The sequence below is a fragment of the Pseudophryne corroboree genome, chromosome 3, assembly GCF_028390025.1.
Source record: "Pseudophryne corroboree isolate aPseCor3 chromosome 3, aPseCor3.hap2, whole genome shotgun sequence".
In the NCBI taxonomy this organism is placed as follows: Eukaryota; Metazoa; Chordata; class Amphibia; order Anura; family Myobatrachidae; genus Pseudophryne; species Pseudophryne corroboree.
This window is the reverse complement of record NC_086446.1, coordinates 343,879,446-344,108,326: the sequence shown is the minus strand read 5'-3', so window position 1 is coordinate 344,108,326 and position 228,881 is coordinate 343,879,446. Positions and strand designations below refer to the sequence as shown.

Here is a 228,881-nt window from a genome sequence, read left to right as displayed (position 1 = left end):
TGCATCATTAAAAATTTCAATAACCAAAAATACGTATATAAGACCTATGAACTGTAACCTAGTTATGTACAAGGCCAGACTAGACAGACCAAGTGGTCAGACTCCATAAAAAGGTTGTCAGCCAGTGCCCCATCCCATCTGCCTTGCAGCAACAGGCTAGCCATGTGACAAGGCTGACATAGTCTGCCCAGAGTTTCCTTCATGCCAGGAAGCTATTCCATAAGTTCACTAAGGGCCTGATGCAGAGATGCCCAATTTTTTTTTTTTTTACAATTGACAGATTATCGGTGATCTGTGCACACATGTAAGTCGCTCTGCTCATGTGCCATGATGTACTTGCGGTGGTGGTTGCAGAGAGAATTTATTTGCAAAATCACTGACAGTCAGGAACCATTTGGGAAGGTAAAGGTGGAGTGGTGGCAAAAACGCAGGCGTGTTGCAACCATTCTGGTGGCCTGTTTAAGGCTACATCTGTGATCTCATACGCAGCTGCAATGTCTCCAGTGTCTTACTTCCTGCGGCCATGCTCGCTACCATGGGGCTACTCAGAACTTTGATAATGGACTGATCTGCGCCTGATGCAGCGTCTTTGTACGCAACCACTGGGACTCACAATGCAAATCCAGGCGGCTGCAACTTTAGTATATTCCCGCACCGTTGCTGTGTACAAATCCGCAGTTGCAAATGCCTTTGCCTACATCTCTGAGTCAGGGCCTGAGTTTTAAAAATGATTTTGCCATTTCAGAGACATGCAGTGTATATTATGTATAATGTATACTATAATATAGATTGCCTCTTTAATCTTCTATATCTGCTCCGCAAAACCACAATAACATTTTTGGAAAAAACAGTTTCAAATAATGAATTCTTGAAGATACTGTTAGGAATCCGGTGGCTCTCTAGATGTACATGTTACATCATGGCCTGGCAGGTAATGGTTGGCAAAGGAGGTTGAGTCTTACATAATGGATGTTGCTGTCCCTGCTGATCTGTATAGCCACATACTGGGAACATTTATGGAAATAGACGAATAAGAACAAGATGATGTTGCCCACAGCAAATACTGTAGAAGATGAAGGCTAATGTGTGATTGGTAAGTACTGATATAATACTCAAAAAGAAGTTGTACCAAATCCAAATGAGTTCAGAGACAGCAACAAGAGAACTGATCTTGTTGGGCACACTCCCCCCACGCCTTTAACCACATAACAAATTGTTTTTTTTAATGAGTGAATTAATTGTAGAATGTGTATTTAATCTTATTCAAAATGATTTTAGTAATTTTTTTTAATTCTTCCCAAACATCGGAACATCAGCCACCAACATCGGAACATTGCGACTATCGGAAACATCGCGACCATCACGGCTTTCATTTTAAATGTCAGGACAGCCACCAGGTACACAGGGGTAGGGGGGGAGGGCTTGGGGGGGTTTATTTACACATCCCCAGCGGTTGCTATTGTCTGCAGCCGCTGGGTGGGGGGTCTTGCTGATCGTCAGCACGGCAAACACTGAGAGGGCGGTGTAGGGAGTCTGAGACAGCAGCAGTGGAGGGAAGTTTCTCATCCCTGCCGCTGCAAACTGATGCGACATGTAACAGTGGTTAAAGGTCGCCTCAGTCCTTTAACCACTGATGCGACCATGTCAGGCAAGTGGTTAAAGGAACTGTCAACACTGCCACACTAAACGTATACCATCAAGGTCCTGGCAATCACTCCAAAATATACAAAGCACTTAAAAAAACTCTTGCCAGAATGATACAAATGGCAGCACATGCTAGGCTACCTATCAGAAGAACATGTGTATTACTTAGGGACAAATTCACCCTTTAGAATCCATGTTTATGAAAATGATTTGACCTGTGGTTCTGCAGGTTTTGTGGAGCCAATAAATCCCAACATGCCTTACTAGTAACAAGCACGCTGAGACAACAGCCACGGGTTACCTGAGCTATATCCAAGAACAAAAACCAGGTTATCAGGAAGCTGCAAAATCCTTAATGTCAGGGACTGTATAAAACATCTTGTGTCAGTCTTACACAACACTAAAATGCCCAGCATTATAAGAACAGATGAGAAATGTCCTATCTTCTAATGCAAGTGCAGACAAACTTGACTTGACTTCAGAACTTAAAGGAGCATGTTCTGCCAGCCACAGGTCCCGTAAGATTGCCTAAACTGAAAATATTTTCATTTCTGTACATTACAGTCATTGAGATGCATAAAGCGACTTGTGGAAGGTGACAAATCTTGGGCTACTGAATGCTCTGGAGAATTTTCTTACATATTTATGTGTATGTTTACATTACACAGAAGCCAAGTCCCCTATAAAGGGATCAATAAATTCCTATTTTCCCCAAAAGACACAAATGAACAAGTATCTACACTTTGCGCTAATGGAATCACAAATAAACCGCTACATATATTGCTTCGTGAACAAACAACTCACAAAAACACGGAGGATCAGAATCATATGAACAACAACAAAAATAAGTATATATGTGTCCAATAAAAATACATATGAACGCACACACCTATAAAATATGGGTCTCATGTCCATAAAAAAACACAAGGACAGTGCAACTGAGAGAAGAACTTGCCAGCAATCATCCTTCACGTGGACTGATACTTTGTATCACAAGGTGCTTCAGGCTCCGCCCCTGGCGCTGGAGAACGGAAAAAGGCATGGAGTTCTAAAAGGTCGAATGCACAAAATTCGACTTTCAAAAGGGAGAAAAATAAGAGAGGAGAAGAGGTGGCTCAGACTCCCTATGTAGATGTAAGATAAGAGGTCACAGTGGCGTGTAACATCTAATAATGCACACACAGTCACAGTGCTCTATGACACGCACATACTAACATCTTCATTCAATGTACTGCTTTATATGTACTGGGAAGCAAAGATATCTGTATGACACATACATCAAAAAAAGTGCTCTGCTACAATAGAACAAGTTGCTCTGCATTATATCACCTCTGCTACAGGCCAATAAAGATAAGACATTGCTCTGTAGATATGTGCTGTGATTTGGGAATCCAATCCATCTTCAGAAGTTTCTGAACATCTTCTCTCTCCTACTCCAATCCTCTTCAGCTGGATAGAGACAGGTCAGCTGTGGTGGACGCTGGGTGTTTTCTTCATCCTTTGTCATGATTTGTAGGTGTTTTTTCACCGCCCCTCTGCAAAACAGAATGGAAGAGATGATAGGCAATTCCCATGTAGATGGGATGGAAAATATGAAGAACAGGCTGAATTACAGGAGCAGTGAGAAGCAGACAGTTCAAGAAAACCGAATTCATAAAGTAGGAAATCTGAAGAGTTGCTGAGTTACTAAATATTACCTTTTAATGTGGTGAATGAACACATATTAAAACAATTAATAGAATAAAATGAATAAGATTTATAAATGAGTGTACAGCTGGCCATACATCAGACCAACTTTCCTGCAACTATCCAACTAGTTGGCTGGTTTGAATGAAAAACTGTATGGGAGGAAATGACAATCAGCCATTTGCTCCCAAACACAAGAAAATGTACAAAAACTGTTGTTTAAATCAAACAGGATTAACTAACTTGACTGAACGGCCATTTTCACCTATTTTCCGGTGTTTGGGAATGGTTGGAGGAAAGTTGGTCTGGTGTATGGCCAGCTAAGAACCTGATTCTGAGTTGCATGCAATGCCAATGTTCACGTAGCTGAGTGATTATTTGCAACTGCACATGCAGGAACATTTAGAAAACCCCTTCGGCACACGTGTCACACAGAGTGCATGCACAAAGCTGCTGATGTAATCGATTCGGACAGTATAAGAGATGTGGCGGAAAAGTGCTGGGTGTTCCTGGGCAGTGACTGGGAGGTGGTTACTTGTGCAAGTGATGAGTATATTATGGGAGTGTCGCAGACGTGTCAGTGTAAGTGGCTGTGCTGGCAGCTGCAGGCATAGAGGGCCATGGTCAGATGAAGAGACTGCACCTGCCGTAGGGATGGTGCAATTCTCAATTGGTGGTGACAGTACTGATGGTGGTGTATAAGGGCATGCCAATTGATATTACAGAGTGCATGAACGCTAAAAGTGGGCCTCCCAGTCCTTTTACAATGGATTCATGTACACAAGGAAAGGACTTTGTAGTGACATTTGCATAAACTTGCAGATGGCTGGGAATAACCGCTGCTGCATGAAACTCAGAATCGGGCCCTAAATGTAATTTTATTCTGTCTGATCCTCCTGCATAACCTATATCACCCTGTGGTTATTCCCTAGTGTAGTTGTTTTCCTTACCTCTCTAATCATGACCCCACCCCCCCACCCCCGCTGTATTGCGTACTCCCTTTATCATGTCTTCTATGTAATATGTACCACTGATTTATTTCTGAAAAAAATGTATGGTTTTTTACAGTATGACCCCACTCATATACCAAGTATAGGAAACTCCACTGCGTTACAGCTCTCGGCACTTCTATAGCTAATGCTAGAGGCATACAGAAGTGCTTCCACACATGACAGAGCTAGAGACAACATGTAACATGGCCGTCAGGATCTTTCTCTCTCAAACGTACTGCTGTTTTTTGTACCCCCCCCTCGCCTTGGGATCCATGGAAGGGGGGGGCTTGTGCAGTGAGGATGGGAGGGGCGGGTGAAGTGGCCATGGTGCTACATGTTGATGTCACAGGGAGCAGAGACGGGGCAGCTGGTGATGTCATCAGACGTTGTAGGTCCCGACGCTGCTGGATGTGTTGAACGAGTTGGTATAGTACATTTTGTTGTTCCTAGGAAAGCATGACACCCAGTCAATAACGGTATTGGTCCATTACTCCAGAAAAGATGGCTATGGTTTATCCTGATTACATGTAGAAGAAATGGAGATGGATACTTACCACAGTGAGATGAGCAGTAGTGATCTGCTGCAACTGTTGTGCTAGTTGCCGCTGTTGTTCTGACAATGTGCTCAGTGGGGAGAAGCTGCAGATGAAATAGGAGAAAGGCTAACAACTCATTTTCTGGAAGGAAAAGAAGTAATTGTAAACGTGAAAAATATGTTCATCTAGCTTTCTATACTCTCACCTGGTTGGTATATGTGTGCTGGCAGTCCCGCTGCACAGAGGATTCTGGGTCTGCCCTGTCGTCCCCAGAAGACCACCATTGATACTTCCCAAAATGCTACTTAGTGACAGTGCTGCAGAGTTCCCAGAAAGAGCTCCAAGAAGAGGAATGGCTGCCAGAGTGGAGGGGCCTCCAGGGCCTGTGGTTCGTGCCAGCCCATTCATTAGTTGTTCTGCGCCCATGGTGGGAAGTGATGAACCTGTCTGAGATAGAGGACCTGGGGGTGGAGTGCCATGTAAGGATAGACAGGAGCTGCTTCTGCTGGGGCAGCCAGAATGTGGGTCCTGTAAGGCAGTGAAAATAAAGGTCACTTTAGTCAGGGTGAAAAAATTTAAGGAAAGCAGTGTATGAGCTGACAGATGTGGGGGGCTGGGAACTAGGAGTAAAGATGCAGAATATAAGAGTGATGGAACCGGCATGGCATGGCATGAGAAGGTACAATAGCCACCTGGTGCAGGAGAAAAATACAGTCAGCAGCAGAGGCGGAAAACTAGAGATAATAGACAATAAGCTTTCCCCCTCCATAATTCAAATAGGTATAGAACGTGCCAAAAGTGCGCACCAAAAAAGGGGTGGGGTCTAATTGAGAAGGGGCATGGCCACACAATAGTACCCCCACAATGGTACACATTACGCCACGCAGTAGTACTCCGTTTTTTGTTGATCTGTTTTTATGAAATAATCAATAGCAACACAGTACCGTTTACAGTCAAAACACAAAAATCACTCCATAATGAAAATTATGGCAAAGATAAACAGTAACAATCATTCACTGGGGGGGTGATCAAAAAATATAGAGTAGAATACACAACCAAAACCATTGATTGCCTGTGAGTTAAACTTGTGTGAATAAGGTTCAGAGAGAGAAAGTGACAAGGAATGGGGAAAAAAAGGAAGAGGAGGGAAAGAACGGGGCAAAGGGAACCATAATTTTAAAATTGGAAATACTCAAGTGACTACGATTGTTTGTAAGGTAGAGCCGTGGACATGTAAGCTTTATAAGCATCAGAGGACTTATAATCTAACCAGGGGAAGAACCACATACGTGTGATATCAGATAAGGTCCAGTGGAAGAAGAGAGATGCAGAACAGGGACAGAGAATGGGAGATATGGTGACCGGGGCAGAGGATGAGCGAGATGAGGACCAGGAGAAGAGGATGGGAGAGATGAGAACCAGGGGCAAAGGATAGGAGAGATGAAGACCTGGGGGGGCAAAGACAGGAGAGATAAGGACCAGGGGCACAGGACAGGAGAGATGAGAACCAGGGGCAGAGGACAGGAGAGATGAGGACCAGGGGCACAGGACAGGAGAGATGAGGACCTGGGGGGGCAAAGACAGGAGAGATAAGGACCAGGGGCACAGGACAGGAGAGATGAGAACCAGGGGCAGAGGACAGGAGAGATGAGGACCAGGAACAGAGGATGGGATAGATGAGGACCAGGAACAGAGGATGGGAGAGATGAGGACTACGGTCAGAGGATTGGAGAAATGAGGACTGAGTAGAGTCGAAACAGGAGCATTGGACATGGGAGTGGATAGCAAGAAACATATAGAGAGAGTGGAGCAAGGTGCAAGAAGGTGTAGGACAGTGCAGTGTGAAGCAGTAATTGTATCAGTGGATTAAACAGGAGTAAATATTAAAGACCACGGGGGTCATTCCGACCCGTTCGCACGCATCGGTTTATCGCTGCGGTGCGAATGGGTGCGGAATGCGCATGCGCGGCGGGCACAGTGCGTGTGCGCGACATTGCCCGTTACGTCGCGTCTTGAGAAGGAAGCGGTCGCAGGACGGACCGCAAAGAAGACTGACAGGAAGAGGGCGAAAGCAATCGCAGCCCTGCTAAGCTAAAATACACTCCCCCATAGGTGTGCGCTAGTTGATCGCAGCAGCAGCAAAAAGTTGCTGGCTGCGATCAACTCGGAATGACCACCTATAGGCGTACAATTAGTTGTAACAGCAAACAACCTCCACTCTCACCTCAGAAGGTGAATTTTCTGTACGAATGCTGCTCTTGGAAGTTGGACTCTTATTGCTCATAGAGTCCTGGAAGCTCACTGTAGGGCAGGAGGAAAAATGAATGGTACATATTTGTATGGATTAAAATGCAAAAATATAAGTATACATAGGATACAGTAATATAAACTGCTGATAATTAAGAGAAAATTGAATGCAAAACAACTGCAATTAAACAATTCCTGAAAGAGAGATATAAAGAAGTAAAACCTAAAGTAGGAACGCACCATTAGGGACACTGGCCGGTGGTAGGTTAGGGGGGAAAGGACATGACAGCTGGACATTGAGTAGCTGCAGTTTCTCCTTCCGAGCAGTAAGGGTCATAATCTGATCCTGCAGAGAGCGATTTTCTTTCTGCAGAGAATGCAGCGCCTGTAGCATGTCCACGACTGTGTATACAAAAAAATGTAAAACAATTATATGGAGTGTTCAGCAATTTTACTACATCAGTCTCCAGATCTACTGCACTCTATACAGCATGTGAATTGTTATCACAAAAGTACACAAAGGACCTCAATCATTTCAGTAAGGACTGCAACATTTGTGATTTGCAATCCGACCGATTATCGAATGACTGCGAATGCGCAAGTAAAAATAGCGATAGAAATTGCGTACCCATTGTGATTGCAATGCAGACGCTGTCTGACTGACAGAAAGTCGGCGTTCCTGGGCGGAAACCTGCCATTTTCTGGGTGTGTCTGAAAAAATGCAGCCATGCCTAAGCGTCTTTAAGAAGGGCCTCTGACGTTAGCGATGCCCACTTCCAGCCTCTTGTGTCGCAAGAATTGTGAATGACCTTCCCTGGCGCAGATAGAATTTCGTATGGTTTTGCGACCAGCCTGCATATTGCGATGCATTTGCAATTTCTGCAATGGCCTTTTTTTTCTCTATTTCTGGGTGGCAACTATTTGATCGCAGCAACTGCTTTTTGGCAGAAATTGCAATCCTTACTGAATAAGGTCCAAAATCTGTAACTTCATAACAATCTGACAAATGCTAACACAGGGGCAGATGTATTAAGCCTGGAGAAGTGATAAAGCAGTAATAAGTGGAAGATAATAACGCAACAGCCAATCGGTTTCCAACTGTCATTTTTCAAACCCGTAATTACTGGCTGGTGCGTTATCACTTTACACTCATCACTGCTTTATCACTTCTCCAGGCTTAATACATCTGCCCCACAGCGTCATCTCCTTACTCATGTGCAACTATTAGCCCCTAATTATATGTTGACCCACTAATATCAGTTCTTACTGTTAACTCCTGCCTCTCCATGTTTCTCCAGCAGTTGCTCAAGGTTGGCTGTGATCTGTGGTACATTCTCGCCTTGAGTAGTAGGGCCACTTGAATCAAACAGGGGTGGGAGGTTACTGATGGGTGACCTGAGGGAAAAGGACAGATTATGTTAAAATAAAAAATAAAAACACAACCCACCTTCTAAGCACAAATTCATATATACACTAAAGTGTAGACAGAAATCTCTACTTTATAGATTACTAGCTGAATACCCGTGAATCGCTACGGAATGTAAAGAATAATGCTAATCTTAGTCAGTGCTCAGTGCTGTGCATGCTGGGATGACAGGCCAAGCTCCGCCCGCTGTATGTTAAATATGTTAGGTTTGCAAACTGACTCTCTGTCAAAGGGCCCTAGGTCTCCTTGCTTAGCTTACCCCTAGGTGCCTCTGCCCCTACCCCCGTGTGCATCTGCCCTTACCAGTAAGTGCTGCTGCTCCTATCCGTATGCCTATGCCCCTACCCATGGGTGCCTCTTTCCTTACCTTTTGGTGCCTCTGCCCCTACCTGTGCGTGCCTCTGCCCCTACCCGTGTGTGCCTCTATCCTTATCTGTTGGTGCCTAGTCATGTGTGCCTCTGCACCTAACCCGTGGGTGTCTCTGCCCTTACACGTGGGTGCCTGTACCCCTACCCGTGGGTGTCTCTGCTCCTACCCATATATGCCTTTGTGTAAATTGCTCCAGGCATTCCAGAGTTATGCCGAAAACTATGGATTTTTACATGTCACTCCCTTCCCACCCCCAGCCCTAGGGGTGTCTTACCCACACAGTATTTTTTTCCAGTCTGTAAGTAATATGTGTACCCAGTTTGGTGTAAATTGCTCCAGGCATTCCAGAGTTATGCCCGAAAACGATGGACTTTTACATGTCATCCCCCCTCCCCCCACCCCTAGGGGTGCTGGGGTGTCTTACAACCTGGAAAAAAAACACTGTGGGGGTAAGACACCCCTAGCACCCCTTGGGGTGGGGGGGGGGGGGGAGAGAAAGGGGGTGACATGTAAAAATCTATAGTTTGCGGGCATAACTCTGGAATACCAGGAGCAATTTACACCAAACTTGGTGCACATATGACTTACAACCTGGAACAAAAATACTGTGGGGGCAAGTCATATATGTACCAAGTGTGGTGTAAATTGCTCCAAGCATTCCAGAGTTATGCCCGTAAACTACGGATTTTTACATGTCACTCCCTTCCCCCACCCCCCACCCCTAGGGGTGCTAGGGGTGTATTACCCCCACAGTATTTTTTTCCAGGTTGAAATTCATATATGTACCAAGTTTGGTGTAAATTTCACCAGGCATTCCAGAGTTATGCTGGAACATACATGCACACATATACACATACACACATAGATCCATTTTTATATATATATATAGATATACTCACATGGAGGACAAACTCTCTCGCGGAGAACCTTCTCTACAAAGAAAACTGCAATCTTCTATCTCTGGCTCTGTATAAAAGAGTGTTAATGTCATCATTTGCATCCTGCATGACAAGTCAGGTAAATAGAGCATTCCTAGGTTCATTTCTGTTTTGTTAATTATTAAGATTCTATGGGCTGGCTGTAATGATGCCCGAGTTCAGCAACCGTGCGGGATGCCCGCCGAACTCGGACGTTTTTTTAAAGGGGCAATCACTTGCTAGGCATGGGCGTCATTACATCCGGCCCTATGTGTTTTTGTTTTATTCGAAATAAGAACACAATTTAGGTGTGCTTGATAGAAGCATATAGATAACTAGTATGGCTCATATTTTCCCATATTGATATTTTCTAACATAGAAATTCCCTATGTCCAGGCTTAAGCACAAAACCATTTTGCCGACTGACTGCTAAGGATGCCTGAGTTATTTCCAACATGGATGCTTGTTGGCATGTTATCACAAGAGTGGATGCAGCATCTCCACGCATAAACCATTAAACCACTGCGGAGTTGGGTATGCGTGACCGGCAGTGAGGAGATCGCCGGTCACCAGACGGCAGGATCCCGGCGGCAGTATGCCAGTGCGGAGGGGGAGGGGGGGGGGGGGGGGGGGACAACAAGCCCCTGACGCTCGCCACAGGTTCTATTCCCACTCTATGGGTGACATGTTACAATCCCGACTGTCGGGATTGTAAGTGGGTGGGATGCAGAGGGTGGTATTGTGACCGCCGGTCACATAACTCCCACTGCTACCACGCTACACTGCAGCTGCTTTAATAGAGACGGCTATAGAAAGAAAGTGAACACATGTAGAGACACACATAGGTTTTCTGTACACCTTTACATGCTAGACCAGTAATCTGCCCAGCAATAACATTGACTATCTGCATTATCAGATGGCACATGGCTGACAGGTTGTTACATATATTGCAGTACATTAATGTATGGCTTGCCTGTGGTTCCAGGAAAAACAGGAAATAATATTTTAGGTTAATTCCGTTTCCTTGAAATACTCCATGGCAGCCATTATAATGGAAAACTTCCTTATAGTTTAGGTACAGACATGTGAAATACAAATGCCCCAGGTTGGTATACAGTATATTGCAGTTCTGCCTCTTCCTGTGTCCTTAAGTGACTACTCAAGCAAGCTTTGAAAAATATAAAGCATTTCAGACAACAGAGGTAGAAAAACTGGACTGACATGGGAGTAATTTAAGGAAAAGAAACTTATGGTAGTTGTCATTTTTGGGTTTCCTTATCAATCCTCAATACAAGGAATAAACTGTAGCCTGTGCGTACAGCTAACACTTCATAGTTTAATGAAAAAAATAATAATATTTCTCCTAGATTCACCTCTGATAAAGGCATCACTGAGTGATTAGGTTTAGAAAAAAAATAAAAGAAAGAGGAAGGTTTGGTCCTCTTTGGTCTCGGCTTTGAGGACTCTCTCCCCTCATCTTTGCAGTTGTATGCGAACATTCTCTTAACTCAGGTACAAGTTTGTATTGCTAGGACCTGGATGGCATCAGCTCCTCCCTCTATTCACCAATGGGTAGTCCTAGTTAATGTCACTGTATCCCACGAATGCTTCATGTATCACAAAAGAAACGGCCTTCTAAAGTTTGATAGGTTTTGGAATCTCTGGCCATAAGCTCCCATCTTCGAAACATTACTAGTTTGATTTTGACTTTGTTTGTTATGCCTCCACCAGCCCCTGCCCTATTTATCTGCAATGACCCTGGTACTGCTTCGTACTCCATATGTTAGCCTCTGTTTGGTCTTATTTATCTCTGTATATGTTTTACAGATAATCAGGTTTACTTATAAAACTTCTGTGCAACTGTTAGTACTTTGTCTGTCTCCTTGTCGTACTGTGTATTCCTCAAATTTCTATTTCACTTAGTTTATTTTTTTCTAGTGTGCTGATCTATATCTGCTGTTATTAATATGTATACTCCGATTTCTTTTGTTTTTATTGTTATATTTCTGTCTTTGTTTTTGTTATTGAAAACTTTCAATAAAAGCACTTGATTGGAAAAAAAAAAGAACAAGGCGGGAGATCTCTGCATCTATAGTCCGAGCAGTTGTTTCAATCTAGGAATGAGGATGAATGATTCTACATTAGTTCACTCGGTACTAATAATAATAATATTAGTTCACTCAGTGAGCGGAGAAACTCGTGGCAGATATGCAGTACCCAGGTCACAAACTGTTTGAACTACTTCCATCAGGCAGACGCTACAGGTCCATTCCCGCAAAGTCGACCAGATCCATTAAAAGCTTTTTCCCAATAGCTGTCCACCAGCTGAACAATATCTTAAAAGTCTAACATGTATATATCGATCGTACAGTTGCAATGTGCAGTATGAACTCATACGTGTAATGTTTGTAATGTATGCTACGTTTTCCCTCTTCTTAATCTATGTATTCCCCCTTCATGTATCTGCTTGGCGATGCACTGTACCGCAAAAAAATAAGAATTTACTCACCGGTAATTCTATTTCTCGTAGTCCGTAGTGGATGCTGGGCCTCCGTAAGGACCATGGGGAATAGCGGCTCCGCAGGAGACTGGGCACAACTAAAAGAAAGCTTTAGACTACTGGTGTGCACTGGCTCCTCCCACTATGACCCTCCTCCAGACTTCAGTTAGGATACTGTGCCTGGAAGAGCTGACACAATAAGGAAGGATTTTGAATCCCGGGTAAGACTCATACCAGCCACACCAATCACACCGTATAACTCGTGATACAATACCCAGTTAACAGTATGATAACAACTGAGCCTCTCAACAGATGGCTCAACAATAACCCTTTAGTTAGGCAATAACTATATACAAGTATTGCAGACAATCCGCACTTGGGATGGGCGCCCAGCATCCACTACGGACTACGAGAAATAGAATTACCGGTGAGTAAATTTTTATTTTCTCTAACGTCCTAAGTGGATGCTGGGACTCCGTAAGGACCATGGGGATTATACCAAAGCTCCCAAACGGGCGGGAGAGTGCGGATGACTCTGCAGCAACGAATGGGCAAACTCTAGGTCCTCCTCAGCCAGGGTGTCAAACTTGTAGAATTTAGAAAACGTGTTTGACCCCGACCAAGTAGCTGCTCGGCAAAGTTGTAGAGCCGAGACCCCTCGGGCAGCCGCCCAAGAAGAGCACCCCTTCCTCGTGGAATGGGCTTTCACTGATTTAGGATGCGGCAGTCCAGCCGCAGAATGTGCAAGCTGAATCGTACTACAGATCCAGCGAGCAATAGTCTGCTTTGAAGCAGGTGCACCCAACTTGTTGGGCGCATACAGGATAAATAGCGAGTCAGTCTTTCTGACTCCCGCAGTCCTGGAAACATAAATTTTCAGGGCCCTGACTACGTCCAACAACTTGGAAGCCTCCAAGTCTTTAGTAGCCGCAGGCACTACGATAGGTTGGTTCAGATGAAAGGCTGATACCACCTTAGGGAGAAATTGGGGACGAGTCCTCAATTCTGCCCTATCCATATGGAAAATCAGATAAGGGCTTTTACATGACAAAGCCGCCAATTCTGATACACGCCTGGCCGAAGCCAAGGCCAACAACATGACCACTTTCCACGTGAGATACTTCAATTCCACGGTTTTAAGTGGCTCAAACCAATGTGACTGTAGGAAATCCAACACCACGTTGAGATCCCAAGGTGCCACAGGAGGCACAAAAGGGGGCTGAATATGCAGCACTCCCTTAATAAAAGTTTGAACTTCAGGTAGTGAAGCCAGTTCTTTCTGGAAGAAAATCGATAGAGCCGAAATCTGGACCTTAATGGAACCCAATTTTAGGCCCATAGTCACCCCTGACTGTAGGAAGTGCAAAAAACGGCCCAGCTGAAATTCCTCCGTTGGGGCCTTCCTGGCCTCACACCACGCAACATATTTTCGCCATATGCGGTGGTAATGGTTTGCGGTTACTTCTTTCCTAGCTTTAATCAGCGTAGGAATTACTTCCTCCGGAATGCCCTTTTCCTTCAGGATCCGGTGTTCAACCGCCATGTTGAACAGACAGGGCCCCTGCTGCAGCAGGTCCTGTCTGAGCGGCAGAGGCAATGGGTCCTCTGACATCATCTCTTGAAGTTCCGGGTACCAAGCTCTTCTTGGCCAATCCGGAACAATGAGTATAGTTCTTACTCCTCTTCTCCTTATTATCCTCAGTACCTTTGGTATGAGAGGAAGAGGAGGGAACACATAAACCGACCGGTACACCCACGGTGTCACTAGAGCGTCCATAGCTATCGCCTGCGGGTCTCTCGACCTGGCGCAATATCTTTCTAGCTTTTTGTTTAGGCGGGACGCCATCATGTCCACCTGTGGCCTTTCCCAACGGTTTACAATCAGTTGGAAGACTTCTGGATGAAGTCCCCACTCTCCCGGGTGGAGGTCGTGCCTGCTGGGGAAGTCTGCTTCCCAGTTGTCCACTCCCGGAATGAACACTGCTGACAGTGCTAACACGTGATTTTCCGCCCATCGGAGAATCCTTGTGGCTTCTGCCATCGCCGTCCTGCTTCTCGTGCCGCCCTGTCGGTTTACATGGGCGACCGCCGTGATGTTGTCTGACTGGATCAGTACCGGCTGGTTTTGAAGCAGGGGTTTTGCCTGACTTAGGGCATTGTAAATGGCCCTCAGTTCCAGAACATTTATGTGTAGGGAAGTCTCCTGACTCGACCATAGTCCTTGGAAGTTTCTTCCCTGTGTGACTGCCCCCCAGCCTCGAAGGCTGGCATCCGTGGTCACCAGGACCCAGTCCTGTATGCCGAATCTTCGGCCCTCTTGAAGATGAGCACTTTTCAGCCACCACAGCAGAGACACCCTGGTCCTTGGAGACAGGGTTATCCGACGATGCATCTGAAGATGCGATCCTGACCACTTGTCCAACAGGTCCCACTGAAAGGTTCTCGCATGGAACCTGCCGAATGGAATTGCTTCGTAGGAAGCTACCATCTTTCCCAAGATCCGCGTGCAGTGATGCACCGACACCTGTCTTGGTTTTAGGAGGCCTCTGACTAGAGATGACAGCTCCTTGGCCTTCTCCTCCGGGAGAAACACTTTTTTCTGTTCTGTGTCCAGAACCATCCCCAGGAACAGTAGACGTGTCGTAGGAACCAGCTGTGACTTTGGAATATTTAGAATCCAGCCGTGCTGTTGTAGCACCTCCCAAGATAGTGCTACCCCGACCAACAACTGCTCCCTGGACCTCGCCTTTATCAGGAGATCGTCCAAGTACGGGATAATTAAAGGTCCCTTCTTTCGAAGGAGTATCATCATTTCGGCCATTACCTTGGTAAATACCCTCGGAGCCGTGGATAGACCGAACGGCAACGTCTGGAATTGGTAATGACAATCCTGTACCACAAATCTGAGGTACTCCTGGTGAGGATGGTAAATGGGGACATGCAGGTAAGCATCCTTGATGTCCAGTGAAACCATGTAATCCCCCTCGTCCAGGCTTGCAATAACCGCCCTGAGCGATTCCATCTTGAACTTGAATTTTTTTATATATACGTGTTCAAGGATTTCAAATTTAAAATGGGTCTCACCGAACCATCCGGTTTCGGTACCACAAACATTGTGGAATAGTAACCCCGTCCTTGTTGAAGTAGGGGCACCTTTACTATCACCTGCTGGGAATACAGCTTGTGAATTGCCTCTAACACTGCCTCCCTGTCTGAGGGAGTTGTTGGCAAGGCAGATTTGAGGAAACGGCGGGGGGGAGACGTCTCGAATTCTAGCTTGTACCCCTGAGATACTACTTGAAAGATCCAGGGATCCACCCGTGAGCGAGCCCACTGATCGCTGAAATTTTTGAGACGGGCCCCCACCGTACCTGGCTCCGCCTGTGGAGCCCCAGCGTCATGCTGTGGACTTAGAGGAAGCGGGGGAGGACTTTTGCTCCTGGGAACTGGCTGTATGCTGCAGCTTTTTTCCCCTACCTCTGCCTCTGGGCAGAAAGGACGCGCCTTTAACCTGCTTGCCCCTATTGGGCCGAAAGGACTGTACCTGATAATACGGTGCTTTCTTTGGCTGTGAGGGAACATGGGGTAAAATGTAGACTTCCCAGCTGTTGCTGTGGAAACGAGGTCTGAGAGACCATCCCCGAACAACTCCTCACCCTTATAAGGCAAAACTTCCATGTGCCTTTTAGAATCTGCATCTCCAGTCCACTGCCGAGTCCATAACCCTCTCCTGGCAGAAATGGACATTGCACTTATTTTGGATGCCAGCCGGCAAATATCCCTCTGTGCATCCCTCATGTATAAGAGTGCGTCTTTAATATGGTCTACGGTTAGCAATATAGTGTCCCTGTCTAGGGTATCAATATTTTCCGACAGGGAATCTGACCACGCAGCTGCAGCACTGCACATCCATGCTGACGCAATAGCTGGTCTCAATATAACACCTGTGTGTGTATATATAGACTTCAGGATAGCCTCCTGCTTTCTATCAGCAGATTCCTTCAGGGCGGCCGTATCCGGAGACGGTAGTGCCACCTTCTTTGACAAGCGTGTGAGCGCTTTATCCACCCTAGGGGATGTTTCCCAACGTGACCTATCCTCTGGCGGGAAAGGGTACGCCATTAGTAACCTCTTAGAAATTACCATTTTCTTATCGGGGGAAGCCCACGCTTCTTCACACACTTCATTTAATTCCTCAGATGGAGGTAAAACAACTGGTAGTTTTTTCTCTCCAAACATAATACCCTTTTTTTGTGGTACCTGGGGTAACATCAGAAATGTGCAACACATTTTTCATTGCCTCAATCATGTAACGTGTGGCCCTATTGGAAGTTACATTTGTCTCATCGTCGTCGACACTGGAGTCAGTATCCGTGTCGACATCTGTGTCTGCCATCTGAGGTAGCGGGCGTTTTAGAGCCCCTGATGGCTTTTGAGACGCCTGGGCAGGCACAGGCTGAGAAGCCGGCTGTCCCATATTTGGTATGTCGTCAAACCTTTTATGCAAGGAGTCGACACTGTCGCGTAATTCCTTCCACAGAACCATCCACTCAGGTGTCGACCCCGCAGGGGGTGACATCACATTTATCGGCACTTGCTCCGCCTCCACATACGCCTCCTCATCAAACATGTCGACACAGCCGTACCGACACACCGCAAACACACAGGGAATGCTCTGACAGAGGACAGGACCCCACAAAGCCCTTTGGGGAGACAGAGAGAGAGTATGCCAGCACACACCAGAGCGCTATATAACACAGGGATCCCACTATAATGAGTGTTTTTCCCTTATAGCTGCTTATATTTATATACTGCGCCTAAATTTAGTGCCCCCCTCTCTTTTTTACCCTTATGTAGCTTGTCACAATGCAGGGGAGAGCCAGGGAGCGTCCTTCCAGCGGAGCTGTGAGGGAAAAATGGCGCCAGTGTGCTGAGGGAGATAGCCCCGCCCCTTTTCCGGCGGACTTCTCCCGCTTTTTCTGGAATTCTGGCAGGGGTATATTTACACCTATATAGCCTTCCTGACTATATATGGTGTAGATTTGCCAGCCAAGGTGTCTTATATTGCCCTCAGGGCGCGCCCCCCCCCCCCCCCCCCCCCCAGCGCCCTGCACCCATCAGTGACCGGAGTGTGAGGTGTGCGCTACCTTGTTGAAGACTGAAGTCTTCTGCCGCCGATTTTCCGGAACACTTCTTGCTTCTGGCTCTATAAGGGGGCCGGCGGCGCGGCTCCGGGAACGAACACCAAGGTCGGGTCCTGCGGTCGATCCCTCTGGAGCTAATGGTGTCCAGTAGCCTAAGAAGCCCAAACTACCACCAGTTAGGTAGGTTCGCTTCTTCTCCCCTTAGTCCCTCGCTGCAGTGAGTCTGTTGCCAGCAGATCTCACTGTAAAATAAAAAACCTAAAATATACTTTCTTTCTAGGAGCTCAGGAGAGCCCCTAGTGTGCATCCAGCTCAGCCGGGCACAAGATTCTAACTGAAGTCTGGAGGAGGGTCATAGTGGGAGGAGCCAGTGCACACCAGTAGTCTAAAGCTTTCTTTTAGTTGTGCCCAGTCTCCTGCGGAGCCGCTATTCCCCATGGTCCTTACGGAGGCCCAGCATCCACTTAGGACGTTAGAGAAATTCCTAGTGTACGTGAGTACACCTGGCCAATAAAGCTGATTCTGATCTCTTCAGGAAAGTTGCACATTTCTTCTGGAGTTCACGCAAGGAGACCAGGCATCGCCACCTTGCTAGCATGTTTACAGTATTGATCAGAAGAGCGGTATTCTCATTGGGAGACCCCTTGGGTTCCATTAAAACCTGAAAACTTTACAAGCTTATATTAACTACTGCCACTGGATCCAGGCTCTCCACTGGGACTGTTATTTCATCCGAAAGTCAAGCTTTCCCATAAGTGTGCTGCTAAGTTCCACTAACAATTAATTCAAATACATGTGCAAACCGATTTTGATTGACAACTTAAGGGCTTCATGGACATTTTAAGTACTTAAATCTGGATAATAGAATTTGGGTATCTCTTTTAACACATTTGTTGCTGCTCAGACAGTGGTTATATATTTTTTATGTTTTGTGAATATTTGTATATTTGCAATGGTGTTTATTTCTTACTGTTCTATAAAAAAATATATAAAGGTTAAGTTAACTCTGAGGTATTTATTATTTTTTAAGTGACCATTAAGCTACGGAGTGTTAATATTAAGGGATTTCTTTGGTTCCTACAATGCCTGCAGCTCTAAGTACACAGGAATAATTATATAATTGCTGGGCTAACGTTCGTATTATTTTTATAATTTGAATATTTTAGGTCTCTGAATAATTTGTGGTTTTTGTGCCATTGGCAATCACCTCTCTCAATCCTCAATTCTGGTTTGCTGCCATAATGTCTACTTGAGGAAAACAACATCTTTCCATCGGTAGCTGGAAGTCATACTGATATAGAGACAATTCCCAGAAACAGCTTGCCTCCGACTCAGGTAAACAGCCTCTGCATTCTCCTCGTCTACTACATGGAATGCTGAAAGTGACAGATTTCTTCCTCCCAAGAGACAGTGTTTCAGCTTTGCTACTTGCACCATCATAGCTTTGCTTCTGGTGCTTCCCTGGCGATTTCTGAAGACCACCACAATCTTATTGCCTGAGATGACTCTGAGATGCTTCTCCAGTGGATGTGGGTGAAAATGTTGAGCTGCATTCCAGGAAAAATTCACAGGGTAAAGAACAGCACAGCCATGGAGAGCTCAAGAGAGAGGCATAACATGGCTCAGGGGAACCTTGGCATCACATGGAACTGCTGCATTTGTGCCAGTTGCCAGGACCCCAAGAGGAGATAAGCCCCTTATTAGTTGTGATATGACAAGATGACTATGTCCTGATCACAATCCACTTACATTATTGTATGGTCTTGAAACGGACAGCATGTTCAGACCCTCCTATCACCAGGATGATGTACAAATACGGCCATATCTTGTCTGCCCGTTTTGTTAATTCCGCCATCAACATAACCAGTACTTTGCGAAGGTTCATGGAGATGTTGTCAGGTGGAAAGGCAAGTAAGTGAAATGGAAGGGTTAGCCCATGACTCACATCGTCTTGCGTCAAATTGTTCCAGGATATGTAAGTAAGCACCCTGGAGACATAGGGATGCGAGAAAGTCCCCTTTGCTGAAGACTTCCAGGTGAAAATGTCTGGCATTGATAAACCTGTTGAGTCTCCTCAAGGTGTTTGCAATAACCAAGCGTAGGAAAGCTGGGCAGATTCACTATATTCCCAATAGACTTGTGTTTTGTGACTTCATCAAGGTGCGTTATCAATGGCTCTTAGCTGCATGCATGCAAGTTCATGGATGGAGTCTCTGGGCGCATGAGCAGCAAACTGCCGCAGACCATTCTGGTGGGAAAGCTACCTGAACCAGGGCAACCTTAAAGGGTAAGAGCAACACAGCCATAGAGAGGCCAAGTGAGATTCATAACATGTCATATGGAAACCTTGGCATTGCTTGACCCCTATTACTGAATCTGTGTAAGTGCTGCCTGCACCAGTCGCCAAGGCCCCAAGAGAAGATAAGCCCCTACATATACAAAAAAATCCAAAAACTGTCAGATCTGCCTACATCTGAGACCGGATATAGGTTTTATCTAGCCTTTCTCTACCAAAGTTAAATATTGTAATGGCTGCCATGGAGGATTAAAAAGGAAAAATATGTATCTGCCGGCATATTACTCAAGGCTGTAATTGCTATATCAGAAAGTAAAAAAACAAACACTTGAGTCGATCTAACATTAAAAGCAAATTTCTGCATGCAACACAGACATGTCTGTGTTGTATGTAACTTTATGAAAAACAATTTTAAAAAAACTACTGAATTCAAAAAAATGTCTGCATGCGATTATCTATATATATTAATGCGAAAGCCTCACTGACTGACTAACTGACTGACTCATCACTAATTCTCTTACTTCCCGATATGTTAGGAAGCTGAAATGTAACATAGGTATTCTTCAGGTGGGAACTAGGAAAACTACGTAATTAGAATTTTAATAAACCACCCCTAGGGGGAGGAAAAGGGGGTTGACATAATGACATCATTACCGATGCGTGGCTTGCTTTGCGTGAACGATAACGCCCAAACGGACAATCGGATCAAAATTTGGATTGCACGTCCAGTGTGTAGAATTTAATAAACAACAAAAATGGTCCTGTCACTTTTTACCATATCTGCTACGGGTGCTCCACGGGTAAAGCCAAGAACCATGGATTAATATTTACTTACATTAAGACATCTCAAATTTACATCTCTATAGATTTACCACATTTTAACACAATTATATTTACAACCGTGAAAATCAGAAACTCCCGTGCGAAAAAATGGGTAGAACAGCTAGTGCAAATCTAACTTACATATTCTCTATTATTATAAATGGCCTCTTTCTCATCATGTATATCTTTAAAAATGTCTTCAGTATCAGTACCCCGTTCCCTTTTAAGGGGGGAATTCAATTAAAAGTGAAGACACATCGGGAGTGAGAAATGGATGTTTTTCGCATTGTTTCCCGATGTTTCTCCTGTATTTTAATTTCAAGCAATCCAATCTTGCCCAACAAAAAATACATTTTCTACCAAAAAAACACAGCTTCAGAGGAAATTGTGTGTTTTAGCTGGAAACAGCCCGTGTTCATCCAAAAAAAGGACTGTTTTCTGGGAATTGTTTCTCCTTCCCGAGGCATGAGAAACATAATACCTGATAAACTGCGTCTTGCGCCAATTTATCACGGATAGCTGAATAGCACCGGTGCCGTCAATTACCCGCAGTCAATGAATTATACAAAAATTTGTGGATGGGCAAAGTGATAACACCAAGTCAATGTGTAAACTTTCGGTTAACAGCAGCTTTGCTACGAGGATGCACTAAGTACTGCTTTGAGTACATGGATCACTCTCTGCCTGTAGCAGAAAATCTTTCATATTTGTTGCAGAAAATAATCTATTTTGTTGATATTACACCCATTATCAGTGCCTGATGAACAGACGACAATGTGTGCGTTAGCCTAGGGAGACCCTTAATCAGCCCGTATCCGTTATACATCCAAACACCATAGGCAAGCATGGTACATTTGTGATGTTTCAAGCTCTTAATCATCTGGGTAAGCAATCCCTGTTTATGTCTTGCTACTTCATTCTGATGAAATGTAAAAGAATTCACGCACAATCATTCATATATTTACCTGTCCTACTGCTTTCAACCTGGCTGAGGAGCGGGGGCATGGATAAGGGGCTTCCAAAAATGTGAGACGAGGGGATGCTGAATGTGGAGCCTGCCAGTGAGAACACCTAATAAAGAACAAATGGACAGAAACAAAATGTATAGTGAGTTGATTGATTCAATAATCTTTGTGCACGAGCACATTTCAGACTAACATAGTGCACTTGGATTGTATGTTCCATGTCACACAATGCTTTGCTGCCAAGTTCTGACCTGTGTGGTGGAGGCTGTGGAAGATGGAGTGATGGAGCAGGCTCTGCTGTATGGAGGCAGGGAGCTTTGGTGAGACAAGAGACTGGAGGGGAGTGGGGTGCTGCAGGCTGTCCTCACGGAGATGGGGTCCTTGTTACTGGTGTAGATACCTGAGATGAGAAGAATATACAATATCAGTAGAAAGATGAAAGAGAAAAGTGTGAGAATTACAATGCTTATTGTGGTTTACTAGATCTTTGCCTGGGGGCATTTGAGGTGTGTTTTGAGCTGTTTCATTTGTCTACTAATTTAGTCAACAATCATTTGTACTCAAAGTGTTAAGGGGGGTACTCACGGAGCGATCGCTGCTTAAAATCTAAGCAATCTGACTAGATTGCTTAGATTTTAAGCAGTGATCGCTCCGTGTGTACCCCTCACAGCGATAGCGATGCGCAGCCCCACGCATCGCTATCGCTGGTACTAGATTGGCCTGCATGCAGGCCAATCTAGCGGGTCGCTCACTTCACCCGCTGGGTGAAATGAGCGCCCTCCCCCCCAATCCCCCCGCACGCTCCGCACACATCGCGCTGTGCTGAGCGGGGGGAGAGATGTGTGCTGAGCGGTTTGCTCAGCACACATCTCTCCCACATCAGCTGGTGAGTACTGGCCTTTAAAATACTAGAAGTAAATCACAAAGCAGGAGGATGAATTGAAGCCCACCTTCTCTGAGCTCTCCGCTGATTACTATACCCCAGCCTCCATGTTTAAATGCTCTAAAAAAAAAAAAATCCAACTCAATACTAAAGCCTACACTTTTGCCTCCGGTACACATTCACCAAACTTCAAATTTCCACTCAAGACAATCTCTCAGCTCTTCTCAGCCCTTTTCCAGCTACAGTATATTATAAGTAATAACATGCAGAGTCTATTTGTTTTCGCATCTGCAGTTTTCTTGATTTAACTCATTTGTCCTTGTTTTATACAGTATATGCTCTGTTTTCTCCAATGTCCGACCCTGCAGAGCACTATGGTGCCTTACAAATAAATGCCATTAATATTAGTAACTATTATCATGCACAACTACTCCTTCTTTACCTGTGGACAGCAGTGGTGAATCCATACTGAGAGAGTGCAGAGAAGAAGTGTGCATATAATGCCGAGGAGGCAGGGGCAATGTGGAGGAGGCAATGCTATGTGGTGGGTTGTTCTTACTCCCCCGGGGTCTTCCAGGACCATGCCTGCTTTTTCTGCTAGCTTTGTGTTTTTTCTCTCTTGCGGGCTCAGTTCCTTCTCTGCTCCACTTCTGTTGTCTGTGCTCACTTGGAGAGGAATCCCATGGCCGGGTGTGCGATGACGGCTCACTGGAGAAACGCATGATGGAGCCAAAGCTGGAGAAGGTGAGCTCTGGCGGAGAGGATGGTGTGGGTCTGGAAGGTCTTCCCACTTCATCATCATCATCTTCTCCTCCATCTTCCTCCTCTTCCTCCTCCTGCTCTTCTAATTTAGGGAAATTCACCAAGTCAGGAGGAGAGGAAACACTACCTGCAGTAGGAGATGTAGTAAAATGAAAGAAAACTACATCTACAGAAGGAGCGCGTTCCTTTGGACAAATGGCACAATCAAGTTCCTGTTACAAAGTGTGTCATTCGCACATTTCATCCCTACCAGCAAATCTGTATTGCTAGTTTGGAGACGGAGGGTTAACAAGACACAACCACAGCCGGATGATGCCATATGTCCAACTTAATCATGCTCCAACTGCTCTTATAGTGAGAGATCAGGTAACAGTGAAGAACACTATATAAACACATAGGTAGGTAACTGGCCAGAGGAGAGGATAATGAATCAATGTTTAAGATATATTATTCAGATACAATGCAGATACTATTACAGAGTAATACCACTATCAGCATGTGACCTACTTTGTGTACCTGACAACTAGTGTTCACAGATACACACGCAGCTTCCTGAAACAGTGATATGGCTACTTATTACTGCAGCCACAAGAAGAAATACATTCAGTCTAAGTAGCCCCAGCATTGGATGTTTTCCTGTGTATGGCGTGTGAGGCATAACTTGCATTGTATATGGACACAATTTGCCATTCCGGAATGGCAAATCACGTCCATCACCGAGAATTTAAGCCCCCCACAGTTAGTCTTCAATGGCACCCCAACAGTACCCATGAATATCATTATCGCTGCCCATTTTCAATCCTGTGTTGCTTTATAAGTATATTGTCCTATCCCTCCTTGCTGATATTTAATATTTATAAGTGCTGTCTTACAATCTTGACAACACATCTCACTATGTAGTATAATCCTGATTGTAGACCTCCCATGACACTAAAGGGTACTAATAAGATAGGTGAAGGATCAAAAAGGTTAAGGGAAAATTTATTCCACATATAAGATTACAAAAGGGATTCTGAAATGATGAAGTGCTGTATTACAGTCTATACAGAAGAGAACACAATTATGTCAGACAGTTACAGAACCATAAAGGGGCTGATGCAGGGCTGAATGCATGTTTACTTGTACAGTAATATATTGCATGAATTCCCATTTAGCATGCTCACACGATTAGCACAAGTAACTAGAACGCAAATTAAAACGTATGACCATAGAGGCGGAACAGGGGTATGAAGGGGAGTTCTAACATAGGCAGAGTTCAGTAAGGGTACACTCACACAAATGTGGCTCATGCAGGTCAGCACATAATCATATACAACCCTTTCAGGAGGTGTATCTATTACACCTATAGCAGGGCAGGTGCCAAGTACACACTTATGATGACGACTAGTAGTTAACAAGGCACCAATTCAGAGGTGCATGAAGACTCTGAATATGTGTGAAGATACATTATTTTCCCATGCACATTTTATTCAAGTGATGAATACCCATTTTATAAACGCTGCATTAGCCCCAAAGGCTCTTGCTACATAAAGGGTCAGATAGACTTTGTAAAGATACCCGTAGAAGAAGCACCACCAGCTCCCGAAGTCCCTTTGCCATTTCCTGTTTTGCGACCTCGGTGACCTGATGGCTTCTTTCCTTTCATCTCTGACCGTGTGACATCTGGACTATCTGTGCTGCTTTCAAGCTGTATGAAGCAAGTACAGAACATAGCATTAAAAGGTTCTATGGCTTTAAAATTGAAAATTAAGGTGAAATATATGCATAAAAAAGTGTGAGAGCCATTAAGTATTCATTAAACAGTCTGTTAATAAATGTAACCTTAATGATAGTAAATCGAGGGAAGTGAGCACCAATGGCTACATGACGGGTGTAGTATAGTATGCTGGCGGTCGGGCTCCCGGCGACCTGCATACCGGCGCCGGAATCCCGACCGCCGGCATACCGACAGCTGGGTGGGTGCAAATGAGCCCCTTGCGGGCTCGCTGAGGGCACGGTGGCGGGCGTATCTATTCTCCATCCAGGGGGGTCGTGGACCCCCAAGAGGGAGAAAAGATGTCGGCGGTCGGGATTCCGGCGCCGGTATGGTGGTCGCCAGGAGGCCAGCCGCCGGCAACCTGTAGACCACCCCGACAGGACCTGTAACATTAGGACTTTGGGCCCAAAAAAGTATAATATTCATCTCCACACCAAAATACTATGAACAGATTGCACAGAATTCATGCAAGATTAACATCTGTATCTTAATACAATGAAATTGTTGTGTGTGCACTGTAATAGGCCAGTTCTTCACTGCAGTTCACAGCTTCTGCCACAGTAAACAGCAAAATGTTAGCATGTGGTTGGGGAAGTGCTTTGACTTTTTTTCACATACAACCCAGTTCATTTGTGATTGGACCTCAATAACTTTAGCGCACTATGGGGCTGATTCTGAATTGGGAGCAAAGCAAAAAAAGCAAGTAACTTTGTACCTGGACAAGCAATGCAAGGGGGCAAACACATTTAATTTATTTTGTATGCAGAGTAAATACTGGCTACTTTTGCATGTAGCCAGTAACAGCTTCATGTTTACACTGCAATTTGAGTTTGAACTGCTTTCAGTTTGTACACACCTCACACAAATATAAATATCTGTCCACAATTTACATCTGTCCCTACTGGAGCTGAGAGGGAGGAGGTGGTCTGGTACTAAATTACCCAGCTGGAGGGGCCCAGTCCACTGTCTCCCGCCCCCTCTTCCTCCAGAGTATATCACGTTATGCTTATAGCAGACACCATCCTCCCAGAGGAGGAGGGATCCACTTCCCGGAGCAATCAAGGCAGTAAGTGGGTGCCCTCCACTGCGAACCCCATCTGCCCTCCGCCCCCCACATTCTCTTTGCTGCCCTGTAATTATTCTTTTTTAACAATCAAGTATTTTTAGGGATGTGGACACGCCCTCTTTTAGACAACACCCACAATCATTACTGAGGCCCGGCATGGCTCTCTACGTCCCTGTCTGCCCCACTTCCAGTGCAACATTGTTTTGCCGAGGTACAAAGTGTCTTGCGTATAATGTAACTGGCATCAGAGGTAGTCTGACTGCTAATGTGTGTGAGACTCTCGAATTTTGGGGTATTAAATTATGCAAAATCGCCCTACCCCTTCCTCTCGGACCCACAAATCGCAGCATTTTGCCGAAACAGGTATGGGGCCTAATGACATGACAGCCTGACCTGCCCCCTGAAGTTGTCTGCAAAGTTTCCTCTCCAGGCTTCTCCTGTAGAGGAGTCCAAGAAAGAATGCAAGTTTGATTTATTAACATGTGTCAGCTGGCATTTAACTTAAGATAAAACTAAAGACTCCAATAGATCAGTGGTCTGAGGGGTGAAGCATCTATTCTTCGATACTATGTGTTGATTTGCTCTTAAATAGAATTGGGCCTTTAGTTTTACACATCATTATATGTTTATGTTATCCCTCTTTTCTTGAAATTTAAATTTTTACCTTTTTTATGCAGCTTGAAAAAGAGTGTGAGATAAAAAAAGAAAAGAAAAAACTACAGTAGTTTTGTGTGTTATTATGTACTAATAAAATTAATGCTATATTTAGTTACAAATACTGACTGAGGTGCCTTGGCTGACATACCCTTGGCGAGTATGTTCTATACACACATGCACTGCTTGTTAGACTTACACAGTATCGGGCTGACTCAGAGTTGGGTGCAAACCCCCCAACAAAACAGGAGTAACACTGCACCTGGCAAAGCCATGTTCCAGTGCGGGTTGGCCAGATGTAACATGTGCAGAGAGACAAAGATTTAGGAGAGGTATGTCCTAGCTCAAATCGAAATTACAGTATAAAAATAGCTGTCTTGCACTTATGAGCTACATGCAAACTCTGCCAGTGCAAAATAAAATAAAATAAATAAATAAATGTGCTTGCACCCCTTGCAGTGCATCATGGTTTATCCTGGGGCAAAATTTACTGTTATTTTTGTTTTGCTCCCAACTCTGAATCAACCCTTATGTGTAGAGTAATTACAATACTCAGTAATACAATCAACAAATACTATATGGCAGCAGATGGGAGAGTTTAAAACAATAAATAAAGAAATAAATAAATAAATAATAACAAAAAAAACAACTAGTGAACCACATAGGGGAAACTTTTTAACAATACAACAATCTTACTGGAGATGGAAAAGAACAAAGTAAAAATGACAAAAAAATGCAATCAGCAATAAATTGTTGGCAGCACACTGCATATGAAGCTGTAATAAGCAGGTATTTCTAGAGAATCCCAGTGCCAAAAGCCATGGATACACTGGGTAGAACGCACAATGGGCCTGATTCAGATGTGGTCGCTGTTTGATATTTATGACTACGCTTGCACTGAGGATTTGTTCACAACTGATTGACACTTGGGCCATTTTGTGTGGGGTACCGGGGAGTGCTTGTCGTGACTGTTTTCGGGGCGGGTACCTGCCTACATCTGAGATCATTTGCACAGAAAACATGGCGCCAGCGTCTCAGCACCGGCGACCATTCTGCATGACCATAGAGTCACTCAGATGGTCTATTATAGAAGGATCACGTCCACCGCTGCGTGTGTGGATCTGCGAGGCCGCCAGTGGGCGTTTCTTTATACATTTCCAGGCGGCTATCGCATTAGCGTCATTTTGCAAGGCAGCTGCAATTGCATTAGCAACCAGATCTGAATCAGGCCCAATGTTCCGGTTTAGGTCTACCACAAACAGTTTAAAGATTTGAATCTCGGTAGACACGCCGCACCTGGGTAACAGAAGAGCAAAGTGTCATACTTGATGCCTATTAAGGTGAAATTGGAAAACCGTCTTTCACTGACAAAAGACTTTAAGAAGTAATAAACAAAATTTGATGCAGAGTTGAATTATACGCCGTTTTGTATTGTGTAAAATATGCAAGATAGTCCAGTTCATGCCCAGAAAATAGCCCACACTCATATGCATATAAAAGACTTGCTGTAATCTGACACCTATGTCTGTCTGCTTTGTGACTGGAGAATTAGATGTGGGAAGTGGAGAGGTTGCGCGGGGAAGAGGCCATGCATAGTAAGGGAATGTATCAATAATTGTAAAGCAATGCAGACCAGCACGGGGACACACATACATCTGCCGGAGATATAGATATTTTCAGGTGCCTGTGGGTGGGTACAAATAGCCGCTGATGATGGCGATGATGAAGGTCTCTAGCATTGGCAAGCTGCTTCTCACTGGAGGATTGGGAATTCACAGCAGAGACTCATAGGTGCTTTCTACATTGCTCATGCATACATTATATCATTTTTGTAGAGCACATTTTAGCAATGTGCATGTTGGTATGCTGACCAGCGGTCAGAAGACCATCGGTCAGCCATACCACACCCGTATTTTTGTTTTGCTATTCATACATGAGAAGCAGAGTTCTACCTGATCTGCTTAAGAGATTTATTTTTATTGTATTGAAACCTAATATCAGCACATAAAAGGTCCCAGTGCATACACTAAAGATGATGAGAATCTTCCCTGATGTGTGAGCAAAAAACACAATGCAATCTATCTGTATTTCCTGGCTCCAACAACAGCAAGTGGAAGACTTAGAAGAAGCATTAATTAATTGGGAATTTTCAATTTGTGAGATAAAGGGTATGCAGTATTCTAACTGGTGCATGTCTCCACACAGGGGCATTAAAAAGATAATTAGTAATAGTACGTAGAGGTCACTACAATTTCTGCAGATTCTATTATTATCTATTCCCCTAGCAGCATGACTTCTACATCTAGCATGCACTAGAAATACAAGTGTGTGCAATGCATGTGATATGAACACAGGCAGCAATGCAAAAAACATGGCAAAGGATTAGTCTATCTCTCACTATACAGCAGTTGTGTTTAAATTGTATTTGATAAAGTTGTTACGATTTTACGATTCATGTTAAACAGAAAGGATTTGTTAAGGTTAGGTCTAAAGCCAAGTTGGGGAAGGGACCTCTGACGTCACCAGGGGGAAGAGCCACGTCACCAGGGGGAGGAGCCATGCCCGAAACAGGGTACCTGAAATGTACCCTCGCGGGCTTGCTTCGCTCGCCACCAGGTTACTAAAAAGAGTAGTTGGATAGTAGAAGAACTATCCCGCTGGCCTATCTCCTCCCCCTGGTGTCGTGCACCTTCCCCTGACGTCAGAGGTCCTTTCTCTAACTTGATTCTAGCATCTACCGATTTGTTAATGTGTCAGGGCAACACTGGCAATAGTGTTTATACAAGCAGAGATCTGAGCATGTACTCAGTCAGAAGAAAAGAAGGTTCTTGGAAGTGCAGGGATGGTGGAGATAGATCTACTGTAGCTGGGAAAACTTTGGGTAGGAGGACCTGTTTATTTTCGAAATTAGTTCAAACAGATAACAAGTACCTTCTCTGTGGATATGGACAGCAAGGGAGGGGTGGTAATGTGACCTGGTGAATCACGATGCTTCCGGTGCCGAACTCTCTCCCTGTCCTTGTGACTCTAAAGCAAAAACAGTAAAAATACTGTCATTTCAGCTAACTCACACAAGGCAAAGCTTAACTATGACTAAAAAATCATCAGAACAATAATCTCCAACTGAAATAGCCTCACATTATGACCGTACACCAAGCAGCAGGTGAGAAGATAGCAACAGCAAACTGACAGCTGCATGCTACAGCTATAGAGAACGGGGCTACATTAAAAATGTACCTTTTTCTGTCGCTCTCTATACAAGAGAGGTTTCTCCAGAGAGGGGGAACCTGACCGACTACACCGTCCAGGGATGAAAGGACAAGGGAGGCGGGATACTTTCTGATGAAGAGAAGACAAAAATGAAATACAGAACAACATGTATACAACTATGGAATTACAGAAAATAGGTACATAGGAATATAAACACTCAAATATTGCCTGCGTATAACACATAAGATATAGTGTTTGTTCCTATACATCAACACTTTTAAATCTGTTGTGGTCACTGACATAAGCTGACTAATGCAAAACATTAAAAGGAAATTAAGGTACTGTGCATCCGGAAAGTATTCACAGCGCTCCACTTTTTCCACATTTGGTTGTGTTACAGCCTTATTCCAAAATGGAATAAATTATTTTTTCCCCTCAAAATTCTACACACAATACCCCATAATAACAATGTGAAAAAAGTTTTTTTTTTTGCGATTTTTGGACATAAAAAAAAATAATAGTCTGATTCTGAGTTGTACGCAGTGGGGCACTGTTTTTTGTCTGGACATGCATCCCAGAACAGATTTGGACACACGGTAGCAGAAATATATTAGAAATGTATGGGGTTAATCTGACTAATCTGTTGTTAATCTGACATATGGAGATGTGGTGTGTTATGGTAGTGTCGTGGGCATGTCAGTGTCACCGATAGTGGTTACCTACAGTGGAGCAAAATCGCTCATAAACGAGGCCGTACTCACATAGCACTGCTGTAAGCTGCGATGTTGCGTCCAATGGTGCGACTACAGATGCACCAAGCACCATTGCCATGTCTGAAGACGTTGAAAATGGGCAAATCAATTGTTTTAATGGGTGCACATTACAACGTAACTAATCAATTGTTGCTCCAATCAGGTATGACTGCCACGGGCGCCCATTACTTATCATGCTTGTTTAGTCATGTAAAGTCTAAGGACTGGCTAGTGCTAACAGGAGTTTCAGTGCCAAAAACACTGACTTTTGGCCTTTCTGCTTGCCACCTCAGGAGTGTAAAAGTAGAAATATGGGCTCCCACGGCATTTGTACATGTCACCAGAAACAATTGAATTGCTTAATCGGGTGCCCAAAAAACAACTGAATCTCCCCCATACACCCCAAAAGAATCAGATCCCCTATCGCTATATGATTGAACACAAGTGACTCAATTAGTACCTCAGTCCAGTAGCGGCACTGGGTTCGGTGCAGCCAAAATTACCCCCCGAAAACTAACACTTCCAAAAAAGGGGTGTGACCTCCTAGAAAAGGGCATGGCCTCACAGAAATGTCCCCTGCTGATTTCACTACAGGGCTGTGGCCTCACAGGAAGCCTCCGATTTCCTCACTCAAGGGGCATGTCCAGCATTCTCAGAGATGCTGGGCAGCCCCTAGAGACCAGAGTCTGCAATGCTGGCTCCTTCTCACTGACAGAAGATGGTTGCTGTGTGATAAATGTCAAACTGCTGCACCTGGCTCCTATCACTGTGGAAGAGCCGGCATTTTGGTGTCACCCATGCGGGTGCAGCCCGCACCCTCCCTTGTGACACCTGTGCATCATTACTTTGATTTAAGCATCTGGACTCAGGCATGGATACTCTTAATACCTGGACTATAATGGTGGAGTTTGGGAAATCGCACTAGTACAACTTGCATCACAGAAATAACTGTATTGTATTTGGCTGTAACAAGCAAAACTTATATCAATGCACTTTGAAATATGGAGGCACTCTATTTTTTTGCTTTTAGCAAGAGCAACAAAAATTGTACAAAATAAAATACGGGTTTTTTATTTCACATGCCTTTGTGGAATAAATACATATGACCAGAATGTTGACAGTTATGACATCGACATGGTTAAAATGTCGACATCTGGAACATATTAACATGGACAAAATGTCGATTTATGACATGTCAACATTAGTGTTAAGGGTTATTGTTAGGGATACAATATAAATTAATTGTGAGACCAGACCCTAGTACTGTGTCTCTACCAATTTTGGTAAGTCACAGTACAAAAAATGTTCCCCAAATTTAATACTCAACTTTGATTTATAGTTGTTTAAAAGGGGGCCTAAAAAACACCTACAATAATGAATGTAGCAAAATATAACTAAGAAATATAGTTGAGGTGAAAAAAAAGGAAGTGGATAGTGATTTTGTTTTTTTCACACTCTCATTGTCAGCTGTATATAAGGTAATTAGCTATATTACAAACTGTGCAGTATAGTTGACAATTTGATTCAGCATCTGGATTCAAGTTATATGTTGCACTAATTAGAAGCCATGAGCCAATTTGTGTGTTTGAATTGCATGCTAGTCTAGTGATGAGCGGATTCGGTTTTACTCGGTTCTCAAAACGGCATCTTATTGGCTATCCAAAACACGTGACATCCGTGAGCCAATAAGATGCCGTTTTGAGAACCGAGTAAAGCCGAGTAAAACCGAATCCGCTCATCACTACTATGCTACTATGTTCCTCCATGTCTACACTCAGAAATGATCCAGAGAAGTAAAAGTTTAACTATTAAAAAAAAAAGAAAGAAAAATATCCGTTTATTTGTTGTCTAATGTTCACTTCATACTTACCAACATTGTATTTCTCCTCTCCGGGAGAAGCCCGGAGAAGAGACGCTGCAGGTGTCTTCGGGGGGCGGGGCGGACTGTGACATCACTAAGCCCCGCCCCCGCATCGGGAAATGCTGCGATTTGTGTGTCCGCGGGAAGGGGGCGGGGCTAAAATGACGCTATTTGCGTCATTTTAACCCCTTCTCCACCTGACGAACCCGTGAATGCGGGAGGTTATCTCTCCATCCTGCTCGCATCACTAGGGTGCGAGCAGGATGCGGGAGACCTGCCCACTCTTCCGGGGGTGTTGGGGGCTACCCCAAAAAACGGGAGCCTCCCGCAGCTTCCGGGAGAGTAGGTAAGTATGGTTCACTTCCTGATATTATGAGCACAGTCTTTAAACCCTTTATAACTGTTTGTGGAGACAAAAACAAATAAATAAAGCATTTTGACTGGAAAATAAAATAAAGTTCCTGTAGCATAACATTTCTTTCCCAAGCAGGTGGATCTGCAGGGAGAAGACAGCACAATGAGCTAAAAGTCATCCATACTGTGCAAGCAGCAGCAGTCAGCAAGCACAGAACATGTGAGGCCCCTAGAGCAGTGGTTCTCAAACTGTGTGTCTAGGCACCCCAGGTGCCTGAGGGCATTTGCAGGGGTGCCTTGGATTGGTGGTCCAGGACTAAATCAAATGATTTATGGTCAATGTAATAGGCAAAACCAGTGCTGGTGGCTGCCAATCATAAAATACGTGGACATACATAAGCAAATCTTGTCCCTCACCACACAACTGAAGAATGACATAAAAGCACAATTTACTTATTTCAACATTTCTTTCTAAATTTCTCAATAAGGAACTTTTGGCCTAGGGGTGCCATGAAACAAATTCTGATGCTCTAGGGCGCCTTTGGAAACAACTGCCCTTAGTCTTTATGTAAAATAGAGAATAACTGTATTACTGATAAGATGAAGGGTACTGTGTATTAAGCAGGAAATAGCATAAATGCAGAGTATACTCAGAGTAATTTGGCACAGTACCTGTGGATCTCTCACCATCTTGTTGAAGTGATATTTGCAGTATCCAATATACTTGACATTATCCACTTCTTGAGCCTCCTCCTCACATAAAAGACCGGCCATCTGAGCACTAAGGTGGAAGAGCAGTATTAAGGGCTTAGTAAAACTCTATTTCATGAGTAAAGTGAAATGTCCCTCATGTAGCTCTCGCTTTTCTGACCACAAAAATAGGGATTTTTGTTTACTTACCGTAAAATCTCTTTCTCTGATTCCATCTGGGGGACGCTGCGCACTTACTAATGGGTTAGAGTGTGTGGGATTGGGAGTTTGGCACAGAACCTATAAAAAACTAACTCCTCCCCCCTCTAACCCCTCCCATCTCCTTCCTGCTCAGCAGATTACCTCAGTTAACGTTTAGCAAAGCCGGAAGAGGCAGAACAGAATATATATACGGGAGGGATCGCAGCGTCCCCCAGATGGAATCAGAGAAAGAGATTTTACGGTAAGTAAACAAAAATCCCTATTTCTCTTTCATCCATCTGGGGGACGCTGCGCACTTACTAATGGGATTTCCCAAAGCAAGCTAATTAGAGGAGGGAGACACAGACGACATAGCAGTCTGCAAACTTTGATGCCTAACAGAGGCAGTCTCCAAACCAAAAGTATGAAAAACGGAAGAATTTCCTGAAGGTATGTACGGACGACTAGGTCGTCGCTCTACGCAGTTGCTCGACGAATACACCACTGTGAACAGCCCAAGAGGCTCCAACAGGTCGAGTCGAATGAGCCCCTAAGGAATCAGGAACAGGCAACGCCTAAGAAATCTAAGCCTGCTGAATAGCAGAATTAACCCAGCACATCACCCTGTTCTTATTGGCCAGCCAGCCACGCTTGGGTGCAGCAAACAAACCCAACAAGGTAAGAGTTAAGGTTTGAACAACAACCAATAAGGCCAATTACCGACCCGCCCCGGACAAGCCTGGGACGACACAAGAAGCCCAATGTGCTGAAGGAGAGGAAAAACCAATACAACTTGTGGTTTGTAAGTAAAACCACCCTAACTGCATAAACCAAAACACTGTAAGAGAAAAGAAACCGCAACTCAACCAGAGTCCAGAGGCCGGAAAGGAGAAACAGGAGCCATTCTGGAAAGTAAATTCTAGAGCAGAACCCAGTCTGCTAAGATAAGAAGACAAAGTAGTTCTGACAACTGTGTTGTAGAAAAGATAAGAGGCGGAAAGGACTAAGAACTCCAGCTGAGTGACCGTTAAATACACACAAACGATGACAAGTGTTCTGGCACTGTGATTGGTTAGAGAGCCAGAAACGTAGTAGGGCTTGATGACATTGTTTTCCACAATCACGCCATCAGCGGCAGAATAGACAAAATCCCGGTGATGACGTAAAGGTTGGGAGTGGAGAGCTGGCCCAAAAGGTACCCTGTAAGGAGCCCTGGTCACTCTGGGCCATAACATTGCAGAACAGAGTCAACAGGCAAATCCGAAGCGGATTAGGAAAACCGAAAGAGCCACTGGTCAAATGCGTTGAGGTACTCACTAGATGTTGCCAGAGGCAGAATAAATATGCTAGATGAAAGTGACAAGGAGCTGACACGGCGTCTACGATTGCCACAAGAGGATTCCCGAAACGATCACAGTACCAATGAAGCCCTGAGGTCTATGTCGGCTAGTTATAGACACACCAAAGCCAGAAATCCCTGTTGATTTCACATACTTTAAGGAAGAACAGCCTGAAGATTCAAGAAATCTGCTTCCCAGTTGCCCATTCTGGAACTGGAGATGACAGACACTGCCGGGATCCAAAATTCCGCCCTCTGCATATGTTAGATACTGTTCCGATGTCTCTCCAGCTACAAGTGTCACAGAACAATTGATATAGGTCACAGTGGATAGACCCTGTAGAAGACATTGAGCTGGAGTCAAGGCGTTGTAGATCGCCCGTAGATTGGAAGTGATATTTCCACTTCGGACATCAGTTTCATAGAAAACGCCAGAGTTGAAACCAAAAAACCGTAATGTCTGAAACTTTTGACTGTGGTTATGACCCTCCATGTCGAGACAGAATGAAGTCCTATAAGTTAGATCTGGATTGTGTAGCCCAACGAAAAGATCGACCAATGAAAATATCTTGGTATTTTAATAGAGAAACTAAACTGCTGTTTACGTAAACTCAATCCTGCCTGAGATTAATAACATTTAATCTGAGATTGAAGAAACCAGGCAGGAGACCGGGGGAATGGAGCCACCTATAAAATCACCACTGTCCTGCAGAGGAAGTGTATGTCTGACCCCTGAGTCTATTCTGGTCAGTAAATCCTGCACTCCGCCAACATTCGAGATACCAGGTATCGAAAAGAATACCCATGAATAACATCTTTTGCGAAGGAAGAAATCCAGAACTAAGGTCCGTTGTAGAAAAAAAGTGCATGAGACAGCTGCTTTTTTTTTTTTTTTAACAACTGACCCAAAATGGTAGCGATGCCCAGATGACGGAAAAAGGATTGGACTGAATACTCCTGTTAGATAGCGAACAGACTGCAATGATTAGAGCCCGTCTAAGATGGGCACTAAAGATTCTTGCTTGGTACGTGTTCCCCAAGATTCAGAATATATGTTCGTGATACAAATTCAGTACATCCAACGGATCAGTGGACTCTGAGAAAGCTGGTGTCCTCCCCACTGGGAACCAGACTGTCCGACTCCGTGGCCCCTGCAGAGGGCACATTGGAAGTCCGTGTTCTAGGCATACAAATGCCTCCCAAAAGAATACCCATTTTTCTGACATAGGTTAAAATACCCATTTCTCAGCTATTATCCTCAGGATGAGAACCCACGACCTGTTATACCGCAGGCATACACCTTACTGATAGAGTTATTTGCTCCCGCCTGCAAAGTACGCTTTAATTTGGAAGCAGAATTTTACGATTCGCAACCAAAATGAATAGAAGGGTGTCATAGCCAGGGAAAAGATGCAATAATAAATAGATAGGGAATAGAGCTTGAGAGACCAAAACAGTCAATGGATAATTTGAAAAGGATCAGCTGCCCCAAGAATGGATAACTTGCATAATGCAACCGGTTTAAAGATTCATGCATAAGCCCGGAGAGGGCGTAGGAATATTCCTGTCAGAATGAATACTAATATAATAACGGCCTCACCGTTGTCAATCTGTGGTGACTGTTAAGGTCACATACTGTACTTTAGTAAAGACAGTTGCCTTAGGCTCTCCCATGATGGATGCGTCCACTAATTATTAGTGGAACCTTCATTAGATCAGTGTCTTCATCAGCGAAAGGATAAAGAAATACTGTCTCTAATACTGAGAACACCGAAATTGAACCGAAAACAGTATGTATTAGAGACAGACACATTTCCCTGGAAATATAAACTATTTCATCAGGTGTGTAGTCAGACTTCCATCAACATTCTCTCACGTGAAGGAAGAGGTGGAAACCAAGAAATTCAGTAGATTATTTCTTATTTCTATCCTGAAGGATCCTCACTGACAGGATTTATCTCACCATTTTCTGTAGATGAAGCCTCAAAAACGCCTCTGAAGTAAAGGAGCTATATTGTCTGTCAAAGACCAGACTCGCTGCACAGTATGAACTGATTAAGGAGCTTTGTTCAGCCATTTGGCAAATCATAAGTACATAGTGTACAAGAAATAGAAATAGTCTGTCCTTGTTTTGAAAGGTGCATCGGTCCCGGAGGTACTGCAATACCGAGTCAATGCGTGGAGTGGACGGAGCAATCTCTTCTTCCATTTTTCTGTTCTAAACATATATTTAATACATGGCCCCCACATAGGGAACGTATCAGATATTAAACTGATAAGAACAGATACTACACTTGATCCTAGCCAAAAGGTCAAGTAGTGATCTTTTTACCAAGACTAGCGGCTAAGTAGTAAACAGAGTACCAGACCCATTACATTGACATATTGTAAGGAAAAATATACTCAAAGAATACCGGTATTTGTGGACCGGTCCTGGAACCCCCATCCCTGCAAGTGCAGGGAATATATATATATATACATATATAACTTCACACAGTTAGGGGCATACACTGAACTGGAGGGAGGCAGGTTCAGGGGAAATTTAAGGAAAATATTTCCTCACAGAAGGGGTAGTGAACAATTATTATAAATACCATATATGCAATAACAGCCCAACGCTGCCCAGGCAGGTTGTGGCTGTCTTACCAGTACAGTGCCTCCTAGGAAATCCATCCTGCATCAAGTAAGCCCCAGTGACTAAGAATATGGTGGCTTCTTAGAGGCTCTGGGGAGTGGGAGACACATAACTAACTAACCCCACTCCTAGTATACGTGTCTCCTGTAAACAGGGACTAAGCACACATAAGTAAAATCAAAATAAACAACAGAAACCTAACTAAAATCTACACTGAAGGAATCTGTGCCTGTACTCCTCAGGCACAAAACTAAAACTGAGGTAATCTGCTGAGCAGGAAGGAGATGGGAGGGGTTAGAGGGGGGAGGAGTTAGTTTTTTATAGGTTCTGTGCCAAACTCCCAAACCCACACACTCTAACCCATTAGTAAGTGCGCAGCGTCCCCCAGATGGATGAAAGAGAAAACAATAACATTTACATTGTTAGCAAAACAATAGGGATTGCAGTTTGCGTCTAGGTGGCAATACCACCAAAGCCGGTTTGAATAGATGGCTCTATATCAGCTAAAGAGAGACTCACTAAGCAGGTATAGGAAGTGTTCAGTCTGTGAATTTATGTCAAATCACTGTGCCATGACAACACTGGGTGCCCAGTCTCTGACTTTTCTGAGAAACTCAGGAGTGAGAAATACTCCCTGTGAATGACCCAATATTCTGGAAGACTCACCATGTCACATGGAATGCCTGACGACAGCCTTGTCGGTTACAAGTCATACAGGCCCCAGATGCAGCTCTACTTTCACGTCCCTGGTCTTCACATATATAGCAGGTCTATGGGAGCAAGCACAATGAGACTGGAGTAAGGAATTGAGGCAGCTAACTGGAATCACAGGTTATGGTGACATAGAGTTACCTTATTGAAGCGATCATGCGGTACATACTGCAGGACTATGGGCTCCATTGTAAGGACATTGGCAAACTGAACCTCTGGGATATAGAGCGCACATACCACATGCGCCCAACCTGTAAGGTACATTTGAACAAATGGAGATAGTATGAGTTACAGTAGACAGGGCAATAGTAGCTATAATCCACCACTAATATTGTTTAAACCCTGGACAGTCTCACCTCCGTTGTCCGTTCTTTTCAGCGCCCCTTCTTTATGTGGGCAGAGATCACATCTCTGGAAAGGAGAGAATGGTCAAGTGTCTGTAGTACACATACACACAAAGTTGGAGAGTGTCCCTAATTATGCAAATAGAGGTCCAAAATATGTTACTTTATAATACTAAAATACATTTTTCAAAAACTGTTCTCCCTAATTCATTCTAATTCTGCAAAGAGACACCCCTATAATCTTATCAATCACTGTGCTCTTGATCAATCTGCTTAGCAAAACATACAAAAATAAGATTTTACTTACCGATAAATCTATTTCTCGTAGTCCGTAGTGGATGCTGGGGACTCCGTCAGGACCATGGGGATTAGCGGCTCCGCAGGAGACAGGGCACAAAAATAAAGCTTTAGGATCAGGTGGTGTGCACTGGCTCCTCCCCCTATGACCCTCCTCCAAGCCTCAGTTAGGATACTGTGCCCGGACGAGCGTACACAATAAGGAAGGATATTGAATCCCGGGTAAGACTCATACCAGCCACACCAATCACACCGTACAACCTGTGATCTGAACCCAGTTAACAGTATGACAAAACGTAGGAGCCTCTGAACAGACGGCTCACAACAATAACAACCCGATTTTTTTGTAACAATAACTATGTACAAGTATTGCAGACAATCCGCACTTGGGATGGGCGCCCAGCATCCACTACGGACTACGAGAAATAGATTTATCGGTAAGTAAAATCTTATTTTCTCTGACGTCCTAGTGGATGCTGGGGACTCCGTCAGGACCATGGGGATTATACCAAAGCTCCCAAACGGGCGGGAGAGTGCGGATGACTCTGCAGCACCAAATGAGAGAACTCCAGGTCCTCTTTAGCCAGGGTATCAAATTTGTAGAATTTTACAAACGTGTTCTCTCCCGACCACGTAGCTGCTCGGCAGAGTTGTAATGCCGAGACCCCTCGGGCAGCCGCCCAGGATGAGCCCACCTTCCTTGTGGAATGGGCCTTGACAGATTTAGGCTGTGGCAGGCCTGCCACAGAATGTGCAAGTTGAATTGTGCTACAAATCCAACGAGCAATCGTCTGCTTAGAAGCAGGAGCACCCAGCTTGTTGGGTGCATACAGTATAAACAGCGAGTCAGATTTTCTGACTCCAGCCGTCCTTGAAATATATATTTTCAATGCCCTGACAACGTCCAGCAACTTGGAATCCTCCAAATCACTAGTAGCCGCAGGCACCACAATAGGCTGGTTCAGGTGAAACGCTGACACCACCTTAGGCAGAAAATGAGGACGCGTCCGCAGTTCTGCCCTGTCCGAATGGAAAATCAGATATGGGCTTTCATACGATAAAGCCGCCAATTCTGACACTCTCCTGGCTGAAGCCAGGGCCAGTAGCATGGTTACTTTCCATGTGAGATATTTCAAATCCGCCGATTTGAGTGGCTCAAACCAATGGAATTTGAGAAAATCCAAAACTACATTAAGGTCCCACGGAGCCACTGGGGGTACAACCGGGGGCTGTATATGTAGTACTCCTTTTACAAAAGTCTGGACTTCAGGAACTGAAGCCAATTCTTTTTGGAAGAAAATCGACAGGGCCGAAATTTGAACCTTAATGGACCCCAATTTTAGGCCCATAGACAATCCTGTTTGCAGGAAATGTAGGAATCGACCCAATTGAAATTCCTCCGTGGGGGCCTTCCTGGCCTCACACAACGCAACATATTTTCTCCAAATGCGGTGATAATGTTGTGCAGTCACCTCCTTCCTGGCTTTTACCAGTGTAGGAATGACCTCTTCCGGAATGCCTTTTTCCCTTAGAATTCGGCGTTCAACCGCCATGCCGTCAAACGCAGCCGCGGTAAGTCTTGGAATAGACACGGTCCCTGCTGAAGCAGGTCCCGTCTTAGAGGTAGAGGCCACGGATCTTCCGTGAGCATCTCCTGAAGTTCCGGGTACCAAGTTCTTCTTGGCCAATCCGGAGCCACGAGTATCGTTCTTACTCCCCTTTGCCGTATAATTCTCAGTACTTTTGGTATGAGAGGCAGAGGAGGAAACACATACACTGACTGGAACACCCACGGTGTTACCAGAGCGTCCACAGCTATTGCCTGAGGGTCTCTTGACCTGGCGCAATACCTGTCCAGTTTTTTGTTGAGGCGAGACGCCATCATGTCCACCTTTGGTTTTTCCCAACGGTTCACAATCATGTGGAAGACTTCTGGATGAAGTCCCCACTCTCCCGGGTGTAGATCGTGTCTGCTGAGGAAGTCTGCTTCCCAGTTGTCCACTCCCGGAATGAACACTGCTGACAGTGCTATCACATGATCTTCCGCCCAGCGAAGAATCCTTGCAGCTTCTGCCATTGCTCTCCTGCTTCTTGTGCCGCCCTGTCTGTTTACGTGGGCGACTGCCGTGATGTTGTCCGACTGGATCAACACCGGCTGACCCTGAAGCAGGGGTTTTGCCAGGCTTAGAGCATTGTAAATCGCTCTTAGCTCCAGTATATTTATGTGAAGAGACATCTCCAGGCTTGACCACACTCCCTGGAAGTTTCTTCCCTGTGTGACCGCTCCCCAGCCTCTCAGACTGGCATCCGTGGTCACCAGGACCCAGTCCTGTATGCTGAATCTGCGGCCCTCTAACAGATGAGCACTCTGCAACCACCACAGAAGAGACACCCTTGTCCGTGGCGATAAGGTTATCCGCTGATGCATCTGCAGATGCGATCCGGACCATTTGTCCAGCAGATCCCACTGAAAAGTTCGTGCGTGTAATCTGCCGAATGGAATCGCTTCGTAAGAAGCCACCATCTTTCCCAGGACTCTTGTGCACTGATGCACAGACACTTTCCCTGGTTTTAGGAGGTTCCTGACAAGTTCGGATAACTCCCTGGCTTTCTCCCCCGGAAGAAACACCTTTTTCTGAACCGTGTCCAGAATCATTCCCAGGAACAGCAGACGTGTCGTCGGGGTCAATTGAGATTTTGGAAAATTCAGAATCCACCCGTGCTGTTGCAGCACTACTTGGGTTAGTGCTACTACGTCCTCCAGCTGTTCTCTGGACCTTGCCCTTATCAGGAGATCGTCCAAGTAAGGGATAATTAATACGCCTTTTCTTCGCAGAAGAAACATCATTTCGGCCATTACCTTGGTAAAGACCCGAGGTGCCGTGGACAATCCAAACGGCAGCGTCTGAAACTAATAATGACAGTTTTGCACCACGAACCTGAGGTACCCTTGATGTGAAGGGCAAATTGGGACATGCAGGTAAGCATCCTTGATGTCCAGGGACACCATAAAGTCCCCTTCTTCCAGATTCGCTATCACTGCTCTGAGTGACTCCATCTTGAACTTGAATTTTTGTATGTACAGGTTCAAAGATTTCAGATTTAGAATAGGTCTTACCGAGCCGTCCGGCTTCGGTACCACAAATAGTGTGGAATAATACCCCTTTCCCTGTTGTAGGAGGGGTACCTTGACTATCACCTGCTGAGAATACAGCTTGTGAATGGCTTCCAATACCGTCGCCCTGTCTGAGGGAGACGTTGGCAGAGCAGACTTTAGGAACCGGCGAGGGGGAGACTTCTCGAATTCCAACCTGTAACCCTGAGATACTATCTGCAGGATCCAGGGGTCCACCTGTGAGTGAGCCCACTGTGCGCTGAAATTCTTGAGTCGACCCCCCACCGCCCCTGAGTCCGCTTGTAAAGCCCCAACGTCATGCTGAGGGCTTTGCAGAAGCCGGGGAAGGCTTCTGCTCTTGGGAAGAAGCTGCTTGGTGCACTCTCTTACCCTTTCCTTTGCCTCGGGGCAAATATGACTGTCCTTTCGCCCGCTTGTTCCTATAGGAACGAAAGGACTGCGGCTGAAAAGACGGTGTCTTTTTCTGTTGGGAGGGGACCTGAGGTAAAAAGGTGGATTTCCCGGCTGTTGCCGTGGCCACCAAATCCGATAGACCGACCCCAAATAATTCCTCCCCCTTATTCGCCAATACTTCCATATGCCGTTTGGAATCCGCATCACCTGACCATTGTCGCGTCCATAAACTTCTTCTGGCAGATATGGACATCGCACTTACTCTCGATGCCAGAGTGCAAATATCCCTCTGAGCATCTCGCATATAAAGAAAAGCATCCTTTAATTGCTCTAAAGTCAATAAAATACTGTCCCTATCTAGGGTATCAATATTTTCAGTCAGGGAATCCGACCAAACCACCCCAGCACTGCACATCCATGCAGAGGCGATGGCTGGTCGTAGTATAACACCAGTATGAGTGTATATACTTTTCAGGGTAGTTTCCAGCCTCCTATCCGCTGGATCCTTGAGGGCGGCCGTTTCAGGAGACGGTAACGCCACTTGTTTTGATAAGCGTGTGAGCGCCTTATCCACCCTAGGGGGTGTTTCCCAGCGCGCCCTAACCTCTGGCGGGAAAGGATATAATGCCAATAACTTCTTTGAAATTAGCATTTTTCTATCGGGGTTAACCCACGCTTCATCACACACTTCATTCAATTCGTCTGATTCAGGAAAAACTACAGGTAGTTTTTTCAGACCCCACATAATACCCCTTTTTGTGGTACATGCAGTATCAGAGATATGCAAAGCCTCCTTCATTGCCGTGATCATATAACGTGTGGCCCTACTGGAAAATACGTTTGTTTCTTCACCGTCGACACTAGATTCGGTGTCCGTGTCTGGGTCTGTGTCGACCGACTGAGGTAAAGGGCGTTTTACAGCCCCTGACGGTGTCTGAGACGCCTGTACAGGTACTAACTGGTTTGCCGGCCGTCTCATGTCGTCAACTGATTTTTGTAATGTGCTGACATTATCACGTAATTCCATAAACAAAGCCATCCATTCCGGTGTCGACTCCCTAGGGGGTGACATCACCATTACCGGCAATTGCTCCGCCTCCACACCAACATCGTCCTCATACATGTCGACACACACGTACCGACACACAGCAGACACACAGGGAATGCTCTTATCGAAGACAGGACCCCACTAGCCCTTTGGGGAGACAGAGGGAGAGTTTGCCAGCACACACCCAAGCGCTATAAATATATAGGAACAACCCTATAGAAGTGTTGTCTCCCTTATAGCAGCTTAATATATATCAAAAACGCCAAAAAAAGTGCCCCCCCCTCTCTGTTTTACCCTGTTTCTGTAGTGCAGTGCAGGGGAGAGTCCTGGGAGCCTTCCTCGCAGCGGAGCTGAGCAGGAAAATGGCGCTGTGTGCTGAGGAGATAGGCCCCGCCCCCTATTTCGGCGGGCTCTTCTCCGGAGTTTGAGAGACCTGGCAGGGGTTAAATACATCCATATAGCCCCAGGGGCTATATGTGATGTATTTTTTAGCCAGAATAAGGTATTCTCATTGCTGCCCAGGGCGCCCCCTGCAGCGCCCTGCACCCTCCGTGACCGCTGGTGTGAAGTGTGTGACAACAATGGCGCACAGCTGCAGTGCTGTGCGCTACCTCATGAAGACTGAAAAGTCTTCTGCCGCCGGTTTCTGGACCTCTTCGCTTTTCGGCATCTGCAAGGGGGTCGGCGGCGCGGCTCCGGGACCGGACTCCATGGCTGGGCCTGTGTTCGATCCCTCTGGAGCTAATGGTGTCCAGTAGCCTAAGAAGCCAATCCATCCTGCACGCAGGTGAGTTCACTTCTTCTCCCCTAAGTCCCTCGTTGCAGTGAGCCTGTTGCCAGCAGGACTCACTGTAAAATAAAAAACCTAAAAACTTTTTCTAAGCAGCTCTTTAGGAGAGCCACCTAGATTGCACCCTGCTCGGACGGGCACAAAAACCTAACTGAGGCTTGGAGGAGGGTCATAGGGGGAGGAGCCAGTGCACACCACCTGATCCTAAAGCTTTATTTTTGTGCCCTGTCTCCTGCGGAGCCGCTAATCCCCATGGTCCTGACGGAGTCCCCAGCATCCACTAGGACGTCAGAGAAATAATAAATTAGAAACCATATCCACATCACAAAAATAGGTCAACATTGCCACAACTTGTGCAAACACAAGTATATACATTCATATATATAAACCTGCAATGAAACATAACTTTCACTGGAATTACTTGAAATACATTGGTAATCTACAAACAGATGTGCCATCCTGGATGAGCTGCACTACCTGAGCCACTTGTGTGGGTTGTAGGGAGGTCATACAGGCAGGTGGAGGCCACACACACTACTGAGCCTCATTTTGACTTGTTTTAAGGACATTACATCAAAGTTGGGTCAGCCTGTAGTGTGTTTTTCCACTTTCATTTTGAGGGTGACTCCAAATCCAGACCTCCATGGGTTAATAAATTTGATTTCCATTGATAATTTTTGTGTGATTTTGTTGTCAGCACATTCAACTATGTAAAGAACAAAGTATTTAATAAGAATATTTCAATCATTCAGATCTAGGATGTGTTATTTTAGTGTTCGCTTTATTTTTTTGAGCAGTGTAGATATATTATACTGCACCTATTACAGTACGTGTGAATATATACATGGATACAATATAAATATACAGGGGGTATTCACTGAACCTGTGTGTTTTCGGGTTAAAAGGATTTTTTTTTCCGGGTGACCTAATTGGATATTCTGAAAAAATAGGATTTTAATTACCTACCGGTAAATCCTTTTCTCGTAGTCCGTAGAGGATGCTGTGGTCCCTTTTAGTACCATGGGGTATAGACGGTTCCGCAGGAGCCTTCGGCACTTTAAGACTTTTCAACAGTGTGAACTGTCTCCTCCCTCTATGCCCCTCCTCCAGACCTCAGTATAGGAACTGTGCCCAAGGAGACGGACAACTTCAAGAGAAGAATTTACATTAAACTAGTGGCGAGATTCATACCAGCTCACACCGCACAAAACATGCCGCCTAACATGGGGGTAAATTTACTAAGATGGGAGTTCTATTTAAGATGGGATGTTGCCCATAGCAACCAATCAGATTCTACTTCTCATTTACCTAGCACCTGCTAAAAGATAATACCTGGAATCTGATTGGTTGCTATGGGCAACATCCCATCTTAACTAGAACTCCCATCTTAGTAAATTTACCCCATGGCCTTTAACATAACCCATGCTAACGTGCATGCATAACGCCACAGCAACTGCTGTGAACAACTTAACACAGGAGAACCTGTGTAAAAAGATAAAATGTAATTCTGTAGGAAAAATTAGCACTGGGCGGGTGCCCAGCATCCTCTATGGACTACGAGAAAAGGATTTACTGGTAGGTAATTAAAATCCTATTTTCTCTTACGTTCTAGAGGATGCTGGGGTCCCTTTTAGTACCATGGGGATGTACCAAAGCTCCCAGTACGGGCAGGAAAGTGCTAACGTTCCTGCAGAACTGACTGACCAAACTAAAGGTCGTCAGCAGCCAAGGTGTCAAACCTGTAAAACTTAGCAAACGTGTTTGCCCCTGACCAAGTAGCTGCTCGGCAAATTTGCAACACCGAGACACCCCGGGCAGCCGCCCAGGAAGAACCCACTTTCCTTGTAGAGTGGGCCTTTACCGAACTCGGTAACGGCAATCCTGCCGTGGAATAAGCGTGCTGAATGGTACCTCTGATCCAGCGCGCAATAGTCTGCTTAGAAGCAGGACCCCCAATCTTGTTGGGGTCATAGAGGACAAACAAAGATTCTGTTTTCCTTATCCGTGCCGTTCTTGCAACATAAGTCCTCAACGCTCTGACGACATCCAAGGATTTTGAAACGGCTGAGGTGTCAGAAGCCACCGGCACCACCACAGGTTGGTTGATATGGAAACAAGACACAACCTTTAGAAGAAAATGCTGACGCGTCCGCAGTTCAGCTCTATCTTCATGAAAAATCAAATAAGGACTCTTGTGTGACAGAGCCCCTAATTCAGACACTCGTCTGCCTGAGGCCAAGGCCAACAGTATGACCACTTTCCAAGTGAGAAACTTCAACTCTACCTCTTGTAGAGGCTCAAACCAGTCCGATTTAAGGAACTGCAACACCACATTAAGATCCCATGGCGCCGCAGGAGGCACAAAGGGAGGTTGGATGCGCAGAACCCCCTTCACGAACGTCTGGACCTCAGGAAGGGAAGCCAACTGTTTCTGAAAGAAAATGGACAAGGTCAAAATTTGGACCTTGATAGACCCTAATCCCAAGCCAGCATCCACACCCGCCTGTAGAAATAGGAGAAGACGTCCTAATTTAAACTCCACTGCAGGAGACTTCTTGGATTCACACCAAGATACATACTTTCTCCAAATACGATGGTAATGTTTGGACGTTACCCCTTTCCTAGCCAGAATAAGTGTGGGAATGACTTCATTGGGAATACCCTTATGGGCTAGGATCTGGCGCTCAACAGCCATGCCGTCAAACGCAGCTGCGGTAAGTCTTGATAAACAAACGGCCCCTGCTGAAGCAGGTCCTCGCGAAGAGGAAGAGACTGAGGATCTTCCAGTAATAACGCCTGAATATCTGGATACCAAGCCCTCCTTGGCCAGTCTGGAGCAATGAGAATTGCTCGAACCCTTGTTCTTCTGATGATCTTGAGAACTTTTGGTATTAGTGGAAGTGGAGGGAACAGATACACCGACTGAAACACCCACTGGGTCACCAGTGCATCCACTGCTATTGCTTAAGGGTCTCTCGACCTGGAACAATATTTCTGAAGCTTCTTGTTGAGACGTGATGCCATCATATCTACCTGAGGAACGCCCCAACGTTCTGCTACCTCTGCAAAGACTTCTGGGTGGAGGCCCCATTCTCCTGGACGGAGATCGTGTCTGCTGAGGAGGTCTGCTTCCCAGTTGTCCACTCCCGGAATGAAAATTGCAGACAGAGCTTTTGCATGTCTTTCTGCCCAGAGGAGTATCTTTGTCACCTCTGCCATTGCCACTCTGCATTATGTTCCGCCCTGGCGGTTTATGTAAGCTACTGCCGTTACATTGTCTGACTGGATCTGTATGGGACGACCTTGAAGAAGGTGTGCCACTTGATGAAGGCTGTTGTACACAGCTCTCAATTCCAGAATGTTTATGTGAAGGAGTACTTCTTGACTTGACCATCGTCCTTGGAAGCTTTCCCCTTGCATGACTGCTCCCCAACCTCAGAGGCTTGCATCTGTGGTCACCAGGATCCAAGTCTGAATCCCGAACCTGCGTCCCTCCAGGAGGTGAGACTTTAAAGCCACAACAACAGTGAAATACTGGGTTTTGTTGACAGGATTATCCTCCGGTGCATGTATAGGTGCGATCCGGACCACCTGTCCAGTAGGTCCCATTGGAACACCCTGGTGTGGAATCGGCCAAATTGTAGAGCCTCGTAGGCCACTACCATCTTCCCCAGCAGGCGGATGCACTGATGAATCGATACGCGTGCTGGTTTTAAAACTTGTTTGACCATCCTCTGGATCTCCAGAGCCTTTTCCACCGGTAGGAATACTTTCTGTGCTTCCGTGTCCAATATCATTCCCAGAAATGATAACCTCATTGTGGGTTCCAATTGTGATTTTGGAAGGTTTATGATCTCACTGTGCTGTTGAAGCACCGTCAGGGAAAGTACAATGTTCTGCACTAGTTTCTCCCTGGATCTCGCTTTTATGAGGAGATCATCCAAGTATGGGATGACTTTTGACTCCTTTCTTGCGAAGAAGAACCATCATCTCCGCCATCACCTTGGTGAATATTTTCGGAGCCGTGGAGAGCCCGAAAGGCAATGTTTGGAACTGGTAGTGGCAGTCCTGCACCGCAAACCTCAGGTATGCTTGATGCGGCGGGTAGATGGGAACATGTAAATAAGCATCTTTGCTGTCCATCGATACCAGAAATTCCTTTTCCTCCAAGCTGGAGATCACCGCTCTCAGGGATTCCATCTTGAATTTGAACCTTTTCAAATAAAGGTTCAGAGTCTTTAGGTTTAAAATCATTCTGACCGAGCCATCCGGTTTCGGCACTACAAACAGGCTTGAATAAAACCCTTTTTCCTGTTGTGACACAGGAACTAAGGAAATTACGTTGTCTTGACATAATTTCTGTATTGCGTTCAGCACTTTTGCTCTGTTCTGAACAGAAGCTGGTAAGGCTGATTTGAAAAATCGGAATGGGGGAAGGTCCTGAAATTCCAATTTGTACCCTTGGGATACTATCTGCAATACCCAAGGATCCACATCTGAGTGAACCCAGACCTGGCTGAAAGACAGTAGACGTGCCCCCACCCGATCGTACTCCCGCAGGGGAGCCCCAGCGTCATGCTGAGGTTTTAGCAGAAGTAGCTGTTGACTTCTGCTCCTGCGAGCCTGATGGTGTTGTAGATTTTTTACCTCTTCCTCGCCCTCTTCCTGCGAAGAAGGGGGTACCCTTTGCCTTTTTGGACTTGTTGGGCCGAAAGGATTGCATCGTATGAGAATGAAATCCTTTCCTAGGTGGAGCAGCTGCGGAAGGCAGAAATGCTGACTTGCCTGATGTAGTTGTTGAAATCATGGCATCCAGCATGTCTCCAAAGAGGGCTTCACCATTGTAAGGAAGCGCCTCAATATTCTTTTTTGATTCCGCATCAGCATTCCATTGGTGGATCCACAGCGCCCTGCGGGCTGAAATCGCCATAGCGGAGGATCTTGAACTTAGCAACCCAATATCCTTCATAGCTTCCACTAAGTAACCTGCAGCATCTTTGATATGGCCGAGAGTTAGGACTATTTCATCCCTGTCAACTGTGTCTATGTTAACAAGCATATTGTCAAACCATTTTTCCACAGTGTTACCTACCCATGCACAAGCAATGGTGGGCCTGAGCACCGTTCTTTTAGCCATATATATGGATTTTAGGGTTGTTTCTAATTTACAGTCAGCTGGATCTTTTAAAGAGGCTGAACCAGGGGCAGGCAAAACTATTTTCTTAGACAGCCAAGAAACTGAGGTGTCTATCATTGGGGGTGTCTCCCATTTGTGCCTGTCTTCCTCAGGGAAAGGGTATGCTACACGTATCCTTCTGGAAAGGTTACATTTCTTCTCAGGGTTAGCCCAGGATTCTTCAAAGAACGCATTCAAATCCTTTGAAGGAGGAAAAGTCACAACCTGCTTTTTATTTAATTTAAAACAATCCTTTTCCTCTGGGACCAGCGTTGTTTCAGGAAACTCCAACTCTTCCTTTATAGCAACTATCATACATTGTATGCTTTTGGCTAATTCGGGGTCTACCCCTCTCAAATACCCAGTGTCGACGTCAGAGTCGGAATCTTTGTGTCACTGACCTAGGTTGGAGGTGTTGTGATCTCGGGGGTTCTCCCGATGGTAGGGGAGAGGAACCACAGTTGGGTCGGAACAGGGATGGCTTAATATAGGTCTTCCTCATACAGGACTCTGACAGTAAAGCTTGGTGAAAATATTAAAGAACTTTATTGCAGGAAGAGAGCAACACAATGTCACATGGCAGAGAAGGAACGTATGGGGAAATGTCCAGGCCTATAGGAGAACTTGTAAGCAATGCTAAGGATTCCAGGAAAAGAAGTACTTGTGAGTGTTGGTACAAGATAATAATGACTGAAGAACTTGTAAGTGATGTTTTTAAAGATACCGGTGATTTGAAGAACTGGTGAACGGTGGTTAAAGACTCTGACGATTTGAAACACTTGTGAGCGGTGGTTAAAGACACTGATGATTTGTAGAACTTGAGAACGGTGGTTAAAGACACTGATGATTTGTAGAGCTTGTGAACGGTGGTTAAAGACACTGATGATTTGTAGAGCTTGTGAACGGTGGTTAAAGACACTGATGATTTGTATGACTTGAGAGCGGTGATTAAAGACACTGATGATTTGTAGAACTTGAGAGCGGTGGTTAAAGACACTGGCAACTTGCAAAACTTGGGAGCAGTGGTTAAAGACACTGATGATTTGTAGAACTTGAGAGCGGTGATTAGCCCGCAGCACACGCTGACTCCAAGAAGCACTGGTGACTGGATTGCAGAGAAACACACCAGCCGCAGTATACGCTGAACTGTGCAGCAACTGGCACCTGGAAGTGCCGGAGACACTGGGGTACGACTGCAGAGAGAGATACGTCGGGTACAGGAGCACTGGCATCCACGTCAGGGGAAAAGACGATACTCAGGTGCCGAGGCTCTGCCCGGCGTCTGACTTTGAATCTCGCGCCTCCGCTGGATTGGCGGAACAGTCCGATGACGTTACCTGCTCCCCGCCCACGTGATGCCGGGTGTCATGGCGGCGCCCCTGCCCCGGGGAACCGCCGGGAGCCGCGCCAGCCAGACGCCGGAGCCCGTGGACCACCGAAGGCAGAGACCGCAACACAGACCAGCAGGCACGCAGGGGTAAGCGCGGTGAACGCCGCCTATGGCGTGCGACAGTACCCCCTCCTCCAGGAGTGGCCCCCGGACACTTTCCAGGTTTTGTTGGATGTCTGGAATGGAAAATCCGCACCAGTCGGGGAGCCATAACTTCAGTAGCCTTGACCCAGCTCCTCTCCTCGGGGCCAAAACCTTTCCACTCCACTAAATACTGTAGATTCTTGTGAAGAGAACGAGAGTCAAGAATAGCTTTGATTTCAAAGTCCGTTCCAGCTTCAGACTCTGCAGAGGTTGGCCTCGGGGACTTTAAATGGAACCGGTTTAAAATAAGGGGGCGAAGGAGAGAAACATGAAAGGAGTTTGGTATCCGGAGGTGGGAAGGCAATCCCAATTTGCAGACAACCGGATTCAGGACTTGTAACACGGGGTAAGGACCAATAAACTTTGGGGCGAACTTCATAGTGGGCACCCTTAACCGGAGGTTGCGGGTAGAGAGCCATACCCTGTCACCAACCTTGTATTAGGAAGCTGCTCGTCGCTTCCTATCCGCAAAGAACTTATAGCGGCCGGAGACTCTCTTGAGATTAGCATGAACTCGACTCCAAATTTGACTGAAGTGCCGAAGAGTAGAGGCTGCAGCAGGAACATCCTCCGGAGGACAAATGGGTAATTCAGGAACTTGAGGATGGAACCCATAATTAATGAAAAATGGGGACTCACCAGTCGAAGAGTGGTACAGATGATTATGGGCAAACTCGGCCCATGGCAACAGTTCCACCCAATCATCTTGCGAGGGAGAGAGATAAACACGGAGAAAAGTCTCTAAATCTTGATTGACGCGTTCAGTTTGCCCGTTGGTCTGTGGATGGTAAGCGGATCTCCAGAATCTTGCAGTGAATTGTACCCCCCAGTCAGAGACGATTTCCTGAGGTAAACCGTGCAGGCAGAAATGTTCTCGGATAAATAACAAAGCCAACTTGGGCGCTGATGGTAACCCGGTCAAAGGTACAAAATGTGCCATCTTAGAGAAACGGTCGATAATTACCCAGACAGTATTGTGACCCTGGTAGAGGGGCAATTCAGTGACAAAGTCCATAGAGATATGGGTCCAAGGCCTCTGAGGAATGGACAGTGGATGCAACAACCCCGCAGGAGGCAAACGAGGAATTTTGTGCTGAGCACACTGAGGACATGAGTTTACATAATCTTGAATATCCTTCTTCATAGTGTCCCACCAGTAAGACCTTCGTAGAAACTCCCACATCTTTTGAACTCCAGGATGACCGGAAAACTTGGAGATATGAGCCCACTGCAACAACCTTGGTCAAAATTTAGCTGGCACAGACATCCTCGCAGGAGGAGGACCCAGAGCGGTGGGAGCCGCCGACATAGAAACTGGACTGAGAATCAAAGCCTTCTCAACGGAATTCTCCTCATCCGAAGCTGTTAAGAAACGGGATAAAGCATCAGCCTTGGTATTAAAAGTCCCAGCCCGGTACTTAATGACAAACGAAAACCGAGTAAAGAAGAGCGCCCATCTAGCTTGACGGGGATTCAAGCACTGGGCCGTCTTGAGGTACAGCAAATTCTTATGATCAGTGAAAATTGTAATTAGGTGTTTAGCACCTTCCAAAAGATATCTCCATTCCTCCAAGGCAGATTTTATTGCCAAAAGTTCTTTGTCTCCAATGGTGTAATTCTGTTCCGCAGGAGAGAATTTGCGAGAATGGAAACCACATGGATGTAACTTCCCATCTGGAGCGTACTGCGAAAGCACGGCACCTATGCCTACCGTGGAAGCATCAACCTCCAAAAAGAATGGTTTTGAAAAATCTGGTTGCTGAAGTACTGGAGCGGACATAAAGGCTGCCTTTAACTGAGCGAACGCTGCTATAGCTTCGGAGGACCAATGACTTGGGTCAGAACCCTTCTTGGTTAGGGCAGTAATAGGTGCCACGATGGTAGAGAATCCCTTTATGAATTTCCGGTAGTAATTTGCAAAGCCCAGAAATCGTTGTACCGCTTTCAAAGAAAGAGGCTGAGTCCAGTCCCGGATGGCAGTGACTTTCTCTGGATCCATACGAAGCTCCGTGCCCGAAATGATGTAACCAAGAAATGGAATAGAAGAAACCTCAAAGGTACATTTGGAAATCTTGCCATAAAGATGATTCTCTCGTAATCGAAGAAGTACCTCTTTAACCTGTATTCTGTGCTCTGTGAGATTTTTAGAAAATATCAGAATGTCATCCAAATATACCACGACACTTAGGTATAGCATATCCCGAAAGACTTCGTTAATGAATCCCTGGAAGACGGCAGGAGCGTTGCTGAGGCCAAACGGCATTACCAGGTACTCGTAATGCCCGTCCCTGGTATTGAAGGCCGTCTTCCATTCGTCTCCCTGTCGGATACGTATCAAATTATAAGCTCCCCTTAAATCAAGTTTGGTGAAAACTCGGGCTCCGCGAACTCTATCAAAGAGCTCCGTAATGAGCGGCAAAGGATACTTATTCTTAATGGTGACATCATTTAGACCACGATAGTCAATACATGGTCTTAGCCCTCCGTCCTTCTTCTTCACAAAAAAGAAACCCGCCCCCGCCGGGGAGGTAGAGGGGCGGATGAATCCTTTCTGCAGATTAGACTTGATATAGTCCGACATAGCTTGGGTCTTGGGTAATGATAAGGGATAAGTGCGACCCCGAGGTGGCATTTTCTCCGGAATGAGCTCAATGGGACAGTCCCAGGGTCTATGTGGTGGTAGCAGATCGGCCGCTTGCTCCGAGAACACGTCAGAAAACTCCCGATAGGCCTCCGGAATGAGCCCTTCATCTGACTTGGAAGATACACGGAGCGGATAGACAGGGGTGAGACAATTTGAATGACAAAAAGGACTCCAAGATGTTATTTGTGTCGAACTCCAGTTGACGTGAGGGTTGTGAAGTTTAAGCCAAGGAAGGCCAAGAACCAGATCGTGGGGCATCTCCCGAATCACTAGGAACTCCAGATGTTCTTGATGCAGAGCTCCCACTTGCAGTTTGATTGGTACTGTACAACTTGAAATCAGACCGTTAGAAATTTGGGTACCAATAATAGCAGTCAACGTAATAGGTCGTTCGACCGACCGTAGCTGAAAACCCAGATTCTGAGCACAGGAAAGGGAAATAAAATTTCCTGCAGCCCCTGAGTCCAGCAGAGCCTTAACGGGTTTGGCTATTGACTCGGAGAACAGAGACACGGAGAGTAAACAGTCCACTGACGGAGAAGGTTTAGAAGAAACCCCTAGCTCGACTCCTCCGGAACAAGCTAGGACTGCCCGTTTCCCGGACGAGACTTGCAAAACTTGAGAAAATGATCCGCGGCTCCACAGTAGAGGCAGAGTCTACCCTCACGACGTTGCTGATGTTCTTCTGGGGACAGCCGAGATCGATTAATCTGCATGGGTTCATCAGGACTTGGAATAACCGTTTGCTTAGACGGAAAAGATCGGACCCTTGATCGATCTGACCGACTACGTTCGCCACCTCGTTCCTGCATGCGAAGATCCACCTTTACACAGCGAGATCAACTGATCTAAAGAATCCGGCAAATCTCTAGTGACCAACTCGTCCTTTAGACGATCGGAGAGCCCGTTCCAAAAGGCAGCCCGAAGGGCATCATTATTCCAACGCAGTTCTGAGGCTATGGTCTGAAAATTAATCACATACTGTCCCACTGAACGAGAGCCTTGTCGGACACGAAGCAAGTCTGCAGAGGCAGCGGTCGTCCTGCCTGGCTCATCAAAGATCCTCCGGAATGACGCAATGAAATTGGTGTAACTAGAAACCAATGGATCAGATCGCTCCCATAACGGAGACACCCAATCCAACGCTGAACCCTCGAGCAAAGAAATAATGTATGCCACCTTGGACCGATCAGTAGGGAAGTTATGTGAAAGAAGTTCAAAGTGTACCTCGCACTGATTGAGAAAACCACAGCAATTCTTAGGATTCCCATTATAGCGAGAAGGAGTAGGGAGCTGAAGGCGTGACCTGGTTCCAGAGGAGGATGGAACATTACTAGAAACAACCACTGGAGCTGGTGCCGGTACTATTGAAGCCAGAGAAGTCTGAATTTGATCCAGCCGGCCAGACAATTCCTGGAGATAATGCATCACCTGGCCCTGTGCTGCTTCCTGACTTTGAGGCCTGAGTATACAGTCACTGACCTAGGTTGGAGGTGTTGTGAACTCGGGGGTTCTCCCGATGGAAGGGGAGAGGAACCACAGTTGGGTCGGAACAGGGATGGCTTAATATAGGTCTTCCTCATACAGGACTCTGACAGTAAAGCTTGGTGAAAATAATAAGATTTTAAACCTACCGGTAAATCTATTTCTCCTAGTCCGTAGAGGATGCTGGGGACTCCATAAGGACCATGGGGTATAGATGGGCTCCGCAGGAGATAGGGCACCTAAAAAGAACTTTGACTATGGGTGTGCACTGGCTCCTCCCTCTATGCCCCTCCTCCAGACCTCAGTTAGAGAACTGTGCACAGAGGAGATGGACAATACAAGGCAGGATTTAGCAATCCAAGGGCAAGATTCATACCAGCCCACACCAATCATACCATGTAACCTGGAACATACATAACCAGTTAACAGTATGAACAAAAACAACAGTAACGGTCCAAGACCGATGTCAACTGTAACATAACCCTTATGTAAGCAACAACTATATACAAGTCTTGCAGAGTTTCCGCACTGGGACGGGCGCCCAGCATCCTCTACGGACTAGGAGAAATAGATTTACCGGTAGGTTTAAAATCTTATTTTCTCTTACGTCCTAGAGGATGCTGGGGACTCCGTTAGGACCATGGGGTTTATACCAAAGCATCCAATCGGGCGGGAGAGTGCGTATGACTCTGCAGCACCGACTGAGCAAACGCTAGGTCCTCATCAGCCAGGGTATCAAACTTGTAGAATTTAGCAAAAGTGTTTGACCCCGACCAAGTCGCCACTCGGCAAAGTTGTAAAGCCGAGACGCCTCGGGCAGCCGCCCAAGAAGAGCCCACCTTCCTAGTGGAATGGGCCTTAACCGAATTTGGTACCGGCAATCCAGCCGTAGAGTGAGCCTGCTGAATCGTATTACAGATCCAGCGAGCAATAGTCTGCTTTGAAGCAGGAGCGCCAATCTTATTGGCCGCATACAGGACAAACAGAGCCTCCTGGCTACATAAATCTTTAAGGCCCTGACTACGTCCCGGGATCTGGAATCCTCCAGGTCACCGGTAGCCACAGGCACCACAATAGGTTGATTCATATGGAACGACGAAACCACTTTAGGCAAAAATTGCGGACGTGTCCTCAATTCAGCTCGATCCACATGAAAAATCAAGTAGGGGCTCTTGTGTGAGAGAGCCGCCAATTCTGACACTCGCCTTGCTGATGCTAAGGCCAACAACATGACCACCTTCCAGGTAAGAAATTTCAACTCAACCTTGTTAAGCGGTTCAAACCAGTGTGATTTTAGGAACTGCAACACCACGTTCAGGTCCCATGGTGCCACTGGAGGCACAAAAGGGGGCTGGATGTGCAGCACTCCCTTTACAAACGTCTGGACTTCTGGAAGAGAAGCCAATTCCTTCTGAAAGAAAATCGAGAGGGCCGAAATCTGTACCTTAACCGAGCCTAATTTCAGGCCCATATCCACTCCTGTCTGTAGGAAGTGGAGAAAACGACCCAGATGAAAATCTTCCGTAGGTGCATTCTTGGTCTCACACCAAGACACATACTTTCGCCAGATACGGTGATAATGTTTTATCGTCACCTCCTTCCTAGCCTTTATTAAAGTAGGGATGACCTCTTCCGGAATCCCCTTTTTTGCTAGGATTCGGCGTTCAACCGCCATGCCGTCAAACGTAACCGCGGTAAGTCTTGAAATACACAGGGCCCCTGCTGCAACAGGTCTTCCCTCAGAGGAAGAGGCCAGGGGTCTCCTGTGAGCATCTCTTGTAGATCCGAGTACCAGGCCCTTCGAGGCCAGTCTGGGACAACGAGTATCGTCTGTACTCTTCTTTGACTTATGATCCTCAACACTTTCGTGATGAGAGGAAGAGGAGGAAACACGTAGACCGATTCGAACACCCACGGTGTTACCAGTGCGTCTACCGCTACTGCCTGAGGGTCCCGAGACCTTGCGCAATACCTCCGAAGTTTTTTGTTGAGGCGTGACGCCATCATGTCTATTTGAGGAGTTCCCCAAAGACGTGTTACGTCTGCAAAGACTCCTTGATGAAGTCCCCACTCTCCTGGATGGAGATCGTGTCTGCTGAGGAAGTCTGCTTCCCAGTTGTCCACTCCCGGAATGAAGACAGCCGACAGAGCGCTTACATGATTTTCCGCCCAGCGAAGTATCCTTGTGGCTTCCGCCATCGCTTCTTGTCCCGCCTTGGCGGTTCACATGAGCCACTGCTGTGACATTGTCTGATTGAATCAGAACCGGTAGGTTTCGAAGAAAACTCTCCGCTTGTCGAAGGCCGTTGTAAATGGCCCTGAGTTCCAACACATTGATGTGTAGACAGGACTCTTGGTCTGACCAAAGACCCTGAAAAGTCTTTCCCTGTGTGACCGCTCCCCATCCTCGGAGGCTCGCGTCCGTGGTAACCAGGATCCAGTCCTGAATCCCGAACCGGCGACCCTCCAGCAGGTGAGCACTTTGCAACCACCACAGGAGGGACACTCTGGTTCCTGGGGACAGAAGTATTTTCCGATGTAAGTGCAGATGGGACCCTGACCACTTGTCCAGAAGGTCCCATTGAAAAGTCCTTGCATGGAACCTTCCGAAGGGAATGGCCTCGTAGGCCGCCACCATTTTCCCCAGAACTCGAGTGCATTGGTGAACTGACACCCTTTTCGGTTTTAGCAGGTCTCTGACCATGTTCTGGATGTCTTGGGCTTTCTCTATTGGGAGAAAGACCTTCATTTGTTCTGTATCCAGTATCATACCTAGGAACGGTAGTCGAGTTGTCGGAATCAACTGTGACTTTGGTAGATTTAGAATCCAACCGTGTTGCTGGAGCACTCTCAGAGAGAGCGCCACACTGCTCAGCAATTTCTCCCTTGATCTCGCTTTTATCAGGAGATCGTCCAAGTATGGGATAATTGTGACTCCATGCTTGCGCAGGACCACCATAATTTCCGCCATTATTTTGGTTAAAATCCTCGGGGCCGTGGAAAGTCCAAACGGCAACATCTGAAATTGGTAATGACAATCCTGTACAGCGAATCTCAGGTATTCCTGATGGGGGGCATATATGGGGACATGAAGGTACGCATCCTTTATGTCCAGAGACACCATAAACTCCCCCTCCTCCATGTTGGCTATTATTGCTCTGAGAGATTCCATTTTGAATTTGAATCTTTTTATGTACAGGTTTAGGGATTTCAGATTTAAAATCGGTCTGACCGTACCGTCCGGTTTCGGGACCACAAATAGGGTTGAATAGTAACCTCTTCCCTGCTGGTGCAGGGGAACCTTGATTATCACTTGCTGTATACACAGCGTTTGAATTGCAGCTAACACTACATCCCTTTCCGATGTGGAAGCTGGTAGGGCCGATTTGAAAAATCGGCTCGGGGGCACATCCTCGAATTCCAATTTGTAACCCTGGGAAACTATTTCCAACACCCAGGGATTCAGGTCCGAACTGACCCAGGCCTGACTGAAAAGTCGAAGACGTGCCCCCACCGATGCGGACTCCCTCAGGAGAGTGGTTTTTGGAGCAGCCGGGGAGGACTTTTGTTCCTGGGCACCTGCCGAAGCAGGTGCTCTCTTGCCTCTGCCCTTACCTCTGGCGAGGAAAGAGGACCCCCGACCTCTTTTGGACTTGTGCGACCGAAAGGACTGCATCTGATAGGGTGTTGCTTTCTTTTGCTGTTGGGGAATATATGGTAAAAAATTTGATTTACCTGCTGTAGCTGTGGAAACCAGGTCCGTCAGCCCATCCCCAAACAATACATCACCCTTATAGGGTAGTACTTCCATATGTTTTTTGGAATCCGCATCACCCGTCCATTGGCGAGTCCATAAGGATCTTCTCGCTGAGATAGACATGGCATTGGCCCTGGAAGCTAGCAATTCAATGTCCCTTTGAGCATCCCTCATAAATAAGACTGCGTCTTTTATATGGGCTAGAGTTAGGAATATAGTATCCTTATCCATAGTATCAAATTGATCTGTCAGCTCATCTGTCCAAGCTGCAATTGCGCTACACACCCATGCCGACGCAAGCGTCGGTCTTAACACAGCACCCGTATGAGAATAAATACCCTTTAATGTAGTTTCTTGCCTGCGATCTGCAGGGTCCTTAAGGGCCGCTGTGTCAGGAGACGTTAGCGCCACTTTATTGGACAAGCGCGTCAGGGCCTTGTCCACAGTGGGGGGTGATTCCCAAATCTCCCTGTCCTGCTTAGGGAAAGGGTATGCCATAAAAATTCTTTTGGGGATCTGCGGTCTCTTATCCGGAGTCTCCCAAGCTTTTCCAAAGAACTCATTTAATTCATGAGATGTGGGAAAATTAATAATCTGTTTCTTTTCCTTAAACATGTGTACCCTTGTGTCGGGGACCGAGGGTTCATCCACAATATGCAACACATCCCTTATTGCCACAATCATGCACTGAATGGTTTTAGTCACCCTAGGGTGCAATTTTACTTCGTCATAGTCGACACTGGAATCAGAATCCGTGTCGGTAGTAGTGTCTTGTGTTAAGGGACGCTTTTGAGACCCCGACGGGCCCTCTGAGTCGGTCCAATCTGAGGATTGACCGCCTGATGTCCCCCCTAAACCAGCCTTATCAAGCCTTTTATGTAAAGATGCCACACTTGCATGCAACGTATGCCACATGTCCATCAAATATGGAGTCGGCACAACTGACGGGGACACACCACTCATTTGCTCCACCTCCTTCTTGGAGAAGCCTTCCGCCTCAGACATGTCGACACACACGTACCGACACCCCACACACAGGGATTAACCTATAAGGGGACAAAACCCCAACCAGGTCCTAAGGAGAGACAGAGAAAGAGTATGCCAGCACACACCAGCCCTTAACAACACTGGAAGAAAATATATATATATCCAGATAGCGCTTTTTTATATACATTATGTCAATTCCCACTCACTGCGTTGCCAAAGTGCCCCCCTCCTCTTTTTTCCAGCCTGTGTTCAGCAGGGGAGAGACCAGGGAGCCAGCGTTTTCTTTCTCATGCAGCTTCTGTGGAGAAAATGGCGCTGGTTAGTGCTGAGGATCAAGCCCCGCCCACCCGACGGCGGGCTTCAGTCCCAGTGATTTTTCAATAAAATGGCGGGGGATCAGCGATTTACTGCCTCCGCAGTCTAATGCCACTGTATTTGTGCCAAAATGTGAGGTTTATTGCTGCCCAGGGCGCCCCCCCCTGCGCCCTGCACCCTTCAGTGCTGCTCTGTGTGTGTGTGACTGGGAGCAATGGCGCGCAGCTTACCGCTGCGCGCCTTACCTCATGAAGATCTGATGTCTTCTGCCGCCTAAGATGTCTTCTGTCTTCTCTATCCGCTTCTACCTTCGGCATCTGTGAGGAGGACGGCGGTGCGGCTCCGGGACGAACCCGAGGTGAGACCTGTGTTCCGACTCCCTCTGGAGCTAATGGTGTCCAGTAGCCTTAGAAGCAGTGCCCAACTTGACAAGCCAGCTCTGCTTCTCTCTCCTCGGTCCCACGATGCAGGGAGCCTGTTGCTAACAGGACTCCCTGAAAATAAAAAACCTAACAAAATTCTTTTTCCACAGAAAACTCTGGAGAGCTCTCTGCAGTGCACCCATTCTCCTCTGGGCACAAGATCTAACTGAGGTCTGGAGGAGGGGCATAGAGGGAGGAGCCAGTGCACACCCATAGTCAAAGTTCTTTTGAGGTGCCCTATCTCCTGCGGAGCCCGTCTATACCCCATGGTCCTTACGGAGTCCCCAGCATCCTCTAGGACGTAAGAGAAATTAAAGAACTTTATTGCAGGAAGAGAGCAACACAATGTCACATGGCAGAGAAGGAACGTATGGGGAAATGTCCAGGCCTATAGGAGAACTTGTAAGCAATGCTAAGGATTCCAGGAAAAGAAGTACTTGTGAGGTTGGTACAAGATAATAATGACTGAAGAACTTGTAAGTGATGTTTTTAAAGATACCGGTGATTTGAAGAACTGGTGAACGGTGGTTAAAGGATCTGATGATTTTAAACACTTGTGAGCGGTGGTTAAAGACACTGATGATTTGTAGAACTTGAGAACGGTGGTTAAAGACACTGATGATTTGTAGAACTTGAGAACGGTGGTTAAAAACACTGATGATTTGTAGAGCTTGTGAACGGTGGTTAAAGACACTGATGATTTGTAGAACTTGTGAACGGTGGTTAAAGACACTGATGATTTGTATGACTTGAGAGCAGTGATTAAAGACACTGATGATTTGTAGAACTTGAGAGCGGTGGTTAAAGACACTGATGATTTGTATGACTTGAGAGCAGTGATTAAAGACACTGATGATTTGTAGAACTTGAGAGCGGTGGTTAAAGACACTGGCAACTTGCAAAACTTGGGAGCGGTGGTTAAAGACACTGATGACTTGTAGAACTTGAGAGCGGTGATTAGCCCGCAGCACACGCTGACTCCAAGAAGCACTGGTGACTGGATTGCAGAGAAACACACCAGCCGCAGTATATGCTGAACTGTGCAGCAACTCGCACCTGGAAGTGCCGGAGGCACTGGGGTACGACTGCAGAGAGATACGTCGGGAACAGGAGCACTGGCATCCACGTCAGGGGAAAAGACGATACTCAGACGCCGAGGCTCTGCCCGGCGTCTGACTTTGAATCTTGCGCCTCCGCTGGATTGGCGGAACAGTCCGATGACGTCACCTGCTCCCCGCCCACGTGATGCCGGGTGTCATGGCGGCGCCCCTGCCCCGGGGTACCGCCGGGAGCAGCGCCAGCCAGTCGCCGGAGCCCGTGGACCACCGAAGGCGGAGGACGCAACACAGACCAGCAGGCACGAAGGGGTAAGCGCGGTGAACGCCGCCTATGGCGTGTGACACTGTGTCTGTGTCCCCTTGCATTATCTGGGCCAGAGACCTTTTCTGGGAACTGGATGGGACCCAAGTGGATGATATGGAGGGGTCAGTAAACAGTACATCCTCCACAGACTGCCTCCAATATTTAGTCTGTTGTTCAGGCTCAGAGAATTTCTTTGCAAGCATTGACATATTCTTTTGCAACATTCTCACCCACTCCGGCTCCTTCTGAGAGGGAAGGGCCACCACATTACCCTCTTGTGCATCTAAAATGGATTCTTCCTGGGAATAACCCTCCCCAATGTCTGACATGTTACACACTTGAATACACACACACACACACCTCTATCACACAGGAGAGCTATTGGGGACAGACCCACACTAAAGTCTCTCAGAGAGACACAGAGGGATTTGCCAGTCCACACACTGCGCCTTATTGTGAATTGTGGAAATATTACCCACTTACAGCGCATATACCAATAATAGGCCCACAGACCTAATTATAATGAACACTCTCTGCCCCTTCTATAACACCCTGTACTTGTATCAGCGTTGTCATGAGGAGAAACAGCGTTCAGGAGCTTCACACTGGAGTTTCTGCAGGAGAAAATGGCACCCAGTGAGTATTCTGGCAAGTCTGAGGAGAAGCCCCGCCCTTCAGCCTCAGCAACGTAATATTTATACTGGCTGGGGATAGCACATCAACGGCTGTACATGTATGTACCCTTTTTTGCCAGTGAGAGTAAGGTTTTAAAACATGCCCTCAGAGCGCCCCCCCCCCCCCCCACTCTGTAACCTTGTGCTGAGAGACATGGCGCGCAGCTTCCTGCCGCTGCGTGTGTACCTGTATGCCGGCAACGATGACTGGAGGGTCCCCTCTCTGCAGGACTCCGGTAATATACTCACCAGCCTTCTGACTTCTGGCTCTGTTAGGGGGTGGCGGCAGTGCTGTGGGAGTGAACGCTGGCCAGGCTTGGGCTGTGTTCAGTACCCTTCAGGAGCTAATGGTGTCCTGTCAGCGGAAGCAGAACCATTAACTAATTGAGAAGTTGGTTCCTACTTCCCCCCCCTAAGTCCCATGAAGCAGGAAAGCTGTTGCCAGCAGCTTCCCTGTAAAATAAAAAAAATAAAAAAAGTATTTTCCAGCAAAGCTCTGTAGAGCTCCACTACTGTGCATCCAGTCTCCTGGACACATTTTCTAAAAAGGTTTGGAAGAGGGGCATAGAGGGAGGAGCCAGTTCACACTGTTGAAAAGTCTTAAAGTGCTGAAGGCTCCTGCGGAACCGTCTATACCCCACGGCACTAAAAGGGACCCCAACATCCTCTAGGACGTAAGAGAAAAATATCGAAGAAACATCGGGAAAAATCTGTAAAAATCTGTTTTTCGCTCCCAATGCTTCTTTGCAGATAACTGAATACCCCCACATAGTTCATTTAAGAGGAAGGCAGATGACTGCGACGCTTGGTCAACACCTGATGATTTAGGTGCTATAGTGGTGATGATGGATCAGCATTTGCAGTCTTTTCTGTTGCTCTGTCTGGGACTTGCTGACATGTGAGCACAGCCACAGCAAGAATACATCACAGTGTGCAGGCAGGTTGTTCCTGAGCAGCGATGGTGGGATTCAGGTAAGCAGATGAGCAATATGGGGTACACAGGTAGGCAAAGGTGCACATAGGGAAAACGTTTATGGGATAGTAGGCACCGGGATATGTGATGAAAAAGCTGGTACACAGGGAAGCAGGTATACAGTAGTTTCAGTTTTTTTCTGCCTCTGATTTAGAATAGACACTTTGGACTATATTTACTTTAAGAAGCATCCACTTCTAGGAGGGTTTCGGGGGCAATTTCAAGTGGCACTCATGTAAAGTATAAATGTCAGCAGGCTTTATACTTAGAGTGAGTGCCACTTTATAAATTTTCACCTGAAACCTGCCTGGAAATTATGTCACCACTTTGTAAATATAACCCTTTATATTTTGTGCAGCTATACATGTATTTCACATGATCTTTGAATATGCAAAGTTGGTTGTTGGGTTTTTTTTGTTGCTTTGTTTATTGTTTTTCGAAATCCAACATTTATAATCTACAATCCTGTATTTGCCCATAGCAACACTGAAGCCTGGACTGCTTTCTGCCTCAAACATTAGTGCAGATACACTGCGGCCTCTCCTGCCAGAAGGTAAAAATTCTTATCATATTGCATTCAGCAATTACTAAATATTTACTAAGCATTTACTTAACAGTTACATATGTTGGGCAAAGTAATGCATATATTTACAGAAACCAGAAACAATATATGCCATAACTTTGTCCTACCTATGATTACATTTGTTTAAAACAAGATTTATTAAGTAAAATAAATGTGTGATGTTTAGCTGATTTTCCAGCAGGGTACAGAACAACAGTCAGTTATGATCTCCTACCTTATTTATTTATTTATTTTTTTAAATGCCGGAAATGCAACTAGCCCATCCTGCTCACCACCTCACACTTTAACACAGTGACCCAGTAAAACCATCGAAACATATTGGGTGTTTATAAAAAAAAGTCTGCAGTCATTGCCTGACACAAAATCAGAAATCTGCTATGGTCTTTTATACACAGAACAGTCATTAACCCTTTAAAGATTAGAGGGGTGTATCCAATTAGAGGTGAAACAACATCGGGTGCGAACGGTTTTCAATTTTTTTCCAATATGTCACCGATATATTTTAACAAGCTATCCAATATGGTAAAGAAAATTGTGTGTTCTAACGATGCGCAAAAACCGCAACAATAGGATCTTGGGGATAACAAGTGTCACCCACACTTAAAATACATCGAAATACAGAAAATATCACCAACTCCCGTTGCGCAGGTTTCTCAGAATGGAATCGTTCAACATCCGTAGTGGCAATTAACCTCAAAAGAAATATGACATAGAATAACATAGCGTATAACTGTATAGTATATCTATACATTTTCAAGGTTCAATCTTCTAACCAAAATTCGTACCAGATAGGTTGGTCTACAAAGATAAGTAGACAATCAAGCAATGTATCTCAAGGTGACCTTGAAAAAGACACTCCAGTGGTGTAGAAACGTGTTGGAGACAGGAAAGTGACGGGGTACTCTGGACGAACGCTGTGAGGATCGCATGTTTCGGGGACGCCTGGCTTTCTATTATTATGCGCTTATTGTCTACTTAGCATTAGTATACTGATTGAGCCGGTGAGAGTCCATTTTGATTTGTTTTTTATGTGTTATATGTCATTTTTATTAAAACTTTTTTACACTATTTGGAGCCATTTCCTATTTTATTGGAGGATATTGGTGAGAGAACAGGGAGAAAACGTCACGGTTCCGGTTATGGGATCAGTACGAAATCCCGCTGGACGGGATCCCGGCAATCTAAATACCGACACCGGAATCCCGACCAGCAGAATCCCGACAGGGGTAGCGAGTGGAACGCAGCCCCTTGTGGGCTCGCTGCGCTCGCCACGCTGCTGGCATGGTGGCTCACTACGCTCGGCACACTATTATATTCTCCCTCTATGGGTGTCGTGGACACCCACGGAGGGGAGAATATGTCAGGATTGTGCCGGTCGGGATTCCGGTGTCGGTATTCCGACCGCCGGGATTCCGTCCGGCGGGATATTGACCGCATCCCCCGGTTATACCCTGGGGAGATACATTGCTTGATTGTCTACTTATCTTTGTAGACCAACCTATCTAGTACGAATTTTGGTTCGTTCCTGCAACGCCTCCAAAACCACCGACAAGTCCCAAGGAGCCACAGGCGGGACATAGGGAGGTTGGATACGCAACACACCCTGAGTGAAAGTATGAACCTCAGGCAAAGTCGCAATTTTTCTCTGAAACCACACCGACAAGGCAGAAATATGAACCTTGAGGGAGGCTAGATGCAGGCCTAACTCTAGGCTTTGCTGCAGAAAAGTCAAAAGCTTGGCTTTACTAAACTTGGAAGCGTCATAATTGTTAGATGCGCACCAAACAAAGTAGGAATGCCAGACCCTATGGTAAATCCGAGCAGAAGCCGGTTTCCGGGCCCGCAACATAGTTTTAATGACCTCTTCAGAGAAACCCTTAGCCCTCAAGACGGAAGCTTCAAGAGCCACGCCGTCAAAGACAGTCGGGCTAGGTCCTAGTAGACACAGGGGCCCTGAACGAGGAGGTCTGGGCGTTGTCGAAGTAGAATTGGACGCTCTGATGACAGGCCCTGCAGGTCTGAGAACCAGTGCCGTCTGGGCCACGCCGGAGCTATGAGAAGCAGATTTCCATTTCTTGCTTGAACTTCCGTATTACCCTGGGCAGGATTGACACCGGAGGGAACACGTACGGCAGCCGAAATCTCCACGGCACCGCTAGCGCATCCACGAATGCTGCTTGAGGATCCCTTGTCCTTGCTCCGAAGACCGGAACCTTGTGATTGTGTCAAGACGCCATCAGATCCACATCTGGAAGACCCCACTTTTCCACGAGGAGTTGAAACACTTCTGGATGGAGGCCCCACTCGCCGGCATGCATGTCCTGACGACTGAGAAAGTCCGCTTCCCAATTCAGGACTCCCAGAATGAATATTGCCGATATGGCCGGTGTTCCGCCCTACTTAGAATCCGTGAGACTTCCTTCATTGCCAAACGGCTTCGAGTGCCGCCTTGATGATTTATGTAAGCCACTGTGGTGGTGTTGTCCGACTGTACTTGAACAGGACGGTTCTGAATTAAATGCTGGGCCAGGTTCAACGCATTGAAGACCGCCCGCAATTCCAGAATGTTGATCGAGAGGAGAGATTCCTCCTTGGTCCACCGACCCTGAAGGGAGTGCTGCTCCAGCACCACGCCCCAACCTCTTAGACTGGCATCTGTCATCAACAGGACCCAGTTGGATATCCAGAAGGGACGACCCCTGCACAATTGTTGGTCCCAGAGCCACCAAAGCAGCGACAGACGGACCTCCGGAGTCAATAAGATCATTTGAGATCTAATCCGGTGAGGCAGGCCGTCCCACTTGGCTAGAATCAGCCTCTGGAGGGGTGAGAATGGAATGGAGCATACTCCACCATGTCGAATGCTGATACCATGAGGCCCAGCACCTGCATTGCCAAATGTATCGACACTTGCGGACGAGAAAGGAAGCAACGAATCCTGTCCTGAAGCTTCAGGACTTTCTCCTGAGACAAGAACAACTTCTGGTTGTGAGTGTTCAACAGCGCTCCCAGGTGCACCATACTCTGAGCAGGGACCAGGGAGGATTTCTTCCAGTTGATAAGCCACCCGTGGGCTTGTAGAAACCGGACCGTCAAATCCAGATGACGTAGGAGAAGATCTGGGGAATTTGCCAGGATTAACAAGTCATCCAGATACGGCAGTATCCTGACCCCTTGACGGCGAAGTACCATCGTCATCACCGCCATAACTTTGGTGAAGACTCGCGGAGCCGTAGTTAAACCAAAAGGAAATGCCCGAAACTGGTAATGGATGTTGCCAATAGCAAACCTCAGGTATTGTTGATGTGACACTGCTATAGGAATATGCAGGTAAGCATCCTGTATGTCCAGGGAGACCATGTAGTCCCCAGGTTCCAAGGCCAGAACTATAGAGCGAAGGGTTTCCATACGGAACTTCGAAATCTTCACAAACCTGTTCAATGCCTTGAGGTTGAGAATGGGCAGGGAGGACCCATTCGGTTTCGGGACTAGAAACAGCGGAGAATAGTACCCCCGGCCCCTCTGAGCAAGAGGCACCTGTACTACGACTCCTGTATCCAGGAGGGCCTGTACCACCGAGTGTAGAGTTTTTGCCTTGGTCTGGTCCGATGGGACGTCTGTCTGGCAAAATAGATGAGGGGGTCGGTTTTTGAAGGCTATGGCGTAACCTCGAGTGACAACTTCCCGTACCCAGGCATCTGAAGTGGTCTTCAACCATTCCTGGGTATACCCTAGAAGCCGGCCCCCCACCCTGGAATCCTCCAGGGGGAGGCCCGCCCCATCATGCGGCAGGCTTATCGGTCTTGGCAGCTGGCTGACGGGCAGCCCAGGCTCTTTTGGGCTTCGGCTTACCAGGTTTGGAAGTGCGGGCCTACTTATGGTACGCCTGACCTTTTGCTTTACCTGAAGGACGAAAGGGGCGAAAGGACGTACCTTTAGCCTTCGACACAGAAGGAGCGGTATTAGGCAGACAGGCAGTTTTGGCAGTAGCCAAGTCAGCCACTATCTTATTTAAGTCCTCCCCAAACAGAATATCTCCCTTGAAAGGGAGTACCTCCAGGGTTTTTCTAGAGTCCAGATCCACAGACCAGGATCTCAGCCACAATATCCGGCGAGCCAGGACTGACGTAGTAGAGGCCTTGGCTGCTAGGATACCGGCATCAGAAGCCGCCTCTTTAATATATCGAGAAGCTGTGACAATATATTACAAGCATTGTCTAGCATGGTCAGAGGAGATTTCAGCTTCTAACTCCAAGGCCCATGCTTCAATAGCCTCTGCAGCCCATGTAGCTGCAATAGTGGGCCTTTATGCAGCACCCGTGAGGGTGTAAATCGCTTTTAGACAACCCTCCACACGTTTATCCGTAGGCTCTTCTAGAGACGTGACGATAGTGACAGGTAGAGCTGAGGAAACTACCATCCTAGCCACATGTGAGTCCACTGGAGGCGTTTCCCAATTCTTAGACAGCTCTGGCGCGAGGGGATAGCGAGCCAGCATCTTCTTTTGAGGCACAAACTTCGTACCCGGGTTTTCCCAGGGTTCCTGACGTATATCCACTGGGTGATCAGAGTGAGGTAAAACTTATTTAACCACCTTCTGACGCTTGAACCTATCTAGTTTCTTAGGAGGGACGGATGGCTCGGGATCATCCGTAATCTGCAGAATTAACTTAATAGCCTCCAAAAGATCAGGAACATCCACATGTGAACTACCCTCCCCATCAGCCGTATCTGAGTCAGAACCTGTGGGGTCAGTATATGTGCCGTCTTCATCAGACGAGGTGTCAGTGACAGCAGTGGATTGTGAGGAGACAAGCGCTCGCTTAGAGGACCTCTTGGACTTAGGCGAGCGTTGGTCAGACTTTTTAGTAGTCAAGGACTGGTTCAAATTCTTTAATTGAGCAGATAAATCGTCCGCCCACGGCGGGTTAGCTGCAGGGACCACATACGGTTGTACCGGCATTGGGGGTCCCATAGGGGGTGTTAGTTTATGAACTAGCGTATGCAGAAGCGTATGCAGAAGTGTATGCAGAAGCGTGGAAAAAGCGGCCCACGGTGGGTCAGTAAGTGCCTCTGCTGCCACAGTCCCACTGGGGGGCAAGGAGCCCCCAGAACCAGAGCCCACAGCTGCTATATTCTCCTCATATGTGTCTGTGGCTTCAGCAACACCAGCAGTGTGTTCCGCCCCAGAACCGTTACCCTCAGAAGCAGACATGATATAACTTTGCAGTATGAGGTAACACAGTACAATTATCAGCAGCACTATACCTCTAAACCCAAACCCCTGCGCAGTGTAGTCAGCACTAGCAGAGATAAAGGAGAGATATGGTGACTAAATCACAGAGAAAAAATAAGAATTTACTTACCGATAATTCTATTTCTCGGAGTCCGTAGTGGATGCTGGGGTTCCTGAAAGGACCATGGGGAATAGCGGCTCCGCAGGAGACAGGGCACAAAAGTAAAGCTTTCCGATCAGGTGGTGTGCACTGGCTCCTCCCCCTATGACCCTCCTCCAAGCCAGTTAGGTACTGTGCCCGGACGAGCGTACACAATAAGGGAGGAATTTTGAATCCCGGGTAAGACTCATACCAGCCACACCAATCACACCGTACAACTTGTGATCTAAACCCAGTTAACAGTATGATAACAGCGGAGCCTCTGAAAAGATGGCTCACAACAATAATAACCCGATTTTTGTAACTATGTACAAGTATTGCAGATAATCCGCACTTGGGATGGGCGCCCAGCATCCACTACGGACTCCGAGAAATAGAATTATCGGTAAGTAAATTCTTATTTTCTCTATCGTCCTAGTGGATGCTGGGGTTCCTGAAAGGACCATGGGGATTATACCAAAGCTCCCAAACGGGCGGGAGAGTGCGGATGACTCTGCAGCACCGAATGAGAGAACTCCAGGTCCTCCTTAGCCAGGGTATCAAATTTGTAGAATTTAGCAAACGTGTTTGCCCCTGACCAAGTAGCTGCTCGGCAAGGTTGTAAAGCCGAGACCCCTCGGGCAGCCGCCCAAGATGAGCCCACCTTCCTTGTGGAATGGGCATTTACATATTTTGGCTGTGGCAGGCCTGCCACAGAATGTGCAAGCTGAATTGTATTACACATCCAACTAGCAATAGTCTGCTTAGAAGCAAGAGCACCCAGTTTGTTGGGTGCATACAGGATAGCAGCAAGTCAGTTTTCCTGACTCCAGCCGTCCTGGAACATATTTTCAGGGCCCTGACAACATCTAGCAACTTGGAGTCCTCCAAGTCCCTAGTAGGTGCAAGGCACCACAATAAGCTGGTTCAGGTGAAACACTGACACCACCTTAGGGAGAGAACTGGGGACGAGTCCGCAGCTCTGCCCTGTCCGAATGGACAAACAGATATGGGCTTTTTTGAGAAAAAACCACCAATTTGACACTCGCCTGGTCCAGGCCAGGGCCAAGAGCATGGTCACTTTTCATGTGAGATGCTTCAAATCCACAGATTTGACTGGTTTTAAACCAATGTGATTTGAGGAATCCCAGAACTACGTTGAGATCCCACAGTGCCACTGGAGGCACAAAAGGGGGTTGTATATGCAATACTCCCTTGACAAACTTCTGGACTTCAGGAACTGAAGCCAATTCTTTCTGGAAGAAAATCGACAGGGCCGAAATTTGAACCTTAATGGACCCCAATTTGAGGCCCATAGACACTCCTGTTTGCAGGAAATGCAGGAAACGACCGAGTTGAAATTTCTTTGTGGGGCCTTCCTGGCCTCACACCACGCAACATATTTTCGCCACATGTGGTGATAATGTTGTGCGGTCACCTCCTTTCTGGCTTTGACCAGGGTAGGAATGACCTCTTCCGGAATGCCTTTTTCCCTTAGGATCCGGCTTTCCACCGCCATGCCGACAAACGCAGCTGCGGTAAGTCTTGGAACAGACATGGTACTTGCTGAAGCAAGTCCCTTCTTAGCGGCAGAGGCCATAAGACCTCTGTAAGCATCTCTTGAAGTTCCGGGTACCAAGTCCTTCTTGGCCAATCCGGAGCCATGAGTATAGTTCTTACTCCTCTACGTCTTATAATTCTCAGCACCTTAGGTATGAGAAGCAGAGGAGGGAACACATACACCGACTGGTACACCCACGGTGTTACCAGAACGTCCACAGCTATTGCCTGAGGGTCTCTTGACCTGGCGCAATACCTGTCCCGTTTTTTGTTCAGACGGGACGCCATCATGTCCACCTTTGGTATTTCCCAACGGTTTACAATCATGTGGAAAAAACTTCCCGATGAAGTTTCCACTCTCCCGGGTGGAGGTCGTGCCTGCTGAGGAAGTCTGCTTCCCAGTTTCCATTCCCGGGATGAAACACTGCTGACAGTGCTATCACATGATTTTCCGCCCAGCGAAAAGTCCTTGCAGTTTTTGCCATTGCCCTCCTGCTTCTTGTGTCGCCCTGTCTGTTTACGTGGGCGACTGCCGTGATGTTTTTCCCACTGGATCAATACCGGCTGACGTTGAAGCAGAGGTCTTGCTAAGCTTAGAGCATTATAAATTTACCCTTAGCTCCAGTATATTTATGTGGAGAAAAGTCTCCAGACTTGATCACACTCCCTGGAAATTTTTTCCTTGTGTGACTGCTCCCCAGCCTCTCGGGCTGGGCTCCGTGGTCACCAGCATCCAATCCTGAATGCCGAATCTGCGGCCCTCTAGAAGATGAGCACTCTATAACCACCACAGGAGAGACACCCTTGTCCTTGGATATAGGGTTATCCGCTGATGCATCTGAAGATGCGATCCGGACCATTTGTCCAGCAGATCCCACTGAAAAGTTCTTGCGTGAAATCTGCCGAATGGAATTGCTTCGTAGGAAGCCACCATTTTTACCAGGACCCTTGTGCAATGATGCACTGTTTTTAGGAGGTTCCTGACTAGCTCGGATAACTCCCTGGCTTTCTCTTCCGGGAGAAACACCTTTTTCTGGACTGTGTCCAGAATCATCCCTAGGCACAGCAGACGTGTCGTCGGGATCAGCTGCGATTTTGGAATATTTAGAATCCACCCGTGCTGTTGTAGCAGTATCCGAGATAGTGCTACTCCGACCTCCAACTGTTCCCTGGACTATGCCCTTATCAGGAGATCGTCCAAGTAAGGGATAATTAAGACGCCTTTTCTTCGAAGAAGAATCATCATTTCGGCCATTACCTTGGTAAAGACCCGGGGTGCCGTGGACAATCCAAACGGCAGCGTCTGAAACTGATAGTGACAGTTCTGCACCACGAACCTGAGGTACCCTTAGTGAGAAGGGCAAATTTGGGACATAGAGGTAAGCATCCCTGATGTCCCGGGACACTATATAGTCCCCTTCTTCCTGGTTCGTTATCACTGCTCTGAGTGACTCCATCTTGATTTGAACCTTTGTAAGTGTTCAAAAAAATTTTTTAGAATAAGTCTCACCTAGCCTTCTGGCTTCAGTACCACAATATAGTGTGGAATAATACCCCTTTTCTTGTAGTAGGAGGGGTAATTTAATTATCACCTGCTGGGAATACAGCTTGTGAATTTTTTCCCATACTGCCTCCTTGTCGGAGGGAGACCTTGGTAAAACAGACTTCAGGAGCCTGCGAAGGGGAAACGTCTCGACATTCCAATCTGTACCCCTGGGATACTACTTGTAGGATCCAGGGGTCCTGTACGGTCTCAGCGCCATGCTGAGAACTTGTCAGAAGCGGTGGAACGCTTCTGTTCCTGGGAATGGGCTGCCTGCTGCAGTCTTCTTCCCTTTCCTCTATCCCTGGGCAGATATGATCTTATAGGGACGAAAGGACTGAGGCTGAAAAGACGGTGTCTTTTTCTGCAGAGATGTGACTTAGGGTAAAAACGGCGGATTTTCCAGCAGTTGCCGTGGCCACCAGGTCCGATGGACCGACCCCAAATAACTCCTCTTCCTTTATACGGCAATACACCTTTGTGCCGTTTGGAATCTGCATCACCTGACCACTGTCGTGTCCATAACATCTTCTGGCAGATATGGACATCGCATTTACTCTTGATGCCAGAGTGCAAATATCCCTCTGTGCATCTCGCATATATAGAAATGCATCCTTTAAATGCTCTATAGTCAATAAAATACTGTCCCTGTCAAGGGTATCAATATTTTTAGTCAGGGAATCCGACCAAGCCACCCCAGCTCTGCACATCCAGGCTGAGGCGATCGCTGGTCGCAGTATAACACCAGTATGTGTGTATATACTTTTTATGATATTTTCCAGCCTCCTGTCAGCTGGTCCTTGAGGACGGCCCTATCTATAGACGGTACCGCCACTTGTTTTGATAAGCGTGTGAGCGCCTTATCCACCCTAAGGGGTGTTTCCCAACGCGCCCTAACTTCTGGCGGGAAAGGGTATACCGCCCATAATTTTCTATCGGGGGGAACCCACGCATCATCACACACTTTATTTAATTTATCTGATTCCGGAAAAACTACGGTAGTTTTTTCACATCCCACATAATACCCTCTTTTGTGGTACTTGTAGTATCAGAAATATGTAACACCTCCTTCATTGCCTTTAACGTGTGGCCCTAATAAGGAATACGTTTGTTTATTCACCGTCGACACTGGATTCAGTGTCCCTGTCTGTGTCTGTGTCGACCGACTAAAGTAAACGGGCGTTTTAAAACCCCTGACGGTGTTTTTGAGACGTCTGGACCGGTACTAATTGTTTGTCGGCCGTCTCATGTCGTCAACCGACCTTGCAGCGTGTTGACATTATCACGTAATTCCCTAAATAAGCCATCCATTCCGGTGTCGACTCCCTAGAGAGTGACATCACCATTACAGGCAATTGCTCCGCCTCCTCACCAACATCGTCCTCATACATGTCGACACACACGTACCGACACACAGCACACACACAGGGAATGCTCTGATAGAGGACAGGACCCACTAGCCCTTTGGAGAGACAGAGGGAGAGTTTACCAGCACACACCAAAAACGCTATAATTATATAGGGACAACCTTATATAAGTGTTTTCCCTTATAGCATCTTTTTTATATATTTCTAACGCCAAATTAGTGCCCCCCCTCTCTGTTTTAACCCTGTTTCTGTAGTGCAGTGCAGGGGAGAGCCTGGGAGCCTTCCCTCCAGCCTTTCTGTGAGGGAAAATGGCGCTGTGTGCTGAGGAGATAGGCCCCGCCCCTTTTTCGGCGGCCTCGTCTCCCGCTCTTAACGGATTCTGGCAGGGGTTAAATATCTCCATATAGCCTCCGGAGGCTATATGTGAGGTATTTTTAGCCAAAATAGGTATTCATTTGCCTCCCAGGGCGCCCCCCTCCCAGCGCCCTGCACCCTCAGTGACTGCCGTGTGAAGTGTGCTGAGAGGAAAATGGCGCACAGCTGCAGTGCTGTGCGCTACCTTTAGAAGACTGAGGAGTCTTCTGCCGCCGATTCTGGACCTCTTCTTACTTCAGCATCTGCAAGGGGGCCGGCGGCAAGGCTCCGGTGACCATCCAGGCTGTACCTGTGATCGTCCCTCTGGAGCTGATGTCCAGTAGCCAAGAAGCCAATCCATCCTGCACGCAGGTGAGTTCACTTCTTCTCCCCTAAGTCCCTCGTTGCAGTGATCCTGTTGCCAGCAGGACTCACTGTAAAATAAAAAACCTAAGCTAAACTTTTCTAAGCAGCTCTTTAGGAGAGCCACCTAGATTGCACCCTTCTCGGCCGGGCACAAAAATCTAACTGGCTTGGAGGAGGGTCATAGGGGGAGGAGCCAGTGCACACCACCTGATCGGAAAGCTTTACTTTTGTGCCCTGTCTCCTGCGGAGCCGCTATTCCCCATGGTCCTTTCAGGAACCCCAGCATCCACTAGGACGATAGAGAAATACGTAACACAGTATATCTTTGTGAAAATCCTATATTAGATAACACCTGACGCACCAAGCCCCCTCAGGTTATAGAATATAGGGATAGCAAGTTGAGTGAAAGACACGAAATGGACACCATTCAGCTATCAAATGCACACACACAAAGTCACAGTTTGTACAATGCAGAGGTTATTACTGACAATAATACTGCACTGGACTAGCTTACACAGCTATATAACAATAGATATAACAGTACACAGTAAGAACTGGATGTATATCACAGGGTAATTGTACTATAAAACCCTGACTAAATAAACTCTTTCTTAACTATCACTGTCTAAAAAGGCAGGTAGAATACTTAAGTGTCATGTAAAGGCACAGCGCTGACAACCAGGCGGCTTTACATAGGAGGATTTGCCCAAGCAGTCCCAGGAACAGTGAACTGCGGAATAATGGCGCCGCAGACACTGACAGGGAGTGAGGAAAGACAGAAATGCAGCTCCAGGGCGGGAACACTTGGTGGAAATGGCGCCCTGGGGCTGGGGGAGAGGCTTCAGGTCTAAGCCTTATCCCCTCTGCTGGCAAAACCACCGGGCACTGTGGGCGATATAAAAACCGGTTTAGAGAGAAAACCTGACCTGCGCCCATGCCCTGGTGATCTAGTGGGATCGCCTGTACTGCCACAGTGTCCACCGCCAGCGCGCGTGGCCCGCCTCCCACTGACCGCGCTGGATCGCGATAAAGACCGGGTCCCGCAAGCGGGACCCACTTACCACCTCCCGAAGCGCGGCCAGGCGATCCTGGAGAGCCCCAGCCGTGTGTGTCTAACGTGAAGAAAACCGGAGCCTCCGCTGTAGGTACCCGGCAACAAGGGCTTGGGAGTGTACAGCGCCGCTGGGGAAGAGATGGAGCTGCAGCAGGCAATGTCTACTGACATCCAGCACAATCTGTGCCTCTGCTGCAGCCCTTGTAGTCTTCTTTTGTCCTCAGAAAAAGCTTTTATAGAGCTGCTGTGAGCAGCTCTTCCTGTTACATGCTTGCACTGCAAGCACCAACTACAAACTGAGCTCCTGTGCACGGAGGCGGGGTGATATAGGAGCCGGCGCTATGCATCTTGGGAAGAAGGTCAAAGCTTTTGAGCCTGTTGGTGCTTCGGATCAAGATCCTACTCGACACCTCAATGTCTATCTTTCTGGAGCCCAGTGTACCCCGCAGCAGAAATACTGCTAACCCCTCAATGCACAATGTCAACATTTCATATGTTGACATTCTGCAGGTGCCAACATGTTCAACGTCAACAATGCAACAATACTGAAATCATAACTGTTGATATTATGTATCTCAACATTGTAAATGTTGCCATTATGATTAAATCCCTTTTTATCGGCAAGACTATCTATGAAAAGGCTTCTACAATATGGCCTGTGTAATTCCACCTGTGTGGAATCTACTCTAGTTTGAGGTTATTCCATTGGTAACCTTCCATTTGTTCAACTCTCTCAGGTGCCATCTTCTAAAACTGCACAATATGGAAGATGAGTTGGGAAAGGGTAAGATATCAAAGGCCTTACAAGCAGCAGAACCCCTGGGCATGATGATAATTCAACGTTGTATAATACAAAGATTTATAGTCTCTTATTCCACACTTTACCTGACCTCTCTATGCAACAAATTGCTGCAAAGTATGGATGTTACACTGGATATGTACACTACTAAAATACCTATGATTGCAAAACTTAGCATCTAAACTTCTGTGAAAATTTCACGCCAACATCAGACAGACATAAAAATAGTCTCTAAAATTCTGGCATACTACTTATCTGAGGTAATCTCTTTGTTGATCGCCAGAAACCAAACAAGCTTCATGCTCACCAGCTGAACAATTTAACATCCAATGAGCACTTAATATTGCACAATACTTGTAGTTTCACTAAAGTAGTTTTGTTTTTAGTAGAAAGAGTTTGAGTGTGTCAAGTGGGATTATCTAAGGCTTACTCAGGGAATATTTGCATTTCAGAATGACTTTCTTACAGCTTTCCCAAAGGCTAAGATTAGACAACTATCGCTTTCTTCAGAGCAACTTGAGTAAAGCTGAAGGCATCTGTCATACATGTTCCTTATTCCCCCTAATGTAAACCTTAGCTATTGAGCCTCAGGTGCAGGCCTTTAGAACTTGGGTATGAAAAGGGAGCAAGTATGTTTACTATTAGACTTTATGAAAATAAGATTTTAAACCTACCGGTAAATCTTTTTCTCCTAGTCCGTAGAGGATGCTGGGGACTCCGTAAAGACCATGGGGCACTCTAAAGACTTTAGATGGGTGTGCACTGGCTCCTCCCTCTATGCCCCTCCTCCAGACCTCAGTAAGAGAACTGTGCCCAGAGGAGACGGACAGTACGAGGAAAGGATTTTTGTTAATCTAAGGGCAAGATACATACCATCCCACACCAACCACACCGTACAACTTGGAACATACGAACCAGTTAACAGTATGAAACAAGACAGCATCAGCCAGAGACTGCTCAAAACTGTAACATAACCCTTATGTAAGCAATAACTATATACGAGTCATGCAGAATTTAGTACGCACTGGGACGGGCGCCCAGCATCCTCTACGGACTAGGAGAAAAAGATTTACCGGTAGGTTTAAAATCTTATTTTATCTTATGTCCTAGAGGATGCTGGGGACTCCGTAAGGACCATGGGGATTATACCAAAGCTCCAGACCGGGCGGGAGAGTGCGGATGACTCTGCAGCATCGACTGAGCAAACATGAGGTCCTCCTCAGCCAAGGTATCAAACTTGTAGAATTTAGCAAAAGTGTTTGAACCCGACCAAGTAGCCGCTCGGCAAAGTTGCAATGCCGAGACACCTCGGGCAGCCGCCCAAGAAGAGCCCACCTTCCTAGTGGAATGGGCCTTTACCGAATTTGGTACCGGCAATCCAGCCGTAGAATGAGCCTGCTGGATCGTGTTACAGATCCAGCGAGCAATAGTCTGCTTAGAAGCAGGAGCGCCAACCTTGTTGGCCGCATACAGGACAAACAGTGCCTCTGTTTTCCGCACTCGAGCCGTCCTGGCTACATAAATTTTTAAGGCCCTGACTACATCAAGGGACTTGGAATACTCTAAGTCCCCCGTAGCCACAGGCACCACAATAGGTTGGTTCATATGAAATGACGAAACCACCTTAGGCAGAAATTGAGGACGAGTTCTCAACTCTGCTCGATCCACATGGAAAATCAGATAGGGGCTCTTGTGAGACAAAGCCGCCAATTCGGACACCTGCCTTGCAGATGCCAAGGCCAGCAACATGACCACTTTCCAAGTGAGAAATTTTAATTCAACCGTTTGAAGAGATTCAAACCAGTGTGATTTTAGGAACTGTAACACCACGTTAAGGTCCCATGGTGCCACTGGGGGCACAAAAGGAGGCTGGATGTGCAGTACTCCCTTCACAAAAGTTTGGACTTCCGGGAGAGAAGCCAATTCCTTCTGAAAGAATATTGATAGGGCCGAAATCTGTACCTTAATGGAGCCTAACTTTAGGCCCATATCCACTCCTGTTTGTAGAAAGTGGAGAAAACGGCCCAGATGGAAATCTTCCGTAGGAGCATTCTTGGCTTCACACAAAGATACATACTTCCTCCAGATACGGTGATAGTGTTTCGCCGTCACCTCCTTCCTAGCCTTTATCAGAGTAGGGATGACTTCTTCCGGAATACCTTTCCCAGCTAGGATTCGGTGTTCAACCGCCATGCCGTCAAACGTAACCGCGGTAAGTCTTGGAACACACATGGCCCCTGCTGCAACAGGTCCTTCCTGAGAGGAAGAGGCCACGGATCTTCTATGAGCATGTCCTGAAGATCTGAATACCAGGCCCTTCGAGGCCAATCTGGAACAATGACTATTGTCTGCACTCTTCTTCGTCTTATAATTCTCAATATTTTTGAGATGAGTGGAAGAGGAGGGAACACATAAACCGACTGAAACACCCATGGTGTCACCAGGGCGTCTACTGCTACTGCCTGAGGGTCCCTTGACCTGGCACAATGTCTCCGAAGCTTCTTGTTAAGGCTTGACGCCATCATGTCTATTTGAGGAAGTCCCCAACGACTTGTTATCTCTGCAAAAACTTCTTGATGAAGTCCCCACTCTCCTGGATGGAGATGGTGTCTGATGAGGAAGTCTGCTTCCCAGTTGTCCACTCCCGGAATGAAGACTGCTGACAGAGCGCTTACGTGATTTTACGCCCAGCGAAGAATCCTGGTGGCTTCCGCCATTGCCACTCTGCTCCTTGTCCCGCCTTGGCGGTTTACATGAGCCACGGCTGTGACGTTGTCTGATTGAATCAGCACCGCCAGGCCGCGAAGAAGATTCACCGCTTGTCGTAGGCCGTTGTATATGGCCCTCAATTCCAGTACGTTGATGTGCAGACAAGCCTCCTGGCTTGACCATAGTCCCTGAAAATTTCTTCCTTGTGTGACTGCTCCCCATCCTCGGAGGCTCGCGTCCGTGGTCACCAGAACCCAGTCTTGAATGCCGAACCTGCGACCCTCGAGAAGGTGTGTACTCTGCAGCCACCACAGGAGAGACACCCTGGCCCTGGGGGACAGGCTTATTTTCTGATGTATTTGAAGATGGGACCCCGACCACTTGTCCAGAAGGTCCCACTGAAACGTCCTTGCATGGAACCTGCCGAAGGGGATGGCCTCATAGGTCGCCACCATTTTTCCCAGTACTCGAGTGCAATGATGGACTGACACTCTTTTTGGTTTTAGCAGGTCCCTGGCCATGTTCTAGAGTTCCTGGACTTTTTCCAGTGGGAGAAAACCCCTCTTCTGTTCCGTGTCCAGAATCATGCCTAAGAAAGATAGCCGAGTCGTTGGAATCAACTGTGACTTTGGTAGATTTAGAATCCAGCCATGCTGCTGCAGCACTCTCAGGGAGAGCGACACGCTTTTCAGCAACTGATCTCTCGATCTCGCTTTTATCAGGAGATCGTCCAAGTACGGGATAATTGTGACTCCCTGCCTGCGCAGGAGCACCATCATTTCCGCCATTACCTTGGTGAAAATCCTCGAATCCGAGGAAAGCCCAAACGGCAACGTCTGAAACTGGTAATGACAGTCCTGTACAGCGAATCTCAGGTACGCCTGATGAGGCGGATATATGGGGACATGAAGGTATGCATCCTTTATGTCTAGAGACACCATAAAATCCCCCCCCCCCCCCCCTTCCAGGCTAGAGATAACTGCCCGGAGTGATGCCATCTTGAATTTGAACTTTTTCAAGTACAGGTTTAGGGATTTTAGATTCAGAATGGGTCTGACCGAGCCATCCGGTTTCGGGACCACAAACAGAGTTGAATAGTACTCCTTCCCCTGTTGGGCTAGGGGAACCTTGATAATCACTTGCTGTTGACACAGTTTTTGAATTGCAGCTAAAACTATTTCCCTCTCTGGAGGAGAAGCTGGTAAAGCCGATTTGAAAAATCGGCGAGGAGGCACCTCTTCGAATTCCAGTTTGTAGCCTTGGGATACAATTTCCATCGCCCAAGGATCCAAGTCTGACTGAACCCAGACCTGGCTGAAGAGTCGAAGGCGTGCCCCCAGCGGCGCAGACTCCCGCAGCGGAGCCCCAGCGTCATGCAGTGGATTTAGTAGAAGCCGGGGAGGACTTCTGCTCCTGGGAACTAGCCGTAGCAGGCATTCTTTTCCCTCTACCTTTACCTCTGGCGGGGAAGGAAGAGCCCCGACCTCTTCTGCACTTATGCGACCGAAAGGACTGCATCTGATATTGTAGTGTTTTCTTTTGCTGTGGGGGAACATAAGGTAAAAAAGTAGATTTACCCGCGGTAGCTGTGGAAACCAGGTCCGCGAGACCCTCCCCAAATAAAACCTCACCTTTGTAAGGCAAAACTTCCATATGTCTCTTTGAGTCGGCATCACCCGTCCATTTGCGGGTCCACAGGGCTCGCCTAGCAAAAATTGCCATGGCGTTGGCTCTTTAACCTAACAGCCCAACGTCTCTCGCAGCGTCTCTCATATATAAGGCTGCGTCTTTAATGTGACCCAAGGTCAATAAAATGCTATCCCTATATAGGGTATCAATGTCAGATGACAAGTTATCTGCCCATGCTGCTACTGCGCTACATACCCAAGCCGACGCTATTGCCGGTCTGAGAAAGGCACCCGTATGTGCATAAATTGATTTTAAGGTAGTTTCCTGTCTGCGATCAGCAGGATCCTTGAGGGCTGCAGTGTCTGGAGACGGTAGCGCCACCTTTTTGGACAAGCGTGTCAAAGCCTTGTCCACCCTGGGCGAGGATTCCCACCGTAACCTGTCCTGTGCGGGGAAAGGATACGCCATAAGAATTCTCTTGGGAATCTGCAGTTTCTTGTCTGGAGTTTCCCAAGCCTTTCAAATAATGCGTTCAGCTCATGAGGTGGGGGAAAGGTTACCTCAGGCTTCTTTTCCTCAAACATGCATAACCTCGTGTCAGGGACAGAGGGGTCATCTGTGATATGCAAAACATCTTTTATTGCAATAATCATATAATGAATACTTTTGGCCACCCTTGGTTGTAACCTCGCATCATTGTAGTCGACACTGGAGTCAGAATCCGTGTCGGTATCAGTGTCTGCTACTTGGGACAGGGGACGTTTCTGAGACCCTGGAGGGCCCTGTGATACAGCCAAAGCCATGGATTGACTCCCTGTCTTTTCTCTGGACTCTGCTTTGTCCAGTCTCTTATATAATAAAGACACATTTGCATTTAAAACATTCCACATATCCAACCAATCAGGTGTCTGCGTCGCCGACGGAGACACCACAATCATCTGCTCTACCTCCTCCTTAGATGAGCCTTCCGCTTCAGACATGTCGTCACACACGTACCGACACCCCCACACACTCAGGGATATATATATATATATATATATATATATATATATATATATATATATTTATATGGAGACAGTCCCCCAAGGTTGTATGTCCTGATGACGGGGGGCAGTACCCCGAAACGTTGAATAAAGCACCTTAATTTCTTCACCGGATTGGCAGTCCAGGAGTGACTCTATCATTGGAAGATTATATATATATATATGGAGACAGTCCCCCAATAAGGCCCTTTGGAGAGACAGAGAGAGAGTATGCCAGCACACACCTAGCGCCACCGGACACTGGAATAAAATCCCAGTCAGTACAGCGCTTTTATATAAATATACTGCGCCAAATAAATGTGCCCCCCCCCCCCTCTTTTTTGCCCTCTGTACACGTGTTCAGCAGGGGAGAGTCCGGGGAGACAGCTTCTCTGCAGCGTGCTGTGGAGAAGATGGCGCTGGTTAGTGCTGAGGGATCAAGCTCCACCCCCTCCACGGCGAGCTTCAGTCCCGCTCAAATCCTTATACTGGCGGGGGTTCTTGCAATATACAGCCTGCGCAGTATATATCTATGCCAGTGTCCCTAGAGGTTTCATAATTGCTGCCCAGGGTGCCCCCCCCCCCTGCTCCCTGTACCCATACAGTGCCACCAGTGTGTGTGTAAATGCGGGAGCAATGGCGCGCAGCGTTACCGCTGCGCGGTACCTCATTGAAGATCTGAAGTGTTCTGCCACTTTTGAAGTCTTATTTCTTCTCATACTCACCCGGCTTCTATCTTCCGGCTCTGTGAGGACGGCGGCGCGGCTCCAGGACGAACGGCGAGGGCGAGACCTGCGTTCCGACCATCTGGAGCTAATGGCGTCCAGTAGCCTAAGAAGCAGAGCCTATCATTTAAGTAGGTCTGCTTCTCTCTCCTCAGTCCCACGATGCAGGGAGCCTGTTGTCAGCAGTGCTCCCTGAAAATAAAAAACCTAACAAAAGTCTTTTACAGAGAAACTCAGTAGAGCTCACCTGCAGTGCACCCAGTCTCCTCTGGGCACAGGATCTAACTGAGGTCTGGAGGAGGGGCATAGAGGGAGGAGCCAGTGCACACCCATCTAAAGTCTTTAGAGTGTCCATGTCTCCTGCGGAGCCCGTCTATACCCCATGGTCCTTACGGAGTCCCCAGCATCCTCTAGGACGTAAGAGAAAATTGCATTTTATTAACGTGAACTAGATTTCTCACTAGCCTCTCAAACTTCTTTAACCACCCAGGAGAGTTTTCAAAGGCTCCTAATATTGCTAAATCACAAGCAATTTTTTATCCTGTATTTATGGTCAAAGTTAATCAGTATTCCTTGCCTTTTTTTGTCTCAATTACTATTAACTGCTTTCAGTGCTAGAACTTATATTAATTTTCTTTTTTTATATCTCAGTTTTATGCATTGGTGGTCCTTCTACATGGAAATAAGCAATTCACTAAGGTACAGAAGAGGCAATAACCCTCATGAAGTTGTCGACACAATGCATAGAGTGGCCTCCCATAATGGGCCACTGGCACCCAGGGTTTCCACTATACATTAATTGTCTCCAGATAAAATAAAAAGACACTGAGAGCCTTATTCAGACTTGCATGAATACTGAATTGCAAAATACTCCTACTTAGGTAATTCATTTTTTTTTCTACTTTTACCAGAAGTGTCCATGGACAGCTGGCCTTAGACAGCACCTATCACCATCTGTGTTAAAACTCAAGCAGACCACACACCATTAGACATTATGCTCTGGCTTCACCAATATAACACAAAATCTAAATCCTAGCAGCCTCTTGAAACATACCAGATATACAATATAAAGGAGGAAACGTGCTCATTATTCTAGACCTCGTTCCAAGCCAGCTTAAGGAAAGCAGAAAAATAAACTATGGGGGGTATTCAAATTGCTCCAGTATCTCGGACCTATTGAGTTTGCCCCCCCTGCCTATTCAATTGCGGCCTGTTTTTTCGACTGTTTTTAAGGAATTTTCGACAATGCCTTTTCACCTTTTTTTTGTTTTGGTAAAAGGCATTAGCGAAAAATGCCTCAAAATCGGTGAAAACTGCCCGCTTTTTTGACTGCGCAGGGGAGAAAACGTGGATTTTTCGCTCCTGCTGAATTTTTCACCTAGGCGAAAAAACGTCTCCGCTATTGAATAGGGGCAAATCCCCATTCGCCCTAAAAATAGCAAAAAGTCCAGTTTTTTTCAGCTAGGCAAATTGCATACCCCCTATATGCAACAAAGGATCTTTGCAATTGGAAACATGTGGTTCACCAATCAATTTGCTGTCACCCAATGGGAAAACATACACCATCAAAATAGTGGCTCAAGGGATGGATATAATCAAAAGAGACCCATCTGAGTAGAAAGAGCATAGCATAATTACCTTGTGATATTCAGTCAAGCAGCACTCAAAGTCTTTTCTACGCATTGCTTTTTGTGGTGTCATCTTAGGCCTCACTCCACATATCTAAAGGGCCCTACACACACTGTGCGATCCGCCGCCGAGCTGCCCGGTGGCGGATACGGCCGACGGGCGACCCGGTGGCGTGGGGGGGGGGAGGAGGGGGGGCAGTGACAGGGCCCCCGTCACCCGGCTCCATAGCAGAGCAGGCAAATATGGACGAGATCATCCATATTGGCCTGCATGCACAAGCAACAGGGCACCAACGATGAACGAGCGCAGGACCGCACATCGTTCATCGCTGGTGCCTCCACACTGAAAGATATGAACGGTATCTCGTTCATTAATGAACGAGATCGTTCATATCTTTCAGTAATATCACCCAGTGTGTAGGGCCTATTACAGTTGCAAGTATCTAGCTATTTAGACATTGGACAAACATCTTTAAAATACACAACCATGAGGGCATTAACTAATTAGTATTAATTGGGGGAAATTCAAATGTTTGAAAAGTCGGTTAGGCGTCTGCTTTTCCTGTCTATTAGGAAAAAAAAAACACCCAACTGACTTTTCAAACATTTGAATTCCCCCCATTGAATGTACTTATGTAATGTTTCATTTACATTATTAAAATAAGCAGTTTGCTATACACGGCATAAGTTTGTTAAAATTGTCTTTCTTGTCCACATGGTACTACTTTTTATTATAACAAAACTGTTTCTGATTTGCCATTATAATATAATGACCTCCTCATCTACAATGCTTAGCTACACAACCATCTACCTCTAAATAAAAAAACTGTAGCCCTTCCCGACAGCCATTTTTTTTTCTTCAGAAAACGCCCTATGTATTTTAAGAAAAGTACCTCCCTAAAAAATAATTTTCTCATGTGATTTGTCCTTCCCCTTTTGGACTTTGGTCTGCCAAACAGACAACGGATAGCACAGTTCTCACATTAGCTGGCCCTTCCTGGGACAATGAATTCCCTTCTGTTTGACACTCAAAGAATAACTCAGTCTCCAAGCTCTACAATGGCCATCGTCGGCTCTACGATTGATGGTCAATGGCTTTTAACCATCGAAAGAAAACAATTTATACACACAGAGCTCAGACTTTGGAGCGCCATCGCCAGTGAACTTCAACATTGGGGCACCACCATTGATGCTGCTTCATCGGTGCTGCACTATCAATGGGGGGGGACCCACTCATCATTGGCTACAAGCAATCGATGATCTGATCCATAGCCAACGCTACCCTATACAGCCATGTTATTCTATACACCACCTATGTTCTTGAAAGTACAAGCCTTAAATATTAATGGATTAAGAAGGTTATTCAGGTTTGTTAGCAAACAAAAAAAGTTAACAAGTGGGCAAAACCATGTTACACTGTAGGTGGGGCAGATGTAACATGTGCCGAGAGATTTAGAGAAGGGTGGATTATATTGTTTCTGTGAATGGTAAATACTGGCTGCTTAATTTCTATACTGCAATTTAGATTTCAGTTTGAACACATCCCACCCAAATCTAAATCTCGCTGCACATTTTACATCTGCCCCACCTGCAGTGCAATATGGTTTTGCCCAACTGCTACCGTTTTCGGTTAGCTAATAAACATGAATAAGGCTCTAAATTGTTAAAACAAGAGGACACCCTTTAAATACTCATATCCTCCCCATGCAAATAAAGTATTTCCCCAAGCGTACTTCATCCTGGATAAGAAGCACAAGGGAACTGTACTGCTCGTACACAATAGAGCTTTTAACAAAATAGAAAATACCCTCTCCAACCTTCACGGCCATTTCAGCATTATAGTGGCACAACATAAACACCTCTACCGCACAGTAGCTTCAGTGTGTGTAGCCCCAATGTAGGGCATTAGGGGTTTTTAAAGCACTTGGAAACATTGGAGCAGGTCCAGATAATTACTGAAGGGATATTAAAGCCATCTCTGACCATAAATCTTCTCTTTGGGTTTACAAAACAAATCACAACACAATACAATAAAAGCTGGGTAATACATTATTTTCTCTCCCCCAGCAGACCCCGCCCGCACAGTACTTTGTACTTATGCGCTAACCTAATCCATTCAAGCTAATGTGGAATCTAGCTTCACATCTGTGTATTACAGAAGGGTGTTGAATGTTATGTACACATTTATATGTCATATTCATGAAGTAGACATAAGAAGTTGGACATGGTCATAATGTCAACATTGCAAATGACCATGTCAACAATGACAAAGCCTTACCCTAATGGTAACCATGAAACTAACCCCAACGGTAAGTCTAACCATAACGGAAATGTCGACATCTCCTATGTGTAATATTCTGTCAATACCGAGATTAATTATATCAACAATTTAACCACATTGACATCCATTGTAACTGCAACAGAAAACGCCATCAATAGTAAACCAAAGAGAATTTCACATAAGTCCTAGAGGATGCTGGGGTTACATCAAGAACCATGGGGTATAGACGGGATCCGCAGGAGACATGGGCACTTTAAGACTTTCAAATGGTGTGACCTGGCTCCTCCCTCTATGCCCCTCCTCCAGACTCCAGTTTAGAATCTGTGCCCAGGCAGACTGGATGCACACTGAGGAGCTCTACTGAGTTTCTCGGAAAATACTTATGTTAGGTTTTTTATTTTCAGGGAGACTGCTGGCAACAGTCTCCCTGCTTCGTGGGACTTAGGGGAGAGAAGTCAGACCTACTTCTGTGAGTTTAAAGGCTCTGCTTCTTTGGCTACAGGACACCATTAGTTCCTGAGGGTTTGGAACACTAAGTACGCCTAGGGGTTCATTCCCAGAGCCCGCCGTCACCCCCCTTGCAGAGCCAGAAGTCAGAAGACAGGTGAGTAGAAGATCAGAAAACCTCAGTGACGGCTTTGAGGTACCGCACAACGATCGCAAGCTGCGCGCCATGCTCCCACACACAGCGGCACTACAGGGTGCAGGGCGCGGGGGGGGGGAGCGCGCCCTGGGCAGCATATAGACCTCATATCAGACTGGCAGAGAGTGTTTTAAGTGCCAAGGCATTAATTCCAGACCCCCGCCAGTATAAATATTTTTAAAAATAGCGGGGCTGAAGCACGCCATAAGGGGGCGGGGCTTAGCCCTCACAGCTCACATCGGCGCCATTTTCTCTCCTCAGAGCGGTGGAGACGCTGGTCCTTCCTCACACTACTGTACATATAACAGGGTGAAAAACGGGGGGGGGGGGGGGGGGGGGCACAGTTGATTTGGTGCAATATAAGTTAATTATAAAAGTGCTACAGGTCTGAGGTATTATATAAGGGTTTCAGAACCGGGATTGAGCGCTGGGTTGTGAGCTGGCAAACTCCCTCTGTGTCTCCCTGACAGACTTTACTGTGGGTATGTCCCTTATAGCCCAGTGTAATGTCGGTGGGTGTTTGGTACACGTGTGCCGGCATGTCTGAGGCGGAGTGCTCTTCCTGCACCGCCGACTCCTGATGGTACTTGGTACATGTGTGTCAACATGTCGGTAGATGAATGTTTTTCCAAGAAAAAACTATATGGGGGACACAGACGTGTGTGGGTGGCCCTGTCGGCACCACCAATAACTGACTGGGTAAAAAATTTGCATGATAATGTGCTATGGAGGATGTCATGTTCATAGCTATATTTCCCTCAGACCCCTCGGGGTTGTAAATAAAAAGGTTATTTTGCCCAGTTGCTACTCACTGATATCGACATGGATACTGTTTCCTATGTCGACCGTAATGTTTCCTGATTAGATCCAAAAAAAAAAAATATATATAGCATTCACTACATGAAGAATGTATTAACGTCACTAAAGACCCTGCTGTTCCTGACAAAAGGGTCTATATATGAGGATGTATATATAACAATTATAATCGAAGCTGAGGTGACGTTCCTCCTTCTCTTGTGCTGAGCACTCTGTTTGAAAAAGTCTGGGTCAGCCCTGACAAGATGGTTTCAAATCCTCAAAAGAATTCCGATTGTTTATTCTTTTCCCGCCGAGGATAGAATAAAATGTGAGTCAACCCCTGTTCTGCACGGGGCCCTGTCACAAAGCCAGCGGATCGTATGCAGGATGCTACGTTATATTCTAGTTATGTGTCCACGCGTGCGTTAGTTAGACAAGCCATTACATATGCATGGGGCAGTAGTAGTATTCAAAAATGGTCGGTTACCTTGCCATCCGATATATATATATACCCTGGGGAGAGATGGGATACTCCTTACGTTGGGTCATATGAAGGACACTGCAGCATACTTTCGTGCGACTGCAAGGGATATAGAACTCTTGGGTTCGCGGGCCAATTCCATGGCGGTCTCGGCTAGGAGGGCGTTGTGGAGTCACCAATGGAATGCTGATGCTGACTCCGAGAAGAAATGGAGTCTCTTCCCTATGAAGGTGAAGCCTGGTTTGGTGACGGCCTAGTTAATTCGATCTCGGCAGATGCTGCTGGTAAGTCTACCTTCTTGCCCTATGTTCCCTCACAACGGATGATGACGCATCATTGTCGGATGCAGTCATTTCGGGCCAATAGATACAGATTTCTCCTTTTTCTTGGCAGGTGGAGGTAGGAGAAAATAAGAATTTACTTACCGATAATTCTATTTCTCGGAGTCCGTAGTGGATGCTGGGGTTCCTGAAAGGACCATGGGGAATAGCGGCTCCGCAGGAGACAGGGCACAAAAAGTAAAGCTTTAGGATCAGGTGGTGTGCACTGGCTCCTCCCCCTATGACCCTCCTCCAAGCCTCAGTTAGGATACTGTGCCCGGACGAGCGTACACAATAAGGAAGGATTTATGAATCCCGGGTAAGACTCATACCAGCCACACCAATCACACTGTACAACCTGTGATCTGAACCCAGTTAACAGTATGATAACAGCGGAGCCTCTGAAAGATGGCTCACAACAATAATAACCCGATTTTTGTAACTATGTACAAGTATTGCAGATAATCCGCACTTGGGATGGGCGCCCAGCATCCACTACGGACTCCGAGAAATAGAATTATCGGTAAGTAAATTCTTATTTTCTCTATCGTCCTAGTGGATGCTGGGGTTCCTGAAAGGACCATGGGGATTATACCAAAGCTCCCAAACGGGCGGGAGAGTGCGGATGACTCTGCAGCACCGAATGAGAGAACTCCAGGTCCTCCTTAGCCAGGTTATCAAATTTGTAGGATTTTACAAACGTGTTTGCCCCTGACTAAATAGCCGCTCGGCAAAGTTGTAAAGCCGAGACCCCTCGGGCAGCCGCCCAAGATGAGCCCACCTTCCTTGTGGAATGGGCATTTACATATTTTGGCTGTGGCAGGCCTGCCACAGAATGTGCAAGCTGAATTGTATTACACATCCAACTAGCAAAAGTCTGCTTAGAAGCAAGAGCACCCAGTTTGTTGGGTGCATACAGGATAACAGCAAGTCAGTTTTCCTGACTCCAGCCGTCCTGGAACCTATATTTTCAGGGCCCTGACCACATCTAGCAACTTGGAGTCCTCCAAGTCCCTAGTAGGCGCAAGACACCACAATAAGCTGGTTCAGGTGAAACACTGACACCACCTTAGGGAGAGAACTGGGGACGAGTCCGCAGCTCTGCCCTGTCCGAATGGACAAACAGATATGGGCTTTTTTGAGAAAAAAACCACCAATTTGACACTCGCCTGGTCCAGGCCAGGTCCAAGAGCATGTTCACTTTTCATGTGAGATGCTTCAAATCCACAGATTTGACTGGTTTTAAACCAATGTGTTTTGAGGAATCCCAGAACTACGTTGAGATCCCACAGTGCCACTGGAGGCACAAAAGGGGGTTGTATATGCAATACTCCCTTGACAAACTTCTGGACTTCAGGAACTGAAGCCAATTCTTTCTGGAAGAAAAATCGACAGGGCCGAAATTTGAACCTTAATGGACCCCAATTTGAGGCCCATAGACACTCCTGTTTGCAGGAAATGCAGGAATCGACCGAGTTGAAATTTCTTCGTGGGGCCTTCCTGGCCTCACACCACGCAACATATTTTCGCCACATGTGGTGATAATGTTGTGCGGTCACCTCCTTTCTGGCTTTGACCAGGGTAGGAATGACCTCTTCCTGAATGCCTTTTCCCTTAGGATCCGGCGTTCCACCGCCATGCCGTCAAACGCAGCTGCGGTAAGTCTTGGAACAGACATGGTACTTGCTGAAACAAGTCCCTTCTTAGCGGCAGAGGCCATAAGTCCTCTGTGAGCATCTCTTGAAGTTCCGGGTACCAAGTCCTTCTTGGCCAATCCGGAGCCATGAGTATAGTTCTTACTCCTCTACGTCTTATAATTCTCAGTACCTTAGGTATGAAAAGCAGAGGATGGAACACATACACCGACTGGTACACCCACGGTGTTACCAGAACGTCCACAGCTATTGCCTGAGGGTCTCTTAACCTGGCGCAATACCTGTCCCGTTTTTTGTTCAGACGGGACGCCATCATGTCCACCTTTGGTAATTCCCAACGGTTTACAATCATGTGGAAAACTTCCCCATGAAGTTCCCACTCTGCCGGGTGGAGGTCGTGCCTACTGAGGAAGTCTGCTTCCCAGTTTCCATTCCCGGAATGAAACACTGCTGACAGTGCTATCACATGATTTTCCGCGCAGCGAAAAGTCCTTGCAGTTTTTTGCCACTGCCCTCCTGCTTCTTGTGCCGCCCTGTCTATTTACGTGGGCGACTGCCGTGATGTTTTATCCCACTGGATCAATACCGGCTGACCTTGAAGCAGAGGTCTTGCTAAGCTTAGAGCATTATAAATTTACCCTTAGCTATATTTATGTGGAGAAAAGTCTCCAGACTTGATCACACTCCCTGGAAATTTTTTCCTTGTGTGACTGCTCCCCAGCCTCTCGGGCTGGCCTCCGTGGTCACCAACATCCAAAACTGAATGCCGAATCTGCGGCCCTCTAGAAGATGAGCACTCTGTAACCACCACAGGAGAGACACCCTTGTCCTTGGATATAGGGTTATCCGCTGATGCATCTGAAGATGCGATCCGGACCATTTGTCCAGCAGATCCCACTGAAAAGTTCTTGCATGAAATCTGCCGACTGGAATTGCTTCGAAGGAAGTCACCATTTTTTTACCATGGCCCTTGTGCAATGATGCACTGATTTTAGGAGGTTCCTGACTAGCTCGGATAACTCCCTGGCTTTCTCTTCCGGGAGAAACACCTTTTTCTGGACTGTGTCCAGAATCATCCCTAAGCACAGGAGACTTGTTGTCGGGATCAGCTGCGATTTTGGAATATTTAGAATCCACCCCTGCTGTTGTAACAGTATCTGAGATAGTGCTACTCCAACCTCCAACTGTTCCCTGGACTTTGCCCTTATCAGGAGATCGTCCAAGTAAGGGATAATTAAGACGCCTTTTCTTCGAAGAAGAACCATCATTTCGGCCATTACCTTGGTAAAGACCCGGGGTGCCGTGGACAATCCAAACGGCAGCGTCTGAAACTGATAGTGACAGTTCTGTACCACGAACCTGAGGTACCCTTAGTGATAAGGGCAAATTTGGGACATGGAGGTAAGCATCCCTGATGTCTCGGGACACCATATAGTCCCCTTCTTCCCGGTTCGTTATCACTGCTCTGAGTGACTCCATCTTGATTTGAACCTTTGTAAGTGTTCAAATTTTTTTAGATTTAGAATAGGTCTCACCTAGCCTTCTGGCTTCAGTACCACAATATAGTGTGGAATAATACCCCTTTTCTTGTTGTAGGAGGGGTAATTTAATTATCACCTGCTGGGAATACAGCTCGTGAATTGTTTCCCATACTGCCTCCTTGTCGGAGGGAGACCTTGGTAAAGCAGACTTCAGGAGCCTGCGCAGGGGAAACGTCTCGACATTCCAATCTGTACCCCTGGGATACTACTTGTAGGATCCAGGGGTCCTGTACGGTCTCAGCGTCATGCTGAGAGCTTGTCAGAAGCGGTGGAACGCTTCTGTTCCTGGGAATGGGCTGCCTGCTGCAGTCTTCTTCCCTTTCCTCTATCCCTGGGCAGATATGACTCTTATAGGGACGAAAGGACTGAAGCTGAAAAGACGGTGTCTTTTTCTGCAGAGATGTGACTTAGGGTAAAAAACGGTGGATTTTCCAGCAGTTGCCGTGGCCACCAGGTCCGATGGACCGACCCCAAATAACTCCTCTTCCTTTATACGGCAATACACCTTTGTGCCGTTTGGAATCTGCATCACCTGACCACTGTCGTGTCCATAAACATCTTCTGGCAGATATGGACATCGCACTTACTCTTGATGCCAGAGTGCAAATATCCCTCTGTGCATCTCGCATATATAGAAATGCATCCTTTAAATGCTCTATAGTCAATAAAATACTGTCCCTGTCAAGGGTATCAATATTTTTAGTCAGGGAATCCGACCAAGCCACCCCAGCTCTGCACATCCAGGCTGAGGCGATTGCTGGTCGCAGTATAACACCAGTATGTGTGTATATACTTTTTATGATATTTTCCAGCCTCCTGTCAGCTGGCTCCTTGAGGACGGCCCTATCTATAGACGGTACCGCCACTTGTTCTGATAAGCGTGTGAGCGCCTTATCCACCCTAAGGGGTGTTTCCCAACGCGCCCTAACTTCTGGCGGGAAAGGGTATACCGCCCATATTTTCTATCGGGGGGAACCCACGCATCATCACACACTTCATTTAATTTATCTGATTCAGGAAAAACTACGGTAGTTTTTTCACATCCCACATAATACCCTCTTTTGTGGTACTTGTAGTATCAGAAATATGTAACACCTCCTTCATTGCCCTTAACGTGTGGCCCTAATAAGGAATACGTTTGTTTATTCACCGTCGACACTGGATTCAGTGTCCCTGTCTGTGTCTGTGTCGACCGACTAAAGTAAACGGGCGTTTTAAAACCCCTGACGGTGTTTTTGAGACGTCTGGACCGGTACTAATTGTTTGTCGGCCGTCTCGTGTCGTCAACCGACCTTGCCGCGTGTTGACATTATCACGTAATTCCCTAAATAAGCCATCCATTCCGGTGTCGACTCCCTAGAGAGTGACATCACCATTACAGGCAATTGCTCCGCCTCCTCACCAACATCGTCCTCATACATGTCGACACACACGTACCGACACACAGCACACACACAGGGAATGCTCTGATAGAGGACAGGACCTACTAGCCCTTTGGAGAGACAGAGGGAGAGTTTGCCAGCACACACCAAAAACGCTATAATTATATAGGGACAACCTTATATAAGTGTTTTCCCTTATAGCATCTTTTTTATATATTTCTAACGCCAAATTAGTGCCCCCCCCCTCTCTGTTTTAACCCTGTTTCTGTAGTGCAGTGCAGGGGAGAGCCTGGGAGCCTTCCCTCCAGCCTTTCTGTGAGGGAAAATGGCGCTGTGTGCTGAGGAGATAGGCCCCGCCCCTTTTTCGGCGGCCTCGTCTCCCGCTCTTAACGGATTCTGGCAGGGGTTAAATATCTCCATATAGCCCCCGGAGGCTATATGTGAGGTATTTTTAGCCAAAAATAGGTTTTCATTGCCTCCCAGGGCGCCCCCCTTCCAGCGCCCTGCACCCTCAGTGACTGCCGTGTGAAGTGTGCTGAGAGGAAATGGCGCACAGCTGCAGTGCTGTGCGCTACCTTAAGAAGACTGAGGAGTCTTCATGCCGCCGATTCTGGACCTTCTTCTTGTTTCAGCATCTGCAAGGGGGCCGGCGGCGAGGCTCCGGTGACCATCCAGGCTGTACCTGTGATCGTCCCTCTGGAGCTAATGTCCAGTAGCCAAAGAAGCCAATCCATCCTGCACGCAGGTGAGTTCACTTCTTCTCCCCTAAGTCCCTCGTTGCAGTGATCCTGTTGCCAGCAGGACTCACTGTAAAATAAAAAACCTAAGCTAAACTTTTCTAAGCAGCTCTTTAGGAGAGCCACCTAGATTGCACCCTTCTCGGCCGGGCACAAAAATCTAACTGAGGCTTGGAGGAGGGTCATAGGGGGAGGAGCCAGTGCACACCACCTGATCCTAAAGCTTTACTTTTTGTGCCCTGTCTCCTGCGGAGCCGCTATTCCCCATGGTCCTTTCAGGAACCCCAGCATCCACTAGGACGATAGAGAAAAGGGAATAGGTCAGCAACCTCTTCAAGATCACAAGAGCAGAAATCATCCTCTGTTTCTGACACATCCACCGCATGACGCTGGGACTCTCTTGCGGGAGCCCACACAGGTGGGGACATGTCTAAAACTCTTCAGTCAGTCCTGGAACGGACGTGGACCCGTGGGTTTTAAGAATAGTGTCCCAAGGGTGCATACTGGAGTTTCCAGACGTTTCCCCTCACCGATTATTGAAATTGGCCTTTCCGATTCTCCTCCGGACAGGGAGGTAGTATGCGACGCAATACAAGGGTTGTGTCAGGATCAGGTCATTGTCCTGGTTTCCCCTGTCACAATAGGGAGAAGGCTGTTGTTCAAGCCTCTTCGTGCTCCTGAAACAAGAAGGATCGGTCAAACCAATCCTAAATCTGAAATCCCTCAATTTCTACTTAAAGAAATTCAAATCCAAGATGGAATCTCTCAGGGCAGTGATCTCCAATCTGGAAAAAGGATATAGGAGGTATAATTACGGTTTTTCCTCCGCATTAGGCTTACCTGAGGTTTGCAATTCAGGATTGTCATTACCAATTTCACCAGGGTGATGGCGGTAATGATGGTTCTCCTTCGCTAGTAAGGAGTCACAATTATCCCGTACTGGGACGGTCTCCTGATAACGGCGAGATCAAGAGATCATTTGGTGCAAAGTGTGGCACTCTCCCCGATAGTTCTTCAACAACATGGTTGGCTCATGAACTTGCCAGAACCACTGTCGGTCCCAACGACGCGGTTGTCTGTTTTGGGAATAATACTAGATACAGAACTACAGAGAGTTTTCTCTTCCAGTGGAAAAGGCTCTGAAGATCCAGAGTCTGGTCAGACCAGCAAGAGTGTTGATCCATCAATACATTCAGTTGCTGGAAAAGATGGTTACGGACTAAGAGGCCATTCAGTTGGCAGGTTCCATGCCAGGGTGTTCTAGTGTGACCTGTTGGACAAGTGGTCCCGTTCCCGCCTACACATACACCGGTGCATAATCCTGTCTTCCAAGACCAGAATCTCACTCCTGGGGTGGCTGCGCAGTTCTCACCTCCTAGAGGGGAGCAGGTTCGGGATCCAGGACTAGATCCTAGTGACCACGGATGCATACCTACAAGGCTGGGGAGCAGTCACACAGGGGGAAGAACTTCCAAGGAAGATGGTCAAGTCAGGAAACTTGTCACCACATAAACGGTCTAGAGTTAAGGGCCGTTTACAACGGTTTTCTACAAACATAACACAGAGCAGTAATGGCAGTAGCCACAAGGATTTTCTGCTGGGGGAAAAAACATACAAGCGCTCTGTCAGCGAGATTCGTTCCAAGAGTGGACAACTGGGAAGAAGACTTCCTCAGCAGACACAATCTCCATCCAGGAGAATGGAGCCTCCAGCAAGAGGTCTTCACAGACGTGACAAGTCACTGGGGAATTCCTCAAGTAGAAATGATGGCATCTCGTCTCAACAAGAAGCTTCAGAGATATTGTTCCAGGTCGAGAGACCCTCAAGCAATAGCAGTGGACGACCTAGTGACACCGTGGGTGTTTCGGTCGGTGTACGTGTTTCCTCCGCTTCCACTCATTCCAAAAGTGATAAAGATCATAAGAATAACAAAGGTTCAAGCGATCCTCAATGTTCCAGATTGGCCAAGGAGGGCTTAGTATCCAGATCTTCAGGAATTACTCATAGGAGATCCCTGGCCTCTTCCTCTGAGGGAGGATCTGTTACAGTACGGGCCGTGCGTGTTCCAAGACTTACAGCAACTTCGTTTGACGGCTTGGAGGTTGAACGCCGGATCCTAGCCCGAAAGGGTATTCGCAAGGAAGTCATCCCTACTCTTATTCAGGCCAGAAAAGGAGTAACGTCTAAACATTACCACCGTATTTGGAGAAAATACGTGTCTTGGTGTGAATCCAAGAAAGCTCCTACGGAAGAATTTCAGTTAGGATGTTTTCTCCATTTTCTACAAGCCGATGTGGATGCGGGCCTAAAGTTGGGCTCACTTAAAAGTTCAAATTTCGGCTTTATCAGTTTTCTTGCAAAAACAATTGGCCTCACTTCCAGAAGTTCAGACCGTCGTGAAAGGCGTATTGCACATCCAACCTCCTTTTGTGCCCCCTGTGGCACCATGGGATCTTAACGTGGTGTTGCAGTTCCTTCAATCTCATTGGTTTGAACCTTTACAGGAGGTAGAGTTGAAATTCCTTACTTGGAAAGTGGTCATGCTGTTGGCTTTGGCATCCGCACGGCGGGTGTCTGAATTGGTGGCCTTGTCTCACAAGAGCCCTTATTTGATCTTCCATGAAGATAGAGCAGAATTGAGGACTCGTCAACAGTTTTCTGCCGAAAAGTGGTTTCATCGTTCCACTTGAACCAAACTATTGTGGTACCATTGGCTACTGACGCCTTGCTGGAATCGAAGCCTCTTGATGTAGTAAGAGCTTTGCAGTTTTATGTCGCCAGAACGGCTCAGTTTAGGAAAACAGAGGCTCTGTTTGTCTTGTATGCTCACAATAAAATTGGGGCTCCTGCTTCCACGGCTGGATTGTCGTTACCGAAATCGGTGAAGGCCCATTCTACCAGGAAGGTGGGCTCGTCCTGGGCGGCTGCCCGGGGGGTCTCGGCATTACAACTTTGCCGAGCAGCTACTTGGTCGGGTTCAAACACCTTTGCGAAGTTCTACAATTTTGATACCCTGGCTAATGAGGACCTCATGTTTGGTCATCCGCACTCTCCCGCCCGTTCTAGAGCTTTGGTATAAACCCCATGGTTCTTGATGTAATCCCAGCATCCTCTAGGACGTATGAGAAAATAGGATTTTAATACCTACCGGTAAATCCTTTTCTCTTAGTCCGTAGAGGATGCTGGGTGCCCGTCCCAGTGCGTACTGTATCTGCAGTTATTGGCTGTGGTTACACACAGGTTGTGTTCCGATTTTTGTCAGCATATTGCTGCAAATTCTTCATGCCGTTGGCTTGTGTTCTGTTGAATGCCACGTTCTGCGGCATGCTTGAGGTGTGAGCTGGTAAGATGCTCACCGTGGTTTAACAATAAATCCTTTCCTCGAAATGTCCGTCTCCCTGGGCACAGTTCCTTAAACTGGAGTCTGGAGGAGGGGCATAGAGGGAGGAGCCAGGTCACACCATCTGAAAATCTTAAAGTGCCCATGTCTCCTGCGGATCCCGTCTATACCCCATGGTTCTTGATGTAACCCCAGCATCCTCTACAGACTAAGAGAAAAGGATTTACCGGTAGGTATTAAAAATAAGAATTTACTTACCGATAATTCTATTTCTCATAGTCCGTAGTGGATGCTGGGGACTCCGAAAGGACCATGGGGAATAGCGGCTCCGCAGGAGACTGGGCACAAAGTAAAAGCTTTAGGACTAGCTGGTGTGCACTGGCTCCTCCCCCCATGACCCTCCTCCAAGCCTCAGTTAGGATACTGTGCCCGGACGAGCGTACACAATAAGGAAGGATTTTGAATCCCGGGTAAGACTCATTACCAGCCACACCAATCACACCGTACAACTTGTGATCTGAACCCAGTTAACAGCATGATAACAGAAGGAGCCTCTGAAAAGATGGCTCACAACAACAATAACCCGATTTTTGTAACAATAACTATGTACAAGTAATGCAGACAATCCGCACTTGGGATGGGCGCCCAGCATCCACTACGGACTATGAGAAATAGAATTATCGGTAAGTAAATTCTTATTTTCTCTAACGTCCTAGTGGATGCTGGGGACTCCGAAAGGACCATGGGGATTATACCAAAGCTCCCAAACGGGCGGGAGAGTGCGGATGACTCTGCAGCACCGAATGAGAGAACTCCAGGTCCTCCTCAGCCAGGGTATCAAATTTGTAGAATTTAGCAAACGTGTTTGCCCCTGACCAAGTAGCTGCTCGGCAAAGTTGTAAAGCCGAGACCCCTCGGGCAGCCGCCCAAGATGAGCCCACTTTCCGTGTGGAATGGGCTTTTACAGATTTTGGCTGTGGCAGGCCTGCCACAGAATGTGCAAGCTGAATTGTACTACAAATCCAACGAGCAATCGTCTGCTTAGAAGCAGGAGCACCCAGCTTGTTGGGTGCATACAGGATAAACAGCGAGTCAGATTTTCTGACTCCAGCCGTCCTGGAAACATATATTTTCAGGGCCCTGACTACGTCCAGCAACTTGGAATCCTCCAAGTCCCTAGTAGCCGCAGGCACCACGATAGGTTGGTTTAAGTGAAATGCTGAAACCACCTTAGGGAGAAATTGAGGACGAGTCCTCAATTCTGCCCTGTCCGTATGAAAAATTAGGTAAGGGCTTTTATAGGATAAAGCCGCCAATTCTGATACACGCCTGGCTGAGGGCTAACAGCATTACCACTTTCCAAGTGAGATATTTCAAGTCCACAGTGGTGAGTGGTTCAAACCAATGTGATTTTAGGAATCCCAACACTACATTGAGATCCCAAGGTGCCACTGGAGGCACAAAAGGAGGCTGTATATGCAGTACTCCCTTGACAAACGTCTGAACTTCAGGTACAGAAGCTAGTTCTTTTTGGAAGAATATCGACAGGGCCGAAATTTGAACCTTAATGGACCCTAATTTGAGGCCCATAGACAGTCCTGTTTGCAGGAAATGCAGGAATCGACCCAGTTGAAATTCCTCCGTTGGGGCCTTCCTGGCCTCGCACCACGCAACATATTTACGCCAAATACGGTGATAATGTTGTACGGTTACATCCTTCCTGGCTTTGATCAGGGTAGGGATGACTTCATCCGGAATGCCTTTTTCCTTCAGGATCCGGCGTTCAACCGCCATGCCGTCAAACGCAGCCGCGGTAAGTCTTGGAACAGACATGGTCCCTGCTGGAGCAGGTCCTGTCTTAGAGGTAGAGGCCACGGGTCTTCCGTGAGCATCTCTTGAATTTCCGGGTACCAAGTCCTTCTTGGCCAATCCGGAGCCACGAGTATAGTCTTTACTCCTCTCCTTCTTATGATTCTCAGTACTTTTGGTATGAGAGGAAGAGGAGGGAACACATACACTGACCGGTACACCCACGGTGTTACCAGAGCGTCCACAGCTATTGCCAGAGGGTCCCTTGACCTGGAGCAATATCTGTCCAGTTTTTTGTTGAGGCGAGACGCCATCATGTCCACCTTTGGTTTTTCCCAACGGTTTACAATCATGTGGAAGACTTCTGGGTGAAGTCCCCACTCCCCCGGGTGAAGATCGTGTCTGCTGAGGAAGTCTGCTTCCCAGTTGTCCACTCCCGGAATGAACACTGCTGACAGTGCTATCACATGATTTTCCGCCCAGCGAAGAATCCTTGCCACTTCCGTCATTGCCCTCCTGCTTCTTGTGCCGCCCTGTCTGTTTACGTGGGCGACTGCCGTGATGTTGTCCGACTGGATCAATACTGGCTGACCCTGAAGCAGAGGCCTTGCCTGACTTAGGGCATTGTAAATGGCCCTTAGTTCCAGGATATTTATGTGAAGTGACGTTTCCATGCTTGACCACAAGCCCTGGAAATTTTTTCCCTGTGTGACTGCTCCCCAGCCTCTCAGGCTGGCATCCGTGGTCACCAGGACCCAATCCTGAATGCCGAATCTGCGGCCCTCTAGGAGATGAACACTCTGTAACCACCACAGGAGAGACACCCTTGTCCTTGGAGACAGGGTTATCCGCTGATGCATTTGAAGATGCGATCCGGACCATTTGTCTAGCAGATCCAACTGAAAAGTTCTTGCGTGGAATCTGCCGAATGGAATTGCTTCGTAAGAAGCCACCATCTTTCCCAGGACCCTTGTGCACTGATGCACTGACACCTGGCCTGGTCTTAGGAGTTTCCTGACTAGGTCGGATAACTCCCTGGCTTTCTCTTCCGGGAGAAACACCTTTTTCTGTACTGTGTCCAGAATCATCCCTAGGAACAGCAGACGTGTCGTCGGAATCAGCTGCGATTTTGGAATATTTAGAATCCATCCGTGCTGTCGTAGTACTATTTGCGATAGTGCTACTCCGACCTCTAACTGTTCTCTGGACCGTGCCCTTATCAGGAGATCGTCCAAGTAAGGGATAATTAAGACGCCTTTTCTTCGAAGAAGAATCATCATTTCGGCCATTACCTTGGTAAAGACCCGGGGTGCCGTGGACAATCCAAACGGCAGCGTCTGAAACTGATAGTGACAGTTCTGTACCACAAACCTGAGGTACCCTTGGTGAGAAGGGCAAATTGGGACATGGAGGTAAGCATCCTTGATGTCCAGAGACACCATGTAGTCCCCTTCTTCCAGGTTCGCTATCACTGCTCTGAGTGACTCCATCTTGAACTTGAACCTTTTTATGTAAGTGTTCAAGGCTTTCAGATTTAAAATGGGTCTCACCGAGCCGTCCGGCTTCGGTACCACAAACAGCGTGGAGTAATACCCCTTTCCCTGTTGTAGGAGGGGTACCTTGATTATCACTTGCTGGGAATACAGCTTGTGAATGGCTTCCAATACCGCCTCCCTGTCGGGGGTAGACGTTGGTAAAGCAGACTTCAAGAACCGGCGAGGGGGAGACGTCTCGAATTCCAATTTGTACCCCTGAGATACTACCTGCAGGATCCAGGGGTCCACTTGCGAGTGAGCCCACTGCGCGCTGAAATTCTTGAGACGGGCCCCCACCGTGCCTGAGTCCGCTTGTAAGGCCCCAGCGTCATGCTGAGGACTTGGCAGAAGCGGGGGAGGGCTTCTGGTCGTGGGAAGAAGCTGTCTGTTGCAGTCTTTTTCCCCTTCCTCTGCCCCGGGGCAGATATGAGTGGCCTTTTGCCCGCTTGCCCTTATGGGGACAAAAGGACTGAGCCTGAAAAGGCGGTATCTTTTTTGCTGCGAGGTGACTTGGGGTAAAAAGGTGGATTTCCCAGCCGTTGCCGTGGCCACCAGGTCCGATAGACCGCCCCCAAATAACTCCTCCCCTTTATACGGCAATACTTCCATATGCCGTTTGGAATCCGCATCCCCTGACCACTGTCGCGTCCATAATCCTCTTCTGGCAGAAATGGACATCGCACTTACTCTTGATGCCAGAGTGCAAATGTCTCTCTGTGCATCTCGCATATATAGGAATGCATCCTTTAAATGCTCTATAGTCAATAATATATTGTCCCTGTCCAGGGTATCAATATTTTCAGTCAGGGAATCCGACCAAGCCACCCCAGCACTGCACATCCAGGCTGAGGCGATTGCTGGTCGCAGTATAACACCAGTATGTGTGTATATACTTTTAAGGATATTTTCCAGCCTCCTATCTGCTGGCTCCTTAAGGGCGGCCGTTTCTGGAGACGGTAACGCCACTTGTTTTGATAAGCGTGTGAGCGCCTTATCCACCCTAGGGGGTGTTTCCCAACGAGCCCTAACCTCTGGTGGGAAGGGATATAGTGCCAATAATTTTTTAGAAATTAGCAGTTTTCTGTCGGGGGTAACCCACGCTTCATCACACACTTCATTCAATTCATCTGATTCAGGAAAAACTACGGGTAGTTTTTTCACACCCCACATAATACCCCTTTTTGTGGTACTTGCAGTATCAGAGATGTGCAAAACCTCCTTCATTGCCGTGATCATGTAACGTGTGGCCCTACTGGAAAATACGTTTGTTTCTTCACCGTCGACACTGGAGTCAGTGTCTGTGTCTGGGTCCGTGTCGACCCACTGAGGTAACGGGCGTTTAATAGCCCCTGACGGTGTTTGAGACGCCTGGACAGGCACTAACTGAGCTGCCGGCTGTCTCATGTCGTCAACAGTTTTCTGTAACATGCCGACACTGTCACGTAATTCCTTAATTACGGCCATCCATTCAGGTGTCGACTCCCTAGGGGGTGACATCACCATTATAGGCAATTGCTCCGCCTCCACATCATTTTCCTCCTCCTACATGTCGACACACACGTACCGACACCCAGCACACACACAGGGAATGCTCTGATAGAGGACAGGACCCACTTAGCCCCTTGGGGAGACAGAGGGAGAGTTTGCCAGCACACACCAGAGCGCTATATATGTATAGGGACAACCTTACAATAAGTGTCTATCCCTTATAGCTGCTTATATCTGTTATTTTGCCAAATAAGTGCCCCCCTCTCTTTTTTACCCTGTTTCTGTAGTTGCAGGATGCAGGGGAGATTCTGGGAGCCTTCCTACCAGCGGAGCTGTGTGGGAAAAATGGCGCTGTGTGCTGAGGAGATAGGCCCCGCCCCCTTCACGGCGGGCTCTTCTCCCGCTTTTTTCTGGAAAACTGGCAGGGGTTAAATACATCCATATAGCCCAGGAGCTATATGTGATGTATTTTTTGCCAACTAAGGTAAATTCATTGCTTCCCAGGACGCCCCCCCCCCAGCGTCCTGCACCCTCAGTGACCGGAGTGTGAAGTGTGCTGAGAGCAATGGCGCACAGCTGCAGTGCTGTGCGCTACCTTATGAAGACAGGAAAGTCTTCTTCCGCCGATTTATGGACCTCTTCTTGCTTCAGCATCTGTAAGGGGGCCGGCGGCGCGGCTCCGGGACCCATCCATGGCTGGGCCTGTGATCGTCCCTCTGGAGCTAATGTCCAGTAGCCTAAGAAACCCAATCCACTCTGCACGCAGGTGAGTTCGTTTCTCTCCCCTTAGTCCCTCGATGCAGTGAGCCTGTTGCCAGCAGGTCTCACTGAAAATAAAAAACCTATTTAAACTTTTACTCTAAGCAGCTCAGGAGAGCCCCCTAGCATGCACCCTTCTCGTTCGGGCACAAAATCTTAACTGAGGCTTGGAGGAGGGTCATGGGGGGAGGAGCCAGTGCACACCAGCTAGTCCTAAAGCTTTTACTTTGTGCCCAGTCTCCTGCGGAGCCGCTATTCCCCATGGTCCTTTCGGAGTCCCCAGCATCCACTAGGATGTTAGAGAAATCCTATTATCTCCCAACCATAACTCTATCTGGAATAGCCTTACTGCCATTACATGCCACAATGTTTACTGCTGTAAAGAACTGACCCCACCTTTCATCAAGAGTGAGAAAATGTTACATGACCTGTATAATCATTTGCTGGAGTACCAGGGAAACCGCAGCATGATTTTGCCCTGTAAATCATTATAAGTCATAATTCTTCTTCTTGCCATCCTTTCTCACTTTGTAACAGCCCCAACCTCACCGTAATATTCAAATCCCAATTAGAGAAGGCATTATCTCTCACACCTACATAGCTATGACCATTAGAGTATGAGAGTCAGATATAGTGTATGGAATATAGCCATATATTCTTGTATTTTACTAGCACATTTCAATGTTCTGATATCACCCCTTGTGCAGTTCACCTTTCCCCTCCTCTTCCCTCTTTATTTTCTGTATCCCCCCTCCAAACTCCTAACATTTATTATTTATTTATTAACAGTTTCTCATATAGCGCAGCAAATTTTGTTGCGCTTTACAACTGGACACAATGATAAGACAAAACTGGGTAATAACAAACAGTCATAGAAGGCCCTTTTCGCAAGCTTACAATCTATGGGAATCTGCTAAGCTTTAATAGAAACAGAAAATAATTGCGGAAGTTTAATTCTATTCTGGTCAACCAGAAAATTATTTGGAATTTGCTCCTTGAACACTTCTATATTACTCAGAAGCTGATCCCATGTCCCAGTTCACAGGCATGAACAAATAATTAAACTAACTTATCAGCTGAACTGTGAAAACTAAAGCAGACATTACTACTTGTTTGCACTGGCAAGTTCCTCCTTCAGAAATAACCAGGTAAATCTTGAAAAGTAAGTTCTAGGCAGAAGTGTGCACAGATAGGTCTCATAGACCATACGTACTGTGGCGTTTCTTGATCTCCACGGAAGAGGAAAGCAGAGGTGACAAAAACTCTCACATAAATAAAAAAAAACAAGACAACTACCTGCATGTATGTCCAGTGTCAGACTGAGGCATGAAGGGCCCATCGGAGAGGGGGATTTTGTGACAGAGGCCCATGTTTAGGGGTGTGTCCAGTGTCCAGAGGGGTGTGGCCATCCACCACAGAGGTTTGGCTAACTATTGAAAGTGCATGGCCAGGGCCCCTTGAAAAATATATACAGTAAATACAGCTAGTACATGCATGATAATGTACCAGATTAATACTAGCTCTGCACTGTAGATAATACACCATAGTCTGGTGCAGTATAAGGTAACATATGCATAATGTATAATTCATGTGCACAGACTGGAACCTGATACCTAGAGGAGGAGGAGAGGTTTCCCCTGTACCCCTGTGGGCCAGTCCAACCCTGTGTATGTCTCCTCCAGCATGTCTAATCATGCATCTAGGTTTTCCGAAGTATATAAAGATGGATGTGCTATGCCACTAAATACTCACGTGTGGTCATAATATTAAAGTTGCACTACAACCATTTTACTTCACCACTAAAATGGCTGCAAAATGAGGTGTGTAGGGGAAAGGGGTAGGGGGGGCGGTGTAAGAGGACCAATCAGCAAGTTTTTGACATTCCAATGGATCCTAGACAACAGTAGCTGCACGTAGCAGCTGCCTAGTTGGTAGTGCAGCTTTAAAAATGAAATAAAAATCTACTCCAGCCATAGTATATACTTACAGAATGGTGTCGGTAATGGGAAATCCATGCAGTTTCATTTGTTAAAAGAGATCAATGAAAAAAGACAAAATCACTCTCAGTCATCAAAAGCATAATACAAAGCACCTCTCTGGGCACTCCTCAATAGTTACACACAATAGGTTATATATGAGGCACATCATTCACACCATTTATTGTCTTGTAAACTGTATCGGTTTTCTAATCGTCTTGGCGACAGTCTCAACTCACTTAACAAACCTTGTTGTTTCTTTGTAAGGAATGTCATCAGAAATTGTGGGGCATGGGGCTGACAAAATAGGCAGCTCTCCTCCCTGGAATATGGGGAAACAGGAGAGAGGAGGAATTGTGGTAGAAGGGAGAGAGAGAGGAGGAATAGTGGTAGACGGTAGAGAGAGAGAAGGAATAGTGGTAGACGGGAGAGAGAGAGGAGGAATAGTGGTAGACGGTAGAGAGAGAGTGGAGGAATAGTGGTAGACGGTAAAGAGAGAGAAGGAATAGTGGTAGACGGGAGAGAGAGAGAGGAGGAATAGTGGTAGAAGAGAGAGAGAGAGAGAAGGAATAGTGGTAGATGGGAGAGAGAGGAGGAATAGTGGTAGACGGGAGAGAGAGGAGGAATAGTGGAAGATGGGAGAGAGAGAGAGGAGAAATAGAGGCAGGTGGGAGAGAAAGCAGACAAAGAGGCAGATGGGAGACAGAGATGAGGAATAGGCGCAGACGAGAGAGAGGAGGAATAGGGGCAGATGATAGAGGGGAGAAATAGGGGAGGTGGGAAAGAGAAAAAATAGGGGCAAATGGGAGAGAGAGAGGAGGAATAAAGGGAGATGAGAGAGAGAGAGAGAGAGAGAGAGAGAGAGAGAGAGAGAGAGATGAATTAGGAGGAGCTTGTCCTCCCAGTATGCCACACAGCGACCCCCCATATTATGCCCCAGTGGCTCCTAGTATGCCACATATTGCCCCTCCAGTATGCCACACAGAGCCCCCATATTAACATAATGTCCCCATGCCCCCCAGTTTGCCACGTATTGCCCCCAGCATGCCACACAGAGCCACCATATTAATATTGTCCCAGTGCCTGCACCTTAATAAATTTGATATCCCTGCAGATGTATTAGATAACCCTCTTTTAATGTCCATATGATCAGTTCAGCATTCTATCCGTAACAAATGGAATTTCAATGCATCATATTCTTTATGCCTTACTCTGCTGGGTAATGTCAATTTTCAGCATGGCTTAGCCTTCTCTATATTTACACTTTGGGCCTCCAATGGTCTAAATATGATTCACCAAGAGACTTGACCACACAACATCTATTATCCTTTTCTCAGGCTCATTCCCAATTCTCCTTTTTACAAATATATAACCTATCTATTTTACAGGAATAGCACTATACATCAAAGGTCATTTCTTTTCTCTGGTCAATGGACTTAGATATAGCCTTTCAATCCCCTGTTGATTCTAGAGGAGCGATATGTTCATTTTACAAAATAGGGCAGACCCCATTATGACACTGGTATCCCTCGTTGGCAGAAACACTTTCCTGACCTTAGTGAATAATCAATTTTAAAAGCACTTTTATATTCCATTCGAGTTCTCTCGTCTATCAAATACAGGTTGAGTCTCCCTTATCCAAAATGCTTGGGACCAGAGGTATTTTGGATATGGGATTTTTCCGTATTTTGGAATAATTGCATACTATAATGAGATATCATGGTGATGGGACCTAAATCTAAGCACAGAATGCATTTATGTTACATATACACCTTATACACACAGCCTGAAGGTCATTTTAGCCAATATTTTTTATAACTTTGTGCATTAAACAAAGTGTGTGTACATTCACACAATTCATTTATGTTTCATATACACCTTATACACACAGCCTGAAGGTCATTTAATACAATATTTTTAATAACTTTGTGTATTAAACAAAGTTTGTGTACATTGAGCCATCAAAAAACAAAGGTTTCACTATCTCACTCTCCCTCAAAAAAGTCCGTATTTCGGAATATTCCGTATTTCGGAATATATGGATATGGGATACTCAACCTGTACTAAGAAATGTTCTTGAAAAAAATGTATACACGATATTTGTTACCCTCTTCTTGAAATGTAATTGGGCTTGTTTCCTGCTAGACCCAATGTTTCCCTTTACACTGTTTTTGGGATTGTACCACTATTAAAAAATGTTGACTTTGCGTCAAACAACTCGTAATTTCAGAGTTAGTACATTTTTTACCATTGACCCCGGAATGGGCTATTTTTGGTATACTGACAACTACCTCCACAATTTCACCGCGTTGTCGTAAGTTAGTTTTGATACTCTCAGCCATGGCAAGTATACTGCAGCAATGGATATACCCTTCCCCTCCTTCTATGCAAATGTTTAAAGATTAAACGGCAGGATGTAATGGAGTTAGAGATCGTCGGATGTGCGTGATGTTGGCCGATCCTGGATTTTTTTTAAAGGGATAAACACGAGGCAAAACCATGCCTTGCAAGTGATTGCCCCTTTTAAAAAAAAGTCAGAAATCCTGCATGTCCGGCGATCTCGGACTCCATCACATCCCACCCAAACTCTTTCATGTGTTCAAAATGAACTGGATGGAGACTTGAGAAGATCTTCGAAATTTGGGAAACTTTTATTGATACCTTGAACATTTTGCCTAAGCAACAAATTCACAACTGTTTTTGTTCAACACTATGGTATTAAACAGAAATTTGAAGAAAAAAAATTAAATATATATAGTCCCATTACCCCCCAGTATGCCACACAGAGCCCCCATATTAATATTGTCCCAGTGCCCCCCCTCCCCAGTATGCCACACAGAGTTCCCCTTATCAATATTCTGTCCTAGTAAATGTTAAGGGTCTCAGGAGGAGCTGCTCTGAATGCTGCACTATTCTGCAGCGCCGTGGCAGCCCCGTCCAAGAATAGGTGCCACTGGGCTCCGGTTCTCGGTAATTGGTGGATCAGACCGACCCTGTGTAGGGGCCCTTTGTGTGCGTGGGTCCCGATCGCCTCGTCGTTATCTAACAATGGTGGGTCCCCCTCTCTGTTCGGGTCTGGTACTCCAGTCCCAGTATTTCCACACCCCACACCCTCACTCCTCCCGATGGCGGCCCTGAATAGGACTTTAAGATGCCATGAAAAATAAGAATTTACTTACCGATAATTCTATTTCTCATAGTCCGTAGTGGATGCTGGGAACTCCGTAAGGACCATGGGGAATAGCGGCTCCGCAGGAGACTGGGCACAAAAGTAAAGCTTTAGGACTACCTGGTGTGCACTGGCTCCTCCCCCTATGACCCTCCTCCAAGCCTCAGTTAGGATACTGTGCCCGGACGAGCGTACACAATAAGGAAGGATTTATGAATCCCGGGTAAGACTCATACCAGCCACACCGATCACACCGTACAACCTGTGATCTGAATCCAGTTAACAGCATGATAACAGAGGAGCCTCTGGAAAGATGGCTCACAACCACAATAACCCGATTTTTGTAACAATAACTATGTACAAGTATTGCAGACAATCCGCACTTGGGATGGGCGCCCAGCATCCACTACGGACTATGAGAAATAGAATTATCGGTAAGTAAATTCTTATTTTCTCTGACGTCCTAGTGGATGCTGGGAACTCCGTAAGGACCATGGGGATTATACCAAGCTCCCAAACGGGCGGGAGAGTGCGGATGACTCTGCAGCACCGAATGAGAGAACTCCAGGTCCTCCTCAGCCAGGGTATCAAATTTGTAGAATTTAGCAAACGTGTTTGCCCCTGACTGTCACAACTGAGGGCCTGAGCTGACGGAAGGCAGCCTCAGTTGTAGGGGCTGAGATGTACCGGAACCTGGGAGGTTGTATCAGACCCCTGGACATGTAAGTAACATGAAGAGAAACCGCCCGAAGGCGTGACCACGACAACTTGAGTAAAAGTCAATGATATTTATTTATGACAAACTCCATGCATCACAGTAGCAGTAAAAAGTAACATAAAAATCAGCAGAGAAATAATAATACAGTTCCTGGGTACTACAGGGTGGCAGGGGCCACAGAGCTCTGGTGGTATGAGACAGTTCTTATTATCTGCAAGTTGGAAAGTCCTTACCAGGCTCAACTGTAGCAATGAGGAAAGCCCAGGGTCGTACCAGCTGGTGTTCCAGGGAAAGCTGGACTGCTGTAGATAAAATGCTGCTGTGGGTACTGGTTAGAACCAGACAGGTGTTGGCACGGAGTGGATACTGGCTGGAACCAGTTAAATAATAAATAAAGCTTGAGAGCGATGCAATATAGATGAAATGTAGAATTTGAGAGCGGAGAAATAATAATACCGGTGGAGAGTGGTAAACTGCAGAAAGGACACCGGTCCTTTAAGAGAAGCTGTACACTGCTGGAAGCTGAGCTGGAAGCAGGTGATGTTGTAGCTGGAAACAGGTGAGTCCAGAATGGATCGGAGAGTCAGGCTACACCGCAGATGGAATGCTGGTGCGGGTCTCTATAGCAGAAGTCTGGAGACAGGAGCTGGAACCTGGAAGACATTCACAGAAGAGAGACAAACTGGAACTAGGTTTGACAACCAAAGCACCGACGCCTTCCTTGCTCAGGCACAACCTATTTATACCTGCAGCAAGGAAGGCATTGGCTAGGCAATTATGCAAATTAATAATACTGACAACGGATTGGTAGGAATGATCAGCTGACAGAATCCAAGATGGCTGCGCCCATGCAGACACTTGGAGAGAAGTTTGGATTGTAATCCATGTGGTCTGGAAAACAGTAATGGCGGCGCCGGCCACCGGAGACAGGAGACGCCAGGCTGACAGATGCACATCCGACCACGCGGACACAGCGGAGGCCGCGGCTGACGTAATCGCCACTCTGAATGCAGAAGCTCAGGGACGGCGGCGGAGGCCGCGGGAGACGCCATGCCAGATGTATAAGGCGTTACTGTGACTGCGTCCAGAGAGACAGGAGAGGATTCGGGAATGTGCACATCAGGATAACAGATGGGATCCGTTCCTGGAGCGCTGAGCCAGCCTTAGGAGGCATCTGATAGGTAAGAAATGGCGTCCAGATACCCGGATCGTGACAGCACCCCCCCCCCCTTTAGGAGTGGCCCCAGGACACTTCTTTGGCTTTTGAGGAAACTTGGAATGGAATCTCCGGACCAAGGCAGGAGCATGGACATCAGAAGCATTGGTCCATGAACGTTCCTCAGGGCCATAACCCTTCCAGTCAATAAGATACTGAAGTTGACCGTAACGGTGACGCGAGTCCAGGATCTTGGCTACTTCATACTCAACGCCTCGTTGAGTTTGGACTTTCGGAGTTGGAGGAAGTGAGGAATGAAACCGATTCAAGATTAGCGGTTTCAACAGGGAAACATGGAATGTCCTGGGTATCTTTAAGAAGGGAGGCAACTGGAGTCTGTAAGCAACAGGATTGATGACTTGATCAATTTTAAAAGGACCGATGTAGCGAGGTGCAAACTTCATACTGGGAACTCTTAACCTCAAATTCTTCGTGGATAACCATACCCGATCACCCACCTTGAGAGCAGGAACTGCTCGACGCTTCTTATCCGCAAACTTCTTGTACCTGAACGATGCCTTGAGCAGAGCTGATCGTACGCTCTTCCTGATATTGGCAAACTGATGCAAGGTGATATCCACTGCGGGAACAGAAGTTGCTGGAAGCGGTTGGAACTCAGGGACTTTAGGGTGGAATCCAAAGTTGGTGAAGAATGGTGTTGAAGAAGATGAAGAATGATACTGGTTGTTATGACAGAACTCGGCCCAGGGAAGTAATTGAAGCCAGTCATCTTGAGAGGAGGACACATAGATGCGGAGGAAGGACTCCAAGTCCTGATTCACCCTCTCAGTTTGACCATTGGTCTGAGGATGGTAAGCCGTGGAAAACTTTAGCTTGACTTGGAGGGCTTGACATAAACTTCGCCAGAATTTGGCTGTGAATTGAACTCCTCGATCTGAGATAATTTCTTCTGGAAGACCGTGGAGTCGAAAGATCTCTTGTATGAATACTTGAGCCAACTTGGAAGCTGACGGAAGACCGGTGAGAGGAATGAAGTGTGCCATCTTGGTGAACCGGTCAACTACCACCCAGATGGTATTAAATTTGTTGCACATGGGCAAATCTGTAATAAAATCCATCGACAAATGGGTCCATGGTCGACGGGGAACAGATAGTGGAACCAGTTGCCCCGCAGGCGACTGGCGGGATACTTTATGTTGAGCACACTTTGGGCAAGATGCAATAAACTCCAAAACATCCTTTTTCAGAGTTGGCCACCAATAGGACCTAGAGATAAACTTCAGGGTTTTTTGGATACCTGTATGTCCGGCAAAGCGGGAAGCATGGGCCCAATGCATGAGCTTCTTCCTTAGTGTCGGCTTCACAAAACTTTTCCCTGATGGGGGCGTAGAGTCCATCCCTACCGTGGAGAATGCCAACGGATTTATAATAGGATGCTTGTCTGAAGACTCTGACTCATTTTCTTGCTCCCATGAGCGGGAAAGGGCATCGGCCTTGCGATTCTGAGAGCCCGGACAGAACTGGAGTTTAAAGTCGAACCTGGAAAAGAAAAGTGCCCATCTGGCCTGACGAGGGTTGAGACATTGTGCGCCTTTCAGATATAGAAGGTTCTTGTGGTCTGTAAGGATGGTGATTGAATGAGAAGCTCCCTCCAACAGATATCTCCACTCCTCTAGAGCGAGCTTGATGGCCAGCAACTCCTGGTCGCCAATGGCATAGTTGCGCTCCGCTGGGGAGAACTTCCGTGAGAAGAAACTGCAAGGATGTAAATGGCCATCTTTAGCCCTCTGAGATAACACCGCTCCTACTCCAACGGAGGAGGCATCCACCTCTAGGATGAAAGGAGAGTCGATGTCAGGCTGTTTCAGGACAGGCGCAGAGATGAACCTCTGTTTTAAAAGATGAAAAGCTTGCATGGCTTCTTCAGACCACTTGGACAGGTTAGCACCCTTCTTGGTGAAAGCAGTAATAGGCGCCACAATGGTGGAAAAGTCTCGTATAAACTTTCGGTAATAATTGGCGAACCCTAAAAACCTCTGGACCCCTTTGAGGGTTAAGGGTACCGGCCAATTCTGGATTGCTTGTAGTTTCTCAGGATCCATCTCTAGTCCGGAACCGGACACAATGTACCCTAGAAACGGAATGGACTTGACTTCAAAGACGCAATTCTCTAATTTGCAATAGAGATGATTGACACGGAGACGGGACAGAACCTCCTTTACCCAAAAACGATGTTCCTCTAAATTGTTGGCAAAAATGAGGATATCGTCTAGATAGACCACGACATGACGGTATAGAATGTCTCTGAAGATCTCATTGACGAAATGCTGGAAGACAGCTGGAGCATTGCTCAATCCGAAGGGCATGACGAGGTACTCATAATGTCCGTCACGGGTGTTAAATGCGGTCTTCCACTCGTCACCCTCACGGATCCGGATGAGATTGTAAGCACCTCTCAAGTCCAGCTTTGTAAAGATGGTAGCTCCGCTAACTCTGTCAAAGAGCTCAGTAATCAGGGGTAAAGGATAGCGGTTCTTGATGGTAATGTCGTTCAAACCTCTGTAGTCGATGCACGGCCGCAGACCACCATCTTTCTTTTTTACAAAAAAGAAGCCTGCGCCGGCTGGAGAAGAAGAAGGTCGAATGAACCACTTTGCTAGGTTCTCTTTAATGTATTCCTCCATAGAATGCGTCTCGGGCAGAGACAACGGATAAGTTCGGCCTCGAGGTGGAACCTTCCCTGGAACGAGATCAATCGGGCAATCCCATTCTCTATGAGGAGGAAGGATATCAGCAGAAGCTTTACTGAACACATCCGTGAAATCTTGATATGGAGGAGGTGGAACATCAGACGACCTGGGGGAGGAAGAACAGACAGGCAACACTTTGAACAAACATGTCTCAGCATAGGAGGGACCCCATGCCAGGATTTGCGTAGTCGTCCAATCAATTGTAGGATTGTGAAGACGGAGCCATGGAAGGCCCAGGACCACAGGATGTGTGGCTCTTGGAATCACTAAAAGTGAAATAAGTTCGGAATGAAGAACTCCCACTCTCAGACGAACTGGCAGAGTCCTTAGAGCAATAACTGTATCAAAAATTTTACTGCCATCCACGGCAGTTAAGGAAAAGGAGGAAGGAAGTCTCTCGGTGGGTAGGGACCACCGTTTAACATAGGCTTCGGTAATAAAGTTCCCAGCTGCTCCGGAATCCAGGAGGGCAATGACATTCTGATAACGTTGAGCAACTTGAAGCGAGACTGGGAGATTACAATCTTGAGGAGATGGAGAGGAGATCATTACTCCTAGCCGGCCCTCTCCTTGGCGAGCTAGGATTTGGAGTTTTCCCGGACGTTTGGGACAGGCATTAATAGTGTGAGACGGAGCTGCACAATACAGACAGAGAGACTCAGAGAGACGTCTTCGGCGCTCAGCAGGAGTTAAACGGGAACGGCCAATTTGCATGGGTTCATCTTTAGTTGGTGACAGTTGGCGAGGAGGAGGAGCAGAAGATTTTGGAGCAGATGATCTTCCACGCTCAGTTGCTCTCTCTCTGAAACGTAAGTCAACTTTTGTACAAAGTGAGATTAGCTCATCTAACTTGGAGGGTAAGTCTCTGGTAGCTAACTCCTCTTTAATACGCTCGGATAAACCATGCCAGAATGCAGCATACAGGGCCTCGTCGTTCCATGCCAGTTCAGATGCCAGGATCTGGAACTGTATAAGATATTGTCCTACAGTATGTGATCCCTGGCGTAAACGGAGAATCTCAGACGAAGCTGAAGTTACCCGGCCTGGCTCGTCGAAGATGCGCCTGAATGTTGACACGAATGCAGTGTAAGAAGATAGCAGGGTGTCGGACCTCTCCCATAACGGTGATGCCCAGTCAAGGGCTGAGCCACTGAGAAGAGAGATGATGTAGGCAATTTTTGTACGGTCACTGGGAAAATTGCCAGGTTGTAGCTCAAACTGAATCTCACACTGGTTGAGAAATCCCCTGCAGAATCTTGGAGATCCGTCAAATTTTGCTGGCGTTGGAAGGTGAAGACGTGGAGCAGAAACGGGTAAGGTGGGTGGGGTTATAGTTGGAGTCACTGTGGTTGACGCCCCAGATGCGCCTGATCCACGGAGAGTTGTCTGAATCCCATCCAGCCGAGTAGAGAGATCCTGGAGACAGCGGATGATGTGGCCCTGTGCAGCCTCCTGATGTTCAAGTCGGGCTGCCAGTTCTTGCATCGGCCTGGCCGCTTGATCCTGGTCTCCGGCTGGATTCATTTGGTCAGTGCTTACTGTCACAACTGAGGGCCTGAGCTGACGGAAGGCAGCCTCAGTTGTAGGGGCTGAGATGTACCGGAACCTGGGAGGTTGTATCAGACCCCTGGACATGTAAGTAACATGAAGAGAAACCGCCCGAAGGCGTGACCACGACAACTTGAGTAAAAGTCAATGATATTTATTTATGACAAACTCCATGCATCACAGTAGCAGTAAAAAGTAACATAAAAATCAGCAGAGAAATAATAATACAGTTCCTGGGTACTACAGGGTGGCAGGGGCCACAGAGCTCTGGTGGTATGAGACAGTTCTTATTATCTGCAAGTTGGAAAGTCCTTACCAGGCTCAACTGTAGCAATGAGGAAAGCCCAGGGTCGTACCAGCTGGTGTTCCAGGGAAAGCTGGACTGCTGTAGATAAAATGCTGCTGTGGGTACTGGTTAGAACCAGACAGGTGTTGGCACGGAGTGGATACTGGCTGGAACCAGTTAAATAATAAATAAAGCTTGAGAGCGATGCAATATAGATGAAATGTAGAATTTGAGAGCGGAGAAATAATAATACCGGTGGAGAGTGGTAAACTGCAGAAAGGACACCGGTCCTTTAAGAGAAGCTGTACACTGCTGGAAGCTGAGCTGGAAGCAGGTGATGTTGTAGCTGGAAACAGGTGAGTCCAGAATGGATCGGAGAGTCAGGCTACACCGCAGATGGAATGCTGGTGCGGGTCTCTATAGCAGAAGTCTGGAGACAGGAGCTGGAACCTGGAAGACATTCACAGAAGAGAGACAAACTGGAACTAGGTTTGACAACCAAAGCACTGACGCCTTCCTTGCTCAGGCACAACCTATTTATACCTGCAGCAAGGAAGGCATTGGCTAGGCAATTATGCAAATTAATAATACTGACAACGGATTGGTAGGAATGATCAGCTGACAGAATCCAAGATGGCTGCGCCCATGCAGACACTTGGAGAGAAGTTTGGATTGTAATCCATGTGGTCTGGAAAACAGTAATGGCGGCGCCGGCCACCGGAGACAGGAGACGCCAGGCTGACAGATGCACATCCGACCACGCGGACACAGCGGAGGCCGCGGCTGACGTAATCGCCACTCTGAATGCAGAAGCTCAGGGACGGCGGCGGAGGCCGCGGGAGACGCCATGCCAGATGTATAAGGCGTTACTGTGACTGCGTCCAGAGAGACAGGAGAGGATGCGGGAATGTGCACATCAGGATAACAGATGGGATCCGGTCCTGGAGCGCTGAGCCAGCCTTAGGAGGCATCTGATAGGTAAGAAATGGCGTCCAGATACCCGGATCGTGACAGCGACCAAGTAGCTGCTCGGCAAAGTTGTAAAGCCGAGACTCCTCGGGCAGTCGCCCAAGATGAGCCCACTTTCCGTGTGGAATGGGCTTTTACAGATTTTGGCTGTGGCAGGCCTGCCACAGAATGTGCAAGCTGAATTGTGCTACAAATCCAACGAGCAATAGTCTGCTTAGAAGCAGGAGCACCCAGCTTGTTGGGTGCATACAGGATAAACAGCGAGTCAGATTTTCTGACTCCAGCCGTCCTGGAAACATATATTTTCAGGGCCCTGACTACGTCCAGCAACTTGGAGTCCTCCAAGTCCCTAGTAGCCGCAGGTACCACAATAGGCTGGTTCACGTGAAACGCTGAAAACAGCTTAGGGAGAAATTGAGGATGAGTCCTCAATTCCGCCCTGTCTGGAAGATCAGATAAGGGCCTTTACAGGATAAAGCCCCCAATTCTGACACGCGCCTGGCCGAGGCCAGGACCAACAACATGACCACTTTCCATGTGAGATATTTTAACTCCACAGATTCAAGTGGTTCAAACCAATGTGACTTTAGGAACCCAAAAACTACATTGAGATCCCAAGGTGCCACTGGAGGCACAAAAGGAGGCTGTATATGCAGTACCCCTTTTACAAAACGTCTGAACTTCAGGAACTGAAGTTAGTTCTTTCTGGAAGAAAATTGACAGGGCCGAAATTTGAACCTTAATGGACCCCAATTTTAGGCACATAGACACTCCTGTTTACAGGAAATGCAGGAATCGACCTAGTTGAAAATTCCTCCATCGGGGCCTTACTGGCCTCGCACCCCGCAACATATTTTCGCCAAATGCGGTGATAATGCTTTGCGGTTACATCCTTCCTGGCTTGATCAGGGTAGGGATGACTTCATCCGGAATGCCTTTTTCCTTCAGGATCCGGCGTTCAACCGCCCTGCCGTTAAACGCAGCCGCGGTAAGTCTTGGAATAGACAGGGTCCTTGCTGGAGCAGGTCCCTTCTTAGAGGTAGAGGCCACGGGTCCTCCGTGAGCATCTCTTGAAGTTCGGGTACCAAGTCCTTCTTGGCCAATCCGGAGCCACGAGTATAGTTCTTACTCCCCTCCGTCTTATAATTCTCAGTACTTTTGGTATGAGAGGAAGAGGAGGGAACACATACACTGACTGGTACACCCACGGTGTTACCAGAGCGTCCACAGCTATTGCCTGAGGTTCCCTTGACCTGGCGCAATACCTGTCCAATTTTTTGTTTAGGCGGGACGCCATCATGTCCACCTTTGGTTTTTTCCCAATGGTTTACAATCATGTGGAAGACTTCTGGGTGAAGTCCCCACTCTCCCGGGTGGAGGCCGTGCCTGCTGAGGAAGTCTGCTTCCCAGTTGTCCACTCCCGGAATGAATACTGCTGACAGTGCTATCCCATGATTTTCCGCCCAGCTAAGAATCCTTGCAGCTTCTGCCATTGACTGCTTCTTGTGCCACCCTGTCTGTTTACATGGGTGACTGCCGTGATGTTGTCCGACTGGATCAACACCGGCTGACCTTGAAGCAGAGGTCTTGCTAAGCTGAGAGCATTGTAAATGGGATCGGTATGAAATCCCGCCAATCATAATCCCGACGGTCTATATACCGACACCCATTGACCGATGGTCGAAATCCCGACAAGGTCTAAATACCGACACGGACTAAATACCGACATGTAAAATACCGACAAGGTCTAAATACCGACATGTAAAATGTCGACAGGTCGAAATACCGACATGCATTTTTTGATGTTTTTTTGTGTGTATGTCGACATAAATCAACATGGACACCATATAAAGTGTACCGCTGCGCTCGCCATGCTTCGGGCACACTATTATATTCCCCCTCTAGGTCCACTGGGACGGTAAAGTATGAACAAGTCGGTTTTAATGAAAAAAATCATGAAAAAATTGTGTCGGTATTTCGACCTGTCGGCATTTTACATGTCGGTATTTAGACCTTGTCAGTATTTTACATGTCGGTATTTAGTCCGTGTCGGTATTTAGACCTTGTCGGGATTTCGACCATCGGTCAATGGGTGTCGGTATATAGTCCGTCGGGATTATGATTGGAGGTAAAGTGACTGCATCCCTTGTAAATGGCCCTTAGCTCCAGGATATTTATGTGAAATGATGTCTCCAGGCTTGACCATAAGCCCTGGAAATTTCTTCCCTGTGTGACTGCTCCCCAGCCTCGCAGGCTGGCATCCGTGGTCACCAGGACCCAGTCCTGAATGCCGACTCTGCGGCCCTCTAGAAGATGAGCACTCTGCAACCACCACAGGAGGGACACCCTTGTCCTTGGTGACCGGGTTATCCGCTGATGCATCTTAAGATGCGACCCGGACCATTTGTCCAGCAGGTCCCACTGGAAAGTTCTTGCGTGGAATCTGCCGAATGGCTTTTCTTCGTAGGAAGCTACCATTTTTCCCAGAACCCTTGTGCATTGATGCACTGAGACTTGGCTCGGTTTTAGGAGGTTCCTGACTAGCTCGGATAACTCCCTGGCTCTCTCCTCCGGGAGAAACACCTTTTTCTGAACTGTGTCCAGAATCATCCCTAGGAACAGAAGACGAGTCGTCGGAACCAGCTGCGATTTTGGAATATTGAGAATCCAATCGTGCTGTCGCAACACTACCTGAGATAGTGCTACACCGACCTCCAACTGTTCCCAGGATCTTACCCTTATCAGGAGATCGTCCAAGTAAGGGATAACTAAAACTCCCTTCCTTCGAAGGAGTATCATCATTTCGGCCATTACCTTGGTAAAGACCCGGGGTGCCGTGGACCATCCAAACGGCAGCGTCTGAAACTGATAGTGACAGTTCTGTACCACAAACCTGAGGTACCCTTGGTGAGAAGGGTAAATTTGGACATGAAGGTAAGCATCCTTGATGTCCAGAGACACCATGTAGTCCCCTTCTCTTGAATTTGAACCTCTGTATGTAAGTGTTCAAAGATTTTAGATTTAAAATCGGTCTCACCGAGCCGTCCGGCTTCGGTACCACAACAGTGTGGAGTAATACCCCTTTCCCTGTTGCAGGAGGGGTACCTTAATTATCACCTGCTGGGAATACAGCTTGTGAATGGCTTCCAACACTGCCTCCCTGTCTGCTTGTAAAGCCCCAGCGTCATGCTGAGGGCTTGGCAGAGGCGGGGGAGGGCTTCTGTTCCTGGGAACTGGCTGATTTCTGCAGCCGTTTCCCTCTCTGTCACGGGGCAGAAATGAGGAACCTTTTGCCCACGTGCCCTTATGGGAACGAAAGGACTGCGCCTGATAATACGGCGTCTTCTTATGTTGAGAGGCGACCTGGGGTAAAAACGTGGATTTCCCAGCTGTTGCCGTGGCCACCAGGTCTGAAAGACCGACCCCAAATAACTCCTCCCCTTTATAAGGCAATACTTCCATATGCCATTTGGAATCCGCATCACCTGACCACTGTCGTGTCCATAACCCTCTTCTGGCAGAAATGGACAGCGCACTTACTCTTGATGCCAGTCGGCAAATATCCCGCTGTGCATCACACATATATAGAAATGCATCTTTTAAATGCTCTACAGGCAATAATATACTGTCCCTATCTAGGATATCAATATTTTCAGTCAGGGAATCCGACCACGCCAACCCAGCACTGCACATCCAGGCTGAGGCGATTGCTGGTCGCAGTATAACACCAGTATGTGTGTAAATACATTTTAGGATACCCTCCTGCTTTCTATCAGCAGGATCCTTAAGGGCGGCCATCTCAGGAGAGGGTAGAGCCCTTGTTTTGACAAGCGTGTGAGCGCTTTATCCCCCCTAGGGGGTGTTTCCCAACGCACCCTAACCTCTGGCGGGAAAGGATATATGCCAATAACTTTTTAGAAATTATCAGTTTTTTATCGGGGGAAACCCACGCTTCATCACACACCTCATTTAATTTCTCAGATTCAGGAAAACTACAGGTAGTTTTTCCTCACTGAACATAATACCCCTATTGGTGGTACTCGTATTATCAGAAATGTGTAAAACATTTTCCATTGCCTCAATCATGTAACGTGTGGCCCTACTGGAAGTCATATTTGTCTCTTCCCCGTCGACACTGGAGTCAGTATCCGTGTCGGCGTCTGTATTTGCCATCTGAGGTAACGGGCGCTTTAGAGCCCCTGACGGCCTATGAGACGTCTGGACAGGCACAAGCTGAGTAGCCGGCTGTCTCATGTCAATCCCTGTCTTTTGTAAAGAGCGGACACTGTCATGTAATTCCTTCCAGCAGTTTATCCACTCAGGTGTCGACCCCCTAGGGGGTGACATCCCTATTACAGGCAATTTGCTCCGCCTCCACATCATTTTCCTCCTCATACATGTCGACACAAACGTACCGACACACAGCACACACACAGGGAATGCTCTGATAGAGGACAGGACCCCACTAGCCCTTTGGGGAGACAGAGGGAGAGTTTGCCAGCACACACCAGAGCGCTATATATATATACAGGGATAACCTTATATAAGTGTTTTTCCCCTTATAGCTGCTGTATTGTTTATACTGCGCCTAATTAGTGCCCCCCTCTCTTTTTAACCCTTTCTGTAGTGTAGTGACTGCAGGGGAGAGCCAGGGAGCTTCCCTCCAACGGAGCTGTGAGGGAAAATGGCGCCAGTGTGCTGAGGAGATAGGCTCCGCCCCTTTCTCGGTGGCCTTTTCTCCCGTTTTTCAGTGTAATCTGGCAGGGGTTAAAATTCATCCATATAGCCCTGGGGGCTATATGTGATGTATTTTCGCCAGCCAAGGTGTTTTTATTGCTGCTCAGGGCACCCCCCCCTAGCGCCCTGCACCCTCAGTGACCGAAGTGTGAAGTGTGCTGAGGAGCAATGGCGCACAGCTGCAGTGCTGTGCGCTACCTTGGTGAAGACAGGATGTCTTCTGCCGCCGATTTTCCGGACCTCTTCTTGCTTCTGGCTCTGTAAGGGGGCCGGCGGCGCGGCTCTGGGACCGGACTCCATGGCTGGGCCTGTGTTCGATCCCTCTGGAGCTAATGGTGTCCAGTAGCCTAAGAAGCCCAATCCACTCTGCACGCAGGTGAGTTCGCTTCTTCTCCCCTTAGTCCCTCGATGCAGTGAGCCTGTTGCCAGCAGGTCTCACTGAAAATAAAAAACCTAAAACTAAACTTTTCACTAAGCAGCTCAGGAGAGCCCCTAGTGTGCACCCTTCTCGTTCGGGCACAAAAATCTAACTGAGGCTTGGAGGAGGGTCATAGGGGGAGGAGCCAGTGCACACCAGGTAGTCCTAAAGCTTTACTTTTGTGCCCAGTCTCCTGCGGAGCCGCTATTCCCCATGGTCCTTACGGAGTTCCCAGCATCCACTAGGACGTCAGAGAAATATCATAATAGTAAAGGGTCACAGTCATTTATGTATTGTTTATATAGTGCCAGCATATTGTGATGTCACAATTTCAAACCAAACTGGCCATCTACCACAAATAACATCTGACTGAGATCTTTCATGTGCCAACTGCTAATGGCAGATTGTATCTGACCACGTGTGCAGTAATCAAGCACATTAATTATGCCCTGCAGCATAACTATTTGTATGCTGTTCAAGCTAAGCAACTGTATTTGCTGTCCATGGGAAGAATGAGGCATGTTTTTGAATTGGATTCAGTTATAATTTCCCAACCATCTGTTTACAGATTTGATTCTTTTTTTTTAAGTTGTATTTGCCTACTTCCCATTAGCTACCTGCAAAGTGCACTATTTAGATCTGTTGTCTTAGTAGCCAATCAGTACTAATACTGCAAACCTCATATTCAATTACACAAAAAATGCTACACATGTACAATCTGCTTTAACAGTCAAGAAAGTAGACCAGCGGAGTTGGGTATGAAATCCTGGCTGTGACAATCCAAACGGTCAGGATGCCGACAGTGGTATCCAGACTGTCAAAATCCTGACAGATCCCAGTAAGTATTTTAACCCTAACCCCCACCCCCGCACCCTAACCCTAACTGTCCCCTCCCATAGCATAACCCTACACCCCCCCATCCCAGACACACACACACAGTCTAATTATAACCGTCCCGCTAGTGGCTATCCCTAATCCAAATATTTATCATCGGGATTCTGACCATCAGGATTCTGACAGCATCCCGACTAGAGTACTGCAGCATATTGTCAGCCTTGCTATGTTCTAACATAGAAACATAGAATTTGACATCAGATAAGAACCACTTGGCCCATCTAGTCTGCCCATTTTTTTTATCCTTTAGGTAATCGCAACCCTCTTTGAACCTTAATTCCTTGTAAGGATATTCACATGCCTATCCCAAGCATGTTTAAACTGCTCCACAGTCTTAGTCTCTACCACCTCTGATGGGAGGCTATTCCACTTATCCACTACCCTTTCTGTGAAATAATTTTTCCTTAAATTTCCCCTGAACCTGCCTCCCTCCAGTTTCAGTGTATGTCCTCGAGTTCTAATACTTCTCTTCCTTTGAAAAATGTTTCCCTCCTGAACTTTGTTAAAACCTTTGGTATATTTGAAAGTTTCTATCATGTCTCCCCTTTCCCTTCTCTCCTCCATACTATACATGTTAAGATCTTTTAGCCTTTCCGGGTAAGTTTTGTGATGTAGGCCATGCACCATTTTAGTTGCCCTTCTTTGTACACTCTCTAATGTATTTATATCCTTCTGGAGATATGGTCTCCAGAACTGGACACAGTATTCCAGATGAGGCCGCACCAATGACCTATACAGTGGCATTATTACTTCTCTTTTCCTGCTACTGATTCCTCTCCCTATGCAACCAAGCATCTGACTTGCCTTTCTCATTGCTTTGTTGCATTGCTTTCCTGCCTTTAAGTCACTTGAAATAGTGACTCCTAAATCCCTTTCCTCCTCAGTAGTTTCCATTATAGTACCCTTGATATTTAGCCTTTGGGTTTTTGAGACCCAAGTGCATGATTTTGCATTTTTTAGCACTAAACTGTAGTTGCCATGTTCTTGACCATTTTTCAAGCCTAGCTAGGTCATCGATCATTTGTTTTACCCCTCCTGGGTGTCTAACATGTTGCATATCTTTGTATCATCTGCAAAAAGGCATACTTTCCCTTCAATACCATCTGCAATGTCACCAACAAAGATATTAAAGAGAACTGGTCCGAGTACAGATCCCTGGGGTACTCCACTGGTAACATTTCCCTCCATAGATTGCACTCCATTTACTACAACTGTCTGTTTCCTATCCTGCAACCAGGTTCTTATCCATTTAACTATTCTATAATCCACCCCCACACTTTCAAGTTTATTTAGCAGTCTGCGATGTGGGACAGTGTCAAATGCCTTACTAAAGTCTAGATATGCTACATCTACAGCTCCCCCTTGATCTATTATTTTCATCACAGAGTCAAAAGAGTCAATAAGATTTGTTTGGCATGATCTCCCACCAGTAAATCCATGCTGTTTTGGATCATGTAAGTTGTTTGATTTAAGATATTCAAACTCTTTCTTTTAGTAGTTTTTCCATTACTTTCCCCACTACTGATGTAAGGCTTACTGGTCTGTAGTTACTTGCTTCTTCCTTGCTTCCACTTTTGTACAATGGAACTACATTTGCTCTTTTCCAGTCCTCTGGAATGGCACCTGTATTTAGTGACTGGTTAAATAATTCTGTTAATGGTGCCACCAGCACATCTTTTAGCTCTTTTAGTATCCTTGGGTGTATCCCATCTGGCCCCATTGATTTATCCACTTTTAGTTTTGAAAGTTCAGTTAGGACCTTCTCCTCTGTAAATGTACTTTCATCTACCTTATTTTTATGAATGTCCTTGCAACATAATTGTGGCCCCTTCCCTTCTCCTTCTGTAGTAAATACTGAGCAAAAATAATTATTTAGGTGATCTGCTATTGCCTTGTCTCCCTCCACCAAATTCTCACTCTCTGTCTTAAGTCTTATTATTCCTCCATTTGATTTTCTCCTTTCATTTCTATACTTAAAAAAAGTTTTGCCCCCTTTATCTACCGACTGGGCCATTGTCTCCTCAGCTTCTGCCTTTGCACGTCTGATCACTTTCTTAGCATCCTTCCGTCTGTCAAGATACACCTCTTTGTCATTATTATTTTGAATCTGTTTGCCATCTTTTTTGCTTTCACACTAGTTGATACTTCTTTTGTGAACCAGATTGGCTTCCTTTTCCTGGTGCTTTTCCTAACCCTTTTGATACAAAGGTCTGTTGCCCTTAGTGTTGCACTTTTCAGTTTTTCCTATCTCTCCTGCACTCATTCCAAGTTCCTCCAGTCCGCCAATGAATCACTTAAACATCTCCCCATTTTTGCAAAGTCAGCATTTCTAAAATCCAACACCTTTGTTTTTGTGTGACAGGAGTTGGATCCTGTCTTTATACTAAGCCATACTGCTTGATGATCACTGGATCCCAGGTGCTCACCCACATATATGTCTGATATCCTGTCACCATTTGTAAGAATCAAATCTAATATTGAGTCTTTGCGAGTGGGCTTCCTCACCAATTGCTTGAGAGATGCTCCCTGTAAGGAATTTAGAAATTTGCCACTTGTAGCTGAACTTGCAAAGGACCCCTCCCAATTTACATCAGGTAAATTAAAGTCTCCCATGATTATAACTTCTCCCTTTAAAGCCATTTTAGAGATGTCCAACAATAGGTTCCTGTCCAAATCCTGCCCCTGGCCTGGTGGTCTATAGATCACCCCAATGCGAATAATGTCCTTCTCCCCAGTTTCCGTGGTGACCCAAAGGACCTCAGTTTTGTCCTCAACATTTTGCATTAAAGTAGCATTTATACTTTTTTTCACATACATTGCTACCCCTCCTCCTATTCTTCCCATTCTATCCTTCCTAAATAAATTGTATCCTGGTATAGCTATGTCCCAGTCATGATTCTCATTGCACCATGACTCCGTAATTGCGACAATATCCAGGTTATCCCTTGTCATTTTCGCAATTAGCTCTGGAATTTTGTCTCCTAAGCTCCTAGCATTTGCACACATAGCTTTAAGAATTTTGTCTGTGCATCTGTTATTAGTAGCCATGTGCAGACAGTACAAAAAAATAACAAGTTTAAAGTTGAAATTACCTGTTCGGTGATGTTGTTCAGTGTTTGTTTGTTCCCCCCCCCCCCCCCCCCCCCCCAAATCAGGAATCACACTCTGTCTTTTACACCACGACTACACCTCACTAAATGAAAAGATATAGTACACCTGTCCACAAATGGCCAAATGGTCAAAGGAGGTAAACACCAGACAGCATGCAGTAATAAAACTGTTTCACTGAACCACTTCCCCACACATGCAATGCCAATTACAAGCAATTCATTACATCAAGAAAATACATGAGTTTGCATAATAGAGAACTGTAGTGAGCAGACTGGGAATGTCTTTTCTTAGTTAAAAAGACAGATAATATGCATAAGATGAATTACATACTTTTGACGCATTAAGACAGTCCATATGTCATAGTTTTGGTGTGTTGTTGTTTTCCTTCTGTTCTCCTTTGGTTTAACGCAGGTATATTGCTAATATTATAATAACACTTTTATGTCAGCACTTCTATGGAAGCACTCCCAGCCGACGGCTTCCAGACGAATACTAGACTTTAAATAGGAACAATTTCCATGTGAATGCAACGATTGCAAACTCCTCCCCCAATACAATCGCACTTCAAACTAAGGCAATAAATTAACTTACACAAACAGGCATTACATACCAATAAGACAGCCAACTAAATCTTTACAGAGTTAAAAAACAAACAAAAAACAAAAAAACACTCTTTCTCAATGTACCTAAACTATGCAATCATGGTATTCATTTGAAATAATCAGCAGATGCAGTACAACTTGCTGTAATACTATACATATTGCTCTTTCCTGTAGCTATCTTTAAAAATAAAATAAATCTGAACAACCACAATGAAAACTCCCAGTTAACTCAAAGTATAACATGATTATTTTGTTCTCATTATACAGCTTGAGTAGTAACAAAATACAACTTGACTTGAACTATTTGTTGAAGAGTCATGACTGCAATTTACTCAAAGGTAATCTATCAATAACAAATAAGAATTGCTTACCATGACATACTTTTATTTCTAGAGAATCTTATGTTATTATTTTCAAAAAATTAACTATTATTATGATTATTATTATTATTACCAATTATTTATTTAGCGCAAACAAATACCGCAGAGCTAAACACAGAATATTTGGCCGTTCATATTGATACCTGCCGCAGTGGAGTTTACAATCTATGGGCCTAATTCAGATCTGATCGCTGCTGTGCGTTTTCGCACAGCGGGCGATCAGATCCGAACTGCGAGTGTATATGCACCGCAATGCGCAGGCGCGTCGGACGGCTACAACGGGCATCGGCGGTCATTGAGGGGATGGTGCGAAGGATCCATTTGCACGGGCGTTTGCAAGGTGATTGACAGGAAGAGGCTGATTGTGGGTGGCAACTGACCATTTTCAGGGAGTGTCCAGAAAAATGCAGGCAGGCTCAAGCATTTTCAGGGAGGGTGTCTGACGTCAGCTCCGGCCCCGATCAGCAGGATTCATTCGCACTGGATAAGTAAGTCCTGGGCTGCGCAGAGACTGCACAAAGCTGATTGCAGCTCTGCAACACATGCGATCGCACACTTGCAGAGCGATTTTACCCTCCCCCTGTAGGCGGCGACTATCTGATCGCAGGAAATTAAAAAACGCAGCCCAGAGATCAGATCTGAATTAGGCCCTATATTCCCTACCACATGTACATGCAAACACATTCACGCTAGAGTTAATAATTTTCTTTTTTTTTTGCTGGGAGTCAATTAACCTACCAGTATTTTTTTGTGGGAGGAAACCAGAGTACCCAGAGAAAACCCATGCAAGTATGGAGAGGATATACAGACACCACACAGTTAGGGTCATGGTGGGAATCAAACCCATGACCTAAGTCTTGTAAGGCAGTAATGTTAACCATTAGCTGAGGTATTACTTTCGCTGTTTATTTTATGACTATTATATTGAAACAGATTCTACATCACCGCACTCTCTTCCTTGCCTAGCACATGTATTCAACATAAATTACATTTAAAAAATGAAAAAATAAGAATTTACTTACCGATAATTCTATTTCTCGTAGTCCGTAGTGGATGCTGGGAACTCCGTAAGGACCATGGGGAATAGCGGCTCCGCAGGAGACTGGGCACATCTAAAGAAAGCTTTAGGACTATCTGGTGTGCACTGGCTCCTCCCCCTATGACCCTCCTCCAAGCCTCAGTTAGGATACTGTGCCCGGACGAGCGTACACAATAAGGAAGGATTTTGAATCCCGGGTAAGACTCATACCAGCCACACCAATCACACCGTACAACTTGTGATATGAAACCCAGTTAACAGCATGATAACAGAGGAGCCTCTGAATAGATGGCTCACAACAAGAACCCGATTAGTTAACAATAACTATGTACAAGTATTGCAGACAATCCGCACTTGGGATGGGCGCCCAGCATCCACTACGGACTACGAGAAATATAATTATCGGTAAGTAAATTCTTATTTTCTCTGACGTCCTAGTGGATGCTGGGAACTCCGTAAGGACCATGGGGATTATACCAAAGCTCCCAAACGGGCGGGAGAGTGCGGATGACTCTGCAGCACCGAATGAGAGAACTCCAGGTCCTCCTCAGCCAGGGTATCAATTCGTAGAATTTTGCAAACGTGTTTGCCCCTGACCAAGTAGCTGCTCGGCAAAGTTGTAAAGCCGAGACCCCTCGGGCAGCCGCCCAAGATGAGCCCACCGTCCTTGTGGAATGGGCTTTTATTGATTTAGGCTGCGGTAATCCTACCGCAGAATGCGCCAGCTGAATAGTGCTACAAAACCAGCGCGCAATAGACTGCCTAGAAGCAGGAGCACCCAGCTTGTTGGGTGCCATCAGGATAAACAGCGAGTCAGTTTTCCTGACTCCAGCCGTCCTGGAAAAATAAAATTTACAGGGCTCTGACTACGTCCAGCAACTTGGAATCCTCCAAGTCCCCAGTAGCCGCAGGCACCACAATAGGTTGGTCCAAGTGAAAACCTGAGACCACCTTCGGGAGAAACTGAGGACGAGTCCTCAACTCTGCCCTATCCATACAGAAAATCAGATAAGGCCTTTTACATGACAAAGCCGCCAATTCTGACACACGCCTGGCCAAGGCCAAGGCCAACAGCATGACCACTTTCCACGCGAGATACTTTAGCTCCATGGTTTTAAGTGGCTCAACAAATGCGACATTAGGAAATCCAACACCACTTTGAGATCCAAAAAGTGCCACAGGAGGCACAAAAGGAGGCTGAATATGTAGTACTCCTTTAACCAAAGTCTGAACTTCAGGCAGTGAAGCCAGTTTTTTCTGGAAGAAAATCGACAGAGCCGAAATCTGGACCTTGATGGACCCCAATTTGAGGCCCAAACGTCACCCCTGCTTGCCGGAAGTGCAGGAATCGACATAGTTGAAATTCCTCCGTCGGGGCCTTCATGGCCTCCCACCAAGCAACAAATTTTCGCCAAACGCGGCGATAATGTCTTGCGGTGACATCCTTCCTGGCTATGATCAGGGTAGGGATGACTTCCTTCGGAATACCCTTTTCCTTTAGGATCCGGTGTTCTACCGCCATGCCGTCCAACGCAGCCGCGGTAAGTCTTGGAACAGACAGGGTCCCTGCTGCAGCAAGTCTTGTCTGAGCGGCAGAGGCCAAGGGTCCTCTGCCAGCATCTCTTGAAGTTCCGGGTACCAAGCTCTTCATGGCCAATCCGGAACCCCGAGTATGGTTTTCACTCCTCGCCTTCTTATTATTCTCAGTACCTTGGGTATGAGAGGTAGAGGAGGAGACACATAAACCGACTGGTACACCCACGGTGTCACTAGTGCGTCCCCAGCGATCGCCTGAGGGTCCCTTGACCTGGCGCAATATCTTTTCAACTTCTTGTTGAGGCGGGACGCCATCATGTCCACCCGTGGTCATTCCCAACGGTTTACCCGCATTTGGAAAACTTCTGGATGAAGTCCCCATTCTCCTGGGTGTAGGTCGCCCATCGGAGAATCCTTGTGGCTTCTGCCATCGCCATCCTGCTTCTTGTGCCGCCCTGTCTGTGTACATGGGCGACCGCCGTGATGTCGTCTGATTGGATCAGTACCGGCTGGTTCTGAAGCAGGGGCCTTGCTTGTCTTAGGGCATTGTAAATGGCCCTTAGCTGCAGAATATTTATGTGAAGCGAAATCTCCTTGGAAATTTCTTCCCTGTGTGACTGCACCCCAGCCCCGAAGGCTGGCATCCGTGGTCACCAGGACCCAGTCCTGTATTCCGAATCTGCGGCCCACTAGTAGATGAGCCCTCTGCAGCCACCACAGCAGCGACACCCTGTTTCTTGCTGACAGGGTTATCCGCTGTTGTATCTGTACATGGGACCCGGACCATTAGTCCCACAGGTCCCACTGGAACTGTCACGATCCGGGTATCTGGACGCCATTACTTACCCTTCAGATGCCTCCTAAGGCGGGCTCAGCGTTCCAGGACCGGATTCCGCTGTTCCTGAGTTTCCACATGCAGAGTGGTCTTTTCATCAGCCGCGGCCTCCGCTGTGCCCGCGTGGTTAAATGTGCATCTATCAGCCTGGCGTCTCCTGTCTCCGGTGGCCGGCGCCGCCATTACTGTTTCCCAGACCACATGGATTACAAACCAAACTTCCCTCCAAGTGTCTGCATGGGCGCAGCCATCTTGGATTCTGTCATCTGATCATTTCCACCAATCTGCTGTCTGTGTTGTTGATTTGCATAATTGCCTAGCCAACCCCTTCCTTGCTGCAGGTATAAGTAAGCTGTACCTGAGCAAGGAAGACGTCAGTGCTTTGGTTGTCAAACCTAGTTCCTGTTTGTCTCTCTTCTATGATTGTCTTCCAGGTTCCAGCTCCTGTCTCAAGACTTCCACCATAGAGACCCGCACCAGCATTCCACCTGCGGTGTAGCCTGACTCTCCAATCCATTGTGGATTCATCTGTTTCCAGCTACAACACTACCTGCTTCCAGCCTCAGCTTCCAGCAGAGTACAGCTTCCCTTAAAGGGCCGGTGTCCTTTCTACACTTTACCACTCTCCACCGGAATTATTATTTCTCCGCTCTCAAGTTCTACATTTCAGTTCACATTTCATCGCTCCCAAAGTTCATTTATTATTTAACTGGTTCCAGCCAGTATCCACTCCGTGCTAACAACAGTCTGGTTCCAGCCAGTATCCACAGCAGCTGTTTTACCTTCAGCAACCCAGCTCTTCCTGGAACACCAGCTGGTACAATCCTGGGTTATCTCCATTGCTACAGCCGGGCCTGGTAAGGACTTTCCATCTAGAAGATCATAAGAACTATCTCACACTACCAGTGCCCTGTGGCTCCTGCCATGCTGTAGTACTCAGGAACTGTATTTATTCTTTGCTGACTTTTACGTTTTCTTTTATTGCTGCTGTGATGCGGAGTTGTCATAATAAACATCATTGACTTTTATCTAAGTTGTCGTGGTCACGCCTTCGGGCAGTTATTATTCATGTTACTTACATGTCCAGGGGTCTGATACAACCTCCCAGGTTCCGGTACATCTCAGCCCCTACAACTGAGGCTGCCTCCCGTCAGCTCAGGCCCTCAGTTGTGACAGTAAGCACTGACCTAATGAATCCAGCCGGAGACCAGGATCAAGCGGCCAGGCCGATGCAAGAACTGGCAGCCCGACTAGAACATCAGGAGGCTGCACAGGGCCACATCATCCGCTGTCTCCAGGATCTCTCTACTCGGCTGGATGGGATTCAGACAACTCTCCGTGGATCAGGCGCGTCTGGTGCGTCAACCACAGTGACTCCAGCTATAACCCCACCCACCTTACCCATTTCTGCTCCACGTCTTCATCTTCCAACGCCAGCAAAATTTGACGGATCTCCAAGATTCTGCAGGGGATTTCTCAACCAGTGTGAGATTCAGTTTGAGCTACAGCCTGGCAATTTTCCCAGTGACCGTACAAAAATTGCCTACATTATTTCTCTTCTCAGTGGCTCAGCCCTTGATTGGGCATCACCGTTATGGGAGAGGTCCGACACCCTGCTATCTTCTTACACTGCATTTGTGTCAACATTCAGGCGCATCTTCGACGAGCCAGGCCGGGTAACTTCAGCTTCGTCTGAGATTCTCCGTTTACGCCAGGAATCACGTACTGTAGGACAATATCTTATACAGTTCCAGATCCTGGCATCCGAACTGGCATGGAACGACGAGGCCCTGTATGCTGCATTCTGGCATGGTTTATCCGAGCGTATTAAAGATGAGTTAGCTACCAGAGACTTACCCTCCAAGTTAGATGAGCTAATCTCACTTTGTACGAAAGTTGACTTACGTTTCAGAGAGAGAGCAACTGAGCGTGGAAGATCATCTGCTCCAAAATCTTCTACTCCTCCTCCTCGCCAACTGTCACCAACTACAGATGAACCCATGCAAATTGGCCGTTCCCGTTTAACTCCTGCTGAGCGCCGAAGACGTCTCTCCGAGTTTCTCTGTCTGTATTGTGCAGCTCCGTCTCACACCATTAATGCCTGTCCCAAACGTCCGGGAAACTCCAAATCCTAGCTCGCCAAGGAGAGGGCCGGCTAGGAGTAATGATCTCCTCTCCATCTCCTCAAGATTGTAACCTCCCAGTCTCGCTTCAAGTTGCTCAACGTTATCGGAACGTCATTGCCCTTCTGGATTCCGGAGCAGCTGGGAACTTTATTACTGAAGCCTATGTTAAACGGTGGTCCCTACCCACCGAGAGACTTCCTTCGTCCTTTTCCTTAACTGCTGTGGATGGCAGTAAAATTTTTGATAGTTATTTCTCTAAGGACTCTACCAGTTCGTCTGAGAGTGGGAGTTCTTCATTCCGAACTTATTTCATTTTTAGTGATTCCAAGAGCCACACATCCTGTGGTCCTGGGCCTTCCATGGCTCCGTCTTCACAATCCTACAATTGATTGGACGACTACGCAAATCCTGGCATGGGGTTCCTCCTGTACTAAGACATGTTTGTTTAAAGTGTTGCCTGTCTGTTCTTCCTCCCCCAGGTCGTCTGAAGTTCCACCTCCTCCATATCAAGATTTCACGGATGTGTTCAGTAAAGCTTCTGCTGATATCCTTCCTCCTCATAGAGAATGGGACTGCCCGATTGATCTCGTTCCAGGGAAGGTTCCACCTCGAGGCCGAACTTATCCGTTGTCTCTCCCCGAGACACATTCTATGGAGGAATACATTAAAGAGAACCTAGCAAAGGGGTTCATTCGACCTTCTTCTTCTCCAGCCGGCGCAGGCTTCTTTTTTGTAAAGAAGAAAGATGGTGGTCTGCGGCCGTGCATCGACTACAGAGGTTTGAACGACATTACCATCAAGAACCGCTATCCTTTACCCCTGATTACTGAGCTCTTTGACAGAGTTAGCGGAGCTACCATCTTTACAAAGCTGGACCTGAGAGGTGCATACAATCTCATCCGGATCCGTGAGGGTGACGAGTGGAAGACCGCATTTAACACCCGTGACGGACATTATGAGTACCTCGTCATGCCCTTCGGATTGAGCAATGCTCCAGCTGTCTTCCAGCATTTCGTCAATGAGATCTTCAGAGACATTCTATACCGTCATGTCGTGGTCTATCTAGATGATATCCTCATTTTTGCCAACGATTTAGAGGAACATCGTTTCTGGGTAAAGGAGGTTCTGTCCCGTCTCCGTGTCAATCATCTCTACGGCAAATTAGAGAAATGCGTCTTTGAAGTCAAGTCCATTCCGTTTCTAGGGTACATTGTGTCCGGTTCCGGACTAGAGATGGATCCTGAGAAACTACAAGCAATCCAGAATTGGCCGGTACCCTTAACCCTCAAAGGGGTCCAGAGGTTCTTAGGGTTCGCCAATTATTACCGAAAGTTTATACGAGACTTTTCCACCATTGTGGCGCCTATTACTGCTTTCACCAAGAAGGGTGCTAACCCGTCCAAGTGGTCTGAAGAAGCCATGCAAGCTTTTCATCTTTTAAAACAGAGGTTCATCTCTGCACCTGTCCTGAAACAGCCTGACATCGACTCTCCTTTCATCTTAGAGGTGGATGCCTCCTCCGTTGGAGTAGGAGCGGTGTTATCTCAGAGGGCTAAAGATGGTCATTTACATCCTTGCAGTTTCTTCTCACGGAAGTTCTCCCCAGCGGAGCGCAACTATGCCATTGGCGACCAGGAGTTGCTAGCCATCAAGCTCGCTCTAGAGGAGTGGAGATATCTGTTGGAGGGGGCTTCTCATTCAATCACCATCCTTACAGACCACAAGAACCTTCTATATCTAAAAGGCGCACAATGTCTCAACCCTCGTCAGGCCAGATGGGCACTTTTCTTTTCCAGGTTCGACTTTAAACTCCAGTTCTGTCCGGGCTCTCAGAATCGCAAGGCCGATGCCCTTTCCCGCTCATGGGAGCAAGAAAATGAGTCAGAGTCTTCAGACAAGCATCCTATTATAAATCCGTTGGCATTCTCCACGGTAGGGATGGACTCTACGCCCCCATCAGGGAAAAGTTTTGTGAAGCCGACACTAAGGAAGAAGCTCATGCATTGGGCCCATGCTTCCCGTTTTGCCGGACATACAGGTATCCAAAAAACCCTGGAGTTTATCTCTAGGTCCTATTGGTGGCCAACTCTGAAAAAGGACGTTTTGGAGTTTATTGCATCTTGCCCAAAGTGTGCTCAACATAAAGTATCCCGCCAGTCGCCTGCGGGGCAACTGGTTCCACTATCTGTTCCCCGTCGACCATGGACCCATTTGTCGATGGATTTTATTACAGATTTGCCCATGTGCAACAAGTTCAATACCATCTGGGTGGTAGTTGACCGGTTCACCAAGATGGCACACTTCATTCCTCTCACCGGTCTTCCGTCAGCTTCCAAGTTGGCTCAAGTATTCATACAAGAGATCTTCCGACTCCACGGTCTTCCAGAAGAAATTATCTCAGATCGAGGAGTTCAATTCACAGCCAAATTCTGGCGAAGTTTATGTCAAGTCCTCCAAGTCAAGTTAAAGTTTTCCACGGCTTACCATCCTCAGACCAATGGTCAAACTGAGAGGGTGAATCAGGACTTGGAGGCCTTCCTCCGCATCTATGTGTCCTCCTCTCAAGATGACTGGGTTCAATTACTTCCCTGGGCCGAGTTCTGTCATAACAACCAGTATCATTCTTCATCTTCCTCAACACCATTCTTCACCAACTTTGGATTCCACCCTAAAGTCCCTGAGTTCCAACCGCTTCCAGCAACTTCTGTTCCCGCAGTGGATATCACCTTGCATCAGTTTGCCAATATCTGGAAGAGCGTACGATCAGCTCTGCTCAAGGCATCGTTCAGGTACAAGAAGTTTGCGGATAAGAAGCGTCGAGCAGTTCCTGCTCTCAAGGTGGGTGATCGGGTATGGTTATCCACGAAGAATTTGAGGTTAAGAGTTCCCAGTATGAAGTTTGCACCTCGCTACATCGGTCCTTTTAAAATTGATCAAGTCATCAATCCTGTTGCTTACAGACTCCAGTTACCTCCCTTCTTAAAGATACCCAGGACATTCCATGTTTCCCTGTTGAAACCGCTAATCTTGAATCGGTTTCATTCCTCACTTCCACCAACTCCGAAAGTCCAAACTCAACGAGGCGTTGAGTATGAAGTGGCCAAGATCCTGGACTCACGTCACCGTTACGGTCAACTTCAGTATCTCATTGACTGGAAGGGCTATGGTCCTGAAGAACGCTCTTGGACCAATGCCTCTGACGTCCATGCTCCTGCCTTGGTCCGAAATTTCCACGCAAAGTTTCCTTTAAAGCCTAAGAAGTGTCCTGGGGCCACTCCTAAAGGGGGGGGTGCTGTCACGATCCGGGTATCTGGACGCCATTACTTACCCTTCAGATGCCTCCTAAGGCGGGCTCAGCGTTCCAGGACCGGATTCCGCTGTTCCTGAGTTTCCACATGCAGAGTGGTCTTTTCATCAGCCGCGGCCTCCGCTGTGCCCGCGTGGTTAAATGTGCATCTATCAGCCTGGCGTCTCCTGTCTCCGGTGGCCGGCGCCGCCATTACTGTTTCCCAGACCACATGGATTACAAACCAAACTTCCCTCCAAGTGTCTGCATGGGCGCAGCCATCTTGGATTCTGTCATCTGATCATTTCCACCAATCTGCTGTCTGTGTTGTTGATTTGCATAATTGCCTAGCCAACCCCTTCCTTGCTGCAGGTATAAGTAAGCTGTACCTGAGCAAGGAAGACGTCAGTGCTTTGGTTGTCAAACCTAGTTCCTGTTTGTCTCTCTTCTATGATTGTCTTCCAGGTTCCAGCTCCTGTCTCAAGACTTCCACCATAGAGACCCGCACCAGCATTCCACCTGCGGTGTAGCCTGACTCTCCAATCCATTGTGGATTCATCTGTTTCCAGCTACAACACTACCTGCTTCCAGCCTCAGCTTCCAGCAGAGTACAGCTTCCCTTAAAGGGCCGGTGTCCTTTCTACACTTTACCACTCTCCACCGGAATTATTATTTCTCCGCTCTCAAGTTCTACATTTCAGTTCACATTTCATCGCTCCCAAAGTTCATTTATTATTTAACTGGTTCCAGCCAGTATCCACTCCGTGCTAACAACAGTCTGGTTCCAGCCAGTATCCACAGCAGCTGTTTTACCTTCAGCAACCCAGCTCTTCCTGGAACACCAGCTGGTACAATCCTGGGTTATCTCCATTGCTACAGCCGGGCCTGGTAAGGACTTTCCATCTAGAAGATCATAAGAACTATCTCACACTACCAGTGCCCTGTGGCTCCTGCCATGCTGTAGTACTCAGGAACTGTATTTATTCTTTGCTGACTTTTACGTTTTCTTTTATTGCTGCTGTGATGCGGAGTTGTCATAATAAACATCATTGACTTTTATCTAAGTTGTCGTGGTCACGCCTTCGGGCAGTTATTATTCATGTTACTTACATGTCCAGGGGTCTGATACAACCTCCCAGGTTCCGGTACATCTCAGCCCCTACAACTGAGGCTGCCTCCCGTCAGCTCAGGCCCTCAGTTGTGACAGGAACGTCCTTGCGTGGAGTCTTCCGAATGGAATTATGCTTCGTACGAAGCTACCATTTTTCCCAGGACTCGTGTGCATTGATGTACCGACACCTGTCCTGGTTTTAGGATGTCTCTGACTAGAGATGACAACTCCTCGGCTTTTTCCACTGGAAGAAACACTCTTTTCTGGTCTGCGTTCAGAAACATTCCCAGGAACAGAAGACGTGTCGTCGGGACCAGCTGTGACTTTGGAATATTGAGAATCCAGTCGTGCTGTTGTAGCACTTCCCGAGAGAGTGCTACCCCCACTACCAACTGTTCTTTGGACCTCGCCTTTATCAGGAGATCGTCCAAGTACGGGATAATAAAAACTTCCTTCTTGTGAAGGAGTATCATCACTTCGGCCATTACCTAGGGAAAGACCTTCGGTGCCGTGGACAACTCCAACGGCCGCGTCTGGAACTGATAGTGACAGTCCTGTACCACATATCTGAGGTACTCCTGGTGAGGGGGGGGGGGGGGGGAAATGGGGACATGCAGGTACGCATCCTTGATGTCCAGGGAGACCCTGTAATCCCCCTCGTCCAGGCTCGTAATAAGCGCCCTGAGCGATTCCATCTTGAACTTGAATCTTCTGATATAAAAGTTCAAGTATTTTAATTTCAAGATGGGTCTCACCGAACCGTTGCGGTACCACAACCACTGTGGAATAGTAACCCCTTCCTTGCTGAAGGAGGGGCACCTTGACAATCACTTGTTGTGATTATAGTGTTGAATATCCACCAACACCGTCTCCCTGACAGAGGGAGGTGCCGGTAAGGCAGATTTTAGGAAACGGCGGGGGGAAGAACGTCTCGAACTCCAGCCTGTACCCCTGAGATACTACTTGAAGGACCCAGGGATCTATGTGAGAGAGCCCACTGTCCGCTGAAATATCTGAGACGGTCCCCCACCGTACCCGGGTCCGCCTGAGCAGCCCCAGCACCCATGCTGTGGACCTACCGGACGCAGGGAGGACTTCTGCTCTTGGGAACTAGCTGTGTGTTGCAGCTTTTTTCATCTACCTTTGCCTCTCGGCAGAAAGGATGAGCCTCTAGCCCACTTGTTTTTCTGGGGCCGAAAGGACTGTACTTGATGATACGGTGCTTTCTTTTGTTGTGGGGTAGCCTGTGGCAAAAAAATTAATTTCCCAGCAGTACCTGTGGAAACGAGGTCTGAAAAACTATCCCCAAACAGTTTTACCCCCTTATAGGGCAACTTCCATGTGCCGATTCGAGTCGGCATCGCCTGACCATTGCCAAGTCCATAACCCCCGTCTGGCGGCAATGGACCTAGCGCTTATTTTTGATGCCAGCCGGCAAATATCCCTCTGTGCATCACGCATGTATAAGACCACGTCTTTTATATGCTCTATTTTCAGCAAAATATTGTCCCTATCCATAGTTATTTTCCGACAGGGAATCTGACCACGCAGCGGGAGCACTGCCCATCCATGCCGAAGCAACGGCTGGTCGCAATATAATGCCCTAGTGTGTGACCATATCTTATAGGGTAACCTCCTGCTTTCTATCAGCAGGTTCCTTCAGGGCGGCCGTACCCGAAGACGGTAGTGCCACCTTTTCTGATAAGCGTGTAAGCGCTGTATCTACCCTATGGGGGGTTTCCCTGCGTGACCTATCCTCTGGCGGGAAAGGGTACGCTGCCAATAACCGTTGTAGAAATTATCAATTTCTTACCGGGGGAAGACCACTCTTCCTCACACACCTCATTTAATTTCTCAGATGCAGGAAAAACTACTAATAGTTTTCTCTCACCAAACACAATACCCTTTTATGTGGTACCTGGGGTATAATCATAAATGTGTAATACATTTTTCATTGTCTCAATCCTGTAACGTGTGGACCTATTTGGAGGGTACACCAGTCTCATCGATGTCGACACTGGAGTCAGTATCCGTGTCGACATCTGTGTCTGTTATCTGAGGTAGCGGGCGATTTTAGAGCCCCCCATGACATTTGAGACGCTGGAACAGGCACAAGCTGAGTAGCCGGCTGTTCCGTGTCGTCGGCCTTTTATGTAAGGAGTTGACACTTTCACGTAATCCTTCCATAAGTTCAACCACACCGGTGTCGACCCCGCAGGGGGTGACAACATATTTACAGGCATTCGCTCCGCCTCCACCTCATTATCCTCCACATACCTGTCGACACAGCCGTACCGACACACAGCACACACACAGGGAATGCTCTGATAGAGGACAGGACCCCACAAAGCCCTTTGGGGAGACAGAGGGAGAGTATGCCAGCACACACCAGGGCGCTATATATCACAGGGATAGCACCTATAAAAAAGTGTTTTCCCTTATAGCTGCCTATATGTTGTATACTGCGCCTAAATTGTGCCCCCCCCCTCTCTTTTTAACCCTTTCTGTAGTGTATTAACTGCAGGGGAGAGCCAGGGAGCTTCCCTCCAACGGAGCTGTGAGGGAAAAATGGCGCCAGTGTGCTGAGGAGATAGGCTCCGCCCCTTTTTCGCGGACTTTTCTCCCGCATTTTTATGGAATCTGGCAGGGGTTAATATACATCCATATAGCCCTGGGGGTTATATGTGATGTATTATTGCCAGCCAAGGTGTTTATATTGCTGCTCAGGGCGCCCCCCCCCCCCAGCGCCCTGCACCCTCAGTGACCGGAGTGTGTGGTGTGCATGAGGAGCAATGGCGCACAGCTGCAGTGCTGTGCGCTACCTTGGTGAAGACTGATGTCTTCTGCCGCCGATTTTCCGGACCTCTTCTTGCTTCTGGCTCTGTAAGGGGGCCGTCGGCGCGGCTCTGGGACCGGACTCCGAGGCTGGGCCTGTGTTCGGTCCCTCTGGAGCTAATGGTGTCCAGTAGCCTAAGAAGCCCAAGCTGGCTGCAAGCAGGCAGGTTCGCTTCTTCTCCCCTTAGTCCCTCGATGCAGTGAGCCTGTTGCCAGCAGGTCTCACTGAAAATAAAAAACCTAAAACTAACTTTTTCTAAGAAGCTCAGGAGAGCTCCTAGATTGCACCCTGCTCGGTCGGGCACAAAAATCTAACTGAGGCTTGGAGGAGGGTCATAGGGGGAGGAGCCAGTGCACACCAGATAGTCCTAAAGCTTTCTTTAGATGTGCCCAGTCTCCTGCGGAGCCGCTATTCCCCATGGTCCTTACGGAGTTCCCAGCATCCACTAGGACGTCAGAGAAACTGGATAAAACTGTGAGCCGAGAAAGGAAATAAATGACGAGGAAAAAGCAAATCAATGGTGATCTTCTTTTATGTTTGCTGATCTCTAATCTAAATAGCAGTACCAGAATGTATGCAAAACAAAAAGTTATACAGTGGTTGGGGAGGGGTGGAGATACATACAGGATATGGGATTGGTATCTACAAGCAGAACTTTTTTTTTTTTTTTTTACCTAATACTGTTGTTTGCACAGATCACTAAAAGCAAAATACCTGTTTTGTGTGTGTCAGGCTCCACACTAAGGAGCTGATTCTTATGTGAGAGTACTGCACAATACTACAAGTAACTCTGCTCCCAGGTAAAACTATGTTGCACTGCAGGTAGGGTAGATATTAAATGTGCAGAGATTTACATTTGAGAACATTCAGGGCTGGATTAAGGTTGGTGGGGGCCCAGGGGGTAACGATGATGTGGGGGCCCCCACTAACAAAAGCAAACCCAGTGATGGCAAACCCTGAGCATCCCCCCCAGTTAACTAACTCACACACACTACCTGACAGCGCACCACAGCAGCAGCACACCCGGCCGGCTCAGTGCCATTGTCTTGTAGGATTTCACTGACCGGTCCCGCAAGACTGACTGCTGTACAATAGGGAGCTCAGCTCCTTGGTGGCCGCCGCTGGAGGGGGGACTACTCTGCTCTGCTTCCCACTTCACAGGGCAGAGTGTGTGGGCACCTGTTGTATGAGGGCCCCGTGAAGGCGGCACCTGTCGCCCCTACCTTAATTCAGCCCTGAGAATATTGTGTCCAAGCTCAAGTCTAAACTGCAGTGTAAACTAAAACACTGCCTTCAAAAGCAGATATTGTTACAAAAGATATGCTACTGGGAAGAACAGATTAGCTTGATAGTGAGTTGTCTCAATTAAAGATTCTTCAGGAATCTCCAAGTGGATAAGATCATATTGGCGTTATTAAACTGGATAGCTCATTCAGGGGTTCTGCATGTCACATATAATGCTTGCTGCTGACGTTTAAAAAGCGTAATGTGACACCAGGGAGTGCAAAGCATAATCCCTATGGATAAAACTATTCTCATGTGTAAAGGTTGCACATTTTCTGGCAGGCAGCATTAGGAAACTAAAGTTGTGCCCACACTCAGCTCATTTTCATACACCTTTGTTTGTGAAGCACATTCTATATGTCAGCACAGAGAAAAACAAGTGTCATTTGCAATGCATTAGCTCATTAGCTCAGCAGACACATCACTTTTTCTTTTTAATAACACATGTCACAGTTCTAGGTAATCGTTACATAACTGCTTTAGTTACTTTTAGAAATTAAAAACTAACTTATACTGTACTGTGAATAACCACATTTCTTCTTCTGGGCATATCAGGGATATGCTAAAAATGAAGAGAAACCAGTTGTATGACAAAAGAATCTGGCTCAGAGTCATGGAAGATAGCCCTTTCATTGATCGGACGATTGGCTCTATGCGCTTTAAATATGACCTCTATTTGCTAGCTTATACTGCTTTTACTGACACAGAACTACAATGAAATCAAGAGGGATTGGTCTTTTCTGTCCATTGCCACTTCCTGCCTACTGGAAGAGCACAACTAACAAGGCGCAACAATTACTCACTTACATATATAGGGGGAATTCAGTTAGCCGTGAAAACAGGTAACTAACGCAAAATTACTGCAAATCACTGTAAATTCACGAAAGCGCTTATTCAATTGTCTGCGAAAACTTTTTTGCAATAATTTTACCACAAATTTCAATTCACCAACTCTGAGGAGGTGATAAACTTGGGGAAAATCCCTATTTTCAGTTAAAAATGTTGGTACAGGTTGAGTATCCCTTATCCAAAATGCTTGGGACCAGAAGTATTTTGGATATCGGATTTTTCCGTATTTTGGAATAATTGCATAACATAATGAGATATCATGGTGATGGGACCTAAATCTAAGCACAGAATGCATTTATGTTTAATATACACCTTATACACACAGCCTGAAGGTAATTTTAGACAATATTTTTTATAACTTTGTGCATTAAACAAAGTGTGTCTACATTCACACAATTCATTTATGTTTCATATACACCTTATACACACAGCCTGAAGGTCATTTAATACAATATTATTAATAACTTTGTGTATTAAACAAAGTTTGTGTACATTGAGCCATCAAAAAACAAAGGTTTCACTATTTCACTCTCACTCAAAAAAGTCCGTATTTCGGAATATTCCGTATTTTGGAATATTTGGATATGGGATACTCAACCTGTATTTGATACTGATTCCCTGGGACAACCCCCTGAATGACTAATTAGGCACTTAGAAGTTTTTAATTATCTTTAATTGGCCAATAATGACATGAAATTTTTGGGTTGAAAAAAGTGCAAAATGATGGAAATTGGGGTACAATGTATGAGACAGGTATATTGGGGTGCTTTATGAGTGGGACACATGTTTTTAGACTTGCAGGTGGGAGTAATCAGTCTGTTTCCTCTTTTTTTATTTAAAGTCCCCTAAAATGACCCAAACATATTTCTTATACCCATTTTTATGTACCCCAAGTTTAATTTTAGCACTTATTTTGCTGAAAAAATTGCTTTAATTTTTTTTTATGCATATATAACAGCCATTTGACTCAATTTAAGTATCAGAAATATGTTTATTATAACCAATAATAAACTTTTATACTGTTATCTGATGTTAGTTTGGCTTTTTTGAGGGGGTACGGACAGATGTACCCATTTTTCACTTTCTGCATCAATTTTTGCGGTAATCCCATTTATGCTCATTTACATTTGAATAGGGCGGATCATGGGACCGCACATACCCGCAAAAAGTCAGTTTTCAGCATCATAGGACAAAAAATAAGAATTTACTTACCGATAATTCTATTTCTCGTAGTCCGTAGTGGATGCTGGGAACTCCGTAAGGACCATGGGGAATAGCGGCTCCGCAGGAGACTGGGCACAAAAGTAAAGCTTTAGGACTACCTGGTGTGCACTGGCTCCTCCCCCTATGACCCTCCTCCAAGCCTCAGTTAGGATACTGTGCCCGGACGAGCGTACACAATAAGGAAGGATTTTGAATCCCGGGTAAGACTCATACCAGCCACACCAATCACACCGTACAACCTGTGATCTGAACCCAGTTAACAGCATGATAACAGAGGAGCCTCTGAAAAGATGGCTCACAACAATAATAACCCGATTTTTGTACCAATAACTATGTACAAGTATTGCAGACAATCCGCACTTGGGATGGGCGCCCAGCATCCACTACGGACTACGAGAAATAGAATTATCGGTAAGTAAATTCTTATTTTCTCTGACGTCCTAGTGGATGCTGGGAACTCCTTAAGGACCATGGGGATTATACCAAAGCTCCCAAACGGGCGGGAGAGTGCGGATGACTCTGCAGCACCGAATGAGAGAACTCCAGGTCCTCCTCAGCCAGGGTATCAAATTTGTAGAATTTAGCAAACGTGTTTGCCCCTGACCAAGTAGCTGCTCGGCAAAGTTGTAACGCCGAGACCCCTCGGGCAGCCGCCCAAGATGAGCCCACCTTCCTTGTGGAATGGGCTTTTACAGATTTTGGCTGTGGCAGGCCTGCCACAGAATGTGCAAGCTGAATTGTACTACAAATCCAACGAGCAATAGTCTGCTTAGAAGCAGGAGCACCCAGCTTGTTGGGTGCATACAGGATAAACAGCGAGTCAGATTTCCTGACTCCAGCCGTCCTGGAAACATATATTTTCAAGGCCCTGACTACGTCCCACAACTTGGAGTCCTCCAAGTCACTAGTAGCCGCAGGTACCACAATAGGTTGGTTCAGATGAAACACTGAAACCACCTTAGGAAGAAAATGAGGACGAGTCCTCAATTCCGCCCTGTCTGAATGGAAGATCAGATAAGGGCTTTTACAGGATAAAGCCCGCCAATTCTGACACGTGCCTGGCCGAGGCCAGGGCCAACAACATGACCACTTTCCATGTGAGATATTTTAACTCCACAGATCCAAGTGGTTCAAACCAATGTGACTTTAGGAACCCCAAAACTACATTGAGATCCCAAGGTGCCACTGGAGGCACAAAAGGAGGCTGTATATGCAGTACCCCTTTTACAGACGTCTGAACTTCAGGTAGTGAAGCTAGTTCTTTCTGGAAGAAAATTGACAGGGCCGAAATTTGAACCTTAATGGACCCCAATTTTAGGCCCATAGACACTCCTGTTTACAGGAAATGCAGGAATCGACCTAGTTGAAATTCCTCCATCGGGGCCTTACTGGCCTCGCACCACGCAACATATTTTCGCCAAATGCGGTGATAATGCTTTGCGGTTACATCCTTCCTGGCTTGACCAGGGTAGGGATGACTTCATCCGGAATGCCTTTTTCCTTCAGGATCCGGCGTTCAACCGCCCTGCCGTCAAATGCAGCCGCGGTAAGTCTTGGAATAGACAGGGTCCTTGCTGGAGCAGGTCCCTTCTTAGAGGTAGAGGCCACGGGTCCTCCGTGAGCATCTCTTGAAGTTCCGGGTACCAAGTCCTTCTTGGCCAATCCGGAGCCACGAGTATAGTTCTTACTCCCCTCCGTCTTTTAATTCTCAGTACTTTTGGTATGAGAGGAAGAGGAGGGAACACATACACTGACTGGTACACCCACGGTGTTACCAGAGCGTCCACAGCTATTGCCTGAGGGTCCCTTGACCTGGCGCAATACCTGTCCAATTTTTTGTTTAGGCGGGACGCCATCATGTCCACCTTTGGTTTTTCCCAATGGTTTACAATCATGTGGAAGACTTCTGGGTGAAGTCCCCACTCTCCCGGGTGGAGGTCGTGCCTGCTGAGGAAGTCTGCTTCCCAGTTGTCCACTCCCGGAATGAACACTGCTGACAGTGCTATCACATGATTTTCCGCCCAGCGAAAAATCCTTGCAGCTTCTGCCATTGCCCTCCTGCTTCTTGTGCCGCCCTGTCTGTTTACGTGGGCGACTGCCGTGATGTTGTCCGACTGGATCAGCACCGGCTGACCTTGAAGCAGAGGTCTTGCTTGGCTTAGGGCATTGTAAATGGCCCTTAGCTCCAAAATATTTATGTGAAGCGATGTCTCCAGGCTTGACCACAAGCCCTGGAAATTTCTTCCCTGTGTGACTGCTCCCCAGCCTCGCAGGCTGGCATCCGTGGTCACCAGGACCCAGTCCTGAATGCCGAATCTGCGGCCCTCTAGAAGATGAGCACTCTGCAACCAACACAGGAGAGACACCCTTGTCTTTGGTGACAGGGTTATCCGCTGATGCATCTGAAGATGCGATCCGGACCATTTGTCCAGCAGGTCCCACTGGAAATTTCTTGCGTGGAATCTGCCGATGGAATTGCTTCGTAGGAAGCCACCATTTTTCCCAGGACCCTTGTGCACTGATGCACTGACACTTGGCCTGGTTTTAGGAGGTTTCTGACTAGTTCGGATAACTCCCTGGCTTTCTCCTCCGGGAGAAAACACCTTTTTCTGGACTGTGTCCAGGATCATCCCTAGGAATAGAAGACGTGTCGTCGGGATCAGCTACGATTTTGGAATATTGAGAATCCAACCGTGCTGCCGCAGCACTATCTGAGATAGTGCTACCCCGACTTCCAACTGTTCCCTGGATCTTGCCCTTATCAGGAGATCGTCCAAGTAAGGGAGAACTGAAACTCCCTTCTTTCGAAGGAGTATCATCATTTCGGCCATTACCTTGGTAAAGACCCGGGGTGCCGTGGACAAACCAAACGGCAGCGTCTGAAACTGATAGTGACAGTTCTGTACCACAAACCTGAGGTACCCTTGGTGAGAAGGGTAAATTGGGACATGTAGGTAAGCATCTTTGATGTCCAGAGAGACCATATAGTCCCCTTCTTCCAGGTTTGCAATCACTGCTCTGAGTGACTCCATCTTGAATTTGAACCTTTGTATGTAAGTGTTCAAGGATTTTAGATTTAAAATTGGTCTCACCGAGCCATCCGGCTTCGGTACCACAAATAGTGTGGAATAGTACCCCTTTCCCTGTTGCAGGAGGGGTACCTTGATTTTCACCTGCTGGGAATACAGCCTGTGAATGGCTTGCAATACTGTCTCCCTGTCTGAGGGAGACGTCGGTAAAGCAGACTCTATGAAACGGCGAGGGGGAGACGTCTCGAATTTCTTGAGACGGGCCCCCACCGTGCCTGAGACCGCTTGTAAAGCCCCAGCGTCATGCTGAGGACTTTGCGGAGGCGGGAGAGGGCTTTTGTTCCTGGGAATTGGCTGTTTGCTGCAGCCTTTTTCCTCTCCCTCTGCCACGGGGCAGAAATGAGGCGCCTTTTGCCCGCTTGCCCTTATGGGGCCGAAAGGACTGCGCCTGATAATATGGCGTCTTCTTAGGTTGAGAAGCTACCTGGGGTAAAAATGTGGATTTTCCAGCCGTTGCCGTGGCCACCAGGTCTGTTAGACCTACCCCAAATAACTCCTCCCTTTTATAAGGCGATACTTCCATATGCCTTTTGGAATCAGCATCACCTGACCACTGTCTTGTCCATAACCCTCTTCTGGCAGAAATGGACAGCGCACTTACTCTTGATGCCAGTCGGCAAATATCCCTCTGTGCATCACGCATATATAGAAATGCATCCTTTAAAATGCTCTATAGTTAGTAATATACTGTCCCTATCTAGGGTATCAATATTGTCAGTCAGGGAATCCGACCAAGCCACCCCAGCACTGCACATCCAGGCTGAGGCAATTGCTGGTCGCAGTATCACACCCGTGTGAGTGTATATACATTTTAGGATATTTTACTGCTTTCTGTCAGCAGGTTCCTTAAAGGCGGCCGTATCCGGGGACGGTAGTGCCACCTGTTTAGACAAGCGTGTGAGCGCTTTATTCACCCTAAGGGGTGTTTCCCAACGTGCCCTATCCTCTGGCGGGAAGGGGTATGATGCTAATAACTTTTTAGGAATTAACAGTTTTTATCGGGGGAAACCCACGCATCATCACACACTTCATTTAATTCCTCAGATGCAGGAAAAACTACAGGCACTTTTTTCTCACCCAACATAATACCCTTTTTAGTGGTACTGGTATTATCAGAAATGTGTAAAAACATTTTCCATAGCCTCAATCATGTAACGTGTGGCCCTACTGGAAGTCACATTCGTCTCTTAATCGTCGACACTGGAGTCAGTATCCGTGTCGGCGTCTGTATCTGCCATCTGCGGTAACGGGCGTTTTAGAGCCCCAGATGGCTTTTGAGACACCTGGACATGCACAGGCTGAGTCGCCGGCTGTCTCATGTCATCAATCTTATGTAAAGAGCTGACACTGTCACATAATTCCTTCCATAAGCTCATCCACTCAGGTGTCGACTCCCTAGGGGGTGACATCTCTGTTACAGGCAATTGCTCCGCCTCCACATCATTTACCTCCTCATACATGTCGACACAACGTACCGACACCCAGCGCACACACAGGGAATGCTCTGATAGAGGACAGGACCCCACTAGCCCTTTGGGGAGACAGAGGTAGAGTATGCCAGCACACACCAGAGCGCTATATATATATATATACAGGGATAACCTTATATAAGTGTTTTTCCCCTTATAGCTGCTGTATTGTTATACTGCGCCTAATTAGTGCCCCCCTCTCTTTTTTAACCCCTTTCTGTAGTGTAGTAACTGCAGGGGAGAGCCAGGGAGCTTCCCTCCAACGGAGCTGTGAGAGAAAATGGCGCCAGTGTGCTGAGGAGATAGGCTCCGCCCCTTTCTCTGCTGCCTTTTCTCCCGTTTTTCTGTGGAATCTGGCAGGGGTTAAAATTCATTTATATAGCCCTGGGGGCTATATGTGATGTATTTTCGCCAGCCAAGGTGTTTTTATTGCTGCTCAGGGCGCCCCCCCCTAGCGCCCTGCACCCTCAGTGACCGAAGTGTGAAGTGTGCTGAGGAGCAATGGCGCACAGCTGCAGTGCTGTGCGCTACCTTGGTGAAGACAGGATGTCTTCTGGCGCCAATTTTTCCGGACCTCTTCTTGCTTCTGGCTCTGTAAGGGGGCCGGCGGCGCGGCTCTGGGACCGAGCTCCGAGGCTGGGCCTGTGTTCGGTCCCTCTGGAGCTAATGGTGTCCAGTAGCCTAAGAAGCCCAATCCACTCTGCACGCAGGTGAGTTCGCTTCTTCTCCCCTTAGTCCCTCGATGCAGTGAGCCTGTTGCCAGCAGGTCTCACTGAAAATAAAAAACCTAAAACTAAACTTTCACTAAGAAGCTTAGGAGAGCCCCTAGTGTGCACCCTTCTCGGCCGGGCACAAAAATCTAACTGAGGCTTGGAGGAGGGTCATAGGGGGAGGAGCCAGTGCACACCAGATAGTCCTAAAGCTTTACTTTTGTGCCCAGTCTCCTGCGGAGCCGCTATTCCCCATGGTCCTTACGGAGTTCCAGCATCCACTAGGACGTCAGAGAAAGTCATATTAGTGCAACATCAATTGTTATGAAAGAAGTATATGTTAATAATAGTCACATGTACAGATTTTCACACAAAAATAATTATATTGGAATTCTTCATCAACACCTTTTCTCACTAAGATTTCTACTTATTATTATTAAACAAAAAGCTTCAAAAATGTACGGCACATATCGCTGCCCGCATTTACCATTGCCTCGCTGCTGAAACCTCACCTTTGAAGACCAACTCTCCCAGCAAGGATGTCCTGTAGGACCAGCCCTTACCCGTATGGTGCCCTAGGCATGATTTTGGATGGTGACCCTAGCAGATAATACCACCACCAAGCACCCATCATCTTACCCAGCACCTCTCTCCCAGCAGAGCACAGATCACAGCACAGCAACCATCACCACTCTCCCAGCAAAGCATCCCTCACCCAGCACAGAACAAAGCACAACACCCATCACCCCTCTCTCATCAATCTCCCAGCACAGCACCTCTCTCTCAACACAGCACCGCTCACCAAGCACAGAACAGATCCCAGCAGCATTACCCCTCACCCCATCACTCACAGACAGCTGAGCTGACTCTTAAGTTAAGAGCTAAGGCAGCCGCAACCACCCCTTCTTTTCCCGGCTTCTTGCTGTGCGCAGCTGGAAATGGTGGCTGCAATGCAGCCTGCTGGAGATGGAGCCGTGACTCACGAGCTCCGCAAAGGCCCATGAAAGGAGCTGCTGCAGCTGTGAATGCGCAGCAGCCCTCCCATGGTCATTTTACTTGTAGTACAGAATAAGCATGCACATTTGTAGGAAGTGATTCTGATAGGAGCTGACCTTTGGTGCTCCATTCAACCATTGGAACTAGGCTAGGGATGTCCCTAGGCATTCACCTATAATGCCTATGGCCAGCTTTGTCCTGAAGCATACAACCTGCTCCACCACAGTTGCATCCACAGTCGTATTTGTGAAGAAAAAAAAACTGTTACAACAAATATGAGCATAGGCGTGCGCAGACACTGACAGGCGGGTGCCGCTCCAGACTCCCCCCCCCCCCTCCACGGCATTATAGAGTCCTCTCACCTCCCCTGTCCTGGATATAGAATGCTCACCTGGGCGGCCCATAGACTGCTCACCTGGGCGGCCCAGGTAAGCAGTCTATATCCAGGACAGGGGAGGTGAGAGAACACTATAATGCCGTGGAGGGGGGGGGGGGGGGGGGGGGGGGGGGGGGGAGTCCGGAGCGGCACCCGCCTGTCAGTGTCTGCGCACGACTATGAATATGAGAAAAGTAAGCAAAAATAAAAAAAGAAGTGTCACATGATCCAAAAAAATTACAAAATAAAACTGACAAGGCTCTAAGTCAAAGTAAGTAAAAAACAATTAAAAAACAAAACAAAGGCTAAAAAGAATATTACTTGTCATTTTTAAATGTAAAACATGTGTTCACTTTGTTATTCAATTTAAGAGGTCCAATGCTGTGCTGTTCTAACGCTATGGACAAGGAGGAGCATAGTAGGATCTGAGGACACACAGAAGAGTGATACCTCTATAGTCTACGTCATACAGTCTACAGACAGCTGACTGTTAATACAATCTGAGGAGGAGCATGCAAGCTATGACAAAAAAATAAGATTTTACTCACCGATAAATCTATTTCTCGTAGTCCGTAGTGGATGCTGGGGACTCCGTCAGGACCATGGGGAATAGCGGCTCCGCAGGAGACAGGGCACAAAAAGTAAAAGCTTTTGGACCTAGGTGGTGTGCACTGGCTCCTCCCCCTATGACCCTCCTCCAAGCCTCAGTTAGGATACTGTGCCCGGACGAGCGTACACAATAAGGAAAGATTTTGAATCCCGGGTAAGACTCATACCAGCCACACCAATCACACTGTACAACTTGTGATCTGAACCCAGTTAACAGTATGATAACAGAGGAGCCTCTGAAAAGATGGCTCACTACAACAAAAACCCGATTTTGTTAACAATAACTATGTACAAGTATTGCAGACAATCCGCACTTGGGATGGGCGCCCAGCATCCACTACGGACTACGAGAAATAGGACGTTAGAGAAAATAAGATTTTACTCACCGATAAATCTAAGTGGATGCTGGGGACTCCGTCAGGACCATGGGGATTATACCAAAGCTCCCAAACGGGCGGGAGAGTGCGGATGACTCTGCAGCACCGAATGAGAGAACTCCAGGTCCTCCTCAGCCAGGGTATCAAATTTGTAGAATTTAGCAAACGTGTTTGCCCCTGACCAAGTAGCTGCTCGGCAAAGTTGTAAAGCCGAGACCCCTCGGGCAGCCGCCCAAGATGAGCCCACTTTCCTTGTGGAATGGGCTTTTACAGATTTTGGCTGTGGCAGGCCTGCCACAGAATGTGCAAGCTGAATTGTACTACAAATCCAACGCGCAATAGTCTGCTTAGAAGCAGACGCACCCAGCTTGTTGGGTGCATACAGTATAAACAGCGAGTCAGATTTCCTGACTCCAGCCGTCCTGGAAACATATATTTTCAGGGCCCTGACTACGTCCAGCAACTTGGAGTCCTCCAAGTCCCTAGTAGCCGCAGGCACCACAATAGGTTGGTTTAGGTGAAACGCTGAAACCACCTTAGGAAGAAATTGAGGACGAGTCCTCAATTCCGCCCTATCCGAATGAAATATCAGGTAAGGGCTTTTATAGGATAAAGCCGCCAATTCAGATACTCGCCTGGCAGAAGCCAGGGCCAACAACATTACCACTTTCCATGTGAGATATTTTAATTCCACCGTGGCAAGTGGCTCAAACCAATGTGATTTTAGGAATCCCAAAACTACATTGAGATCCCAAGGTGCCACTGGGGGCACAAAGGGAGGCTGTATATGCAGTACCCCTTTTACAAAAGTCTGAACTTCAGGAAATGTAGCCAATTCTCTCTGAAAGAAAATCGTCAAGGCCGAAATTTGAACCTTAATGGACCCTAACTTTAGGCCCATGGACAGTCCTGTTTGCAGGAAATGTAGGAAACGACCTAGTTGAAATTCCTCTGTCGGGGCCTTCTTGGTCTCGCACCACGCAACATATTTTCGCCAAATACGGTGATAATGCTGTGCGGTTACATCCTTCCTAGCTTTAATCAGGGTAGGAATAACTTCATCTGGAATGCCTTTTTCCTTCAGAATCCGGCGTTCAACCGCCATGCCGTCAAACGCAGCCGCGGTAAGTCTTGGAACAGACAGGGTCCCTGCTGAAGCAGGTCCCTTCTTAGCGGCAGAGGCCACGGGTCCTCTGTGAGCATCTCTTGAAGTTCCGGGTACCAAGTCCTTCTTGGCCAATCCGGAGCCACTAGTATAGTTCTTACTCCTCTCCGTCTTATAATTCTCAGTACCTTGGGTAAGAGAGGCAGAGGAGGGAACACATACACCGACTGGAACACCCAAGGTGTTACCAGAGCGTCCACAGCTATTGCCTGCGGGTCTCTTGACCTGGCGCAATACCTGTCTAGTTTTTTGTTGAGGCGTGACGCCATCATGTCCACCTTTGGTTTTACCCAACGGTTCACAATCATGAGGAAGACTTCCGGATGAAGTCCCCACTCTCCCGGGTGTAGGTCGTGTCTGCTGAGGAAGTCTGCTTCCCAGTTGTCCACTCCCGGAATGAACACTGCTGACAGTGCCTTCACATGATTTTCCGCCCATTGCAGAATCCTTGCAGCTTCTGTCATTGCCCTCCTGCTTCTTGTGCCGCCCTGCCTGTTTATGTGGGCGACTGCTGTGATGTTGTCCGACTGGATCAACACCGGCTGACCCTGAAGCAGAGGCTTTGCTAGGCTTAGAGCATTGTAAATTGCCCTTAGTTCCAGTATATTTATGTGAAGTGAAGTCTCCAGGCTTGACCACACTCCCTGGAAGTTTCTTCCTTGTGTGACTGCTCCCCAGCCTCTCAGGCTGGCATCCGTGGTCACCAGGATCCAGTCCTGAATGCCGAATCTGCGGCCCTCTAGGAGATGAGCACTTTGCAGCCACCACAGAAGAGATACCCTTGTCCTTGGAGACAGGGTTATTTTCTGATGCATCTGAAGATGCGATCCGGACCATTTGTCCAGCAAATCCCACTGAAAAATTCTTGCGTGGAATCTGCCGAATGGAATCGCTTCGTAAGAAGCCACCATTTTTTTTCCAGGACCCTTGTGCATTGATGCACTGACACCTTTCCTGGTTTTAGGAGGTTCCTGACTAGCTCGGATAACTCCCTGGCTTTCTCCTCCGGGAGAAACACCTTTTTCTGGACTGTGTCCAAAATCATCCCTAGGAACAGCAGACGTGTCGTCGGAATCGGCTGCGATTTTGGAATATTTAAAATCCACCCGTGCTGTTGTAGTACTTCTTGAGATAGTGCTACTCCGACTTCTAACTGTTCTCTGGACCTTGCCCTTATTAGGAGATCGTCCAAGTAAGGGATAATTAATACGCCTTTTCTTCGAAGAAGAATCATCATTTCGACCATTACCTTGGTAAAGACCCGGGGTGCCGTGGACAATCCAAACGGCAGCGTCTGAAACTGATAATGACAGTTCTGTATTACGAACCTGAGATACCCTTGGTGAGAAGGGCAAATCGGGACATGGAGATAGGCATCCTTGATGTCCAGAGACACCATATAGTCCCCTTCTTCCAGGTTCGCTATCACTGCTCTGAGTGATTCCATCTTGAATTTGAACCTTTTGATATAAGTGTTCAAAGATTTTAGATTTAAAATCGGTCTCACCGAACCGTCTGGTTTCGGTACCACAAACAGTGTGGAGTAATATCCCTTCCCTTGTTGTAGGAGGGGTACTTTTATTATCACCTGTTGGGAGTACAGCTTGTGAATGGCTCCCAATACCGCCTCCCTGTCGGAGGGAGCTATTGGTAAAGCAGACTTCAGGAACCGGCGAGGGGGAGACGTCTCGAATTCCAATTTGTACCCCTGAGATACTACTTGCAGGATCCAGGGGTTCACTTGCGAGTGAGCCCACTGCGCGCTGAAATTTCTGAGACGACCTCCCACCGTACCTGAGTCTGCTTGTAAGGACCCAGCGTCATGCTGAGGACTTGGCAGAAGCGGAAGAGGGCTTCTGTTCTTGGGAAGAAGCTGTCTGCTGCAGTCTTTTTCCCCTTCCTCTACCCCGGGGCAGATATGACTGTCCTTCTGTCCGCTTGCCTTTATGGGAACGAAAGGACTGATGCTGAAAAGACGGTGTCTTTTTCTGTTGAGAGGTGACTTGAGGTAAAAATGTGGATTTCCCAGCCGTTGCCGTGGTTACCAGGTCTGATAGACCGACCCCAAATAACTCCTCCCCTTTATACGGCAATACCTCCATGTGCCGTTTTGAATCCGCATCACCTGACCACTGTCGCGTCCATAACCCTCTTCTGGCAGAAATGGACAGCGCACTTACTCTTGATGCCAGAGTGCAAATATCTCTCTGTGCATCTCGCATGTATAAAAATGCATCTTTTAATTGCTCAATAGTCAATAAAATACTGTCCCTATCCAGGGTATCAATATTCTCAGTCAGGGAGTCCGACCACGCCACCCCAGCACTGCACATCCAGGCTGAGGCGATTGCTGGTCGCAGTATAACACCAGTATGTGTGTATATACTTTTAAGGATATTTTCCAGCCTCCTATCTGCTGGCTCCTTAAGGGCGGCCGTTTCTGGAGACGGTAACGCCACTTGTTTTGATAAGCGTGTGAGCGCCTTATCTACCCTAGGGGGTGTTTCCCAACGAGCCCTAACCTCTGGTGGGAAGGGATATAGTGCCAATAATTTTTTAGAAATTAGCAGTTTTTTGTCGGGGGTAACCCACGCTTCATCACACACTTCATTCAATTCATCTGATTCAGGAAAAACTACGGGTAGTTTTTTCACACCCCACTTAATACCCCTTTTCGTGGTACTTGCAGTATCAGAGATGTGCAAAACCTCCTTCATTGCCGTGATCATGTAACGTGTGGCCCTACTGGAAAATACGTTTGTTTCTTCACCGTCGACACTGGAGTCAGTGTCTGTGTCTGGGTCCGTGTCGACCCACTGAGGTAACGGGTGTTTTATAGCCCCTGACGGTGTTTGAGACGCCTGGACAGGCACTAACTGAGCTGCCGGCTGTCTCATGTCGTCAACAGTTTTCTGTAACGTGCCGACACTGTCACGTAATTCCTTAATTACGGCCATCCATTCAGGTGTCGACTCCCTAGGGGGTGACATCACCATTATAGGAAATTGCTCCGCCTCCACATCATTTTCCTCCTCATACATGTCGACACACACGTACCGACACCCAGCACACACACAGGGAATGCTCTGATAGAGGACAGGACCCCACTTAGCCCCTTGGGGAGACAGAGGGAGAGTTTGCCAGCACACACCAGAGCGCTATATATGTATAGGGACAACCTTACAATAAGTGTCTATCCCTTATAGCTGCTTATATCTGTTATTTTGCCAAATAAGTGCCCCCCTCTCTTTTTTACCCTGTTTCTGTAGTGCAGGATGCAGGGGAGATTCTGGGAGCCTTCCTACCAGCGGAGCTGTGTGGGAAAAATGGCGCTGTGTGCTGAGGAGATAGGCCACGCCCCCTTCTCGGCGGGCTCTTCTCCCGCTTTTTTCTGGAAAACTGGCAGGGGTTAAATACATCCATATAGCCCAGGAGCTATATGTGATGTATTTTTTGCCAAATAAGGTAAATTCATTGCTTCCCAGGGCGCCCCCCCCCCAGCGCCCTGCACCCTCAGTGACCGAAGTGTGAAGTGTGCTGAGAGCAATGGCGCACAGCTGCAGTGCTGTGCGCTACCTTATGAAGACAGGAAAGTCTTCTGCCGCCGATTTATGGACCTCTTCTTGCTTCAGCATCTGTAAGGGGGCCGGCGGCGCGGCTCCGGGACCCATCCATGGCTGGGCCTGTGATCGTCCCTCTGGAGCTAATGTCCAGTAGCCAAGAAGCCCAATCCACTCTGCACGCAGGTGAGTTCGCTTCTTCTCCCCTTAGTCCCACGCTGCAGTGAGCCTGTTGCCAGCAGGACTCACTGAAAATAAAAATAAAAACCTAAGTATACTTTTACTTCTAAGCAGCTCAGGAGAGCCACCTAGATTGCACCCTTCTCGGCCGGGCACAAAGATCTAACTGGGGCTTGGAGGAGGGTCATAGGGGGAGGAGCCAGTGCACACCACCTAGGTCCAAAAGCTTTTACTTTTTGTGCCCTGTCTCCTGCGGAGCCGCTATTCCCCATGGTCCTGACGGAGTCCCCAGCATCCACTTAGGACGTTAGAGAAAATATATTTTTTAGAGCTGGATAAATTACGAAAACAACACTGTTCCCATTAAGAACATGCAGTAACTTCAGCCTAAAGCCATTAATAAATAAATGTCGCGAGTAGATATAATCACGAGAAACATGTGGACATACTGTACATGGCAGTTTTATGCACGTTTTTCGTGAAATCAGAGATGATGAATAGGCCACTAAAACCACATATGAATATAAGTATATACTGTACAAATCAACTTACCACCCTGGCGGCTCTCTCCTGGGACTCGCATTTTCGACAGAACCATGGCCCCGTGGGAACCTGTACAATCCCATAGCAAGCTGAAAGAAAGGGGAAGTGTTACTCAGTGGCAAAATAAAATACTGGATGCTTATTTTCATTGAGTATTAAAAATATATAGATTAAGCGCCTTCTCTACATTAAGGCATTTTATATGGATGTGTCCAAATTCCCTTTAAACCACAGTAAGAAAAATAAAGATAATGATTATTATTTGTCTGGCAAATAAGAGTACCGAATATTAAAAAAAAGGATACTTTTTATGATTTTTATAAGAGTAAAAATGAAAATATGCTGTTTTATTCTTCAGACTGACTATCAGTTCTGAAAGGAAAAAGGGGTGAGCTTACCAATGAACATTTTTGCAAAACATGAATATAAAAGCTGTAAGTCCTGACATCTGCATGCCTACCAGGCAGGAGTGTATCTGGGGGTCCAAGCGCCCCTGGCAAAGTAAAGGACTGGCACCCCCCCCATATTTGAAATAGTGAAGGCAAATGTGCCAAAAAAGGGGCATGGCCACTCAATAGAACCCCAGTTCAAAATACACCACACAGCAGTGTTTCTTACTCACATTACACATCACGGTAATGTCTGTTGTTCACATTATGCTACACAGTAGTACCCCTTATACACATTATGACACACAGTAGTGCCCATATATATGGGAAGGTGCGTATGCTCCTGGGAAAATGGGCATGTCCTCACAATTTTATATTATGATATTAAACTATAAATATATAATCACACTCCCCCTACACATGCACACACACAATTAGCAGCCTTACACACAATGCCCACAGTAGTGCTCCTTACAGATAATGTCCCCAGTATAGTGTCAGATACACATAATGTTCCAGTACAGCACCAGATGCACATAATGTCCACTGTATAATGCCAGATACACATACTGCCCCCAGTATAGTGCCAGATACATGTAATGTCCCCAGTATACTGTAGTGCCTGATGCACATAATGTCCCCAGTATAGTGCAAGATGCACATAATGTCCCCAGTATAGTGCCAGATGTACATAATGTCCCCAGTTGTGCAGTGTCAGATATACATAGTGCTTCCCACTATAGTGCACGATACACATACTGTATGCCCCCACAGTGCCAGATACACATATGCCTCCACAGTGCCAGACACACATACTGCCCCCACAATGCCATATACACATATGTCCCCATAGTGCCAGACACACACATATGCCCCCACAGTGCCAGATACATATACTGCCCCCACAGTGCCAGACACACATATGCCCCCACATTGCCAGACACACATATGCCCCCACAGTGCCAGATACATGTATACCCCACAGTGCGATACACATATGCCCCCACAGTGCCAGATACTTGTATGTCCCTATAGTGCCAGATACACATATGCCCCCACAGTGGCAGATATACATATGCCCCCATAGTGACAAATATACATATGCCCCCACAGTGCCAGATACACATATGCCCCCACAGTGCCAGATACACATATGCCCCCATAGTGCCAGATACACATATGCCCCCATAGTGCCAGATGCACATATGCCTCCAGTGTCAGATACACATATACCCCCACAGTGCCAGATACACATATGCCCCCATAGTGCCAGATACACACATGCCCTCATAGTGACAAATATACATATGCCCCAGCAGTGCCAGATATACATATGCCCCCATAGTGCCAGATACACATATGCCCCCATAGTGACAGATACACATACTGTCCTCACAGTGCCACGTACATATATGCCCCCACAGTGTCAGGTACACATATGCCCCCATATTGATTTCAGTATTAGAGGCAGCACTTTTAGGTAGATTCTCTTATAGGCCGGTGCTGTCCCCCTACCCACGTGTAGTTCTTCACTGGCAGGGAAGCCAGTAACAATCACAGCATGCAGCAGTGGCAGCCACTGTAATTGGTGCCAGGGTCCAGCACTGCACTGCCAGGAGCTCACTGCAACAAGGGCTGCTGGGAGGAGTAGTTTATGTAGAGTTTCTTGATTGTAGTGTGGTGCGGTGCTGGACCCTGGTGCCAATTACAGTGGCTGTCATTGCTGCATGCTGTGATCATTATGGGCTTGCCTGCTGGTGGGGAAGTACACGGGGTGGGGGGATAGCTGCTGCCTCTAAAAGTGAATCTACCTACTGGCCGCGGATGGCACCGCTGGATGGCGCCCCTCCTTGAATGGCGCCCCTGGCAAGTGCCATCCTGGCCAATAGGTAGATACACCCCTGCTACCAGGGACTGCATTGCCATCCCGCTGATCAGGACTTTTATTCCAGTCCCAGCATAGCTGCGAGATGTGCCCAGCTAAAGGTTACTGCAGACTGTACGTTTACTTTTATGAGTAAGGAAGAGGTTTGAGGCTGCCCAGTGCTGGACAGTGGCACACTTCCATTTAACATTGCCATACTCTCATGAGATGTGTCCATGCAAATGGACATGTACACGCATATTATCCAGATATAAGAACTGGAAAAGTTTGGTACCATGCTCTTGGAAAACACAAAACGGGCACACATAAATGCACAGTCAAGATCAGATTGGAGATAATGAATTTTATTATATTTCATTATAACTATTTTTTAAATGGTGCAACATGTTTATAATGGTCTTGTAGGAACATGGTCTACACCACTGGTGCTCAAGCTTTCTACACAGTTAGAGTGAAACGTAAGCTCTAGGCTCCAGCGGGGACAGAAGCTGCTGTCCCATGCAGATAAATCCATCTTTAATTGCTGCCTGCGCCGCTGTAGTGATCAGCAGGGTGCAGTCATGTACAGCGCCAAAGGTGCAATTAAGTTTATTTGTTTATTGGGGAGCACTGCTCGTGACGTCAAGATGTAACACTACTTGTCAGAAAGGCAGAGGAGCCGCGGCACGATGGGGAGCAGCAGCCAAAAAAGACACACAAAAGATAAGTGACTGGAGCTGGAGCCGGAGGATGCGTGGGCTGGAACTGAAGAGAAAGAGAAGGGCAAGATAGACTGTGGGTCAGGAGCTACAGAGACAATGTGGGGCTAGAGATGGAAAGACAGAAGTGGGCTGGAGAGGCACAAAGGATGCTGGAGAGGCACATGGGATGCTGAGAGACACAATGGGGCTGGAGCTGGAGAGACACAAGGGGTCTGTAGAGACTGAAGAGGCACAAGGGATGCTGGAGAGACGCAAGGGGGCTGGAGCTGCAGAGACACGGGAGAATGAGGCCGGAAAGACACAAGGGGGGGGGGGGTGAGGCTAAAGGGAAGTGGCTAGAGATTATCCACAACTCGCAGGATTAGAAGAAAAAAGGTTGGGAGCGTAATCTTCATTAAGGCACCAATTCTAAGGAACCATTACTTAAATTATCAAATGCATTTTAATAATATAAAATTATTTGATCAGGGAAGCTTACATTTTGCCCTGCACTATGATGAACTGCTTCCCATGCACGAGTTCAGGATTTTGCCCGTGCTGCACCCCTTCAGTGGAACGCACTCCCCCGCTCCATTAGACTCTCCCCAACCTTGCAAAGCTTCAAACGGCACTAAAAACCCACCTATTCATCAAAGCATACCCTCCCGATGCATAACCCAGTGCTTAAGCCGCGCCTCCACCCCCCTGCCTCATGCCGTGAACATCTCAGCTTTGCTTGCATACTGCCATCAGGCTACCTCCCACTTGCCTGCACCTCTTGTCATCTGTCTGTCGCCCCTCCCCAATAGATTGTTAGCTCTTCAGAGCAGGGCCCTCTTTCCTCTTGTTATCTAAGCCCTCGTCTCAACACATTTCACTCACAGCTCTCCCCTACTCAACGACCATCTTTACCTGCTAGTAAAGGCTCATCTCCATCTATGGCCACCAGCCTCTAGTAGTACGATGATCACTCCCTCAATACTTACATCTTAGCTGTACTATGTCTTGAGAATGTGTGGTGCTCTGATACCTGTACTCTATTTCTGTTATTTATTTACTGTAATGCAATGTTTTGTCCCCTGTACTGTCCTTTGTACGGCGCTGCGAAACACATGTGGCGCCTTATAAATAAAATGTAATAATAATAATAATAATAATGAACCTTTGCTACATGATGTGGACTTTGGTTATATTCCACGTAAAACAGGCATCTCCCAGACCATATGATCTCCTATGTGAATAGTGACTACTGACTGAAAACACCATCTGTCCAAGGAGGAATTTTTATTTTCAGATTTTCCCCGCTGCAGAGAAACTACATATAAGAAAATAAAACTCTCATAGTGACTAGCATGTAGTGACCAGGGACGGGGGGAGGCAAATAAAATGGATGTAACAGGCGGCATGATTTCTGCTGCCACCCTGTGTCTGCACTTGCTGATTCTTTTTTTTAATGTGTGCAGAGAGATTTAAGCTAGGTGCACACTATACAATTATTGGGCCTATTTGCCAATAATCAGGTGTAAATTAACAGTTAGGAGCTGATTGGCTGGTGCCTTTATCACCTTGCACATATCACTGGTTTATCACTTCCCTATGCCTTCTCCAGGTTAATACATCTGCCCCTAAATTCTAAGGGGCCATTTATCAAAAAATATTTGTGGCTTATTCCTAAGAAAACAAACCTGTTTTCGAGGATGAGGGGGAAGGGGGAAAGGGGGGGGGGGGGGGGGGTTATCTGCAAATATTTGGTATCACCTAAATGTATGAAGGAGGGGCATTAGCAGGTATCTCTGCTATCTGCTGAAATCCCTCCATTCCTGACTGCAGCCGCAAACTCCATAGGTTTCTATGAGGGATGTGAAGCTGCAATATTAACCAAGCTCCGGAATGTAAAGCTTAATGAAGATGGTGGTAGCCGTTGTAGCCTATGGACTACAGATCACAAGAATCACAGAGACGGCTCCCCAAAAACCCACCCGGGCAATGGCCACCATGCACGTGAAGTTTCTTCACTCTCCCGTCACCATAGCAGTGCATGCTAATATGGACGAGATTGTCCATATTGGCCTGCATGCATAAGCGACCCGGCACCAACGATGAACGAGCGCGGAGCCGTCGTTTAGTGTTTCCCCTCCCGGTCTGGGCGGTCGGCGGCCACCCCGTACACACTGAGCGATATGATGCTCATATCGCTCAGTGACGTCACGCGGTAGCCGGCCGTGCATGCAGCTCCTGGATGACAGTCCAGATAGAGCATGCATGCACTGCAGACAGCGATGATTGTTGCCGATCTGCGGGTCCGTGCATCGATCGTCGCCGATGGCATACACACTTGCTGAGAAAATGAGCGATGTGGCTCATTTTCTCGGCAAGTGTGTATTGGCTTATAATTTATATTGACAGAGTAAGAAATGAACAAAACCCGTACTCCTATAATGACATGACGATAAACAAATTAGTCATCTGTCTGTCGCCCCTCCCCAATAGATTGTTAGCTCTTCAGAGCAGGGCCCTCTTTCCTCTTGTTATCTAAGCCCTCGTCTCAACACATTTCACTCACAGCTCTCCCCTACTCAACGACCATCTTTACCTGCCAGTAAAGGCTCATCTCCATCTATGGCCACCAGCCTCTAGTAGTACGATGATCACTCCCTCAATACTTACATCTTAGCTGTACTATGTCTTGAGAATGTGTGGTGCTCTGTTACCTGTACTCTATTTCTGTTATTTATTTACTGTAATGCAATGTTTTGTTCCCTGTACTGTCCTTTGTACGGCGCTGCGAAACACATGTGGCGCCTTATAAATAAAATGTAATAATAATAAGAATTTACTTACCGATAATTCTATTTCTCGGAGTCCGTAGTGGATGCTGGGGTTCCTGAAAGGACCATGGGGAATAGCGGCTCCGCAGGAGACAGGGCACAAAAAAGTAAAGCTTTTACCAGATCAGGTGGTGTGCACTGGCTCCTCCCCCTATGACCCTCCTCCAGACTCCAGTTAGGTACTGTGCCCGGACGAGCGTACACAATAAGGGAGGCAATTTGAATCCCGGGTAAGACTCATACCAGCCACACCAATCACACCGTACAACTTGTGATCTAAACCCAGTTAACAGTATGATAACAGAAAGAGCCTCTTAAAGATGGCTCCTTAACAATATAACCCGAATTTGTTAACAATAACTATGTACAGTATTGCAGATAATCCGCACTTGGGATGGGCGCCCAGCATCCACTACGGACTCCGAGAAATAGAATTATCGGTAAGTAAATTCTTATTTTCTCTATCGTCCTAAGTGGATGCTGGGGTTCCTGAAAGGACCATGGGGATTATACCAAAGCTCCCAAACGGGCGGGAGAGTGCGGATGACTCTGCAGCACCGAATGAGAGAATTCCAAGTCCTCTTTTGCCAGGGTATCAAATTTGTAGAATTTTACAAACGTGTTTTCCCCCGACCACGTAGCTGCTCGGCAGAATTGTAATGCCGAGACCCCTCGGGCAGCCGCCCAAGATGAGCCCACCTTCCTTGTGGAATGGGCCTTAACAGATTTAGGCTGTGGCAGGCCTGCCACAGAATGAGCAAGTTGAATTGTGTTACAAATCCAACGAGCAATCGTCTGCTTAGAAGCAGGGGCACCCAACTTGTTGGGTGCATATAGTATCAACAGCGGGTCAGATTTTCTGACTTCAGCCGTCCTTGAAATGTATATTTTTAAGGCTCTGACAACGTCCAACAACTTGGAGTCCTCCAAGTCGCCAGTGGCCGCAGGCACCACAATAGGTTGGTTCAGGTGAAACGCTGATACCACCTTAGGGAGAAAATGCGGACGAGTCCTCAGTTCTGCCCTATCCGAATGGAAGATTAGATAAGGGCTTTTATAAGATAAAGCCGCCAATTCAGATACTTTCCTGGCGGAAGCCAGGGCCAGTAACATAGTCACTTTCCATGTGAGATATTTAAAATCCACCTTATTCAATGGTTCAAACCAATGGGATTTGAGGAAATCTAAAACTACATTTAGATCCCACGGTGCCACCGGAGGCACCACAGGAGGCTGTATATGCAGTACTCCTTTAACAAAAGTCTGTACCTCAGGAACTGAGGCCAATTCTTTTTGGAAGAATATTGACAGGGCCGAAATTTGAACCTTAATAGATCTCAATTTGAGACCCATAGACAATCCTGATTGTAGGAAATGTAGGAAACGACCCAGTTGAAATTCCTCCGTCGGAACACTCCGATCCTCGCACCACGCGACATATTTTCGCCAAATGCGGTGATAATGTTTCGCGGTGACTTCCTTCCTTGCCTTAATCAAGGTAGGAATGACTTCTTCTGGAATGCCTTTCCCTTTTAGGATCTGGCGTTCAACCGCCATGCCGTCAAACGCAGCCGCGGTAAGTCTTGAAAGAGACAGGGACCCTGTTGTAGCAGGTCCCTTCTCAGAAGTAGAGGGCACGGGTCGTCCGTGACCAACTCTTGAAGTTCCGGGTACCAAGTCCTTCTTGGCCAATCCGGAGCCACTAGTATTGTTCTTACTCCTCTTCACCGTATAATCTTCAATACCGTTGGTATGAGAGGCAGAGGAGGAAACACATATACTGATTTGTACACCCAAGGTGTTACCAGTGCGTCCACAGCTATTGCCTGTGGATCTCTTGACCTGGCGCAATACTTGTCCAGTTTCTTGTTGAGGCGAGACGCCATCATGTCTACCATTGGTCTTTCCCAACAGTTTATTAGCATGTGGAAGACTTCTGGATGAAGACCCCCCTCTCCCGGGTGAATATCGTGTCTGCTGAGGAAGTCTGCTTCCCAGTTGTCCACGCCCGGGAAGAACACTGCTGACAGTGCTATTACGTGATTCTCCGCCCAGCGAAGAATCTTGGCAGCTTCTGCCATTGCACTCCTGCTTCTTGTGCCGCCCTGTCTGTTTACATGGGCGACCGCCGTGATGTTGTCCGACTGAATCAACACCGGTTTTCCTTGCAGGAGTGGTTCCGCCTGGCTTAGAGCATTTTAGATTGCTCTTAGTACCAGAATGTTTATGTGAATAGACTTTTCCAGGTTCGTCCATACCCCCTGGAAGTTTCTTCCTTGTGTGACTGCTCCCCAACCTCTCAGGCTGGCGTCCGTGGTCACCAGGATCAATCCTGTATGCCGAATCTGCGGCCCTCCAATAGATGAGCCTTTTGCAACCACCACAGAAGATATACCCTTGTCCTTGGCGACAGGGTTATTCGCAGGTGCATCTGAGGATGCGACCCTGACCATTTGTCCAACAGATCCCTTTGGAAAATTCTTGCATGGAATCTGCCGAATGGAATTGCTTCGTAAAAAGCCACCATTTTTCCCAGGACTCTTGTGCATTGATGTACAGACACCTTTCCTGGTTTTAGGAGGTTCCTGACAGGTCGGATAACTCCTTGGCTTTTTCCTCGGGAAGAAAAACCTTTTTCTGAACCGTGTCCAGAATCATCCCTAGGAACAGCAGACGTATCGTCGGAAAACAGCTGCGATTCTTGGAATATTTAGAATCCAGTCGTGCCGTCGAAGAACTACTTTAGATAGTGCTCTTCCGACCTCCAACTGTTCTCTGGAACTTGCCCTTTTTAGGTCGTGCAAGTAAGGGATAATTTAGATGCCTTTTTTCTTTGAAGAAACATCTTTTCGGCCATTACCTTGGTAAAAAGGCCCGGGGTGCCGTGGATAATTCAAACGGCATCGTCTGAACTGATATTGACAGTTCTGTACCACGAACCAGAGGTACCCTTGATGAGAAGGACAAATTTTGGACATGGAGGTAATCCTTGATGTCCAGGGACACCATATAGTCCCCTTTTTTCCGGTTCGCTATCACTGCTCTGAGTGACTTTATCTCGATTTGAACCTTTTATGTAAGTGTTCAAAACATTTTAGATTTAGACTATGTGTCACCAAGCCGTCTGGCTTCAGTACCACAATATAGTGTGGAAAAATAATACCCTTTTCCTTGTCGTAGGAGGGGTACTTTGATTATCACCTGCTGGATATACAGCTTGTGAATTGTTTCCAATGCTGCCTCCCTGTCGGAGGGAGCCGTTGGTAAAGCAGACTTCAGGAAGCTGCGAGGAGAAGATGTCTCGACTCTCCAATCTTTACCCCTGGGATAATACTCGTACGATCTAGGGGTCAACTTGCGAGTGATCCCACTGCGCCCTGAGACTCTTGAGACTACCCCCCCACCTTGAGTCCGCTTGCACGGCCCCAGCGTCATGCTGAGGACTTGGCAGACGCGGTGGAGGGCTTCTTTTCCTGGGAAAGGGCTGCCTGCTGCAGTCTACTTCCCTTACCTCTATGTCTGGGCAGATATGACTGGCCTTTTGCCTGCATGCCCTCATGGGAAAGGAAAGATTGAGGCTGAAAAGACGGTGTCTTTTTTAGCTGAGATGTAACTTGGGGTAAAAAAGGTTGGATTTCCCAGCTGTTGCTGTGGTCCCCAGGTCCGATGGACCGACCCCCAAATAACTCCTTCCCTTTATACAGCAATACTTCCATCTGCCGTATGGGATCTGTATCACCTGACCACTGTCGTGTCCCTGACATCTTCTGGGAGATATGGACAACGCACTTATCTTGATGCCAGAGAGCAAATATCCCTCTGTGCATCTCACATACATATATATAGAATGCATCCTATTAAATGCTCTACATGAATAAAATATTTTCAGTCAGGGAATCCGACCAAGCCAACCCAGCACTGCATCTCCAGGCTGATGGCGATCGCTGGTCGCAGTATAACCACCGTATGTGTGTATATACTTTTTAGGATATTTTTCCAGCTTCCTATCAGCTGGCTCCTTGAGGGCGGCCGTATCTGGAGACGGTAACGCCACTTGATAAGCGTGTGAGCGCCTTATCACCCTAAGGGGTGTTTCCCAACGTACCCTAATTTCTGGCGGGAAAGGGTATAACGCCAATATTTGCTATCGGGGTAACCCTACGCATCATCACACACTTCATTTTATTTTATCTGATTCAGGAAAAACTACAGGTAGTTTTTTCACTCCCACATAATACCCTTTCTTGTGGTACTTGTAGTATCAGAAACACGTAACACCTCCTTCATTGCCCTTAACGTGTGGCCCTAATGAGAAATACGTTTGTTTATTCACCGTCGACACTGTATTCAGTGTCCGTGTCTGTGTCTGTGTCGACCGACTGAGGTAAATGGGCGTTTTTAAAACCCCTGACGGTGTTTCTGAGACGCCTGGACCGGTCCTAATAGATTGTCGGCCGTCTCATGTCGTCAACCGACCTTGCAGCGTGTTGACATTCTCACGTAATTCTCTAAATAAGCCATCCATTCCGGTGTCGACTCCCTAGAGAGTGACATCACCATTACAGGCAATTTCTCCGCCTCCTCACCAACATCGTCCTCATACATGTCGACACACACGTACCGACACACAGCACACACACCGGGAATGCTCTGACAGAGGACAGGACCCACACTAGCCCTTTGGGGAGACAGAGGGAGAGTCTGCCAGCACACACCAAAAACGCTATAATTATATAGGGACAACCTTATATAAGTGTTTCTCCCTTATAGCATCTTTTATATATATACAATATCGCCAAAATCAGTGCCCCCCCTCTCTGTTTTAACCCTGTTTCTGTAGTGCAGTGCAGGGGAGAGCCTGGGAGCCTTCTCTCCAGCTTTTCTGTGAGAGAAAATGGCGCTGTGTGCTGAGGAGATAGGCCCCGCCCCTTTTTCGGCGGCCTCGTCTCCCGCTATTTTTGAAGTTAGGCAGGGGTTAAATATCTCCATATAGCCTCTGTGGGCTATATGTGAGGTATTTTTTGCCTCTAATAAGGTTTTTATTTGCCTCTCAGAGCGCCCCCCCCAGCGCTCTGCACCCTCAGTGACTGTTGTGTGAAGTGTGCTGAGAGGAAAATGGCGCACAGCTGCAGTGCTGTGCGCTACCTTTAGAAGACTGCAGGAGTCTTCAGCCGCCGATTCTGGACCTCTTCTGTCTTCAGCATCTGCAAGGGGGCCGGCGGCGCGGCTCCGGTGACCATCCAGGCTGTACCTGTGATCGTCCCTCTGGAGCTTGATGTCCAGTAGCCAAGAAGCCAATCCATCCTGCACGCAGGTGAGTTGACTCCTTCTCCCCTCAGTCCCTCGCTGCAGTGATCCTGTTGCCAGCAGGAATCACTGTAACATAAAAAACCTAGCTAAACTTTCTCTAAGCAGCTCTTTAGGAGAGCCACCTAGATTGCACCCTTCTCGGCCGGGCACAAAAATCTAACTGGAGTCTGGAGGAGGGTCATAGGGGGAGGAGCCAGTGCACACCACCTGATCTGGTAAAAGCTTTACTTTTTTGTGCCCTGTCTCCTGCGGAGCCGCTATTCCCCATGGTCCTTTCAGGAACCCCAGCATCCACTTAGGACGATAGAGAAAATAATAATAATGAACCTTTGCTACATGATGTGGACTTTGGTTATATTCCACGTAAAACAGGCATCTGTGACATCAATATTGTTTAACAATGTGCAATTTGTTTTTCCAAAATATATGCTAACCCCTATATTAATGTCTTCTATAGTTCACTCTTGCATCCCAGGTTGGTTTCCTGTGATCTGAGTGGCAGCTACAGCTCAATCACAGGGAACCCACATCCGTGTGACAGAGACAGCACTCAGTAAACCACATAGGTCCTAAACCTTTGCAGAATCATGTAGTTCTAAAAAAAATAAAAAATTAGTTTTTTATATATATATATATATATATATATATATATATATATATATATATAGTATTACATTTGCACAATATATCTTGTATCATTTGCACAATCAAAAACATATGCGTAAACAATTATATATGATCTTCAATATGTTAAAATAGACATCAGCAATCGGACTGCCTCTACATTACAGGAACATCACATTGTACCTGCTCTAGTGCAGCGCTATTTAGTACATGTTGTTGTGTTACATAATCTACATATATACAGAGCACAACCATGTAACAGATACAATTATTAGAGACACCTGAATTGCAGTTTCTGGTACTGGAGGATTGTTACAATCGCTATGACATTTATCAGCACTGGGCAAATGCTCGCTCTGAGTCTGCTGCGCGGTTATAGCCTGGGGGATGGTGTTATATTAGTCCAAAGATAATGCTCGTAACTAAACTTGCCAATACGTAATTTGCATATATGTAAATTACGCAGATCACACCCATCATGCCAGGTCTACTGCCACACTAATGACCCATGCGTCGGGTAACTGACAAAATCCCCGTTCGGGGTTTAATTTACCCCCGGCCTATATCGGCCCCTACTCTCAGTATACAGCGCCCCCTTTCTTTCTGCACCTGCCCTTCTCCTTGCAGTAGTTGCCCCAACGGTGTATATATCTACCGCCCCTTCTGTCAACATTTGCCCCTCCCCTAAGACCAGATGCCCCACCTTGGTGCACCGCCACATTGCACCCGTGCCCGTCACAATAGACCAACGGGTTTTCGGCCCAGCCCCTCTCATCCGAGCACACGCAGCAGCCTCCAACCATCTCCTTCATCCTCCCATGGAGCCGCCGTTCTCCCCGGGGCCGGGCGGCCGACCTGCCGGGGACACTGCGCATGCGCGTCCTGCTCCGACACCCCGGGACACGGCTAGCACTGGGCATGCGCACGACCGGAGCTTCGGGGACATAGCGCATGCGTAGAACGCTCTGTCTTGCACGACTGCTCTTTGCCAGCTGCAGGGCTCCTTGTACCAAGGCGCATGCGTGAAGTAATATTATTGGCAGTGTATAAGAGCGGCAGTTGTGTTGATACGACGAGGCTGAAGTTAGCTTTGTACGTATGGAAAATAGTAGCGTGTGCAGGTTTTGCAATATTCACTGTTTACGCACACTGTATGTGCTGGAAGTAAGCCTCACTGCAGAAACGTGTGCAGGGTACGCCAAAAGTGACCTGCCACCACATTTGTATTACTACGCTTTTTTTATTGACTAACTTGAACGGGAATATAATGTCTGCCTTTATTACACTGAAGTTCATATGTGTCTGAAGCTGTATTTATAGTGGGCACTAGTTTCTCAGCAGAATTGCAACCAGGAAGAAAGTATTTTATTTTGGATACAGGTGAAAATACCTGACCTTCCCCAGTCCAGAGCAGGCTCAGCAGGTGCACAAATCCCATCGTTATTGCTGAGATGAAATGGCTGTGTGCCCAGTTGCAAAGCCGATCCGATCACTCATTTCTATCATATCACTCTGCTACTTTTCCCAATGTTACAATAACTCCATACTTAGGAAGGAATGTACCTGCCTTGCCACACTCTTCCCATCATTGAAGCATATCTCCTCTGCTCCTATCTCGCAGAATTTTGCTCTGCGCCTTGGCTGTTTTGTGCTTTGTAAATGAGGCACGGCTAAAGAATAGTTCTGTCCAATTTAATTCCCCCACTGATAACATTTACTTCATTTTACTTTTTGCAATTTCAAAGATGGTTCTTGTCAACTTTCTGAAATACTACTTAAATTCATGTGTGGTGTAAAGGATTTTCTTGTGCAGAGTACCTGTTGCATGTTAGCCTAAAGGGGGTAATTCCAAGTTGATCGCAGTAGGAATTTTGTTAGCAGTTGGGCAAAACCATGTGCACTGCAGGGGGGGCAGATAGAACATGTGCAGAGAGAGTTAGATTTGGGTGGGGTGTGTTCAATCTGCAATCTAATTTGCAGTGTAAAAATAAAGCAGCCAGTATTTACCCTGCACAGAAACAAAATAACCCACCCAAATCTAACTCTTTCTGCACATGTTATATCTGCCTCCCCTGCAGTGCACATGGTTTTGCCCAACTGCTAACAAAATTCCTACTGCGATCAACTTGGAATTACTCCCAAAGGTAGAAAAGAAAACAATGCAGATTGCAATTTGGAATCCCACTTTGCAGGTGATCACATACATCAGATGAGCCGTGATGACTGTGATTGATGTAGGAGTTAACTTATGTGCCGACCCGTAAAAGTGGCTAGAATTGTCTATATATATATATATATATATATATATATATATATATATATATATATATATATGAAGTTTGGACTGTATATGAAGTGCTTCTTGTAAATGTCCCCCAGGGAGTGAAAGTTCGTCATCCACAGCAAAAGTAGCACACATCTGGAAGCTATAAAATTGTTCAGAGCTCTATCAAATAAAATGTTTACATATGCGTAAAAGATGATGCATTTGCAAGAAACAGGATTGTTCTTATTAAATAACATCTCCTTTAGTGGAATAATTATTTAAATATGCTTCATACTTATAGCTAATACACCCTTGTAACCTAAATGTGTTCATATCAGCGCCAGATTAACAATGGGACGGATGGGACTACAGCCCCAGACTTCCACATAAAAAAAAGAACCGTCGCCATAACAGCATGATCATGACCAGCCAAACAGCTGTCCATACGGCCAGCCATAAATCATATGTATTAGAATTATTTATTAACAGTTTCTTATATAGCGCAGCAAATTCCATTGTGCTTTATATTTTTTATTTCAAAATGATGCAATTATTATACTTTTATGTATTTACATAGACATTAAGGCTGATAGTGTAGGGGCGTATACATAGGCTTACCATACTATCCCTTTAAACCTGGAACATTCCTTAGTTACACAGGTTCTGTGGCTGGCTGACTTCAAACCTGCGTTTTAAGCTGCAACAGGACCTGTATAATTCAGGAGTCCCTGTTGAATTACTGTAAGCCTAGATGGGTGGAATTCAAATGTTTTCCGCCAGTAGATGGTGCCCAAATGGAGCTATTCAATTGTAGCTTCGTTAGGGCTGCATTTGCATTCTGCATTTCAGCTCGCACCCCCGGGGGTGGCGAGCTGTAATTCACGAAAAAGTTACCCGTTTGTCCTCCCAAACTCCACTTTTCTCGATCCCACCGTGCATTTTGGTCAAGTTTAGACGCTTTACGCGGCTAAACCCGACCTCTATGGGCGCGATAAGTGTGATACAATTTAAAAACTGTTTGCCTAATAATAGACACATATGTTAGACATGGTATTTGGAGATCTTTCTGAACAGGCTATGAGGAAATTAAAGGTAAGCATTAACAAAGTAATCTTGTCAGAGTGAAATGCAATGATACGATACAATATTGAACCCCAGTGGCAGAACATGTAATTGCAACAAAAGGGAGCAAATATACTACAGATGATGTGTTGCTAACGGGGTCATTCCGAGTTGATCGCTCGCTAGCAGTTTTTAGCAGCTGCGCAAACGCATATTTGCCGCCCACTGGGGATTGTATTTTCGCTTTGCAGAACTGCGAACACCTGTGCAGCAGAGCACCTGCAAAAACATTTTGTGTAAAACAAGACCAGCCCTGGAAACTCTTCGTGTGCGTTGATTCTAACGTTGGAGGGATGGCTTTTGACGTCACACACCCGCCCAGCGTTCGCCCGGCCACGCCTGCGATTGCCCCGGCACTCCTGCGTTTTTCCAAACACTCCCTAAAAACGGTCAGTTGACACCCAGAAACACTCCCTTACTGTCAATCTTTTTGCGTTGTGCCGTGCGACTGAAATCTTCGCTAGAACCTGTGCAAAACCACAAAGGACTTTGTACCCGTACATCGCGCGTGCGCATTGCGGTGCATGCGCAGAAATTCAGATTTTTTGCCAGATTGCTGCGCTGCGAACAACGGCAGCTGGCGATCGGGAATGACCCCCAACATGTAAGGGGGTTGTAGCAGACCTTGTAGTTGGGCACTCCTGGTCTTTTGCACAATTGAGTAGGTAGAAACAAATAAGGAATAGGTAAAGGCTAAGAGGGTCATTCTGAGTTGATTGCTAGCGTAGCGATCAGGCTAAAAATCGGCATTTCTGCGCACGCGTATGCACCGCAATGCGCATGCGTGACGTACGGGTACAAAGTCCTTTGTGGTTTTGCACAGGTTCTAGCAACGTTCTCATTCGCACTGGTGGCCGCAAGAAGATTGACAGGAAAGGGGCGTTTCTGGGTGTCAACTGACCGTTTTCAGGGAGTGCCTAGAAAAATGCAGGCGTGCCAGGGAAAACGCAGGCGTGGCTGGGCGAACGCTGGGTGGGAGTGTGACGTCAAAAGCTAACCCTCCAACGTTAGAATCAACGCACACGAAGAGTAAGTCCAGGGCTGGTCTTGTTTTGCATAAAATGTTTTTGCAGGCATTCTGCTGCACAGGCATTCGCTGACTTGCAAAGCCAAAATACACTCCCCAGTGGGCGGCAACAATGCATTTGCACGGCTGCTAAAAACTGCTAGCGAGCGAACAACTCGGAATGACCACCTAAATCCTTTAAACAATCCAACGTTCAGTACACAGAGCGAGGATCATAATGCGCCACAAGTCAATTTGCAAAGCTAAGTCTAGACTAATGAAGCCAAAACAGTACATGGGTAACCCAAAAAAGAGGTCCATTGAACAAGCCTGGTCAGTACACAGGTAATACATATAAAGGTAATCCATACAATGAGGCAGACAGAAAGATGGTCGATATGGAAAGCCAAAGGTCAAGAACAGGAATCATGAGCGAGGTTAGCTCTAGTCAGGACCTAACTAGAGGGTGGTGTATGGCCGGGGCACCGTCCTGGCCATAGGCAAAACCATACCTCCCAACATGACCCTGTCCAGGAGGGACAAAATGCTCTGCTCCTGGACTTTTCTCTTAATGTGTGATTGCTGGCACCTGTTTTTTAGCAGGTTAATGGATAAGAAAGATGTTTTAGTACAGGTGGTGGCAATCATACATTAAGAGGGAAGTCCAGGAGCAGAGGATTCTGTCCCTCCTGGAGTGGGTCATGTTGGGAGGTATGGCAAAACTACAGTAGTCCTCCTGGCCTGAAAATCAATGGGTCTCCTCAGGGGAGTCACAATGTCGGGCCAGCCGGGCCACACCCAACATTATAAATGATGCAGGTGGTGCTCCCGTCTATTATTATTATTATTATTTATTATTATCTTTTATTTATATGGCGCCACAAGGGTTCCGCAGCGCCCAATTACAGAGTACATAAACAAATAATCAAACAGGAAAACAGCAACTTACAGTTGATGACAGTATAGGACAAGTACAGGGTAAATAAACATAGTTACATCAGCAGATGACACTGGAATAAGTATCAGGTGGCAGAAGACTGATGGATTTGGTGCAGTTGAAGATTATTAAAGTAAGAAAGGATAAGCACATGAGGGAAGAGGGCCCTGCTCGTGAGAGCTTACATTCTAAAGGGGAGGGGTAGACAGACAGGGGTGACACAGATGAGGTACATAGAGAGCGTAGAACAGAGAGTTAGGATGAGATTTGGCTGGGTTTGGTGAAGAAGTGGGTCTTGAGAGCCCGTTTGAAGTTTTGTAGATTGGGGGAGAGTCTGAGGGGGAGAGGTAGGGAATTCCAGAGAACTGGTGCAGCACGTGAAAAATCTTGGAGGTAGGAGTGGGAGGAAGTAATCCGTAGGCAGGAGAGTCGGCGTGCATTAGCAGAGCAAAGAAGACGGGTGGGAGTGTAAAGGGAGATAAGGTCAGAGATGTAGATGGGAGAGGAGTGGGTGAGGGCTTTGTAAGCGAGTGTGAGAAGCTTGAAATGGATTCTGAAAGGGAAGGGGAGCCAGTGGTCTAGTAAGAGAGGAGAGGTGGACGTAGTGCATTTGGTGAGGAAGATGAGCCGGGCAGCAGCATTGAGGATAGATTGGAGTGGAGAGAGGTATTTGTCAGGAATGCCAGTCAGGAGCAGATTACAGTAGTCCAGTCTGGAGATGACCAGTGAGTGGATAAGAGTCTTAGTAGCATCCTGGGTCAGAAAGGGTCCGATCCTGGAAATATTTTTTAGATGAAAATGGCAGGTTTGTGAGAGGTGCTGAATGTGTGGTTTGAAGGAGAGGGAGGAGTCAAGGATTACTCCAATACAGCGCACTTGGGGGCTAGAGGAGATAGTAGTGCCATCAATAGATAATAAGATTGTAGGAGGTGAGGTTATGCGGTAGGGAGGGAAGATGATCAGCTCAGTCTTAGACATGTTAAGTTTAAGAAAGCGCTGGGACATCCAGGAAGAGGTAGCAGAGAGACAGTTGGAGATACGAGTGAGGAGAGCAGAGGAGAGGTCTGGAGAGGAAAGATAGATTTGGGTGTCATCAGCATAGAGATGATATTGGAAACCAAAAGAACTAATGAGCTTACCTAGTGAGGACGTATAGAGAGAGAAGAGAAGAGGACCAAGGACAGAACCTTGGGGTACCCCTACAGTTGGTGGAAGTGAGGGGGAGGTGGAGTCATGAGAGGAGACAGAGAAAGAACGGTCAGAAAGGTAGGAGGACAGCCAAGAGAGGGCAGTGTCACGCAGGCCAATGGAGTGAAGAATTTGCAGTAGGAGAGGATGGTCCACAGTGTCAAAAGCAGCAGAGAGATCAAGTAGAATAAGTATAGAGTAGTGTCCCTTAGATTTAGCAGCATGGAGGTCATTGCATACTTTTGTAAGGGCAGTTTCAGTGGAGTGGAGAGGACGGAAGCCAGACGAATGGGTCAAGCAGTGAGTGTGAGGAAAGAAAGGAAGTAAGGCGGTTGTAGACAATACGCTCAAGGAGTTTGGAGGCAAAAGGGAGGAGAGAGATGGGTCGGAAGTTGGAGAGAGTGTTTGGATCAAGGGTAGGTTTTTTAAGAATAGGAGAGATGAGTGCATGCTTGAAGGCAGAGGGGACAGTGCCTGATGAGAGGGATAGATTGAGAAGGTGGGAAAGATGGAAACAAGCAGAAGGAGAGAGGTAGCGGAGGAGGCGGGAGGGGATAGGGTCAAGTGGGGAGGTGGTGAGGGGACAGGAACGAATGAGGGCCATGACTTCCTCTCCAGATGCATGGGAGAAAGATGTCAGAGTAGGTGCGGGGGATGGTGAGGGTTGGTAAGGGATGGAAGAAAGCTGGTTACTGATGGTCTGGTGTGATGTGATGTCCTGACGTATGGAGTCAATTTTGGATGTGAAGTAAGTGGCAAAGTCAAGAGCAGAGAGTGAGGAAGGGAGACGAGGTGGAGGTGGGCAGAGGAGTGAGTGGTTGGAAGACTGGGAGGTGATGAGGTTCTTGAAGTATGACTGTTTAGCAAGAGAAAGGGCAGCACTGAAGGATGAGAGCATAAGTTTGAAATGGAGGAAGTCTGCCTTAGAGCGTGATTTCCTCCAGTGTCGCTCAGCAGTACGTGAGCATTTTTGCAGATATCTGGTGCACTTGGTGTGCTAGGGTTGAGGTGTTAATTTGCGAGGGTGAATAGTGGTTGGTGGAGTCAAGAGCAGAAGTAAGTGATGCATTGTATGTGGAAGTGGCTTGTTCAGGGCATGAGAGAGAGAGAATAGGAGAGAGAAGTGAATCAAACAGGGAGGTAAGGAATGTGGTGTCAATAGCTTCAATGTTACGCTTAGTGATGGTAGCCTTAGGACACGGCTGGCCAAACCGGTCCTCGAGATCTACCAACAGTTCATGTTTTCCAGGCCTCCTGGAGATCTGTAGAATTGTCAGTTAGGAATTAATGCAGCACATTTTAATTAGTAATGACTACACCTGTGCACTGGGTGTGGTTCATCAAATCGTCAGTATCTAGGTCGACAATGTTTAGGTTGACCACTATAGGTCGACAGTCACTAGGTCGACATGGATGGAAGGTCGACAGGGTTTCTAGGTCGACATGTGCTAGGTCTAAAGGTCGACATGAGGATTTTTTTTGTGTGTGTCGTTTTCTTCGTAGAGTGACCGGGATCCCAAATTAGTGCACCGCGTCCCCTCGCATGGCTCGCTTCGCTCGCCATGCTTCGGGCATGGTGCCTTCGCTGCACTACCGATTCGCTCGGCACAGATTACCGTTCCAATCGTAGTCCACGTGGATTGTTAAGTATGAAAAAATTCAAAAAAATAAAAAAAATGTGAAAAACTCATGTCGACCTTCAGACCTGTCGACCTAGGACCCTGTCGACCTTCCATCCATGTCGACCTAGTGACTGTCGACCTATAGTGGTCGACCTAAACATTGTCGACCTAGACAGTGTCGATCTTCAGACCGGATCCCTGTGCACTAGCTAGGTAGTCTGGAAAATGTGAACTGTTGGTAGATCTCGAGGACTGGTTTGGCCAGCCCTGCCTTAGGAGGTAGAGATGGGGAAGTCGAGAGAGATAGGTTAAAGGAGAGCAGGTGGTGGTCAGAGAGGGGAAATGGGGAGTTGGAAAAATCAGATGGGAGGGTGAGGAGGTCCACTGGGAGAGACCAAGTGAAGAGGTGAGGTTAAGGAGTTTAGAGGCAGGGGATTGTGTGGGGATGTCAATAGGGATGTTGAAGTCGCCTAGGATAATGGAGGGAATGTCAGAAGAAAGGAAGTGAGGAAGCCAGGAAGCAAAGTTGTCGATGAATTTGGAAGCAGTGCCAGGGGGGCGGTAAATGACAGCTACTCTAAGATGGACTGGTTGGAAGAGGCGTATGGCATGGACCTCAAATGTAGAGAATGTAAGGGATGGTTCTGGTGGTATGAGTTGGCAGGAGTAACTAGAAGGTAAAAGGACCCCAACACCACCTCCATGGCGACCCCCAGGTCGGTGTGTGAATGTGAGGCCCCCAGCAGAGAGAGCAGCAGGAGAAGTAGTGTCAGAGGGCGTAATCCAAGTTTCAGTAATGGCTAGTAGGTGTAGGGAGTTGGAAATGAAAAGGTCATGAGTGGGGACCAGTTTGTTACAAACAGATCTGGCATTCCAGAGGGCACAGGATAGGGGGTATGAGTTTGTGGGAGAGATGTGAATGAGATTATCAGGGTTGCTGTAGCGATGAGGTGAGATTAACTTTGAGGGAAGGGATGATGAGAGAGTAGTGATGGTACGGGTGCCTGAGCTAGGAGGGGAAACTACTGGAGGTGGGCAGGGAGGGAGGTCAGTGTGATGTGGATGGGGGTATGGGGAGGTGACAGGGAAGGGAGAGAGGGAGCAGGGCTGAGTTGTGGGGTAGCAGGACCATGGGGCAGAGGTGAATGAAAGTGGGGTAACAGGAAAGGAGGGGGAAGGAAACAGAGGGATGGAGGGGAGACAGAGGAGGAGGTGTAGGAGACTAGGGTGGAAGGATAAAGATACATTATTAGGTAGACACTGAGTGATGTGGGGAGTATAAGAAAGCCTTGACCTAGGGGGTAATTCCAAGTTGATCGCAGCAGGAAATTTTTTAGCAGTTGGGCAAAACCATGTGCACTGCAGGGGGGGCAGATATAACATTTGCAGAGAGAGTTAGATTTGGGTGGGTTATTTTGTTTCTGTGCAGGGTAAATACTGGCTGCTTTATTTTTACACTGCAATTTAGATTGCAGATTGAACACACCCCACCCAAATCTATCTCTCTCTGCACATGTTATACCTGCCTCCCCTGCAGTGCACATGGTTTTGCCCAATTGCTAACAAACTTGAAGCTGCGATCAACTCAGAATTACCCCCATAGTGTTAAGTAGGTAAATAGGTTGAGGGAAAGTGGTAGTAGGAGAGGAGACTGTAAGGGAATCAGAGCAGAAGAATTGCAGAAATGCAGGTGAGAAAAGCAGTGTAGGCTCAATGGGTGTAGATTTAGTCTGAAATGAGTCAAAAGCGTAGATAAAGTGGGTGCAGAAATGTATTTGGGCTGTAAGAAATGAAAGGATTGTGAGAGGGTTAAGAAGGAATGGTAATTCTGTTAGATTTTTTAAGTGTTTGTAGATGAGAAGATGAACTCACAATTGGCCCTCATTCCGAGTTGTTCGCTCGCAAGCTGCTTTTAGCAGCATTGCACACGCTAAGCCGCCGCCTACTGGGAGTGAATCTTAGCTTATCAAAATTGCGAACGAAAGGTTCTCAAAATTGCGAATAGAAATTTCTTTGCAGTTTCTGAGTAGCTCGAGACTTACTCTTCCAGTGCGATCAATTCAGTGCTTGCCGTTCCTGGTTTGACGTCACAAACACACCCAGCGTTCGCCCAGACACTCCTCCGTTTCTCCCAGAAACGGTAGCGTTTTTTCACATACTCCCATAAAACGGCCAGTTTCCGCCCAGAAACACCCACTTCCTGTCAATCACACTCCAATCTCCAGAACGAAAAAAAAAACCTCGTAATGCCGTGAGTAAAATACCTAACTGCATAGCAAATTTACTTGGCGCAGTGCGAACATTGCGCATGCGCAGTTAGCGGAAAATCGCTGCGATGCGAAGAAAATTACAGAGCGAACGACTCGGAATGACCACCAATTGTCCCAAAGAAGATCTTTGTGATCCTGGTTATGGATGGAAACTTGATCTTATTGGCCCACTTCTCCCACCTCCTTTATCATTGTGCATGGCAATAACAAGGTGTCACTTGGAAAAAGTGACAGGACAGGAGTCGGGATTGGAGCTGCTGCAGCATCCATAGAAACTGAGATTAGCAAATTAGTAAACAATAATATGGGGAGGGCAGCATATAATGTGAATTGGTGGCATGCACAATGTGTCATGTGAAATGGCAGCAGGCACAGTGTGGCATATAATGTGATTGGCAGCATGCACAGTGTGGCATAGAATGTGAATTGGCAGCATGCATAGTGTGTCATATAATGTGATTGGTAGCATGCACAGTGTGGCATATAATGTGATTGGCATCATGCACAGTGTGGCATAGAATGTGAATTAGCAGCATGCATAGTGTGTCATATAATGTGATTGGCAGCATGCACAGTGTGGAATAGAATGTGAATTGGCAGCATGCATAGTGTGTCATATAATGTGATTGGTAGCATGCACAGTGTGGCATATAATGTGAGTGGCAGCATGCACAGTGTGGCATATAATGTGAATTGGCAGCATGCACAGTGTGGCATAGAATGTGAATTTGCAGCATGCACAGTGTGGCATATCATGTGAATTGGCAGCATGCACAGAGTGGCATATCATGTGATTGGCAGCATGCACAGTGTGGAATACAATGTGATTGAGAGCATGCACAGTGTGGCATGTAATGTGATTGGCAGCATGCACAGTGTGGCATAAAATGTGATTGGCAGCATGCACAGTGTGGCGTATAATGTGATTGGCAGCATGCACAGTGTGGCATAGAATGTGAACTGGCAGCATGCACAGTGTGGCATATAATGTGATTGGCAGCATGCACAGTGTGGCATAGAATGTGAATTGGCAGCATGCACAGTGTGGCATAGAATGTGAATTGGCAGCATGCACAGAGTGGCATATCATGTGATTGGCAGCATGCACAGTGTGGCATAGTATGTGATTGGCAGCATGCACAGTGTGGCATAGAATGTGATTGACAGCATGCACAGTGTGGCGTATAATGTGATTGGCAGCATGCACAGTGTGGCATAGAATGTGAATTGGCAGCATGCATAGTGTGTCATATAATGTGATTGGTAGCATGCACAGTGTGGCATATAATGTGATTGGCAGCATGCACAGTGTGGCATAGAATGTGAATTGGCAGCATGCACAGAGTGGCATATCATGTGATTGGCAGCATGCACAGTGTGGCATAGTATGTGATTGGCAGCATGCACAGTGTGGCATAGAATGTGATTGACAGCATGCACAGTGTGGCGTATAATGTGATTGGCAGCATGCACAGTGTGGAATAGAATGTGATTGGCAGCATGCACAGTGTGGCGTATAATGTGATTGCTAGCATGCACAGTGTGGCATAGAATGTGAACTGGCAGCATGCACAGTGTGGCCTATAATGTGATTGGCAGCATGCACAGTGTGGCATAGAATGTGAATTGACAGTACGTACAGTGTTTCATATAATGTGATTGGCAGCATGCACAGTGTGGAATAGAATGTGAATTGGCAGCATGTACAGAGTGGCATAGAATGTGAATTGCCAGTATGCACAGTGTGGCATATAATGTGATTGGCAGCATGCACAGTGTAGCATAGAATGTGATTACCAGTATGCACAGTGTGGCATATAATGTGATTGGCAGCATGCACAGTGTAGCATAGAATGTGATTGGCAGCATGCACAGTGTGACATATAATGTGATTGGCAGCATGCACAGTGTGGCATAGAATGTGATTGGCAGCATGCACAGTGTGGCATATAATGTGATTGGCAGCATGCACAGTGAGGCATAGAATGTGAACTGGCAGCATGCACAGTGTGGCATATAATGTGATTGGCAGCATGCACAGTGTGGAATAGAATGTGAATTGGCAGCATGCACAGTGTGGCATAGAATGTGAATTGGCAGCATGCACAGAGTGGCATATCATGTGATTGGCAGCATGCACAGTGTGGCATAGAATGTGATTGGCAGCATGCACAGTGTGGCATAGAATGTGATTGGCAGCATGGACAGTGTGGCCTATAATGTGATTGGCAGCATGCACAGTGTGGCATAGAATGTGAATTGGCAGCATGTACAGAGTGGCATAGAATGTGAATTGCCAGTATGCACAGTATGGCATATAATGTGATTGGCAGCATGCACAGTGTAGCATAGAATGTGATTGCCAGTATGCACAGTGTGGCATAGAATGTGATTGGCAGCATGCACAGTGTGGCATAGAATGTGATTGGCAGCATGCACAGTGTGGCATAGAATGTGATTGGCAGCATGCACAGTGTGGCGTATAATGTGATTGGCAGCATGCACAGTGTGGCATAGAATGTGAACTGGCAGCATGCACAGTGTGGCATAGAATGTGATTGGCAGCATGCACAGTGTGGAATAGAATGTGATTGGCAGCATGCACAGTGTGGCATAGAATGTGAACTGGCAGCATGCACAGTGTGGCATATAATGTGATTGGCAGCATGCACAGTGTGGCATAGAATGTGAATTGGCAGCATGCACAGTGTGGCATAGAATGTGAATTGGCAGCATGCACAGAGTTGCATATCATGTGATTGGCAGCATGCACAGTGTGGCATAGAATGTGATTGGCAGCATGCACAGTGTGGCATAGAATGTGATTGGCAGCATGCACAGTGTGGCATAGAATGTGAACTGGCAGCATGCACAGTGTGGCATATAATGTGATTGGCAGCATGCACAGTGTGGCATAGAATGTGAATTGGCCGCATGCACAGTGTGGCATAGAATGTGAATTGGCAGCATGCACAGAGTTGCATATCATGTGATTGGCAGCATGCACAGTGTGGCATAGAATGTGATTGGCAGCATGCACAGTGTGGCATAGAATGTGATTGGCAGCATGCACAGTGTGGCATAGAATGTGAACTTTTTTAGTGGCCTAACGTTTTAGTCTCATCTGGGAGCAGGACTGTTATTAAAGCATTCAAAATACATTTCACAATATCAAAGTAACTAAATCTTCAACCCCTTATTCACTTAAAATATCCAGCCTGTTTTGGCAGTCACATTTAAGGGGCCGATTCAACAATCTGCGAGTTGGCCAAAAATTGTTTAATGTGGCATAAAACCTACAGCCTCAACTTTTTGCTATACAATCTGTGTTATGTTAATCAGTGGGAGTTTACGTGGATACCAGTTTGCAGCTCCCAACTATGGGGGTCATTCCGAGTTGATCGTAGCTGCTCTAAATTTAGCACCGCTACGATCAGGCACTCAGACATGCGGGGGGACACCAGCACAGGGCTAGTCCGCCCCGCATGTCAGAGCCGCCCCCTTTCCCCCGCAGAAGTGCAAAAGCATCGCACAGCGGCGATGCTTTTGCATTTCAGGAGCAGCCCCGGCCAGCGCAGCTCCTGCGGCTGGCCGGGAGAACCTCTTTGCTGCCCGGGTCACAGCGGCTGCGTGTGACGTCACGCAGCCGCCGTGGCCTGCCCCCCCAACGGTCTGGCCACGCCTGCGTTGGCCGGACCTCGCACCCTAAACGGCAGCTTAACGCCGCCATCCAGCCCCCTAGCACCCATTGAGCGCCTCTGCCTGTCATTCAGGCAGAGGCGATCGTTAGGCAACGACAGCCTTCAGCCGTTTGGCATGCGCCAGCGCACTGCGGCGCAGGCGCAGTACTGACCCGATCGTACCGCTGCGATAAACTGCAAATATTTGAAGGTAAAGTAATCTGTCTGGACTTGGGAACCTCTGATACCCCCCCCCCCTCCCCCTCCATGCACTTTGATGCATTCAATTAGCATAATTTGGACAATAAAGATGTCCTTTTTTAGGTGATTTGCTGTAAAAAGCTCATAAATGGGTTTAGTTGTGTAGGACATGTAATTTGAGGTGTTTTATATCTATGTTATATAGATGGGTACTTGGTTTTTAAACTTGCAGATTTAAACTTGCTAAAAAAAGTTTATGAAAAATTACATTATAGACATTTTTTCTGTATCTCAAAATAATCTAGAGACTAATTTGGTGAAAAATACTTATTTACTGTTATTTTCCCACTGTTAATTAAATAGTAAAATTTGGTCATTTGACACCTTATAAAAATATCAAATACTTTGCTTCTGGCCTCTAATAGCCTCTATACTGTTATATAGTGTTATTTTCACCTATAGTGTTATTTTCACTTTTCTGGGGCACACACTGTAAAATTACTACCAGGGCCGGCTCCAGGCCTACTAGCACCCTGAGCGAGAAAATTTTAAACATTTGGGTGTGGTGTGTTCAATCTGCAATCTAAATTGCAGTGTAAAAATAAAGCAGCCAGTATTTACCGTGCACAGAAACAAAATAACCCACCCAAATCTAACTCTCTCTGCAAATGTTATATCTGCCCCCCCTGCAGTGCCCATGGTTTTGCCCAACTGCTAAAAAATTTCCTGCTGCGATCAACTTGGAATTACCCCCACAATTAGCAGCCTTACACATAACAGCCACAGTAGTGTTCCTCTACGCACACAATTAGCAGCCTTACACATAACAGCCACATTAGTGTTCCTTACACACAATGTCTCCAGTACGGTGTCAGATACACATAATGTCTCCAGTATAGTGCCAGATACACATAATGTGCAGTGCCAGATAGACATGATATGCCCCCAAGCAGTGCCAGCTACACATGACATGCCCCGCAGCAGTGCCAGCTACACGACATGCCTCCCAGCAGTGCCAGCTACACATGATAGTGTTCACTTTTTAGGGCAGGGTGCTGATCACAGGGAGGGCACATTTTTAAGTTAGGAGGGCAAAATGATGTACATACTGTAATGCTTGTTGTTCCCATACCTATATGCTAAAGCACGGACAGTGCGCGCCAAAGGCGCGCAGCAAAAATTTAGGGGCGTTGCTTCATGGGGAAGGTGCGTGGCCACATAATAGTGGCAATTCGCATTACACCACACAGTAGTGCAGCTAATACACATTGCACCAGGTAGGACCTCATATACACTTTGCTCCAGGCACAGCACGTTAGACACTTTGCGCCAGGCACAGCACGTTAGACACTTTGCACCAGGCACAGCACGTTAGACACATTGCGCCAGGCAGAGCACTGAGACACATTGCGCCAGGCAGAGCACTGAGACACATTGCGCCAGGCAGAGCACTGAGACACATTGCGCCAGGTAGAGCACTGAGACACATTGCCTAGCCAAAGACGCCTAGCGGGAACACTACATAATATGCTCCCCAGCCGTGCCAGCTACACGTGACATGCCCCCCAGCCGTGCCAGCTACACGTGACATGCCCCCCAGCAGTGACAGCTACACGTGACATGCCCCCCAGCAGTGACAGCTACACGTGACATGCCCCCCAGCAGTACCAGCTACACGTGACATGCCCCCCCAGCAGTGCCAGCTACACGTGACATGCCCCCCAGCAGTGCCAGATACATAAATGGCCACACAGTGCCAGATACATAAATGCCCCCACAGTGCCAGATACATTAATGCCCCCAGTTCCAAATACATAAATGACCCCGCAGTTCCAGATACACAAATGCCCCCACAGTGCCAGATACATAAATGCCCCCAGTGCCAGATACATAAATGCCCCAACAGTGCCAGATACATAAATGCCCCCAGTGCCAAATACATAAATGACCCCGCAGTTCCAGATACACAAATGCCCCCACAGTGCCAAATACATAAATGCCCCCACAGTGCCAGATACATAAATGCCCCCACAGTGCAGATATGCCCCCACAGTGCCAGATACATAAATGCCCCCAGTGCCAAATACTTAAATGACCCCGCAGTTCCAGATACATAAAAGCCCCCACAGTGCCAGGTACATAAATGCCCCCACAGTGCCAGATACATAAATGCCCCCACAGTGCAGATATGCCCCCACAGTGCCAGATACATAAATGCCCCCAGTGCCAAATACTGAAATGAGCCCGCAGTGCCAGATACATAAATGCCCCCACAGTGCCAGATACATACATGCCCCTACAGTGCCAGATACATAAATGCCCCCCAGTTCCAGATACATAAATGCCCCCACAGTGCCAGATACATAAATGCCCCCACAGTGCAGATATGCCCCCATAGTGCCAGATACATACATGCCCCCACATTGCCAGATACATACATGCCCCCACAGTGCAGATATGCCCCCACTGTGCCAGATACATACATGCCCCCATAGTGCAGAAATGCCCCCACTGTGCCAGATACCAGTGGCGTGCGGTGAGGTCAGTGGCTGGTGAGGCACTGCAGCCATAATGTCCGCCGAGTCCCACCGACGACCCCTACCGCCATCGAGCCACTGTCCGCTACCTCCCCTGAGCCGATGCCCACTAAAATGGCTAAAACCCAGTTGGAGAAAGAACCTCTGACGTCACCAGGGCTGAACAGGGAACCCAAAATGTACCCTTTTGGGCTCACTTAATTCGCCGTGCTTTGGACACGGTGGCTCGCTCCGCTCGCCACAAGGTTACTACAGGGAGTAGTTGGTGGCGTGCAGAGTGAAAGAAGTATCCCGCCGGCCTAGCTCCTCCCCCTGACATCAGAGGTCCTTTAGCCCACTTGATTCTAGCATCTACCATGCCCACTACCGCCACTGTCCCTGCGTGTGCCAAAGGCACACGTGCTTTCGGAAAACTGGGTTTGGTCATGCAATAAGGATGTGACCACACAAGAAGTCCTCAATGGGAATGCTGTATCCGTATGACGAAGGAGAGGGTGATGCCTTGGAAAGGCAGAGGGTGACAGGAGAGAGATGTAATGGGGAGACAGTGATGCAGGGGAGATGCAGTGGGTGACAGTGAGAGGGTGACGGAGAAAGGCAGTGGGTGACGGGGAGAGGGTGACAGGTAAAGGGTGATGGAGAGAGGCAGTGGGTGAAAGGGAGAGGGTGTCACCAGGGAGAGGATGACAGCAGTGGGTGACAGGGAGAGGGTGATAGCAGTGGGTGACAACGGAATTTGCTGCGCTATATAAGAAACTGTTAAATACTATGGAGAGCACATTACTATCCCACTCTGTTGGCAGTATAGCATAGAATATAAGCAGTACAGCCCGGTCCCCAGTGAGCTTAGTCCATGTCAAACTAAAGTACCCGCCACTCTCCCGCGCAAATCCTGGCCAGCCCCCGCTGCAGCCGGTAACAGAGAGAGGAAACAACAAACCTGCTCCCTGTGGTGAGGCTGCTCTTCCTCCAGAACTTCCTAGCTCCACCTGTACAGGGCCGTGGCTGGGAGCGGGGCCGGTGCATGGTGGTACTGCGCCATAGGATACATTTTTGCCTACCACTCATCCTCCCTCAAAAAGCCGCTGACTATGATTATTGGGAAAAGCTGGTGAGTGGACTCTAGGACAGCACCAGAGTCTACTCATACCCCTTTCAGACCACCACCTATGAACACGGGTTATTGGTACATGAGCGCGCATAACCCGTGTTCAGGTGCGGTCTGAAAGGTGCCAGGGTTGAAATACTGGGTCGAGCGACCTGGTATTTTAACCTTGGTTGCGAGCAGGGTTGAACTCGTGTTCAACCTGGCTCACTGTGCGGTGTGAACGGGAGCCGGGTCAATGCGATCCGTTTCCCGTTCACTGTGTGTGTACGGGCTGTGCTTGGAGATCATGTGATCTCCAAGTGCTGCCCCCGCAGCGTCACCACTGATGTCACCAACCCAGCAATATACCGGGTTGCAGACAGCGGTGGCGATGGGCCTGAGGCAGGTCGCACACTGGGAGCTCCCGTATCAGGCTCCCGTGAGCGATCCGCCTTAGGCGGTCTGAAAGGGGTTACTTGTACCGCTGGCTAGAGAAGGGGGCCCGGATGAAGACGGCACTTTGACCCCTCCTTGCTGAATACACCTGGTTGTGTGTGTGCGTAGATGAAAATAAAACCAAATCCCACAAAACATCACTCCCCCCCCCCCCACACACACACACATTACATTACACCATCCCCAAACAATATTATGTAATATAAAACAAACACCTATCTCTCCCCCCACCCCAAACCCCTCACAGATCCTCACCTTTGATTGTGGGAGGTTCAGTTGCAGTCTATATATTCCCTCCCTGGTTCGTCCCACGGAGCTGGCTGGTGAGAAATCATATCTTCAGTTGTAGAGCAGGAAAGGGGCGTGGCCTCCGTCGTGAGGGGCGGAGCCTCAGGAGGGGATGTATTTCTGCAGTAGAGATTGGTGACTGGTCCAGGGGGAGGGAGTAACCATGCAAATAGGGTAGGGGGGGGAGCAGGCATCGGGTACTGCTGCTGCTGGCTCTGCTGCAGCAGACATGTCAGACTGTGACATGTCTGCATTCCCGGCCAGACAGCAGCTGAAAGGGGGGTAGGGGGGGGGGGGGGGGGGGCAGCATATGTAAATATTAATTAAACCAAATTCCTAGATGATGACGCTCATCTGTCAGAGTCCACCACTGCCATTGGTCAATTGCATCTGCCTGTGACGGGGGCGTGCTTTTATATGAGCTGAAAGCACGCCCCATTCTAAAGCGACACTTCTGTAAGGTGCCGCTTCTGCTGTATTTTTTAACTGGCTTTCACTGCCCAATGCTTGGCCCCGCCCCCCTTTTCCTGCTCTCTCGCACTGACAGCTGGAGGCACCGACAGCGGTGCCTCTGAAACACAAATAAAACAGGTTTTTTTACAAGGAAAAAATGATTAAAATAATATCAATGCTAAAGCAGATACTTGTGACACAGAATATGTTTGTATTATTTTAATAATTAATGACAGGGGAGGCACTGCCTCCCCTGACTGCAAGTCCCTGCCAGATACATACATGCCCCCACAGTGCAGAAATGCCCCCACAGTGCCAGATATGACCCCCACAGTGCCAGATATGACCCCCACAGTGCCCGATCCAGAAATGCCCACCCAAATACCTGCGCTGCTGGGAGGGGGAAGTCTGCTGTGGGCGCGGGTGGACTCTTCATAAACTGTGCGCGATAAGCGCGCTGCATGGCGCCGGCGTCTGACATCAGACGCCGGCGCCGCACAGCGCGCACATATCAGGATCGGGCAGGCCAGGTAGCGTGCTGCAGGCTGGCTCGGCTCCTGGCAGGAATATGGCAGCGCCAGCGTGCAGTGCCCATTAAGGGTGGCGCCCCGCGCGGGCGCTCTATTTGAACATGCCTGGAGCCAGCCCTGATTACTACATTGGTGCCATGTTTAGCATTTCCTATTGAATAGCAAGGGTCGCGGGAGCACACATACTGAAAATAATAAGAATTTACTTACCGATAATTCTATTTCTCATAGTCCGTAGTGGATGCTGGGGACTCCGAAAGGACCATGGGGTATAGCGGCTCCGCAGGAGACTGGGCACAAAAGTAAAAAGCTTTAGGACTACCTGGTGTGCACTGGCTCCTCCCCCTATGACCCTCCTCCAAGCCTCAGTTAGGATACTGTGCCCGGACGAGCGTACACAATAAGGAAGGATTTTGAATCCCGGGTAAGATTCATACCAGCCACACCAATCACACTGTACAACTTGTGATCTGAACCCAGTTAACAGCATGATAACAGAAGGAGCCTCTGAAAAGATGGCTCACAACAACAATAACCCGATTTTTGTAACAATAACTATGTACAAGTAATGCAGACAATCCGCACTTGGGATGGGCGCCCAGCATCCACTACGGACTATGAGAAATAGAATTATCGGTAAGTAAATTCTTATTTTCTCTAACGTCCTAGTGGATGCTGGGGACTCCGAAAGGACCATGGGGATTATACCAAAGCTCCCAAACGGGCGGGAGAGTGCGGATGACTCTGCAGCACCGAATGAGAGAACTCCAGGTCCTCCTCAGCCAGGGTATCAAATTTGTAGAATTTAGCAAACGTGTTTGCCCCTGACCAAGTAGCTGCTCGGCAAAGTTGCAAAGCCGAGACCCCTCGGGCAGCCGCCCAAGATGAGCCCACTTTCCGTGTGGAATGGGCTTTTACAGATTTTGGCTGTGGCAGGCTTGCCACAGAATGTGCAAGCTGAATTGTACTACAAATCCAACGAGCAATCGTCTGCTTAGAAGCAGGAGCACCCAGCTTGTTGGGTGCATACAGGATAAACAGCGAGTCAGATTTTCTGACTCCAGCCGTCCTGGAAACATATATTTTCAGGGCCCTGACTACGTCCAGCAACTTGGAATCCTCCAAGTCCCTAGTAGCCGCAGGCACCACAATAGGCTGGTTTAAGTGAAAAGCTGAAACCACCTTAGGGAGAAATTGAGGACGAGTCCTCAATTCTGCCCTGTCCGTATGAAAAATTAGGTAAGGGCTTTTATAGGATAAAGCCGCCAATTCTGAAACACGCCTGGCTGAAGCCAGGGCTAACAGCATTACCACTTTCCATGTGAGATATTTTAAGTCTACAGTGGTGAGTGGTTCAAACCAATGTGATTTTAGGAATCCCAACACTACATTGAGATCCCAAGGTGCCACTGGAGGCACAAAAGGAGGCTGTATATGCAGTACTCCCTTGACAAACGTCTGAACTTCAGGAACAGAAGCTAGTTCTTTTTGGAAGAATCTTGACAGGGCCGAAATTTGAACCTTAATGGACCCTAATTTGAGGCCCATAGACAGTCCTGTTTGCAGGAAATGCAGGAATCGACCCAGTTGAAATTCCTCTGTAGGGGCCTTCCTGGCCTCGCACCACGCAACATATTTTCGCCAAATACGGTGATAATGTTGTACGGTCACATCCTTCCTGGCTTTGATCAGGGTAGGGATGACTTCATCCGGAATGCCTTTTTCCTTCAGGATCCGGCGTTCAACCGCCATGCCGTCAAACGCAGCCGCGGTAAGTCTTGGAACAGACATGGTCCCTGCTGGAGCAGGTCCTTTCTTAGAGGTAGAGGCCACGGTTCTTCCGTGAGCATCTCTTGAATTTCCGGGTACCAAGTCCTTCTTGGCCAATCCGGAGCCATGAGTATAGTCTTTACTCCTCTCCTTCTTATGATTCTCAGTACTTTTGGTATGAGAGGAAGAGGAGGGAACACATACACTGACTGGTACACCCATGGTGTTACCAGAGCGTCCACAGCTATTGCCTGAGGGTCCCTTGACCTGGCGCAATACCTGTCCAGTTTTTTGTTGAGGCGGGACGCCATCATGTCCACCTTTGGTTTTTCCCAACGGTTCACAATCATGTGGAAGACTTCTGGGTGAAGTCCCCACTCCCCCGGGTGAAGATCGTGTCTGCTGAGGAAGTCTGCTTCCCAGTTGTCCACTCCCGGAATGAACACTGCTGACAGTGCTATCACATGATTTTCCGCCCAGCGAAGAATCCTTGCCACTTCCGTCATTGCCCTCCTGCTTCTTGTGCCGCCCTGTCTGTTTACGTGGGCGACTGCCGTGATGTTGTCCGACTGGATCAACACCGGCTGACCCTGAAGCAGAGGTCTCGCCTGACTTAGGGCATTGTAAATGGCCCTTAGTTCCAGGATATTTATGTGAAGTGACGTTTCCATGCTTGACCACAAGCCCTGGAAATTTCTTCCCTGTGTGACTGCTCCCCAGCCTCTCAGGCTGGCATCCGTGGTCACCAGGACCCAATCCTGAATGCCGAATCTGCGGCCCTCTAGGAGATGAGCACTCTGTAACCACCACAGGAGAGACACCCTTGTCCTTGGAGACAGGGTTATCCGTTGATGCATTTGAAGATGCGATCCGGACCATTTGTCCAGCAGATCCCACTGAAAAGTTCTTGCGTGGAATCTGCCGAATGGAATCGCTTCGTAAGAAGCCACCATCTTTCCCAGGACCCTTGTGCATTGATGTACTGACACTTGGCCTGGTCTGAGGAGGTTCCTGACTAGGTCGGATAACTCCCTGGCTTTCTCTTCCGGGAGAAACACCTTTTTCTGTACTGTGTCCAGAATCATTCCTAGGAACAGCAGACGTGTCGTCGGAATCAGCTGCGATTTTGGAATATTTAGAATCCATCCGTGCTGTCGTAGTACTACTTGAGATAGTGCTACTCCGACCTCTAACTGTTCCCTGGACCTTGCCCTTATCAGGAGATCGTCCAAGTAAGGGATAATTAAGACGCCTTTTCTTCGAAGAAGAATCATCATTTCGGCCATTACCTTGGTAAAGACCTGGGGTGCCGTGGACAATCCAAACGGCAGCGTCTGAAACTGATAGTGACAGTTCTGTACCACAAACCTGAGGTACCCTTGGTGAGAAGGGCAAATTGGGACATGGAGGTAAGCATCCTTGATGTCCAGAGACACCATATAGTCCCCTTCTTCCAGGTTCGCTATCACTGCTCTGAGTGACTCCATCTTGAACTTGAACCTTTTTATGTAAGTGTTCAAGGATTTCAGATTTAAAATGGGTCTCACCGAGCCGTCCGGCTTCGGTACCACAAACAGCGTGGAATAATACCCCTTTCCCTGGTGAAGGAGGGGTACCTTGATTATCACTTGCTGGGAATACAGCTTGTGAATGGCTTCCAATACCGTCTCCCTGTCGGGGAGAGACGTTGGTAAAGCAGACTTCAGGAACCGGCGAGGGGGAGACGTCTCGAATTCCAATTTGTACCCCTGAGATACTACCTGCAGGATCCAGGGGTCCACTTGCGAGTGAGCCCACTGCGCGCTGAAATTCTTGAGACGGGCCCCCACCGTGCCTGAGTCCGCTTGTAAGGCCCCAGCGTCATGCTGAGGACTTGGCAGAAGCGGGGGAGGGCTTCTGTTCGTGGGAAGAGGCTGTCTGCTGCAGTCTTTTTCCCCTTCCTCTGCCCCGAGGCAGATATGAGTGGCCTTTTGCCCGCTTGCCCTTATGGGGACGAAAGGACTGAGCCTGAAAAGACGGTATCTTTTTCTGCTGCGAGGTGACTTGGGGTAAAAAGGTGGATTTCCCAGCCGTTGCCGTGGCCACCAGGTCCGATAGACCGACCCCAAATAACTCCTCCCCTTTATACGGCAATACTTCCATATGCCGTTTGGAATCCGCATCACCTGACCACTGTCGCGTCCATAACCCTCTTCTGGCAGAAATGGACATCGCACTTACTCTTGATGCCAGAGTGCAAATATCCCTCTGTGCATCACGCATATATAGAAATGCATCCTTTAAATGCTCTATAGTCAATAATATATTGTCCCTGTCCAGGGTATCAATATTTTCAGTCAGGGAATCCGACCAAGCCACCCCAGCACTGCACATCCAGGCTGAGGCGATTGCTGGTCGCAGTATAATACCAGTATGTGTGTATATACTTTTTAGGATATTTTCCAGCTTCCTATCAGCTGGTTCCTTGAGGGCGGCCGTATCCGGAGACGGTAACGCCACTTGTTTTGATAAGCGTGTGAGCGCCTTATCCACTCTAGGGGGTGTTTCCCAACGCGCCCTAACCTCTGGCGGGAAAGGGTATAATGCCAATATTTTTTTAGAAATTAGCAGTTTTTTATCGGGGGAAACCCACGCTTCATCACACACCTCATTTAATTCATCTGATTCAGGAAAAACTACGGGTAGTTTTTTCACACCCCACATAATACCCTTTTTTGTGGTATTTGTAGTATCAGAAATGTTCAAAACCTCCTTCATTGCCGTGATCATGTAACGTGTGGCCCTACTGGAAAATACGTTTGTTTCCTCACCGTCGACACTGGAGTCAGTGTCCATGTCAGTGTCTGTATCGACCTGAGGTAACGGGCGTTTTATAGCCCCTGACGGTGTTTGAGACGCCTGTACAGGTATTAACTGATTTGCCGGCTGTCTCATGTCGTCAACAGTCTTTTGTAAAGTGCCGACACTATCACGTAATTCTTTCCATAAGACCATCCAGTCAGGTGTCGACTCCCTATGGGGTGACATCACTAACACAGGCAATTGCTCCGCCTCCACATCATTTTCCTCCTCATACATGTCGACACAGCGTACCGACACACAGCACACACACAGGGAATGCTCTGATAGAGGACAGGACCCCACTAGCCCTTTGGGGAGACAGAGGGAGAGTTTGCCAGCACACACCAGAGCGCTATATATATACAGGGATAACCTTATATAAGTGTTTTTCCCTAATATAGCTGCTGTATATATTAATATGCCAATTTAGTGCCCACCCTCTCTTGTCTTACCCTGTTTCTGTAGTGCAGGACTGCAGGGGAGAGTCAGGGAGCCTTCCTCCAACGGAGCTGTGAGGAAAAAATGGCGCCAGTGTGCTGAGGAGATAGGCTCCGCCCCCTTATCAGCGGCCTTTCTCCCGCTTTTTAATGGAAAAATTGGCAGGGGTTAAATGCATCCATATAGCCCAGGAGCTATATGTGATGTATTTTTTGCCAAAACAAAGGTTTTTTATTGCGTCTCAGGGCGCCCCCCCCAGCGCCCTGCACCCTCAGTGACCGGAGTGTGAAGTGTGCTGAGAGCAATGGCGCACAGCTGCGGTGCTGTGCGCTACCTTATTGAAGACAGGACGTCTTCTGCCGCCGATTTTCCGGACCTCTTCACTCTTCTGGCTCTGTAAGGGGGCCGGCGGCGCGGCTCCGGGATCCATCCATGGCTGGGCCTGTGATCGTCCCTCTGGAGCTAATGTCCAGTAGCCTAAGAAGCCCAATCCACTCTGCACGCAGGTGAGTTCGCTTCTTCTCCCCTTAGTCCCTCGGTGCAGTGAGCCTGTTGCCAGCAGGTCTCACTGAAAATAAAAAACCTACTTTAAACTTTTACACTAAGCAGCTCAGGAGAGCCCCTTAGCCTGCACCCGTCTCGTTCGGGCACAAAAATCTAACTGAGGCTTGGAGGAGGGTCATGGGGGGAGGAGCCAGTGCACACCAGGTAGTCCTAAAGCTTTTTACTTTTGTGCCCAGTCTCCTGCGGAGCCGCTATACCCCATGGTCCTTTCGGAGTCCCCAGCATCCACTAGGACGTTAGAGAAAGGTTGTGATAAGTGCGTGATAAGGTCCAGGCATCTCAGGAGAGGTGCTCTGTCTGAGAGATGATAGATTTACTCAGAAGTTCCATGGTTGACTAATGTGCATCCAAGGTTTCCGATGTTTCCCCTTCTGTATGTCAGTGGTGAATGTACGATGCAGGCAGTGGGCATCTCTATGCACAAGGTTGCATCTGAGTCATTAGCATATTTTCTCTTACGTCCTAGAGGATGCTGGGGTCCACATTAGTACCATGGGGTATAGACAGGTCCACTAGGAGCCATTGGCACTTTAAGAGTTTGAGAGTGTGGGCTGGCTCCTCCAGAGCTGGATTAAGGCTTAGGGGGGCCTGGGGTACTTAAGCAGGGGGGCCCTAAGATTTAAAATTAAAATCATGTGGGTTCCGGTAGCAGGTGCTGCTGACAAATGTAGCCTCTACCGCCCCTGCAGCGGCATGTCTGTCGCCGGGCCTGCTGACCGAGCATAGAGGGCGAGTGTAGACAGGGAAGGGTCGGGTGGATGATGGACGCGGGTGTAGAGAGCGGGTGTGGGCGGGCGTAGCGAGCGGCCGTAGGTAGCGGTATGTCTCTGCGCGCAGGAAGTTTGTGCGGGCGGACGGCCGTAGAGAGCGGGCTGTCGGGCGTACAGTGTAGTCACAGTCAGGAATAGAACTGCACGCTCGGCAATGAGTCAGCTACAGTCGTGTGTGAGGGGGGTGCTGAACATTAGGGGGTGCCAGGCACCCCCCCCCCCCCGTGCGCACGCCTATGATAAATATTCCTATAATACATATATATATATATATATATATATATACACAACACACATATATATTCATATACATATATATATATATATATGCATATATATATATAGAGATATATATATATATACATATATATATATATAATAAGAATTTACTTACCGATAATTCTATTTCTCGTAGTCCGTAGTGGATGCTGGGAACTCCGTAAGGACCATGGGGAATAGCGGCTCCGCAGGAGACTGGGCACAAAAGTAAAGCTTTAGGACTACCTGGTGTGCACTGGCTCCTCCCCCTATGACCCTCCTCCAAGCCTCAGTTAGGATACTGTGCCCGGACGAGCGTACACAATAAGGAAGGATTTTGAATCCCGGGTAAGACTCATACCAGCCACACCAATCACACCGTACAACCTGTGATCTGAACCCAGTTAACAGCATGATAACAGAGGAGCCTCTGAAAAGATGGCTCACAACAATAATAACCCGATTTTTGTAACAATAACTATGTACAAGTATTGCAGACAATCCGCACTTGGGATGGGCGCCCAGCATCCACTACGGACTACGAGAAATAGAATTATCGGTAAGTAAAATCTTATTTTCTCTGACGTCCTAGTGGATGCTGGGAACTCCGTAAGGACCATGGGGATTATACCAAAGCTCCCAAACGGGCGGGAGAGTGCGGATGACTCTGCAGCACCGAATGAGAGAACTCCAGGTCCTCCTCAGCCAGGGTATCAAATTTGTAGAATTTAGCAAACGTGTTTTCCCCTGACCAAGTAGCTGCTCGGCAAAGTTGTAAAGCCGAGACCCCTCGGGCAGCCGCCCAAGATGAGCCCACCTTCCTTGTGGAATGGGCTTTTACAGATTTTGGCTGTGGCAGTCCTGCCACAGAATGTGCAAGCTGAATTGTACTACAAATCCAACGAGCAATAGTCTGCTTAGAAGCAGGAGCACCCAGCTTGTTGGGTGCATACAGGATAAACAGCGAGTCAGATTTTCTGACTCCAGCCGTCCTGGAAACATATATTTTCAGGGCCCTGACTACGTCCAGCAACTTGGAGTCCTCCAAGTCCCTAGTAGCCGCAGGTACCACAATAGGCTGGTTCAAGTGAAACGCTGAAACCACCTTAGGGAGAAATTGAGGACGAGTCCTCAATTCTGCCCTGTCCGTATGAAAAATTAGGTAAGGGCTTTTATAGGATAAAGCCGCCAATTCTGAGACACGCCTGGCTGAAGCCAGGGCCAACAGCATTACCACTTTCCATGTGAGATATTTTAAGTCCACAGTGGTGAGTGGTTCAAACCAATGTGATTCTAGGAACCCCAAAACTACATTGAGATCCCAAGGTGCCACTGGAGGCACAAAAGGAGGCTGTATATGCAGTACCCCCTTGACAAACGTCTGAACTTCAGGAACTGAAGCCAGTTCTTTCTGGAAGAAAATCGACAGGGCCGAAATTTGAACCTTAATGGACCCTAATTTTAGGCCCATAGACAGTCCTGTTTGCAGGAAATGCAGGAAACAACCCAGTTGAAATTCCTCTGTAGGGGCCTTCCTGGCCTCGCACCACGCAACATATTTACGCCAAATACGGTGATAATGCTGTACGGTTACATCCTTCCTGGCTTTGATCAGGGTAGGGATGACTTCATCCGGAATGCCTTTTTCCTTCAGGATCCGGCGTTCAACCGCCATGCCGTCAAACGCAGCCGCGGTAAGTCTTGGAACAGACAGGGTCCCTGCTGGAGCAGGTCCTTTCTTAGAGGTCGAGGCCACGGGTCCTCTGTGAGCATCTCTTGAAGTTCCGGGTACCAAGTCCTTCTTGGCCAATCCGGAGCCACGAGTATAGTCCTTACTCCTCTCCTTCTTATGATTCTCAGTACCTTGGGTATGAGAGGCAGAGGAGGGAACACATACACTGACTGGTACACCCACGGTGTTACCAGAGCGTCCACAGCTATTGCCTGAGGGTCCCTTGACCTGGCGCAATACCTGTCTAGTTTTTTGTTGAGGCGGGACGCCATCATGTCCACCTTTGGTTTTTCCCAACGGTTCACAATCATGTGGAAGACTTCTGGGTGAAGTCCCCACTCTCCCGGGTGGAGGTCGTGTCTGCTGAGGAAGTCTGCTTCCCAGTTGTCCACTCCCGGAATGAACACTGCTGACAGTGCTATCACATGATTTTCCGCCCAGCGAAGAATCCTTGCAACTTCTGCCATTGCCCTCCTGCTTCTTGTGCCGCCCTGTCTGTTTACGTGGGCGACTGCCGTGATGTTGTCTGACTGGATCAGCACCGGCTGACCTTGAAGCAGAGGTCTTGCTAGGCTTAGAGCATTGTAGATGGCCCTTAGCTCCAGGATATTTATGTGGAGTGATGTCTCCAGGCTTGACCACAAGCCCTGGAAATTTCTTCCCTGTGTGACTGCTCCCCAGCCTCTCAGGCTGGCATCCGTGGTCACCAGGACCCAGTCCTGAATGCCGAATCTGCGGCCCTCTAAAAGATGAGCACTCTGCAACCTCCACAGGAGAGACACCCTTGTCCTTGGTGACAAGATTATCCGCTGATGCATCTGAAGATGCGACCCGGACCATTTGTCTAGCAGATCCCACTGGAAGGTTCTTGCGTGGAATCTGCCGAATGGGATTGCTTCGTAAGAAGCCACCATCTTTCCCAGGACCCTTGTGCATTGATGCACTGAGACTTGGCCTGGTTTTAGGAGATTTCTGACTAGTTCGGATAACTCCCTGGCTTTCTCCTCCGGGAGAAACACCTTTTTCTGGACTGTGTCCAGGATCATCCCTAGGAATAGAAGTCGTGTCGTCGGGATCAGCTGCGATTTTGGAATATTGAGAATCCAACCGTGCTGGCGCAGCACTATCTGAGATAGTGCTACTCCGACTTCCAACTGTTCCCTGGATCTTGCCCTTATCAGGAGATCGTCCAAGTAAGGGATAACTAAAACTCCCTTCCTTCGAAGGAGTATCATCATTTCGGCCATTACCTTGGTAAAGACCCGGGGTGCCGTGGACAATCCAAACGGTAGCGTCTGAAACTGATAGTGACAGTTCTGTACCACAAACCTGAGGTACCCTTGGTGAGAAGGGTAAATTGGGACATGTAGGTAAGCATCTTTGATGTCCAGAGACACCATATAGTCCCCTTCTTCCAGGTTTGCAATCACTGCTCTGAGTGACTCCATCTTGAATTTGAACCTTTGTATGTAAGTGTTCAAGGATTTTAGGTTTAAAATTGGTCTCACCGAGCCGTCCGGCTTCGGTACCACAAATAGTGTGGAATAGTACCCCTTTCCCTGTTGTAGGAGGGGTACCTTGATTATCACCTGCTGGGAATATAGCTTGTGAATGGCTTCCAATACTGCCTCCCTGTCTGAGGGAGACGTCGGTAAAGCAGACTTTAGAAAACGGCGAGGGGGAGACGTCTCGAATTCCAATTTGTACCCCTGAGATACCACCTGAAGGATCCAGGGGTCCACTTGCGAGTGGGCCCACTGCGCACTGAACTTCTTGAGACGGGCCCCCACCGTGCCTGAGTCCGCTTGTAAAGCCCCAGCGTCATGCTGAGGACTTTGCGGAGGCGGGAGAGGGCTTTTGTTCCTTGGAACTGGCTGTTTGTTGTAGCCTTTTTCCTCTCCCTCTGCCACGGGGCAGAAATGAGGCGCCTTTTGCCCGCTTGCCCTTATGGGGCCGAAAGGACTGCGCCTGATAATACGGCGTCTTCTTAGGTTGAGAAGCTACCTGGGGTAAAAATTTGGATTTTCCAGCAGTTGCCGTGGCTACCAGGTCTGATAGACCTACCCCAAATAACTCCTCCCCCTTATAAGGCAATACTTCCATGTGCCTTTTAGAATCCGCATCACCTGACCACTGCCGCGTCCATAAACCTCTTCTTGCAGAAATGGACAGCGCGCTAACTCTTGATGCCAGTCGGCAAATATCCCTCTGTGCATCACGCATATATAGAAATGCATCCTTCAAATGCTCTATAGTCAGTAATATACTGTCCCTATCTAGGGTATCAATATTTTCAGTCAGGGAATCCGACCACGCCAGGCCCGCACTGCACATCCAGGCTGAGGCGATTGCTGGTCGCAGTATAACACCCGTGTGAGTGTATATACATTTTAGGATATTCTCCAGCTTTCTATCGGCAGGTTCCTTTAGGGCGGCCGTATCAGGAGAGGGTAGTGCTACCTGTTTAGACAAGCGTGTGAGCGCTTTATCCACCCTAGGGGGTGTTTCCCAACGTGCCCTATCCTCTGGCGGGAAAGGGTACGATGCCAATAACCTTTTAGGAATTATCAGTTTTTTATCGGGGGAAACCCATTTTCATTGCTTCAATCATGTAACGTGTGGCCCTAGTGGAAGTCACGTTTGTCTCCTCATCATCGACACTGGAGTCAGTATCCGTGTCTGTGTCTGCCATTTGAGGTAACGGGCGTTTTAAAGCCCCTGATGGCGTTTGAGACCCCTGGACAGGCACAAGCTGAGTAGCCGGCTGTCTCATGTCGTCAACTGTCTGTCGTAAAGAGCTGACACTGTCACGCAATTCCTTCCATAAGCTCATCCACTCAGGTGTCGACTCCCTAGGGGGTGACAACTCTATAATAGGCAATTGCTCCGCCTCCATCTCATTTTCCTCCTCAAACATGTCGACACAATCGTACCGACACACCGCACACACACAGGGAATGCTCTGATAGAGGACAGGACCCCACTAGCCCTTTGGGGAGACAGAGAGAGAGTATGCCAGCACACACCAGAGCGCTATATATAGACAGGAATACCACTATAAAATGTGCTTTTCCCTTTATAGCTGCTGTTAGTATTAAAACTGCGCCAAATTAGTGCCCCCCTCTCTTTTTTACCCTTTTCAGTAGTGCAGGACTGCAGGGGAGAGTCAGGGAGACATCCTTCCAGCGGAGCTGTGATGGAAAATGGCGCCCGTGTGCTGAGGAGATAGGCTCCGCCCCCTTCTCGGCGGCCTTTTCTCCCGCTTTTTGGTGAGTTCTGGCAGGGGTTAAAATACATCCATATAGCCCTGGGGGTTATATGTGGTGTATTTATGCCAGCCAAGGTGTTTACATTGCTGCTCAGGGCGCCCCCCCCTAGCGCCCTGCACCCTCAGTGACCGAAGTGTGAAGTGTGCCTGAGTAACAATGGCGCACAGCTGCAGTGCTGTGCGCTACCTTGTTGAAGACTGATGTCTTCTGCCGCCGATTTTTCCGGACCTCTTCTTGCTTCTGGCTCTGTAAGGGGGCCGGCGGCGCGGCTCTGGGACCGAGCTCCGAGGCTGGGCCTGTGTTCGGTCCCTCTGGAGCTAATGGTGTCCAGTAGCCTAAGAAGCCCAAGCTACCACCACTTAGGTAGGTTCGCTTCTTCTCCCCTTAGTCCCTCGATGCAGTGAGCCTGTTGCCAGCAGGTCTCACTGAAAATAAAAAACCTAAAACTAAACTTTCACTAAGAAGCTCAGGAGAGCCCCTAGTGTGCACCCTTCTCGGCCGGGCACAAAAATCTAACTGAGGCTTGGAGGAGGGTCATAGGGGGAGGAGCCAGTGCACACCAGGTAGACCTAAAGCTTTACTTTTGTGCCCAGTCTCCTGCGGAGCCGCTATTCCCCATGGTCCTTACGGAGTTCCCAGCATCCACTAGGACGTCAGAGAAATATATATGTAAAAACCCAGAACATATTTTAATGCAGCCTTACGTTTTTTTATGTGCTTTTGCACAGGTACAGGTAGCCAAGGAGTCCCCTGAGCTGGCTGAGAATGGGTGCTGGGCTTGCTGCTGCCTCCACGGAGTCCACGGGCGGCTGTCCGACTCCTCCCTCCTCCTTCCCTGCAGCCTGCGCGCCCAGCCAATGACTGAGCCGCAGGCTGCTGTTCCTCACACTATTGGACAGCTGAGCCGTCGCTCAGCTGTCCTTCTATCACAGGCAGTGGAGCCGCCGCCGGGAGCCGGGAGCCAGAGGCGCCAGGGACGGCTATCGCTGAGCTGCCCTGTCGCTGCATGTGGCGCCGGCTCCCGGGAGCGCAGGGCAATACCGCAGATCGGATCTCTGTTCCGATCTGCGGCGGCGACGGGGGGCCCTTTGAAAAAAGGGGGCCTGGGGTACTTATCCCCGGGACCCCCTCTTAATCCGGCTCTGGGCTCCTCCCTCTATGCCCCTCCTACCAGACTCAGTTTAGAAAATGTGCCCGGAGGAGCTGGTAACAGCTAGCGGAGCTCTACAGAGCTTCTCTGGTAAAAGTTTTTTTTAGAGTTTATTATTTTACAAGGAGGCTACTGGCTACTGGCAACAGGAGGCTACTGGCAACAGCCTCCCTGCTTCGTGGGACTAAGGGGGGGAGTAGTGGTCTGAGCCACTATCTCTGCTGACAGGGCACTGAGCTCCTGAAGGGATCGAATGTTCCCCGCCACAGGGGATCGCTCACCCCAGCAGCATACCGCCACCCCCTTATAGAGCCAGAAGATCTGTGGCGAGTTAGTCACTTGCCCCCCTAGCAAGTGGGGGGCCGGTGTGAAGATGGCAGCAACAGGGTATGGAGCGCAGTACTAACTGCACTCCGGGGGCTCAGCAGTACATAGTGCGGCGTTGTGAGGGGCGCCCTGAGCCAGTGCCTACACCCTACACACTGACCTCCAAGCCTGTCAGGGTCCCAGGATCGCTACCAGCACAATTCCTCAGGCCAGTATAATCTCCAGAAGAGCGGAAAGACAGCGCCATGAAGGGGAGCGGAGCTTCTCAGAGCGGACCCAGCAGCGTTCAGCGCCATTTTCCTGCCTGCAGAATCGCTGTCAGTGAGAGCTGTCCCTCCAATTCAACTCCAGCTATCTCTTACGGTACCAGGGGGTTGTAGAAGGGGGGGGGGGAGGGAGGCTGTATAAAGACTGTGTAACCTATTAAGGTGCACAGTCAGCGCTAGTTGGGGGTCTCCCTATACCTTAAATTCGCTGTGTGTGGGTTGGCTGCAATCTCTGTGTCTCTCTTGCCATTCTTGGGGGTGAAACTCTGTCTGTCCTCCCCTGAGTGTGTGTGGAGTGTCTGTGGTTTCCATTAAACTATGTCCAGGGACTCTGGGGCAGATGTATTATCCTGGAGAAGGCATAAGGAAGTGATAAACCAGTGATATGTGCAAGGTGATAAAGGCACCAGCTAATCAGCTCCAATATGTAAATTAACAGTTAGGATCTGATTGGCTGGTGCCTTTATCACCTTGCACATATCACTGGTTTATCACTTCCTTATGCCTTCTCCAGGTTAATACATCTGCCCCTCTGTGTCATATGCTGCAGAGGATATGTCCTCTCAGGATGATCCCATTCCATGTAATCAGGATTGCACTGTCTCAGTGCAGATACCACCAGCAAGGGAGCCAGAATGGTTGACGATATTATTCCAGGTCGAGGGACCTACAAGCAGTGGCGGTGGATGCCCTAGTGACTCCGTGGGTATTCCAGTCGGTGTACGTATTTCCACCACTCCCACTCCTTCCAAGAGAGAACAAGTGTTCAAGCGATCCTCATTGCTCCAGACTGGCCAAGAAGGTCTTGGTACGCGGATCTTCTGGATCTACTGCTAGAAGAACTGAGGCCGCTTCCTCTTAGGGAGGATCTGCTGCAGCAGTGGCCATTCGCCTATCAAGACTTACCACGGCTACGGTTGACGGCATGGAGGTTGAACACCAGATACTAGCTCGGAAGGGCATTCCGAACAAGGTTATTCCTACCCTGATGCAGGCTAGGAAAGGAGTAACGTCTAAACATTACCATCGTATTTGGAAAAAATATGTATCTTGGTGTGAGTCCAAGAAGTTTCCTACGGTGGAGTTTCAACTGGGATGTTTTCTCCTCTTTCTGCAAGCAGGTGTGGATATGGGCCTGAGGTTAGGATCCGTGAAGGTCCAAATTTTGGCCCTATCCATTTTCTTCCAGAAACAGTTGGCTGCCCTCCCTGAGTTTCAGACTTTTTTGAAGGGAGTTCTGCACATCCAACCTCCCTTTGTACCACCTATGGTGCCCTGGGATATTAACGTGGTGTTGCAGTTCCTCCAGTTGGACTGGTTTGAGCCTCTACAGGAGGTTGAGGTCAAGTTTCTTACTTCTGTCACTTTGTTGGCCTTAGCTTCTGCTAGACGTGTGTTAGAGTTCGGGACTTTGTTGTGTAAAAGCCCATACTTGATCTTCCATGAAGATAGAGCTGAGCTTCGGACACGTCAGCAGTTTCTTCCAAAAGTTGTGTCGGCATTCCATATCAACCAACCTATTGTGGTGCCAGTTGCGACTGGCTCCTCAATTTCTTCAAAGTCCTTAGATGTTGTAAGGGCTCTAAAAATCTATGTGAGGAGGACTGCTCGTCACAGAATATCGGACTCTCTGTTTGTCCTGTATGATCCCAAGAAAATTGGGTGTCCTGCTTCTAGGCAGACGATCTCTCGCTGGATCAGGTTCACTATCCAGCATGCGTATTCTATGGCAGGCTTGCCGTGTCCTACGTCTGTTAAGGCCCACTCTACTCGTAAGGTGGGTTCTTCCTGGGCGGCTGCCCGGGGTGTCTCGGCTTTACAACTCTGCCGAGCGGCTACTTGGTCGGGGTCAAATACGTTTGCAAAGTTCTACAAGTTTGATACTTTGGCCTCTGAGGACCTTAAGTTTGGTTCTGCAGGATCCTCCGTGCTCTCCCTCCCGTTCTGGGAGCTTTGGTACATCCCCATGGTACTAATGTGGACCCCAGCATCCTCTAGGATGTAAGAGCAAATTTAATTTTAATTACCTACCGGTAAATCCTTTTCTCGTAGTCCGTAGAGGATGCTGGACGCCCGCCCAGCACTTCGTTTTCCTGCAGTGGTTTTCTGGTTCAGTACAACTTTGTTTTTAGTTAAGTACTGCATTGTTACTTTGTAAGTACTGTTTCAGCAGTTGCTGAGTTTCCAAGCTTGTTAGCTTGGTTTGCCTTCTGTGTGTAAGCTGGTATGAATCTCGCCACTATCTGTGTTAAATCCTTCTCTCGAAGATGTCCGTCTCCTCGGGCACAGTTTCTAGACTGAGTCTGGTAGGAGGGGCATAGAGGGAGGAGCCAGCCCACACTCTCAAACTCTTAAAGTGCTAATGGCTCCTAGTGGACCCGTCTATACCCCATGGTACTAATGTGGACCCCAGCATCCTCTACGGTCTACGAGAAAAGGATTTACCGGTAGGTAATTAAAATCCTATTTTTGCAACTGTACAACGAGCGAAATCGCATCTATGAATTAATTTGCATACATCTCTGAACAGTGCCGTAACTAGACATTTTAGCGCTGTGAGCAAGAAACAGCATATCTAAAACAGGGGCGTGACTTCATGGGCGTGAGCAGAGGTGGCAAAGGCCAATGACGGAAGAAACGTGAAAGGCTTGATACAGTTCCTTCTCATGGACTCCCAGGGTAGAAGGATAAACACACTATGGGGGTCATTCCGAGTTGTTCGCTCGTTGCCGATTTTCGCTATACTGCGATTAGTCGCAGAGCGCATGCGCTTAGTTATTTTACACAAAAGTTAGGTATTTTACTCACGGCATAACAAGGATTTTTCATCGTTCTGGTGATCGTAGTGTGATTGACAAGAAGTGGGTGTTTCTGGGCGGAAACTGGCCGTTTTCTGGGAGTGTGCGAAAAAACGCTGGCGTTTCTGGGAAAAACGCGGGAGTGTCTGAAGAGACGGGGGAGTGTCTGGGCGAACGCTGGGTGTGTTTGTGACGTCAAACCAGGAACGAAACTGACTGAACTGATCGCAATGTAGGAGTAAGTCTCGAACTACTCGGAAACTGCTAAGAAATTTCTATTCGCAATTCTGCTAATCTTTCGTTCGCAATTCTGCTAAGCTAAGATACACTCCCAGAGGGCGGCGGCTTAGCGTGTGCAATGCTGCTAAAAGCAGCTAGCGAGCGAACAACTCGGAATGAGGGCCAATGACAAGTGGTATGTGACACATCAGATATTCTAATTAAACAAATGTGTCATACTAAAGAAAGATTACTAAGAACAGTTCTTACCCTAACAGCTGACCAGCAGCAGCAACAGAATGACATGGATGAGTGCACAACAGAACAGATAAGACGACCCTGTAACCCACAGATCATGTGCCACTGTCTCTTTCTCCTGTCAGGGTTCCCACAAGGGGGCATAGTGAGAGTTGTCATCAGTGACTCATGAGCAGCATGCGCAGCGCCCATCCTGCGCATGCGCCAGCACTATCTGCGGGGGGGGGGGGGGGGGGGGCGCAGAAAAAGCTATCGCCTCTTCCTGTCAATCAGGCAGAGGCAGTCGTGGGGGGGGGGTTTAGTTTCCAGGGTGGAGACGGAGCTTTGCGGGGGCGGGGCGACATGAGTGGTGGGCGGTGCAGTGCGAACGGGGGCATGTTGTGGTCGTGATCACGTGACATCACACGCAGCCCCGATGGGTAAGATGGTGCCGGGTCTAAGCTAAGCTGCGCCGGCAGGTGGCATCAAGATTTTTTACAATGAAGCACAAATTGCGAGGCGCTCGGAATTTCTGCTTCATCAAGGGGGGGAGGCGCTGGTCAGCATGCTGGGCGGCCTTGCCCAGCAATGGGCAGCCCCCAGCATGTGATCCAAGGGATAGCAAATTCTGCTGATTAACAGAATTTGCTATCCTTACTGAATTATCCCCTCGATCTTGACAAAGTGGTATAGGCATCCTTCGCTTCCTCACAAAATGTATCCTGTACATCAAGCACCAGCAGGGGCGGATTGGGAACTAATAGTGGCCCTGTCAAATTTTGTAGAAGTGTCCCAACATGGGCAGCACAAGAGGTACAACGTACTGTGCAGCCATGGCAGCATCACAGGATGGCAGAGTTGCTGTACTGCAGAGATGGAATAACAGGCTGAATGGGGACACTGCGTTGTACTGAGGGGGTCATTCCGAGTTGATCATAGCTGTGCTAAATTTAGCACAGCTACGATCATGTTCCCTGACATGCGGGGGGACGCCCAGCACAGGGCTAGTCCGCCCCGCATGTCAGTCCGCCCCCCCCCCCCCCCCCGCACAAATACAAACGCATCGCACAGTGGCGATGCCAATGTATTTGAGGAGTAACTCCCGGCCAGCGCAGCTCCTGCGGCTGGCCGGGAGTTGCTCGTCGCCCCCCCCCCAACCGTCTGGCCACGCCTGCGTTGGCCGGACCACTCCCCCTAAACGGCGGCTTAACGCCGCCATTCAGCCCCCTCCCGCCTAGCGACTGCCTCGGTCTCAGAGGCGATCGCTAGGTAACGACAGCTGCCATGCACCGGCGCACTGCGGCGCCGGTGCATGCGCAGTTCTGACCCGATCGCTGCGCTGCAACAAACTGCAGCGAGCGATTGGGTCGGAATGACCCCCTGAGTGTGGTGGGCTGCCTGTCATGTGGGGGGAGAGGCCACATGATAACACATAAAACAGGCCCCACAGACACGTCAGCCTACCAGGAATCTTCCTGGTGATTCCTATGGACAATCCGCCCCTGAGCACCAGTGTCTGGTCATTTTTACCTTTTGGAGAGATGTTATTAGGACCTCTAAAATTATAATACACAATACCGTGCCGGAAAGGCCCTGAATTTTGGCTCCTTTCTAAATCCAAGATCCTGACCAGTGCCTATAAAAAAAACCCTCTTATTATGTCACCTTAGTAATGCAGCAATGGTGCTAATTCCTTTACATTGGTAATATTCACTCCCCCACCACCACTTTTAATGGGTGCTGTGGTACTCTTGATTGGTTACTATATGACTATGGAAGGTCTCATTCTTTCAGGTGCAGACAAATTCACAGCATATTGTGCAACCTGGTTGCAGAGCCGTAACTAGACTTTTTAGTGCCCTGTGCCAGAGAGAGAATTGGTGCCCCCCCACCCCCCATTTTTCCAATAGGGACATAAGGTGCATGCCTCGTGGGTAAGGAGCATGACAAGATTGATCCCTGATAAAGCCTATGCTATGATACTCCTTCCCACGTTTTTATTAGTGTAATAGTGTAATATAATACAAACACGTTTATAGACCACTGCAAGAAAATGGATTTGGACACAAATCCTCTTTTTACCACATTCATGCACTTACTTGAGAGCTCGTTGTTATTCAGTTACAATACCCTCTATTACATGACATATTTCAATATACTGCCATACCCAGGATTCAAACCTATAACGTGTTGAATTCTAATCAAACACCCTACTCAGAAGAAATCTTTAGTGGAGTTCATGAATGTTGTATAAGTATTAGCGACAGAAATGGTGGGGGTAGGAGACAGAGACGGTCAGGAGATGCTGGGCTTCAAAAAGGGGGGAAGCAGCAAGTGAAAGTCATTAAAACAGGTAATTGAGAAGAGCTGCCAACAGCGCCCCCTACCCTGCATCGCTATGTGCGGTGCCCCTTCCGCACACACCTAGTTACGGCCCTGCCTGGTTGGGATGGTTGGAATTTAAGGTGTAAGATTGCTACATAAACTATGGGATCTAATCTCTGTGCTAAGCCTTGGAGAGAGATAAGGTAGACAGAGATAAAATACCAGCCAATCAACTCCTAACTGCCATGTTACAGGCTGTGTTTGAAAAATAACAGGCGCTGATTGGCTGGAACTTTATCTCCGGCCACTTTATCTCTCTCAAAGACTTAGGGGGTCATTCCGAGGTGATCGCTCACTAGCAACTTTTTGCTGTGCTGCAATCAGATTGTAACCGCCTATGGGGGGAGTGTATTTTCGCTTTGCAAGTGTGCAAACGCTTTTGCAGCCGACGGCACAAAAAAGTTTTTTGTAGTTTCTGAGTAGCTCTGGACTTACTCATCCGCTGCGATCACTTCAGTCTTTTTGGTCCCGGAATTGACGTCAGACACCCGCCCTCAAACGCTTGGACACGCCTGCATTTTTCCAAACACTTCCAGAAAACAGTCAGTTGACACCCACAAACGCCCTCTTTCTGTCAATCACCTTGCGATCGGCTGTGCGAATGGATTCTTTGTTAAATCCATTGCCCAGCACCGATCCTCTTAGTACCCGTACGACGTGCCTGTGCATTGCAGTGCATATGCATGCGCAGTTTTGCCGAGATTTAACCTGATCGCAGCTCTGCAAAAAGTTGCTAGCCAGCAATCAACTCGGAATGACCCCATTAGTGCATCGACCACTCTGTCATGCACTCTTCCCCAAGTGCTGATTATCCTAAATGAATGATATTCCTTTGTATACGCCTAGAATTCCTTGCTGATCTTCCTCACCATTCATATATAACCATTTAGATCACTCTCATATCCTGCCGTGTAGTCAACTCTCTGTCTCTGCCCTTTTTCCCGCTTTCTGTTATTTCCTTGGTTTCTTTGTACCCCAATGTTTTAAACTTTATCTTGTAATATGCTTGGTGGACATCACTAGTCCTTCACTTACAGTATTTGGTCTTGTTTCTTTCATTTTGATGTTGCCAATTGTTGCTAATGATGTATGGTATTGTATCTCCTGCAAACAGTTAACATAAAAAAAGGAAAATAAAGTTTCTCTTACGTCCTAGAGGATACTGCTGTTTTTACCAGTGTACTGAGACGCAGTTGTGTACTGTGTTTGGACATTTCACCCCGGTTAGAAGCCGTGCATCTTCGTACCCTCATGCCGCCATAATGGCCGGCGCTCCGCTAACCGGTACGCCGGCTTAGTACTCACCACTCTTCATTCTTCTGGCTCTGTTAGGGGTAGCGGCATGCTGCGGGACTGTACGCTCGGTGTGGTGGGGCTTGCAAATAGTTCCCTTAGGAGCTCAGTGTCCTGTCAGCGGGGAACGGAACCATTAACCCTTCAAGAGCTTGGGATGTTCCCCCCCAAGTCCCACGAAGCAGGCAGGCTGGTGCCATCCAGCCCTGCCTGAAAATAACAAACATATAAAATAAATGCAGAACATTTTTCAGGAGCATGACCGTCTCCTCCGGGCACATTTTCTAAACTGAGTCTGGTAGGAGGGGCATAGAGGGAGGAGCCAGCCCACACTGTCAAATTCTTAAAGTGCCCATGGCTCCTAGTGGACCTGTCTATACCCCATGGTGCTAAATGGAACCCCAGTATCCGCTACGAACTACGAGAAAAGGATTTACCGGTAGGTAATTAAAATCCTATTTTTGCTTAAACACACACAAAAAAAGCATAATATATGGCTGAGCAATGAAGAAATAAACAATTAGCATCAGTAGTGCTTTTGCAATCAGCCAATCACAAGCAGTTTTACTAGTGCTGGCAATTGTCATAATCATCTGCTATTTGCTCCTGCCGCTGACCAATCACAAATTATGATTTCTCGGACGTAAACACATCTGTGTCTGCATGGATTACAACAGTGCAAACATCTGCTTACTGTATTCAACCTACGTTACAAAGCCCTTGTCCTGCCTGCCCAGACACAAGAAGTGTGGCAGCAGGGGCGGATCCAGAAGAAAATTAAAGGGGGGGCACCATGATAGGGGAACGGTAAGTTATATTTACATGCACCTAAGGCACGCGTGCTCCCAGATAAGGGGTGTGGTATCATAAGGGGTGTGGCCTCACAGAATACGCCATCAGATAATGACTGGCTGCAGGAGTGCATCCTGGTTTGTTGCCAATGTTTCACCCTGATGAAAAGGCTGATTGGGCCTTGAAATGTTGGTCACCTGTTCCATTAGTTATGGGATCCTGGAAGGCACCCCAGCACAATATAATTATTATAGTTTTAGTTGGTGTTGGCAAGTGCAGCATACCTTGTTTTGGGCATTGCACTAAGACTCAGACTGCAGGACACGAACTGCCCATCTTTGATTAGCAGAAGCAGCCAGATGGATCTCCAACAAGCAGCATAAGACATCTGCAGGACAGCCCTATCACAATCACACGGGCCGCCTTCTCAAAGCTGAGGCTGAGTTTGACTGCACCTAGCATGGTGGTAAAGGAAGTGAAGGAGGAAGCGCTGGGAAACTGTGGTGCAGTGAGGGCTAATGAAGCCTTCTGTGCCGTCATAAGTAACAGTCTTACTCTGTGCTGGCATTTGAACCCCGCGCCTGGGCTGGACTATGGCTGGCTGGCAGTGGGGGAGGTAGGTTGCAGTGTGAGCAGGGGGAGGCTGGAGCTGCAGCTCTAGCCTCCCCATTGGTTACCACACGGACTTGCTGCTAGAGCCGCGGTGTGTCCTAGTGCCTGACAGCTCTTTTATCAAATCTGACTGACGGAAAACGAGTTTTATGGTAAGAACTTACCTTTGTTAAAACTCTTTCTGCGAGGTACACTGGGCTCCACAAGGATTGGACAATGGGGTGTAGAATAGGATCTTAATCTGAGGCACCAACAGGCTCAAAGCTTTGACCGTTCCCAGAATGCACAGCGCCGCCTCCTATATCACCCCGCCTCCCAGCACAGGAGCTCAGTTTTTAGTTAACCAGTCCAATGCAGTAGCAGGAAAAGAGACGACAACGGTTAGTAGCTACATACACCACACTCTCACGACAAGAGAAGTGTCAGCGGCTAATGCCATACCAACCCAAAGAAGCTAAGTGCGTCAGGGTGGGCGCCTTGTGGAGCCCAGTGTACCTCGCAGAAAGAGTTTTAACAAAGGTAAGTTCTTACCATAAAACTCGTTTTCTGCTGCGGAGTACACTGGGCTCCACAAGGATTGGACAATGGGGATGTCCTAAAGCAGTTCCTTATGGGAGGGGTCGCACTGTAGCGGGCACAAGAACCCGGCGTCCAAAGGAAGCATCCTGGGAAGCGGCAGTATCGAAGGCATAGAACCTTATTAACGTGTTCCCGGAAGACACAATTTGTAAAAAGGGGGACGCAGTCTGCCGTAATGTGTAAAAAGTGGACGCTGTCTGCCGTAATGTGTAAAAAGGGGACGCTGTCTGCCGTAATGTGTAAAAAAGGGGACGCTGTCTGCTGTAATGTGTAAAAAGGGGACGCTGTCTGCCGTAATGTGTAAAAAGTGGACGCTGTCTGCCGTAATGTGTAAAAAGGGGGGACGCTGTCTGCCGTAATGTATAAAAAGGTGGATGCTGTCTACCGTAATGTGTAAAAAGGGGGACGCTGTCTGCCGTAATGTGTAAAAAGGTGGACGCTGTCTGCCGTAATGTGTAAAAAGGGGGACACTGTCTGCCGTAATGTGTAAAAAGGGGGACGCTGTCTGCCATAATGTGTAAAAAGGTGGACGCTGTCTGCCGTAATGTGTAAAAAGGGGGACACTGTCTGCCGTAATGTGTAAAAAGGGGGCGCTGTCTGCCGTAATGTGTAAAAGGGGCTCTACCTGGTGTAGTGGCGCTACTGAGCAGCGTAATTTGAATGATGGAGACTACTATAATATGTAATATGAATTGGTATTATTGTGTGGCCACGCTCCTTCCCCATGAAGCCACGCCCCTATATATTTTTTGCGCGCCTACAGCGTGCACTGCACCTGTTTTGCATAAGGTGGGGGGGGGGCGCTGATGCCCTATCTTGCACACAGCGCTAAAATGTCTAGTTACAGCACTGGATATGGTGACTAAATCACAGAGAAAAATACGTAATACAGTATATCTTTGTGAAAATCCTATATTAGATAACACCTGACGCACCAAGCCCCCTCAGGTTATGGAATATAGGGATAGCAGGTTGAGTGAAAGACACGAAATGGACACCACTCAGCTATCAAATGCACACACAGAAAGTCACAGTTTGTACAATGCAGAGGTTATTACTGACAATAATGTTGCACTGGACTAGCTTACACAACTAAATAACAATAGATATAACAGTACACAGTAAGAACTGGATGTATATCACAGGGTAATTGTACTATAAAACCCTAACTAAGTGCACTCTTTCTTAACTATCACTGTCTAAAAAGGCAGGTAGAATACTTAAGTGTCATGTAAAGGCATAGCGCTGACAACCAGGCGGCTTTACATAGGAGGATTTGCCCAAGCAGTCCCAGGAACAGTGAGCTGAGGGATAATGGCGCCGCACTGACAGGGAGTAAGGAAAAGACAGATATGCAGCTCCAAGGCGGGAACACTTGCTAGAAATGGCGCCCTGGGGCTGGGGGAGGGGCTTCAGGTCTAAGCCTTATCCTCTCTGCTGGCAAAACCACCGGGTACTGTGAGCGATATAAGAAATGGTTTAGAGAGAAAACCTGACCTGCGCCCATGCCCTGGTGATCTAGTGGGATCGCCTGTACTGCCACAGTGTCCACCGCCAGCGCGCGCGGCCCGCCTCCCACTGACCGCACCGGATCACGATGAAGACCAGGTCTCGCAAGCGGGACCCACATACCACCTCCCAAAGCGTGGCCACGCGATCCTGGAGAGCCCCAGCCGTGTGTGTCTAACGTGAAGAAAACCGGAGCCTCCGCTGTAGGTACCCGGCAACCAGGGCTCGGGAGTGTACAGCGCCGCTGGGGAGAGCTGGAGCTGCAGCAGTGAATGTCACAAGACATTTACCACAGCTGCTGCCCTTGAAGTATTCATTTTTTACCTCATAAAAAGCTTTTCTTAGGGCTGCTTGGAGCAGCCCCTCTGTTCAGTGCCTGCTTACTGCAGCACCAACTTACAAAACTGAGCTCCTGTGCTTGGAGGCGGGGTGATATAGGAGGCGGCGCTGTGCATTCTGGGAACAGTCAAAGCTTTGAGCCTGTTGGTGCCTCGTATCAAGATCCTATTCTACACCCCATTGTCCAATCCTTGTGGAGCCCAGTGTACCCCGCAGCAGAAATGGCAACAGTGCTGCTGCTGTTCTACTTTTGAAAAAAGAAGAAGTCAGAAATGACAGGGGGGAAGGGGGCACGGACCCGAGTTACCCTGCTTGGATCCGCCTATGTGTGGCAGAATCAATAAATTCTGCATCAATGTGCAGAAACTTATGCCCACTTTTCTGGCCATGAGCAGGATGAAGTTACACAATATATGATATGAAAATTGGCATAGTAATCACTCTTTCATCAGCCGTATTATAAAGAGCTGCAAAAGAGTAACATAAGGAGGAGCAATCAAAAACATAGCAAATATGAACAACATATCAGTATAGGAAACAACCAATATAATAACAACTTAACATAGGGGGTAATTCCAAGTTGATCGCAGCAGGATATTTTTTTAGCAGTTGGGCAAAACCATGTGCACTGCAGGGGAGGACAGATATTACATGTACAGAGAGAGTTAGATTTGGGTGGGTTATTTTGTTTCTATGCAGGGTAAATACTGGCTGCTTTATATTTACACTGCAATTTAGATTGCAGATTGAACTCACCACACCCAAATCTATCTATCTCTGCACATGTTATATCTGCCTCCCCTGCAGTGCACATGGTTTTGCCCAACTGCTAAAAAAATGTCCTGCTGCGATCAACTTGGAATTACCCCCATAATGAGGAACAATGAGATTATAGCATAACAAGGGGGTCTCATATGAACGGGATCTCGAACAAGCGTGTGCCAGCCTGTCTGAGAGGTAAGCCACGTAGTGGGGAGGGGTGTTTCGGTTTAGTCTGCGGGGAAGGAGAGGCTAGGTTGAAGCACCCCCGAGGAGGGTTAGGGTTATGCTGTGGGGGGTGCGAGTTAGGTTTAGGCACCACTGGGGAGGGCTAGGCTGCGTGGGGGAAGGGGGGGGTTAGGTTTAGGCTGCTGAAAGGGAGGGTTAGGGGGCCATTGGCGAAAAGTAAGTATATTTACCTTCCCCCTGTTGGGATTCTCAACCTTGGGATGCCATGGTCAGTATTCTGACCGCCAGCATCCCGAATGCCAGTAAATCAATCCCGTGAGAACATAATAATGCAAAACAACATAACAGCATTGCACATGATTAGTGTTTTTTTTTTTCATGAAAAATGTTTTGGGATTAATAAAATAAATTATATAAAACATTTATAACTGTCAGATTTGTATGACAGAACATGAAATACACAAGTTTAAGGAGTAGAAAAATTCACCTATTTGAAGTAAATGCTCATTTTTAAACTGTGACCTTCCCACATACAAGAAAGAAAAAACAGTTATAATCCAGTATTTAATGGCTTGGCCTCTTTCTAGTTCTGTGTTTAATCCCTGTATATATCAGCAACATAATTCAACTCCAGAAAATTTAAACCTGGTCAAGATAAATTAAAGTTACAGATACCCCTGCGAAAAAATACAGAAAGTTTATCCAAGTAACTGTGTAGACTGTTCACACAGATGGTTTTTACTGCATAAGTTTATAGGAAATGTATATATTTTTTTACTACTATAATACCTAAAAGAGCAGGGATAGAAATTATTATGTTTTATCATTCAAGTAAATTTAAAAGGCCACTAAAGCAACTGTGCAAGTTGTTTATATGAAAGAACAACTGATAACAATCGCCTATACAGTACATATGTAAATGTTTTAGTTTTACAGGAGCGTGTTAGAACCACATATCTGCGCAGGTGAAAACCATCACTCCACGGTCCACTGTGTCCGACATCGCTGATTCGTCCATCTCAGAATCAGGCCCACAGTCTCACACATCTTAAATTCTGTTATGGTACTTAACCTTTTACATGTATTTATGAATAGTACACAATGGGGGTCATTCCGAGTTGTTCGCTCGTTATTTTTTTCTCGCAACGGAGCGATTAGTCGCTAATGCGCATGCGCAATGTCCGCAGTGCGACTGCGCCAAGTAAATTTGCTATGCAGGTAGGTATTTTACTCACGGCATTACGAGGTTTTTTCTTCGTTCTGGTGATCGTAATGTGATTGACAGGAAGTGGGTGTTTCTGGGCGGAAACTGGCCGTTTTATGGGAGTGTGTGAAAAAACGCTACAGTTTCTGGGAAAAACGCGGGAGTGGCTGGAGAAATGGAGGAGTGTCTGGGCGAACGCTGGGTGTGTTTGTAACGTCAAACCAGGAACGACAAGCACTGAACTGATCGCACTGGCAGAGTAAGTCTCGAGCTACTCAGAAACTGCACAGAGAAGTCTTTTCGCAATATTGCAAATCTTTTGTTCGCAATTTTGATAAGCTAAGATTCACTCCCAGTAGGCGGCGGCTTAGCGTGTGCAAAGCTGCTAAAAGCAGCTTGCGAGCGAACAACTCGGAATGACCCCCAATGTCTCTTTATTTTGAGCCTGCTTTGATTTAATATTATTATTATTATTATTATTATTATTATTAGAAGGGAAACACTCCGGGCTGTCTCCCTACAGTTACATACCATCGAAATCGCACCACTGCCACGACCTCCAACCAAATCCCATGTGTGCTACTGTGCATGTGCAGTCTATCCGCGCTTATACTCTATCCTCCATAGGAAGAGGACGGGCCCCTGAGCCTCTGTGTTACACCGCAGGTTGTGCTACACAGCAGAGCCACTACAAACCCCACTGAGTCACCACTGTATATATACACCAGTGTGTGCTATTCCATCCATGCACACCACCTGCATTAACTCTTTAACTCCTGGCCGAATCTGTCTCTTACCACTGTATGCACATGCCTGCATGAACCCTGTGTTACCCTGCATCCTCTTATCTGACAGTTAATAAACTAAAGCCCCTTTCACATCTCCAATGCCGGATCCCAACCAGGAATTGGAAACGGCTCCTTCCCGGGTGGGATCTGGTATTGGAGCCAAAGCGCTGGCTTTCCGAACCGGCAATATGCCAGGTCAGGTTGCCATAGCGGCGGGGGCGGAGGCGGCGCTGGGAGATGAGCTCATCCCCACACTGCCTCTCCCTATGTAGTAAACGTGTCCCGGGTCGCATCGACCCGGGAATCCGTTTACAGTGCCACTGACCCGGTATTCAACCCAGGAATAACCTTTCTTATAACCCGGGTTGAATTACCGGGTCATTCTCCTGCGAATTCCCCTTTCACATCGTACAGTGACCTGTGTCAACCCAGCAATGTGCCGGGTCGATACTGGGTTATTTTTGCGATGTGACAGGGGTATAATAAGCCTGGTTAGATTATCTGCCATGTGGACTGGCCTCCATCACACACCGCTGACACCTATTAACGCCATAAGTGCTGCCAATAATAGTTTTTTTTTACTTGCATAACGACATATTCTGCAGAGCTGTACAACTAGACTTCTATACCTAACCCAGTGGGTTTTATGCATACTTGCCTTCTTTTAAACTCTCCCAAGTAGGAGGCACGTTGTGTCATGATCATCATTGGCATCACCAAGGCCCTGTCCCATACTGTTCAATACCACTGGGCCATGATGATACAATTTGCCACATATTGCATCATTATACTGAGAAGTGGGTGGGATCTAGGAGGCTAGTAGGCAATGTGGTTTATGTCCCTACTAGCATTTTGGACCTGTCATTCTACTCCCTCTAACAGTCCCAGTTCTCTGCACCGGGTCCCACATCTGTAGCATTACTCTCTGTTCTGCATGCTCTTACTTACTCCCATGTCATTGATACACTCCTCCCGTGCCAGTGATATTCCCTATGCTCCCGTCACTGACACTCTTCAACTACATATTCCTCCTACACGTCAGTGATATTCTCTAGGCTCTACTCACACATACCCTATCCTTCCATTGGGTTAAGCAGAGAATGCTGGAATCCTGACCCCAGTCAGAATGGTGACGCCAGAACCCCGACAGGGTCAGGAGCCCAACGCCACAGGAATCCCGACAAACGGCATCCCGTTTGTAAGTATAGCAGGTGGGTTACGATTAGTGCCGGTGTGTGTGTGTGTGTGTGTGTGTGTGTGTGTTAGGTAGGCGCAACTCATGAGGGGTGGGGGGGGGGGTTGTAGGGTTAGGCTGCACAGGGTTAGGGATAGGCTGCGGGGAGAGTGGGTTAGGGTTAGGCATTACTGGGGAGAGTTTAGGTTTAGGCACTTAGGGGTCTATTTACTAAGACTTGGACGGAGATGACGTCGCTGGAGATAAATTACCAGCCAATCAGCTCCTAACTGCCATTTTTCAAACCCAACCTGTGACATGGCAGTTAGGAGACGATTGGCTGGGACTCCGTCGACTTTATCTCCATACAAGGCTTAGTAAATAGACCCCTAAGGGGGAGGGTTAGGCTGTTGTGAGGGGGGGTAGGCTTAGGCACCACCAGGGGGCAGTTAGGGTTAGGCTGCGAGAAGGAAGGGGTAAGGGAGAGGGGATGGCATAATTACCTTGCCAGTGTTGGGATTTTAAATATTGGGATGCCGGAATCAGTAACTGACTGCTGGCATCCTGTCCGCCGTTCACACATACTGAACCCGTCATTATAATTCCCTATGCCCTTGTCACTGATACTCCATCTATTCATCCATGCCAGTGACACACGCTTTTAAACTTGCCCCTATGTGTCAGCAACACCTCCTTTCTTCTTATGCATGTCTGCTGCAGGGTGTAGTACGGCTGACCGGCGGTCTCCTGACCACCGGTCAGCTTACCGACGCCGGGATCCCGGCAGCATACCGACGCCGTGATCCCGGCGGGGAGGGGCGAGTGCAGCAAGCCCCTTGCGGGCTCGCTGCGCTCGCCACGCCACGGGTTCTATTCCCACTCTATGGGTGTCGTGGACACCCACGAGTGGAAATAGTCCCTGTTGGTCGGCATGCCGACCATCGGGACAGTGACCCGTCGGGCTGGTGGAGGAGGTCATGTGACTGTCGGTCAGCTGACCGGCGGTCACATGAATACCACCCCTGCTGCAATCTTGTGATATATGGCCTGTGTTTGTTTGTGTGTGTGTGTGTGTGTATACACACACACACACACACACACACACACACACACACACACACACACTATCTATGACTCGGCCTGTCACTAAAAGCATGTACAGGGCCGTTGTGATGCGCTAAGGTGCTCAGCAAGGTCAACAATGTGGGGTGGTGCCGGGCTACAGAGGCGCTCTCCATGCTTTGCTGCTATCCACTGCTGCTACGCCTGTCAAATTGTAGGACAGGCAGCAGCAGAGCAGCTGTGTCAAGGCACATTTGCGTTGCTCCCCCATTGCTGCTGCTGCTGTATATAGGAAGTTTTTGCCTGCTACAGCAGCCATCTAGTAGCCAAGGCCCTAACACCTCCAGTGCCCCTCGGCTCCCACTGGAATGAAATGGGTAAGTTAGGGAAAGTTTCCCATTCATAAAAGCTTCTTCTCTTATCTACTCCTTCTCCAATCTCTGCACCTTTCTGTTCTCTCCAGCTCTTTCCTTAACCCCTTCATCCCTTGTTCCATCTCCCAACTTCCCACTTGATCTCTCTGTGCACCCATTCTTCCACTCCTTCCACTGTCTGCTTCACGCTGCACCTTTCTGTGCCTGTCTCCCTGTGTGTAAGGGGCACTACTACTGTGGGCATTATGTGTGTAAAGGGCACTACTACTGTGGGCATTATGTGTATAAATGGCACTACTACCCTGGGCATTATATGTATAAGCAGTACTATTACTGTGGGAATTATGTGTAAGGGGCACTACAACTGAGATCATTATGTGTAAGGGGCACTACTACTGTGGGCATTATGTGTATAAATGGTGCTAGTACTGTGAGCATTATGTGTAAAGGATACTACTGTGGGCTTTATGTGTAAGGGACACTACTACTGTGGGCATTATGTGTATAAATGGTGCTAGTACTGTGAGCATTATGTGTAAAGGATACTACTGTGAGCATTATGTGTAAAGGATACTACTGTGGGCATTATGTGTAAGAGACACTACTACTGTGGACATTATGTGTATAAATGGTGCTAGTACTGTGAGCATTATGTGTAAAGGATACTACTGTGGGCATTATGTGTAAGGGACACTACTACTGTGGGCATTATGTGTAAGGGACACTACTACTGTGGGCATTATGTGTAAGGGACACTACTACTGCAGGCATTATGTATATAAAGAGCACTACTGTGAGCATTATTTGTAAGTGGCATTGCTACTGCGGGAATTATGTGTGTAAGTGACATTACTACTGTGTGTATTATGTGTATAAGCGGCACTACTACTGTGGGTATTATATGTGACTACAGCTTGTCGTAACATGAATAAGGGACACTACCATGAGGTATAAAGTGAATCAGGGGCACTATGTGTGGTGCAATGTGAATAAGATTGTGCTACTGTGTGGTATAATTTGCATTTGGGGTATAATTGTGTGGTCAAGAGCTCTTCCTTGTGAGACCACACACTTTTTTTGCAGTACGTGCCTCTGGCATATATTGTCCCTTCTCAGAGTATGGGAGAGAGGGCGCAATATCTATAGTTTGCAGAGGAGAGCAGAACACCCTAACACCGGCCCTCAGCATGTATGTTAGGCTTGCCAGTGCTGCTGAGGAGTGGTTGAGACTTGTTTTTCCGCCTATTCACTGGACCCTCCCCGAGTGTGTGCATCCGATAGCACTGCAGAGAAGTTTTTTTATGCCCCCAAGGATGTGAGTCCTGGTGATTGTTGTCCATGCGCTCTGTCCTCCAGTGCGTGGTAGTCTGAGTGGTGAAGGGGGTCTCCCTCCAGCTTGTCACTAATTACTTTTAAATACAGAAAAAATACATTCTAAAGGTTTATACCATTGTTATATGATAACAGATCTCCACAGACAACTTTATTATTTTTTTAAAGTCTGCACCATCATAATCATACAGAATTTTGTTTTTCATGTACAATATCTTGGTATCTGGGGCCCCTCTCCAATTTGTTTAGTCTGCACCCTGGACACCTGCGCCTGCTGCTGAGCCCTAGTTACATTTATGCCTAGTAGAACTGAAATAAATTCAAAAGAGCTAAGGGGTTGCAATACTAACACTGTGCCACTATGCTGCCATAAGTAGCTGTTTAAGCTGTACATATATGCATTGGTAAAAAAATGATAACTACTAATGCATAAATAAGCCCTTGCATAGAATAGCAAAAATTCCTGCTCAGATTTCTCCCGACCACTGTTCCAGTCTGGGCAAGAATGCACTTGGCACATGGAGATACAATGAAAGTAACAGCACTGTGTGCTGGGTCTCATTATCTCCTCCATGCAAGGTACTTGCATTCCATCCTCTATCCACATTAGTGGCCTACCACTCAGTCGGCTTCGATCATTGTTCCATTACCTCTCTCAGCTTTTGTTCAAGATCTTTTATCTGGAGGGGAAAGGAAGAAAAATGTTATCCTCTAAGTTCTATCTAGTGAACCTCAAACTTAGGTCAGGTCTTCAAAGCACTAACAGATGTATTTTTGGAAACTGATAGACCTGAACTTTAGCTGTTGCTCACTGTTGAATGAATTTTCTTGTATTGATATATAGAGCTGTTTATTGTCATTTTATTTTTTCATCATGGTGGTAGGCAATGTATATATTGATTTGTAAACTTGGTGAACACTGCCTTTCTCCGGTGGTCAGACAATTGGCATCTGACTAAAGTCTTCATAACCTTCACTTGATAAAATATCACTGACATTAGGCAGAGACTTTCCACATATTTCAACGAGTACCAAACAAGACCAGATAATATGATTTCAAGTGCAGGTCCAAGATAAAAATGACACTTGCAGAACAGAAATGATATAGTAGGATGGCAGGAGGTTAAACTAATAGCATTTTCTGACTATATCCTTTTATGTATTGCAAATCTAGGATTTTCTCTCCCCTTTACACTGATTTATTTAGTTTCACATCTGGTATATTCTAAACATAGATAAGTACATGGCAATGATGCTTCATTGTCGGAACTCTTGTCCACCATGGGGAAGCCATCTCTGCAAAAAATGGGTTATAAATAGTATCCCTATTACCTGGGTATTATATTACATAAGCATCCATCTGATTTGTATACATGTTTCATAATATGGTGATCCTCCAAGCACAACATTTTACACAGACTGTTCTTTCTCATCTTTCCTGTGTGGATTTGGGGAACACCTTGGATTAGTGTCTAGTTAGACAGTCAATAGATAGACACCATATGTTAGACAGACATTAGGTCGACAGGGTCAAAATGTCGACATGGTCAAAATGTCGACATGAAATGGTCGACATAAAAAGATATACAAATGTTATTGTTTTTTAAATTTAACATGTTTTTGGACTATTTCATACCTTCTCTATCCATGTCGGCATAGAGTTGGTTATAAACCTTGTGTTGAGCGCAGCAAGCCACCGAGCATGAAGCATGGCGAGGGTATGGCTTTCTACAATTGGGGGTCCCAGATGACAAAACTATCCACACAAACCACAAAAATGCAAAAAACATGGTGTCTACCTTTTTTATGTTGACCATTTTCATGTTGACCTTTTGTACTGTCTATCTTTTTCATGTCGACCTTTTGACCCTGTCGACCTAATGTCTGTCTAACATATGATGTCTATCTATTGACTGTCTAACTAGACACTACCTATCTTTCATACCACACCCCCTCAAACCTTACCCAAGGCTGTTTCTCAAATTGTATTCAGTATTAGCAATTCCCCATTGTGGTGGTCATAATCATAGTGGTATTTCTCAGGGGGCCTTATAATTTCCTCATTTGACTGAAAAACCTCAATTGGGGACACTTTATTATATGCCAGTGAAACTTTGCTGGCTAGTATGTGTAGATAAATGCATTTCCATGGGTATTACAGGGGCTACATTTCTCCCTCTCGTGGCTTTCAGGCTAGCCTACAATACACTTCACTATGTAACAAATGTTGATTCACAGATGCTTCTTTGTACCACTGCCTAGGGGATTGTCAGTCTATCAAAAACTTTTGGTGGCCTGTTACATTTTCTTCCACTTACTCCAGAATGGGCAATTTTGGGTGTCCCCACCACTAGCCTTACTGGATTCATGAGGAGAGGCAAAAAAGCATAATTAATCATTTTGGCTGTTGCTAAAAAAAAATATTTTACATTGTTGGATTCAGACCCCCATCCAATACATTGTTTTGTGATAAAATATTGTATATATTTTGGATGCATTGGCTAGCAGCCTCTCTCTATAAGAAATCCAACGTTCAACTCTTCTTTGAAATCCGGGATTAGCTACAAAGCACAAAATGACATGTTAATAGTTGTTTAGGACACAGGCTGGTACACATCTAGGATAATTGTGGGTGATTTCCCAATTGTTTAAGGTTGTATAGTGCATTATGGCGCTGTGGTCTCTGTGTTGGATGGTGCTGATACTCCCCCCCCCCCCCTTCCTCCTCCCCACACACACACGTTCCCTCTTCCCTGTTTACCCACCTGTCCTCCCCTTTTCTCCCATGCTTTCTATTGGCTTTAAATTTTCCTTTTAACTTTGTTATTATCCAACCATGTTCTTGGTATGTTTTACAGCCATAATTTCTCAGATAATAATCCTCACAGATTTCTCAGTTTCTCCTGATATTGTTCACCTTTACGTCTTGTAGTAATAGTTATACTTCATGTTACTCCCGTTGTATCCCCTTTTTTCTGTAACCTGTTCATCCTGTTGGTTTAATACAAATATTTATCAAAATAAAAATGGATCAGCAGCAATCCAGAATTTAATGATCTGAAAGGACGCAATCACCTCCTACTTTGGTACTGGGTCAGGCGGATATTATAAAAATTATTTATTTTACCTGTTTTCCCTGTTCCCTGTTGTGGATATTTAAAAACAAAGGGCATATACTGAATCACAAAGCATTGAATGCATTCCATTCATTACATTTCATTTACACATACCCATACTTGCCTACTCTGCTGGCACGTCTGGAAAAGTGGGTAAGTCTCCCAGGGTGTGGATCACTGGGTCGACAGTGTCTAGGTCGACAATGTTTGGGTCGACCACTATAGGTCGACAGTCACTAGGTCGACAGGGTTTGAAGGTCGACAGGGTTTCTAGGTCGACATGTTCTAGGTTGACAGGTCAAAAGGTTGACATGAGTTTTTCATGTTTTTTTGGCGTCGTTGTCTCCGTACAGTGACCGGGAAGCCCAATTAGTGCACCGTGTCCCCTCGCATGTCTTGCTTCGCTCGCCATGCTTCGGGCAATCGTAGTCCGCGTGGATCGTTAAGTATGAAAAAGTTCAAAAAAATAAAACATTTTTTGAAAAACTCATGTTGACCTTTTGACCTGTCGACCTAGAACATGTCGACCTAGAAACCCTGTCGACCTTGAAAACATGTTGACCTAGTGACTGTCGACCAATAGTGGTTGATCTAAACATTGTCGACCTAGACACTGTCGATCTTCAGACCGGATCGCAGTCTCCCAGACGTCACTTGCGGCCACCCACTTTCTGAGTGAAGTGGGTGGTCTGGGTCTGTCAAGTATTTAAAAAATTACAGTAAAGAGCTGATTGATTGGAGCACCATTTATCATATGCAACAAGTTTTATCATTCACAACAAGTTTGATCACTCGTTGATAAATGGGCCCCTACGTTACATGAGTCATTGTGACAATGAGCCCTACCCTACAATTCAAGTAATGGCAGCATTGTATAGCTGGTGCAGGGCCACAATGATGAGAATGTGGAATCTATCCCTCCCCATTCACCTGCACCTCCCACTTAACTATCCCATTCCAGAACGCATACCTGGCTTCCCTCTTAGACACCTTCAGACACAAAGCAGAATCCATTCATTACACATTTCTAATACCTCTTTTATACCAAATGAGGCGGATCGCACCTGGGAGCCTGACACGGGAGCTTACCGGGTGCGACCCGCCTCAGGTCCCTCGGTGCCACAGTTTTCAACCCGGCACATTGCCAGGTTGGTGACATCAGCGGTGACGCGGTGGGTGCAGCACTTGGATCCTGACTGCTTTATCTATCTATCTATCTATCTATCTATCTATCTATCTATCTATCTATCTATCTATAGCCCTGTTACATACTGATAGTTTTAATTAAGTAACTATAATATCATATTTGAAACACTAAGGGGGTATTTATTAAAACTCGGAGAGAGATAAGATTGTGAGAAATAAAGTATTAGCCAATCAGCTTCTGCCTTACATTTTACAGGCTGTGTTTGAAAAAATGACAGCTAGGAGCTGATTAGTTGGTACTTTATCTTTCACAATTTTATCTCTCCAAGCTTTGATAAATACTTCCCAAAGTGACCATCTGTGTTTGGTACTGAAATAATTTTTCAGGTCTCCAAAACAGAGGATGTCTGGCATACATTACCTAACAGTGCCATGATTAATAGACCTCTAAATGTTGATTTCTAAAGCTCACAGAATAAGCAATACTGAGAAATATAGATTATATACACAACAAGAGCTGGTCAGTACTGAAAAAAAAATCCTTTAAACTGTGACTGTAACTGGAAATTAGGGACAATTTACACCTACAGTATGTTAATCAAGTACTACTGGCAATTATTAAACACAGAGGAGGGAAAAAAAAAGAATTCCATACTTTAATATAGCAATTACATTACACTGTGGCTCAGCAGTCCAAGTTTAATTTCAGTAACTCAATATATTTAACTTATAAAGTTGCTCAAATGTGTTTGATGCAGGTCAGGACTTTTACTACCCTTACTGAATGAGCAAGTAAAAACCAAATCTGTGACATTAATATATCCTAACAGCCATATGAAGGATGCAGAGGAAATGTTCTTTTAGAATGTGTTATCCAATAGTAGGGGTTATTTCCCCTTTTTATTTTGTAAAGTTGTGGTAATTAAAAGGTCTGAGAGGTTTCTTTTGTGACTTTATTATTATTATTATTATCCTTTATTTATATGGCGCCACAAGGGTTCCGCAGCGACCAATTACAGAGTACATAAACAAATAATCAACCAGGAAAACAGCAACTTACAGTTGACTACAATATAGGACAAGTACAGGGTAAATAAACATAGCTACATATGCAGATGACACTGGAATAAGTATCAGGTGGCAGAAGACTGCTGGATTTGGTGCAGCTGAAGATTATTAAAGTAAGAAAAGGGTAAGCACATGAGGGAAGTGGGCCCTGCTCGTGAGAGCTTACATTCTGAAGGGGAGGGGTAGACAGACAGGGGTGAGACAGATGGGGTACATAGAGAGCGTGGAACAGAGGTTTAGGATGAGATTTGGCTGGGTTTGGTGAAGAAGTGGGTCTTGAGAGCCCGTTTGAAGTTTTGTAGAGAGGTGGAGAGTCTGAGGGGGAGAGGTAGGGAATTCCATAGAAGTGGTGCAGCACGTGAAAAATCTTGGAGGTAGGAGTGGGAGGAAGTAATCCGTAGGCAGGAGAGTCGGCGAGCATTAGCAGAGCGAAGAGGACGGGTGGGAGTGTAAAGCGAGATAAGATCAGAGATGTAGATGGGAGAGGAGTGGGTGAGGGCTTTGTAAGCAAGTGTGAGAAGCTTGAAATGGATTCTGAAAGGGAAGGGGAGCCAGTGAAGGTCTAGTAAGAGAGGAGAGGTGGACGTAGTGCGTTTGGTGAGGAAAATGAGCCGGGCAGCAGCATTGAGGATAGATTGGAGTGGAGAGAGGTATTTGTCAGGAATGCCAGTCAGGAGCAGATTACAGTAGTCCAGTCTGGAGATGACCAGTGAGTGGATAAGAGTCTTAGTAGCATCCTGGGTCAGAAAGGGTCTGATCCTGGAAATATTTTTTAGATGAAAACGGCAGGTTTGTGAGAGGTGCTGAATGTGTGGTTTGAAGGAGAGGGAGGAGTCAAGGATTACTCCAAGACAGCGCACTTGGGGGGTAGAGGAGATAGTAGTGCCATCAATAGATAATGAGATTGTAGGAGGTGAGGTTATGCGGGAGGGAGGGAAGATGATCAGCTCGGTCTTAGACAAGTTAAGTTTAAGAAAGCGCTGGGACATCCAGGAAGAGATAGCAGAGAGACAGTTGGAGATACGAGTGAGGAGAGTAGGGGAGAGGTCTGGAGAGGAAAGATAGATTTGAGTGTCATCAGCATAGAGATGATATTGGAAACCAAAAGAACTAATGAGCTTACCTAGTGAGGACGTATAGAGAGAGAAGAGAAGAGGACCAAGGACAGAACCTTGGGGTACCCCTACAGTTAGTGGAAGTGAGGGGGAGGTGGAGTCATGAGAGGAGACAGAGAATGAACGGTCAGAAAGGTAGGACGACAACCAAGAGAGGGCAGTGTCACGCAGACCAATGGAGTGAAGGATTTGCAGTAGGAGAGGATGGTCCACAGTGTCAAAAGCAGCAGAGAGATCAAGTAGAATAAGTAGAGAGTAGTGTCCCTTAGATTTAGCAGCATGGAGGTCATTGCATACTTTTGTAAGGGCAGTTTCAGTGGAGTGGAGAGGACGGAAGCCAGATTGGAATGGGTCAAGCAGTGAGTGTGAGGAAAGAAAGGAAGTAAGGCGGTTGTAGACAATATGCTCAAGGAGTTTGGAGGCAAAAGGGAGGAGAGAGATGGGTCGGTAGTTGGAGAGAGTGTTTGGATCAAGGGTAGGTTTTTTAAGAATAGGAGAGATGAGTGCGTGCTTGAAGGCAGAGGGGACAGTGCCTGATGAGAGGGAGAGATTGAGAAGGTGGGAAAGATGGGAACAAGCAGAAGAAGAGAGGTAGCGGAGGAGGCGAGAGGGGATAGGGTCAAGTGGGGAGGTGGTGAGGGGACAGGAACGAATGAGGGCCATGACTTCCTCTCCAGACGCATGGGAGAAAGATGACAGAGTTGGTGCGAGGGATGGGGAGGGTTGGTAAGGGATGGGAGAAGGCTGGTTACTGATGGTCTGGTGTGATGTGATGTCTTGACGTATGGAGTAAATTTTGGATGTGAAGTAAGTGGCAAAGTCAAGAGCAGAGAGTGAGGAAGGGAGACGAGGTGGAGGTGGGCAGAGGAGTGAATTGAGAGTGGCATAGAGGCGCCGGGGGTTGGAAGACTGGGAGGAGATGAGGTTCTTGAAGTATGACTGTTTAGCAAGAGAAAGGGCAGCACTGAAGGATGAGAGCATAAGTTTGAAATGGAGGAAATCTGCCTTAGAGCGTGATTTCCTCCAGTGACGCTCAGCAGTACGTGAGCATTTTTGCAGATATCTGGTGCATTTGGTGTGCTAGGGTTGAGGTGTTAATTTGCGAGGGTGAATAGTGGTTGGTGGAGCAACAGAGTCAAGAGCAGAAGTAAGGGAAGCATTGTACGTGGAAGTGGCTTGTTCAGGGCATGAGAGAGAGAGAATAGGAGAGAGAAGTGAGTCAAACAGGGAGGAAAGGAATGTGGTGTCAATAGCTTCAATGTTACGCTTAGTGATGGTAGCCTTAGGAGGTTGAGATGGGGAAGTTGAGAGAGATAGGTTAAAGGAGAGCAGGTGGTGGTCAGAGAGGGGAAATGGGGAGTTGGAAAAATCAGAGATATCACAGCGGTGAGTGAAGACCAGATCCAGTGAGCTCCCATTCACATGGGAGGGTGAGGAGGTCCACTGGGAGAGACCAAGTGAGGAGGTGAGGTTAAGGAGTTTAGAGGCAGGGGATTGTGTGGGGATGTCAATAGGGATGTTGAAATCGCCTAGGATAATGGTGGGAATGTCAGAAGAGAGGAAGTGAGGAAGCCAAGAAGCAAAGTTGTCGATGAATTTGGAAGCAGTGCCAGGGGGGCGGTAAATGACAGCTACTCTAAGATGGACTGGTTGGAAGAGGCGTATGGCGTGGACCTCAAATGTAGAGAATATAAGGGATGGTTCTGGTGGTATGAGTTGGTAGGAGTAACTAGAAGGTAAAAGGACCCCAACACCACCCCCATGGCGACCCCCAGGTCGGGGGGTGTGTGTGAATGTGAGGCCCCCAGCAGAGAGAGCAGCAGCAGAAGTAGTGTCAGAGGGCGTAATCCAAGTTTCAGTAATGGCTAGTAGGTGTAGGGATTTGGAAATGAAAAGGTCATGAGTGGGGACCAGTTTGTTACAAACAGATCTGGCATTCCAGAGGGCACAGGATAGGGGGTATAAGTCTGTGGGAGAGATGTGAATGAGATTATCAGGGTTGCTGTAGCGATGAGGTGGGATTAACTTTGAGGGCAGGGATGATGAGAGAGTAGTGATGGTATGGGTGCCTGAGCTAGGAGGGGAAACTGCAGGAGGTGGGCAGGGAGGGAGGTCAGTGTGATGTGGATGGGGGTGTGGGGAGGTGACAGGGAAGGGAGAGAGGGAGCAGGGCTGAGTTGTGGGGTAGCAGGACCATGGGGCAGAGGTGAATGAAAGTGGGGTAACAGGAAAGGTGGGGGAAGGAAACAGAGGGAAGGAGGGGAGACAGAGGAGGGGAGAGAGGAGGAGGTGTAGGAGACTAGGGGGTAAGGATAAAGATACATTATTAGGTAGACACTGAGTGATGTGGGGAGTATAGGAAAGCCTTGACATAGTGTTAAGTAGGTAAATAGGTTGAGGGAAAGTGGAAGTAGGAGAGGAGACTGTAAGGGAATCTGAGCAGAAGAATTGCAGAAATGCAGGTGAGAAAAGCAGTGTAGGCTCAAGGGGTGTAGATTTAGTATGAAATTAGTCAAAAGTGTAGATAAAGTGGGTGCAGAAATGTATTTGGAGTGTAAGAAATGAAAGGATTGTGAGAGGTTTAAGAAGCAATGGTACTTATGTTAGATGTTTTAAGTGTTTGCAGGTAAAATTGCATTGGTGCAGCTGTGCATAAAAAACAAAATTACAATAAAACAGATACAAGCATTTGTAGGTGAAATGGATGGTTTTTGAATTGTCCAAGTAAGGTTGTTCCGTGCTATTTATTCAGATGCAACAATCAGGAGGTGAGTGATCTGAGGAGTAAGTGACTCACATTTGTTTTTAGTTCTTCAGTTTTTTTGTTTGTTTTGTTTGATTGATGTGCTTCCGTTTTCCTTCTTTTTCACTTCGATTGAACGCTGATTGAACGCTGCTGTTATTTGTCAAATTTATCACGCTTTGATAAAATGCACGCTTCAATTTTAAATGCACAGCCAAACGGCTTTGCACAGCCTACACCATTGGACTTAAGTAGAAGACTTGTGTTCATCCTGACCCCCTACTCCCCCCAAAAAATACAAATAAAAATGATCTTGTTGTGTCCTGATAATCTACACATGAGGGGTTAGAGAGCACAGTTACAGGGGTGTAGTATGGTTTGCCGGCGGTCGGGGTCCCAGCGACCAGCATACCGGTGCCGGAAGCGCGCCACGCTATGTATTCTCCCTCCAGGGGGGTCGTGGACCCCCAAGAGGGAGAAAATATGTCGGTATGCTGGCGGTCGGGGTTCCGGCGCCGGTATGGTGGTCGCCGGGAGCCCGGCTGCCAGCAACCTGAAGACCACCCCAGTTACAGTTGTACAAAAAAATTAAGTGAGAAGACCAGTGAAGTGAGCTGATAAGTCATACTTGCCTGCCTGACCCTCTCCATGAGGGAGAAAATGCTCTGTTCCTGGACTTTCCTGGTAATGTATGATTGCCATCACCTGTGGTGAAACACCTTTCTTATCAATTAACTAGCTCACCACAGGTGATGGTAATCATACATTACCAGGAAAGTCCAGGAACAGAGCATTTTCTCCCTCATGGAGAGGGTCAGGTAGGCAAGTATGTGATAAGTACATGCATGTAGATTGGAGTCATTGGCTGACCAGATTTTGCAACATGTCTTATAAAATGTCACAGATTTTGATCAAGTTTGTTTTAAATTTTGTAACCAAAATGAATAAAAAATTCCCCCACAACATCCAAATTGCCTGGCCTGATTGCCCCGCCCATATATGGATTAACAAAATCGACACTTTTATAAGCTTTTATAACACTTACTTGCTTAAGCTTATTATTTTCATTTACACAATATCTTATTAACCCTTCTCAGTTAAGTAGCTACCTAGATGCATGTACTGTTTTACAATGATTTGCTAATCCCTTTATTGTAAGTAATATTTTATGCAACAAAATACATTGATTTCCATTCATTTTAAGGGACCTGTATACAAGATAATAAAAACATTCAGCCAAGAATTGCTTAAAACTCTAGCCTGAAGTATAAACTGCATTTCCCACGATATCCATGGATAACATAATTCACTAGTAGCTCATGTGTGGCAATTATAAATGTCATCTGCAAGTCTGAAAGAGAGTATAACTTGTGTAGCAGAGCAAATAAGCTTCCCTATCTAATGACATTCTCTCTGTACAGTACACATAACACCACATATCACCCTCCTGAACCTTGGCCAACATTGCTGGGTGATCATATAATACAACCCATTCAGAACCTAGCAATCTGGTGTACCATTATGCAACAGGTAGCATCTATCCTTGTGTATCAATGGCTATTTCCCTATAGATTGTAAGCTTGTGAGCAGGGCCTTCCTACCTCTATGTCTGTCTGTTTTTACCCAGTTTTGTTCTATTACTGTTGTTCTAATTGTAAAGCGCAACAGAATATGCTGCGCTATATAAGAAACTGATAACAAATAGATAGATAGATAGATAGATAGATAGATAGATAGATAGATAGATAGATAGATAGATAGATAGATAGATAGAAATATAGATAGATAGATAGATAGATAGATAGATAGATAGATAGATAGATAGATAGATAGATAGATAGATAGATAGATAGATAGAAAACAGTAAATTACAATAAAATGAAGAATTTATTATGAGATAAGGTGGCATATTTATTAAACCCATTTTTCATAAACTTATGCAATCACAGCAGTTTCTGAATAATTGTATGTATCCCACTATGTACTTACAGCCTAATGAATGAGATTTTATTGAAAGGCTAATTAACACTGCAGACCGCAAGGCCCATTAAAGTGGACTATAGTCTGACCCCTAGGTACGAAATCCCAAAAAGTGAAGCTTTTTGGAGTTTGAGCCTATTGGTTTACGCA

The 228,881-nt window shown here is 47.1% G+C and overlaps 1 protein-coding gene and 1 non-coding gene across 4 annotated transcripts; both read right to left on the bottom strand.

Annotated features, from left to right (window-relative positions):
* Window positions 1–242: 242 nt before the first annotated feature.
* On the bottom strand, window positions 243–167,813 carry MLLT6 (MLLT6, PHD finger containing). 3 transcript variants are annotated; one of them, XM_063959693.1, is made up of 20 exons: window positions 167,594–167,813; window positions 155,184–155,263; window positions 38,776–38,830; window positions 38,561–38,670; window positions 38,375–38,478; window positions 33,531–33,624; window positions 29,904–30,005; window positions 29,598–29,693; window positions 24,748–24,877; window positions 22,871–23,317; window positions 21,797–21,945; window positions 21,546–21,651; window positions 9,801–9,867; window positions 8,373–8,500; window positions 7,346–7,507; window positions 7,083–7,159; window positions 5,064–5,386; window positions 4,877–4,961; window positions 4,559–4,768; window positions 243–3,179 (listed from the first exon to the last, which is right to left on the bottom strand). In XM_063959693.1, exons 1-20 carry the CDS (start codon window positions 167,808–167,810, stop codon window positions 3,138–3,140), a joined length of 2,784 nt encoding a protein of 927 aa, XP_063815763.1. In that variant the 5' UTR covers window positions 167,811–167,813; the 3' UTR covers window positions 243–3,137. The 3 variants fall into 3 exon arrangements, with proteins under 3 accessions (XP_063815763.1, XP_063815762.1, XP_063815764.1); XM_063959692.1 differs by having other exon boundaries at window positions 33,516–33,624; window positions 167,594–167,732; XM_063959694.1 differs by having other exon boundaries at window positions 22,871–23,272; window positions 33,516–33,624; window positions 167,594–167,732.
* Window positions 37,207–37,397, bottom strand: LOC134899678 (U2 spliceosomal RNA). The gene has a single exon (XR_010173327.1). It is a non-coding gene; the product is annotated as a U2 spliceosomal RNA (small nuclear RNA).
* Window positions 167,814–228,881: the final 61,068 nt, after the last annotated feature.

Coding starts and splice junctions, on each gene's coding strand:
- MLLT6 (XM_063959693.1), bottom strand. CDS start 167,810: ATGCCCAGTGCTAGCCGTGTCCCGGGGTGTCGGAGCAGGACGCGCATG. Junction 21,946..22,870: donor TTCACCACTGCTGTCCACAG/GTAAAGAAGGAG, acceptor TTCTCATCTCAG/GTATCTACACCAGTAACAAG. Junction 9,868..21,545: donor GGTTGAAAGCAGTAGGACAG/GTAAATATATGA, acceptor TCTTTTATACAG/AGCCAGAGATAGAAGATTGC.